Genomic DNA, 268,407 nt, shown 5'->3' on the forward strand with positions numbered 1-268,407 from the left:
CTGGCCAAGAGCTTATACCAAAAGCTACAAAGGCTGAAGCCATGCCAAGAAATCTAACTAGTTTAATGTAAGGAACCAAACTGGTGGAACTAAACAGATGTGAAGAGACAAGATGTCAAAAGACAAGGGCAGGTCTATGACTGGAACACGTGGTCTGGAGGTCTCAGCGCAGTTTTGCTTAGGTGTTTCTCTACTCATCCTCAAGACTGCCTGGGGTGGAATACCGATGTTATCCATTAAATAACTCATGTTTTCTTCGCAAGTCTCTCCTTACCATGTGTCTCCAGTCCCACTACAACTGATGTAAGGGTCCAGGTAGGTGGCGCCACCACGGACCTTCAGGAATACTTAATCTTTAAACTACATACGTTGGCCAAGAACAATTGTTGGAAAAGGCATAAGAGGCCAAGAAAGGTGTGCACCCAGCTATGACCTCATGGGCCACTTACATCTTAGAGAGTTTGGACGCGGCACCGCCCGTCACCTTGGCGACGCGAAGCTGGGACAGCTCCACCTTCAGATCGTCTAGTTGTTTTAGTAGCTCCTCCTTCTTCTTGCCGCGCAGGTCCCGAGCCTTAATCTTGGCCTGTACGAGAGGCGACTCTGTGGGTCACGGAGCGGTAGCTCCCGCTCTCACCGCGGCCGATCAAGAAGGGACCGTGGGAGGGTAGGGGGCACGGTCTCTACCGGCCCGAAACCAGGGGCAAGCATGCAGCGCCAGGCCGCAGGCCCCGGACACTCCTTGCGTCCCCCACTCGCGCCCCTCGCCCCGCGCCGATGTCTTCACGCGTTCCCCCGCCCGGATGGCAATCGATTCCCGTATCCTCACCATAGCAGCACTTCTCACCGCTGAGGTCTCCTGGTCCGAGAGAAAGAGGAAGAGGTGGGTCCGACTTCCGTAATTACTGGTGGGTGGCGCCGTGCACGGCCAATAGCGTCGCGGCATGGGGAGCCCTGGCGCGTCGGTGTGCCCGCCCCTTCCGGGGTTTCCTGCCCCACCTTCATTGGCTCGTCTTTAAGCACTATGGATAGGGAAATTGAGCCTTAGGCTGTGCTGTACGTGGCTGCCGACGGCGTAGTGAAGGCTGTAGTTTCTTTTATTCAATCGTTTACTCGGGAAGCCTGTCGTTCCCTGGTCTGTTCACCTTTAAGCTAGCCGTGGATGATCTGGGGGTGCGGTGGGGATGAGGTGTGAGGGTTTAATTCCTAAAAGTTTATTTGAGACAGAGTTTCACTGTATGTCCCTAGCTGGCTGGAAACCATTGCTAAGATTGTAGCCACTATGCCACAGCGTTTGGGAGGGAAGGGGAGGAGTGAAGAAGAGAGAGAAAGAGAATTACTACAGTTTTTTGGGTCCTTCCAACATGTACAAGTTCAACCATTTGGTCAGTCCAGTTTTTTGGGGTCTTTTTTTTTTTTTTTTTTTTTTTTTGCTTTTAAATACAAGATCTCTATATATTTTCTGGGCTGATTGGAATTTATGTTCCCTAGGTTGGCAAGGGTAGGAATTTTCTATGCTGACAGCAGAATCAATCTCCAGCAACAACTGTTGGAGACCGTGTGGAATAGTAGAAATTGTATTCTCATAATTTGTGGATTTCTGATTATTGTTGTAGGTCGGGGCACGGTGTCACAGTCCTATGATTCCAACACTCAGGCAGTGGAAAAGGAGGGTCTGGAGTTCAAGCCTCCTCCAGTACACGGACTGTTAGAGAGACTCCAAAATGGGTGCTGGGATTTTGGTTCCGTGGATGAGTGTTCGCCTGGCATGCACAAGGCTTGGGTTCAATCGCCAGCACTGAAATACAAATAAATAAAAACAACTCCCAAACAAAATCAGATTCTTGCTTTATTGCTACTAGTTAATATCTTGGTAAATCCATCCTTTGTGAGATCTTCTGAGCTAACCTGATAACCTGTAATGCTCTCAGCCAAGACTTGATATGTAAAAATTGAATAAAGTATCATTGATGCTAACATGGCTAACGTGGCCACAGCTCTTCATCCCCATAGTCCCTGGCAGACCACTGCATCTAGGTCACAGCAACACAGACTTGATCTGCTAGGTTTCTGTAATAAATGACCATAGGGACCAATTGGGACCCTTCAGTCAAGCAGCCACCCTCTCTAAAATTTTTTCAACGTTGTTCAGTACATAATATTGACCTAGGTTTCAGGGCAAACAAATGGGGACTCACTAGGTGGTATAAGGAGGGTTTTTAGTCATCTCCCTTCCCTAAGAGTAGCAGCCTACCCTTGTAATCCAAATTCATCTTACATAACAGAGTTGAAGAATGTGTTCTTATGCCTGTTTCCAAAGCCAGTCTTGAAGGTTTTTGAAGGCAGAACCGTGCATTGGTTTTGTGCTCTCCAGGCCCAGGTTGTGACTACCAGATGGACTGATACATGAGATATATGAGCCTTCTTCCAGACCACTGTGAAGTCAAAATATATGGAGAAATGAGTGAGTTAGTTTAAAAGGATGCCTAAAGGTACAACTTCTTAGATGCTCAGGATTCTATTAGAGTTATGATTATGCATAATTTTTGAAATTTTTCATGGTGCTTGTAAGCCCCTCCCCCTGAGGGCCTCCAACTGCCATGTTCCACCCACAGAATACACAAACTGTCCTAACACCTGAATGCAGTCTCCACCCTACAGAGTAAAAAGCCCAAACTCTGGACATGAAATCCCAACAATCCCTACCCTGGAAAGCCTCACCCTGAAAAGTTCTACCCCCATCCCCCAAGAAACTCGATGTAAGCCCTGTATTGTGCTAAGTTTGCTGCTTTATCTCTCCTGAGCAGATGCAGCCACCATCCTGTTTTTTTTGTTTTGTTTTGTTTTTTTTTTTTTTTTTTCCTGCTCAGTAAGACTTCTTTTGTGAGGTTTATTGCGTAGTGTGACCTTGTGGTATTCCTTGGCTTCTGGATGCCTGATACCTTTCCATCCCAGATGAGCTGTAACTCATAACTAGGATTAAACCCAGGATCTCCAGTGTATAGGGTGAGTATGCCACAACAGGCTACATCCCAGACCTGCATCTTTGATGTTTTCAGACACTGCTTGTTTCTATTACATGTCTCATCTAATTTACCAGCAAATCCTGTAGGCTTTATCTTGAAAACACCTAATATGTTCCCATCGCCCCTCTTTTTTGGCACCCTCCTGGCTTGAGCTACTATTGCCTACAGCCTGCTCATAACTTTTTTTTTTTTTTTTTTTTTTTTTTTTTTAAACAAGGTCTTGCTCTCTAGCATTGGCTGTCCTTGAACTCATTATGTAGACCAGATTGGCCTTAAACTCAGAGATCCACCATACCCAATACACCTTTCAACTTTAGTTCTTGTTCCCAGACCTATTTTCTTTCTCTCTTTTTTTTAAATTTTGTTTTTTGAGATTGGCCTGCCTCTGCCCTCCAGAGGCTAGAGATAAAGGCATGTGCCACCAGCTACCGGCTAATGCACAGACTCTTGGTCTTCAGGATAGCAGGTGTGTACTACCATGTCAGATTTTTTTTTTTTTTCAGGGGGTGGGGTTTCCAGACAGGGTTTCTCTGTGGCTTTGGGGCCTTTCCTGGAACTAGCTGTCCTCCAACTCACAGTGATCCTCCTGCCTCTGCATCCCGAGTGCTGGGATTAAAGATGTGTGCCACCAATACTTGGCTTGGGACAGATGATCTTGCTCCCTTTGCCTCCTTCAACAAATCCTACCAGCGTGTGCCACCACAACCAGCCCATGTCAGATTTCATATCACGGATTTAAAAGCCTGTCTGATCAAAGTTCATGAACATGACTATTTGAGGCCACTTCCCTGTTAAACCAGATTAAGTTCCTTCTGACCAAGATTTTCTAGGAGTGGGACTGGAGATGAATCGGTGCTTTTCCAGTTTCCATTCCTGACACCCATCTGACATGGTGGCTCTAAACCACCTGTGTAATTCCAGTTCTAAAGGCTCTCACACCCTCTTTTGTCCTCCATCAGGCACAACAACTACGTGGTGCACAGAAATATTGGCAGGCAACACACACATATAAGTAAAATATTAAAAAACTATTTAAAGATGTTCTCTCAAGAACATCTTGATAAGCCGGGAGGTGATGGCACATGCCTTTAGTCCCAGAACTTGGGAGGTAGAGGCAGTCGGATCTTTGTGAATTCAACTCGAGACCAATCTAGTCTACAAAGAGCTAGTTCCAGGACAGGTCCCAAAGCTACACAAAGAAACTCTGTCTCAAAAAACCAAAAGGGTAGGGTGAGCTGGGTTAGGGCAAGAACATCTTTAAATTGCAGATGTGAATTCTTGCTACTTTTTAAAAAAGATTTATTTATTTATTATGTACTGTTATGCCTGCATGTATGTCCAGAAGAGGACACCAGATCTCATTAACAGATGGTTTGAGAGCCACCATGTGGTTGCTAGGAATTGGAACTCAGGACCTTCGGGAGAGCAGGCACCTCTTAATCACTGAGCCATCTCTCCAGCCCCGAATTCCTGCTATTTTACCACCTACCTGCCTGCATCCAGGAATTCAGGTAGGGTTTGACTACTTCCAGTATCTGAGACTTTAGCGTCTACTTGCCTGCCCCACAGGAGTCGCGCTTTAGTATCCCAAGGTTATGTCTGCCTGGCAGTTTTTGATCTACAGACACAGTTCAATGGGAAGTAGGTAAAGCAAAACCATGTTTCAAATACTGTTTTTGCACGAGTGTTAGCAATGAAAATGTAGTAAGATTTCGTACAATTATGGAAAAGGTCCATTTTAGCCTATAGCTGAAATAAAAAGAAACCAGCATTCTAGACATTGTCTTCTTCCCATCGGTTTCTGAATTCTGCTGCTTTTCGCCTCCTAAAAGGAACCTCTTTCAAAGGATCGGCCTTCAGAAATACAGGCGACGGAATCTTTTTTTTTTTTGGAGCGCCCGCAGATGTCGCTATATCCTCAAGTAAAGATGTCATCAGTCGTCCTGTCAGCCCCTGGGTTATACGTTAATAACGTTATAAAGCCCTTCACTCCTTTAACAAAGAAGTCACTTCTATGTAATCAGACAGGATCCTTTTTGGGTCAGTGCAGTTCGCGTCCAAGATAGAGAGGCTCCGGCAATGTGCTTCACTACCACTCATCCCTCAGCTCAAGGGTTTCTTTCTCAGGAATTGACGGACGTGCTACCTGTGGTCGCAGGCCAGTTGCTGGGAGGACACACTAACCGCTGCACTGCCAGATGAAGCCACACCTGCATCCCACAGTTCCGCTCTGCTGCCCCGCCCACACGAGCTTCCGGTTCCGACGTGGCTCGGAAGTGGGCGGGTGACGGCGGCTGCGCCTGGAGGAGGGTAGGAGGTACTTGGCTGCTGCTTCCCGCCCCCGAGCGGAGCCGGTCCGGAGGGGAGTGGAATCTAGCCGGCTGGGCAGCCGCCGAGCTCCTGCCATGGCCCGAAACACACTGTCCTCACGTTTCCGTCGGGTGGACATCGACGAGTTTGACGAGAACAAATTCGTGGACGAGCAGGAAGAGGCAGCTGCGGCGGCAGGCGAGCCAGGCCCCGACCCCGCCGAGGTGGACGGGCTTCTGCGGCAATATCCTTCCCGGCGAGGCTGCTCGGACTCGGCCTTCGCACCTTTCATGCCCCAGCCCTAGCCCCTGCCCGGCTTCTACTAGTCCCGGTCTTCCCGGTCCTTCGTCCCTGGCCTCTAGCCTTCCTCAGCAGTGCGGCCCTGGAGCTCGTTGATTGAACTCCTTTCGCCCGTCTGCGCTCAGCATCCCTCTGGGTGCCCATGAATGGGCCTTGATCCCTCCTTGCAAGAAACCGGGCCATTCCCGGGCGCTGATCCGCGGGAGGGCCAGAGGTGAGCCACCTTGGATTCATTGAGCAGCTAGGGCCTCTTGCGGCCTGGCCTGTCTATGGCTTTCTTGGGTCCAATTACATCCCAGCGTGAAAATAGGTGGGTGGGTTGTTGGGGGAAGACAGACAGGGCGGGGGTTAGCGAGGGTGTGAGATTGCGTGCCACTTTTTCTCACCTGTCATCACATTCCTTTGAGTACGTTGGGTTTTGAACCTTCGTGGGCTGAGAGACATGTTCAACAAGTGATTTGCGACTCTCCCGTTAACTGTGCAGGAAGCGTAGAAAAAGCTAGTGATCGGAGACTAAGAAACACCGTACAGTGTCAAGTGTAAAAGTGACTCCCTAGCGACTGGAAATGACTGCTCTTGTGGCCACAGAAAATAGACGTTTAGAACAGAAGAGTAAAAATAGAGGTGATTGGCTTGAACTCTTAGCAGTTTGAGCACCACGGGAAACTGACAATCTCAGATTTTTTTTCTTTATTCAAATGGTTTGACAGGAAGTGTGTACCCTTCCCGCCCCACTTGCTGGCAGTGTTGGAGGCTCTTGCTGTATATAAAGCAGGTTCTGGGTGTTTTATCAGTTAACTTAGCCTGGGAGGTCGGGTCTATTGCTTTTGGGAGGAACCCTGAAGTTCTCTAGTATACCTTTAAAATAACTCCTTCAGATAGGAGTGTTTTCAAACGTGGAGATTTCAAACTTGTATTACCTGTACCATTCAGATGGTCAAATGGGGTGGTGAGAATGGTTATTAGTGTGGTGCAGGGGATTGACTGGCTTATAGGCACTCAGTTGTTGACAGAGTGATGCATTTGACCCATAATCCTAATTATATTGATGAAGAGACTGGGCTGGGTCAGCTGTTGCCTTGGTATTGTTACTTCTGGCTGGCCTTTTTTTTTTTTTTAATATATATGTGAGGCAGCTTACAGGCATTGGGGTTTAGAGTTTCTAGAGGAGAGAGGAGATAGCAGTATCAGAAGCCTTGTTACCATGGAAAATGTACCTCTTGAGATTGGGAGAAGGAGGTTAGCATATGAGAAGTGAAAACCTAGCAGATGTCAGCAGGTAGGGAGAAGATGGAAGTAGTAATTGAGTGCATGGCAGGTGCCAAGTGTTGGACTTCGATCATTGCATTCAATCTACAGAACCTCATGTGAGTCTCAGGAGAGAAGGGCAAAGAGGTTTGGGAAGCTAAGAGGAAGTGGTTTCAAGGCTATTGTGGGACTTGTCATTGTAGAAGAGCAGACTGAGGAAGTGGAAAGCTGGTTGTGCGTCCACATAGGCTGGTTCTAACCTGCTTTAACCTTCCATAGGTCACATACTTCTCAACCTCAGCATTCTTTTTCTGAATGATAGAGACAACTATGTTGGCCCCACCACTTCAATGGGAACTTCACTGAACACACGTCTGGTGTTCTCCACAGGTGGTGGTGATGGGGTGTGGAGAGGGCTTGGATTTGAAGGTCATTGTAGGTTTGTGACCTTGAACAGGTAATTCCCTTCTGGCTCAGTTTCATTGTCTCAAAGGAAGATGTCAGGTTCTTGTCCCAGAGGATTTTTAGAGTAAGGTGAATGCATCTAGTCCTGGGTCCGAGACCCTGGGGAGATTTTTCCTCCAATCTGGCAGTTTTAAAGTATTACTGTAGATTATTTTCTTCCTCAGTGAAACAGAACTATAGAACACTGATTTTGAGTGATTTTATATCGTTCTTTCCACCCCCAAGGAAATCTGACAAAGTTTGGTGACTTTGTTTATCACAGTTTTAGGATGTTACTGTGAACTTAAGGGTAGAGGCCAGGGAGGCTGTTAAGCATCCTGCAGCACTTCAAAGTTTTAAATGGATGTAAGGTCATGACTTGAGAATAGTTCATAGGGTTCTTTAGTTACCACATTGTGTTTTCTGAAGGTGCTAGAAGCTATCTGGGTATGGAGGTAGTTTAGTAAACTTTGTGTGATTCTAGAGATGGGCACCCCCCCAAATTCTACCCAGCAGTAGCTGCAGTGCCTGCTTGACAAAATGCTGCAGGTGGTTATTAAAGCAGTACTGCCTGGTAGTGATGGCACATGCCTTTAATCCTAGCATTTGGGAGGCAGAGGCAGGTAGATCTCTGAGTTTGAGGCCAGCTTGGTCAGGACAGGCTCCAAAGCTATACAGAGAAATCCTGTCTCAAAAAACAACAAAAAACCACAAAACAAAAAGCAGTACTAAACTACATTCTTGTCCTTCCCCATCATTCATTTTGTCAATGAAATGATTTTAGTCCACGTGTACTGTTAAGCCTCTGGAACCCTGCTTATTGCCTGGGATATACCACATTAAAAAGTTATGAGGTGGAAGGTTATCATTGGCTGTTATCAGGACTAGCCTTTGTTTGTCTGAAGAAAAGGAATTCTAAAATGAAAAGATAAGGTAGGGTCTGATTCAGGCAGTGGGGGAGTCGCTTGTCTGGTGGCATAGACCAGTTTTTCAAGATGACACTTATTGGGGAAGCCGGGAAATAAGGTTTGTACCAGAGGCTAACTGTTCATACATAGGGATTACAGCATAAGCAGGAGTTTTAAATGTCTTGATTGGACAGTTATTCCTTGTTCTGTTTTTTGAAGTGTTTTGGCTTAAGTCAGCGTTTCATATGAGGAAATCAAGTTGGCTGATGTAATTCAGTTTAAAATAGGCGTCACCTTTGGGGACATAACCTACTTTGTAATTTTCTTTTGTGTGCTGGATATTCAGATCTCAGCAGTTAATATGGAGTTGAGATTCCATGTAAGGTTTGTGGGGCAAGGGAGCAGATGGCTCATGGTTCATTTTGTGGGCCAAAGTGAGACCTTGCTGATCTGGAAAATAGACCCCCTCCCCTTTTTTTGAGACAGGGTCTCTAACCATATAGCTCTCTTCAGCACAGCAGGCCTCGAATATCTCTGTCTCTGCCTGAATGCTGAGATTTAAAGGCATGTACAACTGGGAGGTAGACTTGACACAACTTGAATTTTTTTTTTTTTTTTTTTTTTTTTTGGTTTGTTTGCTTTTTTTATTTTCCAGACAGGGTTTCTCTGTGTATCTTTGATGTCTACAAACTTAACTCTATAGAGCAGACTGGCACTGAACTCAGAGATCCAGCTGCTTCTGCCTCCAGAGTGCTGGGATTAAAGGTATGCACCACCATTTCCCTGCTTCAAGTTGATTTCTTTAGTAGTTTAGTAAGAGGCATTGAATGAAGAATTAAGATGCATTTGTGTCTATTTTTCTCTTTTAGAATAAGAGGGTGGGAACTCTTCCAGTACATTTGTGCATGAAGATTCTGTATGTCAGTTAGCCTAGCACTGAGGTACATGTAGGCTGTATCAGATTCTATTGTAAGAGTGGGCAATTTTCTGAGTAGGAAGCCTCAGGGAGGAACAAAGGAAGAGCTTGCAGGTTAACAGAGGTTAGGAAAGCTAAAGGCTCTGGAAGAGGTCAGCAGGAGATAGTGGGCATTATGGATAAGATCCCTTTGATTACTCTTGAACTGTTTATGAAGTAAGGTTATTAATGATAGCATGGACATGTTTGAGCTTAGCCATCCTTAACTAGCCTTGATGTACAGGGGACATGCTTCGGGCATTCCATGCAGCCTTGCGGAACTCACCAATCAACACCAAGAATCAAGCTGTGAAGGTAAAGAAGTCATGCTGCAGCTCTGCCCAGTGTTGTCAGAACCAGGGTTTTGATTGTGTCCTCAACAGCAGCATGAGCTCCCTGGGGCCTGGAGGTGCTATTGAATACTGCTTTCTACTGAAGCTACTTGCTATTCCCTAGATACTGGTGCAAGTAGGTAGCCTGATAACTTTGCAATTTGTAGAGTCTTAAGGCCTTGCTGATGTATCAAACATAGTGACATGTGAGGCTGAGCTGAGCTTGGTGGTAGAAGGCTTGTCTAGCATATTGACTGCCCTGGGTTCAATCCCTGGCACAAACAAAAAAAGAAAGTCATATATACCTGCACTAAACTACTTGTTCTTTCCATACTAAGTAGAGTCACTTGCTTGTAGAAATATGAGATCGTGAAATTTAAAGCCAAAGAAGTTTAGCTCATCTGTGTAGCTCTGCCCTAGACGAATTAGGAAGGGATGGTGTTTTTGTTAGGTTTTGTTCAGTGGTGTTCTGTAGCAGTGTTAGGATTGTAATTCTTGGCTTCACTCACTTTTTCTTTTCTCTGTAGGACCGAGCCCAGGGTGTAGTGCTGAAAGTACTCACAAACTTTAAGAGCAGCGAAATTGAGCAGGCTGTGCAGTCACTGGACAGAAATGGCATTGACTTGTTAATGAAGTACATTTATAAAGGGTTTGAGAAGCCCACAGAAAATAGCAGTGCAGTGTTACTCCAGTGGCATGAAAAGGTATGTGATTACATTGCTCCACTGAAGGCTACAGTTCACCCAGAGTTCACACTGGCAGGCCAGACTCTGAACAGATGTACGATGGTCCAATGGTCATTTAGGAATGGCAGATCTAAGCTGTAACATTGCATTTTTTCCTTACCCTGAAAGTAAGCACCTGATCTGGGTCTTCACATATGGGCATTTGCCTTTTAGCTGTGGATTAGATTAGGCAGGACAAAATACCCTTGATATAGGACATTAGGCAGGTGGCATGGTGAGGTTGGAAGGGACTTGATGTTTCCTTTGAATGTGGGAGAGAGCAGCCACAAAGATGTTGAAGACATCTTAGAAATGCAGGCGCTAGAAGGGGCAATTGGCAGAAATCTGAGTCATTTAATATGGTTTTCATTCACTTGAGGCAGAAAAGGCTTTTTTGTCCTTTACTTGAAGAGTATATAGGACTAAGGCCATGTATCAAGCTTTTGTCCTCGTGTGTCACCTGCCTGCTTCCCAACACTTCAGCAAATATACACAACACTTAAGTCTGTGATGAATACAGTTCTGTCAAGAGGTTCAGCATTAGATTTTGTAAGGGCCTTATGTAGCTCAGGATGGCCTCAAATCTGTTTTTTTAACTGGGGGGGATGGCTTTGAACTTGTGATGTTAGTGCAAAGATTGAAGGCATGTGTCACCATATTGGGTTTATATGGTGCTGGAATGGAATCCTGGGCTTCAACGACATCCCCAGCTTGAGATTCTTTGCCAGTGCTAGAGGCTGAACCAGGGTTCTGGTATGTGTTAGGCAAGTAAGTCATTGAACTAGACATATCTTGGCAGTATTGAGTTTTAAGAGTGTTGCTTTTCCTAGTATGTCAGTTTCCAGCCAAGTGTTGGATTTTGGCCTATTTAGGGGTGCTCAGCCTTTAAGCCTGGACTCAGAAGTTACTGGTAGTGGTGGTAGCTCTCAGGTGGTATGGTAGCCAGGCCATTTCATCCCTGTGAGCTGACTTTGTGTCACTCTATCTGGGCTGTGGTGCATTTCCATGGATAGGTAGGTGCTGGCAGGCAGTGAGCTTGTTACAGGTAACTCAGGCTCTGTTTTGTGCTTGGGGTCCTAAGCCAGTTCTGTTGCTTCAAGAGTTGGCAGCTTTTGGGACCCTTGAACAGGGCTCTCCCTAGAATTAGATCTTTCTCAGCAAGTCTGTGACATGGTGGGATTTAGGTCTGGAATATGTGTCTCTCCAGGTGAGTGAAGCTGTCCTCTGACCAGTCAGGTACCATTTAACATGTTTCTTTTTCCTGTCTCCACAGGCCTTAGCTGTAGGAGGACTAGGCTCCATTATAAGAGTTCTTACAGCAAGAAAGACTGTTTAAAAAAAAGAATCATGTTACCTTAAGAATTTTGGATGCCCAGGTTGGTGAAGAAGGGTCTGACAATGGACCATATTCCTGAACTCCCAACTGCGTATTTCAGGAAACATCTGCTGAAATGTATTTTACTTTTAAGGTGGAGGGAGAAATTGTCTTATTGTTTCCTAAATTCTTTACAGGATCAGTGTCTCTGCCTTTGTCTACAGAGTAACATAATTGAAACTTGACTATCTCACTGACTGGCCAGATTATGTCAGGTGTACTTGTATGTACTGTCTGTTTGAAATGGGGAGGGGCTATTTGGGCAAATGCAGATCTAAGGGCTGCTGTGAAAAGGAGAGCTTGGGTTCTGAAGTGAAAATACCTGAGAGTTTGTACAGATACTCTGTCTTCCCAGAGAAGGCAGACTCTCTTGGGTTCATTGTAAAGTGCCTGCTGCATCAATAAAGCTCTTGGCTCACTAGTCTACTGATAACGGTGTGTTCTGTATGTTAAATGATAAACAAAGGGATGGTAATGAATTGATAGTCTGATGGTTTGGAAAGCTGATGTGGAAGGGGTAGAGGTGTCCCTGTACTGCCACAGTGAGGGGATTGGGAGAAGCAAGCATGGCAGTGCCACAGCTATGTCATACCACATTGATGCCAAGAGGCATTTATTTCTTACTCCTTTGATTTGTATGTAATTTTGGAGCTTATTAAATAAATGTCAAACATTTGAGGCTTCAAAAGTTATCTGTTTGTGCTGGGCCCAGCACTCAGGAGGCAGAGGCAGGCGGATCTCTGTGAGTTTGAGGCCAGCATGGTCTACAGATAAGTTCCAGGACAACCTCCAAAGCTACATAGAGAAACCCTGTCTCAAAAAAACCAGGGGGGAAAAAAGTTATTCATTTGTGTGATTATAGCTGCAGTCTTGGGCAGGTTCTCGTCACCATCTCCTGGTAGAGTCTGATGAATTGCAGGAGTCTCTGTCATGCTTTGACAATTTTACTTTTGAGACTATATGAAACCAATGACAGTTAGCTGTTAGCCATAAAGCAAGTATCCCTGGACATCATAATTGCAGCTTAAATGCTAGCAGAGGCCCCCATTTTATATTCCTGCAGCTCTGTGGCCAAAGTGCCCAGATTCTCACAAACTACTAATTTTTGAGAAGTAGGAGTAGGCTGTGGACTTAATTAAATCATATATTTATTCACTATTAATCTGGGGAGTTTGATTGCTTTTGATAGACAAACATCTGTAACCTTGAAATATTAAGTACAAAGTCAGGTGGTGGTGGTGCACAATTTTAATCCCAGCACTCAAGGCAGAGGCAGGAGGATCTGTTGAGTTGGAGGCCACCCTGGTCTACACAGTGAATTCCAGGACAGCCAAGGCTACACAGAAAAACCCTATTTTGAAAAACCAGGAAAAAAAACAAAACAAAAAAAAAAAAAAAAAAAAAAAAAAAAAAAAAAAAAACCCACCCAATATCTCAAGCTTTATTAAGTAAAACTCACTGTAGTTGCATCTTGAAGCACTTTAATCAAAAAGTATTGCACCACAAAGGACTCACAGCAGTTTTTAGATAAAACCGTTCATCCCTATTTACATTGGTAGAAAGATCACAGTCCAGTGCTCATATATAAAGGGCTACATGTACTGTCTCATTACCAAAGTTTATAGAAGTGCATCAAGCCACTTAGAATAGCTATTGCACTCTTAATGCTGGAGGAGCTTAACATGCAGCAGGAAAGCCATTTAAATGAGTGGGCCCCACAGCTTATATCTCAACCTGTAGGCAGGTGAGTGTGTGTATGTGTGTGAGGGACAGGGGGAGGGAGGGAGGGGAGGGAGAGAGAGAGAGAGAGAGAGAGAGAGAGAGAGAGAGAGAGAGAGAGAGAGAGAGAGAGAGAGAGAGATCAGTTTAAGGGGCTGAGAAACCCCAGGCCTAGAAAGGGCTTCTGAAGCTGGGATTGCAGCTGCTTTTGGAGGTCTATGGACTGCCCAGTCCTCTGAGTTTCTTATATGGGACAGGAGGAAACTAGGAAATCCTACTTAGTAGAAAAGCTACATCTTCCTCAGCAAAGTCACAGAACAGTGGGACTCTGGTTTCATGCCCCACTACATGGGAAACTTTAAGAAGAGCCACAGCCAAAGCAATGCTATCCTGATTTATAAGGCAAATGCTGCTTTCTGTATGGCAGGCACATTGTATGTCTGTACATACATATGTTGACCTTAAGATGAAAAACAAATTTACTTACATATTATATGTTAACTTTAGAAGCTCCAGTTATTACTTTAATTGCTGATGAAACTTTCATCAAACTCAAATCAAATGGTTTCCCTTGAGAGCTAAAGTGGCTTATCCAACAAATGCAAAATTGAACCTAAGTTTCTATCAGCTAAATTTGAGGCGTATGTGCTATCAAGTGTGGCAGTTAACTGGGCTGTCTGGATGCCATGTATGAATGTAGTGTTAAATACTGGGGGTAGGAGAGTGAGAGCCTGTTTTTCTTGAGTTCAGCAGGTTGTTCTTAAGTAGAAAAAGTGTGATGACTGGCTCTTGCTCAGTGGTAGTATGACAGAATTCAGAGCAAAGCCAGAGAAACTCCACTACTTTAGAGAGCAGGTGCCACAGAGGGTAAGCATAATGATAAAGGGTCATGACTGGTACTACAAAGACTTGGTGCTCTGATTTTCCTTTTTAAACGGATTTTATGATTCAGAAGACATGTTTATAATAGTGAAGAACATTTGCTATAAAAATAGTTTAAAATGGTTTACCAGCAACCCATCCAAGATGAACACATTCATTAAGAAGGCAACTGAGTGTATTTGGTGCTCTATGTAGAGATCATTCTGTCTGCTAGTTTTCTCAGGACTGGAAAGTTGCATACTTATCAGTCCACATTGGCCCCCGTTACCTATGAGATGGACACATCTCGAGTTCTAGGTGGTTGGGGAAACAAAGTGAAATGACATTTTCTTGAGAGGTAACATCACATGAGAACCCCAACATGCTAATGGAAGGGGACTTCAAAGATCACCCTTGAGTTGGCTTTTTAAAGAAAGGACTGGCTCCACCTTCAGTCATGTTTGATAATTAGTTTTTCCCTGACATACCAATCACTTCAATTTTAAGTGCTAATGTTCAAAGATAGAGGACTCAACTACAGCTGGCTGGAGCTGGGATATTAGCAGCACTATGTAGATCTGGGCAGTGCCCAGGATCACTCTTGTTTGGTGACCAGAATGAAGTTCATACCAGCTTGTAAGGAGTTGGACCTAAAGTCTTGTAAACAGTGTCTAGACACTTGTACAAAATACTGCAGTTAACAGCAATTAAAAACCCACCCAGTCTGGTGTGTCAGTGTTTTTCTTTTTTCTTTTTTCACAGAAAGTGTCAGCCCATGTAGCTCCCTCCTTGGGTGATTCTAGGACCATGGTATCCGAGGGTTGGAGATAGATGGCCGGATGCTGCCCTTGGGAGCTGGTTTGGATCCAAACCAAGACATCTGCATTTGAAACAGAAAAGGCTTCTGAGCTAAGAAACAGAACTAGGGGTAGTGGGAGCAGAAACAGCTCTTGCCTCTCAGTCATCCCAGCTAGTCAGAGGAGTGACCAAGAAGCTTCCAATAAACTAGTGTGCAGGGCTAAGAGCCCGATTCAGGGGAAAAATTGGTAGAAAGGAGCTACATTAAGAGAGGAGAGTGGAGCTGGAAGGGGGTTTCTCCCACTCTATGACAGCACTGATACAGGCGTTGTCCTGGTGACTGATCCTGAGACCACACACATAAGAGGCAAGTACTTTACCACTGAGCTGTACCCATCAGCCGGGGTGTGTGTATGTGTGTTAAAAACAAACAAACAAAAACCAAACAAAAACACTCCCACCTCCCAAAAAAAGCCAAAACCAAAACAAAACAACAAAACACTCTTAAATGTAGGTGCCAGGCCAGAACCAGAGCAGTTGAGGAAGTGCCATCAATGAAAATGCTGTGATGAACAAAAGTTAGGCATCTGGCAGTGATGAAGAACAGAACATTGGGCTCTTTGGGGTCTGGAAAGATGGCTCAGCACTTAAGAGTACTGGCTGCTCTCCCATAGGTCCTGAGTTCAATTCCCAGCAACCACATGATAGCAGCTCACAACCATCTGTAATGAGATCTGATGACTGTTTCTGGTGTGCAGGCATACATGCAGAGCACTCATACATAAAATGTAAATAAAACAATGTCCTTTGAACTGCCTAGTCAATTTAATCTTACAAAAGCAAATAAGCTACCAGGCAGTGGTGGCACAAGTTTTTAATCCCAGCACTTGGGAGGCAGAGGTAGCTGGATCTCTTGAGTTCAAGGCCAGAGCAAGTTCCAGGACAGCTAGAGCTACACAGAGAAACACTGTCTCAAATGTCCCCCCCCCCACCTCCCGCCAAAAGCAAATTAAGCTGATGTACAACTGTGGCTGGTCACCTGCCTCAGGAGCTGGTCTGGATGTCAGTGCCTGGGTAACTGACAATACTGTGCAGCAGTGGAAACAGCAGACAAGGGAAGCTTACCTTATACTCCAGAGTCTCTTTGAGCATGTTCTCTTCTTCTTGTGAGAAGTTCAACAGCACTGACACTGCTTTTATGAGATGAAAAGCCTGAAACAAAACCCACTTTTGTTACCATAGGCCTTGGGAGTAGGCAGGCAGTTAAGGAACTAAATAGCAGCATTTCCTGTTTCCCTTGGTTCACACGGATGAGTTGGCGGGTGCAGTTCCAGCTCTTTGATTCATCTCTCACTATGGGAGCCAAGAGAATATCCTCAACAGCCACCCTGCTCTTCATGATGGACAGACTATTTCTAGGTCTTTGGCTTCAGCAACATTCAAGTTAGAATTCAGAGGGGAGCTCACATCTCCCCAGGAATCATTTCCCATCATGGTCTGCTCAGCAAGTCAGAACTGAGGGATGAGGGGAAGAAGGTGGAATCGGGCTGAGGGAAACCATGCAGGACTGGCTGTACAAGCCTGACACCCAAAAAAGCATCTTGGAAGTCTTTACCTCAGATTCTCGACAGGACATGAATTTTAAAACAACATGTTTAAGGTATTCAAAGTTGATCTCTCGGGCATCAGTTAGGTCAGCATTATTGGTGACAGAAGGGGCCATATTTGGTATCTCAGGGCCTGTCTTCTCCCGGACCTCAAAAAGCTCACTGTCAGGCCTGATTTTCTGAAAAGCAATGGGAAATGTGCTATGTCAAACCACTCCCAGCTAGGTCTAGGATCACAGAAAGACCCAGCTATAACCAGCTCTTTAACTTACTGCACATCACTTGGCAAAAGGGTCCTTGAACAAGAAGGAAGTGCCTGACCTGAGGAAGGCTCAGCTCTTCTCTTGGGGGTCAGTGGCTGAGAGGAGGGAACTAGGTCATGTTTACCATCTATGTAAGAACACATGCGGGCATGGAGAAGGCAGACTCAGACCCTGTACCCAAGGTCAAATGGTCACAAGAACAGTTCTCAAGCTTTAAGACCCTTCTCCCACCAGCCCACACCTGACTTCTCAGAGAACCCTCTCCAGTCAACTAAAAGAACACCCCAGGGAGCCAGTAACCTCAGGAGGACCAGAAAATCACGGAGATGTGTGACTGAGTGCATGGAGGGCACAGGTGGGCACTCACCAGCTCCTTCTGCAGAGTCTTCTTGAGTTCCAGCATCCTCTGCTGCATCTGCTTCATAATCTGAGGTAACCCCCACCCCAAAACCAGCTGTCAGTGTTATGTGAGAATGCCTTAAGTGGCCCTTCTGTAGGCTCATTCTCAGTGCCCCCTTGGGCTTTCTTGCTGCTCCACCCCTTGCTTTCCCAGGACCCATAGAGGCCACAATATTATCATGTTCTTTCAATAGAACATGGCCCACCCAACCTTGCCTGCTGGGCCCTCAGGCCTGCTGGCAGTGCTCATACACTTGGAGAGTGCTGCTGTGAGTGGCTCTGCAGAATATACTACATTTTAAAAAGTATGGGTGTTTTGCTTTCAGATGTGTTGAATGACCTGGGTCTGGTTCTGCCATGAGGATGCTGGGAATTGAACCCAGGTTCTCTGTACAAGCAATGCTCTTTACCACTAAGCAATCTATCCAGTCCTCAGATTCCCCCCCCCCCTTTTTTTGGGGGGTTTGGATCTCCTGGTTATCACTGCTATACTAATAATATCAGTATAAAAAGTCATGAAGTTTTTCTGTATATTCCACTAATAATGGTTTTATTTTTTATGTTTTAATCAGTGGGTTTATTATAAGGCTTAAATGTAGTTTACTACACATTCCATCATTCATTCAAAAGGCTGTATTCCATTTTCCTAATTTGAAACTTTATAATCTCTAACAAGGGATTTTCTTTTCCTTAGTGACAGAGATCAAGCTCAAGGGAAAAAAAAAATTTTTTTTTTTTTAGACTAAGTTTCTTCCTTGTAGCCCTGCCTGTGCTGGAACTCTGTAGACCAGTTTGGCTCAGACTTACAGAGATCTGCCTGCTTCTGTCCCCCAAGTACCAGGATTAAAGGTGTGGACCACCATGGTGAGACCAGTTTCTAAAGAATTTTCTCATGGGCTGGAGAGATGGTTCAGTGTTTAAGAGCACTGGCTGTTCTTGCAGAGGTCCTGAGTTCAATTCCCAGCAACCACATGGTAGCTCACAACCATCTGTAATGAGATCTGGTGCTCTCTTCTGGCCTGCAGGCATACATGAAGGCAGAACACTGTATACATAATAAATAAAAAGATCTTTAAAAAAAGAAAGCTTCCCATGGCCCAGGATAGCCTTTTCTTCTGGCCCTTCTGCATCTGCCTCCAGAATGCAAGGTTACAGGTGTGCATCACTACATTCATCAGGACTTAACTGAGAGATGTAAACACTGTAGGACAGAAGAGTGAGACCTAAAGCCATCCAAAACCCAGCACCAAGCTCGTGGGGAGAGATGGCTGACATGGTGGAAGGGGTAATGGCACTGAGGAGGCCTGAGGGCTGGGCTAAAGCAGACCCACAGCTAGCCAGGTGCTGGGTGTCCTCACCTTATTTTTCTCTGTAAGTTGCTGCTCTAAGTCCTGCTTTTCTTTCTGTAGCTGCTCTAGATCCATGGCTTCAACCTCACCATTTGGAGTTCCTTCTGCAGCCTGAAGCTCATACTCAGAATCCTGCATGGCTTTTGCAATGATCTACAGGACAGTGGCAACAGGACAAAAGGTAGACTGACATGCAGGTACATGGGGGAGAGCCACCACCTTACTGCACAGGTGTGATCTGACATATTGCAGCAGGTGGTTGGCGAGAACTAAGGTCAGACATGAGATTTCATCCAGTGCCTGCCAGGTGAACTAGTGGATTTTAATGATTATTAGCACACTAATAGGGGCTGCCAGACAGCCCTATAGGTCTCAAGCCCCCTAGGCAGCTGAACACCCTTTACCACAAAGGCAGGACCCTAAAAGTTCAGAGTAGGCACTTTACCCCTTTACCCCTCCCGCCCCCCCCCAGTATAGGGATAGCACTCACAAGTGGCTTCTGGCCCTGCAGCTGCAGGGGGTCCTCTCCTGTTGTGGCTTGTAGAGCCTCCCTGGCTCTGCAGCTCCTCAAGGCCTCCAGTTCACTCTGCAGTTGGTGAATCTGCAGTAGGGCAGAATCATGACCTAGGGTGGTAGGGGTATAGTGTAAGCCAGTAACTACACACTGCTTTGTGATAGGTAGTCTTACCAGTGACACCTTGCTTGTCAAGGGTCAACTTCTTACCTTTCTCTAGCTGGCGAAGCTCCTGCTCCTTATGGAGAAGTACCTCCTCCTTTTCACACAGGTTCCGAGTTTTCTCTTCTATGACAGTTGTCAGCTGGGCAGCCTTAGGAGGAAACTCAGCATAAGAAGGACTGACATAATACCCTCTTCCACAGAGATTCCATTTTCTAACTGGGGAGTGGGGAACCCTCTTTGACATCAGTAGCCTGGAATAAACTATGGCAATTGGATCTGTTCTGTTGAATGACTCTGCACAGGGTGCTTCCCTTCATTACCCCTCTGGTCTATGCTGGGCCAAGCCAGAGTGTGGATGTTTTGGCCAGCCTCTCAAATACATCTTTTCCTGAGCACTCATGCTGCCCCAGCCTATTGAACTGCCTCATTCTGGTGTCAGAAGGTATGCTTACCCTAAGTTATTTTCAGAGGTGTCTGGGGTTCAGATTGGTCAACAAGTCATTGGAGGTCTCTAGCCAGCAGGACAATAGCCACGTGCTCTGTCTGTCCCCACATATGTATGGTTTTCCCTACACTTCTGGCTAGGAACTCAACTTTGTGGGTAGTAGGTGGTGATGTACCAATTCACAGAATCAGACTGTTAGATCTCTACCTAAGGACTTTTCTTCAATCAGTGGTTATTTATTTATTTATCTATCTATCTATCTATCTATCTATCTATCTATCTATCTATCTATCTATCTATTTATTTATTTTGAGGCAGGGTTTCTCTGTAGCTCTGTATTTGAGGCTGCCCTCAAATTCACAGATACCTGCTTTCCTCTGCCTCTGGAGTGCTGGGATTAAAGGCATGCACCACTAACACCCAACTTCCAATCAATATTTTACAACTAAATAACTAGTCATGAAAAGTTAGGAAAGGGCATCACCTGGGCTAGGGTTTCTTGGTAATAAGTTTCTCCTATATCCTACAGGTCATAGGGCATCTCCCAATTGACTATGTTCCCTGGAACCCTTGACAGAGAGGTGTGTGAGCCTCTCTAATGGTCCCACAGCAGAAGGAACAGTGCTCCTGAGACTATAGGGGAACATGGTTTTGGCTCACACCTTGGTAGCCAGCTAGGGGCCTACCTGTTGCTGGAACTCTTCCCTCTGTTTCTGCACCTCCTCCAGGGCTTGAGCCATAGCTACACTCATAATTTCTCTTTGGCTCCATTCATCCTACAATTCAGAAAAAGGGTAGATGACTGAGTCCCAAAACAGTCTGTATTTTCTTATCTGTGTCCTTCACCTGATGCCCAACAGAGAGGCCCCCACTACACAGGGTCAGGCATTCTTCTTCTTCCTTACATGCTTCTGATAGCTGCCTTGTGGACACTGCATCTAGTCTCACAAATGGGCCCATCAACGGGAGCCAATGGTCCTGGTAACTCACCATCCAGTAATCAGAGCTGATCTAATGAAATCCAACAAAACAAAAAAGCTCACAGGTAGAATCTGGTCACAGGAAATGTAAGGAAGCAGCTGCTGAGCTTTATAAGAGCTCCCTCTCACTAATTCATCCACAAAAGCTCCCCTACCCCTGACTTCTTTTTGTTTTCTAAGACAGGGTTTCTGTGTAACAGTCTGGCTGTCCTGGAACTAGCTCTGTAGACCAGGCTGGCCTCAAACTCACAAGAGAACTGCCTGCCTCTGCCTCCTGAGTGCTATGATTAAAGGTGTGCACCACCACTGCCTAGCCACAAAAGTTCTTTTAAAAGATTTATTTTTATTACTTAGAAGTGTGCAAGTGTAAGTATATGTCATATGTGTATGGGTACCTGCAGAGGCCAGAAAGGGGCCCTGGATACCCTGAGCTGCAAATCAAACAGTTATGAACTGGCTGAGTTGGGCAGTAGGAATTGAACTCATGTCCTCTGAAAGAGCAAGAAGTTCTCTTAACTGCTCAGCTACCTCTCTAGTCTTCATAATCCTATTAAAAATTTAAAGTTACATTTATTTATTTATTTATTTATTTATTTATTTATTTATTTATTTGTGTATGCATGTGGGTGGGTATGCCACTATGTGCCTATGGAGGCCAGAAAGCTTGGTAGCAAGGCCTTCATCTACTTAGCCATATCACCAGCCTATGAGCCTATTTTCTAAGAGTGAAAACAGGCTCCAAGAGGTTTGGTGATTTGCCTAAGGTTCCAGAACTAGCAGGTGGCAAGAACAGATTGAAAGCCAAAGCCAGCTGGACCTAAGTCCAGGGACTCTGGATGCCAGCTTTTTCCATCTAAAACATCTTTGATGTGAGCAGGAACGTCAGTTCCTTAGCTGACTGGCAGGGCTTCTGCAGACTGTTAGTTACCACTGTCCTCCTCTGACAGTATGTTCATGCTTGTCAAGAGTCACAGTATAAAATGCAACCTCTCAGGTCTTGACCATAGTCAGGGAGATGCACTGAGGAGAACATGAAATAATGCCTATTGTTTCTGTCTACCCAGAACTCCCTGCTCTTTCTGTGTAAGCACATTATTTCTGTCCCTCATTCCAAATTTGAGACTCTACATGGCAAGGACAGGGATGTCAATAATGATGCCCTAATTATGTGGCATATGATTCAAGTCTGACCTATAACCTTTCCCTTGACCAAATTCAGCTAGCAGGTGGTTTTGTCACCAAGAAGAACAACCATGGTATTTTGCATAAGGACTCTGAAACTAAGTTGAAGAAGACCTACTGAAATGTTCCAAGATCAGACCTGATGTATGTTCACTCCCCAACATAGGAAGCTGTCTACTGAGGGAGAAAGAAGACCATCAGTTTCTCTGAGTCTGTAGGATCTTGACTCTTCCTACCAACTCTCCTGAGTTAGTTGTAGAACCATGACATGCTGAACCTTACTTGAGTAATCACAATTGTCTTCACAGTGAGTCTACCTCTGGCATACAAGGATAACTGGTACCTGAACTTGAGAGGCTAAAGATGAGACCCTGAAATAACAATGTACAAGACTCATTGTCAGAGTCCTCTGATCATCTACTACTACTACTACTACTACTACTACTACTACTACTACTACTACCACCACCACCAGGTATAGGTTTAGGATGGAGCTCTTTTGGCACAGGGAAAGGAGCTAGAGATTCTGGCTTGGTAAGAATGCTTTAGGCAAAGGATTGGTTTTTTTTTTGGGGGGGGGGTAGGAGAGATGCTTGTGATTCCTGGTGTCTAGAAAGGCAGAGAGCTTCAATATGTCTCAGAAGACAGGAAGGCAGGTTGGGTCACAAAGGAACTCATGCTGGGGAATGGTCCTTGGCATTTTTCATTTGCAGCCATGTCTGATTCTCTAAATATTTTTGGTGTCAGATAACAGGGCCAGATATGGTAGCACAGACTTGTAATCCCAGTGCCTGGGAGGTTGAAGCAGAGAATTTTAAGTTCCAGGCTAGCCTGAGATACATGGAGATACTCTATCTCAAAAAGGCAAACAATGCTGGGGGTTGCTCTATAGCAGAGTACTCAACCAGCACAACTGCAGCAACACCACACACACAGACACATACACACAGACATATACTCTCCATTCACACATGCACAACAGATTTATGATAATGACAGTTGCGGGCATACATACAAGGCAGGTAAATATAACTCTGAAGTTCTCAGAGATCCACAAGCCCCCAACTATTGAACTCCAAGTTGATACTGCAGCCTGCAAAAGATCTAAGATATAAACCATGATTTTATATCTTTCAGAAGCTGTTACCGCTCCCAAACATGGCAGCTATGTACTTGGGGTTGAGCCTGGTTTTGGTGTGTGTGTTGGGGGGGAGGAGAAATGTTCAGGGAACAGCTCCTTTTAAAAAAGTAAAACTAAGTACTTGGGAGGCAGAAAAGTTAAAGACCAGACGGGAATATAGAGTGAGCCCAAACATATATCAAATTACAGTCTTTTAAAAACATATGAAGACAGGAAGGAAGGCTGGAGAGATGGCTCAGCAGTTCAATTCCCAGTATCCACAAGGCAGCTTATAGTGCCAGGGGATCTGACATTCTCATACAGATAAACATGCAGGCAAAACACTAGTACACATGAATAACAATTAAAAACAATTAAAGAAGAGGAGTAGCAAGGGGATCAAACACCAATAAAAGTGGGTGGCCCAGGTGATCCTGCCGCTCAGAATGCCTCTGTTGGCAGTTTCTTCAGAGTTATACATCCAGAACAGCTTCAAGATTGATGGCTAAGATAGTCCAGCCTCACAGACTACTCCAGACAGGACTTTATATAAGCCTTACACTTTCCCATTGTACAAAGACAAATAATACAGCTAACTCTTCCAGTACCTGACAATTATCCCAATTTCCCCAGGATTTCCTAGAGATACCAGCACCCTCACACAATAGGAAGTAGTCTAGAGAACACAAGGCCCACATGTCCAAGAGGTGGGGTGGATGGCTTTTGGTCATTTGATTGGTGATAGATGTTTGTTACTGTTTAGGGGGGTTGGTTACAAGTTGGTCATGGTAAAGAAAAAAGCTAAACAAAGGAATTAGAATCAAGGATCTTTTTTTTTTTTTTTTTGAAGGAAAAGGGATACAGCAAAAAAAGATGAGGTAAAAGGCTGGATTGTTGAGTCTACTTTCAAACAACCATTAGTCTCAAATACTGTACATTGGTATGGATTTTTGTATATTGATATAAATTTAAGGTTATTTTATGTTTCTATTCTTGTTTAAGGTATTGTACCTATGCAGCTTATTAAAAAGGTTATTTTGGATATTAAATAGAGATTAACAGTCATTTATAACTATCAAACTTGTTTGTTAGGTTTGTTCTCAAGGTCATACTGGGATATATTTTAGGTAGATAGATGATCTTCAAGCACTTTAAAGACACATAGTATGGCATTTAAAATATTTTTATAACATATGGCTTTTCTTGATAGTGAGACAAGTCTACTCCAAAAATGAATGATGGGCACCTGTGGTGGTATTTTGTTAGTAATCTAAGAAGTAAAGCTTGCCTGAAGATCAGAGTACAGAGCTAAGCCATCAAGGCCAGAAGATGGTGGCACATACTTTTAATTCCAGCATGTGGAGTACATGCAGAGGCAGATGGATCTCTGTGAGTTCAAGACCACGTGGGCTAAAAGAGATTGATCTAGTCTAAAAGAGAAACAGAGCCAGACAGTGGTGGTTCACACCTTTAATCCCAGTACTTGGGAGTCACATGCCTTTAATCCCAGCACCAAAGAAATAGAAACAGAAGCGATTTGACTGGGTGGAGAGAGGAAAGAGGAGCGCATTGCATTCAGCCTGAGGATTCCTAGAGATAGAATCGTCCCTTTGTTCTACGGATTCAGTAAGAACTAGTGGCTGGCTGCTCTGCTTCTCTGATCTTTCAGCATTAACCCCTATATCTGACTTTGGGTTTTTATTATTAAGGACAATTTGAACTTGTGCTCCAGACATTGAAGAACCTCCATATGGAGTTTGCTTTCTTTATGGCAAAGGCTAGCCATTAGGGTAAGAAATTGCCTTTTCCTCGACTGATGATAATATGCTGTCCAAGCTGGATTAGCATGACACAAAGAAGAGTGAGTGCTAAAATTTGCTAAGATAGGATATGACAGTCCTTCAAAATTCCTGCTTCACAGAAAAGTCTGTCAGATATTCTAGGCATGTAGGCTGAAGATGGATGCCCCAATGTTGTAGAGGAACCTTGACTGTCCAGGTGGCCAGATATCTTTGCTGTTTCTTTTAGTTTTGAAGGTTGCTTGCTTGGCACTTCCTGTTTACTAAGATAAGTCTTTGTAGTTGAAGACTAGATAGACATAGTTTTCTTTAGTTATGATAGAAGGTAAATTAGATACAGAGCTTTGGATTTACCAAGATACAATAAATAATGGAGTATTTTCTCCAAATATGTCAAATACAAATAGACTGAACACTGTCAATATAATTTTTACCTTATAATCTTACCTTATAATTCTTACCTTATAATCATAATCATTCCCATTGTTTATATTTTTATTATATTAGAGTCAAAATCTTAGATAGGTAGGGGCAAATGTGGAATAATCTTTTTGTACATTGTGAAGATTTGTCACTCTGATTGGTTTAATAAAAAGTTGAATGGCCAATAGCTAGGTAGGATTTTCAGGGCAGAGAGTATGTTGGGAAGAAGAAAGGTGGAGATGCCAAGAGTCACCAGCTAGATGCAGAGGAAGCAGGATGTGTAGGTGATGAAAACAAGCCATGAGCCTTGGGGAAGCACATAGAAATGGGTTAACTGAAGTTATAAGAGCTAGTTATAAGCCTAAGCTATTGGCCAAGCTTTCATAATTAATAAGAAGGTTATTTGAACAGGTAGAATAGAAAAGTCCTTCCTGGATCTTCTTGGTCCTCACATACATCCTTTTGCATTGGCAGCAGCAATTCTGTCCTGAAGTAGCAATTGCATACATCTTGCAGTTTCCCAACACTTGCCACCCAGTCCTTCCACTGTCTCCTTCCCACACACACCAGGATAGCTATGCAGCACCCCATCCGAGGTCTGTGTGGCAGACATATACAATTGCTTCCTTAATCTAAATTTCATACAACTTCCTCACTTCCTCCTCTGAGGGTCTGAAGATGCCTGTGTAGTTGCCACCTTCATGGTATCCTTGTTCTTCTTTAACTAGAAATCTTCTATTGCATCATAAAATATTACAAATTTGTCTTGTGACCCACTGACTTGTTTTTGTGGCTGAATTACATATCTTATTCATCAGCCTGCTACACTATTGCTTCTTCTAAAAGATGGACACTATCCCACAAAATGTGTAAGATTCTTGTTTTTAACAGTGTGGGTTTCAAAAATCAAACCAGCTAAGTGTGAAAACAAGTTCAGTATCTTTCTTTCAAGGACTAATTCCTCTGGGCTAGAAACACTAACATGTAACACATGTCCTCATTTGAGTCTTGCCAATGAATTTGTCACCCGAAATTGTGGACAAGTATGTATCCACAGGCTTTCTGTGCTAATGGAAGCCCAGTGTCATGTTCTGTTCACGATTGTTGACAGCATCAACAGTAGTCAATTAATTCTATTTCCTGACTGTAAGTCAACCCTCAACCCAATGCTGCTATTCTCACAGATGTTAAAAAAAAAAAAAAAAAAGTGCCTCTTTTCATTCTGCTTTGACACATGGTCCTACAATGTGGCAATGGTGGCCTTGGCTCAGCATTTCTCTGCCTTTGCTCATGTACTTCACCATACACCTGCTAATCAGCTGAGAATGTCACATTAGAATACTCTCTAATTCAAATAGCTGGAATAGCTCTTACCTATTCACTGAGCCAGGAATAACAGCCTAATGATCTCATCAAGCACTGAGACCATAGGACAACTTTTTCCACTTCTCTGGCCTCTATACTCATCCCACTCCCCCCAAAATAAATGTAGTTAACAACAACAACAACAACAAAAAAAAATCAACTTTAGGTTTCAATGATTTTTAAATGAAAGACTTTTTAAAAGTTATATGTGTATGTACACATGTTAGTGTGTGTGTGTGTGTGTGTGTGTGTGAGTACACATGGACGCCAGGGGTTGACCATAACCACCTGTCACCTTATCTTTTTTTTTTCTTGGTTCTGTAAGGTTTGTGATGTTATATGCATATCTCTCTTCCAAATTCACCTTATCTTTTGAGACAGGGTCTCTCACTGAACCTGAAACTCATTCACTTGGCTTGATTGGCTGGTCTCCAAGCTCCTGGAATCTATCTGTCTGCCTCCCCAATGCTGAAATTACAGGTGCCCACTATTGTGCCTGACTGTTCTGTTTTTGAGACAGAGTCTTACTATGTAGCACTGGCTGGGCTGGAATTCACTATGCTTCCAACTCAAAGAGATCAGCCTGCCTCTGCACAACCACCACTCTCCTCTCTCTTTTCTCCCCTGCTCCCTCTCATCTCCTCCCGCCCGAAACTGTAGCCCTGGCTATCCTGGAATCCCTATGTAGACTAGGCAGGCCTTAAACTTAGAGATCTGTCTACCTCTGCCCCCTAAGGGTTGGGATTAAAGGTGTATGCCACCATTACCTGGTTGCTATGCTGGTTTTCTAATTTATATTTACCAGAATCCTCTGCCCTGACTTCCAAACTTGTCAATTAAAAAATTACCAGATGTGACCTAGACACCTGTGAATGGTATCTCTATGTGCCCAGTTACCTCAGTGGCCAACCCTCTGGGCAGGTGGAATTTTGGTCTCCAAAAGGACAATTCTGGTTGTCATCAGTGGGCTGGCTACTGACATCTAGTGGACAGAGACCAATATACTCCTAGAGTCCTGACAATGCAATCTGCTCTAAGGTACCTACAACAAAGAATGCCAACAGTGCTAAACCCAAGGAACTCTGAGCTCCATAAACCAAATGTAGGAGTCACTCCAACGGCCAGTCCTCTCTTTTCCTCCTTGAAATCAGAAGCAAGTCCTAAATGTTCCATGGCTAGCATTTACCCAGAATCTGAATGTGTCCTTGAAAAAACAAGCCAGAGCTTTCAGCCAGTTGTTCACAAGGCATGGAAGAAGGAATGGGCTTTGGGATGGAGTGAACAGCTAGAGAAGACTAGCCCAACATCTTAACTTACGTACGGCACCTGGATTGACTGCCCTCAGAGCCTAAACAGCACAAGAATCACAGCCTTCCTACTCCTGGGTCACTGGGAAAACTAGAGCAGATAACAGCACTGAGGCAGGAGCAACACCTATTTCCTCTTCGATGTCAGTGTCAGACCTGTCCACTCCAAACATATGTGACAGTTAGGAACTTTGGTAAAATGGATTCTATTAAATACCTTTAGTTTCTTTAGTTCAAATTGATGATGTTGTAAAGAACGTTCACATTCATTTCTGCTTTCTTTAAGGGCCACATTTTCCTGCTGCAGCTGTCGCTGTAAAGTGAGCAGAGCACATGTAAGAAAAGGTCTTACCAGCCATATCTTTCCAACATAGTCCTTTTGAAATGACTTTTCTTGGGCTGAGGAAATAGCTCAGTTGGTAAGGTAGTCAGGGAGGTATGAGGCTCTGAATTCAGATTCCCAATACCAATGTGGACACAGCAAGTGGCGGTATACATCTGAATTCCAGTGCTGGGCAGAAAATGGCTGATCTCTGGGGTTCGCTGGCCAGCAGGTCACTGAGGTTCCATTTCAAACAGTAAGGTGGAGAGCAACTGGGGAAGGCAGCTGATACATAATCTCTGACCTCCATTAAGAGAAATGACCCTTTTTTTGGCCACTGTAAGAGTAAGCAACAAGGGACAAGCAAGAAAAACACTGAAAATCTCCAGGGGTAGAGAGAGTGGATCTAGAGACTGAGACTACCAGGTGTGAGGCTCAGTCTCTAGATCCTCTCAAAGAAGAGTAGCATGCTTCTTATGACTGTAGGATACATAGAGGGATCATAGAAAGAAGCCTCTAGGGAGGAACAACATGGATTTTAGAAAAAAACTGGGAAAAGCTAAGGGAGAACAAGAAGACATCTTTGTGGGAAACCTGCCTGCTGTGCATCTCTAAAAACCAGTGTTTCACTTCCAGTCTCCTGAGCAGGTAAAGTCCTTCCAGGGAAGCAGTGAACTGGTCTCTGAAGTGGTTCCCTGGCTGAGAGAGGTACAATTCTGCTCAATTGTAGTGACACAGTGCTCCTGTGTGGACTCACCATTCCCTTCTCTGAAGCTATCTGGTCGGCCACCCGTGTTTGTTCCAGAACTTCAATCTGTGCCTCCAGTGCATGATTACGCTCCCTGCAATGCTGCTCCAGGGCAAGAACCTGCTGTTGGGAAAGGCTGCTCTCTTGGTTTTTAGTGATCTGTAGGAAAACCAGAGGACAGTTAGCCAAGACACAAAGATTTCAGAGTACCACCATTTTCTGACTATCTAAAACTACCTTCTTTGATCTCTGCTGCCCTGATGTGGCTTCAAACACCTGCATGTTCTACATATTGCTGCTGGGTCTGGCCTTCCCTGGAAACTGAAGCCTGGCATTTGCCCTGATGCCTCTTTATATTGATTGAGTACCACCCTGTCTTTAGATATGGGCTTCTGTCAGCTATTTGATGGACCTCTATGGCTGAGGTTTTCCTAGGGGAGGCAGGAGAATGAAGTGGTGAATAATAAGGATATACATGAAACAGATATGACTGTTGTCACTTCTGAGCTTATCTCATCTATAGAATGAGTATGATACCCAGTGACAGTGTATTAGGTGTGCTGCAAGGACTAAGTAAAAAGCATTCTGCATAGTGTCAGGGATACCACAAATAGGAAACCAATGCTGGCTGCTTTTATTTCATTATGTCCAATTTATTAGCTCACTCAGGGTATGATTGTCCAAATGCTTCAACCCATTTTTTTCCCGATCCCAGCTCCCCCACATCCCTCTCCTCTTGCTCCCCCCACCTCACCTCCCATTTGCTCCATGGAGAGGGTAAGGCCTCCCCTAGGAAGTATACTAAGTCTGTCCCATCATCTCACTGAAGCAGGACCAAGGCACCTCTCTACCCCCACACCCCCGTGTCTAGGCTGGGCAAGATGTGTCTCCACATGGAATGGGCTCCACTAAGTCAGTTTGTGCATTAGTGTTAGATCTTGGGACCCACTGCTAGTGGCCTCATATATTGTCCCAATCACACCATTGTCACCTATATTAAGGGAGTCTAGTACAGTCTTATGCAGATTCCCCATTTGTCAGACCTGAGTCAGTGATCTCTCACTAGCTCAGGTCAGCTGATTCTGTGTTTCCCTATCATGGTCTTGACTCCTTTGTTCATATTATTGCTCCTCCCTCACTTTGATTGTACTCCAGGAGTTCAGCCCAATGGTTAGTTGTGGATTTCTGCATCTGCTTCCATCTGTTTCAGGAAGAGGGTTCTAGCTTCTCTGGGGTTGTGGATTGTAGGCTGAGTATCTTGTTTTATGTCTGGTATCCACTTATGAGTGAGTTCATACTATATTTTTCTTTCTGGGTCTGAGTTACCTCAATCGGGATTTTTTTTTTCCTAGTTCTGTCCATTTGCCTGCAAATTTTAAGACGTCATTGTTTCTTATTACTGAGCAGTACTCTGCTGTATATTTATACCACATTTTCTTTATCACTCTTCAGTTGAGGGGCATCTATGTTTTTTCAAGATCTGGTTATTAAGAACAATGTTGCAATGAACAAAGTCAAGCACATGTCCTTGTGGTGTGAGTGTGCCTCCTTTGGGTGTATGCCCAACAGTGGTATGGCAGGGTCTTTGAGGTAGGTTGATCCCTACTTTTCTGAGAAACTGTCATACTGATTTCCACCATTTTTTTTTTTTTTTTTTAAAGAGGGCCTCACTATGCAGGCCTGGCCAGCAGGAACTCACCATGTAGACTAGGCTGGCCTTGAACTCAGAGAGACCTGCCTTCCTCAGCTTTGTAAATGCTGAGGTTAAAGGAATGTGTCACCATATTCAGTACATTCCATGGTTTTGACCTGTTTTCCACAGCTAAGCTTTGAACTCTTGAGGATCCACAACAGGGCAAGATCATCAACAAAAGCAGATGTTGGGTGAAAACTACCAGTTAGTCCATGGCTCTGAGTAACACTGACACTTCAGGGTAACCCTCCCATCCCTTGTTCTGTTCATGTCAAATACTGATACTGCTGCAGACATGTGCACATATCTGGGGCATCTGTGAAGGTGTTGAAGGAAAGCACTGGATCATGGCACATAGTGAAACCCTTACAAGCTTCTGGATCTGGGCTTCCTGGGCAACCACAACATTCCTGCTCTGGCTCAGCTGCTCCTCAGTGGCCTGTAGACTTTCCTCTAGATACTTCACCTGAGCGAAACAAAAACAATTTTTCTGTTTACAAGAAGCTGGAAAGGTTTAACACATTGCTTAAAACTAGAGGCAGAAACAAGATGTAGTTGCACACACCTGCAAATAGAGTACTCAGCAGGTGGAGGCAGAAGATCAGAAGTTCAAAGCTATACTTTACTCCATTATAAGTCTGAAGCTAGTCTAGGCTACAGGAGACTGTGTGTGTATATGTGCACATGCACAAAAGCCAGCATTAGGTATCATATAAAAAAGGCACATGCCTTTAATATCAGCAGAAGGAGGCAGACTTTGAGGCCATTCAGGAAGTTCTAGGTCAGCCAGGGCTACATAGTGAAACCCTGTGTCAAAACAAACAAGAAGGGCTGTGAACAGATGGCTTGGCAGTTAAGAACACTGCTGATCTACCAGAATCAAGGGTTCAAGTCCCAGCATGCAAATGGCAAGTCGCAACCACTAATAACTCCAGTTTTAGGGACTCTGTGATGTTCTCTTCTGGCTTCTGAAGGCACCAGACCTGCACATGGTGCACAGACATACATGTAGGCAAAACACCCACACACATAAAATAAGAAAATAATTTTAAAAACAAGCAAACAAACTGAAAACCATTCTACTTTACCCCCAAAACAATTAAAAACAAAACAAAACAAAAAACCCAACAAAACAAAAATCAAAACTGAATAGGTAAGGCATGCCAGATCACAACAGGAACTTCTTGGAAGGCTGTGACAGAAGCCTGGGCTACATAGTGAGAAACTGTCTAATAATAAACAAAACGAAAATAAAATAAAATTCAAACCAGAAAAAGTTCAACTCAGGGATATAGATAGATGTTGCTCAGTGGTAAAGAGAGTACTTTGAATGAACAGGTTCCAGCTTCAATTCCATAACATACACTTACATAAAACCCTATATTATAGTAATAAGCAAGAGCCCCAAATTTCTCATTATAAAGCAATACCACTATAATGTATTTTCTTTAAGTTTTTATGACTTTTTAATAGACCGAAACTGGGAGTCTGTTTATTCTGAGGGTCTTACATTTTGGAGGTCCCACTGAGATCTGGTCGACCCCCAGACTCAATTCCATTGCCAGTTGGAGGTAAGATAGAGCTCACAACCTATACGTTTGATGTATGTCTGATGTGTCTGATGTTATGTATTTTTGACTCTTTTCTGTGCCTGGCCTGTGCAGGACTTGTATTTGGTATAGGACCACAGGGGGAGACAGACGTGTCCTGAGACCCTTGGTCCTGCCCTGGACGAAAGTTCCGGGTTGTTTGGAGGAGGGGAGGAGGGGAGGAGACGAAGTCTCGCTTCTCCGGAGGCCGGCCGGCCCCCTGAGTCCGTTTCCCTTCCGCTTTGTAACTTTTGTTTGGGTGACGTTTGTCTACCATGCGGATTTATCCTGTCTGTCGATTGTTCTGTTTGTCGCGTCCTTCTGTTCCTACTGTTTGTGTCCGTTTCTACTCTTCCCATGGGTCAACAACTAATTACCTCACCTAAGTTTGACTTTAGATCATTGGCAGGATGTCTTAAGACCGGGCCCACAAAGGCAACTGTTTTTCAGGACCTGGCTCTCATCCCGACCCATTGCCAGAGAGCACTTGTGCAGGTCCACTTTCAGGGCCGGGAGTCCCAGCAAGACAATGAACGCACTCGTCCCCTGCCCCCAGGAATGTGGCGGGGCCACCAGAGCTGATGGGGCTGAGCTGCAGCTGAACGGCCATGGGACTGGGTAGCCCAGGTGGAGCCATGCCGGAATGGGGGGGACAGGGTTATGAACCTGCTGCTGCGCATGTTTGGCTCCCCAGTACCGGGTATCCAGATTGCAGCCTCCAGGTCTGGCCCTTCTCCTCAGATCTTTGTAATTGGAAAACTAACCACCCCCTTTTCTCAGAGGATCCCCAACACCTTATGGGGTTGGTGGAATTCCTTATGTTCTCTCACCAGGCTATTTAAGATGACTATCAACAGCTTCTGCTTGAGGCTAGAAACATGTCCCTGGGGCCGATGGGCAGCCCACGCAGCTGAAAAACCGAGATTGACTTGGGATTCCTTTCGACTCACCCCAGTTGGGACTTCAACACTGCTGAAGGTAGGGAGAGCTTAAAAGTCTATTGCCAGGCTCTGGTGGTGGGTCTGCAAACCCATCAATTTGGCTAAGGTAAAGAAAACACTCCTTTTGACCCTACCTCAGAAGCCCAGAGAGCTTCGGTGGCTCTGGTCTTCATGGAGAAATTGGGCCCCAGATATTAAAAGGAAACTCCAGAGACTGGAAGGGTTACAGAAAGCTGAGTTATGTGATTTAGTGAAAGAGGTAGAGAAAGTGTATTAAATGAACAGAGAAGAAAAGGAGAAAAAAGACAGTAGAGAGACAGAGAACAGAAAAAAAAAAAAAAAAAAAAAAAAAAAAGAGAAGAGAGAGAGAAAGCAGAGAAAAAAGAAAAGAGAAAAAGCATGACAGAAAACAGGAAAAGAATTTGACTAAAATTCAAAATCTATTTGAAAAAAATAGAGAAAGAAAAAAAAAGTTAGGAAATTTAGAACAGGCCCTAGACAGCTAAGGAACCTGGGCAACAGGACCCCACTCGACAAGGACCACACCAGTGTGCATATTGTAAAGAAAAAGGACACTTGGTAAAGGACTGTCCAAAGAAGACAAACAAGGTATCAAAGGTCCTAGCTCTAAGAAAAGATAAAGGGAGACGGGGTTTGGACCCCTTCCCCGAGCCCAAGGTAATTCATGGACTACCCGAAGAACAGTGGACCTTGGCGTGGTCCGGGTATCCCATTTGTTCGAGGTTACATCCCACCAGCCAACTGCTTTTTGCCTTTGAATGGAAGGACCCTGACACATGCAGAACTGGGCAGCTCACCTGGACCCGACTGCCCCAAGTGTTTAAAATTCCCCTACCATGGCCAGCAAGGAAGATAATTTCTGGGGACATCTGGGTTTTGCAGGCTATGGATCCCAGGGTTCGAGACCTTGGCAGCTCTACTCTACCTGCTGACTAAGAAAAAAATTCTCCTGGACCCCAGAGCATCAGGAAGCATTTGATGCCATTAAAAAGGCCCAGCTGAGCACACTGCTCTAAACCTCCCTGATGTAACTAACCTTTTACCCTTTATGTGGATAGCCTGAGGAGTTTTGACCAAATCCCTAGGGCCATGGAACAGACTAGTTGCTTATCTGTCAAAGAGGCTTGATTACTGTAGCCAGTGGATGGCCTGGCTGTCTAAAAGCTATCACAGCTGACAAGTTGACTTTGGGGCATAAAGCATAAAGCCCCCATGCATTGGAGAGCATTGTCTGGCAACCCCCGACTGATGATGACCAAGGCCCGCATGACTCACCACCAAAGCCTGCTTCTCACTGAGAGGATTATGTTCACTCCACCAGCCACCCTTATCCTGCCACTCTTCTGCCTGAGGAGACTGATGAACCAGTGACTCATGACTACCATCAACTGTTGGTTAAAGAGACTGGGGTTTGCAAAGATTCTCAGAAGTGGGATTGGTGATCGCAGAATGAATTTTGGCCTCACTCAGTTCATAAATTCTGAGATTAAGGATGCCCATAAAGATGGCTGCACTCCATCTTGGCACAAGAACAGAGTTCAAAGCTGTCAATAAGTCACAAGACCTAAAAGTCAAAGGTGTGGCTACAGTAAAAATGTTTCAGCTGTCTTAGTCTAAATAACAACAGACCTGAATCTGAGGTGTGGCTACTCTTGTCAAGGCTAAGGAAGGAGAAGCTCTGAGGTATGGCTACTCCTGACCTCAAGGCTAGGGAACAAGAAGTTAGAGCTAAGGTGAGGTTATTGATTCCCTGGAATGAGTGAGGAAGAAAAGTCTGTTTGTTCCATATACATGATATGTGTTCCACTTTTTGGTTATGCTATATAAGAGTGGTGAAAAATAAACTCATGTCATTTCAGTATTGACTGATCTGCCCTCCTGACCTTTATTCTGTCTCTCTGTCTTATCTATAGCTAGCCTTTCCCTCATCCACACTCCCCCACTCAGGTACGGACTTGGGGCTGCTCGGCTGGTTCCAATTGCAGCCCTGCAAAGACCGTTCCCGACAGGAGATGCATACTGCCAACACACTGACAAAAACTATACTAAAGAAATACACGGGCAAAAGAAGAGAAAATCCAATGTGTACCAAAAAACTCAGTACATACTAAAGTTATGTCAGTGACAGTGGGGAAAGACAGACTGCTTAAAAAATGGTAAGAACTCCAGAGAAAAGGAAAGCTGTATTTTTACTATCACATGACAGTGAACAAGAACTCTATTATGTGGACAGAATTATACAATTAAAAATAGAAGATCTCTGTGACATAGAAACATGAATGGATTATTTTTTCCAAGACAGGGTTTCTCTGTATTGCCCTGGCTGTCCTGGAACTAACTCTGTATACCAAACTGGCCAAAAACTCAGAGATCCACCTGCCTCTGCCTCCTGATTGTAGGATTAAAGGTAGGCACCACCACCTGGGTCATGATTTTTTTTTTTTTTTTTTTAAGATGAAGCTTCCCACCACATAGATAGAAGTGATGATGAAAGAATGAAAATACAGCTTAACTCTCTAATGACCACTAAAAGTTAGAAATTTAGAAAAAGTCCATCAGCATTTATTTAAAGATTACCCTAGCTGCATGCAAACCTCAGGAAAAAAGAAAAACACATGAAATAGCTTGATCACAATGACTGGTTTTTGGATATTATTATTATTCATAATCACCTAGTTTCTGAAGAATGTTGTTATCCACAACAACAGTCTGGGAACTGTTATGGGTCATCCTGTCCACAAAGAAAATTAATAACTAAAAGATGGAACTCATAGCAAAAAGGGAAAGACAGAGAAAACAAAAGCCTCTGCCAATAGATATAGATAACTCCCTGACTGGAAAGTACATTCTCCCAGCCGCTCAAGGACAAGGCTACTGAGTCTGCTGGTTCTTGAGAAAGAAAACCCCCTAATCTTGCAGGTGTGCTAAATCTCTGTAACCTAGGAAACCTTACTAACCATTCCAAGTTTTGAACTATCCCATGACGTTGCTTTTAGGCCTAGTGAAAATAACAGGCTAGCTTTGAAACTGGCCTTGTTAGCTTTGATGTAAATCTTATAAAAGCCATCTCAATTCTGCCCTGGAGGTCCTCAGTCCTCTACCCCTGCGTGGCGTATGACTGTGGACCTCAGTGCACTTGGAATAAAACTTCTCATGCTATTTGCATCAAGACCGCTTCTCGTGAGTGATTTGGGGTGTTGCCTTTCCTGAGTGGGAGCGTGAAGGTCCACACTCTGCAGGTCTTACAATGACTCTGATGATACCAAACTTCAGAATTTCTGTTCAGCAAGGGATACATACACAGACTGGTTCACGACTCAAACTGACAAGATTAGGAACTAGAATATGTAACAAAATCCTATAACCCAATCAAGAAAAGACTGAAAAACCAAAGAAAAATAGGTATAGGATATCTAAAGACAATTCAAAAGGAGAAACATCAGAGGCTAACAGGAAGAGAAAATAGGTGAAAACGCATTAATAACCACAACAGTAAACATAATGAACCACCTGTCATACTCACTAACCTGGCAAACAAACACGCAAACAAACTGAAATCAAGGCCAACCAAGGACTTCTTAGCTAAACTGCCTTCCAACCAGATTATACATATCACAGGGGAGTGAGGTCATACCTGAGTCTCCAAGAGGTCAATGGCCTGGGTGTGGCTGCTCCTGGCAGCCAAGAGCTGCTGCCTAGTGTCTTCTAGATTCTGTTCAGCAACTGTTCTCTGTAAGTTAAAAGAAAGTAATAGTTTTTTTTTACATTTAATGAGTATTTATTGATGCTAGGCATTAGAAACAAATGGACAAAAGCTTTAGCAAAGTGAGATATATTCAAATACCATAGAGAACACACAAATAAATTTGGCACAGTCATTTGTTTCCAAGGCTGGGACAAATGACTAAACACAAAAGCATATACTAGAAGCTGGATGTGGTGGTGTATTTATTTAATCTCAGCATTCAGGAGGCAGAGGCATGCAGTTCTCTGAGTTTGAGGCCTGCTAAGTGAGGCCTGAGTTTGAGGTCACATAGTGAGATTCTGTTCTTTTTTAAGAGGGAAAAAAGTTTCCTGGGTTCATAGAAATACAGCTCCTCGGAAGGCAAAGTGATGAGGGACTTAGGTAAATAAAGCAGACTGTAACAGTAGGCAAAAGGGTCAGATGATAAGGAACTCTTTAGTGCTGCCAAAGTTTTATTTTATTTGTAGGCAGAAATTTTTCAAACAGATCTTTCAAAACCTGGCATTAGCTTTACTGGGGAGGCTGGCTAAACGTGAGGCCTTACTCTGCACATGTTCATGTCAACATTTCTAAGAAAAGGACTAGAGATATATATGCTTTAAACAAACTCTCAAGTAATTCCTATTCACTCTTTAATACGAGTATGGAAAAACAATAACAACAATACCTACTATGCTCCAATTTCTATTCTGATTTAATCAAGTTTGACAGAATACAAATCCAATTGTATAGAGAAGACAGCACAAAGAGATTAAGTGACTTGCTTTAAGTCACAATGACTAGGGGCCTCTGCCAGAGACACCCATCGCTGGGCCTCTGCTGGAGGCGAGTCTGGGACCAGTTCAGGTCAACACCCCCCCCCCTTCCCTGGGAACACCCTGGGTTAACCCTGACTCTTGCTCCCCCCATATCCTGTTCTCAGCAAGAACACTCCTAGTACTCTGATCCACAACCTCCCCAACCCAGAATCTGCCCTCCCCTCCACCCTGTGCCCTACCTAGCCCACTGTCCCACTGCTCTGGTTGAGCACTGGACCAGAGGGCGGATCCAATTCTGCCACCTCCGGGAAACTTCCTGGATCTGCTCTGAGCACACTAGACCTGCCTATACATGTGGGACCACTTTGAGTCCCCACCTGCCTGATCTTTGACCCCCATTGTTGGGCTCCTGCCTGAGAAGAGACCTCCTAGAGAGTTTGAACCACCCAGAGCTACAGACGTCGAACTCTGGACACACCTGAGCCCACTTTGGGGAGTAGTATAGACAGAGACCCCACCTGCACCCACTGGAAGAAGTGATGGGAAGACAGCAATACAGGAAAACATCTAACAATAGAAAGAGAAGCACGACACCACCAGAATCTAGGGACTCTATACCAACCTGAACATGAAAGGATGGAAAATATAGCCTTACTCTCCAATGACCCCAGGAAACTAAAAGTTTAGAAATACTATCTAAAAAGTCCTAAAAACCTCAAATTCCAGACCCTGTCCTCTAACAGTAAATAGGTGAAAGGTCACATTCCTTGCCTCTGACTTCGTAAACTGCTTGTGAAACCCCTGCCTCAGTAACTATCCTAACTGCCATTTGTCACCCCACCTAAGAGCCTGCACAAATGCAGACATCTGATTGGGCTATAAAGCGTGGGCTTAGATGATTTAAAACTATTGGTTTAAATTGATCGGCCCACACCACAAGGGCTCTTGATGCTATGAGATGACTTGTTTACGATGTGTGGGCTTTGTTGTAAACCCTATGAAAGTTGTCTCAATTCTGCACTTGGGGTCCTCAGTCCTCTACCCCAGAGTGGTGTATGACTGTGGACCCCAGTGCACTTGGAATAAAAAAAAGTCCTCTTGCAGTCTGCATCAAGACCACTTTTCCTGAGTGATTTGGGGTGTTGCCTTTCCTGAGTCAGAGCATGAAGGTCCACGCTCTGTGGGTCTTTCAAACACACCAAAGCAGATGAAGCAGAAGAGAAGGACTTAAAAAATAAAAATGATAGAGGCCCTCAAAGTCGATGTGAGAAAATTCCTTAAAGAAATGGAACAACAACAACAACAACAAAAAAAAGATCCATGACTTGCTGGCCGGGCTGTCTAGACCCTATGTCTAACAACAAGGTGAAGGGCTCCTGAGGAAAGTTACTTGAGGTTGTCCTCTCCAAGAGGATCTCATGAGTAGAATGACTTTAAGCCAGTCCTTGAGTTTGGTCCTAAAAGTTTCCGGGTGACCTGTGCTTACACTGACCCTAGAAATAAATGCATTGTTGTGATTATTATTTTACTATTTTAGATGCCTTTTTTGTTTTCTAATGAGAGAAAAACAAGGGCTGTAGATTTGGATGGGTGGGAAAGTAGGGAAGATATGGGAAGAGTTGGGGGAGGGGAAATCATAATCAGAATATATTGCATGAAAAATTCTATCTTCAATAAAAAATACATTAAAAAAAAAAAAAGAAAAAATTGGAAGAAATGAACAAATCTCTTAAAGAAAGTAAAGAAAGCCAAGAAAAAACAATTAAACAGGTGAAGGAAACAGTTCAAGACTTGAAAACTGAAACAGAGACAATAAAGAAATCACAAACTGAGGGAATGCTGGAAATAGAAAAACTGGGCAAATGAATGGGAACTACAGACACAAGCATAACCAACAGAATATAAGTGTAGTGAGATAGTCCTTCTGTGGCACTGACCACGCCCATTGGTGGTGGAGCCATGGGCGGAAGTGACCTGTGGAAGGAAGTTGGAGGGAGAGCCGGGAAAAGCTCTCTTGCTGGCCTGACTCGGACAGGAGAGTATCGGGTTGAATTTCCTGGTGTTCATCTGTCTAGGTTGTAAGTTATTTCTCCCTGAATAAACATCTATTCGGCCTATTTGTTTATCCTGATCCTTATTTAACCGCGATATCTGGTGTCAGAAGTGGATTAGGATTTTCACAGGACCTGGGTTTCACCCAGGCAGCAGATGTCGCTCCCCTCCCCCACCTTCCCCAACGGGCAGGGTTTAACCAGGTGGACTTACCACAGCTTTGGGACATTTGCCTCTTCCTCACTGCAAAGGAGATCTTTGCCGCTAAAGCGGACCTGAGAAGGCACTTACCGTTTAACATTTTTTGCCCATTTCCGCACGGGACTTTGCATTTGCGTAGAGCCGCTCGGCGGCACCCGCCCTGCTTGCGCGTTTAGTCTTGTGTTCCCAGTAATTCTAGAAGTCTCCTTTTAACAAAATTTTGCTTGCCATAGTTTGTTAAGAGCTATTCTACAGGGACCGGAATCAGAAGGATCGTCTGCTGCCGGACAATATTTGGTGGTACACTTCTGGGCAGAACCGGGATCAGACGGGCCTTGGCGGCTAAGCGCCATTTGTGGTATACCTCCAGGCATAACTACCACAAGCTGAGATCTACAACTAAAAGCATCAAAGTTCCAGGACAGCAGAATTACACCTAAGGTAATTGTAACATCCTTTGCAATTTAAGCTGATACAAAATCTGAGATCAATTGTTCCTTAACTATGGCAGATAATTTTACAATGCAGAACTTTAGGAATTATTTTACTTCATATGTAGAAGGGATTTTAGCAGGAGAAACTTATGACTGGACCAATATGTACTTTTATTTTGTAATAGCAATGGGTTTCATCATTAACATGATATTCTTAAAGAAATGGTTTGAGATTACAGCAAACAATAAGGAACTTGTACAAACCATAGGAGACTTAGTAACAAGGATTCGAAACATTGAAAATGATAGAATTCAACGCATAGAGACAAGGATTCGAAACATTGAAAATGATAGAATTCAAAGCATAGAATGTATAGAAAGAAAGGTTCAGAATATTGAAGATGGCGCAGCGAGCAAATCCCAGGCGCTGAAGATAAACTAAGATAAACTAAAGAAAATATTCACTGACCAAAGAAAATCGTAAGTCCACCAAATCCTTAACACAAAACATCCAGGAAATGTGGGACACTGTGAAAGGGCCAAACCTAAGAATAGGCATAGAGGAAGGCGAAGAAGCCCAGCTCAAAGGTGCATAAAACATATTCAACAAAATCATTGAAGAAAACTTTCCCAATATGAAGAAGGACATGCCCATGAAAGTACAAGAAGCATACTGAACCAAATAGACTGGACCAAAGAAAAAAAAATTTCTTTTCACATAATAATCAAAACACCTAACATATAGAATAAAGAGAATTAAGAGCAGCGAAAGACAAAGGCCAGGTAACATATAAAGGCAGACTTATCAAAATTACACCTGACTTTTCCATGGAAACTCTCAAGGCCAGAAGGTCCTGGATAGATGTTCTAAAAAAACTAAGAGTCCACAAACTAAGAGTCCACAGATGCCAGCCCAGGCTACTATACCCAGCAAAACTCTCAATCACTGTAGACAGAGAAAACAAGATATTTAATGACAAAGCCAGATTTTCATAGTATGTATCACAAATCCAGCCCTACAGAAAGTTCTGGAAGGAAAACTCAAACCCAAGGAAGTTAACTATGCTCACAAAGACATAGGCAATAGATAATCCCACTTCACCAGAACCCAAGGGTAAAGCAAGGCAAATATATTCACAACACCACCTCCAACAACAAATCTGAAACAAACAAGAATTAACAACTAAAAATGGTCTTAACTTGCCTATAAAAAGACACAGGGTAACAGAATGGCTATGAAGACAGAATCCATCCTTCTGCTGCATACAAGAAACATATCTAAGCTTCAAAGATAGACATTACCTCAGGGTAAAGGGTTGGGAAAAGATCTTCCAATAAAATGGACCCAAGAACCAAGGAGGTGTAGCTATCCTAATATCTAACAAGTTAGACTTCAAAACGAAATCAATCAAAAGACATTAAGACGGTCATTTCGTATTCATCGCAGGAAAAATCCATCAGCACAAAGTCTCAAATGTTCAGAAGAACATCTATGCCCCAAATACAAAGGCACCCACAATCGTAAAAGAAATGCTACTAAAATTCAAAGCTTACATATAAAACGTCACACATTCATAGTGGGAGACTTCAACACTCCACTCTCCAGACAGAAACTTAACAAAGAAACAAAGGAACTAATAGAAATTATGTCTCAATTGGGTTTAATAGACATCTATAGAACATTCAAACCAAACACAGAAGAATATACCTTCTTCTCTGCTCCACATGGAACCTTCTCTGAAATCCACCACATACAAGGCAACATAACAAATCTCAACAGATACAAAAAATTTGGAATAATCTCCTGCATCTTATCAGACCAGCATGCTTTACAATTGGAATTCTCAGTTAGAAGGCCTGGGCAGTCTAAGGGACCTCTGACAGTGGAATCAGGAAGTATCCCTGGTGCACAAAAGGACTTTGGGAGCACATTCCCCATGGAAGGATACTCCCTTAGCCTAGAGGCAGGAGGGAGGGCCTAGTCCCTACTCCAAATGACTTGACAAATTTAGATGACCCCTCCAGGAAGGCATCACCCTACATGTGGAGTATGTGTGGGGGGATGGGATGGGAGGGTGGTTGGGGGGAATGGAAGGGTGGAAGAGAGGGAGGGAGGGATGGCGAGGGAACTGGGATCGATATGTAAAATAAGAAAAAAAAAAGTCACAATGACTAAACACAAGATACCAACACAGATGCTTGTCTCTAGAAATCAAGTTACACATTAGAATCCCTTTTATACTCAATGTAGATGTTCAAGGGAGTGAATATGCTCAGTAATACAGTCTGGGAAGATCATTTTGTAGGAGTGATGAATGTGAAGGAGAGACTGGTGCTGGGTGGCCAGTCTGGAAACATTCATGCACCTTCACTTAGTGCTGGAGTCCAGTGGCTGGAGAGTAGAAGCTCAGCTGATATATAGTGGAATCTACTCTAGGATAAGCTTAAAGCTCATAGCTTTGTCATCTTCTGTCATGATTAGGCCAATCACTGGGTCATAAAGAGGGCATAAGGTCAGTTTGTTGAACAGATTACCCCAGCCAAGGAAAACCTATGATGCAAGGTAGTTCTTGCTCAAACTAAAGGATTTGATAATTTTCCTCCCCTGTGTGTGTGTGTGTGTGTTAGGGGGGAGGGGAAAGTGTAGGAAAGGGAATAGTGTAACATGACAAGACAGACAGCCTGGGTACATGAGTCATCATATAGCTATGCAAAACAAAAGCTTTCCCCTTTTCTGAGAAACACACAGGAGACTCATGCTTTGCTTTTGTTTTGAGGCAGGGTCTCATGTACCTTAGGCTACCCTCAAGTTCACCATGTAGGCAAGGATGACCCTAAATTTCCTGATTCATTTGCTTCTAACTTCTAAATTCTGGAATTACAGACATGCATTTCCACACCTGGTTTATGCAGTGCTGGGGACTGAATCCAGGGCTTTATTTTTATTTTTTAAAGACAGTGTTTCTCTGTGTAGCTCTGGCTGTACTGGAATTCACTCTGTAGACCAGATTGGCCTTGAATTCAGAGATTCACCTGCCTCTGCCTCACGAGTGCTGGGATTAAAAGCATGTGCCACCACGGCCCAGCTCAATTCAGGGCTTTGTACAAAGCCTGTAGACAGGCAAGCAGTCTAATAATTGGGGCACACTGCCCAGACTTAAAGGCTACTTTTTTTTTTTTTTTTGAGACAGGGTTTCTCTGAGTGTAGCTCTGGCTGTACTTGAATTCCTTTGGTAGACCAAGTAGGCCTTGAGGTCACAGAGATTCACCTGCCTTGCCCTCCTGAGTGCTGGGATTAATGGTGTGTGTCACCAACACTTGGCCCCTTAAAGGTTATTTTTGATGTCAATCCAAAGTTGCATAAGCCATGTGGTATATGCCTATAGTCTTAGTTACTCAGGAGTTTAGGTTGAAGGATGTCTTGAGCCCATAAGTTGCAGGGAACTGTCATCTAACCCTTTGGATCAGAAACTCAGAACATATGCAACTTCTAGCATCACCATATCTTTTTAACACTGGCCAGCATGAGTACACATTACCTCTTTCAAGAGTTCTTGTACATGATTTTCTCCTGATAAATTCTGTTCTAGTATCTTTTCCAAGGCTATAACCTTCTCTTGCAAATGTGTGATGATTTTTTCTTTCTCTTGAGTTTCAGCAGTGACCTGCAGGGGAAAGCAGAACCATTTCTTTAAGCCCTCTTTAGACTATCAGCCCTCTTACCTCTCTTCCTTGCCCTGTTTCTTCATCATGCTTCTCTGAAATCCTGAGCTCAATCACATCACATAAAAACATGCAACCAAGAAAGCTTTGCTGAAAATGGGGACAGAGGTGCCATATGTGAACCAGCAACACTAAAGGAGGAGACCTACCACAAGAAGCAAGCACCAGATGAAGACCAAGTGAATCAAGAAGCAAGCATGAGCACTTTAAACACTCAATAGTTTGGGAAGAAAAAAAAAAAAAAAAAAAAAAAAAACTAATCACTCTCCTGGTAGAAGGAGCAAGGCCTATCCCATTGAAGAAGCTCTAAGTGTCCCTGAAATGATCTTGGAATTACATTCCTAAGGCTCTGGATTCAATCCCTAGCACTGACAATAAACAAATACCACAAACCAGAAAATCATGTTTGTTCCTGGAAATTCAAGAGCTGGGTACAGCAGGGACAAAGCTGAGGTAATTCCTTTGAGGTAAAAAAGAGAACTTCTGAAATGAATGACTAGAACTAACAGGGCCACTGTGAATCTCACAGCTTGGTTTAAGAACAACAGTGCCCACTCAGTTTCACATTCTGTCACTGAATGGAGTGATAATATTGACAGAATAAGAGTTGTTTCCTTTCATCACCACCAATCAATCAATTTCAGATCTGCTCAATTTCAGATCTGAGAATCCAGGAAGCTCTGAATACACAGGCACTCAGATCTGTGGTGGTCCTTCTCCCACTAAGGATGCCCATTCCCTGCTCCCAGGAAGGTGCAGGACATCAGGTATGTACACCCCTCACACTCACTCTGCTCCCTTACATGCCCTGTTTAAACTTCCATTGCTCCAGCGCAAGCCAGAGACATGTTCAGCCTGGGTCAATCTCTCCTTAGGAAGATATAACTCTATTATGTTTTGGAAAAGTATTTGTTATTCTCAACTGTTACCAGTAAAAGCAAGATTGAGTGGGAGATTCTGAAGAATGGATGCACAACTCCACAAATTAAAAGCTTTCGTCAGGCCTAAACATTATCTGTTGTCTTCCAAGAATATACAGATTCTGACCCACAGAAGCAAGAAGTCTGGTCTCTGGAAATAGAGATGGATACCTTCTCATATAAGTAATGATAATGTAACATACTCATCCTGTAATACAGTGGTATAAAAAGTGCTTGAGAAAGCAAAGGATCAACTATTTGAGTTGTGTGGTGATAAACTGTTTATGATCTAATAAAGTTTGCTTGGAGATCAGAATGCAAAGCTAGACAGAACCATAAGAAGCTGGGCAGTGGTGGCACACACCTTTAATCCCTGGACTCAGGAGACAGAGGCAGATGGATCTCTGTGAGTTCAAGGTCACCTGGGGGTACACGAGAATGAATTAGTCTAAAAGAAATAGAGCTCATGCCTTTAATTCCAGTACTAGAGAGGTATATAAGACAGGACCAGGGTCTCAGAGCTGGCATTCATTCTCCAGCCATGTTGAGGACAGGAAGGCAATTTAGTCTCCAGGCACATTAAGGATTAGTGGAGCCAGGAATACCCCAGTCTGAGGTAGAGGTAAGAGTCTGGCTGCTTTGCTTTTTCTGATCTTCAACTTGAACCCTAATATCTGTCTTTGGGTTTTTATTATTTGTGCTACAGCGATGCTCAGACTAGGCCTCCCAAGCAGGCATGTTCAGGTACACAGAGGCAGGAGAGGAAACAGAATTGTGGATAGAGAGTAGCATAAAGGTTTTCCAAGTTGATGTAATCTAAAATCATGCTGGAATAGAGCTTCAATGAGGGATCTTCTGCATCTGGTTGGTCTGTGGGATGTTTGTAGGGGCTGTCTTGATTATATTAACTGATATACGAAAACCCAGCCTAATCCCTGGCTATAGGTTTTGGACTATGTAAGTATGAAGAGGAGACTGAGCACAAGTGAGAATGCATGTATTATTTCTTTCTGCTCTGGAATGTGAATATAATGCCCTGCCACCTTCTTTCCCCCTCATTAACAGACTATGTGGTGGTTTGAATAAAAAAGTCTGACGGGTGGTGGTGGCGTATGCCTTTAATCCCAGCACTCAGAGGCAGGCGGATCTCTGTGCGTTCCAGGCCAGCCTGGTCTACAGAACAAGTTCCAGGTCAGGCTCCAAAGACACACAGAAAAACCCTGTCTTGAAAACAAACAAACAAACAACAAAATGTTCCCCACAGGCCCATATATTTGAATGCTCAGTCATCAGGGGAGTAGAATTATTTGAAAGGACAAGGAGGTGTGACTTTATTAAAAAGGAAGTGTGTCACTGGGGTTTGCTTTGAGCATTCAAAAGCTCATACCAGACCCATTCTCTCTCTGCCTGCATGCTGCCATGTTCTCTGTCAGGATGATAATACACCAAGTCTCTGACACGTAAGCAAGCCCCCAGTTAAATGCTTTCTTTTATAAGAGTTGCCTAGGTCATGGTGTATCTTCACAGCAACAGAACACCAAGAAAGACTGTAACATGAAATTGTAAGCTAAGCTAAATCCTTTTTCTCTTAAGGTTGTTTTAGGAGAACAAACAGCATAGGCAAGTTCATCTGGATCAGGAACTATGTGGAGGAGGCCAGAAAATATGAAGATAAGCCTGAAACCTGTGGCTCGGATGCTGAAGTAAACAGCAATATTCAGAAAGTAGGTAACACAGGAGAAATGAGTATTACGCCAAAAAAGAAAAACAGCTTGGCTCATAATGATATGTCCCACAAATATCCCATTATAATGCAAATTGGGGGCAACAGAAATAGTTGTAAGAAGCATGGTTCAGTCACAGCAGCAGCTCCAACATGCAAGCATTATCCCATTATCCCATTTCCCATTATCTCTAGTCTTTATAAGCACTCTTCATTGTGTCTGTGTTACAGTAAACTGACAGACCTCTCAGTGACACAGTAAGGGTTCAGACTGGTCATCAGGCTCTGACCTGCTCTGCTGCTTAGCTCTCTACACTTGAGGGACACTATGGTGACTCTTTCCACTGAACACCAACCATCTTATACAAGTTACTATTTTGGTTAGGTAGAGCATAAAGCTGGGGTCAGAAAAAGAATCAAGTTGCCAAAACTCCAGTTAGTCTTATGATGGCATCCTGCAGTACTGTTGGTCTGGTGGTGCTATATCAGGACTTCAACACCTGGGGCTGACTAATGGAACTTCCACCAAACACGATCCCTGCTGCCCAAACCTGCGCAGTTCCTAAGTCTCCCTTTTCATCTATTCTTTAATCACATCTGAGTCTCATAGGATGTACCTAAAATAAGAGCAATATTAAGACTGGGTATACAGAAGTAGGGTGGGTGTGGTGTTGCATGACTTAATCCCAGCACTCAGAAGGCAGACACAATTGGATCTTTGTGAATGGAAGGCCCGCCTGATCTACATGGTGAGCTCGACTCTCCCAACAAAACAAAACAGCAAGGTTTAGAATACTTACAGCATGATTTCATTTATATAATATTAACAAGGATGAGAACAAAGATCCTGTATAGGAATCAAATATGGTAAAAATATAAAACAAAGTAACAAGACAATTTATTATGCCAGGGGGGTTGGAGAGATGGGCTCAGAGGTTAAGTGCACTGGCTGCTCCTTCAAAGGTACTGAGTTCAATTCCCAGCAACCACATGGTGGCTTACAACCATCTGTAATGAGATCTGATGTATATCTGGTGTGCAGATATACATACAGAGAACTCATACATAAAATATATAAAAACAACAATCTATGGTTTGAGCTTATTTATTATTATTATTTTTCTTGAGACAGAGTCTTACTATGTAGATCAGGCTGGCTTCTGCCTCCTAAGAGCAGGGATTATGGGGATGTGCTGATTTCTGAAGGATGGGTAAGTGAAGGACACACAGAAGCTTTGTACTGAAACACTGTTTTATTAATCTGAAGAATACATTTAGGGGGAGTGAGCAGTTTGTCACATTTTCTACCTCTCTCTCTCTCTCTCTCTCTCTTTTTTTTTAATTAAAACGGTTTTTCTCTAGTTTTGGAGCCTGTCCTGAAACTTGCTCAGTAGACCAGGCTGGCCTGGAATTCACAGATCTCCGCCTGCCTCTGCCTCCTGAGTGCTGGGATTAAAGGCATGCCAGGCTCACCCTTTGTTGTATACATCTGTAATGTTTCTAAAGTCTATCTGGTTATTAACAACAACAAAAACCTACTCTAAGCCGGGCAGTGATGGCACATGCCTTTAATCCCAGCACTTGGGAGGCAGAGACAGGCAGATCTCTCTGAGTTCGAGACCAGCCTGGTCTACAAGAGCTAGTTCCAGGACAGGACAGCCTCCATAGCCACAGAGAAATCCTGTCTCGAAAAACAAACCAAAACCAAAATCAAAACCAAACCAAAACAAAACAAAAACCCAACCAACCAACCAAAAACAAAACAAAACAAAAAAAACCCCACCCTACTCTAAATTCACCTTGGTTCTGAATGACCTTCCTGTGTGCTCTGAGTAATGATGGACAGTATCAGCAACTCAGATGCTTGAGCCAGGATCCAAGAAATCCAGAAATCCAGTTTTATCAATTTCCTTACATTTCTTAAGTTTGTCTAACCTCTATTTGCCATTACTCTTAGGCACCTGCCGCTAAGTCATACAGCCTGAGTTCAACCCTTAGGACCCACATGGTGGAAGGAGAGAACTGACTCCTGAAAGTTGTCCTGTGACCTCCACGTATGTGCCATGACATATGTTCACGAATGTATACATACACACACACCAGAATAAAAAAAATAAAAAATTTAAGCCACAATCACTTCACAATTGGGCAACAGCACAACTGCTTTTTTTTTTTTTTTTTTTTTTTTTTAAAGGGAAGACCCTTTCAGTTTGAACTCTCCTACAGTCAGATGAATCCACTACTCTTCTAGTCCTTGGCCCCCTTCCAGCACTACAGGTCCTTAACATGCCAGTCTCTTCACTTGTCTCAGTGCTTTTGTTTATGCTATTTCCTGACTGAGATTCTATTCCTTCATTCTTCCCTTCCAACTCCAGCAGGGTATTATCTGGTATCCCTGTTTGAAGGAAATGGTCTGAGATCTGATCTGATGCCCTCTACAAGGTCCCACAACATCTCAGTCTTTCTTCAGTGTTAGTAATTATATGCTGCTAGCAATTATATGCTAATGATAAAATCTGTCAACTGTCAGGACTATAGGTACCAAACAGGCAGGAGTAGTCGTATCTGTTTGGCTCACCACTGTTTTGCTTTTGTTTTGTTTCAAAGAGCCAGCATAGGGCCCAGCACATAGGAAATTTCACAATCTTCAGAAAGGAGGGAATTTTCTATGATTACATCCTTGACCTTCCTGGGCCTTTTTTCTCAATTATAAAAGAGATGATGAGCAGGTGTGGTAGTGTATGCCTTGTATTCTAGCACTTGTAAGGCAAAGGAAGGACAATCTTTGAGAAGTCAGCCATGGCAACAGTGAGATTCTATCTTAAAAACAAAAAAAAAGGTGGATGTTCTATCAGAAATAAAGGGCCTCAGATGGACTTTATACATTTCCCTTCTACCCCCTGGGTATCTTACTTATCCTTGTCATGCTACTTCCTTGGCTCTTGGCTAGAAATGTACTCTCCCCCTGATATATCTTATGTGCTTGAAAAATCTATGCGACTTATTTGGGGCTTGTGTTTTTCCTGGTGTGTATAAGAAGTTTCAGTTCTATAATCAAATAAGGATAGGGACCTTGTACCACATACATTAATTTATGTATTATGAATTTACTGTTTTATTTTTCTTTTTTGAGACACTGTCTAACTATGTATTCCTAGGTGGCCTGGAATTCAATATGTAGACCAGGATGATCTCAAATTCAGAGATTTGCCTGCCTCTGAATCCTGCTGGAATTAAAAGGCATACACTACCACACACAGCTGTTTTGGAAATCTCTATGTAGTCAAGGCTAGCCTCAAACTTGCTATCCTCTACATCAGTGTTTCAGGAACTGAGATTACAGACATGTGCTTACTGTTGCCTATTTCAAGGCAACAACACTTATCAGAACATGTATAAGTTTTAGGGTGAGATCTGAGGGCCAGTGAAGAGGGCTCAGCAAGTCAAAGTACTTGCTGAGTCTGTCCATCTGACAACTGACATAGTAAGAGACAAGTGATTCCCACATTGTTCTCTGACTTCCATGAGTACTCAGAGGTAAATGTAAAATAATTTTTTTAATGAATCGGTACTTTATTTTTATGTCCACTGATGGGTGTTGGGTCCCCTGAAACTGGTGTTACAGACAGGTGTTAGCTGCCATGTGGGTACTGGGAATTGAACCTGGAGCCTCTGAAAGAGTAGTTAGTACTCTAAACTACTGAGCCATCTCTCCAGCCCTGTAAAAGAAATTTTTAAAAGAAAAAGAATCCAGGACAGTGAACAATCTTCTATTACTTTCCATTTAGGAATATGTTAAGTATGATAACACTCGGCTGAAGGAAATGTAGACCTGTTTTTAGTTTATACCTATTTTTTTTTTTTTTTTTTTTTTTCTAGACAGAATTTCTTGTGTAACAGCCCTGGTTTTCCTGGAATTCACTTTGTAGATCAGGCTGGCTTCAAGCTCACAGGGATCAGCCTGCCTCTGCCTCCCAAGTATTGGGATGAAAGGCATGTGCCACCACAGCCTGGCAGTTTATACAAATCTTACTGAGCTCCAAGAGTCCACCTTATTTGAGAAAAGTGTTTCTCAAGACCTGAAAGCAATGATGGGTGGTATCAACTGATATAGAACATTTGGTCATAAGAGAAAGGCTTAGGTTATCAATGTCTGAAGGATACTGCTGACATTCAAAAGCTAGTGGTCAGGAAAATGCAATATCTTACAAGGTAAGAAACAATTATCCCACATAATTGTTCTGTTCAGAACTGCAGTGAGAAATATGTCATTAAGAACAGTCCTTCAGCTGGGCAGTGGTGGCACATGCCTTTAATCCTAGCATTTGGGAGGCAGAAACAGGCAGATCTCTGTGAGTTCCAGGCCAGCCTGGTCTACAATGCTGTTATACAGAGAAACCCTGTCTCAAAAATACCAAAAAAAAAAAAAAAAAAAAAACCAAACAAAAGGACAGTCCTTCAGGGGTTGGACAGTTGGCTCAGAGGTTAGGAGCATTTGCTGTTCTTGAGGAGGACATGGGTTTCAGTCCCAATACCTACATGGTGTCTTACATAACCACCTATAACTCCAGATCCAGTGGATCTAGAGCCATCTTCTGTCCTCCATTGGCATTAGGCATGCAGAAAGTACACTTAATCACATAAAAATAAATGAACCTACAAAAACTTACAGCAACTGTGACAACGTGCAGAACACCTGCAAAAGCTCAAGGCAGACAAAATCTTAGCATGGAGAAGGGGAAGGGGCACAAAGTTTCACCCCTAACCAAAAAGCTATATTGAAGTGATAACTGTCAGGAGGGGGAAAATCAGTTTTCTTTAATGGAGTGACAGTGGGTGTATCACTCTAACCTCATGCTCAGCAGTTGTTGGCCAACACAAAATGGACTCATGAGATGGGAATGGTGGTACATACCTTTAATCCTATCACTCAGGAGACAGAAGCAGGGGGATATGAGTTTGATGCCATAGTGGTCTACAAAGCCAAGTTCCAGGACAGCCTGAGCTATATAAGAGACCCTTGATGGGGGCTGTCCTTCTGTATATGTTTCTCTTCTTGGTTGATGAATAAAATACTGTTCAGCCAATGAGGCAGGAAGATAGATGGGGCTAGGGCTAGGGGATGAAAGAATCCTAGGAGAGGTAGGCAGGCCCTTGCCAGAGTTGTGATGCTGCAGAAGGAGTAACAACATGCTGGGGCATTACCAGGTAAACCACAGCCTCGTGGCAATACATAGATGATAGAAATGGGTTACTAATTAAGACAGAGCTAGCCAATAAGAAGCCCTAGTCATCAGCCAAGCACTTTATAATTAATACAGTGACCGTGTGCTTATTTGGACCTAAGAAGGGTGGCTGGACCCATGCGGCCAAGAACCTCTGTAACAGACCCTGTCTGGATTTGTGGTTTGTTCATTTTTTTCCCCCTTTTTCTTTTTTCTTTTAAGAAAGAAAAGCAGGGGAGGGGGAAGCAGAAGGAGAGGAGGGAGGGGAAACTGGGATTGGAATGCAAAAAAATAATTAAAAAATAATAAATTAATTTAAAAAAGAAAGAAGAAGAAAGACAGCAGGGTGGTGAGGAAAGGAGACCTGAGTAATGTGGCTATTCCCTCTCTTCTGTCTCTGTGCCCCAGTACTCCTTGATGAGTTTCCAGCAGAGTCTTGTGGGGGTCAGTGTGAGCAGAGTAAGGATGTTCACGAATGCCCAGATAAAAAGATTATCAAATGTTTATTTGGGGAGCACTCACACAATGAAGGTAAATAGCTGCCTCAGTCTTCTGCCCTGGAGGCACAGGATGCTATTAGGGCTCTGACTACCACTCAAGAGAGAAAACAAGACAAAGCCTTTCTTTTCCTTATAAGTGGCCTAATCTGCACACTGAAGCCACTCCCTAAGACTGGTACCCCAAAACTATTGGCAGAATGAATTCCCACTACACTCACCCTCCTCCCCCTTACACCTGGTGTGGGAAAGAAGAAAGCGAAAAATCTAGGGTCTATTGTCAGAAGTGTTACCTCCTCTAAACTCTATTTCTCTCCATACTTACTTTTGACTCTTTAGAACTTTTCTTTCAATGTAGCACCATCTAAAAATTTTAATTTCTGTTTTGATATGAACAATGTTTAAGTTCCCCACAGTGAATAACAAATTTTCCTAATAGCAATCTCTGAAGTCTCCAGAAAGAAGAGGGGGCCTCACAAAGATTCCACCTGGCTCTTAATGAAGCTATCTAGCCAATAAATACCACTCAAAGATAGGCTTTGGATTATAAACTGCTCAAGACAAGATGGCTAGTGAGATGCTCTACTTTCTGACAACACTCTGGCTAAAAACAGATAAGAACTACAGATTAGCCTTAACCATTACTCAAAGACTGACTATAAATGTTACATCTAGTTCTCAAGAGACTAACCATTGTGTTAGTTTTTTTACAGGATCTCATAGAGATACTGTCACTTCATAGACAGCAGGAAGCAATTCTAAGAATATGATGGCCCCTCTCCCAATAGGTGGGATGGATGGGTTTTTGGTTTTTCTCAAGGTTATGGATAGTTGTCACCTGTTAATGACTGGTTATAAGATGTAATAAGGTTGGGGATAAAATATGAAGTTCAGACTCAGGAATCAAAATCTTTTGGAAAAGAAAAAAGGGAATGGAAAGGATGGGATAATAAATTAGTATACCTACTTGTGAACTATTTTAGCAACTATTAGTTATAGGTAACTTATACTGTAAGACTCTTGTATATTGATACTCTTGTTAAATTTTTTTATATTCCTGTCTTAGATAATTTGTATAGTTACAAACTTGAAATTGTATTTGTCATATTGTGTAGGTTCTTCTTTGTTTATAGTGTTTTGCATGATAAAGTAATTTTTTATCATATTGTATGTATGTTTCTATATATGCTTAAAATATTTCATATTATTGATATAATTTAAGGATATTTTTGTCATATTGCAACTATACAGTTCTACCTCTGATCAAGATATTTACACTTATATGTATACAGTTACAATTTTGAGGTCACTGTCCTCATATCTGTTTAAAGATTGTTTATTTTATATGTGATGCTTCAGTTAATAAGCAATGTTTTTGAGAGTATAGGTTTTAGTCATCCATGCATTTCATACCTAGTTATATTAGTGAGGTTCTCTAGATGCACAAAGACATACTCAGCATAGATATTTGATCTTCAAACATTTCAAAGACCTACAGAATATGGTATTTAAATATTTTAATAATTTAGAATTTGCATGCTTTTAAACCTAGCATTCATGAGGCATAGGCAGGCAGATATCCATGAGTTTGAGTCCAGGGTAAAATACAAAGCAAGTTCCAGGACAGCCAGGACTGTTACACAGAGACATCCTGTCTCAGAAAACAAAACAAAACAAAACAAAATAAAACACAAAAACCCAAAAATTTAGAACTCTGTTGACATGCATAGGACATGACATGACTGCTCCTGGAAGCACTGAGCTATTCCCAAGAGACTGTTGGGTACTGGAGATACTCCATTTGGAGTTTGTTTGCTTCTTGGCACAACTATTCTATTGGGCAAAAGACTACCCTTGCCCCAACTGCTGACAGTAAGCACTCTGTCCAAACTGGACAAGCAAGTTACAAACACAAGTGACTGCTGAACCTTGCCAAGCCAAGATAGGACAGTTTTTGTTTTTTTTTTTTTTAATTTTCCTGCTTCTGAAAATGGTTTGTCAGATATTCTAGGCCTTAGCCAAAGTTAGTTGCCCCAATGTTACTATAAGACCTTGGGAGACTGTACAGATAGCTGTTTCTGTCATTTCTTGCACCTTTAGGAAGCCGCCCATTTGCACTTCCTGCTTACCCAGGTAATATTATTTTCCTTCACAGGTCTTTGATGAAGTTGAAGACTAGATAGTCACAGCTATTTATCCTCTCATATCTCAGCTAGGGCCTATTAGATACAAGACTTAAGACTTTCCAAGATAGGATAGTTACTGGAATGATCTGTAATATGCCATTTATTTATGGCCTGAACGTTTAGTATGTGTTTCTTGCTTGATGTTACTCTTGCTGGTTGTGGGTCTAAATGTGTATGTTTTTACCTTTCTTTCTCCTGGACAATACTTGGTATCTATTATTATTGTATATGGTTTTTGTACCAGGTTTAAAATCCTCTTACTTAGACAAAAGGGGGAATTGTAGTGGGAATTAATTCCACCAATAGTTTTGGGGTACTGGCCTTAGGGTGAGGCTCTGGTGATCAGACATGATACCTTATAAGGAAGAGAAGGGTTCTGTCTTGCTCTCTCTCTTGGGTGGTGGTTGAAGGACAGACAGCAACATCCTATGCCTCCAGGGCAAAAGACTGAGGTAGCTCTTACCTTCATTGTGTGAGTGCTCCCAAATAAACATTTGATATTCTTTTTATCTGGGCCATTTGTGAGTTTCCTTGCTCTATCCACAGGTCAGAGCATCTGGAGGTTCATCTCCTCCAGGATCTGTCATAGCTACTAAGAGGAGGGCAAAGGGAAGAATTTGCTATTTTCCAAGGAAAACAACAGGCGGTTTCTGGCTATGAGGATAATGTACTTTGGATCTGGATTTGGTGTACCTTTCTTTATAGTAAGGAACCAGCTAAATAAGAAATAAGGATGCTTCTTAATTTATCCCTTAGACATGAAGAATGTTTATAAGAAGCAATCTCTGAAAAATGGAGCGAGAGGGAGAGAGAGAGAGAGAGAGAAAACATGAAGTTGGGCAGGTAGTGAGGGGTGGGGGGGATCTGTGAGGAGATGGGGAAAACATGATCAAAATGTATTGGAAGTGGCTAGAGAAATGATTCAGCAGTTAAGGGCAATGGCTGCTCCTCCAAAGGTCCTGAATTCAACTCCTAGCAACTACATGGTGGTTCATAACAATCTATAATGGGATCTGATACCCCCTCCTGCTGTGAAGATGTACATGCAGACAAAGCCCTTACATTCATAAAACACACAAATAAATAACCTTTAAAATATATATAGTATGGAAAAAAAGAGCTGGACAGAATAATCCTTCAGGGATGATGAGCTGGCCCAGCAGGTTAAGGCACATGCCACCAAGCCTTATGACCTAGTTTGAGTCTTAGGACCTACATGGTGGAGAGAGAGAACTCACTACTGTGGGTTGACTTCTCTTTTCTTTCTGCCTTCCAAATGCTAAAATGTAAAACATAAAGAATAGTCTTTTATACTTAGTTACTATTGTTCATCTATCTGTTCTCAGAATTTAACACAGGCCTATGGTTTTTGCCCACTGGGCAATAAAATGTCTTTCAATCGAATGAGAAAGAAAACTAAAAAATGATGTAAGTCCTAGTATAACTGTAGCCATGTCAGTGACTATTATATTTTCTTTATTATTCTATTATATGTTTAGGCCCAGTAAACCTGTGTTAGCTTCTAAAGTCTCTAGACTACAGGTATGTGCCACCACACCTGGAAATACTGTCTTTTCTGTTGAGCAACCTGGGTAAGAAGTGCTCTACATGACACAAGAAATATACTCCAGAAGAAGGATGTTCCTATTCATGTTCCTTTGCTTACCTTTTGCAAGTCAATAGAAAGCTGGTGAATGAATGCTTGCAGCTCTTGTTCCTTTTGTTCCAGGACTACAATCTTATGTTCTGCAAATGCTTTTGAAGATGTCACGTGATTTCTTCATTGAAAGAAAGCAGACAGTGAGCAAACTTTGGTATTTCCTCTATGACACACTCTCCAAAAGAAGAATGCACATGAATCCTTACATTTCATGCTGCAAGTATTATTACAGCATACTGTATATCTCTGTGAAAAAGCTCCTTGGCTTTTGGAAGCAGAAGTAGGAAGACCACCAAGGTCTAATTAATGAATTCTGATCTCTCTGAGTACTATATATAACATTACAACTCAAATCAGATTACTGCTCTGCAGGATTGGAATGGACTTGTGCCTATGCAGGTGAAGGGAGAGCCAGTGGTGGAATAACATGGGGGACCTGAGGCCTAGGCATGTAAGGACAAATCCACAAGCCTTTGCTAGCACTAAGGTCAGAGAGTGTTGTGATGAGCAATGGGGACATGTGGGTGGACTATAGCAATGCTACACCAACACCTCTCCCAAGGTCCCCACAGACCAAACAAGAACCTCTGTTCTTCCAGCGTTGAGCAGTGTCTCTGCAATTCTTCTATCCGCTGGTTTAAGTCAGATGACATCTGATTAGAAGTCACTAACTCCTCCTGAGTGCGATTCAGCTCTCTGGTTCGTGCCTCCAATTCTTGCTCCATTTTCCCCAAGCATTCTTCTTTTTTTAAAAGCTGGTAAGACATAAATGTCCCATTAGGCTACCGTAAAAAACACAGTTTGAGTAGATGATCAGATCATTGAGATGGTTCAGTGGGTATAGGAACTTGCTGCATAAGCTTGACTACCTGACCTCCACACACACACTGTGGCATAGGCATGCCCTTGCCCCTCCTCCCCCCAAACTCCATTTCTGTGGGATGAGAATTGGGCTTAATGTGTAGTACTTACACGGATAGAAGTTAAAAAAAGATAAATTTCAAATAGAACTTTTCCATTTTTAAAAAATAAATCTGAAAATACTGTAATGTGGTTAGTATCAAAGACTATGAGGATGTCATAATCATGAGAGTGATGACTTTTTAGGCATAAGGACTCATTGCTTCATGGTACTATTACAGAGCTTCTGAAACACAAACACCTACCATGTGCTTTACTTTGCTGATTTCCTGTTGCTGGAAACCTTCTAGCTCATCAATTTCATCTCTCTTTTGAAAAAGGCTCAGGCTCTGATTCTTCATTTCCTGCAGCTGAGTTGTCAGAAACCTTTTATCCTGTTTGCAAGAAGACACCAACTTAGGCAACCCAAGTATTAGAAATCAGTATTGTACAAGCAGAACATTTTAAATTCGTTTTTAAATTTCTGCAGATACATGCATACATGCTATACCACGTGTGATAATTTTTGAGTTCCAGGGATCAAAGCAGGTTGACAGACTTGGCCACAAGAGCCTTTCCCCATCTTTCCAGCCCCCAGCCATTATTTTGAGACAGGCTTTACTATGTAGCAAGTATCTGCCTATGAAGCCCAGGAAACAATGGTCCTAGTATAATCATCTCATTTCTGTCTAGCCAAGGGGCTCTCTTACCTCCTCACTACTAAGCCTTGAGAAATGTTCTGATTTCCCCTATTTTGTTAGGCAGCATTCCCAACGTGACTACAGAGTCAAATCAGGGCCCACAAGCAGAAAGCAGAGTCAACTTAGGGATCTTGAGAATGGTTTAATAAAAGGATTTATCAAAGTTGTGAATAAAGATACCTACAGAAGTAATACAGTAGAACTGTTAGGCAAAGGGCACTTAAATGAGGGAGCAATTAGGAGAAAAATCATCTTAGAGTGTCCATCTGAACTAATAAGCCAATAGAAGCTTAAATTTTTATAAAGAAAATCCAAGGAACCGCATATGAACAAAGTTGAGGAGGAATTATATTCTTTCCGTTATCATTGTTCTGGTGTTCTCAAGTGACCACTAAAAGCCAGAAGGTACGAAACCCAAGTGATGCAGCAGCTATCAGCCTTCTGGTACATAAGGAAAAGGACTGAGGGTAGAGAATATATCAGGAAGGGTAACAAAGGATACTCAGCAAGTCCACTAAGGAAGAGTAAGAGGAAGGATGTTGAAGCCAATCCAATCACCCAGTGTTCTGCTTCCAGGAGGTGCTATCACAACTAGTACTGTGAACTGGGTACTGGGGAAAACAGCACTCCCTAACCCCTCTTTCCTTCTGGTTTCCTGGGATTGAAACTCAAATCTTCAACAGAAACAGTCTGTTAGGCATCTTGAGCTCTCTAAAAACATATGGCTGTAATCAATCTGATTGGCTGAACTGAAAAGGTTACATTCTATGTCAGTTGCCAATGATGGAACACATACGGAAAGGCCCTAAGCCTTGAATCCTGATTGGTGGGAAAATGTATCTGTAACTTGGCACAGATGTTTGTGGGTTTTTGTGTTTAAATATTTGCTGCAATGAATGTCTGGTGACACAGGCAGTTCCCAAATCTGTGCTGTGGTCTCTCCTTTTTTATTTTTTAATTTTTCTGCTTTGCATAGAAAACAAAACAAAAAAAGAAACTAGAACCTTATACATGCTAGGCAGGCACTCTACTACTAATCTATATGCTCAGTTCTTTTTTAACTTTTCTTTTCTCCACAATATGTGAGATTTGTTAGTATTAATGTTTATTATTTGTGTGTGTTTGTATGTCTGTGTGAACATGGGCACAGGTGTGCAAAGATCTATCTATCTATCTATCTATCTATCTATCTATCTATCTATCTATCTATCTATCTATATGTGTGTGTGTGTTTGTATCAGAGAACAACTTGTTGTGATGGTTCTCTCCTTTCAGCATGTGGGCTCTGAAGACTGAACTTAGGCATCAGGTTTGTTAGCAAGCACCTTTACATCTTGCTAATTCCTACTTCTAATTTTAAAAGAATTAAGGTGACAGTGGTTAAGATCACTCTGTGCTATTCTGGAGGAGCCAAGTTGGTTCCCAGTACCCATGGCAAGTAGATCACAACTAATTCTGACTCCAGCTCCATGGGCACCCACACACAGATAGTCACACAGACACACATAATATATGTAATTTTTAACAAGCAATCTTTCTTTTTTAAAAATAAACTTTTAAAAAACTATTTACTTACTTTATTTTATTTGTATTGGTACAGAAAATGTCAGATCCCTTGAAACTAGAGTTATAACACAGTTGTGAGCTGCCATGTGGGTGCTGGGAATTGAACCTGGGTCCTCTAGAAGAACAGTCAGTATTCTTAACCTCTGAGTCATCTCTCCAGGTTCTCTTTTTCTTTTTTGAAGCTAGAGCTTTACCAAGCAGTTTGGGGTGGTCTTGAATTTACTCTGTAGCCAAGGCTTCAGTCTATCAAGTAGCCACGGTTATATACCTTTACTAACTAAGCCTGGCTGTAGAAGATATTTCGTAAGCCCCAGAGATAATGCTAGCAAGCACACAACAAAGATGACTAACCTTTTCAAGCTGGACCATCTTTTCTGACCATTCCTAAAACAAAACAAAAGGAGAAGTATAGTTTCCAGGTAGGAAAATCTGCAGTATCAAGATTCTCAGAAAACAACTTGCTCCTAAAAGCTATCAATCAACCAAAAAAAGGGAATGATAAACAGTAACATAAGCAAAATATATCCATAAAATTGGTTAAGAAAGCTAAATGTCCAAGTCCATCTTATATAAAATTCTAGAACACAGTGTAACCTGAATAGGTATCCACTATTCTTTAGAGTCACCCATGAATATTCTATTACTTCCTGAGTAGGCAGCTAGGATCTATAGAGTTGGGTCACACAGCTGATGTTTAGACATCAACTCACTGAAAGTCTAGGGGAACATAACCAATAATATTTGGTAATAATTCGCTTCAGTGGCTTGATTCTTTGGTGTATGAAAAAGGAGAGGGAGTATTATACTCCTTATTCACAAACTACAGAATACAAGGAAAATAACATTAGAACAAAGACCCAATCTCAATAGCTGCTCATCAGAATATACTGCTTTTAGATTGGTTTTTCTCTTATTTACATACATTCACACCATACTTATTTATTGGGTAGTTGTGATACTTTTATATTTATACTTTAAAACAAATAAACGATTTACTATAGGATTATCAGTATAAAACACTGATGCTTACTAAAACACTATTGACTGGCTGGGAAGATGTGGCACACACCTTTAATCCCAGCATTCAGGAAGCAGAGGCAGGGTGAGTTCCAGAACAGTTAGAGTTACACAGAGAAACCCTGTCTCAAAAACAAACAAACAAACAAACAAACAAACAAACAAACCAAGAGAAACCCAGGAACAACCATAAAAAAAAAACACCACTAAATATATCAAACAAAATACACCCAATAGATACTATAGTGTTATTTTTCCCTTTTACATTATTTGTTTTGTCTTAATTATTATTATTTTTCTTTTCTTTGGAGACAGTATACATATAGTTCAGGCAGGCCTTGAATACCTGATCCTCCTGCATGTACCACACCTGGATTACTTGACCTTTTGTTGTCATTCATTTTGCATCTCCCAGTAGCAGTTTCTATGGAGAATAAGAATCCGCTTCTGTCTACACTTGGTTTGGGAGAAGGGGCTAGAAGGGCTATGTGAACTGCTGTGACTAGGGTGACAGCATCTTATACTGGAAGAGGCAGGTGTTTGTGAGTGTAGGTTTGAGGACAACTTTTTAGAGGATGAAACCCTTGTGTTTATTTGTAAGGTAATTAGTAGATTATGGACATACTAGTTTATGTCTCTATTTTACAAAGATGCACAGAGAGAGAATAATTCTGAACACATATCATGATTAAACTGTCAAGTCTGAGCTGGGCGTTGGTGGCTCACACCTTTAATCCTAGCAATTGGGAGGCAGAGACAGGTGGATCTCTATGAGTTTGAGGCCAGCCTGGTCTACAGAGCAAGTTCCAGGACAGCCTCCAAAACTATACAGAGAAACCCTGTCTCGACAAAACCAAAACAAACAAACAAACAACAAAAACAAAAGAACTGTTAAGTCTGACTTTATAAGAAAAAGTCAAATGAATTTTTAAAGAATTTATATTAGGGGCTGGAGAGATGGCTCAGCAGCTGAAAGCACTAACTGTTCTTCCAGAGGGCCTGGGTTCAATTCCTAGCACCCACGTGGTAGCTCACAGCTATCTGTAACCCCAATTTCAGGAGATTTGGTACCCCACACAGACATACATGAAGGTAATATACCAACACACATAAAAGTAGATAAATCTTAAAAAAAAAAAAAAGAAAAGAAAAGAAATTTATATTTATTCCCTTCCTTCTAAAGGTTGTAAAGACTTTTTACCAGGTTCTTTCATCATGATTTTTAAGTCAGGTCCCTAAATGAAATCTTTTCCTAGCCTTGGGCAGTAGCCCATATAAAATACCTGGTCCTTTCTGGCTAATGCCAAAGCCAGTTCTTCTGCCATTTTGGCTCTGTTGGCTTGGAATATCTCATTCTGCTCTTGAAATTTCCGCATGGAAGCTGTTAACAAAAAGGCACTATTTGAGATACAGAGATACTTCAGACATGACACACAGCCCATGTGAGTATTTTACAAATGCTACCAAATGAAGTAACTGCTACTATCTCTTCATCACAATTGAAAAACAAAATGAAAATCAAAACTAACAACAATAATAACAAAAGTATTCTTTAGTTTTCTTTCTTCCTGTATCATTGTTCTTGGATGGCAATACTCAAGGAAATCGTAAGTTGGGATAGGTTATGATAATTTAACATATGTCCATTCTATTGTTGATATAGTGATGTCAGAACTTTCCAAAAGTTAGTCCATACAACAATAATGAAACTACAATGAGAATAATCTCCTAGATTAGACTCAAGGGCCAAGTACTAGACTACACCAAAATCTAAGGGCAATTAATAAGTGATGATCCCCTCTCAGAAGTATGCACACAAAGCAACAGATATACATTTATACTTGATAACTGTCAGTTAAACATCATATCAATCTGATTAAGAACACTATAAAATAGCGATATGAGTTCAATAGATATATGCAACAATATACTAATTCATTTAAAAAGCTAAAGCCTGAAAAGATTAAGGAAAGCAGGAAAAAAAAAAATACATACAATCCTGGTGTTTTTCTAATGCAATTTCAAGCTTCTCTTTTATCTTCTGCAAGTTTCGGACCTGTTCAGCATAGTCTTGGGTAAGGAGGATGATGCACATACCAGCAGTGAATAAATATTAGGAAAGGAAGTTAATTAGACAAGCAACCAAACAAACAAACAAAATGATGACTTTCATAACCTGAAAACCAGTTCTGTTAAAGAAATCTAGGTAGAAAGCCTTCATTAACAATGAATGACACAGGCAAACAGGAATAGTACAAATTTCCATGGTATGAACAGTGAGTATGAACAGGTAGATCTGTTTAGCCTTCAAAGAGAACAACAATTATTCCAGGGCCAGTCATCAGAAGTTCCCCGCTATGAAAAACTCACCATCATTATTACTCAGTTCTAAGTCTCAGTATTCTTGTACTGGTTTGCCCCATAGGATTATATATTTGAATGCTTAGTCATTAGGGAGTGACACTATCTGAGAAGGATTAGAAGGATTTTGAGGTGTGGCCTTGTTGGAGGAAGTGTGTTTTCTTTTGTAAGAGATCCTTAGTCATGGTGTTTCTTCACAGCAATAGAGAGGTGAATAAGACAGTTCCCACTCCCTGTTGTCCTTAGCTGTATGGTAGATCAAGAGTATTCACTAAAAGTTCATTTGCAGACCATACAGCTAAGCAGCAGTGGCTAGGTAAGCAGAAGCATAGCCTTCATGGTTCAGGTGCTTAATTCTCTAGACAAGTGTATTTTTTTTCTACAGGAACTGAGTGACAAATTGTCACCTCAAAAGTGAAAGAATTACTTGGGGAGCCAAAGTAAATAGTTATGATATAGTATAAAAGTAGAAGTAGTTGAATTCTAATTCTGTCAGTTCTTAGCTAGGGATCTTAAGTAAAATACTGATCTGGAATATTAGTCTCTTCATATGTTAACTAATAATAATCACATCTATGTCTCTCTCTGAGACAGTTTCTCTGTGTAGCCCTGGTTGTCCTAGAACTTCTTTTGTAGACCAGGCTGGTCTCAAACTCAAGAGATCCATCTGCCTCTGCCTCCCAAGTGCTGGGTTTAAATGTAAGTAAAGCAGCCAGCCACTTAGCTTTTACCTCTACCTCAGACCAAAATGGGTGATCCTGTCTCCACAAATCCTCAGAGTACAATCCAGACTGCACTGCTCTCCACCAAGCCTCAGACTGCAATCTCTGAGTTCCTGACTCCTTTCACCTTATATTCCTCTCTCCGCCCAGTCATATCACTTTTGTCTCCATATCCCTAGTGCTGGGATTAAAGGCATGTGATCCCAAGTGCTGAGATCACCTCTGTGCGAACTGTTTTTCTTTTAGAACTGGATCAATTCGTGTAGCTCAGTGTGGCCTTGAACTAACAGAGATCTGTCTGCCTCTGTCTCCCTAGTCCTGGGATTAAATGTGTACCACCACCACCTGACCTTTATGGCTAGCTAGCATGGTTGCTGGTATTAAAGGCATGTATCACCATTGCCTGGCTCTATGGCTATGGCTAACTTTGCATTCTGATCTCCAGTGGCTTTATTAAATCATAAATAATATATCATCATGTGCCTAATTACATGCCTGGACTAATCACATCTATTTAAAAGGAATTGCTAAAGTAATTTGTATGCATTAAATGTTTGGCAGACAGTGATGAATTAAGCATAACCACCATTGTTATTACTCATAGGAAGCCGGTGACAATTCTTAAGCGGTGAAGTGGGCTGATAAATGTCAACTCTCTCAAAATATCTTCCTTCATCATTAAGTCAAGCCCAATACTCTCCTTTCTATACTGGGAAAAGTACATACTACATTACAAGTACTTTCCCAAAATTAAGCAACAGTTATTTCACTTCTATTATTAATGATTATAGGAATCAAGACAGAATAACTGGCTTTATGTATAGGTGCACAAGATAGTAACAGCTAACTTCAAACTATTTAAGGCTAGGTCCGAAACTTAGTTTGAATCTCAGCTCTACCACTCACTACCTGCGTACCTTATCTTGCTGACCCTAAAGACAAAACTACAGTGTGAACCCTTGATAGCTAAACAAACCTATTTCACATACAATCCAGTGAGTTTTGGTTTACTGTTTTTACCCCAATAAAACTGGCATAAGATCTAGGAGCAAAAGGATACATATAAACCATGGACCATATCATAGGATGAAACTATCAAAGTGTTCACTGTCAAAAGCCAATATAAAAACTCAAAGTTCTATCATGAACATGCCTTGCTCAGGTAAAGGATATAATGGGAGCTGTGTAAACTGTAAAGTGAATAGAGAGTGTGATGGTTTGAATAAGAATGGCCCCCAGCTGGGCATGATGGCTCACACCTTTAATCCTAGCACTTATGAGTTAGAGGCAAGTGGATCTCTGGGAGTTTCAGGCTATCTTAGTTCATGGTGTGTCCTTATTTGAGAGGGGTTGGGAGGTATGACCTTGCTGGAGTAGGTGTGACCTTGTTGTCGGAGGTATGTCATTGGGTGTGTGCTTTGAGAAGTCATCACAAGGCCCAGTGTTTCTCTTTGCTTTTGGATCATGATGTAGTCCTCAGCTACTTCTACACCATAAATGTTTGCCTTGTTGCTAATGGCCTAATCACCTGAAACTGTAAATGAACCCCCAATTAAATGCTTTCTTTTTCAGAGTTGCCTTGGTCATAGTGTCTCTTCTAAATATAATTCTCCTAAAGAAGCAGGTATTAAAGTCAGGAAAACCACTGATAAGTGGCCCCAAGCCCTGGAGCAAGAGTTCCATAGATGATGTGAGTTATTCCAAGTGACAGTCCAACATCAACATCTGGTCATCATTCCCTACAGACAGTAGTCCTTATAACTTTCCACCTGAAAGGAAGCTATGCTAAAGTTGGAACATGCAAATCTATTCTACACACACTTTTCTCATTTTTTTAGGAAAGATTCTTCAGGCTGGGTGTTGGAGGCACATGCCTTTAATCCCAGCACTGGGGAGGCAGAAGCAGTTGGATTTCTGAGTTTGAGGCCAACCTGTTCTACAAGAGCTAGTACCAGGACAGCTAGGGCTACACAGAGAAACTCTAACTCAAAAAAGAAAAGAAAAGAAAACAAAACAGAATTATTTAGGGCTTAGAGAGATGGCTCAGCAATTAAGAGAACTGGCTGCTCTTCCAGAGGACCAAAGTTTAAATTCCCAGAACCCATATGCAGCTCACAACTGTAACTCCAGTTCCAGGGCATCTGACACCTTTAAACTAATGCACATAAAATACACTGAAAAAACAAAACAAAACAAAACAAAAAAACAAACAAACAAACAAAAAAAAAAACCTCTTTGTACATATGCATGTCCCAGAGATCAAGCTCAGATTGTCAGGCTGGTAACAGATCCACTGACCATACAAGCACACCCCACCTCCAGTATCTTGAAATGCAGCCTAGGTTAGCCTTAAACTTAGAAAACTTAGAATCCTCCTGTTTCCCTAAGTACTGTTATTAAAGGCCTGCACCATCATACCAACCTCTACAGGAACTTTTTAGTCATGGCTAGAAATACCAGGAGCAGAAAAACAGTAGCTTTTAAAAATGAGCTTTCAAGCCAGGCGTTGGTGGCACATGCCTTTAGTTACAGCACTCGGGAGGCAGAGGCAGGTGGATCTCAGTGAGTTGGAGGCCAGCCTGGTCTACATAGCTAGTTCCAGGACAGGCTCCAAAACAATACAGAGAAACCCTGCCCTGAAAAACCAAAATAAATAAATATAAAATAAAAATAAGCTTTCTAATTCAGTTTCAATTTACAACATTCAGTATACTAAAATTAAAAAAAAAAAAAGTCAAGGTAACAAAGTGGGAATAGAACGCTCCTTTTCAAGGAGATCAAATGCTGTGTGGAAGTTACTATAGTTAGCTACCCTATAAAGCAGGCTTATAGCAGGGGAGGATCATCTGTCCTTTGTCTGCTGTTTATGGCTTTTAAACACATACCAGAAAGTCTGGCCTCTAACTTCCGTATCTGTTCATTTCTTCTCAATAGCTGGGATGAGAGATCTTCTCTGGAGCTGCTTCCATCTGAAGCCTGTTGGAAAGATGAAATGAGAGATCACATGGGTCTCCAGCAGTATGAGCCAGGACAAGCTAGAAAAGCAATACCTCATCTTATATTTGATTACATTTTAATTGACTAATAACTAAAACTTTCCTAAAGTAACTGACCTCAGTTCCTCCATCTGGAAAGTGGAGGCAACACTATCTTCCTCTGTGACAGGGCAACAGGGGCTATTAAACAGATAAGTCATGTGCAGGTGTGGGCTACTGGAAAAATGCAGTCCTTTATGGAATAAAAAAATTCCTTATGATTATATTATAGCAAGAATACAATAAAAAAAAATCACTTTGTCTTCTAATGATTAAGCTCCTGGAATAAAGGAAGAGAGGTTTAACAAAAAGCCAAAGTCTTGTACATGGCTAAGACTTTGTCCTGTACTGATAAAGCTGCAGTATTTCCATTTACAAAACAAAGAGTTATTACTCCAAACGCCTGAAATGCACCAAACTTGCACAGAAGAAATGCATCCAATAGTTCAATACATGAATAACAATCCATTTTCCCTCCAACAGTCAATTATTTTAAAGTTTATGGAAAGTTGGGTGTTGCACACCTCTAATCCCAGCACTGAGTATGAGGCTAGCCTGGTCTGCATAGGATGTAATAGGACACACACCCACACACCCACCCAAACAAACTTATTTATGGGAAGCCAGGCATAGTGGCACAGGCCTTTTAAATCCCACTGAAGAAGCAGAGGAGGTATATCTCTGTTAGTGGCCAGCCAGGGTACCTTGGTGAAATCCTGTCCTTAAAACAACAAAAAAGCCCCTAAACTTATGTTTATACATTCATGGGTACCACTACTATTACTTTGGATATCACTTACTAGTGCTAAGATATAACTTACTTTTGGGGGGGGTCTTTTTTATTTAATGATTTATTTTTATTTTATGTACATTGGTGATTTGTCCGCATGCATGTCTATGTGAGGCTGTTGAATCCCCTGGAACTGGAGTTACAGAGTTGAGAATTGACATGTGGGTGCTAGGAATTGAACCTGGGTCCTTTGGACCCAGCCCTAATTTCCTTTTCAGTTTCTTTTTTTACTGTTTTTGAAACAAGATCTCATTCTTTTTTCTTTTTTCTTTTTTCTTTTTTTCTTTTTTTTCTGTTTCTCTGTTTCTCTGTTTCTCTGTTCCTCCTCCTCCTCCTCCTCCTCCTCCTCCTCCTCCTCCTCCTCCTCCTCCTCCTCCTCCTCCTCCTCCTCCTCCTCCTCCTCCTCCTCCTCCTCCTCCTCCTCCTCCTCCTCCTCCTCCTCCTCCTCCTCCTCCTCCTCCTCCTCCTCCTCCATTTATTTGTTTGTGTGGAATCAGAGGACAATTTTCAGGAGTTGGTTCTTGTCTACCACATGTATCCTGGGATCTCCTGGGATCAAACTCATGCTGTCAGGCTCGACAGCAAGCACCTTTACTCATTGAGCCAACCAACCAGCTTGGATATACAGGCTCTTACCTTTTTACCATAACCCCACCACCACACCACCACTTCTGATGGAGAACAGTGAGATGAAGGAAAGTAGGGGTGGGATGGGATTAGTAAAACAAAGTAAGCATATAAGAAAAGAAATCTGCTAATTGGGAAGCTACTTACAAAGTAGTTTTAAAAATTGGGGCTAGGATATGGTTCAGCAGATAAAGTACTTGCTGTATAAGACTTGGTTTGGATCCGCAGCACCCACATAAAGGCCAGCTATGGTGGTACATTCCTATAACCCCAGTACTGGATTGGAGGGAGAAAACAGCAAAATGGTGATCTCCTTGTTCAGTGGGTAAAAGTACTTGCTGGGAAATTATGAAGGCCTGAGCTGAATTTCCCAGCACCTAGATAAAAAGCCAAGCATGTCTATATATTTGAACCTCAGTGTTGGGAGAGGAGGGTAGAGGCAAGTGGATCCCAAGAACTCCCTGGCTAGTCGGCATAGCCCAAAGAGCTTTCTTACCGAGTGAGAGACCCATTCTGAATGAAGTCAGAAAGTAAGAGGAAGATGCCCAAAGCCTTCCTCCTTGGCACCCACATGCATACACAAACACACACTATACCAAAAAAGGTAGGGATCAATAGAGGAAGATTCCCAAAGTCAGCCTCTGGCCTACACATATGCCTGCCCAACTGAATGTAACTGTATATATATGCAAACATATGCACACACCACACAGATGTGGAGGTGAATAAACAAAATTTAAAATACTAGAAGAAAAATCTTACTTTTTTTTTTTTTTTTTTTTTTTTTTTTTTGAGACAGTATTTTCCTATGTAGCCTAGTCTGGCCTTGAATGGAAGATCTTGCTTCCTCACCCTCCCAAATGCTAGGATTACAGGTGTGTGACACTCTAATGACACCCAAGTCTTTGCTTTTATTATATAAGTTTTCAGAAACAGCAAAATATCCCTACAGGTCATTTCCTATTTGCCTCTCAAGTGCAGGATTTTTTTCTCTCTCTCATATTTGCTGCTTCAATTCTTATTTTGCCAAGGTTCAAATAATAGACATATGAACCTTTCATTCTGAACTCTGATACACATTTCTAGAGAATGGTATTTTTTACTTATTCTATTACTACACCAAACAAAATTTAAAACAATACTAATGCCCAGTCTTTTATAATGTTTCCTCATTTTATCCCCAAGATGGTCTTATAGGTGGTTGAACAATTCACAAACCATTTTAAGCATTTATTTACCTGTTCAGCTACTTGTCATTCAATATTTACTGGGGGTCAGTTTCTTTCTTTATTCTTCTGGTACCGAGTAAACTTAGAAACCTAGGGCTTTAAAAAAATTCTGTACTAGGGATTGAATATAGGGACCCACTTATGCTAGCAAAGTGCTTTGCCAGTGAGCCTTAACCTGAGGTTTAGTATCCAGGACCTATCCTATGCTGTGGAGTCACAGCATCTAGATTCAATTCGTTTCACCACTTAGCTGCAAGAACCTCAGCTGATTACCCAACTGCCTTGTACACTATCTTCCTCATAGGCAAACTGTGACAGTGACTTATGTATATACCTCATGCACAGAGATGTATGAGGGTATATAAAGCTGAACTTGTCAGGCCACAAAATAGAAGCTGCCATACTTTTACTTAGTAAGTACCATCTTCTACTAGCTGCCTTCTCTATTTAGGCTGCTGTAACTGATACCATGAATGCATAGCTTGTCGATGGCAGGAATGGACTTTATAGTTCTGAAGTCTGAGAAGTCTAAGTTCAAAGCCTAGAGATAGTTTAATGTCTGGTTTATGGGCACCTTTTAGCCATAGTCTGCATGGTAGAGAAGGAACAACAGTGTCTACAACCTTCTATAAGGGCACTCATTCTAAAAATCCAGGGCTCCTGACTTAATCTCCTCTCAAAGGTCCTACCTACTAATTTGAAATAGTGGCAGATTGTGGGGGACATAAACACAAGTGGTTTTGATTATTACTGTGAATGAGATACTCTAGGTTTCAGCACCGTGTTAAATATTAGAACTGTTATGAAACAGGCTTCCCTAAACAGGAGCAGCAACAAGAGAAGCTCCTTATAAAATACTTACTAAGAATTGAGTACTATAGGATTTTGTTTTCATGGGCTTGAGGATGGAATCCAGGCTCTGTGCATGCTAGGCAAGCACCTGAACAACTGAGTACTCCTGACATATCACCCAGCCTGGGGGATGATTTGGGACATCCCTGACACACACTTTAATATAGATACTGTTTCTCTTCCTGTTTCACAGATATGGTAACTAAACAAAGAAGAGTGAAGGAAGCTGTCTACTGTCACACAATAACAATGCACCAAGATATCAAATTCAGCTTGGTGTGGAGTCACATGCCTTTAATCAGACCTTGTGAAGCAGAGGCCAGGAGATCTCCATGAGACCAAGGACAACCTGGCCTACAGAGTGGGTTCCATGCTACCCATGGCTACATAGTGAGACAATGTCTCAAGAGAAAAAGGTAAGAAATAAAACCCACTTTTTGGTTCTATAACTGACCTCTGTGAGTTATTAAGCACTTCACTTTATTTCCTTTCATAGAATGCCTAGTTCAGTGGAGTTAGCACTAGTAATTCTGATTAAGAGATGCTACTACTAAGGAAATAGGAAATATGCACCAAACTTAGGAGGAAGGAAGGGCTCTCTAAAATGATATGTAAGGAGAACCTATGAAGGAAGGCCAAAAATCTTTCAGAAGAATCCAGGTATGAAAGAGAGACATCAGACATTCTACAGAGAGTAAATAGCATAGGAAAACATTTACCAGGTAGGAAGCAATGAAGTCTATTTCAGGATGTTCAATAAATTAAATACGTGTTTAGCACAGGGTATAAAAAAGTAGAGAGAAAAGAAGTCAAGTAGGTAAGCTGTACTGAAACCATCAGTTTATACACCACAATAATGAATTCCTGGAAATGAGGAGAAAGCTACAGAGTTTTAAGCCTTGAGCTATTGTAGGCAGGTCACCTAGACAGGGCAGCCTGGAATAAGAGGAAAACACTAATAAATGCACCTACTGATGGAGTGGAGAGGCATGTTTAAGAGATATCTGACTGATAAGATACTGAGAAATCAAAGAAGGGAAGGATCTAAAAAGCCTTTATGGCTTCTGTTAAGGACTCAGGAGGATGAGATGTACATTTAGAGATGAAGTTAAGGATGTCACAGAGCGGGTGTCTATTTAGAGAAATATATTCATTTGGACAGAAGGGTTCAGAGATAGGGAATGAGGGTCAGACTTTGTAATTACTTAAATTCAAATAGATTACTGGAAAAGTCTGAAAGGTAAGGAGTCCCTAAACTCGAGTCCATCTTTATGTCAGCAACACACTCTAGATGAGAGACTTAATTTATCATCAAGATGAAGGGAAAGCAGGATTTTCTACTTCAAAACTCATTGTTTTGTTAAAAATAAATTCTTTAGTCACTCCTATTTCCTGTTAATTATAGGAGCCAATGATAATCTTGATCTTGTAATTTTATTGCTCCACTCTAATAATCTAATAGCTTCTGCCATGTAATATGACCTGGATTCAAGTAGAGGAAGAGAAAGAAGATTCAACTGACCATGAAAATAAATCAAGTGTCCATCACTGAAGAATAAAGAAAAAGCACAGCCTTTTCAAATGTTGGTATTTTAGCAATGGTATAAATAAATGAGCCATAGCTTCAGGGAACAGATACATTTTGGGAAGAAAAAAAAAAAAAAAAAAAAAGAGGTACACCCAAGAAGACTATAAAAGACTTTAAAAGAGGTAAGCCCAAGAAGACTATGGCATACCATTTTCATAAAGTTCAAAAATAAAGTTTTAAGTAAGCCTGCTTTTATGTTATACACATTCATAAATAAGACTATATATCAAGCCCAGCTAGATCTGCCTATCAGTGCAGAAACATCCTGAATCTCAGCCTAGTCTTTGACCCCCATTGCCAAGCCTCTGTTAGAGGTGAGTCTGGGACCAATTCAGGTGGAATCTCCCCCACCCCCATCCCCTTCCCTGGGAACTCCCTGGATTGGCCCTGGATCTTGCTTCCCTTGTGTCCTATCACCATGGAGAGTGCTCCTGGTGCTCTGAAACACACCCACCAAGAGCCTGCCCTCCCCTGCCCACTGTCCCACTGCTCTGGTTGAGCACTGGGACAGAGGGTGGAGCCAACAATCCTGCCACCTTAGGGGAACTTACCTGAGCTGTTCTGAGCACACCAGGCCTGCCTATCCAAGCAGTACCACCAGGAATCCATACCTGCCTGGTCTCTGACCCCCACCAAGTTCTGGGCCCCTCCCAGAGAGCTGCCTATCCCTGCTGGGCCACTCTCAGTCCCTAAGCTAGATCCTTGACTCTCCATCATCGGGTCCCAGCTGGAGAGTGCCAGGTCCAGGATAGTCCCAGCCTCCTGGATCAGTCCCAGCCTGAGTCCCAGCCTTCTGGATCTTTGACCCCCATTTCCAGTCTTCTGCTGGAGCCTGATCTTTGACCCTCATTGCAGGGCCTCTACCTGAAGAGAGACATCCTAGAGAGCTTGGACCACCCAGAGCTACAGACATCAAACCTCTGACCCACCTAAGCCCAACTGGGGAGTACCACAGAGAGAGACCCCATCTACACCTACTGGAAGAAGCAGTGGGAAGACTGCAATACAAGAAAACACCTAACAATAGAAAGACAAGCATAACACCACCAGAATCTAGGAGCTCTACACCAACTAGACCTGAACACCTCAAAGCAGATGAAGCAGAAGAGAATGACTTAAAAATTATCCTCATAAAAATGACAGAGGCTCTCAAAAACAATGTGAGAAAATCCCTTAAAGAAATGGACATCAGAGAAACCATCCACCATGACCAAGTAGGCTTCATCCCTGGATTGCAGGGATGGTTTAACATACGAAAATCTATCAATGTGATCCACCCTATAAACAAACTGAAAAAGAAAAACCATATGACTATCTCCCTAGATGCTGAAAAAGCCTTCGACAAAATTCAACACCCTTTCATGATAAAGGTCTTGGAGAGATCAGAGATAACAGGAACATACATAAACATAATGAGAGCAATATACAGCAAACCAACTGCCAACATCAAACTGAATGGAGAGAAACTTAAGCCAATTCCTCTAAAATCAGGAATAAGACAAGGCTGCCCTCTCTCTCCATATCTCTTCAACATCGTACTGGAAGTTCTAGCTAAAGCTATAAGACGACAAAAGGAGATCAAGGGGATCCAAATTGGAAAGGAAGAAGTCAAACTGTCTCTATTTGCAAATGATATGATAGTTTACATAAGCGACCCAATAAACGCTACCAGGGAACTCCTACAGCTGATAAATACCTTCAGCAAACTAGCAGGATACACAAGATAAACTCAAAAAAATCAGTAGCCCTACTTTTTTCAGACAAAGAGGCTGAGAACGAAATCAGAGAAACATCACCCTTTACACTAGCCACAAGCAACATAAAGTACCTTGGTGTAACACTTACCAAACAAGTGAAAGACCTATATAATAAGAACTTTGTGGCTCTAAAGAAAGAAATTAAAGAAGATACCAAAAAATGGAAAGATCTCCCATGCTCTTGGATAGGTAGGATAAACATAGTAAAAATGGCAATCTTGCCAAAAGCAATCTACAGATTCAATGCAATCCCCATTAAAATCCCACCACAATTCTTTACTGACCTTGAAAGGATAATAATCAACTTTATAGGGAAAAACAAAAGACCCAGGATAGAAAAAAAAAAAAAACAAAAAAACAAAAAAAAAAAAACAAAAAAAACAAAAACCACTATACAATAAAAGAACTTCAGGAGACATCACCATTCCTGACTTTAAGCTCTACTACAGAGCTATAGTCCTGAAAACAGCCTGGTATTGGCACAAAAATAGGCAGGTAGACCAATGGAATCGAACTGAAAATCCTGATATTAACCCACACATCTATGAACACCTGATTTTCGACAAAACAGCTAAAAGTATACAATGGGGGGAGGAAAGCATCTTCAACAAATGGTGCTGGCACAATTGGATGAGGGAGTGTAGAAGACTGCAGATAGACCCATGTCTGTCACCATGCACAAAACTCAAGTCCAAATGAATCAAAGACCTCAACATCAATCCAGCCACACTGAACCTCTTAGAAGAGAAAGTAGGAGGTACCCTTGAACAAATTGGTATAGGAGACCATTTCCTGAACATAACTCCAGTAGCACAGACACTGAGGTGGACAATTAATAAATGGGACCTCCTCAAACTTAGAAACTTCTGTAAGGCAATGGACACAGTGGACAAGACCAAATGGCAGCCCACAGACTGGGAAAAGATTTTCACCAATCCTACATCTGACAAAGGCCTGATCTCCAAAACATACAAAGAACTCAAGAAACTAGTCAACAAAACACCAACTAACCCTATTAAAAAATGGGGTACAGAACTGAAGAAAGAATTCTCAATAGAGGAAATCAAAAAGGCTGAAAGACACTTAAGAAAGTGCTCAACATCCTTAGCTATCAGGGAAATGTAAATCAAAACAACTTTGAGATACCATCTTACTCCTGGCAGAATGGCTAAAATTAGAAACACCAATGGCAACTCATGCTGGAGAGGATGTGGAGAAAGGGGAACACTCTTCCACTGCTGGTGGGAGTGCAAACTGGTACAGCCATTTTGGAGATCAGTATGGCGGTTCCTCAGGAAAATGGGAATTAGTTTACTACAGGACCCAGCAATTTCCCTCTTAGGCATATACCCAAATGATCCACATTCATGCAACAAAGACATGTGTTCAACTATGTTCATTGGCAGCACTATTTGTAATAGTAAGAACCTGGAAGCAACCTAGATGCCCCTCAACTGAAGAATGGATAAAGAAGATGTGGCACATGTATACAATGGAATACTAATCTTGAAATTCGCAGGCAAAAGGATGGCACTTGAAGAAACCATCCTGAATGAAGTAACCCAGTCACAAAAAGAGGATCATGGTATATACTCGCTCATATATGGATTTTAGACCTAGAACAAAGGATCACCAGCCTATAATTCACACCACCAGAGGAACTAGGATACATAGTGGATTCTAAGAGATTCATATAAGGTCCTGCACAGAAGGGGGAAGGGACAAGTTCTCCAGAGCACATGGGGAGTAGGGGGAGGCTGTGAGTGGAGAGAAGGGGAAGAAAGCACATGGGACTAGGAAGATTGAGTCAGGGGAGGAATAGAAATAGGAGAGAGGGAGAGGGAGAGGGAGAGAGAGAGGGAGAGAGAGAGAGAGAAGATAAAAGAGGGAGCCATTATAGCATTGAAGAGAAAACTGAACCTAAAGAAATGTCCAAATACCTACAAGACTGATTCCAACTAACAATTTGAGCAACAGTGGAAAGGCTACCATAAATGCCCTTCCCTGATAATGACATTGACGACTAACTTATCTACCATCATGGAGCCCTCATCCAGTATCTGTTGGAAACAGAAGCAAACACCCACAATTAAACACTGAGCTGAACTAGAATCCAGATGCAGAGAGGGAGGACAAGACCACGCTGCAGAAATATATAGAGTCAGCGGACCTGAACAAGGAGGAGCTAACGGGCCCCCAGACTGATAGCTGGGAATCCAGCATGGGTCTTAGCTAGAAGGACTGTGCTGTCTAAGGGACCTCAGACAGTGGAACCAGGATGTATTCTTGGTGCACAAAAGGACCTTGTGGGCACATCCCCTATGGAGGGATACTCCATTAACATAGAAGTCCTAGTCCCTACTTCACATGACTTGACAGATGTAGATGACCCCTCCTTGATGGCATCACTCTACATGTGGAGTGGGGATGCGGGGGAGGGGGGGTGAGTGGGTTGCATGTGAGGGGGGATAGAGGGAAAGAGGGAGGGAGGGAGAGAGAACTGGGATCGATACGTAAAAAAAAAAATAAATAAAATAAAAAAGTTAAAAATATATATATATACCAAGCACTATAAACCCTTAAAGAGTCATTTAACTTAGTTTAACAGGTCCTTAAGCATGGACCTGTCCTGATAAAGAAGCATCTTTGATTCTTACCAAACACACACACAATTACTTTACAAACAACAAGGAATACTGAATGCATTAGAATTAATTTTCTAGCAACCTCCCCAAAAAATCTCCATTCTGGCTAACTTAGGACAATTCACAGACCTTGTTAAGCAACAATGAAAGTGCCCGAAGAGGAAGGGTTTTTTTTTTTTTTTGAGGCAGGGTTTCTCTGTATATCCCTGGCTATCCTAGAACTAGCTCTGTAGATGAAGCTGAACTCTAATTCAGAGATCTGCCTACCTCTGGAGTGCTGGTATTAAAGGCGTAAGCCACCATATCTGGCAAGGTATGCCTTTTTAACCAGGCTAAAACAAAAATAAACAAACAAAACAAAAATATATCACAAGTTATATGAATAGAAAAACAGAAAAAATCGTAATGAACAAAACACATGAGGGAAAAATAGACAAATAAGTCAAATGCTAGTAATGAAAAATGAAGCTGGGTGGTGGTTCATTCTTTTAATCCCAGCACTTGGGAGGCAGAGGCAGGAGGATCTCTGTGAGTTCAAGGCCAGTCTAGTCTACAGGGCAAGTACTAGGACAGACAGGGTTTGAGAGAAACCCTGTCTCAAAAAATCTCACACATGCACGCACACACGCGCACACACACGAGAGAGGGAGAGAAAGAGAAGGAGATGCAGGTTTTTTTTTTATATCTATAAACTAGAAAAGCATAAAATAATCATGCATCTAAAGATTTCTTGCAATAATATTTAAAAAGTATATAGAGACTTCATAAAATATTCAAAGTAAGAAGATACTTACAAAGTCATCTCCTGAGTCGGCTCCCATAGAGGCCACAGACTCCTTGCTCATAGACCGTGGGATTTTATTGGAGCCTCCTGGCCTCTGAGCAACAGCAGTCTCTTCTGCAATTTTCTTCTTTAGTTTTGCGAACATTTTTGCTGTGTGGCTATCTTGCAGGGGAAACTAACCCCCGAACTTCTCAGTGAATGAGAAATAAAAACACAAGTACCTACAAAGTTTTAAGTCGCCAGTTTAGCTGCATCCCACTTAAATGCAGGCCAAAGAATTTTGGCAACACAGTACCTATAAATCAGATGAAAGAGATAGCTCCAAGTTAAACACTGGAGAGATTTCACATCCTGGTTGTCATGTTAAGCTTCAGGTTTCAAAAGTAGTTTCATAATAAGTATAAACATACATAATAGAATCAATTATTAAACACTTAGAAAGCACTCAGGTGCTTTACATGCATCTATGGGTAAGGAACAGCTGGTCTGAAAGAGGCAGAATAAACTGTCAAGGACTGTATATTTAAGCTACAGGGATAGTATCTGAACACAGAACATTCTGACTCATAAATTTCAACTTTTTAATTTAGTATACTAGTAATTGCATAAGGCAGAGTAAATATTCCCAGGCCAACACCGTGTAATTATGACTTGCTTTTGAATCTTCCTTCTAATACAATATTTAGTAAGAATTTAGTGCCTTTTCTATTTAAATCAAAGACACAAAAGTAAAAAGATACAAAATATGTAATACAACTCCTGGTTTTCAATTAGGTGCTTCCTCCTAGAGGGAAAAAAAAGTCACAACATAGAGACAAAACAAAACCCCCAAGAAACCAGGACTAAAAATAGTCACTTTCTACTTTCCACATGTTTGGAAATTTGTGCTTCATAATATTACTTCATGCCACAATTTCTTTTTTACCCAAATGATATTTAATATGAGATTCAAAAAATTTTCCTCTTAATAGTATATAAAATATTACTGGGACAAGTGTGGTGGTGCATGCCGTTAAGTCCAGCAGAGGCAGAAAGAGCTCTGTGAGTTCAAGGCCAATATGGTCTACATAGCAAGTTCCAGGCCAGCCAGGGATGCATAATGAGATCTTGTTTCAAAAACAAAACAAAGCAAACTTCTACCGTTCTGTTTCAATCTCAACTTTTGTGTTTTGTGAAGGATACACTCTGCTAAGATGACAAATGATTCCTTACCACTTCAGATTATCCATTAAGTCTATAAAAGCCTTCAAAAATTTTATTCCTCTTATCTGTAAACGATTGTACTCACCTGTCTTATCTACTATATTTAAAACAGTCTGGAGGTCAAAGTCACTGTCCTGGGTGAAAACAAAGATAAATGGGTTGGATACTTCAAGTGCAAGACCAAAATGTTCATCGAGGGTGGCTCAAAAGGAGGGGGGCAGGGATGCCTTAAATGGGAGAAACACCTTGCTTTTACTGTCAAGAGAATGACCCTCAGTCCCTGTGAACAGCCTAAGAGATTCACTTACATGCAGAAATAATTTCTCGAACCATTAGGTGCCTACATTCGTTTCTTCCTAGAAGTCATGAACAAACAACTTGAATTAGTTGAAGGCTTCCCATGGACAGCATTTCTCAGCGAATTACCACACACATAAGTGTTTACCTGGTCAGACCTGGTAGTCTAGTCCCTGAGTTTTAACTCTAAGTCGCTGGAGAAAAAGACAGCAAAGTTCAGGCAGATGCTTAAGATCCAGAGATGCCAGTCACTGCGATTTTGAACCCACTTCCTCTGGCTCGCGCAGGAGTCGCGTCCTCGATAGGGCTGTCAACCAAAGGAGGGACCCAATCTCTGACAACAGGAAGATTGTGTCCCAGAAAGGAGTGGTTACTTAGCTAAGGTCGCAGATCGGGTGAATCCCTAGGCCAAGGGGGCCGCTTCCGCTCCCCACTCTAACCTCCTGAGCATTTCAGCACCCTCCCTGCCCCCTACACGGTCAGGATCCAGGGTGTCCCCGCCTCGTGGCGGACTGCCCGAGGCTACGGAAGGGAGGCCTACTTGCTTCTTTAGGCTCCGGTAGCACACTTGCTGCTTTCGGGGGAAGCCAATACAGCCCCGCCTCCGCAGACTCTCTAGGGCCCAAAGAGCGTCACCAGCCCCCACCTCAGGCCGGCGAGCCGAGCACCAACTCGGAAGAACCCGTTCGCAGCGCCCCGGAAGTGGTTGTGAGTCACCCACTTTCTCTGCTCGCGCATGCGCGACTCAGCAGCGCTCGATGGAGGTTCCTGGTCCGTTGGGCTGGAACGGCAACTAGAAGCGGGCCCTTCTACCTTTGCTGCCCGCCACTGCCACTTCACTAAGTGCAGGACCGCGGGTCGCAACCGGGCTGTTCGGCCGCTTAGAACTTCGCTTCTGAAGTGGGAGAAACCCTGGGACAGGCAGTACTCGAGGGCCAGGCTTTCGGCTACAGGAAACTACAACGCGTACCTTATAACATCGTGACCAGGGTTTTAATTTTAGCGTCGGAGTTCCTGTTGATTATACATTTCATACAACTGAAAGAACTTTCTAGAACCTCATTGTCCTTGTTCTGCCCGAGACTTCTATATTCCTTCCAATTCCAAGCCAAACGTTCTATATTAAAGGATCTTCAGTCCCGTCCCAGAGGCTACACCAGCCCAGGACTTTTCTCCATGTCCCAGTTGTAGCCACCAGGTAGGGATAAAATCAGTACTCTGAAGTCTACAAAAGTGTCATTATAAGCGCGATTTCGCTAACTCAGAAGACAGCTAAAATCGCCTGAAGTATATAACCCCAAACAAGGAAACAGCTGTCATTAATACTAAAGAAATAGGCAAAACTTTAAGCAAATAATGTTTATTTTTATATTAATGATACACTTAATATATACGTGATTCAAGATACAAAATTCATTTACAAGAGTTCACACTTGATGAATGTATACACATTCCTAGATAATATTTATCAATTCGAAGTTCTTTATTACACTGACCACAAAAACCAAATGTTCTGTAATCTTGTTATTTAACAAACATCAAAACATTTTACTTCCATCTTCTAGTATTTAAATGCCTTCAGTAATAGGCACTGTGTAACATTGCAACGCCTACAGAATCTACTCTGCAGAATCACAGTGTTTACTCTGAAATTCATGGAGTGAAGAAGTGAAAGGCTTGCATCCTTTATGAATATGTTCAAAAACTTGTCAATATCTAAGGTCTATAAAATGTTAATTATAACAGACCAAAGCAGTCTGCTGGAAAAGAACAAAACAAAAAAACTTTAAGAGACTGTATGGTTTAAGCAATTTAGAAACACCAACAGACAAGACTTTTACAACAACACAAATGTTCAAGTCAAATTATACTATAATTTTCCCCTTAGTCACTATAGTAATAGTCTCTTCAAAATTTATCATCAACACATAAATTTTGTGAACCCAACAGTTTACTGTACAATAGAGCTAGCTGACCGACAGACTTATCCTAAAGTATTAACTCACAATACCCAATCTCAAGGATCATAGACAACTAAAAAGACAACAGGTTAGCTTTGTTATTTGCATGACAGAGAGGACTTGGGTAAGGACTGTTAGATGAAAACTGTGCTTAAATCTTGAGAGCTAATAAATATAACTCTATAATCCATACACTGTTACAATTCTATAACATTTCAGTTACAGATAAGCACATTTTTTAAATAAAGTGTTTCATACTACTATTGAGTTAAGTATAGTTTCTGCTATGAGTTCAACAAGTGCATTTCTGATTAACATAATGTAGACAATAGTTTCACCATTATTTTGAGGGTAAAGAAGATAAAACAACTTTAAAAATTTTTTTACTTGATTAAATTAACCTTTAGTGGTACTTTGAACAAGGATAATTACAGTCTTAAAGTGGAAACTGCTCAGAAAATAACAAAGTTCTGTGAAATTATACTAATCTTTACAGCAATGTAAAATTAATACTTTCTAACTACTTCATGTGATTCAGTGACAAATGCAACTACTACTTATATTGGTGCTACAAGTGAGGGTAACTTATCTGGGGAAGTTCCTTCCCTTGTAATCTCTACTAAGACTATGTTAGAACACTTAACTATATTTCTTAGTATGTAAGATATTTCTGCCTCGATCATAAGAATCCCATAACATACAGGACTCCAGCTAAAGATCAAAGCTTATTAAAATTAAAGGCATGCAAAAGAGGACTGGAGTTAAATTTCTGAAAACATACAGTGGCATGTTCTGGTTCAGAAATGTTTACAGGGAAAGTGGTAACATCATTTGATATTTTATAATGGTTATATTTTGGGGGAGGGGAGAGTTTCGAGAGACAGAGTTTCTCTGAGTAGCCCTGGATGTCCTCTGCCTCCTGAATGCTGGGTGTATGCCACCACTACCCAGCTATAATGGCTATTTATGCTGGTTTCATGTTTAAGAAAATTCATGGCTCAAATTGTAATGTTTTGAACCAGAGACCAGGTTTACGACATGACAGTTTTAAATGAGGAAAGCAAAAAAAACAAAAGTGATAAGGGGTTGCAGATTTAGCTCAGTGGTAAAGCACTTGCCTAGCAAGCACAAGGCCCTTGGTTCAGGCCTCAGCTCAAACAAACAAAAACAAACAAACAAACAAACAAAGCATGTCAGTGGTGGCCCATGTCTTTAATCACAGCACTTGGGAGGCAGAGGCAGGTGGATCTCTGTGAGTTCTAGACCAGCCTGGTCTATAAGAGCTAGTTCCAGGACAGCCTCCAAAGCCACCGAGAAACCCTGTCTCGAAAAACCAAAACGAAAAGAAAAGACAAAAAACAGTGATAATATACAAAAAACATAAAAATTTAAATACCTTGCACCACAGACCTATAACCATTAGTTATAATTCCTTTCTTTAATTTGAAAGTGATGTAACTACATCTAAAAAGATGGTTGTCTTAGGATACAGACTAGAATTGTCCACTTAAAGGAAAAATATTTGCAATTTGCAGACTTTTCTGTGATCAAATTCAGATTGAGTTTGCAAGCAAATCTGAACAATGCAATGTACTTCAAATTGTTTTTAAAATTCCAAATCTACTGTTACAATATGTGAAACAAAACAAAAAATGCAAAACCACTGCTTTGAGTAAGTCTGCTAAGGTAAAACAAAAATTTAAAACCAAAGAAATAAAGATATCTTAAAATTGTGAAATGGTGTTACAATTCTGAATAATTAACAATGTTATATAAAAATGGAATTCTATACTGATTTTCACTTAAGAAAATATAGTTACAGAATTCTAAAGAAAATACTTCTATGGTACCACATTATTTATTTAATTCATTTAAGCTTATCTAATCACATGTTCTCCTGTATCATTCCTTTCTTATAAGCAGGCGATTATCCCATCCACACATAAATCATACTCCATTAAATACAAAGCATACTGAAAATTAACTTCTTGTGCTCAGTACTCAGGGAAAATGGGATTAAGTCTAAGAATGATGAATCATTTTTTATTTTCATTAAATTAAGTAGTCCCAGTATTCATGAAAGACTGGAATTGACTATGTGTATAATATCAGCATGTTAACATTCAAAACAATGTGGGGAAAAGGTTTGGCTTTCTCAGCAATTCAGATTTTATTCAACTGCAAAGTTACCAGCTTTGCAACTGGGACAGACAGCATCAACCTTACCTACTATGTTTTTTTAAAACAAATATTTAGGCGTGAGTCTTTTGCCTGCATGTATGTCTATGCATCCCATCCATGCAGCATTCACAAAGGCCAGAAGAGGCTGTCAGATGCCCTAGAACTGAAGGTTGTGAGCAGCCATGTAGGTGCTAGGAATGAAACACAGGTCTTCTTTAATAAAGAGGCCTCTTGGTTGGGCATGATAGTGTATGACTTTAATCCTAGCCCTTAGGACACAAAGGTAGGAGGATCTCTGTGAGTTCAAGGCCAGCTTAGTCTACATAGTCAGCTCTAGGACAGCCAGTACTTCATAGTCTGTCTCAATAAAGCACAAACACACACACACACACACACACACACACACACACACACACACACAAACCCACCAAACCAAAAGAGGTGCTCTTAACTGCTGAGCCATCTCACCAGACCCTAGTTTCAACATATGATCTACCACCTGCTTAATGTTGCTTAATCAACATTGGAGCCTGTGACATTTTTTGAAGGATTTCTCAGAAATAACACATTAATGCATGTTAATATATTTCAAGAAAAAGATAACTAAGAGCATAATTGTAAAGTGTTATGAAAAGCTGGCTGCTTTATTAACACCGGGGAGGCAAATGAAATAATTTTAGAAGTGGTAGAATTGACATGAACTGATTTTTCTCCTTAAAACAATTTAATATTAATAATGGAGTGGAAAATTGCCTTGCAGTTACATTTTACAATGCAGAAATAACTTTTTCAGTGAAGGTGTAGAAGTGTGTTTAAACATTCATGCAAATAAACACATGAACTAAAGATATACTACTCTGCAATATTCCAAACATTCACAAACTGTCACTGAACATATTTTCTATGTTACTGTCCCCAACAAATCTTTCTGTTATAATTTTTGAGTCAGGATCTCCTGTAGCCCATGCTCTGTCTCTGAACTTAGTATGTAGCAGAAGCTGGTCTTAAGCTCTTGATTCACCTACCTCCTTTCAAGAGCTGGGATTACAGATGTACCTCTATTAATGTGTGTCTGTGAGTGTGCGCGTGCACACATACACACATACGTACACACACACACACACACACATACACACACACACACACACACACACACTGAAAGTCTAGGGTTTCTTAGCCACTCAGGCACTTCATATTAAGAAATCTACCTAGAGTGAGAAAGTGTAAATTTATGGTTAAATTGCAGAGCAAAATAATTCCCAGAGAACTCAGGAATGAAAGTGGAGGCACTGAATTTGTTGGGAGCATTTTTCCCCCCAGATAAACAGACTCATCTTTGATATGCAACACCAGTAAGAAAAGTCTACTTAAGCAGACATACACAACAACAACCCAGCTCCTCTCTGTTTAACCCATTGAGGTTTGGCCTTCTTTAGCTAGTGACCCTTCTTCTGCCTCACAGAGACACATATAGATCAAGCATAAAGATGAAAAAAAAAATCAAAACTTAAAGTTTAGCATCAGATATCAAAATGATAAACATGGGCATTTCTTTTACTTAAAAGCCATGTCCTATTTTCAAATGTAATGTTTTCAGCAGCCCCCAAGGTGCTAATATAAATAATTTTCTACTCAATAGTAACACTCAAATATGGGCTAAGAAAAATAAGGGACTAATAAAGATTATGACCCTGCTGGTGTCTCAGTTTCAAAAACTTAGGTTTTCAGGTTTCTAGCAAACATAAATTTAAATTGAAGTTTATAGATGACCTTAAAGTTGAGAATATGCAGCCTTTTCTTAATATCTTCATATCCTAATTTCAATTCTAAAGGAGCCCATTTTATCTCAACACAAGCCCCTTAAAATTGAGGCTTCTGAATGAGATCCAACCACAAACCAATTATAGTAGCATGAGCAATGCCACTCTGATGTCCTCACAGAACTAAATTTAGCCCACAATGGGTATGGGTATATAATATACACACATTGCATAACTGCATACCAAGATATTTACAGATATGTACACATATATGCAAAGTTTATAGAGATCGCATTTAGCCTCACAAAATATACACCTACCATTAAAAATAACAATTTCAAATAAATAAGTTCTAAAAAGAACCCTCAACCTAAATACTCTTTTAAGTTCTCCAGGTAAACACGAGAACAGAAAATACTTCCCAAATCACCAGGAGACTCAAAGCATTTAGATTTAGATTCATATTGTCTTATATTCACATAGGGTGGACAGATGATTCTGGCAGTGGCCAAGTATGCAGATGCTGGCACCTTAATGTATTTCAAGTCCAGAATATTCTCTGGTTATTTAGATGATTAAAAGTCTCCACGGATAACTGAAACTTTTCAACTAGGTTGAAACTGCTCCTCAGATAGATTGAATTTGGAGAAGAATGCTAGAGAAGGGTCTGTAACTAATTCAGGTATCTTATTTGGACTTCTCCCTTGATTTCAGTGAAATTCAGTACCAGTACCCATTTAAGGGAATTCCATTGCATAACAGGGAAAGAAAAACAAAACCAAACTCCAAACCCAAACCCTGAGTCAGGAAAACTTCAAGTAAGATCAAATTATACCTCAATTCCAAACTGTGAAACATTTCACTTTTGTTAAAAAAAATAGAAGGTGAACAACCAAGTCTGTGCTTTGAAAGGTTTTGGGAGCACCACTTCCTAGGAAGGAAACACTCACATACAAAGGATACATTCTGACTAAAATTAAAGGAAAATGTCTGATTTTATAATTAATAAAAATATGCTGGGGTCAATAATTCACCTTACAAATACTCATTGTACTGGGAATTAAACAAAGGGTCTGCAGATGCTAGGCAAGCACTCTATGATTGAGCTTCATCCTAAATGTTTGAATATCTGATATAGGGAGAACAAAATCTTAAATATTCCCTCTTGTTCATTACAGAAAAAAGCCTTAGCCACTGGTGAGAGGGGGTTGAGAAGTTTTTTCTTTCTAGTTGGCTCTTACAGTGATTCTTTTTTTTTTTTTTTTTTTTTGCTTTTCAAGACAGGGTTTCTTTGTGTAGTCCTGACTGTCCTGGAACTAGCTTTGTATACCAGGCAGTCCATTTCTCCTGATTGTTGGGACTAAAGGCTTAGGCCACCACTGCCCATTTTTTTTTTTTTTTTTTTTTTTTTTTACAGTGAGTCTTAAGCTCAAAACTTTATTTAGAGTCTAATAAATCTAAAGAGAGATTTGTACAATTTGAGTAAAAATTGTTGCTTCCTTAGCTTTGTTGTTTTTAGTTCCAATATTTAAGTTTTCATAAATTCTAAGACTAAATAGAGCTTAAAATAAGCAAATCTGTTTTCTTCCCCACAAGTTCTGATATAGCTCAGGCTGGTCTAGAGCTCACTCTGTATAGCTAGGATGGCACTGGGAATGGAAACCTGGGCTGTATGCACACTAGACAAGTCCTACTAGTAAGATACAATCTTAATTTTCATGGGGAAGATTTTTTTTTTTTTTTTGCAGAAGATGGAACTTTATTTTATGTATGGGCAAAGAATAAGATGGACTAGAAAATGGCAATATTGTTATACATGAATGCAGCTTCTTGTCTGATAGAAGATTTGACTGCAGGCGGCAAAGAAGGATATTATGTTGCACACTGCATATGATCAGTTCAAAAAAGCAAAGAACCATAATATCAGAGGGATAAAGGCAAAAACGTGGAAAACGAAAGTGTATTTGGGCCTAGGAATGCACACTGTGCATATGTAAGGCAAGGGATTTTAAGTCTCCTTTGCTTGCAATCCAAGTGCATAAACAAAATGTGGTACACTGAAGCTGTACAAAACATGTTTTATTTTTCCTTTGTTATTTATTTTTGAGGCAGGGTTTCTTGTGTAGCCCTGGCTGTCCTGGAACTCCCTCTTTAACCAGGCTGCTTTCTGCCTCCTGAGTGCTGGGATTAAAGGTGTGTGCCACCACCGCCTGGCATATTTTTTTTTTTTTTTAAGAGGCATAGTTTTAAAAGAAAAAAAGTTTCTAATTTCTTACTATAGTTTTGCTCTCAAAAGATTTAAGATCTCTTAGCAATTGTTTTTGAGATGAACTTTTGCTATATAGTTAGCGCTAATTTTGCAGTCCTGCCTTAGCAGCCTATGGACTGGGATTATAGACACACATCACCATACCTAGCTCAAAATTGCTTCTACTTTGTTTTCTTTCTGAATTTTTTTTTTTTTAACCCAAGTGATGAAGTCCAAACAGGATTTCTGAATATTAGCTGAATGCTCTAACATTGAGCTACAGCCTCAGTTTTGGTCTACTTTAGATCTTTTACTACCAGTTATGAATTGCATTACTATTAGTTTAAGGGAACCTGGTATAATCTACATTTACACTGATTTCTAAGACACACATATTTTTGTTCATAGAGGGACAGTCTCTCTAATTAAGTTTCAGAACATCTAAGTAGGACCTAGGACTTTTAAAAAAACCTTATTAAACATGATATGGAAATGACGTTATAGTGCTAAAACACACAACTTTTCTGGAAGCAATGGGGAAGAAATCAACATTTTTGGAATCAAGGCTCAAAACTGTTTGAATCATAGGAATAGGATCTTGGGTGAGTCACTATTTTATACAGAAAAGTGCTAAGAAGCAAGAAGCTACTTGTCAAAATGCATCATACTAATTATAATTACTAGGAGAGCCAGGATTAAAACTCAGACTTCCTGGTTTTGAAACAAGTACTCCTTATGCTTAGTAGAAAAGGATTAAACACAGGACAGGGCCACTTTAATGACAAGCCCTGCCATTAAATGTAAAATGTGTGTTGTAGGCACAGCACTTAAGGGAACTAGACCAGAGGCCAGACAGCTAATGATCATCTATTGCCACAGTTCAGGAGAATCGGAGAAGAGTTAGGAAAGGAAAACCTCAATATATTATAAAACAAAGGGAAGTAGTTTTTTTTTTTTTTTTTTTTTTTTTTTTTTTTTTTTTGAGACAGGATTTTTCTGTATTGTAGCCCTGGCTGCCCTGGAACTTGTTCTGTAGACCAGGCTGGCCTTGAACTCACAGAGATCTGACTGCCTCTGCTTCCTGAGTACTGGGCCATCACCAACCGGTGGGAAGTAGGTTTTTGAAAAGAAAAACCACCACCTGGAAAGGGTCTTCCAGAGTAATTTTTTTGTAAGCCTTTAAAAATACTGAATGAAAGGAAAAATAATTTTAAAAGCAAATGAAACATCTTAAATCCCCTACCCAACCATAGCCTGGACTTCATGAGGTCAGTGTGCTGGATCAGATTCAGCTACAATGTACACTTAAGTGATGCTCTAGGTGAGAGAAGGTAACCAGGTTAAAACACCACATCAAAATTTCCTTAGGGCCAAGGAAAGAGGCACTGAAAACAGCCACCTCATTTCTCCAGGAACTAGGATTATGAACCTATATAGAAAATAGGCAGAAGGCCTAGTGGTTCATGCACTTCTGACCTTAAATGTCATGTAATCAAAGGATCCAGGATGGGAGAAACCCTCACAGATAGTGCCTTTGAGATTATGAGGGAGATGGAGGGAAGAACACACAAAAAACTTTGTTACATACTGATTCCTATTTAAAATATTAATAATAAAAACTTGTGCATGAATATAAAATAAAAAAAACAAAGCAAGTTTTAATATCTTCTAAATTTTCAAAGCAAAATCAACTCATGATTTACTTTTCTAACACTCAGTTATCTTCACCTCATATTGACAGTATCTCTGGCATTGAAGCCTTGGAAACTTGAATACGAAAAAGAATTAGAAACTGTGAGGTGAGTATAACAACAAATCAACCAAAACGCCATTTAAAGCTCAATATTGTCAATGAATAGTGTATGTAGAAACCCTACTAGAGACAGTGCAGAGTTTATGAAGCCAATGACTAGGACTGGAGAGATGGCTCAGCCATTAAAGGCTAGGCTCATAACCAAAAATATAAAATGAAGCCGATGACTTGAATTTTGGCTGAAATATTTAAAAGTATTTTCCCTTGTATTTCCAGCATTCAAGACCACAAAGAAAATAAAATAAAGCAAATCTCATGATAGTAATATTCACATTCTAAGTAAACCCTGTCACCTCACAGTTCCAACTGAAGATTTAATTTCCAATAATAAATCAATCCTAAACAGATTCTAAAGATTTGACAACATTGAATGAAATTAAGCGACTTTAAGAAATCCATTTGTACATTATTTTCCTACCTATTAGTGTGAAGTGAAAAGAAATTCTACAGAAGGGCTGCTCTTGATTTTCAGTAGTCCATGTGGCCAGTTTCACCACTATGAACAGTTAGATATTTCCCAAATCCAGACATTTAAGGGTTCAAGTATAACTTCTAGATTGTCCTCATTGTGTAAAAATAATTTATTCTTCTTAGGGAGACAACAGTACATATTTGAATGTAGGAGTAGATGGTGGAGGTAACCAAAAAATAAAAATGTCAAGATTGAGACTTTAAAAGACTTAAAAGATTATATTTTAAAAGTTACCCCAAAAGTTTGAATGTTTTTCCAGTTTTCTTTTAAAATGGTGGTTCCTAAATTCACAAAAACCGAGTAACTGTCTCTGTCACCACATAAAAACTGCACCGTTTAAAATCTGTAGAAGATGAAAACTGTTAAACAAGAGGGTTTTAATAGTCGTCCATAGAATTCTCAAAGAAGATGTTTCGAACATCCAGAATGGAGGCCAATTCTAAAATATTCTTCTGAAGGTGAGGATTCTCCACAGTTTCATCCCTTGGCAGTTGTGGATAGGATTCTGGGTAATTTCGAGTTTCCTGGTAAATAAGGAAAGTCATGTGTCAAAGTCTTAAGAAACTACTTGGTTTGACAGTATAAAGAAGTAGCTCAATATTTTCCTCTCTTGTCACTTATTATTACTAGAATGTGTTTTTTGTTTGTTTAATTTTTGTTTGTTGACTTTTAGGCAGGATCTATACAATGTTGTCAACTCAGCCTCTCAGAGTATAATCACAGTCTGCTTCTGTACTGAATTACTAACACGTGACAATTTTAACCCCTCAATATAGTTTCATATGGGTCAGCCTAATACATCTGCACACTGATTTCACAAATATTTGTGACTCTATGACTATTAGGCCCAATATTATTACTGTTAAAAAAAAAACATACAAATCCTGACACATGGAATTAAAAAAAAAAAAAACTCATTTCATGAAAAAAAAAGCTAAGTAGAAATCAAAATGAGTAAAAAGACAAAATCTAAAATAAAAACAAGGAGAAAACTTTGTAAACTTAGAAGAGATAAGATTTCTTAGGGACCCAAAGGGAAAAAAAACCCTATTAGTTGAATCTCTTGAACATTTCAAACTTTTGTTATTGTTAAAAAACAAATACATAAACTACCACAAAACAAATAATAAACTAATCAGTCAGCCAGCAAGCAGATGGAAAGATTTTTACTGATGAGTAAAATGCAGATTGGATCCCACCTACCAGGTCAGAATGTAGGTCTGATTGCACCAATACAGCCAGGTACACAAGCAACTTTCATATCTTATCATGGGGGTGATAATGACCTGCTTTGAGAGAAGGTCTTGCAGTTTCTAGAAATGGAACACATAACTTTCTGCCTAAAACTCAAAAAGTAGGAAGGGGCAAGAGCCTCCTGAAGTAGAAGACACATTCTACAAAGTGAACTCACACCAAATGTCAAACAGTCATGAAAAAAAAAAAAAAAAAAAAAAAAAAAAAAAAAAAGCAAAATAGTGACAATAGGAGACACTGGATCATGCCAGTGGAGAGGACAAAGAGGGAGTGATATTTGAGTTTCCTAATGATTGATTATCTTTGAAGAGATCAAAGATGAAAAGATATTGCCACACAAGACACAAACCTAAGTTGCTGACCAAGCTGCTGTCTAGTGGTGAGGCAGTATAAAACAAAGCCTTTTCTGTAAGTGGGGAAATTAAAAAAAAAATCAAAATATGTCTATAAGGACTCACATGAGTTCTTCTACTTGTACTGAAGAATTTCATTCACTAGCTAATGATTTACAACTGCCCAGGTGATGATCAACAGTAGCACAATGGACTAATGGACTACTACTCAGAAATAAAAAGAACTAAGTGGAGATGGAGAGACAGCTCAGTAGTTAAGAACACTTGTTGCTCTTGCAGAGGACCTGGACTTGTTTCCCAAAACCCACATGGCAGCTCAAAACCATCCAAAACTCCTGTTCCAAGGCATCTGATGATATCTTCTTGCTTTGGTGGGCACCAGACATGCATATGGTGCACATATATACATGTAAGCAAAACAAAACAAACAACACCCCAAAAACCAAAACAAACAAAAAACAAGAACCAACTAAAAATAATAAAAAAGGACCAAGGCAGTTGTCAGTATTCAGGCATTGGTACTGGCCTGCTCTTGGGGTTCTGACAGGATACACCCTCAACTGCAGTCACTAAGAGCATCACCTGTGCACATTCACTACCTTCCCTTTTAAAGTGCCCTGCTCATCTCCCATCTTTCTCTCTTTCTCTCTCCCCCCCTCTGTCTATCTGTTCCTTTCTCTTTCTCCCTGCTTTTCTGCCTGTCTTTCTGTCCCCTCTCCCCTCTCTTGTCTTTCCTGTCCCCAGAGGCCACTTTTCACATTCACTTTCCCCCAATAAAAAACCTTCTCAACCTAAGTTTTGTCACATGATGTCTTCCTCTCTCGAGACACTTTTAAATTACAACACCAATGATAAAAGAAACAAAATGTGCCAATGTGATTCAAGTTCCAATGTGTATCCAATGTGATTCAAGTTCATAAGGCTGTATAAAAACTATCATATGAGTATGATCTATGATATAGTGGCTTGTAGACTCACTAGAAAGGTGAGGGAGGAAATACTCTTGAATGATGCTGTCGTATGGCTTAGAAGAGGTTTGCATTCACAATAACAATATATTAACGATGTAGTAGCACAAGTAATAACCAGTGTTATATTATACTTCAACTTTGCATATTTTACTGTAAGCATGAATGCAGTGGGGCATACCTATAATCCTGGCACTCAGGAGGCTGAGGCAGTAGGACAGAAAGTTCAAGGCCAGCCTGGACTATATAGTGAGACTGTATCAATTATACAAAACCAAACTAGGAAAAAAGAAAATAATGAAAATTGCAGTACATTATTTTGAAACTAAAAGTTGCAAAAACATTTTAAAAACATTAATATAGATATCCCTTATTGTTGCATAATGAAGCAAAAAATGCAACAGACAACATTTAAAACAAAACAAAAGTAAGTAAGCAAGCAAACAACCCCCCACACACAAATCATGGGTACCAACTTGGTCAGGACTCAGCTCAGTGAATCACCTAGCAATCAGAGATACTTCTTTCAGGAGATGGTGTTGTTATAACATGAAGACATACAATTACACAATGTGCAGAGAATAACAGGATTATTTTCATCAAACCCTATCCACAAGGGCTCAGGTATCACTCCAAGGAAACTGTGTCCTTTAAACACAACAGGGGTGATGCACATCTGAACTGACAGAGACTGATGACAACATGAAGAAGACCAGCACAGGTACAAACCAGACAAACTCCCAACACCAACCAAGAAGTATTTGCAATTGATACCTGCTGTGGAAAGGAAAATCAGTTTTCTACAATGGTGTGTCACTGGGTTTATCAATCATACTGCAGGGCAGGTCCCATGCCCAAGAGTAGTTGGCTAATATAAAGCACATTCTGTTTTGTCATTTTTTTTTTTTTTTTTTTTTTTTTTTTGTCTTACTGTTTTTTGCTTATTTGTTAGCCTTTCCTTTCCTGTCCTTTTACTTTTCTGAGACAGGGTATCTATGTGTGACCTGGCTATTTTGGAGCTGGCTCTGTATACAGGCTGACCTAGAACTTGAAGATCCACCTACCTCTGCCTGCTGAATACTGGGATTAAAGGCATGTCCCACTACTGCCTGGACTAGGTCATTGGTTCATTAATTATTTATTACTTTTTAACATTTTTTTGTGTTTTTTTTTTTTTTATTTTCAAGACAAAGTTTCTCTGAGTAACAGCTCTGGATGTCCTGGAACTCACTCTGTAGACTAGCCTGGCCTCAAACTCAGTAATTTGCCTGCCTCTGCCTCTTGAGTATTGGGATTAAAGGTGTGTGCCACCATCACTACCCAGCAGTTCTGTTCTGTTTTATTCTATTCTATTTATTTTTAAGATTTATTGATTATGTATACAGTGTTTTGTCCTCATGTATGCCTGTAGGCCAGATCTCATTATGGATGATTGTGAGCCATCATGTGGTTATTGGGAATTGAACTGAGGACCTCTGGAATAACAGCCAGTGCTCTTAACCATTAAATCATCCCCCGTCCCCCCTAAAAAAGGTTTTTTTTGTTTTGTTTTTCAAGACAGAGTTTCTCTGTACAAGGTTTTAATAAAAGGTAAATGATCACAATACTAGTTATCAGCTGCATTTTAGGAGAGATTTGGCAGGATCTACAACAGTCTTCCCAAATAAAGTAAGTTAGAAAAACAAACAAACAAACAAAAACAAAAAAAAAACCAAGTGTCTCATATATCCCAGGCTGACCACAAACTCATTTGGTAGCCAAGGGTGACTTTGAACTTTGACCTCTACCTCTCAAGTGCTGGGAAAACAGGCAGCTCAAGAAAATTTTTCTAATGGGAAGCTGTATCACAGTATTGGTAATCTTTTGGTATCTGTTTCAGCTTTTGGAGATAGGCTTTGCCTCAGCCTACTAAGTACTGGGATTATAATCATGCACAACCATGCCCACAATACTGTTCATCGTAAAGCTGCATATGTTTTTTCTATTATTCTGAATCTATTTAAACTTTATTTAGTGTAAATAAAATATAATACATGACTAGAAATAATGGATTGAAATGGTGAATTTGATCTTTAATGATTCACTCCCTACCCGGAAGGCCTTGTGCATCCTCATGGTGACTGAACAGAAGACAAACCTTGTGAGAAGCAATCGAAGAAATTCATCTCCAAAAAACTGGAGAAAGGCCTGATCTGCAGAGGAGAAGGTGACAGTGAATGGAGGCAATATGAAAATGACGTTTCAATAGAGAATTAAGTTAAGGAAAGCCTTCATGACTTTCCTACCTGGGAGAATTACCTTTAAAACCCCAAACAATTTATAGTAGGAAACCATTTAAGCCACTACAGTAAGCTTTGTTAAGTGTGCAGGTAGATTAGCAGGGTACCTATTGAACGTGAATGGGTCAGTAGCTGGGCAATATCACGGTTGATTTTTCGAAGATATTCTTGACACTTTTCCCACAGGCCTCTACGCATGCTTGATAATCCAGACACAAATAGGAAGGCCATTAGAGGATTGTTCAAAAAGAGGGTGAAGAGGCTACCTCGCTGAGACTGATCTGTAATAACAAACATGTTACATACAGACAAGAGGTTTACAAAAGGTTAGTGAACACATGAGGAATATTTTAATATACTGATAACATAAAATTAAAGCTGTATCAATCAATTACAATTCAACAACATAAATTCTTTGTGAAGCTTTGAAAACACATCCTAGACATATTGCCTTCTGAATAAAATAAAAACACTGAGCCTCCTTCAATTACAAAATGATAAGTAAACACAATTATGTTTTTTCCTTTCCTTTCCTTTTTTTTTTTTTTTTTTTTTTTTTTTTTTGGAGACAGGGTTTCTCTGCATAAACAGTTCTGACTATCCTGAAACTAGTTCTGTAGACCAGGTAGGCCTTGAAATCACAAAGATTTGCTTGCCTCTGCCTCCAGATTGCTGGTATTAAAGGTATGTGCCACATCACCGGGCTTAAATACATTTCTTATTATCTTAACACCAACTAACCAACTTCATTCGAATATAGCAAACAATCACGATACAAATATCTGATGAGTACTTGATCTGCCAATTTTCTGATTGGTGGTTCTTTCCCTGAACCCAGGCCCTTTTTGAGACAGGGTCTTATGAGGCCTAGGCTGGCCTTGAACTCATGAAGTAGCTAAGGACAAACCTGAACTCCTGATCCTCCTGCCTTTTTACCTTCCAAGTAAGAGATTATAGATATACACCACTATACCTATAATCTGCCTGACTCTTCAATGTCAACATTTTGTTTCCTTGGCCCTATATATTGCTGATCACACCAATTCCTAGGGTATTAGTTACTACTCATGTTCAGACTCCCTGAATTTCCTAGTTTTGGTTCTGCGCTGTCCTGTGATTTATTGTACACAGACTGGCTGCTCCAAACTATCTGTGAAAGTATCCCAGACTTCAGAGACTTAGTACAAAAAGGTATATTGTTAACACTCTCTAGCTATGTAACATCCTACATTTTTATTAAACAGCACTGAGCTAGATTCAACAACATTCTCAGAAAGATTCTGAATTCAACATATGTTTTCCCTGACAGTTTCTAATGCAGGTTCTCATCAAGACTCAGGATTTCTACCAATACCCAAGGCACAGTCTCCTATCTTGTTGTTTTCTGTTTCCCAGTCTATCAGCAAGTCCTGCAGCATCAGTGGGATTAGCATTCAGTCACTGTTGAGCTTCTGACACCATTACCAAGCTACTTCCCTCAGCGCTCTTCTGATACCTTGGTTGTACAAACAAAGCCTGTCTGTGGGTCAGAGAATGGAGCTTGCCACTAGCTAACCCTAGAGGTTTGAAGGGCTGTATAGAAGATAGACAGGAAGTGAGGTAGCAGGGAGGAAACAGGACAGAAGTTGGGAGAAACAGGAACTCGATCTCTTGTCTGCTGAGACACTAAGGAAGTAAGATGTGGTGGTGGCTTGCTCCTTCTCTCTGATCTCTCAGCATTTCCCTCTATATCTGACTCCATGTTTTTAACAGTTGTGGGACTGGGCCGAACAGAAACTGTCTTCATCTCTGAATGCTCTCTCATCCTCTGTTTAGCATCTTTCACTAAAATCCCTCCAATTCAAATCATATCATCAATCTTTAAAGGGTTTGTATCATTCAATCACAAAATCCCTTCTATGAGAAATACAACTGGAGTATCAGCAACACTGTTCCCTACTGCCTAGCACAATGGCTAATGAACAAATCTTAAAAACTGCACTGAATGAATAAAGTAAGTCTTTCTTAACTAATTATAGAGCTACAGATACCTTATCAAATACATTCAACACTTTGTGGCCAGAGTGCCAAGTCCTTTTGTAGAGATCAGCAGCAACAATGTTACTGAATAAATCCTAAATATTTTCCATAATAGAATGTTTAATCTGTCTGGCAGATGAATTTTACTTTAAAAATATTTGTAGTCTAAGCTTTATAGTATAAAGATAAGATGCTGGGGAAAAAAAAAACAAAAAACCAAACCAAACCAAACCAAACCAAAACAAAAAACCAAAAAAACAAAACAAAACAAAAAAAAAACCCCACTAACATCACAAACTGAGAACTTTCTAGGTACCTAGCACATAGGGTTAAGTACATTTGATAGATGAAGTAACTGAGGCACAAAATGGCTGAACAGCATTCCAAAGTCATGCAGCTAATAAGTGGGTAGGCTGGGGTGCAAATTCAGCTGGCATCCTTAAGTCTGTACTCTCCTCTGTTGTGTAATGAAGTTTTAACTGAAGTTTGGTGTTAACCCACTTGACCGTGTAATTTTAAATAAAACTACATTAGAACAGGATGATGACAGCACTCTTCAGTATTGGGAAGAGGTTACATTCCTCCAGAAATAATAAGAAATGGGATGCAAAATCCTCAAAGCAGGAGAATTTTTCCGTTGTTTGAAGGTAAGTTCTATCTCTTAGGATTTGGCTTTATCTATGTGAACTTAGAATTGCTATAAGATTTTTCCCTGTTAAATAGCAGAACTTACCTTAAAACAAGGTGTAAGTCTCCAGCTTCTCTCAGGCATTCAAGTGCTGACCATCACTTCCTGTGTCAAACTATGTCAGCAGACAGGACTTCAGGCTGGGAAGTAGCAGTAAAATGCCATCTCCCAGAGAGACATCAGCACTATTCAGTCAGGGAGATAGTGAAACAGTGACAAGTACTGCTAAGACAGTGTGAAGTTTCACTTAGCATTTGACCTAGGAAATGACTGGGAGTTAAAATTAGATTTTATGTGTAATCAATGGAGGACAAAATACTAAGGGCAAAAGGCTTTCCCTGTGTAGCCACTGGAGAAATGGCCTAAACAAATTTGTCCTTCTGGTGAATTCTGAAGAGATTTTTTATTTTAAAAGTATAAGATAAAAATGCAAAGAAAAAACCAAAAACAAAAAATCAGAAAAGAGTTTTAAGTGGTGCCAACTCATGTATCCTAACTCTTAGACATAGGCTGAGAAGTTTCCTAGACTAGCAATTGTGCAGTCTTCAAAGATGCCTAAGGTACATAAACAAAGACGTAGGAAAACCATGCTATATGGATATGACAAGAAAATCAAAACCAGTTTCCAAATCTTAAAACCAGGATCTTTCTAACAGCAAGGCATCAAACTACTTTCTCGGAGTTGAATTCTCTAATCACAGCACATTAGGGGAGCATTGTCAGCAAGGATTTGTGGTATATTTCAGATTGACACTTGCTACAAGAACCATACATCCATGTCTAATCATGATGGGATCAAAACAAATACCATCTTTTTTCATTAAGACCTATTGGTATAACAGGCACCATGAACATACCTTGCAAAGCTTTTGGGTATGTGGTGGGAGAAAGCAAGCAGACGAGTGGTTGTCCAAACAAGTTTGTGAAATTCTGCAATATATAAGAATTTATATAATTTTTCAACATTCATAACTAGTGTATAGATTGGGCTCTTTAAAAGACTTTCAAGCAGATGTGGAAACAGCAGCAGTTGCAGATATGCAGTTCATGTTTCATTACCACGCAAGTTGATACTAGCTAAAAAGGACTGCCACCAAAATAGTGGCAACTGATTTTTAAAGTAATAGCAGATATATAATTGTGACTTTGTCATCTGGGTCTCTAGAAAAAGTGGTCCCACTCGATATACCATGGTGAATTTTCCAGATCTAGCTTTCAGCCTCAAAGGCTCTGGGAATGGGTAAATCCCTTACTGATTCTCATGGCAACAACTCACACAGCAAGAACTAAGTGGACACTCACACTGCAAGCACAGGACACTGCATAATTTAGGATATCATGTCTCTAAAGGCAGATCTATTAAAATAGATACAATTTTAATAACAAATTATTTAGTGAAGCAACAAAAAGACATAATTCCTAGGAGTCAACAGAATAAGCCAGAAGTTAGAAATTCTAAAGGACCAAACTAAAAACAAATAAATGGAAAGACTCATTATGCTCTTACAGATGAACCCATTCTAAAATGTCATAATAATGTATTAAAATTTGAACCAATCTCAATAAAGGCAGCTACAGGTGCCCTCACCCCCCAGGCCCCTGAAACAGAAAAATGTTTCACTGAAGTTCACATGGCAAAATTAGGAAAACAAAAAAGAAGACTCATTAGATATTAGGGTACACTTAAAAACTCCAGGAACTGAAATGTGTGGCATTGGTACAAGAGTGTGCAAAAAACAAATGAAACAAAATGGAAAGTCCATAAAAGGACCTGCAAACACGTAGGACTTCTGTATGTATAACACAGTAACCTGAAAACATGTAGGACTTCTGTATGTATAACACAGAGACTTTTTTTTTCCACATTTAGGGAAAAACATGCTATCTCCATATTTCATGTTATGTGTGTGATTATCAAATCAATCAAAAATCTATTGAGAAAAGCAAGCAACAAAAGTGGTGACTAAAAATAGAGCAAATTATTTTGTGGCCTGGAAGTACTTCCTCACTATTATGATCACTAAGATTAATAAACTAGCTACATAAAAAGCAAAAACAGCCCAGAAAAATGCAACGTTTAAGTCATGCAACCTGGAAATGTTCTCAGTGTGAGCATTGGAAAATGAGGTAGGAAGAGTCAGGAGCTAGGACTAGCCTGGGCTCAATAAGACCATGTCTCCAAATAAATCTCACTACCACCATCAAGAAAAGCCAGCTAATCTTGACTATCATGTATGAAGTCCTGGGCTCCATTCCTAGCACTGAATAAATCAACCACAGCATTACTCTACATTTAAGAAATGCCTGGGAGCCCTTGCTCTGGATAAATGCTAAAGTGGATAATACCATCATTTATTTCCGCAGGGCCTCTTATTTCTGTTTGCTAGCCAAACTCTGCTCTCTGACACACCACACACACACACACACACACTATTTTGCAGTTATTACAGTAGGTCTGAGGCAGCTTATAAAGTTAGCTTTGTCTGGTTTCTGGAAGTGATGTGTGGGAAGACTCACATGATTAGGCTTACTATGCCTAGACGGGGCAAATGAGACACTCTAGGGGAACCCCAGTATTCTCTCTAGAACCATGGCAGAGGACACTCTAGTGATCATTTCCCAATAACAGCTTGACTTTGGGCTGGGGAGGTGGCCCAGTGGTTAAGAGCACCTACTGCTCTTCCAGAGGACCCAGGTTCAATTCTCAGCACCCACATGGCAGCTCAGAACTGTCTATAACTTGAGGATCTGACACCCTCACACAGAGATACATGGAGGCAAAATGCCAATGAATATAAAATATAAATTATTTGAAAAAAACAAACAAAACCTTTTCTTCAGTTTTGTGACTGGGTCTTATATAATCCAGGTTGCTCTCTCATCCTCCAGTTTCCATATCCCAAGTGTTGAGGACAGAAACCAACCAGAGCTTTCCGAGCAGTGGAGGCACACACCTGTAACCTCAGCACTAGGGAGCTAGAGGCAGGTGGATCGCGGTGAATTTGAGGTCAGCCTGGTCTACAAAGTAAATTCCAGGACAGACAATGCTGTTATACAGAGAAAATCCTGTCTCAAAAACACCATGTATGCCAGGCAAACTGATCTCCATTCCCAGCTCTGTAATAAGTATCACTAAAATAAAGTACTTAATCTACATGGTCAGAATTTGTTGCTGGGGAGTGAAGGACATTCTGTGTGACTGGGCCAGCACCCCTGGAAGTTTAGATCTGATTTTCTCCAGACTCCTGTTCATTCCTTATCCTTTGCTGATTTTGCTATCTTCATCTTACTGAGTCCTTCTTGCAATTATGTGCACCTGGGAGTTATTGTAGGATCCTGATAGACAATACTGGTTGTATATATTATTTATTTTCTCAGACACAGGGTCTCATGATGTTGTCTATGTTGGATTTGAATTTCTAGAATCAACGAAACTCCCACCTCAACCTATAGGCACAGGTGGCCATGCCTGACAGATCAGATTATATTTACATTTTAGGAATTGGCTGGTAAAATACTTGCCACATATACATGGGGATCTCAGCTCAATGCCTAGTAAACAGGTAAAAGGCAAAATGTGATAACATGTTTATATTACCATCATTGAGATGGACTTGGTGCTCATTGGCCAGCTAACCTAGAATGACAGGCAAATCCTTGGTTCTTGGCAGCATCAATCTATTTCAGAGAAGATGATGGCATTGAAAAAAACTCCACATGGAGTTTACTTTCTTTGTGGCAAAAGTAGCCACTGGGCAAGAAAGTGCCCTTGCTTCAACTACTGACAGTATGCTGTCCAAATTGGACAAACAGGCACCAAAAAGAGTGACTGTGAACTTTTCCAAGACAAGGCAAAACAGTCCTTCAGAAAATCCCACAGAAAAGCCTGTCAGATATTCTAGGCTTATAGGCTGAAGATAGATGCCCCAACATTGCAGAGGAATTTTGGGTGACTGTCCAGGCAGCCAGCTGTTTTTGTCATTTCTTGATTTTTTAGAAGTTGCTTGCTGGCACTTCCTGTTTACTCAGTTAATATTATTTCCTTCTTGGGTACCTGAGGGAGTTGAAATTAGATAGTGATAGTTATAGTTTTTCTTGTTTACCAGACTCAGAAAAGAAACTCACTAAAGATGTATTAAGTATGAAAGGTGTGAAAGACATTAAAATTTGATAATGTAAATTAGAATAGAAAGTAAATTAGGTATAAGACTTCAGACTCACCAAGATAGTATAGATAATGAAGTATTTTCTGTGAATTTGTCAAATGCAAATGAACTAAACATTGTTAATGTACTTACTGTCTGTGTATATTGTATATAGTTATTATACATATCATATGTAGTTTTTATGTTAGTTGTAGCTTTCTCTTTTTGTATTAGACAAAAAAGGTGAATTTTGATATATTGGAGATCAAAATAGCAAAGCAGCCACACTAGTTAGGTACACACCTTTAATCCCACCACTTGGGAGGTAGAGGTAAACTGATCTCTGTTAGTTCAAGACTACACTGAGCTACACAAAATATATCCAGTCCTACAGAAAAATAGCTCACATAAAGATGATCTCAGCACTTGGGATCACACATCTTTAATTCCAAGACTCATGAGAGGTATTTAAGACAGGAACAGTCTCCGAGCTGGCATTCATTCTCCAGTCACATTGAGGATAGGAAAGCATTTATTCTCCAGCTACGCTGAGGAGAGGTAGCAGTCTGAGGTTTGGTGAGAGCCTTTTGCCTCTGAGGATTTGTGGTGATAGAATTGCCTTTTCAGCAGGGTAGAGGTAAGATATACTGGCTTGGCTGCTTTAATTCTCTGATCTTCAGCTTGAACCCCAATATCTGTCTCTGAGTCTTTTATTTATTGTGCTACAACCAGTGAAAGACCCTATCTAAAATAACAAGATGTAGGGGGTAAGAATGCTCAGCAGGTAAAGGGGGTCACAGCCATGTCCAGCAACCTGTTTGAAACCAAATGGTAGGAAAAAAACAAAAACAAAAAAAACAAAACAAAACAAAACAAAACAAAAAAAAAAAACCGAATCATGATCTTCACAATACACAATCCACTCCCCAACATGTATGTGTGTGTGTAACTGAAAACAATCACAATTTAGGGGGTATTAGAGAGATGGCTCAGCAGTTAAAAGCACACTCTATTATTCCAGAAGACCCAAGTTTGGTTCTCAGCACTGAAATGTTAGGCAACTGACAATTGCCTGTAACTCCAGCTCCAGGGGATCCAATACCCTCTTATGGTCTCTGTGGTATATAGTCACACACATGCATGCACTCACACACGTATACACATGCACACACACACATACACAATTTTAAAAACATGTAAGTTAAAAAATATTAAATTGAAAGGCTTGGTGATTCATGCCTATAACCTGGAAGGCTAAGACTGGAGGATCTCAAGTTCAAGGCCAAACTGAGCTACAAAGCAAGACTGTCTTGAAACAGAACAAAACCTCCAAAATTAACTTACATCAATAAACATAGTATCCTTTTAAAAGGTCTATTTTCAACAAATACTCATTGAGGATCTAGAACAGATTCTGTCTCAGATGTTAAAGACAGGATAGTAAGCAAAACAGAAAAACCCTATCTCCCTAAAGATGACATTTGGACAGGTATGCAAGTGATAGATACAGGCAGATCCCCAGTAAACAAATGAATAAATTATATAAAGAGCTCAGAGGTCTGGGCACAGAGCATGGAATTCAAACAATTATATGAATAGCACAGGTTTTTAAAATCAGACTGTTTAAACCCAGCTTTGCTACCACTTAGTTGTGTGTGACCTTGGGTTTGGAGAGATGGCCCAGCAGTGGAGAGTACTGGCTCCCCTTCCAGAAGACCTGGGTTCATTTTCTAGCACTATACAATGGCTCACAGTGATCTGTAACTATAGTTCTAGGGGCTTTGGTACCCTCTTCTGGCCTCCACAGGCACTATATGAAGATGGTGCACAGGCATGCATGTAAACAAAATATCCAAACATATAAAATAAAGATATATGTGCATCGATTTTCTTATGAATCAAATGAGGATAATAAAAGTAGAAATGGCAGGCCTATAATTACTGTAGCTACTTGGGACGCTAGAGCAGGAAGAATATAAGTTCAAGGCTGGTCTGAGCTATATAGCCAGCCTAAGCAACTTAGTGAAACACCACTATCTCTAAGTAAAAAAGAAAAAGAGAGTTGGGGATGAAGCTCAGTGGTAGAGTCTTTGCCTAGTATATGTGAGGCAGTACATTCAAACTCAATACTGAAAAAACAGTGACAAATTATCTCTGTGAAAATTAAATGTGCACAAATACATCAAGCATTTAGAAGAATACATAGTACTAGCTGTCATGACACAAATGTTAACTATCATGGTTATGAAAAACAAAAAAGTCAAAAGGTGAAAAAGACATATGATCTGAAACATGGCAATTAGGGTTTATTCAAACACTTAACAAATATGAGGTACCTTTGAAAGGGCATTTAAGATAGAAAGGTCAGAATGTAAAGGGCCAGAGCAAAAGACTGCCTAGAACATTAAGGACTGTACTAGTTAGTTTTGTGTCACAAGCTAGAGTCATCAGAGAGGAAGGAGCATCAGTTGAAGAAATGCTTCCAGTGTAGGGCATTTTTTCTCAGTTAGCGATCAGTAGAGGAGGGACCAGCCCATGGAGTGTAGGGCCATCCCTGGATAGGTGGTTCTGGGTCCTGTAAGAAAGCAGACTGAGCAAGCCATTGGAAGCAAACTAGTAAGCAGCACTCCTCTCAAATGGCCTCTGCATCAGCTCCTGCTTCTAGGAGTCTGTCCTGCTTGAGTTCTTGCTTGACTTCTTTCAGTGATGGACTATGACCCAGAAGTATAAGCCAAATAAACCCTTTCCTCCCCAACTTGCTTTTTGGTCTCAGTGTTTCGCTGAAGCAATAGAAACCCTAAGGAAGATAAGGACCAGGAAGGAAACAGTGTAGCTGAAGAGATTGGCAAGGAAGGTCAAAGATACCTGTGTGTCCACATGTGTCTTATAGTCTGAGTAAGATAAGAATCCATGGGAGAGTATGAATAGAGAAGGTTTATCTGAACACATAAGGCACATATGCAGGAGTTAAGAGGTAAAGAAGGAAGAATAAGTAAGCCTTGCTGGGAAGCCACTGCAATAACTCAGGTGAGGGAAAACAGTGGCATGGACCAAAGGAATGGCAGTGGAGTCCATGAGACTTGGGACCTTTAATTAGATCTTAGACGGTTTCATGAAATGCATGTACTATAGGAAGGAAGGAAAATAACACTAAGAATGAAGCCACAACTTTCAGCAGGAATAATTACAAAAGCAAAATAGGCACCAACTGAGGTAGGGAATCTGAAGTCTGAAGTGGTATAGAATTGTCTTGGGTATAGTTGTTTCTGTTAGTTTGCACTTGTTTGAAGAATTTCCAACTGGATACATGTTGGAGGCCCACTGACTCTGGAAACTGTTGTTCACATTTCCTAAAGTAGCTTGGTGTCTTCCCCAGTACCTGCATTATAGTGTGTGTGTAATCTCATGTGACGAGTATATGTAATCTCATGAAAACATCTCAATCCTATGGGCACAAATATCTGCGGGTGGTCAGGAAGATGATTTTTCATTTAACTGTATAATTTTGATATACAGAAAATATTCTAGGATATGCTTCAAACTAGATCTATTTTTATCTCAGAACAAGTTCATTCAGAACAAGTTCAAACTAGACTAAAAGGTTTACATAAGATTGAATCAGTCTAAAAGAGTAACAGAGCTCATATCTTTAATCCCAGGACTCATGAGAGGTATTTAAGACAAGAACAGATTTAGTATGTGGCATTTATTCTCCAGCCATGCTGAGGAGAGGTTATAATCTGAGACTTGGTGAAGAACTCCTGCATGGATCATCCCTTTCAGTCTGAGCTTGAGGTGAGAGCTAGTGGATGCTGCTTTGATTCTCTGACCTTCAGGTTGAATCCCAATTATCAATCACTGGGTCATTTATTTTTCATGTTACAAAGGCTGTTTCATGATAACCTGCTTTTGACAGCCATTTGCAATGGCAGAGACCCAGCACTTAAACTTTCAATAATCACAATGAATCTTTTTCCCCCCCAAAGGAAATAATTAAAAAGAATTTCCTAAAGTTACTGGGATTTTTTTTTTTTTAATTTCCAACTAGTGCTACATTACCACAGAGAAATATCCACTTTAAAATTAATGGAAACATGTTAGGCAAAATATGGGTCATAGCTGTCACACAGATCTTGTTTTATCAATCACTTCCTCCTTCTGCCAAGAAGCTCATACTAGCATGCAAAGCTCCTTTTCTTCCAAAAGAGGAAAGAAGAGGAATTTGGACTAAGAAAGGAATTTAATCTTTAGCATAAAGATTCCTTATGAAGAAAATATGGATACAGTATCTTCACCTTACCATTCACCATGTATTTATTAAGAGTCTTAAATGGGAGGTAGGGGGAGGACAAAGATGTATGTATCCAAATAGCCACAGTGCACACATCAGGGAAAGTACGCATTTGCTGATATTCAGAACTTTATATTCTAGGTAGAAGCTTTACCTGAAAATATGATGTAAGCATAAAGGAAGGCCTAAAGACCTGATGTAAGAGTTTACCACCCAACTAAATGATCCATCTCAAATATGACACGTCATATCCACTCACCCAGTTTCTTGTATCCATTCTAAAACAGAACCAGACAAACTAGGGTTATGATACTTTGAATAAGGGCTTATATAAAAAAGGCAAAAAGAAATAGAGACAAGCCAAGAGGCAGTGGCACATGCCTTTAATCCTAGCACTGGGGAGGTAAATACAAGTGGCTCTCTGTGAGTTCAAGGCTAGACTGGTCTACAGAGCTAGTTCCAGGACAGTGCTGGTATTAAAGGCGTGCACCATCAAGACCTGGCCATGTTTTATTTTTAAAATGAAACTAAACACGAGAAAACAGAAAACATACATATTGGTTCACCATTCTTGGATACAAAGCTATTTTCACTGCCATGCTAGAATAAACTGACTAATGTTTGCTTCTCCATTTATGTTGACATTCACAGTAAAAAGGAGCAGAAACAAGCACCCAGCTCAGTGTGGACATGCTTTTCCCTAATGAAATACCCGGATAGGACATAAAAGAGGCTAAAGCCCATCTCATTTTAGTGACATCTAGTAGCTTAGAATTTGTTTCTTCCTTTCCTTTAATTATATGTGCACTGGTGTTTAGCGTGCATGTATGTCTGTGTGAGGGTGTCAAACCTTGGAGTTATAGACATTTGTGAGCTGCCATATGGGTGCTGAAAACTGAACCTGGGTTCTTTGGAAAGCAGTCAGTGCTCTTAACTACTGAGTCATCTCTCCAGCCCCCAAGGATTTGTTTCAGTAATAAAATGTTGCAAAAGTACATCCTGGTTAAACCACTGTCACTCATTCCAACATTCAGGCTCAATCATGAAAAAACAAAGCACATGTGAAATTGTTAATATTTAAGATCATTACTATGTAACATAAGATGGAGTTTCACTTAAACTATAATAGTTAGCTGTGCAGAAATGAAGTGTTTAAAAACTAGAAAATAAGACTCCCATATCATCTCTAGATCTGTAAAGAAAACATTCTGGGTTATATAACAAAAATAAACCTCCCACCAGAGATCTTGGAAATCTTGAATTTTTTTTTTTTCTGCAGGATTTATTATTTTCCACTGAGAGTCCATTCATGCGTTTCTTCTTGTTTCTATTCATAGCATCAGATCCTGACTAGCATGCACAACCTCAAAAGAAAAGAAACACTAAATACAAACTGTAAAGTTAAATAAGTAAAACAAAGCAAAATAAAAGGGCAAATGTTAAAAATGGGGATCCTGGGACTAGTGCTATATACCTGGCACACACACTAACTCTCCAGGGACTTACCTTATAGGCAATACTGTTGGAAGAGTCCACAATGATAAACAGGGGTTTCCTTGTGAATGGATAGAGGTCTCCAGGATGAAGGCTGCAGAAAAAAGTAAAGCAAAGAAAAGCAAAGCAAAACAAACAAACAAACAAACAAGCAAAAAAAAAAAAACTCTGAGGAATTTTATAATTGCATGGCCAAGTTTCAATAGGTTATTTCTAAATCTTGACTTTTGTGAGTGATGTTGTAATGAATATGGGGTACAGGCATCTGGTTGAGATAGTGTGCTAAGTGACATAATTTCATTTTCTTTAGAAATGGGGTTACTGTTTTACAGTCTGCTTTTCTTCTTCTTTGTGTATGTGTATTGGGCTTAATGTTGAGAATCTTCTTAAACCATTTTTTCCCTTATTATTTAAGGCAGTCTTTCAATCAAACCCAGAGCATGCTGAGATGTGTACTCTGGGAAGCCAGCTTGCTGCATGAGTTTCCTCTTCCCCAATTACATGGGTTCTGGGATCCGAACCTGGTTCTCTTGTTTTTGTGGCAAGGAATTTAACTATTGAGCCACCTCCTCAGCTGTATAGTTCAAATTTACTTATGTATTTATTTATTCATCTGCTCACTCATGAATGATTTTGCTGTGTAGCCCACACAGGCTGTATTATACTTGTAAGTGCTAGCATTATTGGTATATGTCATTATACTTGGTCTATCTTAAAGTTTTTAACATTTATTTATTTTGTATGTATGATCTCTTTCTTTCCCCCTAGCTCCCCAATGTCACACACCTTCACCACAGTGCTCATGTGGAGGTCAGAGAACAACCTGTGGAGATTTAGTTCACTGCTTCACTCAGGTCATCAAGCTTGGTGGCAAATGCACTCACCTGCTGAGCCATCTCACTAGCCCTTATTTTGACATTTTGAGGAATAACCATACTATTTTCCATAATAATTGTACCAATCAAATTATATTCTCACAATATTCTTCAAGGGCTCTCTACTCATACCCTCAACAATCCTTGTGTTTTGAACAATTATCCAACCAGATGCTAAGTAATCATTTCTCATGATTTTAATTTGTACTTATCAGATGATTAGTGATGCTGTACATGTGAATATAATATGTGTTATATTCTCGAAAATAAATGATTTAAAACTAAGGTGAGCAACACTGCCACATGTGGCTTGGGGAAACTTTAGTTGTAGCATGAATAATTACATACAGAAGCCTGGTTGACATTTAATATAAAGTATTATCAGACAAGCCCAATGTTCATTAAAAGCAGAATTTTCTCTTTTAGCTAGAGAAATTCTAAAGATAGTCTGTGTTATAAAAACAGCAAGCCTTCATACAAGAACACAAACAAGTGCTATCAACAGTAGTCTAAGGGAATCTGTCTAGCAGCAAAATGAAATTCCCATTTCTCTTGATATTTAAAGAGGTTTGATCCACAAAATAAAAAGAAGTACTAGAATACATACCAGTGCATTTCCTTGTGGGACTGATTTCGTTTGTGAACTGCATCTCCATTTATAATGTCCCGGTTACTATTAGTAAGAACACCTCCAAAGTCATAAGGACCTAAAGAACAAAGAGAAGAAACCTAGAATTCAACAGGAGGGAAACAGACTGATCTGAAGCTCAGATGCAAATGTACCAGTGAATCTCCCTTTGGTATAAGTGTAAGATAAGCACAAAACATTTAAATAATCTTTAAATTTAACATTTTACTATAATACAATATTTTCTTAAGCACATTGCCTACCTCAGTGCTTTTAAAAAATCAGTTAATTATTTATCAGCTTTTCAAACAGAATATAATGAGAAACAAAATAAGAATCTACAGCCAGGCATGGTGACACATCCCTCTAATCTCAGCATTCAGGAGCCAGAGGCAGGTGGATCTCTGTGCCAGCCTATATAGTGAGCTCCAGGACAGTCAGGAACACATACAGAGACTCTGACAAAAACAAAGCAAACAACAACAAAAGACAACAACAAACAACAACCAACCAACCAAACAACTAAGCAACAACAACAAAACCGAGAATCTACAGCATCCCATTAATTTGGGTGGTAAAAAGGGATAGAGACCTGGGATGTTTAAAATAACATTTACACTTTGAACAAAATTTCAATCTGTGGTTCAACAAAAGTTAAAAAAGCTGCTACCTTGCAAACTGCAGTTTCTCTCCCCCCCTCCATATATGTATTCAGGATTCAGGATTCTCCTTATGTTGCACAGGCTGGTCTTGAGCTCCTAGGTTTAAGTGATCCTCCTGCTTTAGCATCCTGAGTAACTGGCACTACAGGGACACTATTGTATCTAATCCAGTAAACGTATTTTAAATTGACTACTACATGTAAAATTTAAAGAAAAATCAGAATTGAATGTGAAAATTCTGATTAACAAAATTTTATTTTTATGAAATATTCTGCCAAATTCCAGTACATGGAAAATCCATTATTTTACTATTATGTAAACCTCTTTAATTATGGTTTACATGTTAGCATTTCCCCACTGGTCATAAGAATTAGTTAACTCTTGTCTAAGTTGAACAGTGACTGTGGAATGTTCGGCTAATCTCTGAGAAAGATCATTCAATTAGTACCTATATCAACTACAGAATGTAAAATAAGAGGTCAATAGTCTAATTTAAGACCCAGAATAAGTGCTTTAATAACATATTTTCAAACAAGAGATACTTAAATATAGAGTGGCTAACATTTAAACAAGAACTAAGGCAGTTACTGATGTTGTCTTCTTCTCCCTCCCTTCTTCTCCTTCTCCTGTTAAGTGTTCTACACCCTATCTTCTCACACAGTTGGATTATAGTCCTTTAAAACATCACTACAACATAAAGACTATAGAGATTTGCTCTGTTTTGTTTTCACCTTATACTTTGTAGGTCATGCAAGGAAGATGGTAGGTCATGCATTTTATAAAGGAATGCCAATTCCAACAGACAGATGAGGAGGAAAATGTTGAAAATGTTAAACTACTTACTTCAAAGTTTTAATTCCTTCACTGACATCTAAGTTGTTCACATAGTCTGAACAATTTCTGAGTTCCTATGTTCTGTCAGTTTTATGTTTTAGTCTGAAACAGCACCCCGATATTGCACAGACTGAATCCATAGTAATAAAATAAAAAGGATTGAAAATAAAATCATAATAAGGACTTGAACTTTCACAGTTACAAAAGTACACTGATTTCTACTAAGACTTTCGGCCATAATTATTGCCTCTAACCAGATCCCTAAATGTATTAAAAACTTACAATGATCAATGATGTCAAATAAACAGGTTGGCAGATTCTATAATCCTTTGCCATGTCAAACATCCAACTGCATATGCATAAATCTACACATGATTTTTTTGGACAGATTTGATATCAAAGTATGAATTTGATCTATGTATTGTTTCAGGATATTTGGACTTCAAGGAATAATAGTTGAATGTGGAGAATTAAGCACATTCTTTTCAACACTGTCACTAAACAAGCTTCTCTAGAAAGCTTGAGGTGGTCTCTGGGCTGTGGGCCATTGTCTTGTAGAAAATAGAGAGAATTCAAGCCCTGCTCACAGTGGGAGCATTCCTTTATTGTACCTTCACCATCAGAACGACCTGTGGGGAAAACACCAGTGGCTGACAGGTAAATCAGAAGCACACTATTGGCAGGCAGCTCCTGAAAGGAAAGAAAACCACACACACAAAACCACAGACAGAAAAAAAAAAAAAAAAAAAAAAAAAAAAAAAAAAAAAAAAAAAAAAAAAAAGTTTTATTTAAAATTCAGGGCAATTTAAGGGTGTGGGGAAAGTGATATTGTTTAGCACACTGCTGTCATTTCCAAGGGAATTATCATATTCCCATTGTTCCAACTTAAAATCACATGGTAGAATTCACTACAATATACATTGCCTAACTGTTGCTCAAAGCTATGAACTCATATTCTACTTGCAAATCCTCACCTGTTAGAGCATGTTCTCTGAAAACATGAAGTGGAGAGAGAAAGATCTCCACTGGAGAGAAAAAGGGCAAACTCCCCTCCAAACCTCCCTCTATATAAAATTTAGGGAGATACCACCTAATTTCCATCATTTTTTTTTTTTTTTTTTGAGGCTGCCACATTGGCTTCAACTTTGCAGATATATCCAGGTTGTCCTTGAACTTGCTACTGTGTGGCCCAAGAAGGCTTCCAACTCCTGTGCAAAAGCAGGACTGTAGGCATTTACCACATACTTCTTTCTATAAGATAGTAACAATGCCTCACAAAGCTGCCTGAGAACATCTCTGCTATACATTCTGTTCTTGTTTCTCAGTTTTGCATTGCATGTTAAGCCCAAAGTTCTTTAATAATAAAAATCTGGAGGGGAGAGAATGATAATTAACCAATAGTTTCTGATTGATGGCAAAAAAAAAAAAAAAAAAAAAAAAAAAGAAAAGAAAAAAAAATACTTACATTATCAGAAAACACCATTACCCAAATAGCAAGGGTCAGAATCACTACCAGAACAGCACTTATACATGTTCATAGATCACTATATACTTTAAGTTAGGCATCTGAAGAGTGACCAAGTTCACCATGAGCACACTTTCCCCACAGAGAAAGGACGTGAGCACACTTTTCCCACTGAAGAAGAAAGGATGGGCCAAACATACCTTAAAAGATGCTGCTAAGAAAGTATACAGCTGGCTGAAGGTTGGTTTGTACAGCAGATACTTGTGGGGGTTTTCTCGTTTGGTGGGCTTGTCAGCTGACTCCTATGGTGACATACCCAAAAGAACACTTAAGTGTTATATGACAGCTGAGTTATCAGGGTCAACAGTCTCTATGCGTTTTATCAAATGTTCTTATTTTAATTTTATTCAGTGTCTATAATTGTGCCTATTAACTTCTCTGTTCTTTTGAGAGCTCTTTCTGTTTTGTCATAGGAACTCACTATGTAGCTCAGGCAGGCCTCTAACATGCAACAATTCTGTTTGGTCATCTAGTGTGCCTTACAGCTGTGAGGTGCCCATGGCAGGCTTGAGAGAATTCTTTATTTACAGGCATAAGAGCCAATGCAGTAAGAGTTACCACTCTGGTAAATGTGGGCAAAAGGTCACCTGTATTCCTGGTTTATTCATCTGGGAAGCTAAATTCATTGGCTCCCTTTCCAAGGCTTGCAACATCCGGAACATGTCAACAGTCAGTTCACTGAATTTAACCTGAAAGAAAAATATATCTGGTCATTAATGTAATAAGCAGAACTTCTGATCTCTTTCTACAAAAATTTTTCAAGCCAGGATTTCTCAGTAGCCCTGGATGTGGTGGAACTCTCTCTGTAGACTAGGTTGGCCTTGAATTTAGAGATCTGATTGCCTCTGTCTCCCGAGTGATGGGATTAAAGGCATGTACCATCACTGCCCAGCTTAACTTCTGGTCTTTAATCATATTATTACTCTTGATTTTCAAGTATACATAATAACAGCTGATTATATATATATATATATGAATAAATATATATATTCATTTTTTAATATAGAAGTTCCTTCTTCCCCTCATTTCCCTTCCCTCCTTCCAATCCTTTCCATGTACCACCTGCCTTGTTACTTCTTGAAATCATGGCCTCTTTTTCTGTAGTTGCTATTAGTGTATGTATTTATGTGTGTGCATCTAAATATATACATACAACCTGCTCAGTCCATTTAGTGCTACTTATATGTATATGATTTCACAGCTGATCACTTGGTATTGGATAACCAACTAGGGAATGCATCCCTGAGGAGGACTATTCTTCCACAGGTAGCTAAGGAAAGCTGCCTGTAGTTCTTTGTCTGTGGTGGTTTGGGATTTTTCTTTGTCTGAGACAGGTTCTTACTATGTTTCCATGGCTGACTTGGAATTTTCTATGTAGACCACAATGGCCTGGAACTCAGAGAGACTGCTTTTGCTTCCCAAGTGCTGGGATTAAAGGCATGCACCACAATACCCAGAGACAGATAATATTTTATTCTAAAGCATTTCACTGCAAGACTTTCAAAAGGCAAATATGGCAGAAGAAATGTGCAGTGACACTCCTATGTTCACTATCCACTTTGTATAATTAACAATGTTTAGGTTGTTCATAATACATCAATTTCCTCAAATGGATTTTAAAAAGCAATAAAAACTACAAAAACAGTCCTACAAAAAATGGTAACATTTGCTTAAGCTGAGCTATGTCTGGATTCATACTTTATAATTTTTTCAATGTTTTGGTACTACACAGCATTTAAGAGTGCATCTTTCTCATGGGGTTGGAGAGATAGATGAGCAGTTAAGAGCACTGGTTGCTCATCCAGAGGACCCAGGTTCAATTCCCAGCAACCACATGGCAGCTTACACATGTCTACAACCCCAGTTTCAGAGTTTCTGACACCCTCACACAGACATACAAGCAGGCAAAACAATGAACATTAAAAAAAAAAAAAAATCCATCCTTGTCGATTTCAGTAATACTTAAGCAGAAGATCTAGGAACATGGGATGACAGAACCAAGGAGAGGTTTAAATTGTCTTCTTCTATAAAGTAGAAATGTTTTAGTTAAGGTATTTGTTTAGGAAGATTATTCACTCAAGTCTCAAAGCTGCACCTCAGACCAGGTGGTGGTGGCACACGCTTTTAATCCCAGAATCTGGAAGGTAGAGGCAGGCAGATCTGGTCTACAAAGAGTTCTAGGACAGACAAGGCTATACAGAGAGACCCTGTTTCTAAAATCAGAACAAAAATGTACCCCATTCATACATACATACATAATACAGTGATTGGGATCAGGATCAGGGGCCTCATGCATGCTCTACCACTAAGTCACAGCCTAATCCCATTTAATATCTCTTTTTAGCAGATCAGCAAAACTCTGTTTCTCCTCATCCAAAATTTCACATGATAAAAAGATAAAAATTATTAATCAAAATCATTAATACAGGTTATTTCTGAAAATATTTAACATTTCAACACACCAGTGAATTTCCGAAACTGTTACAAAACTGCATCACAGCCTCCAATTGTTCACCACCCATCACCTCTACACATAGGACGAAACAAGTTCTAGACAAAGCAAGGAAGGCTTTCTGTTCTTCCACTGTCAGAGAGGGGGTAACTGAGAGCAATGCTTGAAGTCTCACTAATCCTTTTCTGTTGGTTTGGACAGGGTCTTGCCCTGTTATCCAGGATGGCATCAACACACTTGGCTTTTTTTTTGTGTGTGTGTGTGTGTTCTAAAGAACACATTCTACACATGGCAGAGTTACAGTTTCTTTCTTTTTAAAAAACAATTTATTTATCTTTATTTTATGTGCATTGGTGTGAAGGTGTCAGATCCCCTAGAACTGGAGGTATAGGCTGCTGTGAGCTGCTATGTGGGTGCTGGGAACTGAAGCCAGTCCTCTGAAAGAGCAGTTAGTGCTCTTAACCAGTGAGCCACATCTCCAACCCCTGATTTAGTTCTTATTTTCCTATTTCTGAGGTAGTTTGCTAGTTTGGTTACTCTTTTGTTTTTAAAGACAGGGTCTTGCTGGGCATGGTGGTACACACCTTTAGTCATAGCACTTAAGAAGCAGAGGCAGGCTCAGTTCAAACATGCTCCTAATCTCAGCATTTGTGAGGCAAAGTTAGAGATCAGCCTAGTCTACATACAGAGTTCCAGCAAGGGCTACATAATGAGATGCTATCTCAAAACACGATGACGATGACTACTACTAAAGACAGTCTTGCTACACTGCCTAGGCTGACCTTAAGTTACAGCAATACTCCTGCCTTTGCAAACCAAAGTGCTTGAATTACAAGTGTGTGCCACCACACTGAACAGAGATACCACTATTAAAGACCTACTGTCATATCAGCAGAGCACATACATTCCACACTTCAAGCCTAATGGCCTTTACTGAACTCTGAATGCAGGTAGCATTGTTCTCAGTGCAGACTCAACTATATTTATTCTTTTGGCTCTTTACTCACTAACCCTAAGCCATTATTTTGTTTGTTTTGAGAAAGGGTCTAATGTAGCTGGCTACAGCCAAAGACTTCCTGCTTACTACTCCACCTTTCACAGTGCTGGGGTTAGAATTGTATGCCATGAGACCCCATTTTTTGTAGCTTTCAGACTGGAAGTCAGGGCCTTATGAGCACATAGGCACTCTACCAATTGAGTAACATCTCCAGCCCTCACTATCACTTTAATTATTCTCTAATTCTTTATAGTTAAAATTTTTTCCTAGGCCAAACCATGGAAGCAGGGTCACCTGAGCAATAACTTACAGCACATACACACCTGTACAACAATGCAAAAACACAAGTCACTCTTCTTTCCTCCTATGTACCTTTCGAGTATCTGTGGAAAGCAGCCTTGCAGATAGGTTATTACCTCTGTTCCTGTAGCACAAGAAAATATTACCACTCACTGAGATTTCTATGAGTTTCCTAACTCTTCTGCCAACTCCATTGAGTCTTCAATCTACTCTGCACAATTCCATCCCAGATGGTCCTCTCCAGGGGAGATGGGTGAACAGTAGCAAAGTATGTTGCTATACCTACATTTATCTATATGTACATATGCAAGTGTCATAATGAAACCCATTACTTGTCTGATACCTAAAACCTAAAAAATAATAAAAGTTATGAAAACAACCTTCTCAAAATGCAGCCTCCAGCATCTCCCCTCTTTGCCCTGGCCCTTTGCTAGTTTCCTGTGCACTTTGGAAAAGACAACCTTCCTGGCTTTTTCCTGTGCCTCTTGTTCTCTTTAGCCCCTTCCTGCCAAGTGCAACCTTCTACCAGTGTCTCCTCCTCCCAGCCCACCAGGCTTAGACAGTAGCATAACTGTTACTGCTGTTTGGCATCCTTACTCTGGACAACTTCTTACTCTTTGGTTCTTAACCAAAGTACTTTCTCAGAAAAACACCCATCATCTCCTCAGATTAGCTCAAATCCTGATGTCAGACATCAAAACAGTATACCTCTCCTTTGCCACAATGTTGAAAGGTTATCTAAGTAGCTATTTTGTTAATAATTGTTTTTACATGTAAACAGGAAGATCCACCAGTGAAGGCACTTTGTCTTTTTTTCACTTTTATTATTATTATTGTATTTTACATATTGATCCCAGTTTCCTCTCCCTCCTTCACATGGCCCACGACTCCCTCTCCCTTCCCATTTTCCACCTACTCCACAGGGAGGGTGATACCTTCTAGGAAGGTTCATCAAATTCTGCCCCTCCTGTCTCTAGGCTAAGGGAGTATCTCTCCATGGGGAATGTACTCCCAAAGTCCTTTCGTGCACCAGGGATACATCCTGGTTCCACTGTCAGAGGTCCCTTAGACTGCCCAGGACCACGTTCAGGGGGTCTGAGTAGGTCCAATGCTGGTTTCCCTGCTATCAGTCTGGGGGGGGGGTCTCCCTTGTTCAGGTCAGCTGTCTCTGTGGGTCTCTGTAGCCTGGTCTTGACCCCTTTTCTTTTCACTCCTCCATCTCTGCAACTGATTCCAGGAGTTTGGCTGTGGGTGTCTGCTTCTGTTCCCATCAGCTATTACATGAAGGTTCTAGGATGGCATATAAGTTAGTTATCAATGTCATTATCAGGGAAGGGCAATTAGGTAGCTTCTCTACTGTTGCTCAGATTGTTAGTTGGGGTCATCCTTGTAGGAATCTGGACATTTCTCCAGAGTCAGTTTTCTCTTCAAACCTATAATGGCTTCCTCTATTATGGTATCTTTTTTTGCTCTCATCTATTCGTCCCCTGACTCAATCTTCCTGGTTCCATATGTTCTCCTCTCCTCCCCTTCTCTTTCTCCTAACTCCCTCTCCACCCCCAACCCCCCCCCCCATGCTCCCATATGCTTAGGAGATCTTGTTCCTTTCCTTTTCTGTCCCTCCTTGTATCTTAGTTTCTCTGGTGGTGTGAATTATAGGCTGGTGATCCTTTGCTCTATATCTAAAATCCATATATTAGTGAGTACATACCATGATCCTCTTTTTGTGACTGGGTTACCTCACTCAGGATGGTCTCTTCAAGTTCCATCCATTTGCCTGCGAATTTCAACATTCCATTGTTTTTTTTTCCCCCCACTGAGTAGTATTCCATTGTGCAAATGTACATTGTGCAAATCTTTATCCATTTTTCAGTTGAGGGGCATCTAGGTTGCTTCTAAGTTCTTGTTATTAGAAATAATGCTGCTATGAACATAGTTGAACACATGTCTTTGTTGCATGGATGTGGATCATTTGGGTATATGTCTAAGAGTGGAACTGCCGGGTTCTGTGGTAGACTGATTCCCATTTTCCAGAGGAACCGCCATACTGATCTCCAAAATGGCTGTACAAGTTTGCACTCCCACCAGCAGTTGAGGAGTGTACCCCTTTTTCCACATCCACTCCAGCATAAGCTGTCACTGGTGTTTCTGATTTTAGCCATTCTGACAAGAGTAAGATGGTATGTCAGACTTGCTTTGATTTGCATTTCCCTGATGGCTAAGGATGTTGAACACTTTCTTAAATGTCTTTCAGCCCCTTTAGATTCCTCTATTGAGAATTCTCTCTTCAGTTCTGTACCCCATTTTTAAATAGGTTTATCTGGTGTTTTGTTGACTAGTTTCTTGAGTTCTTTGTATATTTTGGAGATCAGCCTTTTGTCAGATGTGGGGTTGGTGAAAATCTTTTCCCAGTCTGTAGGCTGCCATTTGGTCTTGTCTACTGTATTCTTTGCCTTACAGAAGCTTCTCAGTTTGAGGAGGTTCCATTTATTAATTGTCAGCCTCAGTGTCTGTGCTACTGGCTTTATGCTTAGGAAGCAGTCTCCTGTACCAATTCATTCAAAGGTACCTCCCACTTTCTCTTCTAAGAGGTTCAGTGCACTTTGTCTTTTCTGATACACACACACACACGCTTTGGAGACATGATAGATACTTCATAAATACTGACTGGGTTGGGGATGTAGCCTAGTGGTAAATTAATAACTAATAATAATAACTATGTCATTAAAAATTCTCAGTAATTTCAAAGTTAGTATATATACAAACATGGTATAATTGATTAAAAAAAAAAGATTTTATTATGTATACAGTATTCTGCCTGCATGTATGCCGACAGGCCAAAAGAGGGCATCAGATCTCATTATAGATGGTTGTGAGGCAACATGTGGTTGCTGGGAATTGAATTCAGGACCTCTGGAAGAACAGTCAGTGCTCTTAACCTCTGAGCCATCTCTCAAGCCCCAGCATAATTGATTTAACCATTCCTCACAGATGTTAGGGACCTTATAAGGAAAGAATTCCATGATGTGTAAAACTAACCTTTTCAAAGTTAATTTTAAGCATAATTCCTTCACAGTTCTTTACCTGATTATTACAATTACCAATAATGAGTGCATCAGCCAGAGACAACTGTCCCACAATCATGCCTTGCTCCAGCAAGGGGGCTCCTGTTTCAGTGAGGCGATTGGATGTGATAACAATTGTGTTATCATCATTTAACACCATCACAGGGTCTGCCTGAAGAAAAAAGAAGCACATTACCACGGAATATCACCGTTATTTGTTCTTCTCAAAGTCACATACACACCATAAACATACAACACAGTCTTTTTCCTACCTGCGACTGTGACCACTTTTTTCTGAAGAAATTACCTCAATAGGCAGGGTGTGGTAGTGCACACCTTTAATCCCAGCACTTGGGAGGCAGAAGCAGGCAAATCTCTTGAGTTTGAGACCAGCCTGGGCTACAAAAAGAGTTCCAGAATGATGGAGGAAGAGGAGACGGAGGAGGAGGAGAAGAAGAAGATTACCTCAATAAATGCTGCCACCTCTTGAAGCACTAGATTCCACTCTACTTGATCTTCAGTATTAAAGCGATGAGTATAATCTTCAATTTCATCAGACAATTCCTGGTATTAGAAATATCACAAAGAAATGTAGTTATTAAAAATCACTGTAAAAATGCCAGTGAGATGGGCTCAGCAGGGAAATGTCCCTGACACCCTGAGTTCAATCCATGGAACCCATGCAGTAAAAGGAGAGAACCAATTCCTGCATGTTGTCCTCTGATCTGATGCCTATGTGACTATTATGCTTGCACATGCATGCACACATAATAAATAAAAAAAAATTAATCTCATCTAGAGACCCCAGGTGGGAAGAATTATACCATAAGCCCACTACCTCCAGTGCTGGACAGTTGGACACCATTATGGTGAGTGTGTACAGCATGGAGATATTAGAGAGGGGGAAAAGAAACACAGAGGGAGAGGGAGAGAGGGAGGGAGGGAGAGAGGGAGGGAGAGAGAGAGAGAGAGAGAGAGAGAGGGAGAGAGAGAATGTGATTCATATGCAAGGGAGAGAGGCAGATCAGAAGAGGAAGATGGTGAGGAATGGGCTGAGGTAGATGCCCTACTTGCCCAACCCAGGTCCATGGCGATGGCTGAGCCTGGGCTGTGGCACAGGGCCATGACTTGGTCTGTGACCCTGATTACAGCTGTGGAGATTTGTGTTAATGTCTGTGGCTCTGTTACATGTTACATGTCTGGGGACATGTTGGGGGCCATGCTGATCTGGGTGACCTGCAATGCCAACTAGGGCCACAATGGCATACAGCCCTGTACTGTTATCAAGGATCATGTCTACATCCGTGGTCCTACCTACAAGGAGCTCTATTTTGCCCAGGCAAGATGCAGGGCTGGTTCTCCAGATTGCTGTACTTGGTTGTGGGCAGGGCCAGTTCTTCTGTTCTCATGTCCCCCAAGGCAGGATCTCCAACCTGTTACATGGCAATGGTGGGGGAAAGGGCATACTTCCCTTACCCTTGCCATCCCGTGGCATATGAGGGAAGGTGTGGGGACAGCACTCCTGCTCTCACACCCATAGGACAGGTTCACCTACATCCCTACCAAAAGGGTCAGCCCTAGTGTTCTGCTAAAGCAAGATACTGTGCATGATATTCTGTGTGCTGTAACCTGGAAATCAGCTGGAAGTAGTCATAGAAAAGAGTAAGTTGTCCCTTTGCCCTGGTTGAGATGCTAAGTCAAAAGGAAATTCCCTTACATAGGGGACAAAATGGCAATAGATGCAAATGTCACTCCCCTAGAAAAATCTGTCAGTTAATGGCTCTTATAGCTCACCCCTTTGAGTCCCTAGCAGGCAGGACTCATGATTGAGTCCTGTCAGTGGTACTTCTAGAAGTGGAGAATGAAGGGAACAGCCCCCTGCTTTGGTAGCCATAACAGGCTGCAGAAAAGACCCAGTAAGATGTAGGCCTCTGACTCAGCAACATGTGCTAAGTTCCTGACCTTGTCAGACCTTCCAGTCACTAGGAAGCCAGATACCCTCTATGTGGCAAGGAACCAATCAGAAGTTAGCTGGTGGGTTCTGGATACACCTTATGGTAACAGTGGAGTGCAGAGCATAGCAACTAAGAGAAGTCTCAGTGAGGGTCCAGTATCTAGGGTGTAGAAGAAGCCAGAGGCCTCGAACCAGACAAAAGAATCATTGAAATAGACACAAGTAAAAATGTATGGACTGTGTGACACGTTGTGCCATACTATAGCTTCCATACATAAGGTTTTGTGTGTGTGTGTTTTGTTCTTTTTGTTTTACTTAAAAAATTTTATTTTGGGGGGTTGCAAGGGCAAGGGTATGGAGAAGATGAGTGGGATCAGGATGCATGAAGTGAAATCCACAAAGAATCAATAAAAACTAAAAACAAATTTAATCTCCAAAACCAGTCATATTGTAATATTCCTGATAGAAAGTAGCAGAATTATGTTGATCAGTATCAATATCCAACCCAAATTATAACAGAAAACAAAGAATGAAAAACACAGGTTTGCTTCAAAACAAAAAATTTCAGAATGATACATAAAAACTTTATAAAGATCTAATTTCTACTCGGTGTTATATCAGCAATGACTTTATTAACAGAACTGCCTGAATACATACGCATAAACATTTACTGTTAGGACTATGGCTCAAGGTGGAGAAACCCATGGCAGGGGTCAAACACACCATGAAGCATTACTTATATAGGAAGGAAGTTTTATTGGGGAAGGTAAGGGAGTGGGGTGAGGGGGAGAGAGGGAGAGAGGGAGGGAGGGAGAGAGAGAGAGAGAGAAAGAGAGAGAGAGACTGAGAAAAGAAACAGATTTGTCTGCCTCCTCAGAGAATGAGGGTGGGGAAGAGTGGGAGTGGGCAGAGCTTGTCTCTTAAAAGGAACATTTGCACCTTTGTACAGAGCCAGGATACTACCCACTATGCATGCAGGTGTGAGAACCCTTTGCCAGGTCTCTAAGGGACAGAGCCAGGTGTGCCTGGATTACAACATTCCTCCCTTCTTTATTAAAAAGGTAGTGTGTGTGACTAGGTAGGTTCTCCTGGCAGTTCCTCCTGCTTGCTGACAGTCTTGAGGTATGTTGGGACCCTGAAACCTGGTCACTTTTTCAACTAAGTGTTGCTGGAATTATACATCCAACACCAGCACATCTGATAAATCAGCCCTTCCTTCTTTACTTCTGCCCATGCTTTCATGACTGAGAATTTGTTTCTCAACTGTGGTTTCTCGCCATTTGCCTCAAAAGTGTCCTCAAAAGCTCCAGTACTAGGCAGCCACGGTACTCTGGTGACTTCTGAACTTCTGTGCTTGATGGACCACAAAAATCAGCATGTGCCTCTTATACCCAATCCTCCCTTGATCTCTGGGATGCTGAAGATCAGGTATTGGATCTTACCTCACTCATGGAAATGGGCTGCTTATTGGGCAATCCATATCCTGGTATTGCATAGCACCTGAACAACTTCCACCAGCAATCCAATAATTGGAAAGGTGTAACTTATTGCTTCAAGCCTTTTCTGCTCTTTCACCCTGTTTCCTTGTCTACCTCTCATTCCCAGTGTGTGGTCTAGCCACACTGAGACCCTCTCTCCCGCCTGCCACAGCAGCCTTCCACCAAGGCCATGCCTGCTTTGGGGTGGGAACCTCCCTCGACCTGGGAACGTTGTTTTGCTAGGCATCTCATACTCCTGTTCAAAATGTCTCTCTCTTCTGTTTGTTCTGTCTCTGCTGTTGCTGCTGCCTCCACCACACCATCCCTCTTTCCCACCCAGCTGTGTTACTACCCTGCTTCTCCTCTTTGCAGATGCTGGAGGCTCACAGTGGGCTGACTGTGTCTGCTTGGAAATACTTTTTCTTTTCTGTTTCTTATGTATGAAAGAATGCACAAATGGTGTACAGTGAAGCCACATTGTAATTTTGAATACCTGTGTCTGTTATGAGTGTCTTATACTGCTTAAAATCTATAAGATAGCTTATAACACGTGGACAGGCGACATCTTGGCTAAGGGCAGGTCAGATGACCTCACCATCATCTTTACTAAGGGCGACGACCATGTGACCACCACCATTTTGCTTGAGGTTAAAAGAGATACTTAACAGCCATTTTTATTAAAAGCAAGACAGGTCACATGACCTAGGCTCAGGACTGCATGGTTTAGCCCTGTGCTGAGCTGGCAGCCTAGTCTATATTCTGCTTTCCACCTTCAAGTCTGAGACAGGTACAGCCTTTAAAAGCACCAGACAGAGTTCACTCATTCTCTTTGCCTAGTCTCTAGCCTCTTAATATCTTTGTGTCTAATTCCCTCTTAAAATTTCCTCAACTCCTGTTTAAGAAAAAAAAAAAAAAATGAACAATCTTAATGAGCTCTGTTCATTACATCTTCTAAAACTACAAAGTCTCAAATATTTTAAATTGGTATGCACTTTTAAATGGTGATAAAAATTTTAGGTTATAAAGATCTATTTCAGATTAACAAAACATTTACACCAACCAGTCTTTCCTGTAAGCTGTTTACAAGAGTGGTCTTCACTACTGTCTAGTTTTAGTGTTAAGTCTCTATTGGAAAAGGGGATTTTTCTTTACTTTTTTGCCCTTTGAAGGCATAAATTTGACCTGCTAAGTTAAAACTAATTACAGTCAGGCTGGAGGACTCTGGGTAAAACATCCCTCCAGGCAGATCCTGTACTAATGTCATTGTAGACATAACTCAGATGTACCTAATAGACAGTGCTCAAACATTCAGAGATCTAGAGAATATGACATTAAAAAGGTTTTTGTAACAGAGAATGCCAGCCCCTGGCAGCACCCCATTCCATCCAAGAAGACATAAGGGCTGAAGAAACTGCACTTGCTAGCCACTGAGCAAACCGCCTTTCACCTCAGCTGCTACACAGAACTCTTCACACTGTGGACAACAGAACACTGAGGAATCGATTGCCAGAAGTTGACTAGGTCAAAGGTAGGCTGATCTTCCTAAAAACTTTTAATCCATGGAATTTTATGAAGCCTGGCAAGCCTCTGCCTTCAATGATGGAAGACCCTGGGAGTGGATGTCCAGGTGGCCAGTTGGTAAGTCTCTGTCATTTTTAATCATTAATTCAGGTAAAATTTATCTTTCTTAAGAGCTCTGATGCTTTTGAAGACTGGTAGCTTTGATAGGTTAAAGCAATAGCTAAGGCTTCAGCTGCCTTTTCAGTTCTGTGTAAAAATTCAAGACACAGGCCTTGCTTTCCTAGAGCCAATACTAAGTTTAGCTCATTACCAGATTCAGAAACAGATTTCAGGGTGCTTTAAGGTTTATTTGTGTACAGACAGGAGAACTTAAGGTCTAAGACAGAAGCCTAACATATATGAATGAAAGTTATGAGGGTCTGAGGCTCATAAAAAGTGATTTGAGACATTTAAAATAAAACATGGGCCAGATCTCTCATTATGCGAGTGTTAAGACTCCAAAAGTTCATAATCTTAACATTAATCAATAAAGTTCTGATAAGCTATGAATCCATCTCTGACCGAGTACTAAACACCATTCTATAGCACTATACAATCATAACTGCAAGATCAAGATTTTGAAATCCCTTTGGTCGCTTTCTAACTATAGACTTAAAAGGTACTGTTCATTGTGCTAAAAACATCTGTCACAGTTTTCCATATGGAAGAGTGTTAATGCTTTCAACCAAAATATTTCTGACATGAATATACTGGCATTTCTACAGTACAGATTTCAGTACAGATTATAAACAGTGGAAGTGTGTGTCTGAAACTTAACTTTTCACAAACTCAAAGAATTCTTATAAGTTCCTGGGAATCAACTTGGAGGATTCACCTCAAACAGGTCAGATGCATCCCTCATTCAATTACTAGGCCCCAAGCAGCCCAGCCTCCGCACCTTTGCCTGGTCCCAACACCCTTCCATTTAATCACTAAGGCCTAAGAAAAAAAATTTTCCCCCTAAACTTAATCTTGTCTTCAGCTCTGCCAACATCTTGCCAGGTCCAAGGAGGCATCAGAGAGTTCCTACAGCCTAGACAGCAGTAAAACAACCAATTACCCCCAGGATGTGGCAGCAACCCAAATTTTTAGGTACCCCAAAGATGTCTGACACCCTCCAGGTCAGCAGGAAGTAGTCTTGAGAACTTAACACTCTCATTTCCCTCCTGCCATGCTTAACTCCTCACGTTTTCAATAAAAAAAGGGAGGAATGTTGTAATCCAGTCACACCTGGCCCTGCCCCTTGGGAACCTTGCCCTGACCACTCCTGCTATCTTTTTCAGCCATTTCTCTGAGGAGGCAGGCCGGCCTGTCTGCTCTGTCTCTTCTGTCTCTTGCTCTCTTAACCCACTTCCTTCCCATGTTATTTCTACCTGATGGCATGCTCGTGCCCCACAATAAGATCCTCTGAGTCCCACCTTGTGCTGTATTCCTAACATCATACTTTGGAAATAGGCTAATTAGTAGCTGAGGGTGGAAGATGACAGCAGAGTACAGATTTCCTTCCAATGGGCTTGTGAAAATTAGGATATACTTAATGTATTAAGAAGTTTGCCATCAAACTGGGTTTGTGAACACTTGATTGAGGCAGGAAGATTGTCAATTTTACAGATAGCACAGGTTATATAATGAGTTCCAGGGCATCAAGTGCCTTCCAATTACTGGGATTAAAAGATGCAGTACCACATCTGGCTAGATTATAGCTATTTTAAAATACATTTATAATCTCAACAAACCCAAGACTAGCCTGAGTTATATACCAAGACACCACTTAAAAAGAAAAAAAGCTTATTTACCTTTACCAGGTCTTTCACAACATCCATTTTGTTAAGAAGAAGACAAACTACTATAAATCTTGCATAGTATCGGAGTTTCTTAACAACCAACTCAGGCCTACAGTGGAGAAAGGAGAAATCAATCATTATATTAAAAAGGAAAACATGTTTTGACTTATGGATGGCTTTTAAAATTATATTATTTTTAGAACAGAGATTAAAAATTTCCACATCAAACCACAACCTTAATTTGGCAGGTTAACACATGATTGTAATTCTACACCTCAGCTGGTAGAAGCAGGAAGATCAGGAGTTCAAGGTCAGATACTGAGTCCAAGGGCAACCTGGTTTTCTTCCAGTAGTCCTAAAACTTTACTGTTTTCTCTAGAAAGACCCCTTTCCACACAAGATCCAACCCTGTGTATTTATTATTTTCTTGTCACTGTGCTGTTATAGTTGATCATGGCAGGGAAAGCTTAGTACAACAGGACTGGGAAGCAATTTGTTATGTTGAGTTCACAGAAAAGAAGCAGAGTACTGAGGCAGAAATGAGGCCTGCCCAGTAACCCTCAAGACATACTCCCAACAACCTACTTCCTAGAGCCTTCCAAAACCACCACTACCTGAGGACCAAATAATCAATAGTGGGAGCTTGTGGAAACATGTTAGATTCAAATCAGAGTAGGACTCATCCTTTATTTGTTTATTTATTTTGTGGTCATATTCTACTGTTTTGTGTATTTATTTGACTATATTTTAATTACTACTCCATCTGTAAGGTCTATAAAGTAGGGATTTTTGTCTCTATTTTTAATCATTGTCTCTTTAGCATCATGGCACTGTTTTGTTTTTTTCTTTTTTATTTGGGTTTTTTTTGTTTGTTTGTTTTCTGTTTTGTTTTGATTTTTCGAGACAGGGACTTTCTGTGTAGCCCTGGCTATCCTGGAACTTGCTCTGTAGTCTAGGCTAGCCTCAAACTCACAGAGATCTGCCTGCCTCTCTTCTGAGTGGTGGAATTAAAATCCTGCACCACCACCACTCAGCTATTTCTTATCTTTTTAGATTTTAAGGTATTATTTTATGTGTATAAATGTTTGCATGCTTGTGTGTATTTGCACTCCATTCATTCCTCATGCCCAAGGAGGTCAGAAGAAGGGTAGATTCCCTAGATTTGAATTTACAGATTATCGAGAACCATGTGGGTGCTGGGGATTGAACCTATATCCTCTGCTAGAGAAACAAGTTCTCTTACCTGCTGGGCCATCTCTCCAGCCCCATCATGGCATTGTTTCTTATGCACTTAAATTCTCGGTAGATGCTTGTAGAATGAATGAATATATAATGATGATTTAATGTGTTAAAATGTATTTAAAAGGCTATCTGGTTTTGATGTTGAAACATGAGAATGAAATGCAAAAGAAAATCTATCTGCAGTGAAAATCTACAAATCAAACAAAAAGAGTGACTAATGGAACTCTGGTAGAGCATGAGGCAAGGGAATGATAGAACATCAGGGAAGTGTGCACTCCAGCATCACACTATACCATGTCAGATGTTACTAGCTAGTTAAAAAACTTATCAACCATTGACCACAGTGTTCTCAGGAAAAACAAGAGCTTGAAAAGTGGCTCACTGATTAAGACCACTTGCTGCTTTTTTAAAGGATCTGGGTTTAATTCCTTTCACCCATATGCTTGCTCCCACCAACCCTTAACTCCAGTTTTAGGAGATCCAATGTCCTCTTCTGGTCTCCTTTTGTACTAGGCACAGATGTGGTACACAAACATACATGTAAGAGAAACACTCATAAACATAAAAAATAAATTTTATTATTATGTTTTTTCCTGAGACATGGTCTCACTATATAGCTCTGGCTGTCTTAGAATTCACTGTTATGGTGGAAGTTCCACCCAAGCTCCCTCCCCATCTTTCTCCAAACCCTGATGCATCTCAAAAAAGCTTACCAAATTATGACCCCTCTCCCAGAGACCCTCAAGACCACTCCCACAGGGTATTTAAATTGCCTCTCAGAAGAAGACTTGTGGTTTTTCTGTTCTCCCTTTTCCATCTCCTCTCTGGGGGACTGGAAGGCCATCCAGGATTGCTGTATTCATTAAACATGGGCTTTTTCTAATTCAGTTTGATTTGGTCTAATGTGGATTGCTGCTTTGGCAGAGAGGCTTATCAGGGTATAGAAACTTTTCACTCATTATGCAGACCAGGCTGGGCTCAAACTTAGAAATCTGCCTGCCTCTGCCCCCAGAGTGCTGGTACTAAAGGCATATACTGCCATATCCAGCATAAAATAAATTAAAAACTCTTAAAAAAAGAAAAAGACAACAAAAAGAAAAGGATTGTGGTGCACATCTTTAATCTCAGAACTCAGGTGGCAGAGGCAGGTGAATCTCTGTGAGTTTGAGGCCAGCCTAGTCCACAGAGTGCCTTTCAGGACAGCCAGAGCTGTCTTGAAAAACCAAAAACAAAGTAAAATAAAATTAGAAGAACATCAGACCTATGTTATTCTTTCTACTACTAAGAAAGGCCAATCTTTTTACTACACATTGCTTATGAGTCCTGTTTCTGGGAGTGGAGGAAACACAACATCTTTTCTGTCTGAAAGTTCAACAATCCTTGAAATGCAGTAAAACCCTGCAGCAGATCCCATTTCTTCTATAGCGGCACCTTCATCAAACTGCTGCCAATTGGTCTTGCCCAGTGTCTACAACCTCATCAGAAGACCATCTTCAGATAGGCCCTGGCACACACTTCCCTTTCCCAAGCACTTGTCAAGGTCTCAAATATATGGCAAGTGTTCAACAGACTTCTACTGGGAATCCGTGAATTGTACAAGACTACATGAGGTAAACAGAGGTGGTGCTCAATTGGGCAAGGTGGCAAAACATTATGTTTCTGTCTTTTGGGACTTTTTTGAGACAGTTTCACTACTGATTACCAACCCACAGAGATCTACCTACCTCTGCTTCCCAAGTGCTAGTACTAACAGCATTTGTCACCACATTTCACAGTAGTAGGTTTAAAAAAGAAAATTCAAAACAAACTAGTAGTCTTTTCTCTGGTTGTATGTAATAGTTGTCAAAGGCTTTTGAAGACCTATGAGTAAAGACTACATGTGCTAGAAATAACAAAGACATTAGTTAACCTAGTTTTAGAATCCTTTCTTCCCTATGAAAGCTGTGCAACCTACATCTGTCATAAAGAAATAACCTTACTGACAAGATGGCTCAGTGGATAAAGGTACTTGCTTGAAGGCCTGAGTTGGATTCTCAGAGCCTATGTGGTTGAAGTAGAGATTGAGTCCTCCTGAAAGTTGCCTTCTGGCCTTCACATGTGCACATGGATACACACACAGTAATAAAATGAAATCTATTATTTTTGTACAATTTCCACATGGACTACAATGCTGAACATCTTGTCATCTTTCTGAAAGCATAGCTGACACATACCTGTCTTCTTTATTAACTTGAGAGTAGTATGATCTCTGTCTGATTGCTGAGTAGAACGAGAAAGCCTCATTCAGATAGCTGGTCTCAGATGTTCGTAAACTATAAGAAAAAAAATTAATATTACCACAACTGGGTGTATCCCTCATGAGACAGATTTGTTTTAAATTGTCCTACTCTACACAGGGAATGTGAATGACTATCTTAACTCTAAGTCAGCCAAGTATTAACCATGTTATCTTTCAACTGTCCAGCAACAACAGCAAAAATAAAATATTTCCCTGCTGTTCCTAAGCTTTTTGGTAGCCAACCAAAGCACATGCCATTCTTATCCTACTTGAGTGTATCTGCTCCCATGTCTAGACCTTCTATAACCTCTTCCTATTTCTCTATTACTTGAACTCTGGCCCATTTCTTTAGCTTTTCCATCCTTACTAACTCATACTACTCGTTGGGGGATGCTAATGAGCTATGTGGTCTGTTTGACTTTAATAAGAAACTTTCAAAAATAATTTACTTTAATTTTTTTTTAATGCCTTGACAATTACACACACACACACACACACACACACACACACACACACACACACACACACACTCACTCACTCACTCTGCATTCTGGTTACCCGCTCCTCTCTCTCACTTTCCCATTCCTATCAAGTCTTACCTCCTTCTGTTCTTTTTCCATATTAATGACATGGTTTTGTTGTGTGACTCATTTAGTATACCCAGGACCATATATGCAACCATTATATTGGGACTATCTATTGGATTCTGATGAAGTTATTAGTAAGTATACCACTGCAGTACTGATAGAATTATGTATTAGTAGAAAATGGCTCAGTAGTGAGTAGAGCCCCTGACCTCTCCTCCAACAAGGTCTGGCTGTTAATGGGCCCTTTTAAGTGCAGACCTAGTATAGACATCTGTAGATGTTGAGGGTTCATGATTACAATGGTGTGTCTTATCCAGAAGATAGCATGTCTCAGCCCCTCTCCCTGTTTGCAGGCTGATACTTTCCTTTTGCCCCTCTTTAACAATTCCTGTTCCCTGAGCCTGGAGGGATGGTATACATGTCTTCTCCAGGGTTGAGCACTCCAACAGTCACTCACTCTCAGCATTATAACAAAGGATTTGAAGATCTTATTCTAGCAAAGAGGGATTTTAGTGTGGGCACTCTGAGTGGCATGCCAACACTAGGAAGATGAGAACTTTTCATCATTTTGTTTTATTTTGTATAAAGGGTTTCTCAGTGTAACTGATTCTGTCAACTAGGCTGGCCTTGAGCTCACAGAGATCTGCCACTCTGAGATTAAAGGTGTGTCCCAAACCCTTTAAATTCTAAAAGGCCCAAGTCTTTTGTTACTGGTGTTACTTTGTGTTGAGATTTATATCTGTAAAAGAGATCTCTTCTTTCTTTCACTCCAAGGTGGGACTACACAGATGTAGTCCGTAAGGATGCAAACAACTGTCATAACTTTACATAACTTTACAAACACAGCCAACTAGGATGAGTGTTTAAAGAATGCTGTGAACATTCAAACATACATGCTGTATGTCTCTACACACCATCAAGACTTAAAAAGTCCCAAGAACAGTAAATCTATTTAGTATTTATCATTTATAAAAAACCAACATCAAATTCTTCAGGTCTGATCCAAATGAGTTACTGAAAAGAACACCTGACAAAAATAATACTGCTTGTTTTATGCAAGGCCATTTTATTGTGCATCTTGATCTACCTAGCCTGAACAAAATTGTATCTATAACTCACTGTCTTCTCTCCTATACACTTTGTTTTAGCCAAAGTACACTTTTTCCTTTCCATGCATAATTCACTTACTAATAGTGGTAATACAGCTGCCCAATCTTGGAAGCAATTTCCCCTATTTGCCACCGCTTCAAGCCATACCGATTATCCAAGACTTGTCTGTTTACATAGGAGACAAAAAACAGAAATAACAAAACATAAATTTCAAAAATATCTAATTCTGCAAATTCAAAGATATCATCTAATTAATTAGCACAGCTTATGAATGATAAGATTTCAACATAACTACATTAAAAAACATTTCTCTATTGATTGACTGCTTTGTGTTACATCTTTGTGTGTATACAATCTGTGTATACATATGTGTGCATGAGTATGTGACTGTGTGAGTGAGTGCAGGTATGTATGGCACAGGTCAAGTGTGGTAGACAGATGATAGCCCGCAGGGTCAGTCCTTGCTTCTCACTTTCTTGGTCACCATTGTGCATGCCGGCTAGACAGGGATTCTTTTGTCTTTGCTTCCCATCTTACCACTTAATTGCTTTTATTGCAGTCTCACACTTGTAAGATTTTACTTACTGAGTCATTTCTTAATCCTCTATTGTTTTATGGAGGGAGAAAATTTTATGTAGCCAAAAACTGTAGTTGAGGGTGACCATAAACTCTTGATATTCCATCTCCTAAGTACTAGAATTATCACACCAAGCTAAAAATTGTTTATTAAATGTCTATTAAAGCCAGGCCTGGTGGCACACATCTTTAATCCCAACACTTGGGAGGCAGAGGCAGGCAGAAATCTCTGTGGGTTTGAGGCCAGCCTGGTCTATAGCATCAGTTCCAGGATAGCCAGGGCTACACAAAGAAACCCTATCTTGGGGCTGGGGGAGTCTATTGAAATCCTGTTGCAATGGTTCACATTTGTAATCCCACCACTCAGTAGGCTAAGGCAAGTGCCAGTTGTGAGGTGGCTGAGACAAGAGAAATGATATGAATTTCAGGTCAGCCCTGACTTTCTAGTGAGTTCTAGGCCAGCCTGGATATCAAGAGTTATCTATTACACCTCCCTCCCCCTGGGGGGGGAGTCTGGGGGAGTACACACCTTTAATACCAGCACTTAGGAGACAGTGGCAGACAGATCTCAGTGAGCTTGAGACTAGCCTGGTCTACAGAGTTCTAGACTAGCCAAGGCTACATAGCGAGACCCTGTTTCACAAAAAGAAAAGATGCAACACTTCTCCCCCAATAGCATGAACAACTAACCATTCACATTTCAGAATGTGTTTTAGAATGAAACTACAGATTATCTTCCCAGGTGTAAGTAGGAGTAAACCCTTCCATATAACACATTCATTAAAAATCAGACAACACATTAAACATCTTAAATAGAAAACAAAACTTTTCATCAGTCAGTGGTAGTGCATGTCATTTATCCTAGCACTTGGGAGGCAGAGGTAGGAGGATCTCAGTGAGTTCAAGACCAGCCTGGTCTACAAAGTGAGTTCCAGGACAGCCAGGACTGTTACACAGAGACACCCTGTCTGAAAAAATAAAAACAACAAAACAATAACAATACCAACAGCCAAAACAAAATCCCCTAAAATAAAATAAAAAAAATTTGGGTCATGACAATATATTACTTTACTCTTTATCTTAATTAAAAGACCAAGAAACACTGAAATAGTTTATTTTAAAAGCTCTAAGACTGAACCAGCTAGATGACTCAGTTTCCAGGACCCATATGATGGAAGGCAAGATCTGACTCCAGCAAGTAATCAATTCTCTGATCTACGAACACACACATTCCCCAAATAAACAAACAAACAAAAAATAAAGAACAAGTCAGGCGGTGATGGCGGAAAGTCTTTAATCCCAGTAATTGGGAGGCATAGGTAGTTGGATCTCTGTGAGTTCGAGGCCAGTCTGGTCTACAGAGCAAGTTCCAAGACAGCTAGAGCTACCCAGAGAAACCCAGTCCCAAAAAACCAACCAACCAACCAATAAGCAAACAAATAGATAACCAGTAGATTTGTATATGATCAGAACTGTAGCTAACATACAATTACACAAAGCCCCCTTTTGCCCTTTAGCTATGAAACTCTTTACCGATGCTGCTGCTGGAATTTCCAGAGTTTGGTGTAAACATCAAAAGTTCTTCCAAAGTACGACTGCCACTGCTTCTGTCCATATTGTGGTAAATCTCTGTAAAAATAAAGTGTGTGTTCATTTAAAAAAATTGGATGTCTTGTGATGATATAAACTGTACCAATTAAAATACTTGCATTCAGGTTTTCTGTTAAATCAAGTTCTAACTTTTGAAGAAAAATAATTCTAGGAACCAGAACACATGTTTTCCTAGTCTTGTACTAAATTACAGTTCATCTTAGTGTCCTCTGCACACACCTCTTCCATGAGGACACAATCAAGTCTTCACTAGCAAGTGATATACTTACTTGGGTACTGCTGATTTCTAATGTTTATCTTTAGCTAAGACAGCAGCTATCTAGAAACACTGGTTTAGGAAATACAGCCATACTAAAAGTGTGTATGTAGTTGGTACTATTCTATCTCCTTCTTAGAAGAGAAATACATGTCCTTAAGCCTGCTGACCTGTGTTATCTACTTTAGAGAAACAAATACTCCCTACTGTATGAGCATTGGGCCTAACCATATTATCTCATTTGGGACAAAGAATATAATTCTAAGTTATTCCATTTTTACTTCACTACCTGATCTATAAGGGACTACTATATAGCGTGCAATATAGAGAAGAGATAGTTAATGGACACAGAGAGCCACAGACAGCTCATAGGTAACAGGGGAGTTAGAAATAAATGCCCATTGTAAATCTGAACACATTTGTTATAGCAGCAATATGTAAGAGAAGATAGTATAAAAAATGGTATTGAACAGGTTGTTGAGACCCTGGTGTTGGGATGAGGAACAACTAACTATATTATCAATGGCTGGAAATGAGGCCATTGGTGGGATGGCAAAACTCTGCCTACTGTAATTTGTAATGCAGGCAATGTGATAAATGAACTTGGGAATCTACAAAAAGAAGGCAAAAATAGAACATTACTAGCTAGCCGTGGGTTGTATAATTAGATGTACTTTAATAAAATGCTCTAAGAAAAAGATAAATTCTGCCTAAGGGGAGGGAGGAAAAAGAAAAAAAGTAAAGGTCTATAAGTATTTGAAATAAGAGAAAATCTACAAATTCAAGAGATTCCAGTATTGAAAGATACAATTTCAAGTATTTAGCTATAAAAAACAAACCAAGTCTGGCATGGTGTTACAGGCCTGTCATCCCAGCATGCAAAAGGCATAAGCAGGAGCATCATTAGTTTGAGACCATACTAAGTAAGCTACGCAAAGGGAGACCTTGTCTATATATATAATAAACAAGCAACAACAGCACTCCATACACACATAAACACACACACACACTGAAGAAACACATCCAGAAGTGAAGAAACACATCCTAAGAAAAAGTGTAAGATAAAAAAATCAACAACAATCTCATAGCCTAAACATTTAATATTTCAGTAAACTTCTCATGTTAGATTATTGTAATATTTGTTTTGTTGTGTAACATGAATAATAAAAACCCAGAAACTGATACTGGGGGTTAAAGCTGAAGATCAGAGATGTACAGTGGCCAGGCACTAGAGAGTTCTTACCTTTACCAATGCTAAGACTGAAGGGGAGATCCACTAAAGCTCACACTGCTCCCAACTGCAGTGTTTCTCAGACTAATTGAGCTCCTGTCTTCTTCCACCTCATAGTCCTCTCTAGTGCTGGGATTAAAGGTTAGGACCCTAAGTATTGAGATCACCTTTATGTGAGCTCTGTTTCTCTTTTAGACTGGATCAATTCTGTGTAGCTCAGGGTGGCCTTAACTAAGAGATCTTTCTGCCTCTGTCTCCTGAGTGCTGGGATTAAAGGTGTGGCCACCATTGCCATGCCTCTATGGCTGTGTTGAGCTTTGCACTCAGATCTTTAGGCAAGCTTTATTTGTCAGATCATAAACAAAATATCACCACATTGTTGCTTAAATAAAGAAGCTGTGGGCTGGTGAGATGGCTCAGTGGATACAGTGTTAGCTGTTCACTTCAATCTCTGGACTGTACCTAAAGATGGAAGGAAATTGGGCAGTGGCAGTACACATCTTTAACCCCAAACTCAGGAGGCAGAGACAGATATCTGAGTTTGAGGCCAACCTGGTCTACAGAGTGAGTTTCAGGCCTCAAAAATCAAAACCAAAACCCCAAAACAAAACAAAGCCTGCTTTCCCCTCCTCCAAAAAAGAGATGAAAGGAGAGAACTGACCCCACAGGTTGCTTTTTGACCTCCACATGAGCTCCATACAAGTACCCACATATGTAACAGACATACAGAATGATGACGATGACAATCAAAGTTGTATTTATATATTTTTTCTTTTTAAAATTTTCTGGACAGGGTTTCTTTGTGTAACAGTCCTGACTGTCTTGGAACTCTCTCTGTAGACCAAGCTGGCCTTGAACTCACAGAGTTCAAGGTTTTGGTTAAGATCAAGTATAAATAAAGTAATATATTGTCATGACCCAAATTTGTTTTTTGATTTTTGGGGATTTTGTTTTGTCTGCTGATATTTTATTGTTGTTGTTTTGTTGTAGTTTTTTTTTTTTTTTTTTTTTTTTTTTTTTTCAGACAGGGTTTCTCTGTGTTAATAGTACTGGTTGTATTTGAACTCACTCTGTAAACCAGGCTGGCCTTGAATTCACAGAGATCCTCCTGTCTCTGATTCCTGAGTGCTGGGACTAAAGGCATGAACCACCACTTCCTGGCTGTATTTATATTTTTGCTGTGAAGGGAGCAGGCAAAATCACCTTGGCCTGAGCACTGCCATTTTGACTTCAGACTCCATTTTACTTGTAGGGTGAAATAAAGTGCAGGTTCCCAAACCCTACGGGACCTGAGAACTTTGCTGTAGCTGACCCTAAGCTATACATACATACATACATACATACATACATACATACATACATCTTTAGTTCTCTAGAAGCATCATGGCTGATCCTAACAACAGAAAGAACAGATGAATCTGACTGGCTGTACTAAAAGGCTTTTGTTGTATGTAGGTTGACAATGATGGAATGAATACACAAGGAAAGTTCCCAATTCCGACTGATGAAAATTCGTAACTGTAACTTGGCAACAAATGTGAATTTTATGCTTATAAATGCCACTTCTGCCCCTGCTCATGGCTGTCAGAAGAAACAAGGCTCCTGAGTCCTTATCCTGAAGCCCTGATTGATCAGTGACCGCTTATGTGATGAATTAATAAAACCTTTGGAATTATTAAGTGTTGTCTCTCTCCTTCTTTGTGGTACACAATGGCTAGGTGTACCAGTTGTACAAAACAGGGTTTTAAAGATTCATTCTGTATCCAATGTTGGGGTTATCGAAGAAGAAATAACAACCAAGATAAAAGTGGTTGCTTTTCTAGTATAACTAAGGAAAATCACCAAGCAGGATGTGTCAGGAAATGATAAACACAAATATTTCTCATGTTTAGCACAATGAACAATGTTCACTTATATCTATATTTATATATGATGACCCAAGTTTTATCTGCAAGATACACATGGTAGAAGTGCTCCAACTCCCAAAAGTTGTCCTTTTACCTTCCCATAACTGACATGGCTTGTGAGCATTACCCCTTCCCCCCCATACCAAATAAACATAAAAAATTTAAAAATCAGCTATAAAACAGTTTCTTCTACAAAATAAGGCTAATTTATTTCTTATAATCATCCTTTTCCTAATGATACACATCTTAGAAGGGCGATGAATGCCTTTAATCCCAATTTTTGAGAGGCAGGCATATCTCTGGGAGTTCAAGGACAACCTGGTGTATAGAGCAAGCTCTAGGACAGCCAAGGATGTTACCCAGAGAAAGCCTGTCTTGAAAACCAAAACCAAAACCAAACCAAACCAAACCAAACCAAAACAAAAACTTTAGATAAATTCTTCTAATATTTAGAAGCTTGACTCTGGATGCATCTTCTGGCTATTACTGCTGTCAATAGAGATGGGAAATTAATGACTCATAGGGTTAAATTAAATGGGGCTCTGTGAATTAAAAGGCCTTGTTTCCGTTTTGCAAAGACACTGATGTTCCCATCTGGCTGCTCACATTCTTTTTCTCAGGTTTCAGAGAAATGTGCAGGTGTGACACCAATCTCTTTTTAAATTTTCAATGCTGTCAGCAGACATCAGCAGAAGGTTGGGAAGAAATACCAAATGACTAACTTGATCCTTTTAGGTGTAGCCAGTGTTAAGCTGAGCTGTCAAAAATCCGGAAGTTTCTTTAAGTTTCTATAAATCTACCATCTTCATGCTATGATCACTAATGTCTACCTATAGATTACACCAGCCCTTCTCACTGCCAGTCTTCTGTGGTATGACACTTCCTTAATTCCTGACCACTTATGACTCTCCTGTTTTTACAATGTCTTTCACTGGCTTCTCTTTTCTTAGTGTGGTCCTCAAATGCTCAGTGTGTTTATCGTATGTGCTTATACACACATACATGCACATACTCACACACACACACACACATGCACGCATGCACACGCACACTCTCCTGTGTCTTTGCGTGTGTGTACAGCTGTAGTTGTGTGGGAATTGTAGCCAGTATGCTAGACTCAAATTCAAACCCTTCCTAACTCCTACTCCAGTATATTCTATCTCTTTCTCTTTCTTTCTGTGGTTGGTGTGTGTATGTGTGTGTGTGTGTATGTATGTATGTATGTATGTGTGAAGTTGCTTGGGAATTGTGGTCAGTATGATATGACTCAAAATCAAACCCCTTCTAACTCTTAATCTAATATTTTCTTTTATCGTCTTAGTACTGAGATTGAATTCAGGCAACACATATACTAGGCAAATAATCTACCACTGAGCTATATCCACAGCCTTAGGCTTTCTTACATTAGCAAGAATTATATTGTTTTGTTCTTGAAGCAGAATTGGAGCTTTAAGAAGATATTTTAAGTGGGGCAATGGTGGCACACACCTTTAAATTCAGCACTTGAGAGGCAGATGGATTTCTGAGTTGAGGTCAGCCTGTTCTATAGAGTGAGTTTCAGAACAGCCAGCTATGTAGAGAAGCCCTGTCTAGAAAAACAAAACAAAAACAAAAACAAAAACAAAAAAAAAAAAAAAAAAAAAAAAAGCCCAAATCAACAAAAAAGGTATTTTAATACAGACTTGAGTAAAAGGCACAGACACATAAGCAACCTTGCCCAAGATCACAAATAGAGGTGTTTTGAAGAAAGAGTCTCAGACATCATTAGCAAAGTTCCTTTATGAAAACAAATTCTGTCCTCTCCCAGGGCTAGGGTGCTGCAGATTGTCCACAAAGCTGTGCCTCAGGCTTTGGTCAACAAGCAACCAGCCCATGCACAAATCTGTATTTATGCAGAAAAAGTTGTAAGGTAGACATCATATCTGTTACAATCCATTTTCCTATGTGTTTATTAGACAAAAGGGCACTTGAGACTGAGAAAGCCAAATGGAACATTTCTTTTAGTGCTAACACTAAAATATTTTAAAATTGCCTTTATTTATTGGAATGTGTGTGTGTGTCACAACGTCTATGTGGAGGTCAGAGAACAACTTCCAGGACTTGGTTCTTGCATTCTACCATGTGGGTTCACAGGAATTGAAGTCAGGTCACCAGGTTCTAACAATTACCTAGAAGACACATCCCGGGGTGTCAGTAAAGTGACTGAGGATGGAAAGTCCCTTCTGAGTGGGTTGGTGCCACTCCAGGGCCTGGACGCCAGAGTAAATATAGAGAAAAAGGCTAGAGAACTAGCATTCTTTATTGTTTTTTTGACATTCCTCCTCTTTCCAGTGATGGAGTCTTTCTCCTCTACCTTCACACTGTGAGCAAAATTAACCCTTTTTTCTTGAAGTTGTTTTTGTCAGGTTTTTGTCTAGTGTGACACCCAGAATGGTGGTGCTGGCACATCATTCATTCCTAATGATGCTTAGTCAAATAGAGCAAAGGAATGACATCTGAAAACTAGCTGCAGGAGGCTTAAGGGCATCAAATCTAGACATGGGCCTACTAATAACTTTATTTTCCAATGCTGTCATACTCCTGGTAAAAGAGGTTGCCAACTTTGTGATTTGCTCTTACTATCACTGTGCTGCCCAGGCTGGTCTGGAATTCCTGGGTTCAAGAGTTGGACTCTGCTTTGCCAGAGACAAGCATACATTTGTGTGGCTCCTTTAAGGAGGTTTCCTGACTCAGCATAAGCAGCAAAAAACTGCAAGGCTTTTAAAGAGCTCTGCTAACAACTTAGTGGTGTGTACGAGAGCTGGCAATGGCAGTGACCACATCTCCAGGCCATCTCCAGGCTGGCAGCATGCTGTTGGATGGCAGCATAGACCAAGGCAGTGAGCATAGCTCTCGGTTCTGGTGGTAAAGTACCTGCTGCTATCTTGGGTAGACCTCAGTTAGTACAGCTGTGACTTCCATTTCAGCAATGTTGTTGTTTACCAGATAAAGGCTTGTGGCAAATAAATAAATAAATAAATAAAGATTTACAGTAAAGACAGATTCAGATTAAGAAAAACTTCTAAAGGTTTACAGTGTGTTATAAAATATACGTAGGCTTGAGAGAGAAAAAGAAACAGGATATAATGGTTTTAAAAAAGAATAATAAAAAGAGAGTAGCTGGGTGTGGTGATACACGCCTTTAATTCCAGTACTCGAGAGACAGAGGCAAGCAGATCTCTGTGATTTCAAAGTAAACCTGGTATACAGAGTTAATTCCAGGACAGATAAAAGTTACACAGAGAAACCCTGTCTTAAAGAATGAAAAGTAAAAGAAATAGAGTAATAAAAAAAAACCACGTAAAATGAAAAGCACAGAGAGAATCTGGATACTGTATGGTATTATATTGTCTTTGTATCAATTGACTGCTGAGGAAATAACAACAACTGTTAAAAGAAATGCTGCTGGATGAATTCAATTTATATATTTTAAAAATGCTTTGACTTCAAAATTTAAGTTCAAGGACAGGTTACTGGGGAAAAGATTTCTAGTTTTGTTTCCACAGGAAATGAAAAGCTGTGGATTCCTTCCAGACTAACATGGTTTGATCAAGCAAGACCCCCTGAAGCAGTGTGATCCAACATTCAAAACAGCTTGGATAAGGCAGCCTTGCAGACCACTACAGCCAGGATTTGTGTCTTCTTAGGATCCCCATGACAGCGCCCCCTACCAGCAGGAAGCAGTTTGGAAAAAACAACACCCAAATTCCCAAATATTGTTTATAAATGTTTGTTTTCATTTAAATAGGCTTGGTTATAAATGGTTAATGATCATAACCAATGTCTTTTTAAAGATAAAAAGGGGATTATGGTATAGAAATGAGTACTTTGCTTTGGAATTGATTTTCATTTATTGCTACAATTTAAGGTCAATTTTATTAAATGTATATTTATATAGCTCATTTAAAAGTGTAATGGATAATTTAGTACCTATAATAGTTAAAACTTATAGTTAGGTGAGTTAGGTTTTCTAGATATACAGAGATGTATTTGAGATAAATAGGCATTCTTCAAACCTTTCAAAGACCTACAGAATATGACATTTAAAAATCATTTAGGGTTTTTCTTAACAATGAGGCACAACTGTTCCTGGCAACACCACCTGAGTCAGAAAGGAAGATGAACATTGAAGAAACCCATTATGGAATTTACTTTCAATATGGTAAGACTATTGGGCAAGATACTGCTCTTGTCTGGACTGTTTGACTTTATACTATATAAACTGGACATGCAAGACCCAGAGGAAAATGTCTGCTGATGCAAGATGGACATTGCTACAGGATCCCTGCTTCTTGGAAGATTCTGCCAGACAGTCTGCAGGACACAGAGAAAAGTGACTGACAAACTGCCAATACAGATGAACAGTTTAAAGTTTCCTGTTTTGCTGAACAGTAAGAAAAGAGGAGATGATGGGAGACGGCATTCTGTAAATATGTTTCTTGTATTGGTTAATGAATAAAGCACTGTTGGCCAATAGGAAAGCAAGATAGGCAGGACTAGGAGACAAGGAGGATTCAGGGAAGTAGTCGGGAGGAGTCAACATGGAGAGACTGAAGAGAACAGAGGTCTGGACCCCCTCTCTGGTAAGATGAGACCATGTGGCAATACTCAGATTAATAGAAATGGGTTAATATTTAAAACAGAGCTAGCCGATAAGAAACCAGTAACAGGCCAACAGAATTATATCTAATACAACATCTCTGTGTGTTATTTGGGGCTGGCGCTGCACTGGGTCCAGGCTAGGGGAAAAACTGCTCATAAAAAGTAACTTTGGGGCCCTAAACCAATATGATTTGTGTCCTGAAATTTGGGCACAGAGAGAAATGCCAGGGCCCCCATATAACAATGGCTGTTTGAGGACACAGGAGAGATCATGGTCCTCAAAGGAAAACAAACCTGCCAACATCCTAAGCTTGGATTTGCAGCCTTTAGAACTGGAAGAAAAATACATGTCTACTACTTAAGCACACCGATTATGGTACCTTGTCATGGCAGCCCTCAAAAAAGAAAATAATAAATGATAAAGCACCTGATGATCACCAAAATGCAGTTGGTTGGTTAAAAACTGTCAACAGCATATGTCCCCTATGCTGTCAGATGTATACAGGGGAAGTGAAAAAACAAAAGGAGACAAGTAATGGACTAGCAAAGAAGATATAGAACAGCTGTGTGGGCCACCAAGACACAGAAGCCGAAACTGGGTAAAATTTGGCCTGAGCCATGAGCACAAGTCACAGAGAGCTACTAAGCACTAGCAATGAGAATTTCTAGTTTAACCTGAATTGAGACCCAAGCCATCTTGGGACTTGATATGAAAAGGGACATAAAGAACTAAAACAATTGACATATTGAATCAAATAACATATTATTAATCTTTTTTTTTTACTTTTTAAAAAGGTAGCCAGAATATATGATTACATTTGTAACTCGCATTAAATCTTTCTCTTTACTATTATTGTTTTTTCTTCTGTTCTTACTGTGTGCCTGTGGCTGGCCTAGAATTTGGGGCAATCCTGCATCTGGCTCCTAGATGCTGGGATTACAATTGTACCCACATCCAGCTCACATTAAATTTCTTAACTGCTGAGCAGTCTCTCTAGCCCCTGACATTAAATTTTTAAGTCAATACTTTTCTAAACCAAGACACCAAATGCACATTTGACTCTTTTGAGTGGTAAGCCACATGAAATGAAAACATGCGGCACAAGCCTGAACAGATGGCATCATTTCTGAAACTACAGTATTAGTTTGCTGAACTGGCCTCTGGAAGGATATTAAGAAAGTGGAAAGGAAGAAGAGGATGGAAGAAAGGGGAAGAGAAAGGGAGGAGATAATGGAACACACTTCATTTCTGTTTTCCTCTTTGTTTTTGGGAACAAGGATATCACAAACACAAGCCTCTAATGAAAGTACTACAGATAATTCCTTTTTTTGTAAGCATCAGGAGTACATTTATTTAATTTCTGTAATTATTTTTACCCCAGACTGTTACACTTCACTTTGGTGCCTATCTTCAACTCCACCCTACTTCTCCAAGGTTTGTTTCAGCTTTGTGTACTTACTCCTCTAGAGTGAAATAATTAGGGACTTAAGGGCCTCCACTTTTCCAAGTTACCACTAATCACTGGGAGACACAGCTTTGTGTCTCAAACCAAGCTCTGGAACTGCTGCCTGGAATACTCCCACCAAGTATTTCATTCTGCTTCCACAGTTTTAGTCACCATGAAAACCAGAATCTAGCAATGCACTTGAGCTTTTGATCATTTTCTGAAAGCTTTTAAAAAACACATTATTACTTCTTGACTACTGTAACTACAAGCAAGCACTACCATAAGCAAATTGTCTTTAGAGTGTTTTTTTACACAGTGAATGGAAAGCAGAGCTAAGTACTATGTGTATATTCCAGAGAGGAAGCTTCTATTAGGACAAATATTTTGTTAAGATAATTACAGCTAGAGAAACAAAATGTTCTGATAAGTCAAATGAACATCTCATACAAGATGGAAAGGCACAACTACTTAAGTTAAAAGACCATGTATGCCCCAAATGAAATGATATCTCTGCACTCTACTTCTAAAGGGTTAAAAACCACGTAACAGAGAGCAACAGGAGTTTCTGAGGCTCTACATTTTGTATCTTTATCATGATTCAGGTCATATGAGTATGTTTGTTTTAAAAACAACAATAAAAAAATATATACTTGGGCTAGAAAGATGCTCAACACAGAAACAGAGGCAGGCGGATCTCAGTGAGTTCAAGGCCACCCTGGTCTACCAAGTGAGTTCCAGGAAAGCCAAAGCTATTACACAAGCCCTGTCTTGGAAACAAAACAAAACAAAACAAAAAACCAACAAAATAAAAACAACAACAACAATAAAAGATGCTCAACATTTAAGAACACGATGGGCTCTTATAGAGGACCTGAACTCAATTCCTAGCACCCACACTGGGTGTAGCCTAGCCTTAACTCCAGTTTCAGGGGAATCCAATGCCTCTGGCCTTCTAGGATATCTACATTCATGTGCACAAACCCCCACACAAATATACAGAATTCAAAAAATAAAATATATTAAATCCTAAAACACTGCAGTTGTGACTAAGGTTCAGTGGTACAGCAAGTGACTACTCTGCTGCATTGCTGGCACTGTGTCATCTTTACACTCCTCCTCCAAAAGAAACATATAAAGCTCTATAAAGCTCTTCACAAACTAAAGAAAGAGAAAACACAAAGGAAACCTAGCAAAAAGATGAACAATAAGAATGGAAGAAATGTTCAGGGTTTAGACATTTTGATGGCTTGGATGGGATGGACAGGGACTCTGGCACTCCGGAGCCAGAATACTGAGCTCAGATGGAAAGGTATTCTGGCACTAGGGAGCCAAGGAATACCACAGGTCACAGTAACCATAGCAGCTTACAGCCCTACTTCAGGGAAAGGCTTCTTCAGAGAGAGGATTTCCCTGGCAAAGTTGTTACAGTTCTGCTCCAGTCCCCTGGAGAGTGTAACAACTTCACTTTGCTGGGTCCACTCAGGGTTCTCTGAGTCTCTGCTCCAGCGGCAAAAGAAGGTCTCACCCAAACCTCATTCAAAAGATTTATTGGGAGGGAAGAATCCAGGAGAGTGGCTGCCCTCTGTCATGGTGGCCTTAGCCTTCTGAGCAGTCAGATTATAGGCACTGTCCTAGTTCGATTTCTGTTGCTGCCAAGAAATACCATGATCTACAACAACCTGGGGAGAAAAGGGTTTATTTGACTTGTGTTTCCCAATCACAGTCCATTATGATGGGAAGTCAGAGCAGGAACTCAAGGATGAAATCTGGAGGCAGGAACTGAAGCAAAGGCCATGGAGGAGTGCTGCTTACTGATTTGCTCCTCATGGCTTACATTGCTACTTTCTTACATAGCTCTGGCCCACCTGCCCAGGTTGTCAGAGCCTTTAGAGTATTGAGCTCTCCCACATTGTAAGGCCTTGCATGGACCCTGAGGCAAGCCTGAAGCTGTTGGCTGGAACATCTTGTCCCAGAGTTGTTATTGGTACTCTTCCTGTTTTCTTGACAGATCCCCCTCCCCCGCAGCTGTTATCTTCCTGCTTTGCTAACACACATCTGCTGGGGAGGAGCTAAGCCTGTTGTTTTCCACTGTTCTGTGAGTCAGTATATAAGTCAATAAACGACATTCAGCAGTCTGACTTTGATGTTGAACAAATGACCTCATGTCTTGTCTCATATTTCAATCTCTAGGCCTTTGCCCGACTAGTGGAACAGATTATAGCGTGGGCGCTACACCACATTATTCATTTATTAATAAATTCCTCAACAGATTTGCCTATAAGAAATCTGCAGGAAGCATTTTTTTTTCAATTGAAATTCCCACTTCACAGGTAACCCTAGCTTTTGTCAAGTTGACAAGAAACTAGTACAGGTTTATACCACCATGCATGTCTCAGAAAATCCTTTTAATACAAAATTCTCATTTTAAAATAAAATAAACCAAAACATCATGTGGTGTCTGAAGACATGGCTCAGTAAGAAGAAAGTACTTGCTGCTCTTGCAGAGAATTCAGGCTCAGTTCCTAGCACAACCTCTTTTAACTCCAGTTCCAGAGGAACTGGCATCCTTTCTTGCTGTCACTGCACTCACAAATATATAAACAAAACATTCATAGATTTAAAAATCTCTTTAAACAGTCACGTGGGCTAGAAATGGCTCAGTAGTTAAGAACAGGTACTAGTCTCAAAGAGGACCTGTGTTGTGGGAACTCATTCAGCCAGTAGTCTTTGAGGTACCAGGGCAGTGCTACAGGTGGACTGGGAGCAAGCTGATGCTCTCTTGGGTAGTAGTCAGAGAGCTGAGAGCAGTATCCCAACCTTCATTGTGTAAGTGTTCCCCAGATAAATATTTCATATTCTTTTATCTGGGCTTTTGTGAATTCCTTTACTCTGCCAAAGTTGGGTGCCATTTATAATGGGAGATTTTCTCTGGCTACTTTGGGTCTTACTGGACTGGTTTCTCTCTGGCCACCAGGTGTGTTGCCCCCCCCCCCCCCCCGCACTGCTATGAAATAACCACTCAGAGACTTAATATATATTTATAAAATTGTTTGGCCATTGGCTTAGGCTTCTTACTGGCAAGCCCTCTCTTAATTATTAACCCCCCCCCTTTTTTTTTTTTTACCAATCTGTGTATTACCACATGGTCTTGGCCTACCTAGGTGATGTCCTGGGATCTTGCCTGGCAGCTACATCTTCCTTCTCCCTGCCTCTTTGTTCAGAATTCCCGCCTGACTAAATTCTGCCTGTCCATTGGCTGAAACAGCTTTATTTATCAACCAATAAGAGAAACACATAGTCACAGCATACAGAGAACATCTCCCATAATCTCCCCTTTTCTGTCTAAATAAAAGGAAGGTTTTAACTTTAATATAGTAAAATTTTATATATAACAAAACAGTTATCAAACTAGATTTATAGTTACAATATTTAGTCCATTTACATTTGGCAAAATTTAAAGAAAATCATCTATCCTATCTTTGTGAGTTTAAAGTTTTATATCTAATTTATCTTCTATTGTAACTATGGAAAACAACTGTAACTATCTGTCTTCAACTCCATCAAAGAACCCAGAAGGATATAAAATAAACTCTAGAATTGACAGAGACAACTTGCTATCTGGACAGTCACCCAAAGTTTCTTTGTAATGTTGGGGCATCCATCTTCAGCCCATTGGCCCATAGTATCTGGCAAACTTTTCAATGAAGCAGGAAATCTGAAGTTCTCTTCTGCCTTGTATTGGCAAAGTTCATCAGTTGCTTTCTTCTATTTAGCAGGAACCCTGAAGAACCATCTTGTCATATCTTGGCAACTTTAGCAGTCACTTTTCTGTGGGTACTGTACGTCCAGTTTACATAGCATATAGTCAGACAGTCTAGGTAAAAACAGTTTCCCCGCCATGTTAAAGACTAAGCTCCATTATGGGGTCTTCAGTGTCCATCAGACCTGGGTTCAATCCATGGGTTCTACACCAGGTTTTTTACAACTGTGACTTCACTTACTAGGAATCCAGCTTCTTCTGGCCTACAAACTGCATGTGTGCGTGCACACCCATACCCACATTCAGAAATTAATTTTTTTTTCTAATCTTAAAACAGTAAGAACAAAAAACTCTGCTTTTGCAATTCCACTCCCCCCTCCTTTATGCAGTAATTAAATCACACCTCATGAACAACTTGTGTGTGTGTGTGTGTGTGTGTGTGTGTGTGTGTTGTATGTTTGGTCGCTATCAGTATTATTTTTTGAGATAAGACCTTTCACTGATCAAGTTTCACCAAGTTGGTTAGACTGGATGGCTAGGGAGCCCCAGAGATCCTCCTGTCTCCATCTCCTCAGGCAAGGACAAGAAGTGTGCATCACAACACTCAGGGATCTATCTCCTGGATCTTCAGCTTCCGCAAATGCTTTATCAACTGAGCTATCTTCTTAGCCCATCTACCAAAATATTTTTAAATTACATGCTAAAAGTTTTTAGGTGTTGGAGGGATGGCTCAGCAGTGGCTGCTCTACTAGAGGGCCCAGCTTCAATTGCTAGCTTAGATGGCAGCTTTCAACTATTTGTCACTTCAGTTTTAGGGGATTTGATACTCTCTTCTGGTGGCCCTGGACATGCAGGTGGTGCACTTACTGTTATTACAGAGGATCTGGGTTTGGTTCACAGCAACCACATGTTGGCTTACAACTGTGACTCCAGTTTTGATGCTTTCTTTTCCTCTCCATGGGCATCAGGCTCATGCATGGTACATATACTCATATACTATACAGGCAAATTGGTTATACACATAAAGAAATCTAAAAACTTTTAAAATAAAAAAAAAATACGCATATGGGCTGGAGAGATGGCTCAGAGGTTATGAGGCTAGAGGGTGGCTCACAACTGTCTATAATGAGATCTTGTTTCCACTTATGGCCTGCAGGCATACCTGCAGGCAGAACACTATATACATACCAAATATATCTTAAAAAAAAATACCCATTAAGTCACTTAATTTTAGTAAGCTTTTATTCCACCTACCCTACTTTAATGTTTAATTTTTCTTTTAAATATGGTAGGATATAGGGCAATTTGGTGATCTGACTTCTGATAGATAGATATTAGACCTTTCCTGTTATTCCTGCTTGCTTAAAGAAAGGACTATTGGCCAAACTGTCTGGTGGACTGTCTTCATGCCAACACTCTTTAGACATCTTGTGGAAACTACATGGGTGATATCAGTGCTTGCTAACAAAGTGCAACTCTGTTCCTAGAAGGTACTATTCCAGCTACAAGTATTTCAAAACAGTCCTTTTGGCAGGTATATCTGCTGTGGTTGGTGCAAATGTCCTTCTCACATCTCTTCCTGGCTACTGAAGCAGGCTGTTTGGCTCACTTGCAAAGCCAGCTGAGACACTGTTTCTTAATGGTCTTTTTTTCTAGCCTACTTTTGATTTTTATCATTAGTGAAGAAGACTGAGCTGGTAGAACAAAGGTTGACATCAGCAGTGGCACCAGCAGGAAGCAATGGAAGAAAAAAACAGCAGTGCCACTGCAAAGGAGATAGCAGTGGCAGGAGAGCTAGTGCATAAATAATGAAGATCACAGCCAAAAGACACAAGACTGTGAAGATCAGCAGGTAAGAAACTGTAGGCCCTATTTGCTACAAGAGTTTCAGGGAGCTGTCAAACATTAAGAACAAAGGGTCACAGACATCAAAGCCTCAAGAGATACAACATTAACCTGTATAGAGGATTGAGAATCCTAATACTCTTGTTGCTAAAGGCTGAGGGTTCCAGCTGTTAACATTAGGAGGCACTGCTTGCTTGCTGTCTGTTGTCCTGATTACCAATGCTAGTTTCTACCAATGTTAGTTTCTAAATTCTGGGGCTGCTGGTGGATAAATCACAGAGGTACAATCCTCTAACCTGACTGTCTGTCCAAAGCTTTAAGTCCCAAACTTTTAAAGTCTGGAACAATAGGCCCTATGGCTGCGAGAAGAACCCTCAGGTCTTAGAACTTAGTTGAGGACTGTCAACACTGGGAGATTCTCCCTGCCTTCTCATAATTCCTACCAAGGTAAAGCAAAAGACCCTAGCCAGCTGACTGGTAATGATATCTTTCAGATTTATTTTAATTTTTATTTGTGTGTAACTGACAAAGAGGGTACTGTTGGAGTTACAGGTAGTTGTAAGCTGCCCAACATGAGCACAGGGAACTGAACTTAAGACCTCTGGAAAAGTATCCTGGGCCTTCATCCTAATGCATGGTTTTTCATTTAAGAGTAAACACTGTCAAAGAAAAAGATTACAGTCACTTTTTACTGTTTGTTCTTTGTTTTGTATTTTTTTTAAAGGTAGGTTTATTTTAGGTCAGGCCAACCTGGCCATTTGTAGTTCAGACTTAACTGTGACTCTACTACCTCAGCCTCCTTAGTGCTGGGATTATAAGCACGAGCTTCTTCACCAAGCTGCAATGATTTCTAATACAGCTGTGTGTGTATTTAATATATATGCATAACTTTTAGAAACCTATAACTACCAGAAAGGAAGGAAAGCAGACTAGAGAAAAGTTTAACATATCAAGAGTCTACTAACCTTAACCCATTAAACAGCTGCTTGGATTTATCCAAAAGGTAACAGAAATCTGTAACTGTCTTCCTCTCTCCTTGTGGGATGTCATCTTCAGCACCTCCAGAGGACATGGTTTCTTTAAGAGTAAATTCAGTCCTGTAAGAAAACATATGCTAACTTACTCAACTGATGAACAGAGGGTAGTGTTACAGTAACTGATGGCATTTTCCCTCCAGGACATAGAGAATTCTTTTGATTACTCAAATAATCAAAACATGTAAGATATGTTGGAAAACAAATGATCTCATACCGGTAGTGTTAAGAACTGGTAGAAACACATACAAAGCTATTTTTAACGTTTTTTTTTTTTTTTTAATCTAACAACTATAATTTGAATTCCTATTCTATTGCAGGCATTGGTCTGTTTAATAATCTGACATATTGATCCTTTTACCTATTTGCCCAATTTGATTTTGTAAATTCATCCTAGAAAATAATCTTTCTCATATTTTATTATTATAACAATTAAAACCTAAAAACAATCTAATGAGTCCAAAGAGTGAACCAGGGAAGTATTTCACAGAATATAAATCCTTCGCAGAATACAAATTCTATGTCTGATTTCCACTTCCACTTAAGGTGAAGGTGGGGACTGAGGAGATAGCCCAGCAGGTAAAGTGCTTGCTACAAAAGGAGAAAACCTAAGTACGATCCCAGCACCCACACAAAAAGCTGAGCATGGTGGTACATATAATCCCAGAGGTAAGGAGTAAGAGACAGCCAGACCACCTGAGTTGGACTGTGAGAGGCCCTATTTCAAAAAACAAGGCGGATAGCACATAACAATGACACCCACCACACACATATGCACTAGCACACAAATGAACAGAAATACATATAGCATGTGTACACACATACATACCCTAAAAAAAGGCAAGGCAATGAATATAAAAAGGATAAAAACTGTTTCACACACAGAGGTATATACCAAAACTTTACTTTTTGATCTGTCCAGCAATCTGCTGGGCTATCTCCTCAGTCCCCACCTTCACCTTAAGTGGAAGTGGAAATCAGACATAGAATTTGTATTCTGTGAAGGATTTATATTCTGTGAAATACTTCCCTGGTTCACTCTTTGGACTCATTAGATTGTTTTTAGGTTTTAATGCAGCTTGCTGTCAAGCCTGATGACCTAAGTTAGATTCTTAGAACCCCTATATGGTAGATGGAGAGAACCAAGTCCTGTAATCATCTTTCTTCCCATCATTAAAAAAAAAAAAAAAGAAATTAATCTACATTTTATTGAATACAAACTATCTTCATATGTAACTAGCCATTTTAAAAGGGAACCTGTACTCAATTAAGATATAAAACAATAACTAATGTTGTTTACAAAGACAGAAATTCCTGGGACAACACAGTAAACTTTGGTTCCAGTGTAGGGAGACAAAAAGACAAGAGTAGACAAGGGCCAGAGATCAGAGCAAGAAGTTAGGATATACTGACTTTTTAAATTAAAAATAAAGATTTGTTTTATAGATGTATTTTAAAAATATGAATATGTGTGTGTGTGTGTGTGTGTGTGTGTGTGTGTGTGTGTGTGTGTGTGTGTAGGTACACATGAGTGCTGGTGCCTAAGACCAGAGATATTGGATCCCCTGAAACAGAATTACAGGTGGCTGTAAGCTGACCTGGGTTTTGGGAACCAAACTCAAGTACTTTGGAAGTGCTCTTAATTCTGTCTAGCCCCGGTAGAATTATTCTAATGAACTTTTTTTTCCTCCACCATTATCTGGAACAGGCAACAGTGGTAGAAAGGCAGGAAAGCTATCGTCATAGCTAGAGCAGTCAAAAGCCTGCTGGGTAACACAAAGGTGTCACTGGAGAAACATGGTACTAATGGCTTGCTCGTTGTTCATTCATTTGTTTTTTGAGACAGGGTTTCTGCTGGGACTAGCTCTGTAGACCAAGCTAGCCATGAACTCAGAAATCCATCTACCTCTGTTTCCTGTGGGATTAAAGGCATGCACCACTACCACCTGGCCTTTTTTTTTTTTTTTTAAATTATGTGTATATGTGTGTCTATGTGTCTATGTGAGTGTGTGTCATGTGTGTGGAGTTCAGAGCTGTTGGATCTCCTAGAGTTGTTGTTATAGGCAGGTCAGTTGTCCAATATGGGTATGGGGGATTGAACTTGGTTCTCTGGAAGAGCAATAATATTCTTTTTTTTTTAAATATCTTTTTTTAACTTAAATTAAAAACAATCTTAATTTACATACCAATCCCAGTTCCTTCTCTCTCCCATCTTCCTAATCCCCTTAGAAATACTTGCTCTTGACTGCTGAGCCCCAATCTCCCAAGTCCTGAAGTAATTTTTAACATGCATGGCTGGTTCTTGCATGTTCCCATGTTCTGTTACCCTACCAGTCTCTCAGTTTATGGACTAGAGGAAAGAGATCAGGAATAGTTTTGTTCCTAAGAAGGGAGTTCAAACCATAATATAAAAGATCCTGACACTGGTAAATCTCCAAATACACACCTGCAATCTGCCCCTTATTTCCTAATCACAACAGGAGAGGCACAAATCAAGATGTAGCTTTCCTGACTCCATCTCATATTCTCAACAGTGAGGGCTGCTAATGTTCACAGATAGATGGCTTCACATAAGGAAAAAAAATGTAAATAGAACAAAGTTCATTAAAAGAAACAAAGTAGGTAGAAATTGTTATTATAAAACAAATATAACAGTCAAAATAATAAACTTTATAGAAGTGTGGAAGAGCAAGATGGAGAGTTTCAAAACAATTCATGATCTACAAATGCCGGCTTTAAGGTAGTCTGCCAAAAGTTATCAGAAAGAGATGAAAAATAAGTAAAGGGATATAAGGACTAGAGTGGCAAGAAAAATCAATATCCATATAATAAAGTATATGGACAGAAAAGCTGAACAAGAGAGAAGAAATAGTTATAGAAACAGTCAATACATTTCCTAGAATGAAAAAAAAAAAAAAAAAAAAAAAAAAAAAAAAACATAAGATCTCAGACTGAAAAGAATACCCAACAAAACCAGATTGGTGACTACCCTAATTGTCATCATAGAACCTACATTCAGTAACTGATGAAAGCAGATGCAGAGATCCGCAGCCAAGCACTGGGCCAACCTCAAGGAATCCAGTCAAAAAGAGGGGGTAGGGATTATATGAGGAAGGGGGTGGGGGTCAAGGGGATTATATGATCATAATGGGAAAACCCACAGAGACAGCTGACCCCAAGTTATGGGAGCTCACGGACTCTAGACTGACAGCTGGGCAGCCTGCATGGGACCAAACTAGGGCCTCAGCAGATGGGTGATAGTTGGGTAACTTGGTCTGTTTGCCCCTAGCAGTGGGACCAGGATCTGTCTCTAGAAAAGGAGCTGGCTTTTTGGAACTCATTCCCTATGGTGGGATGACTTGTTCAAACTTAAAGCAGGGTTGGAGGAGCTTGGTGTGCCAGGCTTCAATGACTCCCATGGAAAGCCTTATCATTTCTGAGGAGTGGATGGGGGCGGGGGGGGGGATATAAAGGAGATGGTGGGAGGGAACAGGAGGAGAGGCGAGAGGGGAATCTGTGGTTAGAATGTAAAACAAATAAACAACAACAAAAAAATGTCCTATTGGCGCCCAATGTAAAGGTACAAATCCATGAAAAAGCCACTTGCCTGTGGGTTTGAAGCCACCAGCCCAAGCCAAAGCTACACACCAGATGCCACCCCTGGATAGCTAGGTTTTTCATCTCCAAGTCTTTGAGTGAGTTTCAGATTTTCCTGTTGTAGCCTCTCTCTAAACAGTCTTCAGCTGCTATGCAAACTCCCCTAGACCTTAAGAAAGCTCTTGAGAAAGTTCTTTGAAAATAGTTCCCAGATAGCTCCAATAAGAACTGATCACAGTAGGTAGAAATGTCATTGAGTATCTCTCATGGCTGAAAGTGTGTCAGTATAAGAACCCCAAGAAGGCTAGAAATAAGGAAAAGTTGCTATAGCTAACTTGGGAATCTCTAAAAGCTGCAGAGGGAATGACAAAAACCTGCCTTACAAGTGTGGACAAAAGTCAGTCTTCCCAGAAAGAAAGAAGTCAGCTATTAGCCTGACTTAACTGGCACATGGGGAACATGTAAGGATTTTATGAAGACAATAGTAAAACTTCTGATCCAGCCAGGAAGGGGTGGTGCACACCTTTTATCCCCGCACTTGGGAAGCAGAGGCAGATGGATCTTTGTGAGTTTGAGTCCAACCTGGTCTACAGAAAGACTTCCAAGACAGCCATGGCTACATAGAGAAAGCCGTTGTTGAAATACAAACAAAAATAAAAACAACACAACAAACTAACCAAACAAAAACCAAATAAAACTTATGATCCAAAAAGAAGCAAATTAATTACATCAAACAATACCTGATAGAGTAGTGTGTATTTTACAAAAACAGGTATTATTTGGGAGGAGCACAGAGGCAACATGGTGAAATGGTTAGGGGCACAAATACAAAACTATCTCCACCAGAAACCTTGGCTTTGCTACCAACTACTCAAATGTAGCTGGGCAATCTTAACAAAATTGCTTAAAACAGAGATAATAATAGGATCTGCTTCTTAAGAATTGTCATGAAGTTTTCACTTCAAAACAATATTGGCTCTCTCTCCCTCTCCCTCTCTCTCTCTCTCTCCCCCACCTCTCTCCTGTCTTCTATTCCTGCCCTGACTCAATCTTCCCAGTTGCACATGTTTTTCTCTTCTCCCCCTCTCTCCTACTAAAGAAAGGTCTAGAGACCTACAAGTCTGCTGCCAACTAACAATTTGAGCAACCGTGGAAAGGCTACTGTAAGGAGTATGGGTTTTTTCACTTGCCGCCTGGTCTTGTCCTGCCGCCACGCCGCCAGCCCAAAATAATGCACAGAGACTCTGTATTAGATATAATTCTGTTGGCCCGGTTTTTTATCCGCTAGCTCTGTCTTAATTATTAGCCCTTTTCTGCTGATCTATGTATTTCTCTTACCGGGGAGCCGGCAGGCATACTGTTTTCTCCAGACTCTCCATCTTGGCTCCCCTTACTACTTCCTCTTTCCTCGTCTCCTAGTCCCGCCTATCTTCCTTTCCTATTGGCCAACAGTGCTTTATTCATTAAACCAGTATGAGAAACATATACAGAATGACATCTCCCACCAGGCTACCATAAATGCCCTTCCTGGATAGTGAGATCAACAACTAACTTATCCATGAAGCCCTCATCTAATACCTGGAAACAGAAGCAAACACCCATACCTAAACACTGAGTCGAACTAGAACCCAGATGCAGATGGAGAGGACAAGACCAGGTTGCAGAAACACATAGAGACAGCTGACCTGAACAAGGAGGAGCTAACGGGCCCCCAGAGTGATAGCTGGGAATCAAGCATGGGACTGACTCAGGCCCCCTTGAATATGAGTCTCAGCCAGAAGGACTGAGCAGTCTAAGGGACCTCAGGCAGTGGAACCAGGATGTATTCCTGGTGCACAAAAGGACCTTGCGAACACATCCCCCATGGAAGGATACCGCCTTAACCTAGAGACAGGGGAGAAGTCCTAGTCCCTACTTTAAATGACCTGACAGATCTACATGACCCCACCTGGATGTCATTGCCCTACATGTGGAATTGGGGTCGAGGGATGGGAGGGGAGGTTGGTCAGGGTGCATGTGAGGGGGCAGAGAGGGTAAAAGGGAAGGAGGGAGAGGGAACTGGGATTGACATATAAAATAATAAATTAAAGAATAAAAAAAAAGAATTGTCATGAAGGTTAACTGAGAATATATTCACAAAAGAGTCTGCATATAGTAAATGTTATCTAAGTGGGATCACCATTTTATTTAGCATATAAACTGGGACAATTTTGTGAGAAGAAAATATTGAGTGGTTCTACTAACAAGTATGTCATAATTATGGGAAATATGTGATTATATCATGAAAATTGAGACACATAGACACCCTCTAACTAAGTTAGAAGAAACAAAATTCTGAAAAGATACAAAAGAAAACAAGAGCATGTAAGCAGAAAGAGCAGAGCTCCCTCTTCATGTAGAGGCTACCTACAGATACATGCACCACATGTTAATCTGAATCATTTTCTCTGTGAAGGTTGTGAAACTAAAATAAGCATGATTTACTGTTGTAAAATAAATTATCTTGTTGAAGCTAGGTGGTGTTGGGAGGCAGAGGTATGATGGGAGATGTTCTTTTGTATATATGTTTCTCTTATTGGTTGATGACTAAAACACTGATTGGCTGATTGGCCAGGTAGGAAGTATAGGCAGGGATAGGAGATGAGGAGAATTCTGAGAAACATAGACAGATGGAGTTGTCATGTAGTGCCTGGGAAGAGAGGACATGCCAGGTGTTCTCCAGTAAACCAAGACCATGTGGAAATACAAAGATGAATAGAAATGGGTTAATAACTAGCCAATCAGAAGCCAAGCCAATAGCCAACAGTTTTATAACTAATATAATGTCCATGTGTTTATTTGTGGCCGGACAAGAAACTTTCATGAACACTCTCCTCCTGGGGTTTTAAATTATATTTGGAGGTAGATGGTAAATAAGTAAATTCATATGTGTTAAGTAGCTAGGGTTCTTCTCTGACAAGGTGGTTTGACTGGGATGTTGAGTAAAATGATGAATTAGACATGTAAGTCTTTGGAAGAAAAATATTCCAAACTGAGATTTCAGTAAATGTGCAGCCCTTAACTGAAATGAGCAAGATTATCAATCCAGCAAGTTTTTTTGTTTGCTTGTTTTTTTTTTTTTTTAGTGGTGGTGGGAGGGTGGGATTCAGTTTTCAATGTGGCCAGTTGTCAGTGCCAACTGGCTGTCCTCACAAAGATGTCAAGTAGGAAGTTGTAAAAAAGAAACAAATAAGGAAAGATATTTAATGTGCAGCTTAAAATCTTGGGAGTTGTTAAGAGTATATAGTTTGTATTTAGAGCTATGAGTGTGACCAAGCTTGGTGTCCTAACCCTGTAATTTCAGTCCTTGGAAGACTGATTCAGGAGATTGTTGGTTCAAGGCCAGTTTGCCCACAAAGTGAGTTCAAGGCCAGTTTGGGATACAAAGCAAGATACTTTATTTAAAAAAAAAGAAAATGGAAATAAAAAAAGCCATGACTAAGTGATGGGAGATGCCATTATGTATATATGTTTCTCATACTGGTTAATAATAAAGCACTGTTGGCCAATAGGAAAGGAAGATAGGAGGGACTAGGAGACAAGGAGGAAATAGGAAGTAGTAAGGAGGAGTCAAGATGGAGAGTCTGGAGAAATCAGTATGCCGCCGGCTCCCTGGTAAAAGAAATACATAGATCAGCAGAAATGGGTTAATAATTAAGGCAGAGCTAGCCGATAAGAAACAAGTAACCGGGCCAACAGTATTGTACCAAATACAGAGTCTCTGTGTATTATTTGGGGCTGGCGGCGTGGCAAGACCAGCGGCGGCAGGCGGAAAAACCGAACTCCTTACAGACTAAGTATGATGGGCAACTCTTAAAATAAGTGACGAAGAGAAAGAGAAGGTCTCAGAGATCTGAGGTTGAAGACATTCTAATGCTTGGAGGCTAAGTCATGAAGGAGAGAAGATGGGGTTTTAGTACAAAAGTGAGGAATGTTTTAAGAAGAGTGTAGTATCTTAAAGTTGCTAAGTAACATTAGTGAAGACTTGTTTGTCTGACTTTGCTGGTATAGAGATCACTAATACTGACTAGTAGTGCTTCTGTAATGAATTAGTTAATGTGGATTAGTTAATGTGAATGGAAGAAAACTGCATGTAGCAAAAAAGACAATCTTTTAAAGAATTATTTGTTTTGAGACAAACAAAACAGAATGACCCACCATGGGCCTTAAAAATAGCCCTCATAGACTCTTAGGGAGTGGCATTATTGGAGGTGTGGCCTTGTTGGAAGAAGTGTGTCACTGAGAGTGTGGGCTTTGAGGTTTCAGAAGTTCAAGCTAAGCCTAGTGGCTCACTATCTCTTCCTAATGTCTGTGGATCCAGATATAGAAGTCTTAGCTACCTCTACAGCACCTGCCTAACACCATGCTTCTCACTGTGACAATAATAGACTAAACCTCTGAACTTCCTAAGCCAGCCACAATAAAATATTTTCTTCTATAGGAGCTGCTGTGGCTTGGCAGTAGTGGCATGTAGTAGGATATTCACTTTGTCTCCTTCTGTGGCACTGACCACGCCCATTGGGGGGTGGAGCCAGGGGTGGAAGTGACCTGGGGAACTAGTTTGGAGGAGGCGCTGGAGAAGGCTCTCTTGCAAGCCGCACTGGGACAGGAGGACTTCTGAAGGCATTCTTGGAAGCAGGAACCTGCTGGTGTTCAACTGTCTATGTTGTGAGTTATTTCTCCCTGAATAAACACCTATTCGGCCTAATTGTTTATCCAGATCTTTATTAAACCGCGATAGTGGCACACACCTTTAGTCCCAGCACTTGGGAGGCAGAGGCAGGCAGATGTCAGTGAACTCAAGCCCAGCCTGGTGTACAAAGCAAGTTTCAGGACAGTCACAGCAGTAACACAAACCCTGTTTTGAAAACAAACAAACAAACAAACAAAAAAAAAAACAGAGAGAAAACAAAACAAAAAAAAAAAAAAACAAAAAAGAAAAATTCTTGGTGAAAGAATAATTTAGCCTGCTGGGAGGTGGTAGCTCATGCCTTTAATCCCAGCACTTGGGAAGCACAGTCAGACAGATCTCTGTAAGTTCAAGGCCAGCGTAGTTTACAAAGCTACACAGAGAAACCATCTTGAAAAACAAACAAATCAATAATTTAGCTTTTCAAGTTATAAGATGTATAAATAAAATGTATTAATTAGTTCTGAATATATTTTTGATAAGCACAGAAATGTGCCACCCCAATCTCCTTCAAGAAAGGACTTAGGGGGCAAATTCAGCCCCTGTAGGGTTCACCTAGCAAAGCTGTCTTGTCTAATCAGGTTTTTCCCAATTCTAAACCCAGTAAGTGGCAGGAACAAGGACCTTGGGTCGTTTTGTTTCCCCAGCTTTCTTTCTGGGTCTTAATCACAAATTAGATATTATCTGGAATACTCCATTCTGAGAATTGCCATGCTTTTGGGACAACTACAGCAGCAAATTTAGCTGGACAAAAACTGAAGGACATATACAACCAGGCACTCCAGCCTGATGCAGAGCAACTCTGCTAGACAGCAGCTCCAGGGCTCCTCATGCAGTCAGTGATGGCTACTGTTAGAACAGCACTGCAGCAGTTTCTCTGGACAAATCCTACTTCACTACTATCATGTCCACAGTGGTTAAACATATGGGGACTCTTTAACATCTCACACACCAAGTTCTGTCTGAAATTCTGCTTCCTAGAAACCCAATCTGTGACACAATTAAAATGTGTTCTTGTTAAAACTAAAAACCATCCAAACTAATATCCTTGTAAAATACAAAGTGGGGATGTCTACAGATGGTTCTATGATACATGCCCTTTCCTTCTATAGAAACAGTTGCATAACAGTCTCCTACTTTAGCTGGGCACAAGACCAGCAGAATAAAACTATCTTCCTTTGCATCCAGGGGAGGCCATGAATCTAAACCACAGCCAATGGGACTTGAGCTGAAGTAACATAAAATTTCCAGAACTGGTCCTTATCAGAATTAATATGTTCTTTCCCTGCCTTTTCCCTCTGTTTTCTAAAAGGAATATGAACATTATTTTGAGTATTATGGACCACACAGATCTGGGCAATAACCCTGTGATAAAACAGCTGATGGGAGATGTCATTCTGTATATGTTTCTCATACTGATTAATGAATAAAGCACTGTTGGACAATAGGAAAGGAAGATAGGAGGGACTGGGAGACAAGGAGGAAAGAGGAAGTAGGGAGGAAGAGTCAAGATGGAGAGACCGGGGAGAGAACAATGCCAGCATTTTTCTGGGTTGCACTCTGTTTTGTGTGAGACAAGCAAAAATTTCCGCGGCTCCTTTAAGGAAGGATTCCTGACTCAGCATAAGCAGCAAAAAACCGCACGGTTTTAAAAAAGCACTGCTAACAATTTATTGGTGTGTATGAGAGATGGCAATGGCAGTGACCACACCTCCAAGCCGGCAGCATGCTTGCTGGATGGCAGTGCAGACCAAGGCAGTGAGCCCAGCTTTCAGTGCTGGCGGTAAAAGTACCCGCTGCCATCTTTGGTAAACCCCGGCTGACACAGCTATGACTTTCATTTTAGCAATGTTGTTTACCAGATAAAAGACTCGTGGCCAGAAAAAGATAAAAATTTAAAGACAGATTCACATTAAGAAAAACCGCTAAAGGTTTACAGTGTGTTTTAAGATATACGTAGACATGGGGGAAAAAAATAAAATGGTTTTAAAAAGACAGAGAACAACTGGGTGTGGTGACACACGCCTTTAACCCCAGCACTCGGGAGACAGAGGCAAGCAGATCTCTGTGATTTGCAAAGTAAACCTGGTATGCAGAATGAATTCCAGGACAGATAAGAGTTACACAGAGAAACCCTGCCTCAAAAAATGAAAAAATAAAAGAAATAGAGTAATAAAAAAGCCACGTAAAGATGGAAAACACAAAAAAAGTGTGGATACTATATCCTGCTCTGTTGTCTTTGTATCGTTTGACTGCTGAGAAAATAACAACTGATAAACAAATGCTGCTGAATCAATTCAATTTATATATTTTAAAAATACTTTGACTCCAAAATTTAAGTCTAAGGACAAGTTACTGGGGAAAAGGATTTCTATTTTTGTTTCCACAGAAAATAAAAAGCTGTGGATTCCTTCCAGACAAATGTGGTTTGAGCAAGCCAGACCCCCTGAAACAGTGTCCCAGGTGATCCAACATTCAAAACAGCTTGGGCAAGGCAGCCTTGCAGACTACAGCCAGGATATCTTCTTAGGATCCCCATAACAGCGCCCCCTACCAGCAGTTTGGAAAGAACGACGCCCAAATTCACAACTATTGTTTATAAATGTTTGTTTTCATTTAAATGGGGTTGGTTATAAATGGTTAATGACCACAACCAATCTTTTTAAAGGTAAAAAGGGAATTATGGTATAGATATAAATTATGGTATAGATAAGAATACTTTGTTTTGGAATGAATTTTCATTTATTAATACAATTTAAGGTCAATTTTGTGATAAGTATATTTCTCCTCTTGTTTACATATTGTGTTTGCATAGCTCATTTAGAAATGTAATGTATAGTTCAATACAGATTATAGATAGTACCTATGATAATCAGATCTTATAGTTAAGTTAGTTAAGATTTCTAGATATACAGACATGTATTTGAGATAAATAGGCATTCTTCAAACCTCTCAAAGACCTACAGAATATGGCATTTAAAATGGTTTAGGGTTTTTCTTGACAGTGAGACATAAATGCTCCTGGAAACACCACCTACATCAGAAAGTAAGATGGACATTGAAGAAACGTGTTATGGAGTTTGCTTCCAATATGGCAAGACTAGCCATTTGGACAAGATACTGCTCTTGTCTGGACTGTTTGACTTTATGCTATATAAACTGGACATGCAGGACCCACAGAAAAGTGACTGCTGTTGCAAGATGGACATTGCCACAGAGTTCCTACTTCATGAAAGAGTCTGCCAGACAGTCTGCAGGACACAGAGAAAAGTGACTGACAAACTGCCAATACAAGAAGGCAGTTTAGAGTTTCCTGCTTTGCTGAAGAGTGTGCCAGAAACACTATGGCCTATGGGCTGAAGATGAAAGATTACAGAAGAGCTTCAGGTGACTGACAAGGCAAGATGTCTTTGTCATTTCTAGAGTTTAAATACTATCCTTCTGTGGTCTTTGAAGGAGTTGAAGACAGATAGTTATGGTTATAGTTTTCCTTAGGCTTAAAGATAAGTTACATATAGGTCTTTAGACTCACAAAAATAGATGATGGGGTATTTTTTTTAAATCTTGCTAAATGTTAATAGACTAAATATTGTTAACTGTGACTCTTGATAACTATTGTGTTATATATTTTGCTATGTTAAGGTTAAAACCCTTCTTTTTATTTAGACAGAAAAGAGGAGATGCTGGGAGATGTCATTCTGTATATGTTTCTCATACTGATTAATGAATAAAGCACTGTTGGCCAATAGGAAAGGAAGATAGGAGGGACTAGGAGACAAGGAGGAAAGAGGAAGTAGGGAGGAGGACTCAAGATGGAAGGACCGGGAAGAGAACAATGCCAGCCCATTCCCCAGTAAGATGAATCCACGTGGAAATACATAGATTAACAGAAATGGCTTAATACTTAAGACAGAGCTAGCTGATAAGAAACTAGTACCTGGCCAACAGCATTATATCAAAATACAGAGTCTCAATGTGTTAATTGGGGCTGGCATGGAGGCGGGACAAGACCAGCGGCAGCGGGTGGAAAAACCCTACTCCTTACACACAGCAGTGAGAAGAGAGGCAGCCCGAATCTCTGAGAACCACCATGATGGTCCACATCTCCTCCAACCTCCAAAGCTTAGCACCTGCAGGTCTCTGTAAGGTAAATTCATGAAGGGCCCAGGCACTTCCTGACTTCCCTTTCTTCCATTGGAGGTCCTAAGGACACAAAACAGTAAAGAACCACAGGCTCTACTTCCTTTCTTTGGTTACTGACTTAGTTTAACTCCAGTTTTGTTGATGTCACAACTCTGCTTGGGGCCCAGCCCCAGTCTCCTTCTAGTCCTACTTTCCTCTTCTCTGAAACTCTAGCATGTATTTCCCTATGAATCTTTATCTCCAGGTCTGATTCTGCTCAGCCTGAGTACTTTGGCTTCCATTCCATTGTCTACGGTTCTTCACAGTCAACAAGTATACACAATTTCAAAACACTTTCTCTGCATATCAAGCATGATATTTTCTTAACTGAAAATGGAATTGTGTAGTGATATTGCGGTAAATAAGGATCAGGATAAACAAATAGGCCGAATAGATGTTTATTCAGGGAGAAATAACTTACAACCTAGACAGATGAACACCAGGAAATTCAACCCGATCCTCTCCTGTCTGAGTCACGCCAGAAAGAGAGAGCCTTTCCTGGCCCCCTCCGACCTCCTTCCACAGGTCACTTCCGCCCATGGCTCCACCCCCAATGGGCGTGGTCAGTGCCACAGAAGGAGACAAAGTGAATATCCCACTACATAGTGAGACATTCATTTTGTCCGCACCTGTGGCAAAGACCACACCCATTGGGGTGCAGACAGGGAGGGATGTTACCTGGGGGAACTAAGTCTGAGGAAGGGGCTAGGAGAGCTCTCTTGCTTGCAGCACAGGGACAGGAAAACATCCGGAGGCATCCTTGGGATCAGAACCTGCTGGTGTTCATCTGTCTATGTCATAAGTTATTTCTCCCGAATAAACATCTATTCAGCCCATCTGTTTCTACTGATCCTTATTAAACCTCAATAGAATTGTATAAACTATGCAACTTTCTACTTATTTAAAATATGCTTTGGATCACATTTTATGACAACTGTTTATGTGTGTATAAAGATACATATTAAATGAATGTAGATTTAATGTATCATTCTTCTAGTTCTGTAAATACCTGAGAGTCTAAAGGCCTGGCATAAATTCATATATGTATATGTAATCATCATATTAGCATATTCAAGTGTTTTAGATCGAAAATTTATGATTTTCATCAAAAATGTTCTTCCTTTGAATTGTGTGATTCAATGATGAAAGAAGAAATGAAGAATTGATGCTGGACATGGAAGTACACTGTGGTGGTTTGAAAGAAAATGGCCTCCAAAGGAAGTGGCATTATTAAAAGATATGGCTTTGCTGGAGTAGTTATGTATAGCCTTGTTTGAGGAAGAGTGTCACTGTGGGGGTGGCCTTTGATGTACGGTCCTGCATGGACCCCTGAGGCTCCTTGAGCAAGCCTGAAGCTGTTGGCCAGAATTCCTTGCCCCAAAGCTGTTATTGATACTCTTCCTGTTTTGCTAACACATACCTCGTAATGATAACACACACCTCGTGGGGAGGAGCTAAGCCTAAAAATTCTATTGTGCTGTAAGTCAGTATTTAAGCCCATTCTATCCCCTCGATAAACAGCATTTGGCATTCTGACATTGCCATTGAATGAATGACCCACTGTCTTGTCTCTTTACTTCAATCTCTAAGCCTTCCCCTGATTCATGGAACAGATCACAGCATGGGTACTACAACTAGAGGTTCCACTGAGATTGAGAAGAAAGGATCATCTAAGAGATCACTCTCGGAGACCGGCCAGCAAAGTAAGTGAATGAGGTGTAAGGATGGGAAAATACAGCCTAACTCTCCAATGACCCCAGGAAACTAGAAGTTTAAAAATACTAAATACCTTAAATTCCAGACCCTGTCCTCAGCCAGTAAATAGGCAAAAAAAAAAAAAAAAAAAAAAAAAAAAAATCACACTCATTGCCGCTTATCTGACTTCATAAATGGCTTGTGAAACTCTGGCCCCAGTGACCTAACCTGCCATTTCCACCCCCACCCAGGAGCCCGCCTGCAAATGCAGACTTGGATGCGTGGGCTTGGATGATTTAAATTGATTGGTCCGCACCACACGGGCTCTGGATGCTATGAGATGATTGGTTTACAATGTGCGGGCTTTGTTGTAAACCCTATAAAAGCTGCCTCGATTCTGCATTCAGGGTCCTCAGTCCTCTACCCCTGTGTGGAGTATGACTGTGGACCCCAGTGCACTTGGAATATAAAAGGCCTCATGCTATTTCATCAATACTGCTTCTCATGAGTGATTTGGGGTGTCACCTTTCCTGAGTCAGAGCGTGAGGGTCCACGCTCTGCAGGTCTTTCAGAGGTTATATTGAAGGATGGGGTCCAGTAACTCTAAGGAAATGCTCAGTGGGCAATTAGTGGCCCTATTGAAAAGACAGGGCACCGGAATTGTTAAAACAAGACAGCTAAAGAATTCATTGCCATAAAGTAAAAGAAAAATTGGCAGAGATGATTAGGACTTTTGAGGAAGTACAAGATTTAGAATCTGTCAAAACAAGAGGGATCTCAACTAGGAGATGATAGTTCAACTGTAACTGATGAAGAAGATACTTAGAAAGCAGAATTTGAACAATTAAAACAAAGAACCATCTTGTTTGTATGTATGTGTGTATGTATGTATGTTATTTATGTATGGTGTGCCCACAAAAATATGTGAATGAAGTGTGATTATGAATGTGTGAATCCCAACAAAAGGTACTATTTAAATTGCTTGAGATATAGTTAAAAAAAAAAAAAAAAAAAAAAAGACATCAAGTCAGTGTCTTAATTGGAAGGGTTGGCAATTTGTGCCTCCCACAGCTGGCCTCCAGAGGGGGTCAGCAGAAAATGGCCAAAGCCAGCATGGCCTAATAGCCAAAGGAATTTATATGGATGATTTGATATGGCCTTTAGCTGAGGAATGTGAACTGCTGTGACTCCAGAATGTAACACTCAGCTTCTTAAATGGTCAGATGTTGAAGAACATAACAGGCCTTTTCAACCTTTTGTGTTAAGTCATATCCCTGTTAATCTTTGGGGAAGAGATGTGCTTTAGGCCATGGGAGCAGTCCTTACTACTGAGCCTGTTAAAAATATGCTAGATGACCAAGGTTATGTATAAGGAAGAGGACTGGGTAAATTCTTTCAAGGTGACCCTCAGTCTGTTGCATCCAAAATTTTAATTACCAAAAGAGCTGGAGATCACTCTGGGTTGGGAAATTTTCCTTAGGGGCTATTGCTGTGCAGCCTGTTCCCATTCCTATTATCTGGAAAACTGATAACCCAGTAGGGGTGGAGCAATGGCCCTTATCATTTATTAGTTATAGACCTAAAAGATTGCTTTTTTACCATTCCCTTGCATCCTCAGGACAATGAGCGATTTGCATTTAGAATTCTTACTATTAATTTTAAAGAGCCCTATGAGCGATATCAATGGGTGGTGTTGCCTCAAGGAATGGCCAATAGTCCTACTATTTGTCAAATTTATGTATCTTTGGCCATTGCCCCCATTAGGGAGACATTTCAATCCCTGTATATTATACATTATATGGATGATATTCTTTTAGCTGGCCCAGATCCTAAGAAAGTGAATGAGGCTTTTGGGGAATTGCAACATAATCTTCAAATAGCTGGCTTAAAAATAGCCCCAGAAAAGGTATAAGAATTTCCTTATCAATACCTGGGTCATCAATTGTTATATTCTGGTATCTGTCCTCAAAAGATTACTTTAAGGCTATATGGACTGACTACCCTTAATAATTTTCAAAAATTATTGGGAAATATAACTTGGGTTTGATCTAGTTTGGCCCCCTTAGAAACTGCTGCCTATATAGCTCCGGTCTATTGTATATTAGCCATACAAAGCCTACTATGTCACTGCTGATTTTAATACTAAAACAGATAGTGCCATCATGATGAGAGAGTCTGGTTATGAAGCAGCCTGTAAAGCTCATACAACCTTCCACCTTAATACAGGGTCACTTAAATTCCATTTTAAAATTACTAGAGACCAAGCTGTTAATATAGTTAAGAACTGTCCCCTATGTGCAGAGTTCTTACCTGTTCCACACCTTGGAGTTAACCTTCAGGGTGTCATGCCTAATGATACCTGACAGATGGATGTTACCCATGTTCCTTCCTTTGGCCGACTACAATTTGTTCATGTATCTGTGGATACAAGCCTTTGCTTATATGGGGATCCTCAGACAATTAAAAACTGATAATGGCCCTGTTATACTAGTCATGGTTTCAACTATTTTTTGCAAAAAATTTTTAACTCACATAAGACAGGCATCCCTTACAATCCTCAAGGTCAGCCATGGTGGAGCATGCACATCCCACAATTAAAGCCTATCTTAATAAAACAAAACAAAACAAAACAAAACAAAAAAAAATAAAATAAAAGGGAGAATTTACAGGGTCTCCTCATAATCACCTTTTCTTATCCTTTATATTTAAAATTTTTTAACTATTGATGGTTCTGCTGGATCTGTGGCCCACAGGCATTGGCGCCCTCTGCCATCTGACTATGGCTCAGTTATGTGGAAGAATGTCACTACTGGACAATGGAGTGGTCCTGACCCAGTTCTAGTATGGGCCCAAGGGTTGGTTTGTGTCTTTTCACAAGATGAAGATAACCCTGTTTGGGTGCCTGAGCGTCTGATTCACCATATGGGGAGGGACAGTGATTGTAACAGCCAGTGAGAATGTCCAATGGGCCTTCAAGAATCTACCCATTCTTGATGCCTGTGGATCTGAGTAGCCCTGTGTGCCCCTGTTTTCCTGACCACTAATTATAGTTTGGGTAAAGCGGCTATAAATTTACACTTTGATCCAAATAATAGAGTTTCACCTTCATTTCAGGCACTTGTGTTCATGTTCCCCCTTTTATTTATTTACTTTTTTTGTATGATGAGAATTTATTTTCCTTTCACCTTTTTTCCCTTTGCTCGGGTGTCTGCAGAGCAGCTCAGGACCATTCAGTGGTGGCTCCAACCCATTCAGTGGCCTGCGCTGTGGGAGCTGCTGACCAGTCCTCAGTGGATGGCTGGGCACTCCAGTCTTCTGTAGGAAACTGCTGGAAGGGTACAGAGGGCACCTGGACACCCTCAGACCAGTCAGCCACCTCTGTGAGCAGCGGTGAACTTGGGGGCTGGTACAGTCCAGTCACCTGAAATTCCTCCTTGGTCACAGCCTTCTCGGCAGCGGCCTGTTCCTCCTTCTCAATCTCCTCTGGGTCTCTGTAGAAGTAAAGGTCAGGCATGACCTCCCATGGGTGCTCATGGGAAATAGTACCACGCATGCGGAGTACCTCCCAGGCCAGCATTCACCACATCAGACCCTCTGAGTGAGCTCCCTTGTTGTTGCATGGGATGGCAATGTCCACGTAGCGCAGAGGAGAGTCTGTGTTACACAGGGCAATGGTGGGCAGGTTGATGTAAGACGCCTCTGTGAGGAGCTGGTGGTCAGCCCCGGGGTCAGTGACAACCAGAAGCCGTGGCTCCCGGAAGGCTGCTTGGATCTGGTTGGTGAAGGTCCCCGGAGTGAAGCGGCCAGCAACCAAAGTGGCCCCCATGGCAGCAGCAAACTTCAGCACAGCTCGCTGCCCAGTGTTCCTGGAGGAGATGACGCTGACATCAGCGGGGTTCTCAATGGCAATGATGGCTTGGGCTGCCAACAGCAGCTTCTCCCAGGTCCTCTTCAGATTGATGATATAAATACCATCACTCTTCAGTTTGTAGATGTACTGCTCCATCTGAAAGTCAAGGTTGGTGCCACCTAAGTGGGTCCCTGCAGCAAGGAAATTGAGGACATCCTCCTCCTTCATCTGCAGGACATCAAGGCCTCCGGACATTGTGTAAGTTTCCCTTTAAGTTACGACAGGAATTGAGAAGAACACCGTATGGACCCGTCCCAGGGCAGCACGGAAAGGCTGTTCCCTTCTTTTTTGTTGTTAACTAATGCTACTAATTTTGGAGGAAGTTTCAATTGTTCTCTGCAGGTCTGCCAACTGGTTATCTGCTGGACATATGAAGTAACAGCTGTCATGGGCCACATACCCCAGGTGGTACCTATGCCAGAGACCTCTGCAGATGACCAATGTGTGCAGCAGAGAGGAAAGGAGATTTCGGGATCACGGCTGCCAGTGCTGCCTCTGCCACTGAAGGAACAGTTTCTAGGATAGCCCTCTCCCAATCTGTAAATACTGCAAGCACAGTGGATCAACTATCAGGTGATTTGGCTGAAGCCTTAGCCACCCAAAACACACATTTTTTTTTTTTTTTTTTTGTGTGTGTGTGTGAGAGGCTCATATGGCTTCTTGTCCTCTCTCTTTTACACATACCTGTGTTAATGCATCAGTTTTTAAATTATACAAATGCTTTAGCTATGCAGATCATTAACATCAGTGAAACCTGAGTACCACCTGCCAGTGCAGAAGACGTTTTACAAGGACTTCAACTTGCAGGCATATTATTTAGAGAATGGGCAAGCTCTCTCTCACTGGGGTTTGTAGCCCTTGCACTTGGTGCTACTTCAGCACAGCATTAGACAGGCCCAGGCCAACCTTCAAACAAGACAGATTCTACTGTTTTTTGGCTCAAGAGAAAATGCCTCTGCCCACATATGGCTGACAAACTAAACACCAGAGACAGGTAAGGCAGAAGGGGGCAAATATCCAACCTAAGACAGGAGGGTTACTGGCCTGGGTGACCTCTCCAATGACGTGTAAGGAATTATGCTGATGTCCTCTGCTGCCTGTTAGTTTATATTAAAAGAAAGGGGGACATGTAGGGCCCTGCATAGACCCCCAAGGCACCTTGAGCAAGCCTGAAACTGTTGGCCAGAACTCCTTGCCCCAGAGCTGTTATTGGTACTCTTCCTGTTTTGATAACACACACCTGTTATTTTCCACTGTGCTGTAAGTCTGTATCTAAGCCCGTTCCATCCCATCAATAAATGGCATTCAGCATTCGGCCATTGCCATCGAATGAATGACCCACTATCTTGTCTCTCTCGGCCTTTGCCTGATTTGTGGAACAGATTGTAGTGTGGGCACTATACTTTGAGATCTCCTATACCCAAGATACTGCTTAGTGTCACAGATCACTTCTTGTTGCTTGCAGGACTTTCAGCTACTTCTCCAGCACCATGTCCCACTATGATGATAATGGACTGAACCTATGAACTATAAGTAAGCCACACCAATGAAATGTTTTCCTTTATAAGAGTTGCTGTGGTTATGGTGTCTCTTCACAATAACAGAAACCCTAAATAAGACACCCTGTTTTTTTTTTTTTTTTTTTGTTTTTTAAGAATTGTACAAAAATCTTTCCCAAAGTATGTATATAAGGAATTTCTTTTGTTTCTGTCTTGAAATAACCTATCTTTCATTACAAAAGAGATTATAGGACTTTGTGAATATCTAAGAATTAATGATTGTCAATAAACAGAAATTTGAAGTGAGTTGGGGCTTATGACAGGATCTCACTGTTGAACATAGGTCTTAAGGCCAGTATCCTCCAGCTTCTGCCTCTAAATGGTGGAATTATAGGCTTATACCATCACCAGAAGACATTTCATTATTCCAGCACTAACCCTATTGATGAACATATTTAGTCAGAAAAACAATATGTGCCTATTTTCTAGCTACTCAGGAGGCCAACAAGAGAAGAAGACTTGATCCTGGAGTTTGAAGTCAACCCAGGCAACACAGGGACCCATTTCAAAAACAGCAGCAAACAAGAACACAACCCTATTTAGAACATAACTTAGAATATAATAATTGTCTTAGGGTTTCCATTGCTGTGCAGAGACATCATGACCACAGTAACCCTTATAAAGGGAAAACATTTAATTAGAACTGGCTTACATTTTCAGAGGCTTAGTCCATTATCATCATGATGCAACATGGTGGGAAGCAGGCAGATGTGGTTCTGCACAAGGAGCTGATTTCTACATCTTGACTGGAAGGCAACAGAAGTGATCTGAGATAGTGGATATGGCTTGAGCAAAAATGGGACCTCAAAGCCCAACTCCACAGTGGCACACTTCCTTCAACAAGGCCATACCTACAACAACAAAGCCATAATTCTGAATAGTGCCATTCCCTATGAGCTTATGGGGGCTAATTATACCCAAACTATCACAATAATAAAAATTACCTAGAAAAGTAGAAAATGGGCTTGTTAATAAAGTAGTGTAACATGTCAAGATTGATGCACAAAAATCAAACAGAAGATTTCAAGCATTATGGGTTCCATGGCTTTATTAATCTTATTAGAAACTTTTATGTACATAGCAACAGTTTGGATGATCAATATCCCAGATCACCATAAAATCTCTGAATTCCTAAATGAGGCAGCAAGATACAGACAGACACAATGCTGTTAAACTGTAGTAGGGCTGGTCAGATGTGGGAGTGAATTACTGTAGTGATGTTTTTCCTATTTGTGCACTGCAAAAGGATGTCTCTAATCTAGTTATTAAACGTTCAGTCTGTCTGTGATAATAGCTATTATGCTGAAAGCAATTACTTAGGCTGGAACTAGAGATATAACGGTCAGGTTGTTGTTTTAGTAGAGGTTAGATAATTCCAGGGTTTGCAAAGATGTGCCCTATTCCTCAACCAGCAAGCACATTTACAACATTAAAATTCTCCCTCCTGCTTCCAGTTCTTAAAAAGCACAAAAACAAAAACAAGTACTGGAGAGATGGATCAGCTGCTTGTACTAGCTATTTTTTTTTTTTTTTTTTTTATTTTTACATCAACTTGACGTAAGGAAGTATCATTTTGGATGAGGGAACCTCAAATGAGAAAATGCTTTCATCAGACTGGTCTGTGTGCACGTCTGTGGTTTATTATTAGTGTCTGATGTTGGAGGGCCCAGCCATTGTGGGTGGTGCCTTTACTGGGCTGGTGTCCTGGGATATAAACGGAGGCAGAGCTTTTCTTTTGTCTTAAACACCTGATCACAAATAGCTCATATATTCATTACAGACTGTTTGGCCTATTAGTTCAGGCTTTTTTTTTTTTTTTTTTTTTTTCTAACTAGCTGTTATAATTTAAATTAACCCATTTCTATTAATCTATATTTTGCCATGTGTTTTGTGGTTTTATCTGTCCTCTAGCATGTCTAGAAGGTGGCTCTTGCCAAACTTGGTCCTCCTTCCTCTCTGTATTTTCAGTTTAGCTTTCCTGCCTAGACTTTTTCTGCCTTGCTATAGCCCAAAGCAGCTTTATTTTCGATCAATGAAAGTAAAACATATTCACAGTATACAGAAGGATTATCCCACAGCATTGGGTTCTATAAAAAAGCAAGCTGAGCAAGCTATAGGAAACAAGCCTACCAGCAGCACTTCTCCATAATTTCTGCATCAGTTGTTGCCCTGACTTCCCTTTGAAAATGGACTGTGATGTATAAGTATGTGATTAAATAACCCTTTTCCTCCCCAAGTTGCTTTTGGTCATGGAATTTAATCACAGCAATAGAAACTCAAACTAAGATATTGCCCTTGCAAAAGACTGGAGTTTGTTTCCTAGTACCAACATGGCAGATTATCAGGGAATCTCACAACCTCTTCTGGCCTTCTTGGGCACTGTATGAATGTGGTGCACAGACATCAATGTTGCAAGCAAAATACCCATATTTGTAGAATAAAAATAAATAAATCTTTAAAAAATTAACATGAAAAATAATACTGTTGGAATATGGTCCATGAATGCATTGTGAGGCAATTTCTGAGTGCTTGTGAGAAAACTCCAAGGAACCAAGAAAAGTCTTGTGACCCCAGTTTCTTCAAAAACAAGGATTGTTCTTGGATTATGCTTTTGTGTCTCACCCATGTGTAGTGGATAGGAGTGAGTTTACTTCATTATTGTTATTTGGTTATATGCCTTTATGGAAATACATGTCTTTCACATGCAGCTTCTTCTTATAACTGTACACCACTCATGTGACTCCTCTTAACCCTGAGTATAAATTGGCTGATGCTCTGAATAAAGCATGGGGCTTTAGTCTGCCTTTTCTATTGCCTCTAGAGCAGTGACAAATGCACATTCACATATGTAAAAAGACAAATTCAGTTAGTCCCCAAATTACACTGAGCAAAATGTAATCCCTATAGATTTTCTTTTTATTTTGTTTTTGAGACAGGGTTTCCCAGCATAGCTCTGGCTGTCCTGGAACTCACTCTATAGACAGGCCTGGCTTCAAACTAAGAGGTCTGCCTGCCTCTGCCTCTTGAGTGCTGGGAATAAAGTCCTGTGCTTCACCACTGCTTAGCTCAGAATTTTGTTAAGAAAAGCTTTTGCTTCAACAACAACAAAAATGTCCATAGCAGTTCCTTTAACAAATTATAAGTATTATTATTAGTATCTTGGTTTAGGTTCTAGCTGAATTTGAACACTCCAAGCTTAGGTGCAGGTAATGAACATGGAGAAATTACATGTCTGTTAATAAGGTATGTTAAATTCTTTTTGTTGTTGTTGTTGTTGTTGTCATTTCTGAGAGAGAAATGTGGTGATATATTGTTTATGATCTAATAAAGCTTGCCTGTAGATCAGAATGCAAAGCTAGCAACAGTCACAGAGGCTAGGCAGTGGTGACACACACCTTTAATCCCAGCTTTAGAGAGTTATTTAAAACAGGAGCAGGGTCTCAGAGCTAGCATTCAGTCTTAGGCAATTAGTCTCCATCACATTCAGGCCCTAGCCTTGGCAGAGGTAAGAGCTCTCTGGTGGCTTGGATTTGTTTTTATGATCTTCAATTTGAACCCCAATATGTGTCACTGGGTTTTATTATTCATTCTACAAATGTAAAGGTACAAATCCACAAAAAAGCTACTTTTCTGTGGCTATGAAGCCACCAGCCTAGGACAGAGCTGCACACAAGGCTCCCATTGGAGTCTCTGCCCAGGCAGCTAGATTCTCTGTTGTTTTTCCCCACAAGTCTTTTATCAAGTTTGGGATTTTTCTATTTAGCCTCTCAAATCCCCCTAGACCAGCTGGCTCTGCTTTGAGGCATAATCCCGTGTACAGTTTTTCAGACCACCATCTTTGTCTCTCTTCCCCAACCCATTCCCATGGGCTGCAGGCTTTCCCTATAGTTCCTCTTGGGCTGCCACTCTCAACTCAGGGCTACCAGATATGTTATGCCTCACAGCTCACTGACTCTGTTAGCAGATTTGATAAGACAATTGGGAATTCTTAAAGAGAGGAATTAGTAAAAAAAGAGTTTTTTTGTTTTTCCTGACATTAAAAAATCAGAAACCCTATTACAATGGAGAGGGTTAGGTCTCTGTATGATTGCACACTGCATGACTTAAAAATAGAACAATTAAATGAGGGGATGATTAACTTAACTGGGAATGACATCTTGCTAATTATCATTTTGACCATCTTAGTTGTTGGTTTGATAATTCCTGGTTTAACTCTAAAAAAGTTAGTTGATATGAGTGCCAAGATACAGGTCTTAGAAAGACTTATTAAAGCAGACCATAGAGATATTCAAATCCAGTCAGAGGGAATCAATGTAGAGCCAATCTTAGCATTGCAGATTACAGATTACAGAGGAACAGCCAACCTTAATATATCCAGTAATCTTACAGAAATTGTCAAATGATAGAGTCTGTGTAAGAGCTAATTGGATTCCCGTGATAATGTTAGATTTCAAGAGATTCAAGGAAGGAGTAGTCTCATATGGCATGCATTCATCATTTGTGAAGCGACATTAAACTCATTGTCAGTTTGTAATAGAATTATTCCTAAAGACTGGGTAGACTTGGTTAATGCTATATTAGAGCCTGGTTCACAATTACAGTGGGGTACCTGGTTCAGAGAAGAGGGTAAACTAGAGGGATGGAAATCTCCCAAGATTAAATTCTTGGAGAATGAGATTATGATAATATTTGGAAAGGCAAGCTCTGTATGATAACCATGCCCTGGCTTTATGCCATGCAGCATCTTTGAATGCTTAGGAGTAGGAAAGAAAAATGAGTCATTTACTAAAGTTATTCAAGGTCCTAAGGAAGCCTTCATGGACTTCTCACAAAGAATGACATCAGTAAATAGAATGATACCAGATTTAGAAGCTAGACAAATATTAATTGAATTGCCGGCTTTTGAAAATGCTAATTTTCAATGCAAAAGGGTAATAATTAGGCCTTAAAAGGTCAGCACCTTTGGAGGGATGGATTTGAGATACAGTCAATATTGAATCTTATGACCATGATGATGCATGGACAGGAGAAATAATTTCAAGAGGTTTGAAGAAAAATCGAAGTGTTTCAGTTGTGGCAGGCAATTACAAAAGGATTGTAAACAGGGTGTTCCTAGAAACAATAAGCTTTCTAAGCATAATACAAACAAAACACCCCTCCCTTCTGGATTATATAGAAGGTGTGACAAAGGCAGGCATTGGACTAATAAATGTAGGTCAACAAGACACATTCAAAGTAACCCTTTCCTGTCACCACAGAGAAAACTCTTTTCCAGAGCAATTAAAGAACCTAATGCCTATTGTAAGAAAACATAAAAGAATTTCAGGAGAAATCATCAATCAAAACTGATAAAGATTAGATTAGGAACCTCCCCAAAGTTAGGGTTGGGGAAGGGTTTTTGTTTGTTTTTTAATGGTAGTATTTTTAATTAAAACTTGAAACACGTTTGTCTTACATGTTAATCCCAGTTCCCTCCCCCTCTCCTCCTCCCCTGTCATCCCCAACCCCCATCCCACTCCCTTTCTGCTCCCCAGGGAGGGTAAGGTTTTCCATGGGGAATCTTCAAAGTCTGTCATATCATTTGGCACAGGGCCTAGGCCCTCCCCGATGTGTGTAGGCTGAAAGAGTATGGGGAAGGGTTTTGTTTTTGTCTTTTCAGGAAAATAAAAATAAACTTCAGGAATTTAAGATCTTTGGACAAATAAGCATTCAAAAAGGAGAACTACTGGGAAAAAATACCAAGAAAAGAAATATTCTGACCTAATGTGAACTATGAGGTCTCCAAAAAGAAGATGGAACCCCACAATGACAATTCCACCAGGACTATGATAACAGCATTAAGCTGAACAACAACTTGAACTACAAATTGCACAGAACAATTTTGAGGTGGCTAGTTGAGATGATCCAGTCTCACAGACTACTCTAGTCAGGACTTGAGACAAGCCCTGCAAGTTCCCATTATTCAGAGACTGGACAACAAATGATATAGCAACCTCTCCTAGGACTTGACAATTAACCAAAATTGTTCTTTTCAGGATCCCCTGAAGATGCCATCACCCTCAGACAGCAGGAAGTAACTTTAAGAACACAATTATATTTCCAAGAGGTGTTTTTTTGGTTGTTTATTGGGTTATAGATATTTGTCATTGTTTAGGAGGTTGGTTACAAGTTGTTATTGGGTATAGTCAGCAAGAAAGTTAAACATAGGGGGGTTAGATTCAGATTCAGAGTTCCTGTTTTGAAGAAAAAAAAAAAAAGGAGAGGGTACAGGTATAATAGGATAAAAGGGTAGGTTATTGCATCTACTTTAAGAGAAAAAAGGGAGGATACAGACATAAGAAAAATGTAGGATATTAAATCTACTTTAAAAAGCAACTGCTAGTATTAAATACTTTACATTAGATTGGACTTTTGTATATTGCATACAAATTTTGTATACTGAATACAAATTTGAGATTAATTTTGTTAAAGCATACTGTATATACATTTCTAATATTGTTCAAGGTATTGTACCTAAACAGCTCATTTAACAATGTAATGCAAATTTTTAGTCTTTGAAAGGATAATATGGATATGCAGATTAGTAATTAGTCATGTTAGGTATGTTTACAAAGTTAAACATATATTTTAGAAAGACAGGTCATCTTCAAATACTTCAGAGATCTACAAAATATGGCATTTTAGATGTTTTAATAGCTCCTGGCAGCACCAATACACTTCAGAGAAGATGATGGGCACTGAAGAAATTCCACATGGAGTTTACTTTCTTGTGGTAAAAGTTGCCCACTGGGCAAGAAAGTGCCCTTGCCTTGATTTCTGACAGTATGCTGTTCAAACTGGACAAGCAGGACACAAAAGAGAGTAATTGCCAAACCTTGTCAAGACAAGGACAGTCCTTTAATAATCATGCTTCAAGAAAAGTTTGTCAGATATTTTAGGCCTGTGGGCTGAAGATGGATGCCCCAGTGTTGCAGAGGACCCTTGGGTGACTGTTCAGGCAGCCAGCAGTTTCTGTCATTTACCCCATCTTTTTTTAGTTGCTTGCTTGCCCTTCCTGCTTATTCAGTTAATATTATTTCCTTCATGGGTCTCTGTGAAAGTTTAAGACTAGATAGTTATAGTTTTCCCTGTTTACCAGATTCAGAAAAGAAACTCAACTAAAGAGGTGTAAAGTATAAAATATTCAGTGACGTTAAATATAATTTGATAATGGAAATTTGAATAGAAAGTACATTAGGTACAAGACTTTGGACTCACCATGATAGTATAGATAATGGAGTGTTTTCTCTGAATTTGTCAAATGCACATGTATAGATATTATTGATATACTTATTGCCTATATTATTGTAATTATTATTATTATATTATTATTATATTATTGTACTTATTGTACATGGTCTTTCTTATATTAGTTATAGCTTCCATTTTTATATTAAACAAAAAAGTGGAACTATGGTGATAGATTGTTTATGATCTAATAAAGCTTGCCAGTAAATCAGAATGCAAATCTAGCCACAGCCATAGAGACCAGGCAGTAGTGGTATATACCTTTTGTCACAGCAGCCACACTATTTAGCCACAGAGCTGGGCGGTGGTGGTGCACAACTTTAATCCCAGTCTCAGAGCTGGCAATTAGTCTCCATCCACATTCAGGACAGGATTGCCCCAGTCTTGGTAGAGGTAAGAGCTCTCTGGTGGTTTGGCTGCTTTGCTTTTTCAAAAGCTTGAAAAACTCCAATATCTGTCCCTGTGTTTTTTTGTTTTTTTTTTTTTTTTTTTATTCATGCTACAGAGAACTGTACTATGTAACCCTGGCTATTTGTCAAGCTTATAATCCTCATTCTATGATATGGGACTATGGAAGTATAATGCAATGTGGGGACACTGAATTCTGTTAATTGGATTCTTATAATACTTGACATTTTGTTCCTAGCTTATTTTATTTTGCAGGATGTCTTTTGAGTTTATTGCATCTGTCAGCAACTAATTTCTTTTTACAAGAGTATGGTTGTATGTGTACACTATTTTGTGTATAAATTCATTCATGGATGGTTATTTGTTTTATCCTTTTGGCTACTGTGACCAGTGCTGCTATGCAAACTGATGCATAATATATTTGAATCCCACCTTTCTGTTTCTTCTGTTTTATTTTTGTTTTTTATTTTTTTTTTAAGCTATGTGGGAAACCTGATATTCTAGGCAGACAAAACACCAAGAATACAGGCCATGACTCAAGTCTCCCCGTGTGCTAAGCAACAGCAGGAAGGTCAGGCATAACAGAAGTTTGACACTTTGATGAGGATAGAGGAAGTACTAGGCGAAGTGGTTTATATCAGGTTTCCTGCAGAGGGCTGATTTTGAACTATAATCCAATTTGATGATTTCCAGCCTTTCTAACACCTAATAGAACCTTTTGAATGAACTGAGAAAAGTATGATAGAACTTGTAATAATAAGTCAGTGTCTTGAATTCCATGGCTTTTTCCTCCAAATTCTTGTCCCTGTACTTATGGTTTTCTCTTAGGCTGTTTACCTGCATCTGTTGGCAGTGATTTTCAATCCTCTTCCATATAATTTCCACCACTCCAAACACCTTTAGATGTATCATTATAACCTATGATCCAAATTTAAAATTCTAGTTTTAACAGTTAGTTGGCAGATTTTTCAGAGCTAATAGTTTTGTTTTTGCTGATGTTTTTGAGACAGCTTCTCAGTATGTAGAGCACTAACTGGTCTGGAACTTACAAAACTTACTACCTGTCTCTGACTTCCAAGTGCTGAGCATAAAGTATGTCACCATGCTTATAATTGGCAATTTTGTAAATAAAAGGAATCAGAAGTAAAACTAACATCAGCAATAACAACTATCATCATCTAAAAATGGGTCTATATTCCAGCCACAAAAGAAAAGCACTTCATACACATCCAAACATTTGATTTTCTTCTAATAACCTCAGGAAGTAGGCTTTACCAATTTAGCCACATAACTGAAGTTATACTCTTAGAGAGGTTGAATAACTTTCCTATACAGCAGACAATTCATAAAACCAGGCCTAGGATTGGCTTCTACTGCAGGGCCAATTGCTTCCTTAGTTAAGCAGCACTGCTTCATTTTTTCAACTACTCCACAAAATACAATCCTCTCAGGTCTTCCTCAGGTCCACACACTTAGAGGACAATTCAAGGTCAACATTACTAACTGCATCTCTTGGTTTCTGTTTTAAAGCACATATTATTTTTCTAAGAATACTAGAGCTGGACAGAAGCCAATATTATAATCTTGGCTTTAAGTTGCAGGCAAATCTCTATAGAACAATAGTTCTAGTTCAAGGGACAATGGAGCTGACATTGCAACAACTATTCCTACTATCTAAAATCTCACCTCCCACAAGTAACTGGAAAATTGACAGTATCCAGTATAATGCTTGTTACATAGTTGTAACCAGATTTAAAACATAAACTTCAAACTAGGCATGGTGGTATAAGCATTTAATCCCAGAACTCAGGAGGCAGGTAGATCTCTGTGAGTTTGAAGCCAGTCTGCTCTGGAACAATCTCTTTGTACACTGTGAGTATGTATTATTCTCATTGATTAATAAAGAGCTGACTAGGGAGGCAGAGGCAGGTGGATATCTGAGAGTTCGAGGCCAGCCTGGTCTACAGAGCGAGTTCCAGGACATACAGTCAGCTGTTACACAGAGAAACCATGTCTCAAACAAAACAAAACAAACAAACAAACAAACAAACAAAAAAGCTGTCTGGCCAATAGGTAGGCAAGAAAAGGTTGAGGAAACAAGATGAACATGTTGTGCTGCAGAAAGGTACTGCCATGTGACAGACTGTAGATAAGAAATATCAGTTAACTTAAGTTGTAAGAGCTAGTTAGTAAAAAGCATAAGCTATTGGCTGAGCATTTATAATTTATTATTGTAAGGAGCTGGCCAGTGATCCCAACGAAAAACTCTACCTACAAATGGTGCCCAAAGTCCGGCAATGTATATCCACATAAAATTTGAGAAAACTTAAGGTTCCGAACACACAAAAACCAAATAGTTTCCTAGTCTCTAAGTCTCACATATCTCTTGGTTGGAAAGTCTTGTCAAACATTTGAGCACCAGGACAGGCTCTAAAGCTATACAGAGAAACCATGTGTTAAAACAACAACAACAACAAAATACAAATAAAAGAAACATAATAATAATAAAAAAAGCTATGTAAAGATGGAAAATTCACAGAGTTTGGATACTATGTTATTGTGTTGTCTTTAAATTGTTTGGCTACTGAGGTAGGAGCAACAGCTTCTAAAAGACATTTATTATAAATGCTGCTGGATTAATCTAACCTATTCTCAAACTTTAAATGGGCAAGAAGCTCAGCTTGCTGGCATGAGCCAGGCAACAATGCACTTTTATCTGATAAAGTGAATGATTAGAGGTCTTGGGGCTGAAATGATCTCAATCTATTCTCAAACTTTAAATGGGTTAATAAGAGAGTTAGCCAATAAGAAGCCCAAGCCATTGGTCAAACAGTTAATAATTAATATAACCCTCTGTGTGTTTATTTGGCACTGAATGCCTGAAAGACAGAAACTTCATTTACACATCCTAGTAGAAACCTTGGAGACAGTAGTGCATGTCTCAAAAGGAAAAAAAAAAAAAAAAAAAAAAAAACAAACAAAACAAAAAAAAAAACAAAACACTTGAAACTTGGAGAAACTGTCACTGCCAAGAACCTGAAGAAATTTAAGTAAAATAAATACAATGTAGTATTCTGGGTAGAATAAAAAGGTGTTGTTGCCATACTACCAAAAACAAGTAGGTGAATAAAGCATACATTTTTAGATAAAAACACAATCATATTTTTCTCAGATGCCTTGTGCTATAGCTCACTATAAAAGAAGCAGAAACATAAATAAGTAATGCTGATGTAAAGCTAGGCACAGTGACACATGCCTATGATCTCAACACACAAAAGGTTAAGGCCAGAGGAAGAGTTTGAAACTAGCCTTGCTAGACAGCAAGAATTCCAGTCCTTGAATATAACCATGATCAATACCACAAGGCTGACGAATGTGTACTCAGGCATATGGACAATTATTTTACATTTTCCAGAGAAATACAGTGACACCTATGGGTCCATATGGAAAGTGCAAGATTTGTCTAGTTCAGGGTTAGCTTTAGCATTTCTACAAAGGTTAGGACTGAACTTCAGTTGTCAGCATGCACAAACTGTCAGCACTGCATAAACTGGATGTGGTAGTACAAGGAAAGAAGTTCAAACCTTATCTATACACAGGAAGTTTAAATAAATTTATGACTATATAAGACCTTGTCTTAAAAAAAACAAAAATCAATCACACATCCCTTTTAATAATGTCATTTTTAAAAGGCTTGTATTTTCAGGGGTTGCTGGTCAACAACATCACCAGGCCAGGGGCCAGTGAGATAGCTCAGAGGGTAAAGACACTTGTTATGCAAACCCAGCAAACTGAATTCAAAATCCAGAAACCATGTTAAAGATGGAAGAAGAGAAGCAACTCCCAAAACTTTACACTGGCCCCCACAAATACACTGTAGTGCACTCATGCCTTCTAAGGTTTGAAGAAATTTACAGAACATATAATCCAGCTATAGTTTTTTTTTTCTTTAAAAATTACAGTAAGGTCAGGCACAGTGTGGTACACTGAGAAGGCAGAGACAGGCAGCTCTTTAAGACTGAGGTCAGTCTATCTCTTATTGGGTTCCAGGACAGCCAGGGTTAAATAATGATACTCTATGCTATGGGATATTTTGATCGAATTCTATCATACCTGAGACTGACAATAAAGTTTACTTTCAATCAGAAGGTGGAGCTAGTTCCTAGCTGACAAAATTAGCCAGAGGTTTTGGAGGACTGAGGTCATATAAAGAAACACAGGAAGTATCAGGGTGGAGCACAGAAAGATTCTCAGCCTTTATGGATTGTGGGAGAGAGGCAGGGAGAGGGGGAGGAGAGAGGGGGAGAGGGGAAGAGGGGGAAAAGGAGAGAGAGAGAGGGGGAGAGGGGGGAGAGAGAGGGAGAGGGGGACAGGGGGGAGAGGGAGAGAGAGAGGGAGAGAGGGAGAGAGAGAGGGAGAGAGGGGGAGAGAGGGGGAGAGGGGGAGGAGAGAGGGGGAGAGGGGAAGAGGGAGGAGAGAGGGAAGAGGGGGAAAGGGACAGACAGGGGGAGAGGGGGGAGAGGGAGAGAGAGGGGGAGAGAGGGGGGAGAGGGGGAGAGGGAGAGAGAGAGGGAGAGAGGGGGAGAGAGAGGGGGGAGAGGGGGAGAGGGAGAGAGGGAGAGAGAGAGGGAGAGAGGGGGAGAGAGAGAGGGAGAGAGGGTGAGAGGGGGAGAGAGGGGGGAGAGGAGGAGAGGGAGAGAGAGGGGGAGAGGGAGAGAGGGGGAGAGAGAGGGGGGAGAGGGAGAGAGAGGGAGAGAGGGAGAGAGGGAGAGAGAGGGAGAGAGGTCACTTCTCTGCCACTTTTCTAATCATTTAGGTTCTTATCCCAATATCTGACTCCTGAGTTTTAGATAAATGCTTCATCTGGTGCCCAACATGAGGCAAAAGATCACAAGGTTTGTGGCTGGAGTTGCCACTGCCATCACGGCTGGTTTTCCCTCCCTCCACTCAAGTCCTTGGTGCCAATCTGTTGCAGCTTCTCCACAGAAGCCTTCAGCTGCAGCCAGTATCAAATGCCACAGGTGGCTGGGTCCCAAATGGCCATCACTGATCACTTCTGTCATTTAGGGCCCATACCCTCTGTTTCTGCATACTGTGTCCACTTTTCAGTTGGCTTCCTCTCCCCATGTGGTACAGGTTTCCCCAAGAACCCCCTTCTTGGACCACTGCCACCCCAGGCCAGCTGCCTTGACACCCACTTAGGCTTTTACTGCAGCTGCCACTGCCACACTCTCAGCACCCAGCTACATGTGAGCAGCTGCAACTGCCTTCAGCAAGGCCATGCACTTCCCATCTTCTCTGCTACTCTGCTGTCATTTTCAACAGACACACCTGGGAATTCTTAAAGGGGAAATTAGTTTTGTTTTTTTTTTTTTAAAGTTTTTCCCCATGTTAAGAATGGTGAACAATATTATAATGCCAGGAGTTAGATAGTCTCTGTATGGTTCCTCAATGGATAGTTTGAAAATGGAAAAAGGGACAATCAGCTTAGCTGGGATTGATGCAATGGCATTATGGGTTTGGTAATTCATATTTTATCCTTTAAAAAGTGGTTTGATATGAGTGTCAAATACAAAAATTTGACTGATAAGATATAAGTGTTAGGAAGACCTACTAATGAAACTAAGAAAAATATTCACATACAGCAGTGCAGAGCAGAAACTATTTCACCATTACATTATTAAACTGAAGAGGAATATCATAAGGTTATTAAAAGAAACCAAACTTAATAGATCCAGTTACCATTAAAGAATGACCACCAGATATGATATGCATCACCAAGGCTATTCAGAAGGTAACTGGAATCATGTAGAAATGTTAATTTGAAAAGATTTAAGAATACAATCATTGCATATGATATGCAATGAAGCAGTTACAATAGAAAACAGTGGAGAGAGGAAGCTAAGGTCATAGAACAACAAACTAGGGTTAGAGGTATTGAAATTTCCCAAAAACAGCTTCTTGGTGAAGGCCAGTATGCTGATTTGCAAAGACAGATCACATTTGATGACCACACCTTGGTGCTATGCTCAATAGCAGCTTTGAATGTTTGGGACAGGGTTGAAGAACCAGGAAAGAGGACTGAGTCATATCTAAAATTATAAAAGACCCCAATGTGGTAATTTATTATTTATGATTTATTGAAGTTTGCCTGCGATTCAGAAAGTAAAGTCAGCCACAAGCCATAGAAGCCAGGCATACACCTTTAATCCAGGATTGAGAGGTAGACTGATCCATGTGAGTCCAAGGCCACCAAGATCTACCTACACAAGAGAAACAGCCCAAAAAAGATGACCCTAACACCTGGGATTTAATCCCAACATTAGGGAGCTATGTCAGACAGGAGCAAGGTCTCAGTATCAGGCATTCATTCTCCAGCCACATTGAGAAGAGGAAGACATTCAGTCTCAGGATTCTACAGTCACACTGAGGAGAGTCATCAAGATCAGTCCTTTCAGCCTGAGGCAGGGGTAAAAGCTAGGACTGACTACTTTGCTTTTTCTGACTTTCAGCTTGAAGTTTGAACCCTTTTACTTTTTGTGTTAATCCCCAAGGAAGCTGTCACTGATTTTTTTTTTTTTTTTTTTTTTTTTGCAAGAATTGATAGATAGAATCATATCAGATTCAGAAGTTAGACAGCTGGTACAGGGGCAGCTAAATGCTCAGCATATTGAAGAATTGACTATTCCTTGGAATTCTCCTATAATCTGATGGGAGATGTCATTCTGTAAATATGTTTCTCTTATGGTTAATGAATAAAGTACTGTTGGCAAATAAGAAGGCAAGATAGGCGGGACTAGGAGACAAGGAGTATTTTGGGAGATGTAGTAGAGGGGAGAGTCAAGATATAGGGACTTGAAGAGGTCTGGCTGGGACCCTCTCTTGGGTAAGATAAGACCATGGGTAAACACTCAGATTAATGGAAATGGGTTAATATTTAAGACATAGCTAGCCAATAAGAAACACTAGTAACAGGCCAACATCTTTATATCTAATATAGCGTCTTTGTGTGTTATTTGGGGCTCACACGGTTCTGGTGGGAAAACTGCTCATAATAATAATTGTCATTAAAAAGAAATCTGGAAAATGAAGAAGTAGGAGCTATTAATAAGGTGCTCTAGGCAATGGGCTCTTTAAAGCCTGGAATTCCCTTTTCTTCTTTATTATTATAGTAAATGATATAAAAGAACTTATTATTATTATTTGCCTTTACAAAACAGGATAGAGAAAAACTTGCCTTTACAGTGCCTACTTACAATAATTCCCAGCCTGTTAAAAGGTATCAGTGGAGCCAGGTAATAGGGAGACAGCAGAAGGAGGATCTCTGCTGTGAGTTTAAGGCCACCCTTGTGTATAGAGTTAGTTCCAGGACAGGGCCCAAAACCCAAAACTACAGGGAAATGCTGTCTCAGGGAGGAGGAGGAGGAGGAGGAAGAAGAAGAAGAAAAAAAAAAGCATTGTGTAATCTGTCTCTAGTGATCATTATTACCCATTTCTGTTTATTAAGCATATCTTTCTATAACAGATTTTTCTACAACTGTTTGTCCTGTAGGATTATATGGTATACCTGTGATACGTTTTATGTTGTAATAAGCAAAAAACTGTTTGCTTTTATTAGAGACATGCTGGAACCTTGACACTCTTAATTTGTACAAGTATTCCCATATCATTTAGAGCAGGGCCTAGGCCCTCTCCCATGTGTCTAGGCTGACAGAGTATTCATCTATGCAAAATGGGCTCCCAAAGTCCATTCGTATACTAGGGTTAAACACTGATCCACTACCAGAGTCCCCATAGACTGAAGAGCAGTAACTTCTAATGTGTAATTATTACAGAATCAGACTTTACAGAACTTAAAGCAGTTGCCCATTGAAATCCTGAATATGTATCTGTGGTATGGTGCATATATTTTACTTTTCACCACACAATGAAATACATCCATTTGCCAAATTTCATTTCTTTGAGTACCTTTGGGGTTACTGTCTGCAGGTAATGGAGTTTGGTTATACAAAGAACAAGTAGGACATTTATTTGGCTTGTTGGCAAGTGATACAAAATTTTTTTCTAAACCTTTGCTATTTACATGTATTTCTTATGAAATTTTGAGGCTTCTAATTAATTTCCAATCAGTAGCTGATCAATTTCATCATTGCCTTGTGATAGAGGGCCTGGTAGATACCAATGGGATCTGATATGTGTTATGTACAAGGGATGGTTTCTATTTTTGATTATCTATTGCAACTGAATAAATGACAAAGTTAATTCTGAATCATTTGGAATAAATTTAGCAGTTTCAATACGTAAAATAACTCTTTCTGCATATTGAGAGTCAGCAACTATATTAAGAGGTTCAGGAAGATCTAATACCATAAGAATGGCATATAGTTCTGACTTTTGAACAGAATCGTAAGGGCTTTGAGCCACTTTACTTAAATTTCTTGATTTATAATCTATCTCTCCTGATTTATTTGCATCAGTGTAAAATGTAGTGAGGAAGGAACCAAATAAATAAATAAAAAAATTTAAGTCTCTTGCTTTTGGGACATTTGTTGCTAAACTCTCCCAAGAAGTTACTGCAAGCTCTTTGCCAATGTACATTGACAATTATTTGGAGTATGGCTCTCTCCTTTTCTAAACCCAGGCATGCTTGCTAAGAAAAATCCAAAATTTCTATCTCATGTTAGAAGAGCCACCTGGTATGGGACAAAACAAAAACCAAAATTAAGGGATTATTATGTTGCCATTAGTCTCATAATCCTTTGGTTTTATTTTGACTTTTAAAGACTTTTCTTATGGTATATTTTCTCAAAATTTATAAGATGAATATATATATTTAAACTTTCTGTCATGATATTAATACTAAGAGTACTAAGTAATTCTAGAAATAGGATTCATCCAGCTTCTTTTTAAAAAATAATTTATTCTTATTTTATGTACACTGGTGTTTTACCTGCAAGTTTATCTGTGTGAGCGTGTCAGATCTTGTAGTTAGATAGTTGTTAGCTGCCATGTGGGTGCTGGGAATTGAACCCGGGTCCTCTGGAAGAGCAGTCATTACTCTTAACCCCTGAGCTATCTCTCTAATCCCATCTAGCTTCTTGTACATGATTGTGGGCTTGAGTTTGAATCAGGTAACTAGGAATTAAGCTTGTGCACTCCAGATGTATTTAATATATTGTAGTCCTTTGATCTCTCTGAGATCTGCTGCATATGACATTTAAAATGTTTAAGTTTTCTACAGTGAACTGTGTGACCATTCCTAACAGTGATCTTTGAAGTCTCCAAAAGGACCATGTAGCCGCACAAGGATGATTCCACTTGTGGAATGCCATAAAGCTGACAATACCGCCCAAAATCAGCTGTGGACTACAAACTGCTCAGAACAACTTAAGGCAGTTAGTTGAGATGGTCCAGTCTCACAGGCTACTCTAGCCAGGACTTGAGATAAGCCCTGCACTTTTACATTACACCAATACTGCCAGGAGCGATCGAGGCATAAGCCTTAAAAAATGCCAGCTTTTTCTTAGAGCCCATTGAGTTAGAAGATAGCTACATTGAGTCCCAACTTACTTTCTCCCCCTCCCCAACTTCCTGAGAAGTAGAATTTAGGGTTTACAGGAATGCAGTTAGGTGACCCCTCCTTATGCAGTTATTTAGCAACTCCAAAGACCTCTTACCCTGTTAACAATTTGCTAATCTGCATACCCTGCTCACCTTCAGTGACCTATAATGAAGAATACCAGGCAGTCCAGTTACCAGGCAATGACCCCAACCCCCTGATTTCCCACCTTACCCAGCTTCCCTGCCCTAACCACTATATAACATGTTTGAGAAAAATAAAATTTTGCAGCTTGATCAGAAAGCCTATCTTGCTGCCGGTTTCTCATGTCTCCTGTCCCTTCATTCCAGGTCCTTTGGGGTTCAGGCAAGAGTAAAAAAAAAAAAAATCCCTTTTTATTTTGACAAATAGGGTGAAATGTTGTGGAATATTTTGATTGCCCTTTGACATACCCAAGACTGCCAAAGAAGTTTACTTTTGAATATGAGGGTGGAACTAGCTACTAGATGACCAAAATTAGCCACAGAGGTTTTGGAGGACCAAGGACAGACAGACAGATTCTTGGCACTTTTGGATTGAGGAAGGAGAGAGAGAGAGAGAGAGAGAGAGAGAGAGAGAGAGAGAGAGAGAGAGAGAGAGGTTATTGGTTGCTTCTCCACTGCTCCATTTAGGTTCTTACCCTGCTGACACCCAACTTTTTCTTGATAAAGAATAGAGAAGCTCTTTAACTCTGTCTTAAGAAGGAAAAGGAGTCATATGTTCCTTTTGTACATTAGAGCTTAATTTTTTTTTAAATTAGGTTATGTGTATGAATGTTTTGCCTGGTACTATTGGAGGCCAGAAGAAGGTGTCAGATCTCTGGAACTATTGTTACAGATGGTTATACCATCATGTGGCTATTGGAAACCAAACTCAGGTTCTCTACCAAAGCAATAAGTACTCTTAACCATTGAGCCATTTCTCCAGCCCCTAGTTTTTGTTTATATCCAAAACTGAAAGTCAGTGTAGCCCTGGCTAGCTTCAAACTTCCAGAAATTCTCCTACCTCAGCTTCTGAAGTGCTGGGATTGATTATAGGTGTATATCATACTAGCCTGGCTTAGATTTTATTTTAAAATAATTTAAAACATTCACTCAATAAATCGTCTATGGAACACCTACTTTGTTCTATGTATTTCCTGTGCTTTGTGAACAGGAAAATATTCCTTTCTTCATAGGGCTTACACTATTATGATGGGGTTGTCCTTCTTTATATGTTTATCTTACTGGTTGATGAATAAAACACTGTTGGCCAATAGGGCAGCAAGATAGGCAGGTCTAAAAGATGAGAATTTTGGGAGGTGTAGGCAGAGAGGACGCAAGTCAGGCGTCTCTGTAAAGTAAGACCACATGGAAATACTTAGATTAGAATGGGTTAATAATTAACACAGAGCTAGCCAATAAGAAGCCCAAGCCATTGGCCAACAGTATAATTAATACAAGTCTCTGTGTACTCATTTGGGTAGCTATGTGGCACATACTTATAATCACAGTATTTGAAGGGTCGAGACAGGAGGATTGGGAGTTCAAGATCATCAGCTATATAATGAGTTCCTGGGCCAAAGAGACTCTGTATCAAAGTAAGTAAACTTTGTGTCAGGGCCAGGAATGAAATTTTGTGGTGGGGCACCTGCCTCGTACACTAGAGACCCTCGGTTTGGTCCCTGGCACTGCATAAATAACAATAATAATAAGGTGATGGGTCATAAAGCAGAGACTACAGATGGCCTCAAGTCACCACTCTAGCCAGTGCCTCCCTGAACACTGTGTTAATCTCATATTCTCCACATCATTCTTGTGTTCTCCATAGGACTCTTTGCCAACAAGCAGCATGCCCCTTCCCACCCTATGTCTTCTCCATGTCCTTTCAGTTGGTAACATCTAGATGTTAAGAACTGTATCTGAACTCAGACGTTGTTTTTGAGTTTTTTTTTTTCCCCCAACTAGTGCTATATTTCAGACAAGGCCAAGCATTCCTGTCTTGAAAATCCAAAATCAACAAAAATTCAAAAATTGTTTGAGCACCAAGATGATGCCGTAAGTGTTAAGTTCCACAGTTGACTCGTATGATGTGTTGCAATCAAAATGCTGCTGTGCTAGAACTATTTCAGAATGCAAGCATATTGTATATAAAGCAGTGTATATAATGCAAACAAATTCTGTATATAGACTTGGGTTCTAGCTGTGAAACTGCTCAACATATAGGTACATATTCCAAAACCTGTGCTGACCTCCAAATCTGTAGCAGCCAGGTCCCAAGCACTTCAGATACAGGATACTCAACAATAAGGGTAAAACAATGTACAAAACTGTGTTTGTCTTCACTTCCCAGTCATTACCTTGAGCAAATCTCTTTTTCCTTGGGTCTCAGGGAAACTGGGTTCCTCTCTAAGTGGAATAATCCACCCATCTTCCAACAAGTTCCAAATGAGGTGAAAAATAAACCTATCTGCTGATGAATGCTACAACCTCCAAATTAAGATATCTTCTCTTGCCCTCTCCTCCCATTTACTTCAGTGCCTGATAAAAGGAAAATTCCAAGATGACCTAAAATTTAATAAGGTCCAGAGTTGGAGAAAAGAAAGTGAGGGGAGTTTATCAGCTAACAGCTATGTATCAAACCAAAAGCCTAGCCTAAATTCCTGACACTGCTTTTAATCTTTCAGTTTATTCTGATACTACTAACAAGTCCTAACACTACCACCAACCCTCCCCTGGTTTCAAAATTTCTCCATTATCTTTTCCTAATGTATTTCTTTTCCCCAACTGGTCAGTATGGTCTTCATTTCTTCAGTAAACGTTTAATGCCTTGAAAGAACTGAAACATATTTCATTTATTAGCCCTCTCAGTCTTCTCTGACCTTCTGTCTTTAAATTCTCAGTTGTGCTACTCATTACCCATCTTGTGTCACAACATAGCAGCAGTGATGACTGTGGACATCAGCATAAATTCCTGAACTCTCATCAATAGTTAAGAGCACCTGTTGGCTTGTAGAAGATCTGGGCATTCCATTCCTAGCACCCACACAGTCGCTCATCACCATCTATAACCATAGAAACTCAGTTTACCTGACTTACCACCTTCCAAGTTCCACAGGCACCAGGCACACATATACATATACATGCAGGCAAAACACACACACACACACACACACACACACACACACACACACAAAGCGAAAACAAGACTTCCATACCATTTTTATAGATGAAAAAATTGATCTGTAAAGTTGGCTTGACTGATTCCAAAGTAACTGCTTTATCAAGACTGGGGTGGGGTGAGGGTGCTGGAGAGAGAGCAGTCACTCTTTCAGAGGATCCAGATTCAATTCCCAACATCCACATGGTAGTTCATAATTGCCTATAACTCTAATCTCAGGGAAATGGATGCCCTCTTCTGGCTTCTGTGGACACCAGCCACACACACGGTATATAGACATACATGTAGACAAACAACAAACACCCATACATTCATACACATATACATAAAGTAAAGTAAACGGTAAATGATGCAGCAATGAGTGGTAGTACAATGGCAATAAGCCCAGCATTGAAAGAAGTTGAGTGGAGCATCATCTGTTCAAGGCCAGCCTGTGGTACATAGAGGCTATATAGCAAGGTGAAAAAAAGTACATCAATTGTGGCTTAGTTAATTTTCTATTGCTATGATAAGTAGTACATCGTGATGAAAGGAACATACAAAAAGAACAGTTTACAGGGAATTACAGTTTCAGAGGGCTAGTTAGAGTCCATGACTATCATGGAAGGAAGCATGGCACTGTGCTGGAGCAGTAGCTGAGAGCTTATATATGATTCACAAGCACAGGGCAGAGAGAGAAAGCTAACTAGGAAGGGTATGGGATTTTAAAAGCTCAAAACCCACCCCAATGACTACACTCAGTATTTCACAAACAGTTCTACCAACTGGGGACTAAGAGTATGAGACCCTGAGGATCATTCCTATCCAAACAACCACATTTCCCATGTAGAAGTACATGAAAACAGAGCTGCCTACATAGTAACATTATTAGCAAGTATTTTCTTTATTTAGTAAAAAATATAATTTAATGAACATATAAAATGGAAATCAGTGAGGTAAGAATCAGTAAGGGCACAGGACATGTAACCCATCATTCATATATGGGGAACTTAAATGTTTTCAAAGATAGAAATAGTTTTCCTTACAATTGAGGTAGGTCAATTTATGACCTCTACTGTAAATGTTAGCAAAATGAAACATCAAGCCAATTACTTACTGCTGTATAACTTAAAACTAATTTTTCTTGTGTTCATGAATCTACATTCTGGATGGAATTGGCAAGGGCACATCTTTGTGGATACAGGGCTTTGGAAGGGATCTGGAGGGTTAAGCTTTGCAGTTGTAAATGACAACTCAGCACATGGCTGGCAAGCTGAGGTTAGATGTCTGCTGAGAACTCAGCTGGGGTTAGAACCAGGGACTTCAGTTTTTCTTATATAAGCCACTCATGACTCTATGGCATCTCACAGCATAGCAAGGAAATTAGGTTCTAAAAGGAATGGTCTAATCCCCAAATTTTCTAATTGTTACTACAGTCACATTCTATTGATAGTCATGGTTACAAGGGATTGCTCTGGTTAAAAGACAGAACATGGGCATGAAAGAAGTGTTGTGGTCACAGTCCAAGTAGAAGATAAGGGATAAAAGACATAACCTATCCTTATCAATAGGATATATATATATATATATATATATATATATATATGTATGTGTATATATATATATATATATATATATATATATCAGAAGATAACAAAAGGTGACTTTTAGTTGGTTATGTAATTTGTTGTTATTAAATAGGCTTTTCCTATAAAAAGCACAGCAGCCAGGAGAGATGGCACACACTTTTAATCCCAGCATTGAGAGGAAAATGCAGGTTCATCTCACAACATTTGAGGCCAGTCTGTTCTACAAAGTGAATGCTAGGCTAGCCAGGGCTACATACTGAGATCCTGTCCCACAAAACAAAAAACAATAAAGAGACTAAGTGATTAAAATGAATCTAATGGCCTATTAGAGTCTTTAGAGTCTAATGAGTTAAAATTACAAAGAGGTAGAATGATTATATATTCCCCATAATAGTCATTAAAAAAAAAAAAAGAAAAGAAAAAAGAAAACCAGTGATCTTTCTCCAAAAATTAAACACACTGAGTTGGAAAAGTTTTTTGATACCAAATACCTAGCAGATACTAAAGTATAGGCTCTCTGATTTATTTTTCAAAAAACTTGGGTATGATGACTATTCTTGTTGTCAACTTGACTACATCTGAAATTAACTGAAATACAAAACTGGAGGGCATACTTGTGAGGGTTTTTTGGTAAATTTTAAGTAGAAAGATACACTTATAATCCAGATCTTTTGAATGGGGAAAGGACATGCCCCCAACCCTTTTCCCTTCTTTTTTGAGACAGAGTTTCTCTGTGTAGCTTTCGAGCCTGTCCTAGACCTAGCTCTGTAGGCCAGGTGTAAAGTTATGTGTCATCATCACTCTGATCTTGAGTTGGGAAGACACAATTTTAATCTGGGCCACATCTTCCACTAAAAGCCTTTCTATGTATATAGAAATTCATTTTATAAGTTCTGTTACCTTGGAGAACTCCAAACTAATACATCAGGAAAGCTGCTTTTAGTAAAATTCTGAAAGAATTTTCATTCACTCATTCATTTCACTCTTTTGCCACTAAAGTAAAAAACCCTTAAATCAGAGTGAAGAAAAAGCTGAGGCACCTGCATAGTGTTTTAAAGCTGGTTTCCTGATAGAGAACAACGTATTATACAACCAATGTTGAAAAAAATGAATGAAACCCCTAGGCATGTAGAAAAGAAGACAAGTGACTCACAGCCTGCCAAAGCCTAGGGGATTTTACCAGTACAAGGGAATATACACTCTTCTAATGTTCAACAAAGACTGCCTTTATATAAATTGTCAGCCTGTTCTGTAAACTAGAGCAAGAAATGCCTGCAGAGATGTCTGTTCAGGTGTTTGATGGGGAATGTCCTTCTGTATATACGTTTCTCTTATTGGTTGATGAATAAAACATTATTTGGCCAAGACGCAGGAAGATAGATGAGGCTAGGAGATGAGATTTCTGGGATAGGCAGAGAAAAACTGGAAAGAGATACCGTGTAACTGGCAAAGGAGTAACAGGTCCGGGCATTCTCTGGCAAGCCAAGATCATATGGTAATACTTAGATGAATAGAAATGGGTTAATAATTAAGAGAGTGCTAGCCAGTAAGAAGCCCTAGCCACAGGTCAACAGTTTTATAATAATGTATGTCTCTGTGTACTTATTTGGGGCTTGAGGGAAATGGGACCTGATGGAACAGAAACTCTAGTAACAGGTATTCCCAACATACTGAGGCAAAAGGAATTCTTTTCAAGAGTAAAAATTCTGCGAACTACCAACATTATCAGATCCATGAGAAAAATCAGGAAGAACACAAGTACTAAATTTCATTTGGATATTGTCATAAGGGCATTCATATAAAATAGTATGTTGAAAAAATAATTGATTTGGTTAAATTTCTTAGGAAACACCAAATAACTACCAATTAATGGTAAACATTTGCATAAGGCATATATGAAAGAAAAAAAAATCAGATTGGGTGTGAAGGCATACACCAATAGAGGCTGAGGAAGGTGGATGGCAAGAGTGAGTTCAGCCTAGGCCACAAAACAAATAACTCTGTCTCAAGAGAGGAGAAGGAAGTGAGGGCTGGGGAGATGGCTCAGTGGGGAAAGCATCTACAATAAAAGTTCTAATCCCTAAACACAAAGAGCTGGGCACAGTGGCCTGTGTTTGTGATCCCAGCGCTCCTATGGTGATATGGGAGGTGGAGAAAGAAGCAAGCATCCTCAGCTCACAAACCAGCTAGATTGGCAAGGAAGCAACCCACAACAGAGAACCTGTTTCAAACAAGATGGCACAACTGAGACTGTCTGTCCTCTTACATACAAATGCACAACATGGATCTTACCGACTCGTATTCACATAACAAAGTAACAAAAAAAGAGACATCAATGCATCCATTTGGTTTTTTTGTTTTTTGAATCCTTACCACATTCATCAATCCCCAAGTCTCCTTTCCTTTCCCGGGGAGGTTTATGTTTGCTTCCTAATAATGTAAATTTCGAGGAAACTGTGACCACAGAAAGGTGAGAGCTGCCAGATATGGTTGCCACACCCATAATCCCCATACTAGGGATACAGGTCAGCCTGGGGTATACAGTACAAGAAAATTGAAGTTTATGTCATCAATGAGGGGAAGGGATCCTTAGAGATGTTATAAATAGAGGAGGTCTGAAGCTACAGCTCCCAGGAGTACTAGACAAACAGCACAATTACATAGGGAAATAAGCAAAGAAAGCTAAAACCCTAATTATAAAACCCCTGGGCCAGAATCTATAGGATCTTGTGCCCATTTTAGTCAAGCATTCCATCACTGAGACCAAAAATACCCAAAAATATTAATTCAAAAGGAGAAAATATTTACTCTGGCCTATGCTATGGGGGATTTTAGTACATGGTTACTTGGCCAATTTATTCACTTTGGGCCTGCTGCAGCATAGTATATCACGACAGGAGTGCACACTCATTTCACAAGACCATGAAGTAAAGAGACAGGAATGGCTCTGGAGTCCAGAGTCCCTTTCAAGGACATAGTTTTACTAGGTCCCACTTTGTATAGGTTCCATCATCAATATAAGTACTAAGTCTTCAACAGAGGTCGGGGGAGGGGGGTGTACATTCAAGAATCAAACTGTAGCTACATGGACTGAAAACTAAACTACCCTTTAGTTTCTTATGGCTTCTCAAATTATTTTTTCTTTTGGTTTCTTGACACTGAGTTTCTATTTGTAGGTCTGGCTGTCCTGGAATTAGCTCTGTAGACCAGGCTGACCACAGAAATCCGCCTGCTTCTGTCTCCATATAGCTGGGACTACAAGCATGCACCACCACTGCCTGGCTCAAATTTTTATATAATCTTAACAAAGGATACTTATACCAGGTGGTGGTGGCACACACCTTTAATCCCAGCACTCAGGAGGCAGAGGCAAGCAGGTCACTGCAAGTTTAACCAGTTTGGTAGTGAGTTCTAGGACAGCCAGAGCTACATAGAGTGACCCTGTCTCAAAAATCAAAACAACAAGAAGTTCAAGACTGCTCTGGACCACCTAGCCTGATCCTATAATTAATAAATAAATAAATAAATAAATAGATAGATAGATAGATAGATAGATAGAAAGCAATTAAAGTCAGAGGTTAACTACTTTGTCCAAGTGATCAATGCTATTACTTAAAAGCATTGCAATTCAAATTTTAGTTCATAATTTTTGTCTCAGCATTATTGACTTTCTAAAAATGTTTTATTGTTTATTTATAGGGACTAGTTATATATAGTCAAGCTGGCCTCAATCTTCAATCCTCCTTCCTCTGAAGCCTGGAATTACATGCACATAGACACTGCTGACATTTGAGCTAGGTAACTGAGGCAGCTGTCATGGTACTACAGAGTATGTAGCAGCATTCTCCCACGCACTAAATACTTAAAGCTCTAACAACCAAATTTGACTCTGCCAAATGTTCCTTAAGAAACAAAAATCTTCAGTTGATTTGTTAGCTCTGGACAAGAAGCAGATTCCCAAGACCTATTCCCTTCAACTAGTCCACATCTCCATTTATTTCACCAACTGCTAACAGTGTATCAGACTATCAGACTCACTGATAGATTAACTTATCGGGTGTAAGTCAGAGTCCTCATGACCCAATCACTTCCTTAAATTCCCTCAACACTGCTGCATTAGGGATCAAGTCTTCAACACATGAGCCTTTGGGGACCTTTCAGATCCAAACCATTAACAGTTGAGAAGCACTGCTTTTTTTTTTCGAGATTCACCTCTGTCTTCCAACAGTCACATTATCACTAACATTAGCTTTCTTGACCTTCAGGGACTACAAATGTCTGGAATCTACCCTTATCACCAGAAAGCAGAGCTAACTACAAATTCTTTGTATATAAACAAAGTTTCACACTGTTTCATATTTCAGTGTATTTTTCCCAATATGGCCATATATCAATCACTATGTCTACATCTCAAGAAGCCAGAATTAAAAAGCATTCCAATAGTATTCCAATTTTTTTCTTAAACAAATTACATATACCAGAGCCTAGAGAGGAAGATCAGCAGTTAAGAGCACTTATTGCTCTTCCAGAAGATCTGAGTTAGTTCTCAGTTCACACTGAGAGGGAATCCAATGCCCTCTTCTAGCCTACATGAGTGCTAACCTGCATTCATGTACATTGAATGCATGTACATGAGTACACACAAAAATAAAAAAATATTAAACAAAAAAAGAAGAAGAGGATTAGGACATTTTAACTACTTACAGTAATAGAGACATCTTTTGGGCCAGTGAAATGGCTGACTTGCTGCCAAGTCTGATGACTGGAGTTTGATCAAAACACTGCTGAAAGAGAGGAACCTCAAGTTTTCCTTTAACCTACACACACACATACACACACGATGATGTCAGTTTAAAAATTACAGTTGGTGTGTGTGTGTATGCGTGCTTGCCTGCCTATCTATCTACCTACCTATTTATCATAGATCATGCTGGGGGGGTACATCTGTGCATTTGTCCATTGTGCTGGGGATTTAACCAGGACCTTCAACAACTGACTAGATTTCTGCAATGTGAATTCTACCTATATAAATTGGACTTTGTTCTAAATAGGAACTGAAAGAGTTCTCCAGCTCAAAACTAAAGCATTACTAACAGATATGTTGAATTTCCAATTTTCCAAAACCAGAAAGAGATCAATTTTCCTGATTTGAATATCCTTTCAGTCTAATTTACCTACCAGGGGCATGCAATAATATCACATGACTTTCAACCATCAAGTCCCCAGCCCACAGGAGCCACTCACCTGTTAGCATATTAGTTTACTGAGCCATCCATATCTCAGTACAAAGTAAAATAAATTCTGAACATAGTACTAGGTAGAAAGATGAACTAAGATGAGTAAATGAAAGTTTAAAATTAATAGCAGGTGTCTTAGGAGGTGCCTCAGTTCTGCTTAGACTGAGAAGCATTCTAAGGAACAATCCTTAAAATTTCAGTATGGGGACACAGTTTGGGTGGTAGAATGTATGCTGTGGTGGTTTGAATAGGTATGGCCCCCACAGACTCATGTATCTGAATGCTTAGCCCATAGGGAGTGGCACTATTAGAAGGTGTGTCCTTATTGGAGAACTGTGTCACTGTGGAGACAGGCTTTGAGGTCTCATATGCTCAGGCTGTGCCCAGTGTGGTGCACAGTCTCCTTTTGCTGCCTGCAGATTAAGATCTAGAACACTCAGCTCCTTCTCCAGCACCATGTCCTGCCTGCATGCTGCCATGTTTCCCTTTATGATGATAATGTACTAAACCTCTGAACTGTAAGCCAGTCCCAATTAAATGTTTTACTTTATAAGAATTGCCATGGGTCATGGTGTCTCTTCACAGCAATAGAAACACATGCTTATCATGCATGAAACCTTGGGTTTAAGCTACCACAATATATAAACCAGGCTGGTTATATGTGTGTAATCCTAGCATTTGGAAGGTAGAAGCAAGAGAATAGTACAGAAGTTCACAGTCATCCTCAGCTGCATAATGTTTGAGACCAGCCTCAAATACATAAGACCCATGCTGAGAAAACTTCATGGTGTAGCTAAGTCATACAGTGCTGACCCAGCACGCACAAGGTCCAAAGCTTAATCCCTAAAGCTATGATTTTTTTTAAACAAAACATGTATTGACTTCTCCCCCTCCCATGAATAGCCACCAATATAAATATAGAATAATTATATTACCTAGATATAACAGATACCTATATATAGATACCTAGAATATAAACCAGTTAGAGAAATCCATCCTCTTAGTTTTTACAGTTAAAAAAAAAGTTTGAGCAATTTATGTTTAATGTAAGATACCATTTACTCATTTCTTCACTTTACTACAGAAAATGAAGAGCCAAACCAGAGATACAGTAGGCTTAATTTTATTCTTTTTTTTTCTCTCAAAAGCTTCTTTGACTTAATTTTTTGATTTGTAATTCTCAGAACTATATGTCTTAAAAGAGAGTGAGATAGGACTGGAGAGATGACTCAGTAGCTAAGAATGCTTATTGTTCTTGGAGATGACTCAGGTTCCATTCCAAACATTCATTTGATGGCTCATAATCATCTGTAACTCCAGTTAAGGGAATCCTTTTCTGATCTCCTCTGGTGCCAGGCATACATGTGTACACACACATATATGCAGGCAAACATCCATACACATAAAGGTAAACACTAATTTTTTAAAAGTGAGAACTGCCATGTTGTATCCAGAAAAGTTTCCTTGTAGTCATCTATTACTTAAGGCTCTTACTTTCTGCTTCCTCTTTTGCCATGGATTAAATCTTGGGTGAAGGGCAGCTGCACATATGAATTTATAGGAGTTAAGACATCATACACAAGACCTGCCAGACAAAATTCCAGCATGGAAAAGGTGGAGAGACAAAATCCTACTCCTTTCTAAAGAGCTACTGGCAGTCAAGGGACAGTCAGTTTTCTTTAAGGGTAAAGCTTTTAGTGGCTAGACCATCCTCCAGTGAAGGCCACACATCTAAGCGTACATAGCAGTATAAACTGTGCTTGGGGGAAATACAGAAAGGCATGTACACACAAAATTGGGTAGTTCGGGAAAGGGGGAGGGGTCTTGGAAGAGGGGTTGAATATGATCAAAATGCATTATTCAAAATTATGAAAGCATTAATAAAAAATGAGGACAGGTAGGCTAGAGAGATAATTCAGTGGTTAAGAGTTCTGGCATCTCTTCTTAAGGATCTAGGTTCAATTCCCAGCACCCATATGGCAGTTCATAGCTGTCCAAATACCACCAGATCCTTTTCTGGCTCTACAGGCACCAAGAATGTATGTACATGGTGCACTGGTTTTCACGAGTTCTTTTGTATTTGGAACTTACAGTGTCCAGAAATTTCTATGCCAAGTGTTTATACTAGGTATTTTGAAATGCTGGGATTATTGAACTAATTTTCTAGTTTACTTCCCCTGAAGTCCCCTCTCCCCAGGCTCAGAAAGAATCCCCCTTCCACCCCTATTGGTACTGAGGATTTAGCTCAAGGCCTCATGCATACCAAGAAAGACAACAGATGGACTTGCATGAATGTGAAAGAAGGTAGATTCACATTTAGCCAAAATCATCACATGTACATATGTGTATAGGCTATTATGGGAGCTAAAGAGGAAGGAAAAGAGGATGGAGAAATCTCCCATCAAGGATGTGATGTATGTGCTAAGTTTTGAAGAAAAGAACAGAGTGAAAGTATCCAGAAAGAAAGAATAATCACATACAAAAATTAAAGAGAAGAAAAGTTCTGGAAATGGCAAACAGAAGATACATTAAACAATTCACTTATCTTGGCTTACCAGATTTCAGGTCCATCAGAGACGATTCCTATGGCTACAACACTAACAGTGGCTGGAAAGGCAGGAAACTCTGAATTATGTTGAACACAAAGATGAAACACAAGAGGCTCCTACCTAAGAAATACATGGTCAACTTGTACAGCATAGTGAATAAATTAAAGATTAGAAGCCAAGAAAGTGGTCAGGAAGCGGGGAAACGAGAAATAAACTAGGGCCATCATAAAAAGTAAGTAACATAGCTTTGTAATATTTTTATTTCTAGTTACCACCATTAGAAAAAGTTAAAAATAAAAGTTTGTGTATGTGTGTGTGCATGTATGTGTGTACATATAAATGCAGTGGACTTACCCCTACTTCTGGTAGGACAGAGATGAGGGGAGATAAGTAGATTCACACTTCAGATCATAGGAACCCTATTTTACCACATAGGCTACAAAGAAGCAATAGGCTAAGCAGTAACTAGAGTACTGCCTGTTATAAAAACAATTTTAGTAATAGCAAAAACTATGTAATTTAGTCCAGGGAGATAACTCAGTGAATAAAGACACTTGCCATAATGTCTGACAAACTGAGTTAAATCCCTGGGACCCACAAGATGAACGAATGGACTCTTGTAAACCTGTTCTCTGACCTCCGTACTTGTATACACACACACACACACACACACACACACACACACACACACACACACACGCATACACACACTAAATAAATGCAAATTTTAAAATTTATTTACTCCAGTACATTTTATTATTCTACCATGTAATTATTAAAATTCAACAGTGATAAATTTCACATTCACATTTTTTGCACTAATTTAAATCTAGTTTTATACTTGTCTCATTTTAACACTAAATTTTAATTGGTAGGTTTAGTAAATACTTAGACTTCATAAAATTTACAGATGTAAGAATAGATTTACATACCTAAGACATATTTAACGTTTTCCAGTGAATGATGAACTTGTAAATTTAAAATAAGGGACCAGCAAGATGCTTAGCAGATAAAAATGCCTTCAGCCAAGTAAATGACCTGAGTTTCTGCCAAGGGACCCACATGGTGCACAAGGAGAACTGACTAGTGTAAATTATTCTTAGCTTCCACATGCAATGTCCACACTCATACAAAATGAATAAATAAACAAAAGTAAAAGAATTTAAATTACATTAAAAAAATATTCACAGTACTGGCTGGGTGGTACCTTTAGTCCCTGCACCTGGGAGGCAGAGGCAAGCAGCTCTTGAATTCAAAGGCAGCCTGGTCTACAGGGTGAGTTCTAGAACAGTCAGGGCTACAGAGAAACCAATCATGTCTTGAATATCCAAAAAAAAAAAAAAAAAAAAAAAAAAAAAACAACCAAAATTAAGAGGAAAAAAAAAATCATAGTACTGAGGTAAAAATAGGCAGATAGATCCAGGGATCTGCTGGCTAAGTAGCAGCTTAGCATAATGGTGAGCCCCAGATCTCAGTGATGGAGCCTGCCTCCAGAAACAAGATGTATGACTTATGAGGAACAACAATATAAGCAGATCTTTGGGCTCCACATGGACACACATACATGTGCATTTACAGAAACATACACACAAACACCTGCATGCACAAACACATATCCACCTACAAAAAAAAAAAAAAAAAAATACAGTTTCTTAGCCTGTATGGTCTTAGCTCTAAGTGACTATGGCAGTGGATATTTAGGCCTAAAAAGTAACAAAAATATCTGACTACTGACCACTCCCACCATTGGCATTTGTATCTCCTTAATGTTGAGGAGATCTGCATATTAACAGACAACTTCCAAAGTATTAATTATGAAAATGGTGCCACTGGCCATATCCCTGATACTCAATTCCAATACCAAGATAGGTAGAAAAGAAAATCTTCAAATAACTAAATAAAATTATGTGTAGTATCTAACACATGAAAACACACTAAAACATATTTGTGGGATGAACACTTTTTCATGGCCCAAGGAATAATTCAATTGCCTGTGGCCTATGTAAGTCCTTAATTACTATTTTCCTAGTAACCATTTAAGTTTTAGACTTTATTTTTAAAAAGCCAGAAAAATAGTTCAGTTCCCTGTTGTGCAAAACTGTGCCTCAAGGAAATAATACACAGAGAATTTATACACAACACTTGGCACATAACCGCTGTTCAATGAACCTCTCTGTTAGAGAGATGCCAGAGAAGTTGAAATTATGACTAAAGCTGGAAACTAGGCTTCTTAATTTTCTGTTTCCTGCACCATATGGGGGTGGGGGAAGCAAGTGGGGCTGGGGAGATTTGCAGTTCTCAATAGGAATATCTTCCATGCAGTTGCATTCATTAAAAAAGACATAAATAAGAAACTTCATCTACTGACCATGTAATTATGCAGCACAGGGGCAGCCAAGCAAACAGAAAAACACGAAGCTAAGGAGGGAGGCATTAGCCTTACCTGCTTTTCCGTTTTCGGGGTGGTTTCTCCACTGTGCCAGTCAGTCTGCAGATCAAACAAATGAGACCTGTAACTAAAAGAGCGCACACCCTCTGTCTCCCCTAGCCCGTGGGACACTCTATGTACCACCCTCCGGGGCCACAGGCTGACTACAGGTTGGCCGTCCTTACCCCTGACCTTACAAACCCCTCATGATGGACTTTGTTTCCCTCCCACGAAAGAGCGATTCCGGGATTCACTGGTCCCCTCGGTTACGCGCCCCAATGCTCCACTCCCCCAAACCACCCGCCCCGTCGGCCTCATTGTCTGCCGGGAGCCCAAGGGCCCCCAGCTCCCCTCGGCCGCAGCCCCGCCCCTCAGCTTAGGCCCCCCGCATTCCTCTGTTCCTGGTGGGGCGCGCGCCCTCCGTTCTGGCTCTTGCATCCTCGCTCCCCGCCCAGATGAGTTGGTCGCTCTCAGCGCCCCCAGATACTGTATGCGTGCACCTCCACCTCTCAGGGCTTGGAGTCCCGACACCTCGGCGGCTCCTGGGCCCACTCCCTCGGCCCCCCGGCCCTAAGCTCCGCCTGGCACCGCAGCCCGCCCCACCTGGGGGCCAGGCGACTCCGCGGCTGCTGGGATTGCCGGGCTCCTCTGACCATCCGGCTCCTGCTCCGCCGAGGGAGCTGTTCCGGCGGCCACAAGGCTCGCAGTAGATGCTGAGACGACGGAGACTGGAGTAGGCGGAGAGACCGCAGGAGGGCCTCGCGCCTCTGCCAGGCTAAGCTGCGGGGCCTGCCCCCATCAGAGCCTCTCGTTCTCTCCTATTGGCTGAAACTGCAGCGTGCCTGGAAGCCCGACAGCCGATTGGGCGTTCGAGTCTTCACGTCCCGCGCTGCCCACCCCGAGGTTTGGTTGAGACTGCAGGTGGCGGCAGAGGTGCCTTAAAGACTGCTAGCAGAGCGGGAGCAGCACTGCGCGCCACCGTGCGCCAGAAAGAGGGAATTGTAGTTCGGCGCCAGACACCAGCCTCCAGGTTGTGCTCTGCATCCTGCATCTTAGACACCTACTATTCCCCTGCTTCCGCACCGCCCCAGAACCCAAATCAAGTACTACATTTTCTCCAAATACATCCAGAAGTTCGAGGGTAAAGCAGCGTTCTAAATCACCTCGAATGCAGTGCCTGCCAACATTTTGCAGAAATGGTCTCAGCTTAGTGCTACCCTTCAAAGAGATCCAGGTAGGAGCTTGTAAGAAAACACGAGAATTTCTTTAATTATCACGAAAAAAGAACCAATTGCAATACTATAAGAATTGTATTCCATTTTGAAAAGCATAAAAGGAACTGCTTCTTGTGTAAACTAGCCATTTTGTGTCACTGCAGATTATTCGAAAATCTACATCAGGTGATCAATTTTAGTATAAAATTCATGTATGTAAAACTACCACCATGTAAGTACAATAAGTATTAGTAGCCTATTATACTCTAACAAAGCTATCTTTGAAAATATAGTAAATGTATATATACTGCATCTTAAGAATATTTTGGAGTAGAGGTTTTGAGACTGTTTCTCCATCTAGCCTTGGTTGTCCTGGAATTCACTTTGTATATCATGCTGGCCTTGAACTCAAGATACAGCTCCTTCTGCTGCTTGAGAGCCAGGATTAAAGGTGTGAGCTACCATGTCAGTGAAGAATATAATTCTTAAGATGAGTGTTAACTATACATCTTTACTCCTATGCAAAGTTGTCTGGCAGATCCTAAGTTCATTTCTTCCTGCTAGATTTGGGAGGAGGCATAAAACTTTCTTTTGAGCCACTTTCATTTTATTAGAACACAACAAAAGCAGTGGCAGAGTAAAAGGTGCTTGCTGTTAAAGCCTGCCATTGAGTTCAATCCTGGAACCCACAGAACAGACTCTCCAAGCTCTGACCTCCACATGCACATGACAAACACACTTGTCCACACAGCACATGTCAGCAAATGAAAATTCATGAGGACAAATATCCCACAAATGTCCATATAGTGAGATCCTAGTTTTTCACAGAACCAAATGCATTTGGTGAAATGGGTTCTTTATTCCTAAATGGTTCATCTTGTTATCCATCCTTGATGCTAAAATGCTTTTATTTGTAAGAAACAAAGGGATGCAGTAAGTTGTAGTGGAATTTTATTTTTTGCATTGCTTAAGAGCTCTTAATACATTTAAAAGAGGGAGGTGGAGAAAAGGGAAGAAGAAAGTGAGTCATGTGGAGACATGTAGGGAAGCAGAAGTCAATTGTGGAAATCAGTAGTTCTCTCCTTTCATCATGTGGGTCCTAGGGATCAAACTCAAGTCACTGAGCTACTTTGCTAATCCACCACTGAGGATGTAGCCTAGGACCCCCAATATGTGCTTCTCCACAACAGCATTTCTAGGTGTTATAGGAACTTTGAGTTGGTTTATATGTACTGGTGTATTTGTGTACAACATGCATGTCTAGTACCAATGTAGGCTCCCGAGATGGGAGCTGCAGATTGTGATTTGCCATGTGGGTGCTGAGAATTGAACCCTAGGCTTCTCTGGAAGAGCAGTTTGTCCTCTTAACTACTAAGTCATCTCTTCGGTCCTGTATGGGATTTTAAGAAATGACTTTGATTAGAGAAAATATTATGAAATGTCTGTTATTTTTCCTAAATGATTTAATCTTAGAGTTACAGAGCAACCAATTATTTCAATTTTATTTCTGTTTATTCTTCCAGTAAGAATGAAGGATTTTTGATTGGAGGGCTCCTGTTGTAATCTTGAAATATCACTCATGATGTTCTTACTGACTAAAATCTTCCTCTTCCTATCCAACATTTTCCATGATTGGAAGCATAAACAATCATCAACAGAACTGCAGCTAATTGTTGGGTCTTTCTAAAATGTACTCTTGGTGTGTCCAAGTTCTATCATTTCAGCTTCTGTGCTCTTGTATAAAACATGCACATTCCATTACCCAGCCCATTATTTCATGTCTCCTCTTGGATCAAATGCTTCCTCCAAATTTCTTGCACTAAGAAGGTTACATTGTTGGGCTGAACTGAAGGCTCAATGGTTAAAGAGCACTTGTTTGCAGAGGACCTGGGTTCAGTTCTGAGCACTAACATGGTGGCTTACAATCATAAGTAACTCTGGTTCCAGGGTGTTCTGATGCCATCTTCTGAACTCTGCACATATATAAATGTAGGCAAAACCAATCATATTAACAGAACAAATAAATTTTTATTTTTAAAAAAGCTACACTGTTAGTAACCATGTTTTACCTTGAATTCCTCTTTCTAATCATAATGCTTTTGGTTGAGTACTCGGGAAATAGTTTTAAGTCAAGTACTGGACATTTTGTGGGTGCTATTATTAATATTTTAACCAACCTCATTATATTCTTCTTCTTCTTCTTTTTTTTTTTTTTTAGAACAGAAAGATCAGAGAATTCAATTTGTTCAGAGTCACAAAGCTGCAAAACCCAATAGTGCTTAAAATAGGCTTCAGGAGTCACTGTGTACCCTCCAGGGGGTTCAACTTCCAGTTGTCCTGTGTGACCTTGTCAGGTTACCTCTCCTTTCCAATCCCATTTCCTCATCTGGGGTGGGTGGGGGTGGTGGGATGGGGTAGGGGTAGGGGTAGGAGCAACTTAGAGATCCATATCAAGAGTACCATAAGATATAGGCTAGGCATAGTGATGTATGTCTTTAATCTTGGCACTTGGGAAACAATGCCAGGTGGATCTCTGGAAGGCCAGTGTGGTCTACAATGGTGAGAATCTGTCTCAAAACAACCAGTTCCCCCAACTATCCCCACCCCCAACAAAAAGGATCACAAAACAGGACGTGTGCTGGATATGAATGTAGCTCAGTGGTAGATGGCTTACCTAGCATGCACAAAGTCCTGGGTTCATTCCTCAGCACTGCAAAATAGGGCATGGTTAGCATTTACCTAAAATGCTTAATTACTCATTTAAAAAAATTCCACTCCCATTTATATATAAAATGTTGAGAACCATTATCAGGTACTTACAGAATGGCATATACTATGCAATAAATGTTTTTGTATAAACTTCATACATTGTTGAATTAAGAACCATGTTATTAATCTAAGCATAAACTTATTTTTATAAGAAAGATGATGAAGGAAACTTGCATCATTTTAAGGGGGCTCCTGAAATGTTTCTTTGGTTTTGATTACCACATCTTTCATCATTACCACACTATAAACACACAACTGACAGAGTTGTGATGACCTCATGAAGCCTGGTTCTGGGCACAGAATCTAGGTTGAATAAACAATGCTTTTAAGGAGCTGGAACACTTAGCCCAAAGGCAAATGCAGGGGGAAAAATGGTTAGTTCCATTTACCACACAACCAATGAAAACGTAAGCATTTCTTTGAAAACAAATTATATGAAATGCTACTTTCTTTTCAGGGAATACTATAGACTGCAGTAGATAAAGTTATTTTTCACAAACTTCCTACAATCTTTTTATTAATTGACGTTGAGGGAATGTAGCACTTTTCATTCAAAGAACTGGAGGTGCTTCACAAACATTAGCAATTAAAAAACAATGACATTTAAATATCTGGATTCTTGCAGTTAAATCACAACTCTGTACACAATTTTCTAGAGACTGACAAAAAGTGATTCTACTTCTGACAATGGCATGGTTTTACAGTACAGGCATTTCCCCAACACTTGGAGCTGGGTTTATAGAGCAAACACACACATTATCTTAAATGCAATAAACAGTTTGAATCTTATTTCAAAAGCAAAACTCAGTATTTAAGATGTAAAATCTTCCAACAGTTCTAGACATCCAGATGAAACAGGAAATGATACACATTGCATATTAGATGTAGTCTTGATCAAGGCTTTTTAAGGATCGCATCCAAGAGAAAACATTTAAAGAAGTGAGATTAGATTCTTCATTAGCATTGATCTATGGAAAGCTAGCCAAAAGTCTATTAGCTGTTGAGTGGTGGTGGCACATGCCTTTAATCCCAGCACTTGGGAGGCAGAGGCAGCTGGATCTCTGTGAATTCGAGGCCAGCTTTGGTCTATATATCCAGTTCCAGGACAGGCTCCAAAGTTACACAGAGAAACCCTGTCTCGAAAATCCAAAACCGGGGTGGGGGAGTGAGGGGAAATACCTATCAGCCAAATAAAGGAAGGAAGGAAATGGCAATTCAAAGTAAACAGTTCTCACTGGAGCCTAGGACACTTTATTAGAAACCAAGTACATCACAGGCAAATAAAAATAGTTCTTAACCCATTGATACAACATAGGGTATTTTACATTCAGCCTAGATACAGGAAGTAGCAGATTCCCTTGTTTACAGATCTCTGGCTTGCAAGTATCTCTCACCATATGATTACTCTATATAATACATAGCCCTTGTTAGGTAGAGGGATCCAAATATTCTTTTTCAGTCTTGCAAGGAAGGTCCAATACATTCACTCTCTTTCCTTCATAAGTCTAATAGTAAAAACTACTTTTTCCATGCTTCAAAGCCATTATTCAGTTGAAAAGTCAGGCAAAATAGAGATGGCAGTAAAGGGATGGACAGAATATTATTGGCACATGCCCAGCTAGTGAGTGACAAACAAAAGCAGTACACCATGACTTGAAAATAAGTCATATTAAAGGAGAATGAAAACAATAACATCAACCTAAGGTAAGAAGTGTGAAGTACAAAGAGGACACTGAGAGTTAAAAGCAGTGGAGAGCAAGCACTTAAATACAATTTATGGTAACACAAACAAGAAACTACTGCAGAGAGCTGTTAAAAAATCTACACCAAGGTGTCTGCACCATTAATTCCAGTGTTTCACAATTCAAAAAATACATAGCTACATATTCTTGTGAGATAAAAATACCTTTCCACCTGAATTACACTGGGGTTAGCATATTAACACAAAGCCACTGACCCGCCATTAGTTCAAGTGTGTGCAGCAAATATCTCAGTCATTTCTTTCATAAACCTATACATATAAAAACTGTAAAGGAGCTGGGTGATTGGGGATAAATAAAATCAAAACAATATTGTGCTCATTCAGTAAAAGAAACCCTGATGAAAGATTGTTTTCCAAGAATCTTAGACTATTAAGATTTTTATTGCATTTTTAGGTAACCTGGGAGTTCTTATCCTGAAGGGGAAAAGTTGTTTTAAAACTACCTGAACAGATGCTAAAGTGCTTTATCAATTGCTTCACATAGATTTCCTGGGATAACAAAAAAATACTATCACTGTAAAGGGATACCAACAATTTCACAAGATGGTACATCCCAAAATCATCAATGACAACAGTCATAAGAGATAATGATATACTTGCCCTTATTAAGTGGACAATTACATATCAAGAACTGACCATCACAAGAGAACAGTCTATTTCTTTCCATACTTTAAATAATCTGCTTATGATTACAGTTCACAAACACAAGAGTTCTGATTTTTCAGCCTTTAAAGTTGCAGTTAAAAACTAAATACTTTGTAAAAGTTAAGGTTAAGAGTTACAGAGAGAGAATGGTTGCTGTTGAAAAATATACATTTACTTGGTGATACTTATGACAGAGCGTAAACTGGATAGAGCACATTCTACTTAACTGGTTATCAAATCAACACACCAATGTTACAAGTATTAAATGTTTTTCTATTACTATAGAGAACAGAAATTAAAACATTAATGTGGCAGTTATGTTTTTTAGGCACAATTTAGTGAGATTTTAAAAAAAATATTGAATTTCAATTGAAATTTAGACTTACTAAAGGTTCAAAAACTCTTAGGAAAACAAGGAAAAAAAGGAAGGAAAAAGAAAGAAAAAGTAGCTTTCAGGTAACAATGTAAGTTGTTTAAAATTTCTAACACTTAACCTATCTGGGTTTTAAGATTACTTTATTAAAAAGTACAAGAAATCTGAAAAAGATCAGTACAATTCTCTTAATGTACAAAGTCATACGCTATAGCAGTTTTTAACTAAAATTTAAAAACACAACAAGGAGGGCAGCCCTTTAGATCAATTTATTTAATACCCTTTTAAAACATCAAATCACCCAATAAGGACAGTGAAGTTTACAGCTGGAACAAGGGTACATGACTCAGGCATCGCAGTCCATCCTGCCCACTGGACAACTTTGCTGCTGAAATTTCTTCAGTCCTACCAACCAAAAACAGAAGGCTGGCTGATACAAATGAGGAGGATTTCCATGTAATTGTCAATTGGCTTTTTAAAAGAGGAAATGCTTCCTGTTTCCCCAGAACAGCAAATAAGCAAGAGCTACATGCAGCAATGTGAGTATTAAGACATTTCTCAAGTCTTCTCAAACAAGTCCAAGGTGGGGATGGGATGAGTAACGAAATTGATAGAAAAACATTGCTATGGACACCATAACAAACAATAAATTTAGATAATTTAAAATAAAAAAAAAAAAAAAAAAAGGCAAGAGGCAGCATTTCACCAGCAAAGTGCTAAAAAAAAAAAAAAAAAAAAAAAAAAAAAAATCAAGAAGGTATATTGTAGAGGGTACAAGAAAGGTTGGGTAAAAGAGTAAAAGAGGGCAAAAAGTAGGCCAGTGGGATGGCAATGGCCTCAAAGGAAATATGGTGTCGTGGTTCTGGGAGGAATAACACGCTCTGAATCTGGAACTGCCCGGAATAACTTTGGTTCTCTTGTATTGACATCTTTGAAGACCATGATGGAAGCAATGTTTCCACATCGATAGCAGTAGTTAGGAGCAGACCACACTGTGACCAGCTTCTCATCAAACATAAACTTATAGCCTTCGTGCACAAGTTGATGTGCTCTGCAGATGAGTTTTAAGTTGTTGATATGAACAAACTGCAATTTAGAAAGGCATTGTGAGTATTCCATCCAACAGTTTAATAACTATTCCAAGCAGCAAATGTCACTACTGAAGTTATGATTCTAAATACCACTCTATAATCACCCCCAAAATTTCCAACATCAGTTTGGCCAAGTCTATTCTAAAGTACATGACCCATAATTTGAAGTTTCTAAGCCAGCTCCTGTACTCTCAGTTACTTGGAAGGCTGGGTAGAATAAAAACTTAAATCTACAAGTTTGAAATCAGTCTCTGCAATACAGCGACAGCATTATCTTTAAAACAGCAATAGTATAATAGATGGCTAGGTTGGCAGCGGTACTTTTCAACAGCCCTGATAACCAGAATTCAATTCCAGAACCCACATGGTAGGAGAGAATTGGCTTCCATAAGTTGTCCTATGATCTTTTCATATCCTTCCAACATAAATATATATATATATATTCAAGTTTGAGGCCAGCCTGGGCTACCTAATAAAAACCGTATCAAGGAAAAAAAGATTACATAATTACCACCAGATACAAAACAAAGGTTTTCTATTTAATGACATAATACTAACATTACTATCAGTCCTATTATGTGAGGATTTAATGTATGCCACAAAGAGATATTATTCTTTGCAACTTAAAAAGGAAAGGATTTAGACTTGGTAAAGTCTTTCCATAAGTGAGGCTAAACCAATGGCTCTAACCCCTAGTTCTATGACTCCTTTATGTTGGAACACATCTTAACAGAACATCATTACTGTGTGTGTGTGAATGCTATCTGCCCAAATTTGTTCATGGCTGCTTTGATGTATGCATTGTTTTGTATATGTATAGGGCAAGTAGGTACATAGTTTGATAAAGCCGCAATCATAAAAGAGCAGCAGAAGATGCCAGGTGGTGGTGGTGGTGTACATCTTTAATCCTAGCACTTGGGAGGCAGAGGCAAGCAGAGTTCTGGGTTTGAGGTGGTCAGCCTGGTCTACAGAGTGAGTTCTAGGATAGCCAAAGCTATACAGAGAAACCCTGTCTCGAAACAAAACAACAACAAAAAAAGATGTCAGAATTTCTGTATCTTATTTGTAAATTATTTGCCCTGAAAATTTATAGCAAACAGTTTCTGAATTTTAAAAACTGCTGTATTCATACAACCAGCACAATAGATTATTATGGATCAAAGATTATAATCATAACATGTCTTGTAAATTGTAAGCAAGGAGTTATTTTTATGTTATTACTATCTAATAATGGTTCTTGTTTTCATCTACTCATGGAGATTTAGGAGGTGCCTTGGAACAATATTGAATTCTCTTAGTGCATGTGTTACTTTAAAATTTAAATTCAGGCTGGAGAGATGGTTTAGTGGCTGCTTTTCCAAAGGATAGAAGTTTGATTCCCAACCACTATGCAAGAGTTCACAACCATCTGTAACTCTAGTCCCAGGAGGTCTAACACCTTCTTTTGGCCTCCATGGGCACTTTATGCACATGGTGCACAGACATAGAATAAATAAAATAAAATAAGGTTAAGTCATACAGAGTAGTGCACACCTTTAATCCCAGCACTAGGGAGGCACAGACAAGCAGAGTGAGTTCCAGTACAGCCAGGGCTGTTATAGAGAAACCCTGTCTCGAAAAAACAAACAAAACAAAAAAACCAAAATAAAAGAAAATGGTTAAAACTTTGACTTAAACAAAAACTAATCTTAAAAAAAAAAAAAAAAAAAAAAAAAAGGAAATAAACTGGGATTAGAATACTGTCAGTTTATGCTGGAGAGGATGTGGAGAAAGGAGAACACTTTTCCACTGCTGGTAGGAGTGCAAACTTCTACAGCTACTTTGTAAATCAGTATGGTGGTTCCTCAGGTAAATGGGAACCAGTCCACCTCAAGACAAAGCAATTCCACTCTTAGACATATACCCAAAAGATGCACATACATACAAAAAAGGACATCTGCTAATCATAGCAGCATTACTTGTAATAGCCAGAACCTGGAAGCAACCTAGATGCCCCTCAACTGAAAAATGGATACAGAAAATGTGGTACATTTACAAAATGGAGTATTACTCATCGGAAAAAAACAATGGAATCTTGAAATTTGCAGGCAAATGGATGGAACTTGAAGAAACTATCCTGAGTGAGGTAACCCAGTTTACAAAAAGACAAACTCAATATGTACTTACTCATATATGGATTTTAGATATAGAGCAAAGGTATCACCAGCCTACAATCCACACTGACAGAGAAGCTAGGAAACAAGGAGGACCTTGAGAGAGACATACATGGTCCCCCACAGAAGGGAAAAGGGAGATCTCCTGAGCATATTGGGAGCATGGGGGAGGAGAGAGGGAATCAGGAAAAAGAGAAGGGGAGGAGGGGAGAGGAGACTATGAGAGAGCAGGAAGATTGAGTCGGGGGAAAAATACAGAACAGCAAGAAAAGAGATACCATAATAGAGGGAACTATTATAGGTTTTAAGAGAAATATGGCACTAGGGAAATATCCAGAGATCTACAAGGATGACCCCACCTAAGAATCTAAGCAATAGTGGACAGGCTACCTTAAATGCCCTTCCCCTATAATAAGATTAATGACTACCTTATTTGCCATCCTAGAGCCTTCATCCAGTAGCTGATGGAAACAGAAGCAGGCACCCACAACTAAAAATTGAGCTAAACATTGAGCTTAACTCCTGGAGTCCAGTTGCAGAGAGAGAGGAGTGATGAGCAAAGGAGTCAAGAACATGCTGGAGAAATCCACAGAAATAGCTGACCTGAATAATGGCGGAGCTCATGGACCCCAGACTGATAGCTGGGAAACCAGCACAGGACCTACCCAGATCCCCTGAACGTGGGTGTCAGGTACGAGGACTGGGCCTCTGGTAGTTAATCAAGTATTTATCCATAGTATACAAATGGACTTTGGGAGCCTATTCCACATAAGAGGGATACTCTCTCAGCCTAGACACACAGGTGAGGGTCTAGGCCCTGCTCCAAATGCTATGACAGACTTTGAAGATTCCCCAAAGAAGGTTTCACATTCCCTGGAGAGCAGAAAGGGGATGAGATAAGTGGGTCAGTGCGGGGCAGGGGAGGAGGGGAGGGAACTGGGATTGATGTAAAAAAAAAAAGATTGTTTCTAATTTAAATTAAAAAAAAAAAAAAAAGAAGAAGAATGTTAGAATATATGTATGTTTCAGGATATTTGATCTGCCATTAAAATGAACAAACAAAAAAGTTGCTTATCTTCTCTGGCCATCTTATTACTTAACTATTATTTTAGTAATATCAGCAGGTAATAGTGGAATAGTTGCTTTCACTATATTATCTCACTGAACCATTCAGGAAACATCAACTACAGTAGAAATCTGACACACATAGCAACAATAATTTTAGGAAATTAGGCTATGAGCTTGATATCTGAAATCAGTGTTATTTTACCAATTGAAGAACTATTTTTCCAAAATTTTACCTCATTTGTGACTTTTGCTCCAAAAAGCCAACCTGCTCCTCTGGGACTGATTGCCCAAGTGTCAACATCTTCAGGATCTGACCAAACCAGGTCACAAAATGCTCCTTTGTGAGGAATTTCCTGATTTCGTTCAATGGTTCGAATTTGATCCAGTGTTTTTATATCAGGAGATAAGCCGCCATGAACACACAAAATTTGCTCATCTATTAACTAGCAAAAAAGAATAACAAAGGATGATAATAAACTCAGTCATGTCTAAATTCAACAATAAATACTGAAACTAAAGAAATGGCTTCAACCGATAAATATACGTAATATTATTGGCAAGAAAAATACTTGAAGTTCTAAGGAGATTCATACTTACAGCTGCTACTGTGAGCATGTCAAAAACTTTGGTACAATATCTCCAGGCATTAGCATTTCCATATTTGGTTTGGCACTCATCTGTGAAGAAAACAGAAATGTTCTCATTACTGAATATATTAAATGCTAAAGTGATCTTTGTTACAAAAGAAATTCACCTTAATCTAGACCAGAAAATTATGGTACATATTCATCCCTATTTTTCATATATAACCAAAAGAAATCTACTAAAAATACACATATTCTAAGGAAGACTGGGCTACAGCTCAGTGGCAGTTGTTGTGCAATATTCCTTTTCACTGTATGAAGATGTATCATTATGTTTGGTTTATAGCAGGGATTTCTGAACAGAGACAGTGCTGGGAAGAAAGGTGGAGTCACCAGCCAGATGGAGAGGAAGCAGGTTGGGCAGTACAGAGAAAAGGTAACCGAGCCATGTAAAAGATTTTGGATTAAAAATATGGGTTAATTTAAGTTGCAAGAATTAGTCAGAAATAAGCCAAAGCTCAGGCCAAGCTTTTGTGAGCTGGTAGCCCAAAGAAAAATCTGTCTACATGTATGTGCTTACCTTGCAGCATGTGTAAAGCCTAAGTTCAATCCACAGTACATATATACATACATACAAATAAGATGGGGTTGGAGAGATGGCTCAAAACTATCTGTAACTTCAGTCATTGGTGTTACATTCTCTTCTAGCCTCTGTGGGCACCAGGTCCAAATGTAGTGTAGTGCATATACAACATTCAAGCAAAACACTTATATACATAAAATAAAAGCAAACCTTTAAAAAGCACGTCCCCTTAAGAAATTATAATCCTTTTTAAATCCAGAAATGATCCTAAAATGAAGTTGGAAATATCAGCCAAAAGGTTATCATGTGGATGGAAATTATTGATTTCATACATGCCAAACCAAATGCTTTGGTCAGTTATGTTAATGCAAAGTAATTCTATAAAATAGTGCATTTCTTTATATGACTACCTTATTATAGAAGGACCCTTAATTATAAGTGCATGAGTAATTCCTATCCCAACATTTCTCAGGACAAAGTTTTTCTTTGTAACATCTTCTGAGAATTGCAACAGTCAAATTCTAACAGGCAAAACTAATTAAACTTGGAATATTAAATAGGGCCAGGGAGATGGCTCACCAGTTAAAGGCATTGACTCTAAGCCTGATAATGTGATTTTGATCCCCAGGACCCACATGGTACAGAGAAAGAACTCCTCTGACCTCCAGACATGCACATATACTCTCAGAGATCCACCTTCTTCTGCCTCCTGAGGGCTGAGATTAAAGGCATGAGTCACCACAGCCCGGGTCCATACATTCTCAGACATTAGTGTGAGAACATAAGCACATGCACATATGCACAAACACATGTAATTAAAAAATTCAAGTCCTCAATGTATGTTTATCAGTGTGAATTAAGCAACCAATATGATTAAAGGCTATCTAAGGCTTTTAAATCACTGTAAATTCATGGTAAATAAAATTATCTTTTCCTGAGTAGCTACTAATCTTTTTGTTAAATAACACTATAAAAATTACTAAGTGAACACACTTTTGAGAAAGAGAAAATGCAATACCTAATTCGGTACCATTATCATTTTCTTCAGCCAAAGCACATTGAGTAAAAGGTCCCTTTCCCCCCCTTTATGCTCCTTTGTTGTGCATTGAAGAATGTGGTATAACTTATCTCTTAGACACACATTTTTGAGTATCCATAATCTAAAAGTCTAAAATTTAAAATGCTGCAAAAAGTTAAATTTTCTAAGCATCAAGATGATAGCATACTTGGCAAAGTCTACAATGACTTCAGTCAGAATGGAAACACACTAAAAATAAATACGGGAGGCTGAAAAATAACTGGGAGGTTGAAGTAATGGCTCAGTGGTTAAGAGGTATGGTAGCTTGAAGGTAACTGTCCCCATAAGCTCATAGGGAATGGCACTATTAGGAGGCATGGCTTTGTTGGAGTGGGTATGTTAGAGGTATGTTGGAGTGGCCTTGTTGGAGAAAGTTCATCACTGTGGAGTTGAGGTTTGGGGCCTCCTATACCAAAGCCACACACTGTGTCTCAATTCACTTCCTGTTGTTTGTGGGTGAAGATATAGGAATCGCAGTTCTTTCTCAAGCACTATGTCTGCTGCACGCCACCAGGTTACACCATGATGATAATGGACTAACCCTCTGGAAATGTAAGTCACCTCAATTAAATGATTTTCCTCTATAAGAGCTGCTGTGGTCATAGTCTCTTCATAGCAATAGAAACTCTAACTAAAAACATTTAATGCTCTTACAAAGGACCTGGTTTCAGTTCCCAGTACCCACATTGTGCTCAGACACTCATACTGATAAAATAAAAATGAATAAGTCTTTAAAATAAGTAAAAGCCAGTGGTGGTGGCACATGCCTCCAATTTCTATACTTGGGAGCAACAGGCAGATGGATTTCAAGGTGGCTGACACAGGGAAGTTTGAAGATAACAATATTAGGCTTGTCACCAAGCCCAATGATTTGAATTCAATTCCCAGAATCCACATGATTAAAGACAAGAACCAATTGTTGTTTGACCTTCACACATGGCCATGGCGCACACACATTTTAAAAGTTTATTTCCATATTCCTTTTAAAAAAAAATAAGCTGGACATGGTGGCACATGCCATGAGGCAAGTGAGTTCAAGGTCAATGTGGTCTACATAGAGTTTCAGGACAGTCCGGGTAGGTAGAGAAACCCTGACTCAAACAAAACAAAACAAACAAACAAACAAATGAATTGAACTAGACATGGGAATACACATCTATAACTTGGGAGGCTAAAGCAGGAAGCTGCATAATGAAACCCTATCTATAAATAGTTAAGTGAATAAATAAATGTTCAGCTAGCAATTGGGAGACTGATTCAGGAGAATTACTGAATTCTGAGGCTAACTTGAGACACATAGTGAATTCCAGGCCAACCCAAGCTACAGAATGAGATCCTGTCTCAAATAATGAAACAAATGTCTCCAATATCCCATTTGAATGCTCAGGTCCCTGACTCCAGCATTTAGAAGGTAAAGCTTGCAGGAAGATTGCCAGATGAATCCAAGGTCAGCCTGGGCTACACAGCAAACTCTAGCACATCCAGATGTATATAGCAAAATCCTGTCTCAAAATTCTAGAAACAAACACACACACACACACACACACACACAAAAAGAAAAAGAAAAAAGAAATGTTTGTGTTTGATAGTGTTTCAGATTTCAGAGTTAAGAGTGTAGCAAGAGTGTAGCTTAGTGGCAAAATGCTTACTTTATATGCCCTGGGCATGTATATAGCACATTAAAAACGAAACTATCACAAATCTGAAACTTCTGAGTGTCTTGGTGGTGTTCAAAATTTCAGACTTTACAGATGATTTGGGGTTGTGGAGTTTCAGATTATAGATACTGAATCTTTTACATTACTTTCAGAAATATATATTACATAAAATTATATTTTACATAATAAAATACATATATATAAATAAAACATAATGGTTTTAGATTTGTCTTACCCTCAAGAAATCTCATGTTTTTCCAAATACGCCAACTACCCACCCAAAAGCTAAACTACTTGGACCTAAGCATTTTGGACAAGGGACACTAGATCTATATATCATCCTGGCATAATGTGCAATACTCTCTGATGGCCACACATCAATAAAATCACTGAACAAAGCATTTTTCAGAATTTATATTAGTCTTGCTTCACTGAATTAACACCACAGTGTGCTACCCAAAATACTAATTATCTTGCAAAAGAACTAAACATTCAGTTGGGTACTGTGACACATGCCTGTAGTTTCAGCATTCCAGAGGCTGAGACAGAGAAACAGAAGCACATTTAAGGTCAGACCAGAACCACATAGCAAGACTATCTCGAAAACAACAGCAGCAACAACAAAAAGACAACTAAAAATAAAATGTCCAACGAGAAACAGACGGATTAATTATGGTACATCCATACATTGTGATATGATATAGCTACAGAACTGTAGGTGGTGATAGATGCCTAGAATCCCAGCACTCAGGAGACTGCCATAGGAGGATCATGTAATTAAGGCCAGCCAGGATGACAGTGAATTCTAGGCCTCTTTGGGTTTCTATGGAGACATCCTGTCAAAAACAAACAAAACAACAAACCAACCAAAAGACTGAGGCAGTAAAATGGCTAAGCATAAAACATAGCATTAAGGAAGGACTGGGGATATAGCTTACTAGTAGAGTGCTTGCCTACCATGCATAGGTTCTGAATTCAATCTCCAGTACTGATCTAAATAGAGGAGAGAATGGGAGTGGGAGATGGGAGGAGGGGGGAAGGCATGCACAGATAAAACCCCAGTCTTGAATGTGCATAACATCTACCCTCAGCAGACTCAACCTAGGGTCCTATGTCAACAGAATTTGATTGCGATGTTTGAAGCAAGATCCAACAATCTACATTAATTTTTTATATTATTATTATTTGGGGTTTTTGAAACAGGGTTTCTCTGTGTAGCCCTGGTTGTCCTAAAACTAGTTCTGTAGACCAGGCTCACCTCAAACTCACTTTGAACTCTGAGTCCCAGAACTCACCTACCTCTGCCTCCTAGTGCTGGGATTAAAGGTATGTGCTACTAACACTCAGCAAATAATCTATATTACTTCCCCCCCCCCCAAATTGAGATTAGAGAGAGAGAGAGAGATCAGCAGTTAAGATCTCTTGCTGTGGACTGAAGTTGAATTTCCAGTACCCTATCAGGCAACTTGCAACTGTCTGTAACTCTAGCTCCAGAGGAGCCAATGCCTCTGGACTTCCAAGAACACCTGAGCTCGCATGCATATACCCATATGCACACATACACAAATCTTTTAAAAAGTTTATTATATTTATTCATTCTGTGTGTATTGGGAGTTACACTGCAAAACCTATGTGTGGAGGTCAGAGTATAACGTTCAGGAGTAGGTTCTCTCTGTCCACCAAGTGGGCCCTGGTAAACAAACTTTGGCTATCAGGCTTAGCAGCAAGTAATTTTACCCACTGGGCCATCTCACAGACCCATAATCTGCATTTAAAAAAAGCATTCTAAAGTGGGAAAGTTAAGATTACATTTTTTTTCACATAGATTTAGAAAGATGTACACCAAAGCCTTAGTAGTAGTAAGCCTTTCAATATATGGCAAGATTTTCAGTTCACAGGGGAAAATGTGAAGTAGAAAACAAAACAAAACAATAAAAACAAAGTACACATACAATGTTTACCCCCCAAAAGTAAAATACCACTCAGAATCAGAGAAAAGAAGTTCTTACCATAAAATCCATACACCTGTGTTATCTGTCTACTCTCATGATTTCCTCTTAAAAGTGTAATACGATCAGGCCATTTAGCCTTTAGTGCAAGAAGATAAGTGAAGGTCTCCAAACTATAGTAACCTCTGTCTACAAAATCACCCTGTAAAGTAAAAGTTTACAGTTACAAACAATACAATAGCTGTACTAGCCCAAAAGAACAACAATAAAGAGCTATACATTGTTTTTTAAAAAATAATCTTAAAATTATTTAGAAACAGGATCTGTTTCTCTATAAGCATGAGAGGCTTGATTCCCTAATACCTGTATTAAAAAGGTGGCTGCACACACCCAAGCACTATGGGACTGAGAAAGGTGAAGCTTCAGTGAAACCTACTGAAATCAGAGTTTCTGGCTCAATGAGAGACTCTGTTCTCAAAGCAATAAAGATGGGGAGCAAGCCTGGATAGCCTGGGCTACCTAGCAAGCTTCAGGTCAGCCAGAACAACACAGTGAGACCCCCTCACAAAAACGAAAAACAAAACAAAACAACACTCATATATGTATAAAATACTATTTACATTTAAAATTAATCTCTGACTTGGGACAAGATTATACCAATATTCAGAAAATAGCTTTAAAAAATAGTAATATGGGGCTGGAAATATAGCTCTAAGAGGTTAAGCGCCTTGTTTGTTTTCCCAGAAAAAAAAAAAAAAAATTCCACCATAACAGCAAGTGTGTATTAGGAAAAAGTATCAAATACCAAACTATTCTTGCATGTTCTCATTCACTGACAGACTAAACCAGGGGTTCTATGTGGTTCTCTGCCATTACTGGCAGTTATAAATCAGTCCTATTTGAACAGTAAGTTTACAAACATAGCAATTATATATAAGTAGAAGACATGACAAAATATAGAAGAGTACAGACTGATGTTTTCATACACTTAAATTATTATAGGATCTGCATGTTATAAGCCAGAACCTTTTGATTTTAAATAAGCACTTGCCATTACTAGTGTTTACATACCATAAATATGTAGTTTGTGTCAGGAACCTGACCTCCAGTTCTGAACAGTTCACAAAGATCATAGAACTGTAAAAGAAAAGCAATATATGCTGATTACAAATTCCTGTGAAAGAGTTAAGATAAAGTGAGAATGATATATGTAAAGAAACAGTTAAAAAGACTTCAAATATTTAATTTGTAAGAAGAAATAAAATATAAGCAAAACTGTCAAGATTTAATCCCCAAATCTTAAAAGCTCTTATAGGTCTCCAAAAATTTAGTTCATGTTAAGGTAAAAACAAATAGGTGAACATTGGAGAGGTGCCTCAGAGGTTAAAAACTCTGGCTGCTTTTCTAGAGAACCTGATCTGATTTTAGCACTCACATGATTGCTCACAATCATTTGTAACTCCAGTCCCAGGGGATCTGACACTCTTCTGGCCTCTGTGGGCAATGCACACATGTAGTGCAGACATACATGCTGGTAAAATACCCATACACAAAACAAAGGAAAAATTATATGTAACATATTAAAATAAAAATAAGATTTTTAACATTTCCATTTTAAACCATTACATAGTAACATAAATATAACTTTTTTTGCTTTTTTAATTAATTTATTTTAACATTACAATCTCAGTTCCCCCTCCCTTCTTTCCTTCCAGTCCCTCCACTTCCCCCTCCTCCCATCTGCTCCACAGAGAGGGTAAGGCCTCCCCTAGGAAGTCTACTAAGTCTGTCCCATCATCTTTTTGATGCAGGATCAAGGCACCTCTCCAGCCCCACACCCCTGCATCTAGACTGGGCATGGTATTTCTCCATATAAAATGGGCTCCATTAAGTCAGTTTGCACAATAGTGTTAGGTCTTGGACCCACTGCCAGTGGCCTCATATAGGGAGTCTAGTTCAGTTTTATGCAGATTCCCTATTTGTCAGTAATCTCTCATTGGCTCAGGTCAACTGATTCTGTGGGTTTCTCCATCAGGTCTTGACTCCTTTGTTCATATTGTTGCTTCTCCCTCACTTTGATTGTATTGCAGGAACTTAGTCCATTGGTTAGTTGTGGGTTTCTGCATCTGTTTCCATCTGTTCTGGAAGAGGGTTCAAGCTTATTTGGAGTTAGGGATTGTAAGCTGGGTATCTTTTGCTTTATGTCTGGTATCCACTTATGAGTGAGTACATAACTATTTTTGTCTTTTTGGTTTGGGGCTATCCCACTTAGGATAGCTTTTTCTAGTTCTGCCCATTTGCCTGAGAACATAAATGTATCTTGATAAAAATAAACCATGTTTTTAAAAATAAAACTAAATGAATAAGAGAATAAGCAATGCTATATATTTTGGCAATTCTTTCCACATTTACTTCATTAGAAAATATCTGGAGGCCTATAATCTGTCTCCATACTGTTGGCATACATCAATTAAACTATACAATATCAGCTTTGTACAAACATACACAAAAGAGATTAATGGTTTGGGGAGGGTTTTGGGTTTTTTTATTTTAGTTTTTGTCTTTTGAGACAAGTTCTCACTATGTAAACAAGTTTGGCCTTAAACTTACAATAGGGTCCAGATTAGCCTTGAACTTGTAATTCCTACCTTTACTTCCCAAGGGCTGGGAGAAGTGTTTAACATTCTCACACAACTATGCATATTCTAAGACAAAATCCAGCAATGATTAATTCACAACATAAAATCTAAAACCGTATATGTGAATGAATCTAACATACCACAATATTGTCAGATTCCTGCTGCTTTGAGTAAATGATATGCCAGTCAAGGAATATGAAATGATACTTCTTTATAGGTCATAAAATATTTGTTAATATCATCACTCATCAGAAGTCTTTAAAAGCATCAGAAACAGCCAGGTATGGTAATATATTTCTTTAATCCCAACAAAGGCAGGTGGAGTTTAAGCCAGCTTGATTTACATAGAAAGTTCCAGGCCAGATGGAGCTATGTCACAGTTAAATTGAAACTTTCCCAAATCCAAATTTTTCAATAGTAAACTCAGATACTGTCACTGGCAACAAGTAATATCAATTGTTATCTTTGAAGTGACTAGCTTACTTCCTTCATCTTTGAAAATATCCAAGCCTAAGTAACGATGGTTTGCCAGTTTTCTCAAGTAAAAGCAATGTTGGATTTAAAAATAAAAATATTTATTGTTGTTTTCAAGACAGGGTTTCTCTGTATAGCCTTGGCTGTTCCTCTATAGACCAGGCTGGCCTTGAACTCACAGAGATCCACCTGCCTCTGCCTTTCCAGTGCTAGGATTAAAAGTTGTAGGTTGCAACTTGCAACGTGCGCAAGTTGAAGAGGTTTTTAAGTAGCTAGTATTTAGCCAGAGTCAAGTTATGTTGAGCCCTTAAGTCTATAATCTCTTCCTAGGTTATAATGTCAATGTTTCTCATCATGTTATTGCCAATATATTCATTTAGATTCAATTTAATCCTGAAATTAAAGAATGCAATTCTCATAGATTTTATTATTTTTTTCATGTTATAAAGCCCTTAGTCACAAGGTGTGGGGGCACACACCTGTTATCCCACCCCTACTAAGGCTGAGACAGAAGGATCTCAAGTTTCCAAGAGGGGCTGGAGAGATGGCTCAGCACTTAAGAGCACTGGATGCTCTTTCAGAAGATCTGGGTTCAGTTCCCAGCACACATACTATAGCTAACAACTATCTGTAACTCCAGTTATAAGGAATCCAACCCCTTCTTTCACCCTCCATAAGTACAAGGGATGCAGACAAAATACCCATACACTTAAAAGAAAAAAAAAAAAAAAAAAAAAAAAAAAAAAAAAACCACTAATAAAAAACCCCTCAAAATAAAAATAGAAGAAGTTCAAACTTATGATCTCTAGTACTTAGCAGCTAAGGCAGGGAAACTGACAAATTCAAGGTCAGTAGCTAGTATTCATAAGTTATAAAACAAAAATGTAAGGCCTTGATAATATAATCAATCCTTTAATTTTTTAATACAAACCTGGAAAAAATAACTTACTTAACATTTTAGACATATGTTGCTGGGTATGGTGGTACACAACTTTAATCCCAGCACTCAGGCAGACAGATCTCTCTGAGTTGGAGGATGCCTGGCCCACATAGGGAGTTCCAGTCCAACCAGAGTTATATACTGATACCCTGTCTCAAAAAACAAACAATAACGAGAGAAAAAAAGAGAGAGAAAGAGATACCATAAAAGAGGAAGCCATTATAGGTTTCAAGAGAAACTGACTCTAGAGAAATGTCCGGAGACCTACAAGACTGACCCCAACTAACAATTTGAGCAACAGTGGAAAGGCTACCATAAATACTCTTCCCTGATAGTGAGATTGATGACTAACTCATCCACCGTCATGAAACCCTCATCTAATAGCTGATGGAAGCAGAGGCAGACACCCACAGTTAAACACTGAGCCGAACTGGAATCCAGATGCAGAGAGGGAGGAAAAAAACCAGGCTGCAAAAACACAGAGAGAGAGCTGATCTGAACAAGGAGGAGCTAATGGGACCCCAGACTGATAGCTGGGAATCCAGCATTGGACAGACTCAGACCCCCTGGACATGGGCCTTAGATGGCCTGGCCAGTCTAAGGGACCTCTGACAACAGAACCAGGATGTATCCCTGATGCACAGAAAGACTTTGGGAGCACATTCCCCATGGAGGGATACTCCCTTAGCCTAGAGGCAGGAGGGAGGGCTTAGTCCCTACTCCAAATGACTTGACAGATTTTGATGACCCCTCCTGGAAGGCATCACTACCTGTGGAGTGGGGAAGGGGGATGGGAGGGTGGTTGTGGTGGGGCATGGGAGGGTGGGAGAGAGAGGGAACTGGGATCAATATGTAAGATAAGAAAAATATAAAAACATTTAAAAGAAATAAAAAAAATATAGAAAAATATGCTGATATTGCTTACATTAACAAACATTGTGTAACAAAATACAAATGTTAATTACATTGGGGGGTGAGTTACAAGGAAACTTAAATCCATTCTCTAAAGTTTATTCTACAGTCTACTAACAGAACAAAGATGACATCATAAGGCTTCTATTTAGAAGCTGGCTTTACAGATGACATTCAGGAAATGCTTGAAAAAGCAAAAAGCTTTGTAAGTAGCCAAAATGGTTATTTATGAAGCAGCATCTATTCAGGACCAATTTAGATACATTTCTGCTCCTATATACCATCACTTCAGGGAGGGAACTTCAGGGAGGCAGTCAGTCAATAGTATGGTAGAGCGATCACATCATATTCCAGGTCCTACAGTTCCAAATACACTGTCTGTACACAGTGGGCTATGAACAAGCTTTTCAGCTTTTAACTCCCAGTGACAAATTTCTACAAAGTCAGATAAAGTTAACAGAGAGACGGAACACTAACACTAACTAACAGTAGGGTCTAATGTTAAGGTGTGCCCTCTAGTCAGTGCTATGGAAGTCTTATAAACAAACAAAAGCCAGCTAGAGAAATGGCTCAGGAAGATCAGCACAAACTGATCTTCCTGAGAACCAGTGTTTAATTACTGGCACCCATATCAGGTTAGCTCACTACCACTTGCATTTCAGGAGATCCAACTCCTCTGGCTTTTATGGGTGCCTCCACTCACATGAATCTTATACAACACACACACTTAAAAATAATAAAATTAAAAAAAAAGTCAGTAGGTATTCCAGGTCCTGTAGTCCCAATTTAAAGAATAAACTAAATCTTTTTCATCTCATTCTATTGGTGACTTTCTATAAAATCTTGCAGTAATTTACTTTTCTGAGCTTTTGCTATTCTCATTCTCACTAAAGAAATGAGCAGATTCTAATAAGTCATTATGAATGAACAAGGAAAGCACTTAAAACAAAACCATCCCCTGCTAAGTATAATTTCTATGAGTGTCTATGAATACATCTTCCACCATCATGGACACCCTACACTGTTCCACAAAACACAGCAGTCTATACACTCTACAAATGGAATTCAAAGTTCATGAAATATTTTACTGCTTTTATTTGCCAGCCATGCATGGCATGAAGACTAATACACCTAATCACCAGCTGGATCTTATTTTATTTTGCAGTACATTAGAAACAAATGGATCACTGACTCTCCAAACCCTAAAACTCTTGTGAAATTTACCTGTCCATGTATGTCTCCACACACTGTTACTGGTGTTGACACTGGCTGAACATTTGACTCTTCCAAGAGTAGATCACAAACATAGTCACACAGCCGCTGAAAGGACAGAGGGAAGACAATGTCAACGTTTCCAACAATAGTAAAACTAATGGTCAAAAAAAAAAAAAAAAAAAAAAAAAAAAACAAAAACAAAAACAAAAAAAAAAAAAAAAAAAACCAAAAAAAAAAACCCCAAAAAAACAAAAAAAACAAGGACTAATATTTAGAAAAACTAAGTCTTCTTTAAAAAAATTATTTCATGTGCATGAATATTTTGCCTTGCATATGCTTGGTACCTAGGAAAGTCAGAAGAAAGCCGAAGATCCCCTGAAAGCAGAGCTAATACAAGCAGCTTTGTAGGTGCTATGAGCTAAACCAGGCTCTCTACAAGAGCAACATGCACTCTTAAACCACTGAGCCAACTTCTTAGCTTCCCCAACCTCAAGTCCTTCCTTTCTGATAGATAAGAAAATTGTAACATAGATTCAATCAATAATAAAAGTTTTTTTTTTTTTTTTAAACTAGCATCTAAAAGCACACACCTGGGGAGAAGACAGGACCCAGCCCAGTACCATATTAAGACTGAGCAGGATAAAAAGACCCATGTACCTGCCCACCCTGAGCAGCAAGGAGGAAATATGACCTGTGGGGTATGGGAGAGAGACAGAATTCACATCCCATGAAGACAGGCAGATCTGAAGAGATGAAGGCAGTGAGGATCAGGCTGATGTTGGGTGGCCTGTTTGCACCTGGGCCCATGCCTGGGTACAAGGCCCTACTGTAGCGGCTTTGTGTGTTTATGTCTTTGGCTCCTGTTACCACTGAAGGCTGAGAGGACAGGGCTACACAGAGTTGGCCCCACCCTTTACTGGCTGTAGCACTCAGGAGAGTGGGTCCTGCACTCTCACCTGGGCAGCACAATAGAGCTGACTCTGTTCATGGGGTGGATGGCTAGGGAGTAAGGGGGTGCAGGTGAGCTGGTCCTGAGGGCATGAGTGAGAGCTGGTTCTGCCCCCCTTGTCTGCCACATGATGGCATGGGTAAGGGAAAGATACCCTCCCCACCTGTGGCAGGTGGGTGAGCTGACTCAGCCTGTTTGACAGCTGCAGCACTAAGGAGAGCTGACCCTGTTAACAGGGGTATGGGTGAGCTGACCAGAGATCAAGATCTGAGTGTGAGTGTGGAAGATTTCCCTGCCTGCAGCAGACTCTGCTAGCTCTGCCCCTCATCAGCTGTAGCACTTGGGGAAGTTGTCCCTGCACCTTGCCTGGGCAACACAGTAGAGCTGGGTGTGTTAGGGTAGGTATGGGTGAATAGACCCTGAGGTCATGAAAACAGGAAAACTGGACCTTGTTGCTTATTGTATAGGCTAAACTGGGGGGGGGGGGCAGAGGGGGCCAGAACACTGAAGCTGAAGAATTCACCCTGGTAGGGAAGATGGGGAAAGAGCTGGTGGGTTGACCATCCCTGAAAACACCCAGGCCTATAAGTAGGAATATGAGATGGCTCACGCCAGCATCCATCCATCCCTCTGATCCTGATACAGAGGAATGGAGAAATGAATGGGATGGAGATGCATGATGTGAAAACCACAAGGAATCAATAAAAAGTTAGAAAAAAAAAAAAAAAGAAAAGAAAAGAAAAAAAAGCCCTCATCTGTAAACCCAACACTGTGGGAAGAAGCAGGAGGATTAGAAATTCAATGCCCCCCTCAGCCTGAAAGACCCCCACTATGCTTATTGCCTGTTTGAGCTGCTCTCATTAATTGCCAAGGTGAAGTTATGAGAAAAGTACAGGAGGGAACCAGGTGCTGCTCTCATCCAACGACAACCAGATATCTGTGGTCTGCAGCTTGGACTAAAGCAAGGTCAGCAGGACAGTGTCCAGTATGCTGAGATAGTCATAACTGAATTCTTTGTATTCTTTGTGCCCAACCCGAATAACCAACTGTTCTTGGTTAACTACAACTGCTACATTTAGATGAGACAATGAAATCCCTGTAACCATGCTTCTGCTTCTGTAAGCCTGCTTCTTGCCACCCCAACCCTATATAAACTGCCTGAGTTTTAACCTCGGCATGCTCAGTCCCCCGAAAGACTGAAGAGTCCACAAGTACCTGTGTAAACAATAAATAACCTCTTGCACTTGCATCCAGTGGTCTGGTCTCGTCTCTTGGGGGCAAGGGCCTTCCCCCTGATAGGCTCCAAACTCTTGGGGTCTCTTGGGGGTCTTGCAAGCCTACACAGAGAACTCCAGGCCAGCCTGTGATATACTAGTCCTACCTCCCACCTCCAAATTAAAAAAAAAAAAGTAAGTTAAAAGTCTGTACTCACTGTATGACTGAAGAGAATTGTACTAAGTTCATATAAAAATTGGGATCCATTTGTACAACACAAAATACTACTCTAGAATACTACTCTATCACTACACAAAAAACCTGAATTAATTTCAAGGGATTTACACTGTCAGAAAAAGTGTCTGAATACGCCATGATTCCATTTACGTACAATTCTTTTGTTTCTGTTGTTTGAGACAGGGTTCTACCTCAGACTGGCCTCAATTAGCTATGCACCAGACTATTATTATATGTGTATAGATGTTTTGCTTGCATGTATGTCTATGTATTATATGTATGCCTGGTGTCTGTGGAGGCCAGAAGAGGGCATCTGATCCCCTGGAACTGGAGTTATAGATGGTAGAGAACCACCATGAAGATAGCTGGGAATTGAACCCAGGTACTCTGGAAGAATAGTGAACATTCTTAATCATTGAACCATCTCTCTAGTCCTTACATAAAATTCTTTAATGGAAAAATTACAGAAATGAAGAACAGGGGCATAAAGATCAGGGGCTATAGAGTTGGTTCAACAAGTGAGGGCTCTTACCACCCAGCTTAACAACCCGAGTTCCATTCTTGTGATACATACAGTGAAGGGAGAGAACCAATTCCCAAAAGATGTCCTCTGATCTACACCTGCATGCCATGGTGCCTGCACCACCCCAACCCCCACATAAGTATATAATAAATAACTAAAAATGCAATTAGAAAAAATAGTCAGGTATGGTAGCACACACCTTTAATCTCAGCACTCCTGGGGCAGGTGCAGAAGGATCTCTGTAAGTTCCAGGACAGCCTGGTTTATACAGAGTCCCAGGCCAGTCAGGGCCATTGCCTTAGTTAAGGGTTTTATTGCTGTAAAGTGACACCATGTCCATAGCAACTCTTATAAGGAAAACATTTAATTAGGGTGGTTTGTTTACAGTTTCAGAGGTTCAGTCTATTATCATCATGATGGGAGCATGGCAGCCTGTAGGCAGATGTGGTATTGGAATAGTCCTAAATCTTGCAGGCAATATGAAGTCAACTGACTCAATGGGCAGTATTCTGAGCATAGGGATCCTCAAAGCCCACCCCCACAGTGGCCTACTTCCTCCAAAAAAGGCCTTCAACAAAGCTGTACCTCTAATAGTGCCACTTCCTATGAGATTATGGGGGCCAATTACATTCAAACTATCACAGCTATGTAGAGAGACCCTGTCTCAAAACAAAAGGAAAAAGCAAGCAAGCAAACAAAAGTCAGTGGTGTAGCTGCTGGGCTCCCAGGATCAGACAGCACTGGAGTGGACTGGTTTGTGGGGTCCACTGTAAAGCCTCACATTGATGACAGAACAGTAAAAAATGAGGTTAATGCAAAAAGGTTATCAAAACAGGAAATGGATCCACAGTCATTGCTAACCTGTGCCTATGTGGATCAGACAGGTATAGCTATTTTATTACAGGGACTTGCTGTGCTTGCAAAGGAAAGCCCACCAAATTCCATCAAGTTTCCAGCATTTGGCTGCCATTGTAGATTTACATGATTACAAGGTAGCTTTAATTGCCATGATTCTTCTCCCTACTCAGGAAGTCAAAGAACCTGCAGGACAGCAGAACTCATTTCTGGACTTGCAGAAGAAAATACCTTCCTCTACCCTGATCTCATTTAATCATTACATCTTTTAATGAACATACTTAATGAGTATCATTATACTCATTATACTTCTCAAAATTGTCTATTTTTTTTTCTTATTTTAGATTATCAATCCCAGTTCCCTGTCCCTCCCATGCCCCCCGACTCCTCTCCCATCCCATTCCCCCCTCACTGCATGGATTGCCTTCCAAGAGGGATCATCAAAATCTGTCAAGTCATTTGGAGTAGGGTCTAGACCCTCTGTCTATTAGTTTTTAAATTGCCTATTACTTTATTTTCAAAATAAACTGTTAAAATCTGAGTTGTATGACAGCTTACAATCTCATCTGTAATTCTAGTTCAGGGCCTCCTAGGGAACCAGGCATGTATGAGGTGCACAGACATACGTGAAGACAAAACACCCATATACACAAAATACAAATTTTTAAAGGCAATGAGAGGGACTGTGTAAGGACTGTTGGCACTACCTTAGGACTCAGTTCACTCACCATGAAAGGAAGCAGGTGAATCTGGCCTGTAAGAGAGCTGGGAGTGCTCCCTGTCAGCAGGTAGCCTCTCCAGAAGTTCTCCTACTGGCTGTGAAACATATCTGAATTTGGCATCTTTGTGATTGAAGGAGGATAGGAAATGGCTGTATATTAAATGCTGTGTGTCACCAGAGGTCTCTAGGATCATTAAATATGGCTTTACTGGAGGCAGGAAAGATGGCTCAGTGGATAAGGACACTTGCTACCAACACTAAAAGGCTTGAGCTTGATTCCCAGAACCCACATGGTGGAAGAGAACTGACTCTTGTAAGTTGTTCTCTTCACCATGATACATGTACACACAAAATAAAAATAAATTAATTTTAATTAGCCAGAAGTAGTGGTGACAGCACACGTTTTTAATTCCAGCGTTTGGGAGGCAGAGGCCAGCCTGGTCTACATAGTGACTTCTAGGTAGTCTAGGAGTACACAATAAGACCCTTTCTCAAAATACTAATAAAACAAGAGATGGCTTTGATGCCTCACAACTCTGTGTCAGTCTATGGGTAGAAGCTCACCTCTGAGGTACAGTTACAGGTATTTTGCTCCCAAGCAGCAGGAATAAGGAGAGTCTGATAAATAGGTTATCTCCTTTGCAGTTCTCCAACATGTTTTCTGTCTTTTATGTTCTTTTCATGAATCTAGGATTACCCTGGATTATTTTTGGTTTAAATTTTATATAATCCGATTTATGCACATAACTATGAATTCTGTTCTAACTGCAAGAAGGGGTATTTCTTACTGGAGGAAAGCATTGGGTGTAGAGTAGTTCTCTCATTTAAAACGTGTATGCACCCCTAGTCTGCAAATGGAGTTTGTTTGACTAACAGTTCTTTCAAGTCTAGAACAGCAAGTACAGCAACTGATTAAAGACAGAGGTTATTGAAGCAGAATGAACTGTGTTCTGATCTTGATCTCATTGCTGACACGACCCTATGACCTCTCTTAAGTACCTTAAGCTTATAGTGAGCTTTAAGCTTTTCAGAGATTAAAGGAAGAATAAACATTCTTTGGGGGCTTGTGATGTGGCTCAGAGGTTAAGAGTGCTGGCTGTCCTTCAAGAGGTCTGGGGTTCAATTCCCAACCATTACAGATGGCTCACCACCATCTGTAATGAGATCTGGTGCCCTTTTCTGGTCTGCAGGCATGCATGCACACAGAACATTGTATACACGATATGAAAACAAAACAAAACCCTTCATAAGTAAACATTTGGGCAAGGTCTACATGCATTGCAGAAGAAAAAAATGCAGAACAGGAAGAGCCTGAGTGAAGTGCTTTCCACTGTGGGCAACTTCAGTACTTTGCCACCTCTTGGGGGGGGGGGGAGGTTTCACATTTTAGAAAATAGAAGTGTGGAAAGTTCACTGCTTGCTGATGCTTAGTACACTAGACTGCACATGCCTCTTTTCATTAATATGGAAACCTAACATTTTAATTAACATAGTGATTTCCTTGGCAGGACTGGGTGGCAGGAGGACTTTAAACTAGCAAACTTATCTGTTGGGGGTTAAAAAAAAAAAAAAAAAAAAAACCCTTTAAAATTACCAGACTAGAACGGCAGCCCCGCCCTCACCCAGCCCAGTGGAGGACAGCAAGAGCCACATGGGCCGAAAGTTCCCTGGGGCTTCAGAGCAGAGGTGCTAGCACCCCACACGCCCATAACGCTGCTCCAATAGGGATGGGTGGCCAGATCTGGCTGCCTTTCCCAGTGTTCTTCCTGGCCGCTTTACCTCCAGCGCTGCTGCGCGGGGGGGGGGGGGAGGGCGGCGGGGGGGACGGGACGGGGACGGACGGGACGGGACCACGGGGGGGGGGACGGGCAGCAGCTGGCTTCAGGCCCTCTTTGGACAGAGACTTCACCTTCAAGCTTCTGGCAGGCCAGAAGGAGTGCTTCTACCAGCCTATGCCGCCCAAGGCCTCCTTGGAGATTGAGTACCAGGTTTTAGATGGAGCAGAATTAGATACTGATTTCTATCTTGCCTCACCAGAGGGCAAAGAAAAACAGATGGTGTTTAAACCATAGAGACCGAAGTTGGTGACTAAATGTTCTGCTTTGATAACACATTCAGCACCATTTCTGAGAAGGTAATTTTTTTTTTTAATTGATCCTGGATAACATGGGAGAGGAGGCTCAAGAACAAGAAGAATGGAAAAAATATATTACTGACACAGATGTGCTGGAGATGAAACTCGAGGACATCCTGGAATCCATCAAAAGCATCAAGTCCAGACTAAGCAAAAATGGCCACATATAAACACTGCTTAGAGCATTTGAAGCTCTGTGGTTAATTTGATGGTCATGGTGGTGGTGTCAGCTATTCAAGTTTATAGGCTATCTTCAAGATAAGATGAAAAGTAGAACTTAAAACTCCAATACAGATTACTTAACTTTGAAAAAACAAAAGAGGCAGAACATCCTAATACATTGTTACAGTCAAAAGCATTACTAGTCTTTTCCATAACATTTTCAGAAAATAAGTGTAAGATATGTAATATAAGAGAAGAATCCTTATTTTATGTCCAGATAACTTTATTAACCCAGTTATACACTTAAGTGTAAAACAGAATATCATATAAAATTTAGACTTAATTAGACTTAATTGAATGAAGCCATGTTACCTATTTTCCTAAGTTCAAAATATTTCCCAAATATCATATATGAATTACATGAATGAGCAATATTCTTAAACACATCACCACTTTGCTTTTTACCCAGAGCTTTCTTAGGTTAGAAATCATTTGAAAATTATATAATCGAGAACTAAATAGATCATTTTTTTTCTCTATTACATCTCTCCAAAAAAAGTAAACAGAAGTAAGTATACCACTGAAATTATATTTTTAAGATTTTTCTTTTTTTTCAAGACAGGGTTACTCTGTAGAGCCCTGGCTGTCCTGAAACTAGCTCTGTAGACCAGACTGGTTTCAAACTCAGATCTGCCTGCCTCTGCCTCTCAAGTGCTGAGATTGTTAGGAACTAGCAGCCAGCTGACCCCTGACCCCGACCATGGGCGGGACACTCATGGCTGTGTCATCACTATGTCAGCCTTACCTGGTGGCTCAAGCTTTACCTGGCTGCCAGAGGACTCAGTTATGCATGCGCAAGCCCCCTTTTAAAGCAAGGGCGCCAAATGCGCCCCTCTCTCTGGTTTCTCTCTTGCTCTCTCTTGTTCCCCCTCTTGCTCTCTCTCTGCTCCCCCCCTTGCTCTTTCTCTCTCTCTCCTGCTTTCGGTTGGCCACCAGCTAGCTACCCTCTCTTTCTCTCCCTTCTCTCAATAAACTCCACGTGGGCGCTGAGTCTCATGTTTGTGTTTCTTAGGCATTAGCTGTATCAAAAGAACAACAGAGATGAAAGACATACCACCACTGCCCCAGCTATTTTTAATAAAGATTTTTATAACCAAATATAATGTGAAACATATCCAAAAAGTAATAGTTTTTATACACTGTATCTACATTTCCAAAAGCTGACATTTTGATAATTAAAACTGGAAAGACACTCTTTCCTCATAGAAAAATTAGGCAATGTCTTTCTATTTGAAATAACATTACAAAGGTCTTCTTATGTGAAGATATATAAAGGGTAGTAGTTAATGTTTATAAATAGGATGCATTCTGTCTAGACATTAGCTAAGATTAAATTTGGGGTTAAATGAATGTATTTTTATATTACCCATCAAAAGTGTTTTATTGGTTTTTACACAGTTATTGTTTTTCATTGTTTTTTCTTTGTTTCCAGACAGGGTTTATCTGTGTAGCCCTGGCTGTCCTGGAACTCACTCTGTAGACCAGGCTGCCTATCTGCCTATCTCTGCCTCCCTAGTGCTGGGATAAAGGTGTGTGCTATCACCACCTGGCCAATAGCTAGCTATTGGCTTTGATAATACATTGTTACCAGCAGATGTGAGGTGAATAGATCTGACCTTAGCATAAATAAATAGCTCCTAAGTTCTCAAAAGCATCAGAACCATGAGGAAAAAGCAGAGATAAACTTGAGAATATCAAATACAAAAAGTTCACCCAAATAGAACCGTGACATTTGGAATTAGATGGGCTCTTCTTGCCACCCCAATTCTAATAGAAAACAGAGGAGAGTAATTTGACATGCACTGGAAGAAATTGTATTTCTCATAGTTTTTATCTTCTAGTTATTGTTTTGAATTATTAATGTTCAAGTAGATTTTATAAAATGCACATCCTACCATGAGATTTAGCACTGGGTATACATATCTATTATGGTTTTTATTATAACTTTCACAAAATTACCTATGATTACATACTGACTTTGAAGGATTGGAACAATCCCAAATTATAAACATACAAGATGGATATAAAAGCCAATACATATAAAATGCTCTGCCTTTCTAGTTTATTAGTCTGTAGTACAGACTTATTCAAGTATTAGTAATTTTAACTTCATCATGAAACAGAACTTAAGTTACACCCATTTATAATTATGATAACTGTATTGTCAACTAGAAATAATCCAGTAAAATCTGGGTATTGAACCCATCATATATATATATATATATATAATTTATGTGTATTATATGCCATAATTCCTATTGAGCAATAATGATCTTGCACTACCCTGCACAGACACACACAAATATGGTACCCAGAAAATACTTCATTTACAATTTATGCTTTAGAATAGCACAGAGATAGGGCCCTTGGGGTAAGACTAGAAATTTATTTTTCCCTATTCAGAGGCTTTTCAAAACATGAAATGAATGCCATTTATGATCAGTAACTGGCCAAGAAAATGCTCCAGTATTCTAAGCAAAGCTTCTATAGCACATGGAGAACAAAGGTCAATGAGACCACTACTAAAAAAGCCCCCTTTTCCATTTTATATACAAGAGAAGCCAGCTGGAGGTTCCCTAATTGATTAAGCAGAGTACACTTAGTCTCCTGCATCTTTTCTGTAAGATTGTGAGTAAGAATTCTACCTCTTAGATACAGCCGGTACTGTACTATATTCTTAATTCCTTACTAACACTGTATTTCTTATATCATCCTGTATGTATGTAATTTGTGCCACTGACTTTAAAATCAGTTACTTCCTGCCACTTAAATGGTAACAGTTTCTTTATTGGAAAAAGTAACTTAGGAATGTTAAAGATTTTATTTTTATAGACAAAAGTAAAAAGATATTAAGAACCATGTTGCCTGTATTAATCATAAAAAAGTAAAATTGTAAGCAAAAAACCAAAATGTTTATTTTTAAATGTGTATTATCTGTTTCATGAGCCTTTTGATGTTACTTTCTCAAGTATGCTAAAATCAAGTAAGCTATCATTTGATCTGATTTTTATCTTGTTCTTAATTGTATAAATTACTACAGTAGTTTTAAAATCGGAAGCGTAAAATCACCATTCTGAGTTGCATTTGGATTGTGTGCTCTTTCACAAGGTCAATAAACAAAAGGTAAATAAGTGTTTGAAACATTGTTGAAATAAACTATAAATCACAGTATACTTACATGTATCTATCACTAAACATTATATCTTAAAATTAACAAAAGCCAAGTCCCTGTAATTTTGTATCTCCAGTGAAAATTCTTTATCAGGAATTATAAAACATTAATTTAGCATGTAATTTTTTTCTTATGGAGTATAATACTGCAGTGTTCCTCAAATTGTGCTATTATTTGTGAAATGAGCAAGACACAATGTATACTAGGTTCTTTACAGCTAATAAAAGTTACCGTCAGAGAAAAAAATTTACCAGACTAATTTTGGAAAATACTGATATTAAGGTTATTGACACATCAGCTATTAAAGTATATTCTAAGGCTATTATAATTAAATTAGTCTGATAAAAGAGTGAAGTGATCAGTATAATAAAAGATTTTAAAAACAAATATAAGGTGGTGGTGAATGCCTTTAATGCCAGCACTTGGGAGGCAGAGGCAGGTGTAGTGATAAGCACCTTCAATCCCTGCACTTAGGAATTCAGAGGCAGATTGATTCCTGAGTCTGAGGCCAGTCTGGTCTATAAGAGCTAGTTCTAGGATAGCTGAGGTTACATAGAGAAACCCTGTCTCAAAAAACAAAACAAACAAACAAAACAAAAGTATGTAAAATACAAAAAGTTTAGAATATACTTAAGGCAGGGCTAATGATGTAGCTCATTCAGCAGAGTGTCTGCCAAATACATGCAAAGCCCTGTGTTTGATACTCAGTACCATATAAACTGGGCACAGTGGTGTGTTCTATAATCCCAGTGCTTTGCAGGGAATGAGAGGACTTCAAGGACATCTTCAACTATATAGTTGGGAGATCAACCTGGGCTATGTGAGACCTTGCCTCAAACAGACAAAAAAAAAAAAAAAAAAAAAAAAAAACTAAAATTAATGAATAAACAAAAACCACTGCTTGAGTAGTTGCTTTTAGTTTCAATTCTTCCTCTTCTATCTTTCTTTTCTTTTGAGACAGGGACTTTAGAGCCCTGGCTGTCCTATAAGTCCCTACGTAGACCAGGGTGGTCTTGAACTCACAGAAATCCACCTTCCTCTGCCTCCTGAGTGTTGGGATCAAAAATGTGCATCACCTGTTCAGTTTTAGTTTCATTTTCTAAAGTCACTAAATTAACTTTGGTGTGGGATTAAGACAGAATTTCCAATAATCTCTGAAACAGTTCTGTCATTCTGTAATATATAAATATATAGTGGCATTGTCATCATTATAAAATCAAGATATTCATCAATGTTTAAAATGTTGTCTTACAGTATCAAATATTCAGCCAAGACTTATAAACAAACTTACAAACAAGCACATCTGTTTTACCAGTATGTAAATTTCCTTCCATTTTAATAAGTGGTAAAATTACATGGTCACCAAATAACTTATTACTATTGGTAGCAGTAGTAGTAATTTTGGTTTTTTGAGACAGAGTTTCTCTATGTAGTTCTGGCTGTCTTGGAACTCGCTCTGTAAACCAGGCTGGCCTCAAACTCAGGGAATTAACCTGCCTCTGAATTCCTGAGTGCAGGGATTGAAGGTGCTTATCACTACACTGGCCTGGCTTCCAAGGATTTATTTTTAAAGTGATTTTAAAAGTAATTTTTTATAATTATGAGTAAAAGTGTCTGACTTATAAACTTATAGACTTGTATACCCAGGGTTTCATAAAACTCTTGGACAAAAAAGGGTTTGTAAGTGAAAAAGTTTAAAAAGCCCTGACCTAGGGAGGCCTGTTTTCACCAGCCTCATACTACCCTCCTTTTCTATTTTTTTTCCTCCAAAATTATACTTTAATGCCATGCGATCAATCTGTAGTAACATGTTTTCATTATCGAATAAAGCTTCTATGGAGCATGTGACTGTGTAAAGTATCAACAAGACACACAAGATACTGTGATCAGCTTTTAGGTAGGACCTAAGAGAGGAATTCTTCTGTTCTCTCTATCAAGGGCAGTGATTTCTTACAATCTGGTTTTTACAATCTTAAAACACTTTAGTTATAAAATTAGTCAGCTTCTAGAGTACTTAAGTGTCTAATCTTTAGGAAACAACCTGCTCATTTCTGTTTTTATTTTACATAACCACACAGATATATATATATCTTTCACTGCTGGCTCCATCTTAACTTATTTTTTAACTTGTTTTTCCTTTACTATATTTTACTGCTCTATTGATCACATCTTTGGAAACACATCTGCTATTCTTTTTGTAACAAACCAGTTATCATTTAATAAACATTTTGAAATGGATCATATTCCTAAGTGGAATCCTGAAAGGATCCATGGTTCTAACATTCTAATATGCCAGATTTTATGCCCAACTGAGGCTGGCTCTCCTAGTCTGTAACAACTCCTTAACTGTTGGTCCACACTGCCTGCACCATAAACTAAAGAACATCAACCAAGAAACCTTGTCAATCTTAAAGGCTCAGTGCCTGAAGAAGGCATGTCACCCAACCCAGGTATGCTAAATAGAGTACAATTGTAACTGCTTCCTATGAATGCTAGTTCTAAATGAGCACTTAGACAGCAATGTCCTTAAGCTACAGCACTGCTTTTCATCTCTTTGATTCATCAGGAACTTACAGATAGGGATATGGCTCAGTGACAGAAAACTGCCTAACAATCAAGAGGCCCTGGATTCTATCTCTAGTGCAACAAAGCAGAACAAATAACAGAAGTAGCATAATAAGTTCCTATCAAATACTCACAAAATAAAAGTCTATGAAACTTCAATATATACCCTTTGCAGGTCAGCAACTGCACCTGCAGTGGCCTCACAGAGCCCAGGCACACTGTGGACAAGACAGCCTTCAGAGCTTTGTTTAGTGTTTTGTTTGTAGAAAACATGGGTTTTTTTTACTGTTCAAAATGGTCACAATCTAAAAAATAGATTTTCAAATTCAGGGCAAATTATGTTCCTCTTCCTATCATGTTCAGTCAGTTCTTAATCCTAAGGTAATAACAGATTCATGGCCTCACTTTCAGAAGATCTTATTTCTCTTCTCTACTTCTTCCTCAAAATACATATTCATTGTCTCCCATTCTCCTTGTTCACTCTTGATCCTCAAATTTATTGTTCTTTTTTGTTTGTCAGAGATAGGGTCTCACTTGACTCAGGTTCTTTATGTAGCTGAAGGAGACCTTGAACATGTGACCCCCCCCCCCCCTGCCTTCTAGGTGCTGGTATTACAGATCTTTGCCATTACACCTGTTTTTACAAGACTTATGTCCCATTCCAGTCCAAGATCCACAATGTTGCTAGAATATTATTTCTAAAACTTCCCTTTTACTGCCCTTAGAAATCCCTCAAGAGGCCAGGTGGTGCATCCTGTAATCCCAGCATTTGGGAGAAAGAGGCCGGTGGATCTCTCTGAGTTTGAGGCCAGCATGGTCTACAGAGTGAGTTCTAGGACAGCCAAGGGCTAAACAAAGAAACACTGTCTTGGGGGGGGGGGGGGAATCAAAGCCAAAAAAACAAAAACAAAAACAAACAAACAAACAAAAAAGAAGGAAAGAAATCCCTCAAGAATTTCTTCAGAATAATCAGAAAAAATCCATTCAGACACCTTTTTCAAGATTTTGTCAGATTCTTACCACATGTAATAGCTAGCTATAGAGGTCCATACCTTTAATCATAACACTTAGCAGGCAGAGGCAAGCAGTTCAAGGCCAGCCTTGGCTACTTAGTAATTTCCAGGCCAGGCCAGGCAACACAGGGAGACCCTGTTTCAAAAATAAGAAAAGGAAGAATGTATCTCGGTAATAGTTTTCTCAGTTTTCTCTAAGTTGACTTTTCCTTTTAGTTAGTCACATATTAACAACATGTCAAAACTTACTTTTTTTTCTAGTATCCATAAACTTTTTTTTTTTGGTGGTGGTGGATGAGGTCCAGATTAACTCAGGGGCATATTTGTGTGTTCTTAGCACATGACAGAGGCAGGAAGACTGCTATAAATAATGCCATATGAGTGCTGGGATTGAACCTAGGTGTTCTTAACCTCTGAACCACCTCTCCAGAATTAAGGTTCTACCCAAAATTAAGGGTGACAAAGGCAAGCATTTACAGGATTAAGGTCATAGCTTAGTGATAGAGGTTTTGACTAGCGTGTACAATGATCTTTTTGGTACTATTTATTAAGTGTCTCCAATTATTTCTCTTTTCCTTCTGATAGAATTTTGGCATTAAGACCTCAAAAAAGACAATGCTAGGGGCTGGAGAGATGGCTCAGAAGTTAAGAATACTGCCTGCTCTTCCAGAGGTTCTGGTTTCAATTCCCAGCACCCACGAAACAGCTCAAACCATCTGTAACTCCAGTCCCAAGAGAGCCTCTTATGGTCTGCACGCAGGTGGTACACAGACATACATACAAGTAAAATGTCCACATACATAAAATATAAATGAAAATCACACACAAAATTCTTTTTTAAGACTCAAGGCTGGACAAATGGCTCAGTGGTTAAGAGCACTTGTTGGTCTTACAGAGACCTGGGTTCAATTTCAAGCACCAACATGGTGGCTTGTAACCACCCAGAAACTAATTCCAGGAGATCTGAAGACCTCTTCTAACTCCCTCATACACCAGGCATGCACATGATACAGACAAAACATTTGAACACAACATTTATACACATAAAAAAAAAAGAAAATCTCTTAGAATATTTCCTTGGTTTACCTATTTTTAGTTTGTACTTTATGCCAGACAACACAAATAAAATTGAGTTTCTTTCCTTTCTTCATTTTTATTTATTTTATATTTGAGATCGAATTTCACTATGCAGTTCAAATTGGGCTGGAACTCACTATGTAAACCAGGCTGGCCTCAAACTCACAGAGATCCACTTGCCTCTTGTTTCTGAGTGTTGGGAATAAACACATTTGCCACCAAGAGTCACTAAAACTGAATTTCATAAACACTAGATAGTCAAGAATGCTGGCACATCTTTGTAATTCCAACACTCAGGAGACCGAGGCAGGAAGATTGCCATTGCAGCTAGCTCAAGGTTAGACTGGGCAATATAGCTGAGTCAAGAACTGGACTACAGGGTAAAAACTTAATAAATAAGCAACCAAGAACATAGAAAATATACCAGAGACTGGCAGCAGATGAAAATCAATCTGGTAAAACTGTTTTTAGGATACAGTAAAAAAAAATTCTATCCAGTAGTTACCCAAAAACTTAGGAGGGTGGTGGTGGTATGGAAGTCTAGCAAGAAACAGATAAACATGGTGCTGAAGAAATGACAAAGTGGTTAAGAGCATATACTACTTTTGTAAAGGAATTGTGCTCTATTCCCAGCACACGTCAGGCTGCTTACAACTGCCTATAACTGCAATTCCAAAGAGATCTAATGCTTCTGGACTCTAAGGGAGTCTATACTCAGGTGCACATACCCTGACAGAGACATATGGTGGATCTCTGATTTCAAGGCTAGCTTGGTCTATAGCGAGTTCTAGGACAGTCAGGGCTACAGAGAGAAACCCCGTCTTGATAAACAAAATAAATAAAATTAAAAAGCATACAATAATAAAAATGGTCAGCCATTTAAAGTTTACTTTTCTTGCAGAAGACTCACGTTTGATTCCCCACATCTACATCAGTTAGCTTATACCACGTATAAATCAAATTCTAGGGAATAGGATGCTTTCTGCCTCTGCCAGCACCAGCACACACATATTAAAAATAAATTCACACAGGTACACATACAAATACATAAATAAAAATAACAAATCTTTTTAAAAAATCAGTTCAATCCTCATACCACAATAAAATAAAACAAAACAAACCACTATTAAGGTAGAAGCAGAACCAGTGGTTCAAGGCAAGCTTGGGCTATATGATACTCTGTGTGTGTGTGTGTGTGTGCGCGCGCGCGCGCGCGCTCAAAACAAAACAAACAAACAAACAAAAAAAAAAACAAAACACTAAAGAGACGGCTCAACACTTAAGTCTGTATAGAGCACCCGAGTTCAGTTTTCATCACCTACATCTGGTGGCTCACAAACTGCCTGTAATTATAGCTCCTGGGTTATCTTGTGCCTCTGACCTTCAAAGGCACCATGTGCACTTATTCATCTCCCTCCAAACACTAACTAAAACTAAATCAGGCATATAGTTTAGATTGTAGCATTTGAGAAGTGGAAGCAAGAGGATCAGAATTCATGGTACTTAATGGGTTGGAGGCCATTTTTTAAAAAAAGATTTACTTTTATTTTATGTGTATGGCTTTTTGGCTGCATGTATGTCTGTGAAACAGGTGTGTGCCTTGGTGCTTGTAGAGACCAGAAGAGGGAATCACATCCCTTGAACAGGAGTTAACCTCCATGTCCTTGCTGGGAATAGAATTTCTTCTGGAAGATCAACCAGTGCTCTGAACCACTGAGACATCTCTCCAGCCCCAGAAGACCTATCTTAAGATCTATCTCAGAAAGAAAACAAAACCAAAACAATTTTATCAAGTAGAAAGAAGAGCCTAATGACTGAAAGATGCAGGCGGCTGAACATGTGAATGCCAACTATGTAACGCATACAATCAATATTTAAGTACAAGTTAGGTACTTTTACACAAACAATACACAGGGTCTTAAACATTTTGCATACTTGTATCAAATGAGACAGGAAAATACACACAGAGCAACATCTTGCCTAGGAGAAATATAATTCATTAGCAAAAAGATACTTTTTTTTCCTGAAAAGAGTTTTAAGCCTCTGACTTAAAATGATTATAAAAACAGCACAAAAGAATTCAAGTGATTGAGAGTTTATGTATTTACCACACACACACTAAATCAAAATTAATGGAATAAAACTTACACTAGCAACCATTGAAAAACACCAATGGGGACCTACTACTGTCACACCGATCCCGCCCACCGGCTTCCCACTCCCAGGGACTTAAACACTCTGCGGCCATCCGCGTCCCTGGAGCAAGTCAGCTCCTAACACCTCTGCTGGGCGGACCCCATCGCGCGAGCACAGCTCGCTGGAGCTCGGCGGGGTCCGTCTCCGAGGACCGAACGTGTTAAAGTGAGAGTCTAAGCAAGGCTGCTAGGGCTCGGAGTCCTGAGGGACCCAGGGAGCTGCACATCCCCGGGGTCCCCTCAGGGAGCCGCGCCAGCATTCGGTGAACTCGGGCCCCGTGGTTCTCGGCGTCTGACTGGGTCGCCTCCTAACGCGGAGCGCCCTCCGCCGCGCCAGGGCCAGGTGCCCGGTCGGGGTCCGGCCGAGGGACAAGGGCGGGCTGGCGGGCGCCCCACAGCCGGAAAGGGCTTGCCTCGCAAACAGGACGGCCTCCGGCCCGGCTCACCTTCAGGTCGTTCTCGGGAAGGTACTTGCACTGCCGCGCTATCTCCACATACTTGTCCAGATCCAGCGGCGCCATTTTAGGAAGAACAAGCCGCGGCAGCGGCGACGGCGGCAGAGACAGCAGACGTAGTACTGGAGGCAGCGGCGAGGCAGAAGCCGGAACCCTCCTTACGTCACGTCCGACCCGTGAGTGGCGTCTGCGAAGCGACGTCAAATCCTGACTTCCGCGCCTCCGCACGCCCGGCGCCCTCTCAGGCCGAACTTCTGGGGTTCTGCTGACGAAACCTGCTGGGACCCGTAGCAGTATGCCGCGGAGCATGCTGGGATTTGTAGTTTTCGTAGAAGCTCTTCTGTTGCTACTGTTCACCTTAGGGGAACCAGATGAGGCTTTTGTGCGGGAAGACTACACAGCAAGTAGGTATTCCCTGGCTCTCATTCCTACCCTGCAAAGCACACTATCAGCATCTTCACTTAAAGTTAGGGAAACTTGTTACCGACTCTCCAGGGCTAGTGAAGACCCGGCCTAGATGTGTGGAACAGATTTAACACCCCCAGTTCTCTGGCTTGGAAGAAAAGAAAAATACTAAAGCATTTCTTATGCTAAATTCTGTACAAATACTGGCGCGCTGTTTTTCCTCTTAAGACTGATAGGCGAGCAAAACTTGCACGTGTTACTTGCCCCAAATATCAAAGGAAACAAAAAAGGTGGAGCCTAGACTGAAAAACAGGCTACTGACTTGATTAAACGTGTGAGTCCCAGAAGACGGCAGGAACGGTTTTTGTTTTTATTGTTTTTACTTTGTTTGATTTTTGTCGTATCCCAGTGTCAAGAACAGTTCTTGACACCTAATACAGCTTTAACATAGGTTCATTTGACAACTGTATATTGAGCAGCAACTTTATAAAGACACACTTGCAGGTGGTTAGTAACCACAGTAGACAAAAATCTCTATTCTTGCAGGTGGAAAGATTGCTGAGTGATTAAGAGCACTAGCTGCTTTTCCAGACAAAGATCCAAGTTTTATTACCAGTATCCACATGGCTGCTCACAAATCCTGTAGGCCCAGTTCCAGGGGATCACACACCCTATTCTGGCCTCTGGAGGCATTGTATGGATGTAATGCACAAGCACACTTGAAGACAAAATAAATAAAATAATAAAAAAAATTAAGAATGTATAAAAGACTCTCTGTTTTCAACCTGTATTTTATTTGTGCTAAAGATAATAAACACAATAATTTACTTATAGCACATTAGATAGTGATAGTTGTTAAAGAAAACACCCCAGCACTAAAAGGAGGATAAATTGACACAGTATTAAGTATTAACAAAATAGCCAGTAATATAGCGGAACACACATTTGACCCCAGCACTGGATAGGCAAGTGGATAACTGTGAGTTCTAGGATAGATCTGCCTAAGTAGCAAGTTGCCAGCCAACCAGGAGACCCTGTTCACAAAAACAAAAACAAAAACAAAACAAAAAACAAAAAAATTCCCACAAAGGCGGTAAGTTCTCTGGAAGATCGACAATGAAGCATTATTAAGCACATAGAGAGCCATCAAAGAAGGGCCCTCCCTACACCATAGTGGCTAGAGAGCAGAGGAGAAAAGGAAATATCCATTTATTTTTCATTTGATACAATAGGTAAATATTGTAGGATTTTTTGTAGAGGTGCAAAATGATTAAACTTACTTGAATTTTGTTTTGGTTGGTTGGTTTTGTTTGAGCCATCTCTTTAGCTACGGTGTAGGAACCACTGACACACAGGTACACTACATTCACAAGCACTATAATAGCCAACTAGCACAATGTGAAATTACTCCCGTTCAATGTCACACTTCACCTACCTTGTATCCAGACTCGCTAACGTACTGTCAAAATGTGCACAGAATATCACAATACTCAAGCACAGGATCCCAACACTCAACAATAGTGTCCCACAAAATCTCTCTGCATGGGAGCATTATCTCAGTGTTACAACAGGCAAACACTATCATTGCACTCATTATGAAACTAACAGCAGTAACGAAAATGCTCTCATTATGGCACAGTGTTCCCTCTCTTCTTAGTGTTGCACGAAATTGCATATTGTTATAATACAAGAAATACTGTCAATGTACACAAGCACAAGTCAAAACCACTCAACCATGCTCTAACAGCTGTCACACCCATTAATAAAGCCTTCTCAATCAGGATCACAGTACTTGCACATGTGAAAGAGATGTAACTCATAAAATCACAGCATTTTAACTTAGGACTCTAGAATAGTGTCAAGGTACTCCCTCACAGATTAGGTGTAGGGATAGGGCTGAGCTGGGGAAAGGGTAAATATTAGTGTTAGTGTCAGATTTATGTTTGTAATAGTGTTCTCATTAGGTTTGTGACTATGTTTTGCTTTGAAGGGTTAGAGTTAGGGTTAGGACTACTGTTAGTGTTAGAGTTATCAGCAATGCAGTTTTACCTACTCACACTGTGTTACAGCATGGATGCACAGTTTCACATCAGTCACTAACACAGTTTCAACACTCTAACACTTTGACAATGCACGAAGTTAACTGTGAGTGTAGTCTCTCATATAGGATAAGCACTTTAGGTGGGTGTAACCGCACTGACACCTGCAGTCACAACAATCTCACACATACCTTTCAACACTCTGACAAAATGACTAAGTACACTCAGTCCGAGCAGACTCACACAGTGTTTTACCAGGGCTACTGTATAGGAACCACTGACACACAGGTACACTACGTTCACAAGGACTATAATAGACAACTATCACACTGTGAAATTACTCCCGTTCAATGTCATAGTTCATCTACCGTGTATATAGACTCGCAAATGTACTGTCAAAGGGCACACAGATTTTCACAATACTCATGCACAGGATCCCAACACTCAAAAATAGTGTCCCACAAAATGTCTATGCTCGGAGCATTATCTCACAGTGTTACTACAGGCAAGCCCTACCATTGCAATCAATATTAAACTAACAGCAGTAAGCAAATGCTCTCTTTATGGCATAGTTTTCATGCTCTTCTTCAGTGTTGCACAAAATTGCTTATTGTTATACTACACGAAATACCGTCAGTGTACGCAAGCACAGGTCCAAACCACTCAAACATGCTCTAACAGCTGTAACACCCATTAAAAAAGCCTTCTCTATCAGGATCACAGTATTCTCACATGTGAAAGAGATGTAACTCATAGAACCACAGCATCCAAGCATTCTATATCAGTACTCTAGATATGTCAAGATACACCCTCACAGGTTAGGTGTAGGGATAGGGCTGAGCTGGGGAAAAGGTCAGTGTTAGTGTTAGTGTCAGTTTTATGTTTGCAATAGTGTTCTCATAAGGTTGTGACTATGATTTTTTTTTTTTTGAGGATAGGGATAGGGATAAGGTTAGGGTTAGGGTTAGGGTTAGGATTACTGTTAGTGTTAGAGTTAGCAGCAATGCAGTTTTACCTTCTCACACTGTGTTACAGCATGGATGCACAGTTTCAGAGCAGTCACACAGTTTCAACACACTTTGGCAATGCACTCAATTAGACTGTGATTGTAGTCTCCCATATTGGATAAGCACTTTAGCTGGGTGTAACCGCACTGACATGTGCAGTCACACCAATCTCACTCACAACTTTCAACACTCTGACAAAGTGACAAAGTACTCTCAGCGTCAGAGCAGACTCACACAGTGTTTGATCAGGGCTACTATATAGGAACCACTGACACACAGGTACACTACATTCACAAGCACTATAATAGACATATAGCACACTGTGAAATTACTCCCTTTCAATGTCATAGTTCACCTACCGTGTGTATTGACTCAGAGACGTACTGTCAAAATGGGCACAGAATATCAGAATACTCAAGCACAGGATCCCAACACTCAACAATAGTGTCCCACAATATCTCTCTTCCTGGGAGCATTATCTCACAGTGTTACAACAGGCAAGCACTACCATTGCACTCATTATGGAACTAACAGCTGCCACACCAGCTCCACTTGAGACAGTGTAGCAATGGCTGAGAGAAATCTCAATGGCTACCTGTCCAGAGGTTGGCACCACACGTGGTTTTGCCTCCTGGGGAAAAGTGGTTCAGGACCCTGCAGGTGATTGCCCTACTGACAGTCTGGAACGGGTGCTAGGTGTTTGTTGTGCTATGATAGCTTTAATGCTTTTGATCATGGGTGCTTTGGCCTGTAGCTCCACTGTTAATTCAGAGAAGCCCAGAATACACTTAGATATAGTTTCAGGGACTGAAAGAGATACAGACCAGCAATCAGCTACAAATCCCAGGGCACCAGTTGAGACTTCAGATGTCAGCCCAGGTCCTAATAAATTAACATACCTAAAGCTATAGGAATTTGCCCACAAGATGACCCTGCCTAATTAGCCCGCCCACAGCAAAGCTTTTGTGGGATTTACTACTGAGTTTTTAGGGCCCCTAAATCAATAAAACAGTACAAGAGTTCTTATCAATGCTGTTAAAAGTTTACTGACCAGAGACAATGATTATTCTCTAAACTCAGTAAATCAAATCCCTGGTATGCTGACCACAAGCAGGCCAAAATAAACAGAGGTTCCCAGCTATACACTTGCTTAGATGTATTTACGATATCATGCTCCAAAGTAATTGCTGACATTTCTATAGTATGTCTGTAAATTTTAAACTGTGGCAAAAGATCTGTTCCTTGAACTTTCTGCATAAAAACCCGATAATCTGAAGTAAAAAATTGCAGCAGTTGCAAACCTCCTCGAGTGTGTTTGTGTCTGTCTGTCAAGCTGAAGCCACTCCTGACCTGTTCATCCAAAGTCTTGGCCTCCCCGCAGACCCATCGTCCACTGGAAGGTCTGTGGCAAACAGCAGTAATGCAAATTCTCTCATTATGACACAGTGTTCCCTCTCTTCTCAGTGTTGCATGATACTGCATATAGTTATAATACATGAAATACTGTCAATGTACACAAGCACAAGTCAAAACCACTCAACCATGCTCTAACAGCTGTCACACCTATTAATAAAGCCTTCTCAATCAGGATCACAGTACTCTCACATGTGAAAGAGATGTAACTCATAGAATCACTGCATTCACACTTTCTATATTAGAACACTAGAAGAGTGTCAAGGTACTCCCTCACAGGTTAGTTGTAGGGATAGGGCTGAGCTGAGGAAAGGTTAAGTGTTAATGTTAGTGTCAGATGTATGTTTGCAATAGTGTTCTCATTAGGTTTGTGGCTATGATTTGCTTTGAGGACAGGGATAGGGTTAGGGTTAGGGTTAGGGATAGGGATAGGGTTAGGGTTAGGATTACTGCTAGTGGTAGGGTCAACAGCAATGCAGTTTTACCTTCTCACTCGGGGTTACAGCACGCATGCACAGTTTCACAACAGTCACTCACACAGTTTCAACACTCTACCACTTTGACAATGCACTCATTTAGACTGGGAGCACTCAATTAGACTGGGATTGTAGTCTCACATATTGGATAAGCACTTTAGCTGGGTGTAACCACAATGATTCCTGCAGTCACACCAATCTCACTCACAACTTTCAACACTTTGACAAAGTGACAAAGTACTCTCAGCATCAAAGCAGACTCACAGTGTTTTACCAGGGCTACTATATAGGAACCACTGACACACAAATACACTACATTCGCAAGCACTATGATAGACAAATAGCACCTGTGAGATTACTCGGGTTCAATGTCATCATTCGTGTACTGTGTATATTGACTCACAGACATACTGTCAAAATGCACACAGATTATCAAAATATTCAAGCACAGGATCCCAACACTCAACAATAGTGTCCCACAAAATCTCTCTGCCTGGGAGCATTATCTCATAGTGTTACAACAGGCAAGCACTACCATTGCACTCATTATGGAACTAACAGCAGTAATGCAAATTCTCTTATTATGGCACAGTGTTCCCTCTCAGTGTTGCACGAAATTGCATGTTGTTATAATACAAGAAATACTGTCAATGTACACAAGCACAAGTCAAAACCACTCAACCATATTCTAACAGCTGTAACACCCATTAAAAAGCCTTCTCAATCAGGATCACAGTACTTGCACATGTGAAACAGATGTAACTCAGAATCACAGCATTCACACATTCTAACTCAGGATACTACAAGAGTGTTAAGGTACTCCCTCACAGGTTAGTTGTAGGGAAAGGGCTGAGCTGGGAAAAAGTTTAGTGGTACTGTTAGTGTCAGATGTATGTTTGCAATAGTGTTCTCATTAGGTTTGTGTCTATGTTTTGCTGTGAGGACAGGGATAGGTATAGGGTTAGGGTTAGGGTTAGGGTTAGGGTAAGGGTTAGCAGCAATGTAGTTTTACTTTCTCTTACTGTATCACAGCACGAAGCACAGAAACACTGCATCCAACTACACCTTCTCACCACTCTACCACATTGAGAATTCACTCACTTAGACTTTTAGTGTAGTCTTGAACATTAGATAAGGACTTTAGCTGAGTCACAAAACTGACACGTCGAGCCACAGCAATATCACACACAGGTTTCAGCACTCTGACAAAGTGAAAGAGCACTGTGTCAGAGCAGACTCACACAGTGTTTTAGCAGTGCTGCTGTGCACGAACCACTGACACCCATGTTCACTCCCTTCACAAACACTATATTAGCCAACTAACGTAATGTCAAATTAATCTCGTTCAATGTCACATTTCATCTACATTGTTTCCTGACTCACATACATTGTGTCAAAAAAACGCACAGAATATCCCAATACCCAAGCGCCACTTCACAAAGCTCAACAATAATGTCACACAGAACCTCACAGCCTCAGAGCATTATGGCACAGTGATACAACTGGCTACCACTAACAATGCACTCATAATGTGATTTCCATCACTCACGCAAATAGTCTCAGTATGGCACAGTGTATTCATGCTCTTATCCTGTGTTGCAGGAAATCACATATTGTTCTTGTTCTCGAAATATTGTCATTGTACTCAAGCACAGACACAAAGCACTGTCACCAGTGCTCTAACTGCCGTCACACCCATTTTCAGGGTGTCCTCAATCAGGCTCACGGTTCACTTGCATGTGCCATAGATTTAACTCATAGAATCACAACATTCACACATACTATATCAGGAATCTAGAGTAGTGTCAAGTACTCGATTTCAGGTTAGGTGTAGGAATAGTGTAGGGTGAGGAGGAGGGTTCGTTTTAGCGTTAGTTTTAGTGCTAGAGTTAGTGTTAGGATTGCATTAGTATTCTCATTAGGTTTTGTTTTCAGTTTTGCGTTAAGGTAAGGGATAGGGATAGGGATAGGGATAGGGATAGGGATAGGGATAGGGATAGGGATAGGATTAGGGTTAGGGATAGGGTTAGGGTTAGGGTTAGGGTTAGGTTAGCAGCAATGTAGTTTTATATTGTCTTACTATATCACCTTACGATGCACAGAAACACTGCATCCAACCACACCATCTCACCACTCTACCACGTTGAGAATACACTCACTTAGACTGTTAGTGTAGTCTTGCACATTGGATAAGGACTTTAGCTGAGTCATAAAACTGACATGTTGAGCCACAGCAATATCACACACAGGTTTTAGCACTCTGACATAGTGAAAAACCACTCTCAGTGTCAGAGCCATCTCACACAATGTTTTAGCAGTGCTGCAGTGCATGAACCACCGACACCCATGTTCACTCCCTTCACAAACACTGTATTAGCCAACTAACGTAATGTCAAATTAATCTCGTTCAATGTCACATTTCATCTACTGTGTTTCCTGACTCACATATGTTGTGTCAAAAAATGCACAGATTATCTCAATACCCAAGCACAACTTCACAGAGTTCAACAAAAATTTCACACAGAACCTCACAGTCTCAGAGCATTATGGCACAGTGATACAACAGGCTACCACTAACAATGCACTCATAATGTGATTTCTATCTCTCACGCAAATAGTCTCAGTATGGCACAGTGTATTCATGCTCTTATCCTGTGTTATGGTTATGGTTAGGGTTAGTATCAGTTTAATGTTTTCAATTGTGTTCTCATTAGGTTTGTGATTATGAAATTTTTTGAAGTTAGGAATAGGGATAGGGATAGGGTTAGGGTTAGAGTTATGGTTATGGTTAGGTTTAGGTTTAGCATCAGTTTAATGTTTGCACTAGTGGTCACCTTAGGTTTGTGACTATGTTTTTCTTTGAGGTTAGGGATAGGGTTAGGTTAGAGTTAGGGTTACGGTTAGGGTAGGGTTAGTGTCTCTTTAATGTATTCAATTGTGTTCGCATTAGGTTTGTGACTGTTTAATTTGCGGATAGGGATAGGCATAAGATTAGGGTTAGGGTTAGGGTTAATGTCAGTTTAATGCTTTCAATTATGTTAGCATTAGGTTTGTGACTATGTTTTGCTTTGAGGTTAGGAATGGAGATAGGGATAGGGTTGGTGTTAGGGTTAGGCTTAGGGTTAGGGTGAGGGTTAGTGTTAGTGTCAGTTTAATGTTTTCAATTGTGTTCACATTAGGTTTGTGACTATATTATACTTTGAGGATAGGGATAGGGTTATGGTTATGGTTAGGGTTTGGGTTAGGTTTAGGGTTAGTGTCAGTTTAATATTTGCAATAGTGTGTGACTATGGTTTGCTTTGAGGATAGAGATAGGGTTAGGGTTAGTGTTAGAGAAAAGTTTAGGATTAGGGTTAAGGTTAGGGACAGTGTCAGGTTAATTGTTTCAATTGTGTTTGTGTTAGGTTCATGACTATGTTTTACCTTGAGGTTAGGGATAGGGATAGGGTAGGGTTTTGGTTAGGATTAGGGTTAGGGTTAGTGTCAGTTTAATGGTTTCAATTGTGTTATCATTAGGTGTGTGACTACATTTTGCTTTGAAGTTAGGAATAGGGATAGGGATCAGGTAGGGTTAGGGTTTAGGTTGGGGTTAGGGTAGGGTTAGTGGCAGTTTAATGTTTTCAATTGTGTTCGCATTAGGTTTGTGACTATGTTTTGTATTGAGGATAGGGAAAGGGTTAGGGTTATTGTTAGGGTTAGTTTAGGGTTAGGGTTAGGGTTAGTGTTAGGGCTAGTGTTACTGTTAGTGTCAGATTACTATTTGCAATATTGTTCACATTAGGTGTGTGACTATGGTTTGTTTTGAGGATAGGGATAGGGTTAGGGTTAGGTTCAGGGTTAGGATTAGGGTTAGTGTCAGTTTAAAGTTTTCGATTTTTTTTCACATTAGGTTTGTGACTATGTTCTGTTTTCAGGTTAGGAATAGGGATAGGGTTTGTGTCAGGATTAAGTTTAGGGTTAGGATTAGGATTAGGGTTAGGTTTAGGGTTAGGGTTAGTGTCAGTTTAATGTTTGCAATAGTGTTCGCTTTAGGTTTGTGACTATGTTTTGCTTTGAGGTTAGGGATAAGGATAGGGTTAGGTTTAGGGCTAGGGTTAGGGTTAGGGTTAGGGTTAGGGATAGTGTCAGTTTAATGTTTCCAATTGTGTTCGTATTTTGTTCGTGACTATGTTTTACTATGAGTATAGGGACAGAGAGAGGGGTAAGGTTAAGGTTAGGGTTTGGGTTAGGGTTAGTGTCATTTTAATGTTTTCAATTATGTTCTCATTAGGTTTGTGACTATGTTTTGCTTTGAGGTTAGGAATAGGGATAGGGTTATGGTTTGGGTTAGGGTTAGGATTAGGGTTAGGGTAGGGTTAGTGTCAGTTTTATGTTTTCAATTGTGTTCGCATTAGGTTTGTGACTATGTTTTACTTTGAGGATAGGGATAGGGTTAGGGTTAAGGTTAGGGTTTGGGTTAGTGTCAGTTTAATGTTTGCAATAGTGTTTACATTACGTTGTGACTATGGTTTGCTTTGAGGATAGGGAAAGGGTTAGGGTTAGGGATAGGGTCAGGGTAGGGTTAGGGTTATGTCTAAGGTTAGGTTTAGGGTTACGATTAGAATTAGGTTTAGGGTTAGTGTTACTGTTAGTGTTAGATTACTGTTTGCAATAGTGTTCGCATTACGTTGTGACTATGGTTTTTTTTGAGGATAAGAATATGGTTAGGGTTAGGGTTAAGGTTAGTTTTTGGGTTAGTGTCAGTTTAATGTTTGCAAAATGTTTGCATTAGGTTTGTGACTATGGTTTGCTTTGAGGATAGGGAAAGGGTTATGGTTAGGGTAATGATAGGGATAGGGATAGGGTTAGAGTTAGGGTTAGCATTAGGGTTAGGGTTATGGTTAGGGTTAGCATTAGGGTTAGGGTTATGGTTAGGGTTAATGTCAGTTTAATGTTTTCAATAGCGTTTGCATTAGGTTTGTGACTATGTTATAGTTTGAGGATAGGGAGAGGGATAGGGTTAGATACAGGGTTAGGGTTGGTGTTGGGTTAGGGTTAAGGTTAGGGTAGGGTTACGTTTAGGGTTAGGGTTAAGTTAGGGTTAGGGTTAGTGTCAGTTTAATGTTTTCAACTGTGTTCTCATAGGATTGTGACTATGTTTTACTTTGAAGATATGGATAGGAATTGGGTTAGGGTTAGGGTTAGGGTTAGTATTAATGTCAGTTTAATGTTTTCAATTGTGTTCATATTATGTTTGTGACTATGCTTCACTTTGAGGATAGGGTTAGTATAAGTTTCATGTTTGCAATATTGTTCCCATTGGGTTTGTGACTATGGTTTGCTTTGAGCGTAGGAATAGGGTTAGGGTTAGGGTTAGGGGTAGGGTTAGGCTTGGGGTTGGATTAGGATTAGGGTTAAGGTAGGGTTAGTTTGGAGTAGGGTTAGTGTTAGTGTCAGTTTAATGTTTTCAATTGTGTTTGCATTTGGGTTGTGATTATGGTTTGCTTTGAGGGTAAGGAAAGGGTTAGGGTTAGGATAGGATTATGGTTATGATGTTCGCATCAGGTTTGTTACTATGTTTTACTTTGATGATAGGGACAGGGATTGGATTAGGGTTAGGTGTAGGTTTAGTGTTAATGTCATTATAATGATTGCAATAGTGTTGGCATTAGGTGTGACTATGGTTTGCTTTGAGGATAGGGATACGGTTAGGGTTAGGGTTAGGGTAAGTTTTAGGATTAAGGTTAAGGTTAGGATTAGTGTCTGTTTAATGTTTTCAATTGTGTTCACATTCGGTTTGTGATTAGTTTTGCTTTGAGGTTAGGAATAGGGATAGGGATATTGTTAGTGTTAGGGTTAGGATTAGTGTTAGGATTAGGGTTAGTGTCAGTTTAAAGTTTTCAATTTTGTTCGCCTTAGGTTTGTGACTATATTTTGGTTTGAAATTAGGAATAAAGATAGGGATAGGGTTAGGTTTCGGTTTAGGGTTAGGGTTGGTTAGGTTTAGGGTAATTGCCAGTACAATGTTTTCAATTGTGTTTGCATTAGGTTTGTGACTATGTTTTGCTTTGAGATTAGGGATAGGGATATGGTTTGGGTTAGGGTTAGGTTTAGGGTTTGGATTAGGGTTAAGGTCATTGTAATGTTTTCAATTGTGTTCGCATTAGGTTTGTGTCTATGGTTTGCTTTCAGCATAGGGCTAGGGTTATGGTTAGGGATAGGGTTAGGGTTGTGGTAGAGTTATGGTTAGGGTTAGAGTAAGATTAGGGTTAGTGTTAGGTTTAGTGTCAGTTTAATGTTTTTAAATGTTTTTGCGTTAGTTTTTTGAGTATGTTTTACTTTGAGGATAGGGATAGGGACAGGGTTAGGGTCAGGTTTAGTGATAGTGTCATTATAATGATTGCAATAGTGTTCGCATTAGGTGTGTGACTATGGCTTGCTTTGAGGATAGGGAAAGTTTTAGGGGTAGGGTAAGTTTTAGGATTATGTTTAGGGTAGGGTTAGTGTCAGTTTAATGTTTTCAAGTGTATTCGCATTAAGTTTGTGACTATGTTTTACTTTGACTATAGGAATAGGGGCAGGGGCACGGGCAGGGTTAGGTTTAGTTTTAGGGTTAGTGTCAGTTTAAAGTTTTCCAATGTTTTTGCATTAGGTTTGTGACTATGTTTTGTTTGAGGTTACGAATAGGGATAGGGTTAGGGTTAGTGTTAGGCTGAGGTTAGGGTTAGGGTTAATGGCAGTTTAATGTTATCTATTGTGTTTGCATTAGGTTTTGGACTATGTTTTATTTGAGGATAGGGATAGGGTTAAGGTTGGGGTTTGGATTAGGGTTAGTGTCATTTTCATGTTTGCAATAGTGTTTTCATTAAGTTTATGACTTTCGTTTGCTTTGATTATAGTAATAGGTTTAGGAACAGTGTTAGGGTTAGGGTTAGATTTAGGGAAGGTTTAGGGTAGGGTTAGGGTTAGGTTTAGTGTCAGTTTAATATTTTAAATTATGTTCACGTTAGGTTAGTGACTATGGTTTACTTTGAGGATAGGGATAGGAGGTAGGGTTTGGGATAGGTTTAGGGTCCACGTTAGGATTAGGGTAGGGTTAGGTTTTTTGTCAGTGTAATATTTTCAATTGTGTTTGCATTAGGTTTGTGACTATGTTTTACTTTGAGGATAGGGATAGGGATAGGGTTAGGTTTAGGTTTAGGTTTAGGGTTAGGGTAGGTTTAGGGTTAGTGTCAGTTTTATGTTTGCAATTGTGTTCGCATAATGTGTGTGACTATGGTTTGCTTTGAGGATGGGGATAGGGTTAGGGTTAGGGTTATGGTAAGGTTTAGGTTTAGGGTTAGGGTTACTCTCAGTTTAATGTTTTCAATTGTGTTCATATTAGGTTTGTGACTATGTTTTAAGTTAGGATAGGGATAGGAATAGGGTTAGGGTTAATGTTAGGGTTAGTTTAATGATTTAAATCCTGTTTGCATTATATTTTTGACTATGTTTTACTTTGAGGATAGGGACAGGGATTGGGTTAGGGTTAGCATTAGTGTCAATTTAATTATTTCAATTGTGTTCCCATTAGGTGTGTGAGTATGTTTTGCTTTGAGGTTAGGAATAGGGATTGGGATAGGGACAGAATTAGGGTTAGTCTTAGGGTTAAGGTTAGAGTTAGTGTCAGTTTAATGTTTTCAATTGTGTTCGCATTAGGTTTGTGATTAGTTTTGCTTTGAGGTTAGGAATAGGGATAGAGAATGTGTTAGCGTTAGAGTTAGGCTTAGGATTAGGGTTAGGGTTAGTGTTAGTGTCATTTTAATGTTTTCAATTTTGTTCGCATTATGTTTGTGACTATATTTTGCTTTGAGGTTAGGAATAGGGATAGGGTTATGGTTAGAGTTAGCGTTTGGTTAGAGTTAGGTTTAATGTCAGTTTAATGTTTTTAATTGTGTTCGCATTAGGTTTGTGACTTTGTTCTAATTTGAGGATAGGGAATGGGATAGGGATAGGGTTAGGGTTTAGGTTAGGGTAAGTGTCAGTTTCATGTTTGCAATAGTGGTCGCATTAGGTTTGTGACTATAGTATGATTTCAACATAGGGATAGGGTTAGGGATAGGGTTAGGGTTGGGTTAGGTTTTGGGTTAGGGTTAAGGTTAGTGTCAGTTTAATAGTTTCAATTATGTTCGCCTTAGATTGAGACTATGATTTACTTTGAGGATAGGGATAGGGATAGGGTTAGGTTTAGGGTTTGGGTTAGGGTTAAGGTAAAGGGATAGGGTTAGGTTTAGGGTTAGGGTTGGGGTTAGGGTTAGTTTCAGTTTAAAGTTTTCAAATGTGTTCACATTAGGTTTGTGACTATGTTTTACTTTGAGGATAGGGTTTTTGTTAGGGTGAGGAATAAGTTTAGGGTTAGTGTCAGTTTTGTTGGAATAGTGTTCGCATTATGTGTGTGACTATAGTTTGCTTTGAGGATAGGGATAGGGTTAGGGTTACATTTAGGGTTAGGGTTAATGTAAGGTTTAGGATTAGGTTTAGGGTTATGGTTAGGGTTACTGTCAGTTTAATGTTTTCAATTGCGTTCGCATTAAGTTTGTGACTATGTTTTACTTTGAGGATAGGGATATGGTTAGGGTTAGGGTTGGTTTCAGTTTAATGTTTTAAAATGTGTTCGTATTAGGTTTGCGAGTATGTTTTATTTTGAGGTTAGGAATAGGGATAGGGATAGTGTTAGTGTTAGGGTTAGACTTAGGTTTAGGGTTAGTGCATGGTAATGTTTTAAATTTTGTTCGCATTAATTTGTGACTATGTTTTGCTTTGAGGTTAGGAATAGAGATAGGGATAGGGTTAGGGTTAGTGTTGGTTAGGGTTAGTGTTAATGTCAGTTCAATGTTTTTAATTGTGTTCGCATTAGGTTTTTGACTATGTTTACTTTGAGGATAGGGACAGGGTTTGGGTTAGGGTTAGGGTTATGATTAGTGTTAGTGTCAGTATAATGATTGCAATAGTGTTCGCATTAGGTGTGTGACTATGGTTTGCTTTGAGTATAGGGATAGGGTTAGTTTTAGGATTAGGGTTAGGGTTAGGGTTAGGGTTAGTGTCTGTTTAATGTTTTCAATTGTGTTCGCATTAGGTTTTTGACTATTTTTTGCTTTGAGGTTAGGAATAGGGATAGGGATAGGGGTAGGGTTAGGGTTAGGGTTTGGTTTAGGGTTAGGTTTAGTGTCAGTTGAATGTTTTCAATTGTTTTCACATTAGGTTTGTGACTATGTTTTACTTTGAGGATAGGGATAGGGATAGGGATAGGGTTAGGGTTTGTGTTAAGGTAAGTGTCAGTTTCATGTTTGCAATAGTTGTCGCATTAGGTTTGTTACTATTGTTTGCTTTGATCATAGGGATAGGGTTAGGGTTGGGGTTAGGTTAGGTTTAGGGTTAGGGTAGTATTAGGTTTAGGGTTAGGTTTAGTGTTAGGGTTAGTGTTAAAGTTAGGGTTAGGGTTAGTGTCAGTTTAGTATTTTCTATTATGTTCGTGTTAGGTTTGAGACTATGTTTTACTTTGAGGATAGGTATAGGGTTAGGGTTAGGGTTAGGTTTAGGGTTTGGGTTTGGGTTAAGTTCAGAGTAATGTTTTCAATCGTGTTAGCATTAGGTTTGTGACTATGTTTTACTTTGAGGATAGAGACAGGTATAGTGTTAGGGTTAGGGTTAGGGCTGTGCTAGTGTTAGGTTAAGGTTAGTGTCAATTTAATGTTTGCAATAGCGTTCGCATTAGCTGTGTGACTATAGTTTGCTTTGAGGATAGGGATAGGGGGTAGGGTTAGTATTAGAGTTAGGGTTAGGGTCAGGGATTAGATTTGGGTTAGGGTTAGTTTTAGTGTCATTTTAGTGTTTTCAATTTTGTTCACATTAGGTTTGTGACCAAGTTTTGCTTTGAGTTTAGGAATAGGGATGGCCATAGGGATATGGTTAGGGTTAGGCTTAGGGTTAGGGTTATCGTTAGGGTTAGGTTAGTTTTAGGGTGTCAGTTTAGTGTTTGCAATAGTGGTTGCCTTAGGTTTGTGACTATGTTTTGCTTTGAGGTTAGGGATAGGGATAGGGATAGGATAGGTTTATGGTTAGGGTTAGTGTTAGGTTTAGGGTTAGGTTTATTGTTAGTGTTAGTGTAGGGTTAGTGTCAGTGTAATGTTTTCAATTGTGTTCACATTAGGTTTGTGACTATGTTTTATTTTGAGGATAGGGATAGGGTTAGGGTTATGGTCAGGGTTAATGTTAGGGTTTGGGATAGTGTCAGTTTAATGTTTGCAATAGTGTTCACATTACGTTTGTGACTGTGGTTTACTTTGAGGATAGGGAAAGGGTTAGGGTTAGGGTTAATGTTAAGGTAGGGTTAGCATTAGGGTTAGGGTGGGGTTAGGTTTAGGGTTAGTGTTAGTGTTAGGGTTTGTATTACTGTTAGTGTCAGATTACTGTTTGCCACAGTGTTTGCATTAGGTGTGAGACTATGGTTTGTTTTGAGGATAGGGAATGGGTTAGGGTTAGAGTTAGGGTTAGGTTTAGTGTCAGTTTAATGGTTTAAATTGTGTTCTCATTATGTTTATGACTAGATTTTGCTTTGATGTTAAGAATAGGGATGGGAATAGGGTTAGGGTTAGGTTTAGGTTTATGGTTAGGGTTAGGGTTAGTGTCAGTTTAATGTCTGCAATAGTGGTTGCCTTAGGTTTCTGACTATGTTTTGCTTCAAGGTTAGGAATAGGGATAGGGATAGGGTTAGTGTTAGGGTTAGGGTTAGGTTTTGGTTTAGGATTAGGGTTAGGGTTAGTGTCAGATTAATGTTTTCAATTTTGTTCGCATTAGGTTTGTGACTATGTTTTACTTTGAGGACAGGGATAGGGTTAGTGTCAGTTTAATAATTTTATGGTTAGGTTTAGTGGGAATTCAGTTATCTGTATTGTCTTGTAGGTAAAATTCCTTTTAGTAAGCAACTGTTTGTTGCTGTTTTGGTTTTATATTTTCATTTTTCTTGTGCTGGATAGCTTTACCCATATTTTTGGACTTCAAAATAACATTTTAGGCTTATTCTAGCATATTGTTTGCTTTAGATGTTTATATATTATCCTCAGTTTTTAATTGCTTTGTTTTTATCAGATTATTATGTAGTGTGTATGCATTATAAGGAAATATCTGATGAGTTCTGGCAAATGTGAATCCCTACATAACTACTACCACAATTGGGAAATAGCATATCTATTTCTCTCTGCCCCTGCTATAACTCTCCTGGATCCTGAGTCCTTAGGAACCATTGGTCAGCTTTTTCTTTTGATAGCTTAATGTGCCTTTTTAAGAATTCATATGATAATATAAAAAGTTAGTTGTTAAATGTAGCTTCTTTCAATCAACAAAATATATTTAATATTGAAGATCTGCCTGCATCTAAGTGGATGCCATTAATATACTTCGTTTGTTGTTGGGAAGTATCCAGTGTGTGGTCTATCATAGCTTGTTTATCCAACCAAATCTCAAAAAGTATTTCCAACAATATTTAGTAAACTTCATACAGAAAAACAATTTTTTTAAATTTGCTTGAGTGCCTGTTGTGAGAGCACTCATTTGAGAGCCAGCATGAACAAAGTAATGTGTGCTTTCATGGAGCTGAAAGGGGATCTAAAATAAAAATCATAGTAGCTAAATTACACAATTATATGCATTAGTTCCTATGGCTCCTCTAACAAATTGCAGAGTTGATGGCTTAAGGTAACAGAAATTTGTTCTTACAGAAGCCAGAATCTCTAAGTCAAGATTTGGTATGTTGGGTCATGCTGTGTGCTGTGAGATGTGCCCCATGGGCCTCTCCTGGTGGTTGCTGGGGACCCATCTGTTCGGGGACTTAAAAACCACATCACTTGGAGCTTTGTTCTGCCCTCACATCACCTTCTTTTCTGTGTTTTCTTTTCTAAGGACACTTGTAATTGGATTTAGTGTCCATACTAATCCAGGATGGTCTCATCTTGAGAGTCTCATTTACATCTGAAAACAAAAAAACCTTTAGGCTCTAGGTGGACACGTTTTAGGGGTTACTACAGAAATTCCTGCCAAGTGTTAAACAGTGGTAACAGAGCAACAGAATAATTAGAGGCAGAGTGCTGGAGGACTGTAGCTATAACTTCAGTAATGTGGTCAGGACAAGCCAGTGACGAGGCGGGACAAAAGCAGTGGGCAATGCTGTCTGAAGTCAAGAGAACCCCACATAGCAGGCACTGCCCAAGAGTGGCCCTCACTGGGGAAAGGGCAAGGAAGCATGCCTGTGGGACAGCTGTAAGTACTCAAGGCGCATTGATTAGGGACAGGGTCTCACTGGGTATCCCTGGCTGTCTGGAAACCTGCTTTGTTGCCTAGGTGGACCTAAACTCACAGATATCCATTTGCCTCTGTCTCCCAAGAGCTGAGATTTATTTTATATGTATGAGTGTTTTTTTTTAAAGATTTTATTTATTATGTATAAAGTGTTCTGGCATGTATCCTTTCATGCCAAAAGTAGGCACCAAATCTCATTGTAGATGGTTGTGAGCCACCATGTGGTTGTTGAGAATTGAACTCAGGGCCTCTGGAAGAGCAGTCAGTGCTCTTAAACTCTCAGCCATCTCTCCAGCCTCATGTATGAGTGTTTTGCCTGCATGTTTTTGTTTTGTTTGTGGTTAGGCTTCAGATAATGAAAACTTAACAATAACATTAAAAGTCGTTTGAGAGCAAGGTGATACAAGTAAGAAGTAGCAGGTTACACTAGAAATGTTCAGGTGGGAAGAATGTCTGAGACTCAGCAGACTGCAGAGTACACAGACCACAGCATAGGGTTCAGAGATCCTGCCTCAGGATTCCTCCAGAGCCCAGATGAAGAAACACCCATGACAAATCAGGCCCACAGAGCCCCTGTCTCTTTCCCACATACTTTCTCCAAAAGCATTCTCCTGACTTATAGCATTGTGGTTCATCTGGGCTGTCAGTTTTTGTCATAGTTTGTAACTATAATGGGATCATTCACCCTATATACTCCACTGAGTCCTGCTCCATCCACCCCTGGAGTGAGATTTCTGAGGATTCATTTCTGTTATTACAGAGAGCAATCATTTGCTTGTTCTCATTGCTGTATAACATTGCCTTATGTGAACAGCCTATCATTTAATCATCTGCTTTACTACTGATGCACATTTGGAGTTTTCTAGTTTGGGGTAGAACAAAGAATTATATAAACAAAGTGTGGTGACATGTGGATATTCAGCAGTAGTGGATATTGCTCAGAGGCTCTCCAAGTTGCCAACACTGTAGAAGAGCTTGGTTCTGGGTATGTTTTGGAGGTAAAACAGCCTATCCGCTGTGTCTCACAGAAGAGAACTAGGGTTAACTCCAAGTGTTTGTAGCTGGGCCACTGCTAGGTAAGGCTGGGTATCAGCTGGATCAGAAGCAGGGACTTGGGGGTGTAGGTGAAAAGAAGAGAAAGGTGGGAGTTTTGTTTTATATAATCCTGAGATGCCAAATGAGGTATCAACAAAGGGGTAAACATTCAAGTCCCAACCTCAACAGCTTGGTCTGGATTAGAAACAAAGCAATAGGAGCATCCATGCAGGGAGTTTTAAGTCATGGCAGAGGCAGTCCCACCAAGAAAGTGAGTATAGATGAGAACATAGGATGCCCTGTTACCATGTAATCTGGAAGAAGGGAGAAGCAACAAGGATGAAACAGCAGAAGCCTGTAAGGCCACGGGGAAACCTCAAGTGTCCTTAGAGGCATGCTCATGAAGCACATCTGGAAGGAAAGATTTGTCCGGGCCACACAGGTCCAGAGGAAGACTGACAAGGTGCCGTGTCAGTTAGGCATGTGGGCAGGGCATTGCTTGAGACCGTGCTAACTTTGGTATCTTCCCCCCCCCCCCCCCCCCAGTGAGAACTGGCCTGAGTAACTAGAGGAAGTATAAGAGAAATAGAGCTGCCACTAGGGACACATGAGAATGTGCTCTAAGCAATGACGTGAATGCAGTAAGGGAGTTCCCCATGGGGTGTCTGTGGAGAGGACACAGCAGTGTAGACATGAAGTTTTGATGGAACAGCAGGTGGCACGCTGTGCCTGGAACCGTGAGCAGGGAAAATAGTGGGAAAGTTGGCCACAGAAGCAACGAAGGGTCAGGTCACATAGCCTCTCAGAGGTCACTGCAAGTGTTTTTGCCTTTTGTGTCGAAACGGGGGAAGCTACTCAGAAGTTTAGGGCCAAAGGGTGTCTTAATTTGATAAGCTTCAACATCATGATTAGTAGTGATGTGTCACATGCTTACACATTAATCTCCAGAGCACATTGAGTTCTCCTGTTGCTCCTAATTCATATCAGCATTGTGCTAGAGGTCTAAACCAAAACACAAGGCTAGAAAACAAAATGGCCAGCGTTCATAGATGGTATGGCTTGGAGATGACAGGATTGCGCATATTCAAGACAGCACTGCAGGGTTATAAAAGGAGAGCCTGGCCCTGCTAGAGCCTACCATACCACTTGGTGGAAGTTTCCATCCATAGGAAAACTACAGTTTGATTTGAGTGGCCTTTACAGTTGACACACTGACAGAAGCCCACAGTCATCACAGAGGATGTAAATTTTCTCTGTGACTGACAGATCTATCTCACAAAAGATTCGGTGAGAAGAGCAACACTTGGACCCAGTAAATGTAGCATGCACACCCTCTTTGCTCGGTATCCCACCTTCTTAAGCACAGCATTGGTGTGCTATCATGGAAATCAAAGCCTAGTGGCTGGTTCTAAAACAGTCTAGTTTTATAAAATCCCCAAATGCTATGTCCAGAGTAGTGAAAATGTACAGGTTATAGCTACATACAGCGGTAAAGACCAGTAAAGAAAGTAAAACATGAAAAAGATGTGATAAAATTCAGATCTACATAAATCAATAGTATGTGGGAAGGTATAGTAGTGTCTTGCCTTGTTCCTGTGACCTGACAGAGCAAAACAAAAGCAACAACAGAAAAACACTTAAGGGAAAGAGGGTTTATTTTGGATATATAATATGTCTTGGTAGGAAAGGCCTGGTAGCAGGAGTGTGAATCCTTTCCATTACCTCTGTAGTCAGGAAGCAAGTGCAGTCAGAGCATAAAACTTCAAAGCCTGACCCTAGTGGTCCTCTTCCTCCAGCAAGACTCCATCTCTTAGGGGTTCAACAACGTCCCAAAACAGAGTACTGAGGAGCAAACTGCCCATCACACGAGTCAATGGGGGCAGTTTACATTCAAACCACAGCAGAATAAAAATCCTGAAAAAAAAGGTAATAAAATTCTAAAATCTGTATTTTAAAAAGTTAGGTTATATAATCTCTGGGGGGAAAGATGTAAAGTTGAAGTGGACAGGGTGTATCCTTGAACCCTGAAGGCTTTGTATTTTGTTGCCTGTGTGATGATAATTATGTAAACACTTGCTTTGTTAAGTCATTCAACTTAATGTGACTTTTCAGAGGTTGTGACATGCCACAAGGAAAAGTACTGCATAAGTGAAAACAAAACAATAGACATCAATAAAAAATAAGAAACTGTGTAGGTTATATATTAAGAAATGGAAACAAAAATCAGAAGAGAAACTGTGGAAGAGTATCATTCCTTGTAATACTGAAGGAAATAGGTTTAACAAAACTGCTCCTAGGTAGTTCCTGAGCTATTTCTAGGCAATGTGGCATCTCAGCAAGCAGGGGAAAGTTTTGGGCTCCTTGAATGCATGAGAAGAAATCTGTGTGGCATGTATGACAAAACTATCTTCAACCTAATTCAGAGTGATGGTGCACACTTATAATCCCAGCACTCCCAGGAGAGGCAGGATATGCAATCTCTCTCTCTCTCTCTCTCTCTCTCTCTCTCTCTCTCTCTCTCTCTCTCCCTCACTTCCTCCCCACTTACTTGATCTGAATTTATTTTGCAGAGGAAATTTTAAAAGTAGAAAAATCAGAAGTTGACAGTGATGGTATTGGGAGATTGGAAAATGGAGGAGGGGTTCAGAAGGGAAAAATTCACTGATATATATAAAGGTTAATAAAATGATTGATGCAGGTGGTGGTGTACGGTTTTAATCCCAGCACAGAGAGGCCAGCCTGGTCTACAGAGTGAGTTCCAGGACAGCCAAGGCTTATACAGAGAAACCCTGTCTCTAAAAACCAAAAATAAATAAAATAAGATGAGTGACAGGGAAGCACAGGTAGGACTCTTGTTCCCTGAAAAGGGCAGTATATACCAATTGCCATGACACCCTTAAGATGCCAGATACTTAGGGACAACCTATCAACCTCATTTTTCCCCCTTAAGACAAGCATCTGTAGATTTGGGATGTTGAGGTTATTGTTTTTTTTTTTTTTTTTTAGACAAGACTTTGCTGTTTAATCCAGTTTGAATGTGATTGTGATGATATCTTGCTTGTACAAATAGGGGTTGTCTGAAGGTCAGAGAATGGAGCTTGCCACTAGCTAACCATAGAGATCTGGAGGTCTGTAAAGTAGCTGGATGGAAACAGAATATAAGCTGGGAGAAAACGAAATTGCTCTCTTGTCTGCTGAGGCACTAAGGAGATAAGGTGTGGCGGTGGCTTGCTCCTTCTCTCTAATTGCTCAGCATTTTCCTCTATATCTGACTCCAGGTTTTTATTACTTAGACCAATTAAGAGCACCATTTACAAGTATGTGATCGATCTCTAGATTCTCCTACTTTGACTTCCCGAGTGCTGGGATAGCAGGTATGTGCCATCTCTCCTGGCTTGCTTTCATTTTTTCAAAGTCTCACAAATGGTTCTGATGTGCAGTCAAGTATAAAATCTAATATGCCCAGTTGGGATGCCTATGAACTGAGAGAGAGAGAGAGAGAGAGAGAGAGAGAGAGAGAGAGAGAGAGAGAGAAGGCCAGCGTATAATCACTAAGAGTACAAAAGCAGCACATGTACCTTGACAGTAAACAAAGCTCTGTAATTGAACTTACCACTTACCTGCTCAACAATATAGAAAGCATGCCTGGTACTAGAAACCTAGCCAACTACCCAAGGCTAGTTAATTTGTGGGTGTTAGATGATAAACTACAACCACCACTGTACTAAAACAATTCCTAACTACATTATAAATATTTGTTCATATACTCACATATATAAGTGTAGTCCTCACCCTCATCCAAGGAACTTCTTTTTTGCAGTGAACAGAAACCACTACAGAAAACCACAGGTAAGTAAAATGCCGAATTGTGGGAACCCAATCCCAAGGAGTACATGTACAAAACAATTCCTGAAAGTAAGGCTTTGGGGGACTTTGCAGAAGGAGGGGTGGAGAGATGGTTAAGAGTCAGGTGTTGAGAGTATGCTGTGAGAATTGTGCCTCCTAGTAATGTCATGACTGCCTAAGCATGCTGCTACCAGATAACCAAGAAGTACTGAGAAATAGTCTTCTCCAGGGAAGAGCACACCAGTCGGTTATCCAGCACTGAAAACATAATACAAGTAACACTATACATACTGTATATAAGCATGCTGTATTTAAGAATGTATATGGGCGTGCATATTTACTTGCGTGTATGTGTGTGCATGTAGCAACCATTGATGGGAAAAAAAAAGGCCATGAATTCTAAAGCTAAAGGAGGGGGTATATGGGAGGGCTTGGAGGGAGGGAAGGGAAGTAGAAAATGTTTTAAATATATTGTAATTTCAAAAACTATAAGATTTTTTTTAGGTCAGTATGTTTTTAAGATCTCAACATGCCTTTAAAACTCCTGGTATTCTCTAAAGTAGACCTGAGAGTCTGTACAAGCCCCTATTACACACACACACACACCATAATGCCCACATGACAGACCACATTTTGAGGATTCAGAGGTGAAAGGGACCCAATATACCTTGAACCCCGAGCTTGTGAAACAAAGCATATGTGTTTCCTGGCAAGGTGGGACTCATAGCTTCTGCTGTTGTGAGATGAGAGAGCAAACACACCAGCCCAGCAGGACTCAGTGAGACTCCTTGGGGTTCACTAGTGGAGCCAGCATGGCCCCAACCACATTTTGACCCTGGAAAATATTTCCACAGTGTTCCAGCTGTTTTCCCCACCAGACCATGCCTTCGAGTTAGTCTTGATTCTTGTTCCCATCAAAAATATTTGAGGTGAAGGAGTAAATTTAGCCAAGACCAACAAAATCTCTGAAGGCCTCACCACTGATCTCTCAGTCCCCTGTTTCCATAACACATGGCTGGGTCTTGCCTAACCCACCTCGATCAGCTGAGTGGTCATGGTGAGAAGCCAAAATGTTTTCTAAATAAGCTTATTCCTGCATCTGCTTGAACTGACCTGGAAAATGTATTTGTTCCATTTGGTCCTTTCTGAGCAAACAATGTCCACTTTGTGTTGTGTACACCACCTAATTACTTCAGATTCCACAGCATCAATTCACAGAAAATGATCCAGGTTACTTACACTCTTTTCCCAGTTGTCCTTTGGAGGTGAGTATACACACAAAGGAACATACTATACTGAATTTATCTTAGTTGAAGTCTTAGGGAGCCTTGCATTTTTAACTCTGTATGTTAAAGAAATAGATGTTTATTGTAGCATTTCCCCCACATTGTTTTTAGATTAAGGCCTCTTTGCTTTCAAACCTTATACTTGTTTGATTTTTCTTTCCTCTGCTTTGTCAGTCTCACAGCAGAAACAGCAGGAAGCAGCCAGAGCCTGTAGCTGTCACCCCAGACCCAACTCTGTGGTTGCCACCTTGCCTTCAGTTCTGGCTAGCCATTTCTTGCTGCCCTGGGGACTGTCTGCCTCTTGTTAATTTTTTTTTAACATAATCTAAATTGCTTGGAAGTGTTCAGAGAAGAGTCAGGATTGACCGTCCCCCGTTTTTAAAATGCAAAATGTAGACTGAGAAAGGTTATGTACTTTTCAAAAAGTATGCATTTCCCCTAAATTCTGTCAATAACAAATACAACTATTATATAAGTGAATTCTATCCTGTCACTGTGTGCACATACATATGTCATATGAAGATTAAATTAAGAAATTCCCTACAAATAACCAGAGGAAATTATAGAAAGAATAATATTATCTCACAATGAAACAATTAGACCCTAGACTGGCCTCAAATTTGGAATGATCCTTGTTCCTTTGCCTTGCTGAGTGCTGGGATTATAGGCATTTCATCACACTCAACCTTTCTTTTGTTCTTTGTATTGGTGATGAATTTTTAACAATGTTTCCTTCACCAGACTATGTAAGAATATGAGCAATTTGCCAGGCGTTGGTGGCTCACGCCTTTAATCCTAGCACTCGGGAGGCAGAGGCAGGCAGATCTCTGTGAGTTTGAGGCCAGCCTGATCTAGAGTTAGTTCTAAGACAGGCTCCAAAGCCACAGAGAAACCTTGTCTTGAAAGACAAAACAAAACAAAACAAACAAAAAAGCAACATTTTTCATAACAGCACGAAACTGTAAGTAATCCAAATATATGTCAATAGCAAAGCATTTAATTTATAATTGTGTAAATACTGGCAAAAAAGAAAGGAAGAAAGAAAGAGAGAAAGAAAGAAAAACTCTAAAACTATAACTCTAACACCTATGTAAATGTGAGGCAGAAATCAGTTACCAAAGAAAAACCACTCTATCTTCCCATAATGTGAAGTTTGAACATAGATAAAATTAAGATGTTTTCAAGAATTTGTGCTTAGTGGATTTACAGAAAAGTAAGGATGGATCTGTAGAGAGATTGCTTAAAGGGAAAGGACTGGTATTGAAAGGTAGAAGACAGGAAGGGGTACTGGTAGCCCCTTCCTGAGACAAATGAAATCATCCTTAGGTTAAGTCATCTTGCCTTTATTTAGAAATTATTGCACAACTAGTGGTAACAGTGTAGGTATGTGAAGAGAAGCTGAGGTTACATTGTGGTCCTGGCATGAGAGGAAGCTTAGCCGAGAAGAAGGGTACTCCTCCACCCTTCCCACAGAACAAGGAAAAAAGAAGGGTTTGCTTTGTTTCTGAGTGTATTTGAGAGTAGATTCAATATAATTTTGACCTAGAGGTCATTACCACCATATTCCTTTGTAAAAAAAAATAAATAAATAAAGGCATAATCGGAGTGATGAACAGAGGCTACAAATGTAGGCTACAAATTTATATAAAGAGTTGGTGGCCTGTAGACCTACGAGGTTTTAAAAGTTGTTAGTAGACCTTGAGGGTATGTGTAAACAGAGGAAGGGAGGGGACATGGAGGAGAAGGAGATCTATAAGTAATTCCATGAAGAGAAAGGTGACTATTAGGGAGTTCCTGAAGACCAAGAAAGGAGTGAGAGCCCACGCCGAAGATAACAGGAAAGGAAAGTAAACTTCAGATAGGAGAGAGTTTCCCCTTAACCATCTATGTAATTATTTGGGACCTTTGCTAAGCAATCAGTGGGATAAGAGATGTGGGAAGAAACATTTGAGGCACACAGAGATAATATGACCCATGCCACAGGCCAGCACCTCTACCAGGGATGATTAATAAAGGAGCAGGGCCCTGCTGACATCTTGCACCTGGGCTTGCCCAAGGATCCAGAGCTCTTGGGGTTTGCACTGCAGAAGGAATGGGGGAAATGTGGGTAGGAGCAAGATGTGTAAACTGATGGACTACCTGTGAGGTCTAGACAGAGAGGGAAACTTTGGAAAAACAGGGAGGGCCAGAATCAGGGTTTGGTTGAGACAACAGAACCTGTAACCCATGAGACAGAAAGGTGAAACAAGAGCCCAGGTCTGATGAAGGCACATGAATTTCCCATCCTGTAGTGATTGTTGCCTCAAGGGATGGAGTCACCTTTGATACATGTGACCTTCCTGGCAGAGGATGAGGAGCTGTAGCTCTGGAGAACACTGACATGCCCTTGGTCAGCACACAAAGAGGGAGCAGAGGCGAGGAGAAAGTCACATCCTTTTCTGAGGAAGCAGTGCAGCATGCAACATAGGGCTCCATCCCACACAGCTGCCTGCAGTCTAAGCATAGAGAGGAATGCTGCATGGCAGGCGTTATCACTGAACTTCCAGGCCAGGACTGCCTAGTGGAAATTGTACAATGATGTTCTGTGTCTTTCCAGTCCACACACAGAAGCCACCAGGTACAAGTGGCTAAATGATTGTCATAATTAACAGTAAATTCCAGGCTCTTTCTTGACAAAAATAGGCTTAGCTGAGAGTTTGTGGTGTTGAGGAACACTTGGCAAATGAAATTCTACATGAAGATGCGATGTACACTAGTTACTGTAGTGAGGCTACCCTGGTTGTAATATCAATATCCTGGAGATTGTAAGGATGTGGGCAGCTTCTGCAAAGGTCAGAGTAGCTAGTGTGAGACATATGACTCAGGAAATACAGAAGAACCATTTTACAATTCTTAAGAACAATAACTTCATACACATAGTAGTATCAAAGTTTCAGTTTCACTTTCAAAAATTTTTATTTATTAAATGTGCATGCATTTGTTCCTGAGTGACAGGAGCCTTCAGAACCCAGAAGAGTGTATCAGCTCCCCTGTTAAAAGAATTACAGATAGTTGTGAACCACCATGTGGGTGCTAGGAATTGAACCTGGGGTCCTCTAAGTACATTTAACCACTGAGCCAGCTCTTGGTGCCCCAAGCCCTGCAGAGCTGCATTTGTTCTGAAAAGTGAATTGTATGTGTTCTTTCGGGACTGTGGCTGATATGTCCTATTCATCCTTAGAGGTAGGTTTCTCACCTGCAGCAAAATGCTGTGTATTTTTAGACTTAAGAGTTAAAACTCTGTTTTCTAGAACCCAGTATGAAAGGGTCAAATTCCTCAGGGCTCAATTAAAAAAAAAATCCTCAAAGCTTTCCAAACAAAGCTAAGGAGTTTGGACTTTATCTTGTGGGGAACTAGAAGCTCTAGATGGTAGTTAGGTAACAATGGAAATCACCAAGATGGGAAAATGATTGAAAGCTGCATGGCCTTCATATTAATAAGGTAAGAATATAGAATCCCAGGATGCACTTTGTGGCCCACACCCATGCAGTAATGGCCCCCTCTTCTCCTCTTTAGGAAAGTGCATAACATGAACTTCAGTGTTGTGATTGTCATAGATGCTGTAAAAGTAAAGTCTGAAGAAAGGGTTCTTCCACAAGCCAAAGTAGGCTCCTCTGAGCACTAAAGCTTGTCTGAAAACTCTGCTTCTGGGACACCAAGCACCCAAAAAGAGAAACAAACACCTCAAAGAGCTGAGTTCACTCTACTGCCCAATCCTCTACAGAGCTCTGAGTAACCAGTTAGGGCATGTGGAGGGATTTTGAGAATTCGTTTTATTAAATACAGTCCTTGCTGTGGACTAAGTTATTGTATAAATTATCTAAAGCAGAAGTAAAAGTTAAAAATAATTTCCAGTTATTTGCTACTCTTTACTATCAGCTAAGCTCTTGTGGCCACCCATGTCACTGTACATGCATGGTGAGAAATCAACATGATGGTTTGCCACTAAAAGTCTTCTCCCCCAACCCTGCCTGGTGATATGTTGGAAGTTCAAAATAGCCTAAAGTTGAGGTATTTGCACAGAAATTAACAAGCAGATGAGAGATTTTTCTGCAAAAAGGTAATATACATCTGTCAGTCTACCATTAATGTTCACACACTGCATCACTCTCTCCGTGTAGAGGTCCCCCACGACCACACTCTTTGTAATTGTAGTAGTCCATCACTCAATGATTCATCTAAGATAAAAGTTACCAAGTGCATGT

The 268,407-nt window shown here is 40.2% G+C and overlaps 4 protein-coding genes and 2 pseudogenes across 8 annotated transcripts; 2 read left to right on the forward strand and 4 right to left on the reverse strand.

Moving 5' to 3' along the window:
* Positions 1–5,294: 5,294 nt before the first annotated feature.
* On the forward strand, positions 5,295–12,056 carry Arpc5l (actin related protein 2/3 complex subunit 5 like). The gene is given in 4 exon segments (XM_051185391.1): positions 5,295–5,580; positions 9,425–9,506; positions 10,051–10,227; positions 11,522–12,056. Coding segments are annotated over 4 exon segments (471 nt in total). The 5' UTR covers positions 5,295–5,431; the 3' UTR covers positions 11,585–12,056.
* A 1,031-nt stretch (positions 12,057–13,087) lies between these two features.
* Positions 13,088–78,508, reverse strand: Golga1 (golgin A1). 3 transcript variants are annotated; one of them, XM_051185365.1, is made up of 23 exons: positions 78,443–78,508; positions 78,220–78,268; positions 76,942–77,226; positions 66,510–66,600; positions 62,537–62,611; positions 61,825–61,922; positions 59,876–59,908; positions 57,524–57,652; positions 56,943–57,112; positions 56,364–56,475; positions 43,963–44,088; positions 36,868–36,963; positions 31,053–31,148; positions 28,999–29,148; positions 28,137–28,232; positions 20,430–20,519; positions 19,344–19,446; positions 19,110–19,243; positions 18,629–18,772; positions 17,239–17,298; positions 16,617–16,787; positions 16,127–16,213; positions 13,088–15,083 (listed from the first exon to the last, which is right to left on the reverse strand). In XM_051185365.1, exons 3-23 carry the CDS (start codon positions 77,074–77,076, stop codon positions 15,003–15,005), a joined length of 2,277 nt encoding a protein of 758 aa, XP_051041322.1. In that variant the 5' UTR covers positions 77,077–77,226; positions 78,220–78,268; positions 78,443–78,508; the 3' UTR covers positions 13,088–15,002. The 3 variants fall into 3 exon arrangements, with proteins under 3 accessions (XP_051041322.1, XP_051041323.1, XP_051041324.1); XM_051185366.1 differs by lacking the exon at positions 59,876–59,908 and having other exon boundaries at positions 78,443–78,490; XM_051185367.1 differs by lacking the exon at positions 16,617–16,787 and having other exon boundaries at positions 78,443–78,490.
* A 10,549-nt stretch (positions 78,509–89,057) lies between these two features.
* On the reverse strand, positions 89,058–200,644 carry Scai (suppressor of cancer cell invasion). Of its 3 annotated transcripts, XM_051185370.1 has the most exons (19): positions 200,507–200,608; positions 199,919–199,963; positions 176,202–176,282; positions 147,929–148,060; positions 131,798–131,893; positions 129,767–129,853; positions 127,927–128,025; positions 124,484–124,580; positions 118,161–118,259; positions 117,715–117,867; positions 111,469–111,570; positions 111,022–111,123; positions 109,968–110,046; positions 107,840–107,939; positions 106,370–106,451; positions 97,285–97,357; positions 93,828–94,001; positions 93,533–93,633; positions 89,058–89,390 (listed from the first exon to the last, which is right to left on the reverse strand). In XM_051185370.1, the coding sequence occupies exons 4-19, from the start codon at positions 148,033–148,035 to the stop codon at positions 89,244–89,246; spliced, it is 1,698 nt and encodes a 565-aa protein (XP_051041327.1). In that variant the 5' UTR covers positions 148,036–148,060; positions 176,202–176,282; positions 199,919–199,963; positions 200,507–200,608; the 3' UTR covers positions 89,058–89,243. The 3 variants fall into 3 exon arrangements, with proteins under 3 accessions (XP_051041327.1, XP_051041326.1, XP_051041328.1); XM_051185369.1 differs by lacking the exon at positions 176,202–176,282 and having other exon boundaries at positions 200,507–200,644; XM_051185371.1 differs by lacking the exons at positions 176,202–176,282; positions 200,507–200,608 and adding an exon at positions 200,174–200,194.
* Positions 165,406–166,353, reverse strand: LOC127222864 (40S ribosomal protein SA-like; annotated as a pseudogene).
* Positions 200,645–207,460: 6,816 nt separating the features above from the next.
* Positions 207,461–240,472, reverse strand: Ppp6c (protein phosphatase 6 catalytic subunit). Its single transcript, XM_051185386.1, has 7 exons — positions 240,335–240,472; positions 223,020–223,115; positions 217,902–217,967; positions 216,891–217,032; positions 211,576–211,655; positions 211,212–211,421; positions 207,461–207,752 (listed from the first exon to the last, which is right to left on the reverse strand). The coding sequence occupies exons 1-7, from the start codon at positions 240,407–240,409 to the stop codon at positions 207,504–207,506; spliced, it is 918 nt and encodes a 305-aa protein (XP_051041343.1). The 5' UTR covers positions 240,410–240,472; the 3' UTR covers positions 207,461–207,503.
* On the forward strand, positions 229,238–229,887 carry LOC127222867 (transmembrane emp24 domain-containing protein 5-like; annotated as a pseudogene).
* Positions 240,473–268,407: the final 27,935 nt, after the last annotated feature.

The sequence above is a fragment of the Phodopus roborovskii genome, unplaced genomic scaffold (assembly GCF_943737965.1).
Source record: "Phodopus roborovskii unplaced genomic scaffold, PHOROB, whole genome shotgun sequence".
NCBI lineage: Eukaryota > Metazoa > Chordata > Mammalia > Rodentia > Cricetidae > Phodopus > Phodopus roborovskii.

Coding starts and splice junctions, on each gene's coding strand:
- Golga1 (XM_051185365.1), bottom strand. CDS start 77,076: ATGTTCGCAAAACTAAAGAAGAAAATTGCAGAAGAGACTGCTGTTGCT. Junction 61,923..62,536: donor ATTAGAAAAACACCAGGATT/GTATGTATTTTT, acceptor TTTTGTTAACAG/CTTCCATGCGGAAATTTCAA. Junction 57,653..59,875: donor AGATGGTCCAGCTTGAAAAG/GTTAGTCATCTT, acceptor TCTTGCAAACAG/GATAAAAGGTTTCTGACAAC.
- Scai (XM_051185369.1), bottom strand. CDS start 200,559: ATGGTCAGAGGAGCCCGGCAATCCCAGCAGCCGCGGAGTCGCCTGGCC. Junction 107,940..109,967: donor AGGTCGTTCTGATGGTGAAG/GTACAATAAAGG, acceptor TTTGTTCTTTAG/GTCCTTATGACTTTGGAGGT. Junction 94,002..97,284: donor ATACCCAAAAGCTTTGCAAG/GTATGTTCATGG, acceptor TTGTTATTACAG/ATCAGTCTCAGCGAGGTAGC.
- Ppp6c (XM_051185386.1), bottom strand. CDS start 240,409: ATGGCGCCGCTGGATCTGGACAAGTATGTGGAGATAGCGCGGCAGTGC. Junction 211,656..216,890: donor ACAGGTGTATGGATTTTATG/GTAAGAACTTCT, acceptor TTTTCTTCACAG/ATGAGTGCCAAACCAAATAT. Junction 211,422..211,575: donor ACATGCTCACAGTAGCAGCT/GTAAGTATGAAT, acceptor CTTTTTTGCTAG/TTAATAGATGAGCAAATTTT.